We start from the raw sequence: 288,358 nt of genomic DNA on the forward strand, positions 1-288,358 counted from the left end.
GAAAGAACAGCTCAGGTTACAAATTACATTTTTCTTAAACGAAAAGAAAAATTACATTTTTATTTTTGTTTTTGTAAAACTAATTTTGATTTATTTAGTTTAACTAAGAACTAATAAATTTTTTTAAGCATCATAAAAAGTACTTATTTTATTTATTTTAGAGATCCAAAGTTAAATGGCATAAACCTAAAGTTTGTCATGGGATAAAAATCATAAACTTTAACATCTATCTTGTCCCCTTGTCATTGTTGAAAAGCCCTTGGTCAGTAAACAGCCACGATCCGAAATGTGAAATACGATTTATTGCGATTAACAAAATGTCTTAAATCAAATGAGAGGTCATTCTATGATGTAGATATAATGACCTCTGTGACCCTGTTTACAGAGGTTCCAAATCCAGCTAAGATCGTGGTACTATGATCGTAGTATCTATTTATATTAGGTTTTCACACATATCCAAAGGCAGAACGAAAAAAAATTGGCACAATCGCGAATTTCCCAAAGTGTGTTTCGAAAAAAAAAAACGTGTTACCTCATTACGCCTAAGCACGTGTAGAATCCTATGTTTACAATATTTGAATTATTGAATAACAACAAAAAATCCGACGACCAACAGACCTCTTACCAGTCGACCTTTAGAAACCGCGGTACCATACAATATTGTCATAGTTTTACCACGGAATTATAAATAGTCGGTTTTGCATAATTATATTACACTAATATTAGTGCCGTGTGGTCGCCGGCACCAATACAAAAAATAATAGGACCACTCCATCTCTTTTCCATGAATGTCGTAAAAGGCGACTAGGAATAGGCTCACAAACTTGGGATTCTTTTTTAGGCGTTGGGTTAGCAACCTGTCACTATTTGAATCTCAATTCTATCATTGAGCCAAATAGCTGAACGAGGCCATTGTCTATCCCGCAAGGGATATAGACGAGACCATAAATATGTATATATGTATGTATGTACACTAATATTATGCTGACGTAGCGTGACGACATGTTGAATTTGGTATTTTTGAAAATACATAATTATTAACACGTAGTCTGTAATTTAGGCCTTCTTTGTGCTTTTGTGGTAAAAAGGGGTTTTCCCACAAGAATTCCTAAAAGCAAAACTTAGTATTTATAAATAATACAGGTATTAAACGCGCACGTAACGTACTTTAATTTTATATCGGACGTTACATATATTGTTACATAATATATACTTCTTTCTTGAAATCGGTTTAGATTTCTAAAACCTCTTTATTGTAACCAACACAGTAATAAAAACTACATCAAAATCGGTCCAGTGAAACGCGAGGTACATACATACATACACATATATGCATACATATAGCATTTTTTTAAAGCGGTTAAAAATTCTTTCCATTAGACCAGCATACTCGTAGAAGCTTACACTATATGGATGTTCTGAGTCTTAGTCATATTTAACGGCATCCACGGGAAAAAGATGCTGTAGTCCTAGGCGTCTTAGTTATTGTTGACAGTTTGTCTCATACATACACACCTACTTACATATGTAAAAATATTTTCTACGAAATCATAAACAAGAAAACGGCTAAAAATATCTTTGTGAATCACAAGGCTTTAATTAACTAGGTATTTACCGGAGTGACTAAAAACCTAATGCTCAAAATGACCTCCGAACATTAGATTTGTTTGTAACCTAACAATATAAATAAAGTTGTACCGTTAGCTTTCATATTTATTATTAGTTGAAGGATAAAATCCTAACGTTTAAAACAACAAATAATCGTTTAATCTGCACCCTTTCACCTCGTGTGTTTTGTTGCATCACTCAAAAAATCTTATATATAAAATTCTCGTGTCACAATGTTCGTTCCCGTATTCCTCCGAAACGGCTTGACCGATTCTCATGAAATTTTGTGAGCATATTAAGTAGGTCTGAGAATCGGCCAACATCTAATTTTTCATACCTCTTAGTGATAAGCTTTGTCCCCCTTAACATTTTTTTTAACTAGAAATTACTTAAAAAATATTTATATGGCAAAACAACGTTTGCCGGGACAGCTAGTATGTATATTCGGTTCCTAAGTGGCGTTGAAATTTTTTTAAGAGACTACTTTTTATCGCGCGTCGACGTTTTTATCGCGCGATAAACTATCGCTGTCCCGTTTCACGTCATAACAAAAAGCGAAAAAGCGATAGTATATCGCTCGACAAAGAAGACCTCGCGCGTGCCATGCTAGCTCCGCTGAACTATTCAAATTACATACTTATATAATATTAGTATAATATTTAGATAATAAGTGACTAGCCTTCGTTTTATTTTTAGTATAAGTACCTACGTCTACTTTAGGCAGGGAGTAAATCCGTATAAGACTGTAAATTTAAATATATTTGAACTAGACATTTCCCTGGGGCTTTGCTTACTGTGACTTATAAACTAGGTAATTTAATCCAAATTAGTCCAAAAGTTAATTCGTTATTAAATCTTTTATTATATAAATACTAGCTGTGCCCGCGACTTCGTCCGCGTGGAATAGTTATTTTGTGCATCATTGAAGCCCTCAAGGAGGAATAATTTTCCCCGTTTTTTTCACATTTTTCATTATTTCTTCGCTCCTAATAGTTGCAGCGTGATAATAAATAGCCTAAAGCCTTCCTCGATAAATGGTCTATTAGACACAAAAATAATTTTTAAATTCGAACCAGTAATTCCTGAGATTAGCGCGTTCAAACAAACAAACAAATTCTTCAGCTTTATAATATTAGTATAGATTATGCAAAAAAATTTATGTACCTACGTGAGTGCGTGTTTGAGGATGCTATTCAATCACGAAAATTCTACTGGATGGATTTTGATGAAACTTACGTACACGGGAAGAATAATGCCTGGAATAGAACATAGTTTATTTTTCTTACAAAAGCAAAGTCCCGGGGGCGCAGCTGTTAAAAAACAAATAAATTCTAAAGACAAAAAAAGGAAATTATAATAATGGAAAGTTAAAGTATCTCTTTGTATACAACATTTGCTGTTTTGCCCATTGGAGACATCACAAATAAACTGTCACAGCTGGTGACCCGCGGAAAGCGACGTAGAGCTGTCCGTGTGAAAAGCAATTCGTCCTGAGGTCGACTCCGGCTGCTCCAAGCGTTTGACCTTGCAATTTGTTAATTGTCATCGCGAAACATATAGCCACTGGAAGCTGAACACGCTTAAATTGAAATGGAAAGTTGTTGGGAATGAGAGGAATGCGTGGTATAAAAACAATTTCACCAGCTGCACAACCAGTAAGAATTTTAGCTTCTATAATATTGTTATAAAGCGAAAATGTATTGTGAGGGCAAATATTAAAATATTAAGGGTTTTGAAAAAATCTCTAAGTGAATCTATTTGTTTTAAGCCGTAGATAGCTCGAATTGCCCTTTTTTTTGTAAACTATAATAATACTTTTAATTCTCATGTGGCGCCATCTCGTATCGGGTAGTCAAAAAATAAATATCTAAACCACGGGAACTAAATCAATGGTGAAACGGTAAGTACTGGCGTTACTACATTGTGTGTTATTCCTGCTAATCTTGAGCGATGCATTGTCGCCGATGCGGGGCGCGTCAAACTACCTACATAAAAAAAATCTTCTCAAAGATGTGGTGAAACGGTAAGTACTGGCAAACTAAATCAATGAAAAAAAGAATTTCTAATAAATTGAAAATTTTGCCAGCGGCTACAATCGTGTTATTTCTTAAATTCTCATGAGGCGCCATCTCTATCGGGTGGGAAAAAAAATAAATATCTAAACCACGGGAACTTAATCAAAAAACAAAGCATAATGAATTAAATCAATAAAATGCTATTTTTTTAATCATCATTATAAATATGATAATTAATTATTTATAGCTTTTTATATCGATTCAAAAATGACGAAGTTCCATACAAACTTGCACCCCCTATTTCATCCCCTTGAGATAGAATTTCAGGATAAAAAGTAGCCTATATTCTAATCCAGGTTAATAGCTATATCTGTGCCGAATTTCGTTCAAATCCGTTCGGTAGATTTTGCGTGATGCGCGTACAAACATACAGACAGACAGACGGACAGACAGACAGACAGACAGACAAAAATTAAAAAAAAATTGTTTTGGCTTCTATTGACCCTAAAAAGACCCCTTATAATTTTTTTTCTTAAATATCTTCAATGTACAGACAAAGTTCAGTTACAGTTTTATTATATGTATATGGATATGGATGTATGGATATCGGGTTGAAATGCAGGGTAAATGGGTGCGAGGCCCAGCTTGTTAATCAGGCGTGTTAATATTTAACCTCTAATTAAAGAGACTGTGAAAACACAGTTAGTTTTATTTTGTTAAGCTGAAGGTCGCTGCCTCTTCTGCACTAATTCCTTAAACGAAAGATACAAAAACTAATTCTTAGTAAAACTGTGATTGTTTAATTTTGTACTTAGGAAATGTGATCAAAAAATGCCCGAAATAGATAGTTTTGGGCATTTCTTTACTTTGATAAATTTTTTTTATTAAAAATTGTAAATGCACATATGCATGTACTAGACATGCAGGCAGGTGTAGGAAAGGCTACCGACACAACATCGTGTGTCGCGCGGTTCCCCAGGCATAACACCTAGCCTGGCGGAAGATCTTCCCTTTGGTGGCGGTCGAGCCGAATCATCGCTCCCGCTTCAAATACATTAGTTTGTGTGCTAACCGATGCTCCTACAGTAAGGGAAAACACCGTGAGATAACCTGCACATTCAGGCAGGAAATGACGGAATACGGGTAAGGTTTCCCTGCAAAGCGTCGCTTCATGTAAACACCTGACTCAAAATGCGTACCCCGGGCCCCTCTCTAGAGGTGAGGATGTAACCAGGACTAGAGTTAGAAGTGGACGGGCGCCAAGGTCTATTCCTACGTATGACGATGAATAGTTTTTCCTACTTCCTATAATGTTTACGTGCAACTTATGCAATCTCATTGTGCAGTTTACCTAATTAATTGCAGTTTAGTAATAATCTAGACCTAGACATTCCGATCGAGAGCCTTCGTGGGCGCTGGATTTCAGGAAATTTTGTTTTATTGCCATTTTAGTAGCTGAAATTACTTATTGACACGACACTGTTCAGGTTTGGACGACGTTTTTAAAATAATATTAAATAAAATGAAAAATTTGCTCAAGTAATAAATAAATAAATATTTTTTAAATACCTATTTCTTTCCAGTGCTGCGAACACAAATACCTACATCTTTCTACATTTCTCCACAAGTACGTCAAGTTTAAAGTAAAATTTTCCCAAGTTGTGTCCCATATAAGTACAGTCTCCCTTGATTGACTTTACGATCTGCGCGGGAAATGCAGTAACTAGTATGCACAATTTTTTTTCTTCACTATAAGACCAGCATAGAAGTTTGCACTAGTCTTAATTAATGTGCTAATGTATGTTTACACACCCATAGAGATATTATTCCCCAATCTTTACTCTTTTTGGCTTAGGTATCTGAACTGTAGCTTTTTTCCTTAACTTTTTGGTTACCTAAGTTAACAGGATAACGGCTTAAAAAACCCCGTCTTTATACATTACGCGTAACATTTCAAGTATTTTTGGATGTCTGTCACCAGGTTAAGAAATTAAAGGTTTAAAGAGGTACTAACCAACAAAAAATATATAATTTTAGATAAATTCCACCGAAGCCGAAAAGTCCGTATCCTAGAATAAGCTTCAGAATTTTCAATTTTAGTTATATTTTACATCCCAAATTAAGATTTACTTTAGGAGGTATATGAGGTCAACATAAAATACTGAATTAGTAATACTGATACTGAAATGTTTTTTTTATATTCATTTCGCTTGGAAGCAATAGCTCCGTTCTACAGAGCCCGTGACGCAGTAATAGAGAGTAAACCAAACAGTTGGTCAGGCAGGTAGAACAAAGGAACTTTGTTAGGGATATCAATTATTGCTTTGCATAATCCAACAAACACTTCTGACAAAATTAATGGAAAATGTAACTGACGACCTTAAAACCTAAAACTCCTCCGGGTACCATTCTGCTGGAAATTATGTATACAATTTTGTCTATGTCAAGACCATACCATGCGTAGTCACCATGAGGAAATATGATGAACTACCTAGATGTGATTCAATCTAAGTAGACAGATGGGGGTTTTTCCTAAAGTGACAAAGATAAATATTACAAACTTTATGAGGATAACAAAAATGGAGAAGGAAGCCGTGGAGTCTTTGATATCACTTTGCACATACTTCTTCTTCTATACCTTACATACCTCCTAAATTCAGCATCATAAAAATCTGGCGTTCTCCCTGAACCAAGGGTTCAATTTCGACTATGATGCAGCCATCTTTGATCAGTGTATACTTTAATGGGTACCTAAGTCAAGTTAGCACACAGCGTCCCTCACTTGCACAGGAAGTAATGCCACTCTATCCTTTAATCTACCGGAAACGACACGGATTAAAAATACAAACTCAATTATGGCAATTAATTAATGAAATCATTTTGGGTCAATTGACCTTCAATTATTTTGCCCAGTAATGGGACAGCATACGCTTAAAAAGGTCAATTAATCATTCAGTATCCCAACTAATAGTTTCAAGAAATTGAAAATGGTTGTTTTCCTTAAGTGGCGGGGAGTTCAATAAATTTCAATAGATATAATTGTTGCCAGTTATAATAAATTGGATAATGGGGCGAATCGGTAGCGGCGCCTCTTCCGGTTTGAAAATAGAACTAGGGTTTGAATCTCGGGCCCAACTGAACATGACCATTACATCACGTCGTTATCCTTTACGGGGTAGACAGAGCCGACAGTCTCAAAGAAATGGAAGGCCACGTTTAGCTGTATGATGGAATAAGGATTAAATTACTGGCAGGTTGATCAAGTTTATTAATCTTCCTCTTTATTGATTTTTACAATTCGCCCAGGAACAGAAACAGCTGGCACACAACACTATGTTATTTCATCGCTGCCTGATCATGGAAACTTGCATTTAATTAATGTAAGCTATTACTTTAGTCGTCTTTTACGACATCCAATAGACGGAGTGGTCCTGTTTTATAGTGCCGAAATTGAATACGTACTATGGTTTTTATACATTTGTTTTCTTGAATGCCAACCAAATATTTACAGTGAGTAATTTTTTAAAAAAAAACCTGCATATTTTAGCAACTGAATGACCATGATCCAGTCTGGTAACTGTTTAACAGGGGAACCTATAGACAGGACGAAATTCACCTCACAGAAGTCCTTACCACACGGCAAAGGCTCTGTGTTACCTCAAAAGCTGAAAATATACCTTCATCCTACTAATATTATAAATGCGAAAGTTTGTGAGTATGTCAGTATGGATGTTTGTTTTTCTTTCAAGCAAAAACTACTGAACCGATTACAATGAAGTTTGGTATGTAGGTAGCTGAAGACCCAGAATAACATATAGGCTCCTTTTTATCCCGGAGTTAAGAAGGAGTGGAGAAGTCGCGGGCGGCTTCTAGTCAGGTATATTTCTGTATGTACCTTTTAGAATCAAAATAATTGCCAAAAAGGCCTACTTATTGTATTACGTCCGTCACGTCCAAATCGGATTAGGGTTGCCATAATTCAGAGATTATCTTTTTACCCTCTTACGCGAAATCTGAGGATTTTATTACGCTTTTTCCAACGTTTTCAGCATTAAAATATATTTTCAGCAAAGGCAATATAATGTTTAATTTTTCGACACCTTTTTTACATAATGTATAAATAAATTAAACAAATGTATAAAGAAATTTTAACATTATATTTAACACCTGATTTGTGAGTTAACTATTTCCTGAAATGATAGTACACAGCTGTTTTGTATCCTTGGCGAATAAGCAATAAATATTTGTCGCTTAACCGCTCCTTATATTTAGCACATGACGAAACTAAATAATAGGTTTCATCATGAAGTCACTTGAATAACCAGTAACCATAAAAGGGACAATTCTTTTATTAATTACTAGCTGTTACTCCCGGGTCCACCTGCGTCGCGTAAACAGTGGGAACTACAATTATCTAAACCTATAACAGAAGGGACTTATAGTTCAAGAAAGAAACACATATTTTTTCTCCGTTTGAATTAGTTGTGAAGTTGACGTTGTTGAAAAAAATGCTGCAGTGCAGTTTGTTACCGCTTCTTCTGCACTGAAGCGGCAGTAAACTTGGTTTTAAGTAATTTCTTTGACGCCAACCAATGTTGTGAAACCAAATGATATGACAATTATTAAGTGACTAGCTGTGTCCGCGACTTCATCCACGTGGAATAGTTATTTTGGGTATCATTGAAGCCCTCAAGGATGAATAATTCTCCCCGTTTCACATTTTCAATTATTTCTTCGTTACTTATAGTTGCAGCGTGATGTTATATAGCCTAAAGCATTCCTCGATAAATGGTCTACCTATTCAACACAAAAATAATTTTTCAATTCGAACCAGTAGTTCGTCGTTCGTTCAAACAAACAACAAACAAAAAAACAAACTCTTCAGCTTTATAATATTAGTATAGACTAGCTTCCGCCCACGACTCCGTCCGCGCGGATGTCGGTCTTCGCGTGGAGGGTTTATTTCTCCATTTTGAGTAACTCTGACAATGACATTAAGAAGAGTACCATATAGAAAAAAAAATGTTGAATTTGAAAATATACAAATAAGTATTTACAAGAAAAAGTTTACATTGCAAATGCAACTGGTGCTAAAAACGTAAAACCTTATCATGACGCCTAGCAACTCAGTCGCGTAGCAACCAAACAGCCCGCGCACCGTGCGACAAAATTGCACGTTTTTTTTTTATTTTTCGCTTATTTTTCACTTGTTTTGTAGTCATATTGTTTACTCACCATGGATGATGAGGAAGAAACCTTCGGGGCGGCGATGAGGATCGCGTCAGAAACCACGGAAGCAGAGAAGGAGTATGAGAAAGTAAGTAGGTTAAGTCAAAGGTGCAACATCTGACTTAAAATTTTTGTGTACAGCCGCTTATAGAGAAACGATGTACAAACCAAAACTTTAGGGCATCAACTTTCTCCGCAGGTGACTGTACCTAATAATTACTACTCAAATTGATGTAACCTGTTAATTTTTATGATCTTTTCAGAGGACAATTAAAGAATAAGGCTTATTCATGTCACAATGCTTTCGACCGGGTTTAAGCTTTTGTGGAAATTTCTTACAGTAAAAAACTGAGTTGATTAACTTTAAGTTAGTACTGTAGACTGATACTGTTTGTTATTTCTTTTTTTATACATACGTACATAAAATCACGCCTCTTTCCCGTAGGGCTAGGCAGAGACTACCTCTTTCCACTTGCCACGATCTCTGCATACTTACTTCGCTTCATCCACATTCATAACTCACTTCATGCAAGCTAGGCGGTTTCGGGTACTCTCAGGCCCTTTACCAGGACGTCCTTAATTTGATCAAGATACGTTCGTCTAGGTCTTCCCACTCCGACCTTCACACTCTCCTTGTTCTTTTTTTATACATACATTCATACATATGGTCACGTCTATATCCCATGCGGGGTAGACAGAGCCAACAGTCTTGAAGACTTAATGGCCACGTTCAGCTATTTGGCTTAATGATTTCTTTTTGTCGTGTGGCTCCCGGCACCAATACAAAAAAGAATAGGACCACTCCATCTCTTTTCCATGGATGTCGTAAAAGGCGACTAAGGGATAGGCGTACAAACTTGGGATTCTTTTTTAGGCGATGCGCTAGCAACCTGCCACTAGTTGAATTTCAATTCTATCGTTAAGCCAAATAGCTGAATGTGGCCATTCAGTCTTTTCAAGACTGTTGGCTCTGTCTACCCCGCGAGGGATATAGACGTCACCATATGTATGTATGATTTATTTTTTTATATATAAATAAATGTACTTTCTCCAGGTCTTGGAGCAGCTGCGGGAGGCGGAAGGTCTGAAGCTGTATGCAGACGTGTACACCAAGCTTTACGACTCCTATTTGAAGATGAAGGAAGAGAATACACATCACATTGGCGAGATCACTTCCCTTAAAGTATATGATATTATTTGTTTTTTTTTTTTTGTTAAATGCATTGTTTTAAGTAGGTAGTTCATTTACACCAGTGTTTATTAGGAGAGCTAACCTCAAAGTTCGAGACTATTGCTTCTGACATTTCACAAAAATAGCATCCAGAGTTCCATCTTCTTATGCAAGCTCATCAGTTTAGTGTAACTCTTGACTTGACTATTACACTGCTTCTTCTTCCTCCTGGCGTTAGGTTAGATCCTTACGTGTCTAAAGACCATTATGACCTCCTCCTGTGACCTACTCCTTATGACCATTTCCCCCCCTTTTCAATCGCCTCTTTAATTGGCTAATTGATTTACAGAATAGGCTACATCGCTTTGACGACACTGTGTCAGACTACCTCGCGGAAATTGCTGAAGATCATAAAATTATAGATAAACAGCGAGCGGACATCAGTGAGTTTCTTATTTCACGTCATAAATATACACAGGACAAATTACACAGATTGAGTTTGCCTCGAAGTAAGTTCGAAACTTGTGTTACGAGATACTAACTCAACGGTACTGTATTTAGAATAAATACTTATATAGATAAACATCCAAGACCCAGGCTAATCAGAGAAAGTTCGTTTCTCATCATGCCCTGGCCGGGATTCGAACCCGGGACCTCCGGTGACACAGACAAGCACTAGACACTACAGCTGCGCCACTGAGGCCGTCGAAATCATCTTGCCTTGTGGTTTTAGGCGGTTTATAATAGGACAACTCTAACTGAATCGCTTGTATGTGGTAAAAGGCTACTAGAAGTAAGTGCTTTCACTTATTGAAACTGTTATGGTCAATGCCAGTTGGGTAACTGCTGTCCAGGGTCAAGAAAGTTCCTATTATTAACTTGCCTACCACCATTCAGGGGTGACCATAGACAAACCCTGGACAAGCGCCAGGAGGATGATGAAAATCAATGATTTTTGTCTAGTTCTTAAGTCCCATCTGTACGCCTTAATAAGTAGAACTTGGAATCAAAAATCTGTGGTGATTATTGTCATGATCAGAATATATCTGACATGCGTTCACACAATATCAAAATTGTTCTAAAATTAAAGAAATTTGTCAACGCCAAATTCATCATTCATTCATATAATCACATCTATATCCTTTGCGGGGTAGACAGAGCCAGCAGACTTGAAAGACTGACAGGCCACGTTCAGCAGTTAGGCTTAATGAGATTCAAATAGTGCAGGTTGATAGCCCATCGCCTAAAAGAAGAGTCCCAAGTTTATAAGCCTATCCCTTAATCGCGTTTTACAACATCCATTTTCCAACAGTCATGAGAAAGAGACGGAGTGGTCCTATTCTTTTTATATATAGGTGCCAGGAACCACACGACACAAACACGACACCAAGTTACATCTACATATAGATGGGAATTGACTTCGGTAGGTATTTTATAAAGACATTTTTTTTGACAGAGGAAGCCCGAGCCCTGGCAGATGCCATGCATGCAAGAGAACTCGCCAGCGTGGAGAGCCTGGAGACCATGAAGAAGACAGTGGCCAGGCTGGAGAAGGAACTGGACGCGAGAAAGAGAGCGGGGGACGATGACGCGTGAGCACTTTTCCATCGCATTTTCTATAGAAGTGAATCTCTGTACAAACTTCCATATTAATATCATTTAGGGCTTCCAATCTCGATATACCGAGATCTCGGTATTGCGGGATCCCGCGTCCTTTTCCACTCCTGCGTGATGCGGGATTACGGGTGCGGGATCCGCGAGATTTGCGGGACTGAAAAAAGCGTGCCTGCGACCTCTCGCGAGCGCGATCGCTCGGTGCGGTGACTGTCGGTCGGCGGGTAGGTAACGCACTGGCAAAGGAACTTGGAGTTAGAGTTAACTATATATCGTCGGCATGTCGTCACCATCACCGTCACCATCTCGAGCTAATACACTTGAGTCCATTATAAAAAAAGAAATGACTCTCTTTGAATCTGGGGGTCAATGGGAAAATATCTAACATACATACATACATATGGTCACGTCTATATCCCCTGCGGGGTAGACAGAGCCAACAGTCTTGAAAAGACTGAATGGCCACGTTCAGATATTTGGCTTAATGATAGAATTGAGATTCAAATAGTGACAGGTTGCTAGCCCATCGCCTGAAAAAGAATCCCAAGTTTGCAAGCCTATCCCTTAGTCGCCTTTTACGACATCCATGGGAAAGAGATGGAGTGGTCCTATTCTTTTTTGTATTGGTGCCGGCAACCACACTTCAAAATATCTAACATTTACATATAAAGCCCTAAAAGGAATACCGCCGACAAGTGTGGAAGCCGAAAGGGCATTTTCTGCTGCTGGCTATATTGCTTCTAAAATACGCAGCAGTTTGGCAGATGACAGTTTAGATATGTTGTGTTTCCTTCGCAAACATTTTCAATTAAAAGCTTTAGCTGACAAACTAAATAAATAAACCAATGAAGAATAAACGGTGTAATTTGATTGATCTCATACTTATAACCGATTTTTACCGAATTTTTCGTAAAAATGAGAGAGGACCTTGAAAAAGCTAAAACAGGGAATAGAATAGAATAGATTTATTTTCAAAATTGGATACAAGGTATCACTTATTGACGTCACATCACTTAAATCTAATTATAACTACTACCGCTTCCAAAGCGCATGTGTAGAAGAAGCGGCGGAACAAACTGAACTGCAGCCAAATATTAAAATACATATTTGTAGTGCACTTGCAAAGGATCTATAAAAAGATTGGCGAGAGAAATTTAGGAAACTGTAAAGTTGTAGCTCTTATAGTTTTTAATACATACATATAATCACGTCTCTATCTCTTGCGGGTTAGACAGAGCCAACAGTGTTGAAAAGACTGATAGGCCACGTTCAGCTGTTTGGCTTTTAGATAGATTGAGAGCCCATCGCCTAAAAGAAGAACCGCAAGTTTATAAGCCTATACCTTAATCGCCTTTTACGACATTTACGGTAACGAGATGGAGTGGTCCTATTCTTGTTTTTTTATTTGGTTCCGGGAACCACACGGCACTACACTACTACACGGTTTTATAATTTCTGCTTATTACCTCAAGCGGGGCGACATCTGCCGTGAAAGAAAAGGAAAAGTTCGAGAAAGAAAAGGCGCGTCTCCAGGGAGAGCTGGACGCCATCAAACTGAGGCTGACCAACTCTCTGGGCTACGTCGAGGAGTTGGAGCAAAAGATGAACACGGCTGAGGATAACATAGCCAAGTTGGAGGAGCAGCTGGAGGTATAAATATGTATTTAGTATTAGCTCGCTCTCCCGGAGATTCGCTCCCGTGGGAAATTCGGGAAAAAATACTTACATTTATGTTATTCCAGGTAATATTCCACCCGTGTAGAAAATTTCATCAAAATCCGTTCAGAAGTTTTGGCGTGAAGAGTTAACAAACACAAACGCACACATATTGCATACTTTCGCTTTGTTAATATAAGGAAGAAGGTAGTACTCTTAACTATTTCTTCTTATGCTGCCGTTTCTGGACGAAGATTGGCGGCCATCATGGTTACCTTTACTTTTGAAGCTACAGCACAAAACCAATTCATACTCATTTAAATTAAAAAACACTGATAGGCCACGCTCAGCTGTTTGTCTTGACGAAAGAATTGAGATTCAAATAGTGACAGGTTGCTAGCCCATCGCTTAAAAGAAAAATCCCAAGTTTATAACCCTATCCCTTAGCCGCCTTTTACGACATCCGTGGAAAAGAGATGGAGTGGCCCTATTCTTTTTAAAATGTAAACTAAATGCTGTTATATTGTAGGAAGCCGATAACAACGCGGTGCGTCAAAACCGCCTTGTGGATCACTTGAAAGGCGAGAGCGCAACTCTGAAGTCCGAAGTTGAAAGCAGAGGAACGACCATCAGCAACCTCACCGATAAGGTACTTTTGCTACTATTTTCAATTCATAAATAAATATATACGGGACAGACAACACAGATTGAGTCAGTCTCGAAGTAAGTTCGAGACTTGTGTCACGAGATACTAACTCAACGATACTATATTATAAATACTTATATAGATAAACGTCCAAGACCCAAGCCAATCATAGAAAGTTCGTTTCTCATCATGCCCTGGCCGGGATTCGAACCCGGGACCTCCGGTGTCACAAGCGTACTACCGCTGCGTCACAGACGCCGTCATATAATGAATATTTATAGAATGTTACAAAACAGTTCTAAATATAGGTATATATTTCTAACATATAGACTAACATGTAATATCAGGATCTACCAGTGTAGAATATTTCATCAAAATCCGTTCAGAAATTTTTAGGTTTTGAAAGATTCAGTAGTTTGCAATGTAACTTTTGCATTATTGATATAAGAAAGAAGGTTGTACTCTTAGCTATTCTTCTTGCCGTTTCTCGACGAAGATTGGCGATTTTATGTTAACCAAGATATTTTCTATAATAACTGAAAATAATGCTGATCTGTTAGTAACTGGAACAACTAGGAGACAAATCGGATCTTGTCTTCGTGATTCCTATAAAAATAGGAAGGTTCATTATATACGTAATTGTCTAAGGCTCCCTAATTACAGGATCCTCCTAGCCGTAATTACTAAAAGCGCGCAAGTATTTCTTAATCTAAATAAAATAGATCTCCATCCAGAAGATTAAAAGATCGCAGACGACGAAAACGTGACATGTTGAAATACTTTTTATGCTATAGTTGTCAAAAGCCGAGAAGACCCTGGAACGACGGGACCGCCAGCTCCGGGACATGGGGAACAAGCTGGAGACGGCCAGGGGGGAACAGGAAGCGGCCATGATCAAGGCTGCCAACCTGAGAGAACAGCTGGACAACACCAACGCACAGTTTGAGAAGAATAAGCAGGCGTTGCAGAATGCTAATAGGGAACTGAAGGTATGTGGAGTGAATTGGCATTACATATCATAGCGTAAAATTAAATTTAAATATGAAAAGATAGTACCTACCCACTACTTTTATTGAATTTGAATAGAACATGACTGACGAAGGAACGAGACTACGCAACGAAGTGTCCAAAATGAGGAAAGAGGCGGTGCAGCAGACCAAACGTTATCAGCTCTTGGAGAAAGCCAAAGCTTCTGTGGAGTCTGAGAGGTAAGCAAGACACAAGTCTCTTTTCATGATGAAGATATGAAGTCTCGGGTACTTCTCGGGTACATACGCTATGAAAAGATGTGGCTGTGACTTTGAAAAGACGCAAGTACTTGAAAAGGCTTCATAGCCACTCATGAACATATTTAGTGCCGTGTGGTTCCCGGCACTATTACAAAAAAAGAATAGGACCACTCCATCTCTTTCCCATGGATGTCGTAAAAGGCGACTAAGGGATAGGCTTATAAACTTAGGATTCCTCTTTTAGGCGATGGGCTAGCAACCTGTCACTATTTGAATCTCGGTTCTATCATTAAGCCAAATAGCTGAACGTGGCCATTCAGTCTTTTCAAGACTGTTGGCTCTGTCTACCCCGCAAGGGATATAGACGTGATCATATGTATGTATGTATGTATGTATGAACATATTTATATTTTGAGATTTGGGAAAGTTTTCACTGTTAACAAAATAACGTACCCATCGTAGGCAGCATGAACATTTGTGCTTTATTTGCAGGTTTTTACTATTTACATTAAATACAAAATTTCTAGTTTTTGATAAGCTTTATAATTATTCTTAACCCTAGTCCCGTAGAAACACCAGTAACAGTGACCAACAATGCATCTCAAACAACAGAGAAATCTTTCTAAATAAATTCTACCTCCCATCTAGAGATCGTCTCCGTCAACAAGTGAGCGTGATGGAGCGCGAGATAATGCTGAGCAAGAAGGCGGCGGAGGCCGACAGGAGGGACATCGAGAACCTCAACAGGGAGAAGGACATTCTTAACAAGAACATGCAGAAGATCCAGAGTAAGTACTTAGATTTAATCCAGTTGATATTATCTCCAGTTGATATAATATCCAGTTGATATGATATCCAGTTGACTTAGATTTGATCCAGCCTTAAGCTACTGCAGCAAGACCATAGATATTTTGCTAAGAATTTAATAAGGATGGAAAGACCAGATATTTTCTGTCCTCGTCATAAATGTTTGGCCTGCTTGTTTTGTACAGAGCAGCTATATTGAAATCCAGCTTCGCATTCAGCTGTCTTTTTATGATTTTTTACATTCAACCTAGCATCACGGTTTACACATATAACACTCTGAATTTACATTAACATCTCTGGAACAAAGTAAACAAGTCCATCCAGTTCTATAGTTAAATTTGCCATCAGTACGATGCTTTGCTAAACAAAATTCGCTATATCTTCTACATCTTTTGGATAAAAGACAATTACTTTACACGGAAAATTCTTTAATTCTCAGATGAAGCCCTGGAGAATCTGCAAATGCTGAATCTCCAGGAGCAGCGTCGCAAGCAGCTGGAACACGAGCTGGAGATGAACGCGGCGCAGATCACCAAGCAGAGGCTGCTCATACGACAGCTGGAGAAGGACAAGGACAGGTGATTGAAGACACGAAATCACATTGATAAATTTCATATTATGAGGAAGCCTTGGATTCAATGGGGAACAAATATTATGCGTTACTTTGACATAACTTCAACCACATAAATCAAGAAACCGAAGACTGAACAAAGTGGTAATAAAAATACTTAGGTATCGGAGAGTGGAATCCGACACAGAGCGAATGAAGATGCAACTAATGCCACAAAAAAATTGTTCATTTACTTACATAAAGTCAATCGATGTCTCAAAATACCTACTTAATTCAATTTCAACAGGATACTTTTTGAGTTAAATACTAATTAATTAGGTACAGACTGTGGCATGTATTAAATATTATTTTGTTAAAGACAAAAAGGTTTAAGAAACTCTATTTACATGAGTCCTTTTTTGCAGAATGCTGGAGGAGACTATTGCACTTAATGAAAAGATTGATGAAATATCAGGTAAATCATGATACCTTATCCTGTTTCGTTCCTCAAAATTTACTCTTCAAGGCAATCTATGTAATTGCGGAAAAAATTAAATTTTTCACATTGTGTATTGTTTTCTCCTTTCGTACTTTAATAGATATGTATTATTTTTAATATTTTATTTATTACAATCACTTCTAGATTCCTACACTGCAGCTACGTAATTTGCAACAATAAATTAACACACAGTAAATGCAAATATTCATAGATTTTAACATACCTCAAGATTATAATTGTAACTTAATAACATGTTTTATCAATTATGTATAATTTGCGAGTACACTACAAACAGACAGATAGACAGGCATAAAGAGCGTACAAAGGTTTAAAATGTCGGAAACATGTCAAATATACAATGTGTGTTTGATTTGCACAATGACCTATTTACATAATAGACACGTCAATTAGCATCTCAGAAAAATTATAAAATTCTTTACCCTATAAGGATGCCGTGGTACTAAGAATATTAAAAATTAATCCAAGAAAAAAAATATGTTAATAAATTGTGCGGCGACTACGGAAGCCTATTGTAAATACTTATTGATTCAACATGATTTTATTTCATGAAATGAATAAGTAATTAGTTACTTCTTATATTTTGTTTTTTCATTTGTATGAATTAGTTTTGACAAGCGGAATTATAGCATTTAGGAAGTTGCCAAAATGTTTTTCCACCTGTCTGAATTAATTACTTAATCAAAGGTATAGGATGTCTTAATTGAGTCAAGTAATTTTTTTATTTACGATGTTACAATTGTTTTCCTATTATACTCTTATCAATCCTGTCCCAATATTGGGTATCCAGTAGCTACTGATTTATTTGACTTTAACGAATAAATTACGTAAAAACCTAATTCAATAACTTAAAAAATTATAAAATACTTAATAATTAACGTAAGTAAATCAAATCGCTATATGATATCATCAACTTTCGACAAGTATGACTGACGATTTAACTAGAGTTTTTGTTTGAATCTCAATTCTATGATTAAGCAGAACAGCTGAAGTTGGCCTTTCAGTTTTTCAAGACTGCTGGCTCTGTCTACCTCGCAAGGGATATAGACGTGACTATATGTATGTATGTTTTGTTTGTAATTATGGTTAATAATGTATGGTTATATGAAAATATTGAAAGGCCACGTTTAGCTGGATGGGATAATGATTTAATAGCTCGTCATTTTACGTATTTCGGCATTATCTTAATACGTCGCATTATTATCACGTCTCTTGACGTAACTAGACAACATCTCCTACTTGTCTCATGCTGTATTTCGTCACTTTCGCAATTCGTCCGACATTGTACAAGAAGGCATAAAAGTAAAATCCAGATTATTCTAATATTTTATTATGAACAAAAATAGAAAATATCATTATAAATTAGTCCGAATTCGCAATTTACTTTCCTCTTCTTTGGTTGCGTTTATAATAATTGAAACAGCATAATCTTCTTCAGTCTTATGTAGGTACTCGTATAAATAAATAGATGATATGTTTGTTATTCATAAAATATTCTCCGAGAAGCATAAAATAGATTAATAGGAAAAAATGGTTAACAATTATAAACTTGATTGTACATGCTCGTCGGACGAATTGCGAAAGTGACGAAATACAGCATGAGACAAGTAGCAGATGTTGTCTAGTTAAGCCAAGAGACGTGATAATAATGCGACGTACCGAAATACGTAAAATGACGAGCTGTCAACTAAACCGATGAAATTAAGATTATGTGTATACTTAAAGATCAACTAACAATTTCACTTTCGCATTTATAACATGAGAAGTTAAACATTACTGTTAAAGTAACGACTACCTACTTTACATGCGAAAATGGCGATTTTACGCTCATGCCGTAAATCAAGTAATTAATTTACACATGTCATCTCCATTTATGGTAATAAGCGATTTTATTGATCATTCTTATCGCTATTTTCCTTATAGCTTATGGAATATGACTATAGTTTTAAGTAAAGGCGATATAATGTTTTTATCTTTTTTTAAACATACAGCTTCCTTCCGGCATTTGTCTCTTTCGCTCATCAGACGTTTTCTCTTGACTTGATCTGAACTGATTGATATACTAAGTTTAATTGATCGTCTTGTCGGCACGAAACCAACGAATATATAGATGAATGCGATCTTCATATCTATACTTTCAATACTATAGTATAAATGCGAAAGTCTATATATTAATCTGTTACGGTTTAAAATTGATGAAATTTTTTGTATAGGTAGATTTGGTTTCAAAATTCTCACAGGAACTCTACCCGGGCAAAAGCTTGTCTAAGTAGACCTTTATTTAAAAAATCATATTGTCAAAATGAGCTTCTGTCAACAGAGGAGGTGCGCCTGCGCACTGCTGACATCCTGGACCTGAACAAGGCGCTCCGGGAGGAGAGCATCAAGGTCCGTAAGCTGTCAGTGGCTCTGGACGCCACCAGAGCTGAGAGGAACATGCTGCACAAGAATTATACGGAGGCCTTGGATGAGATACAAGACCTGAAACAGAAACTAAAGGTCAGAAGCATAGTATCACACGAAATATAAATTTAACCAAAATGGCGACGGTCTAGATAGATTTTATTTTAGACAGCCATTACAACCTTCATGATGTGCAATACTTCCAGAAAGGTATTAACTTTTCTAATTAAATTATAGGAAACAAGAGCCTCAAAAACAGAAGCGTCGTACAATGCCCGGAATGTAATTTAAGCAAAAACGGTGGATCCTGACTCTGAAACGCGCTAGGCTAGGGTTCAACAGGAAACACAGGAAGATGAGAGAAATTGTTAGGTTTACCTGCAAAGGCTGCGGTGGTCAGATACGAGTAAGAGTCGCTTCGTGTAAAAACCTGACTCACACAAACGCACATAACTAATGCATTACTATATTTACAGATGCTAGCATACCAAATCGAGCAGCTCAAAGAGGACATCAGCGGAAAGGAGTCAGGGTTGAAGACCTGCGAAGGCGTCCTGGCCAAATGCAACAAGAAGGTGGAAATGCTGCGCAGTGAAGTGCAAGCTGGGCTCGTCAAACTATCAGACGCCAGGGCTGATATAGCAGCGTTGAGGCAAGAGGAAGCTAGGCTGAATAGGATTGTGCAGGTATATATGTAGTCTGTAGCGACATCTTTGCGCCACAAGTCATATTAGGCAATCATGCTACGCCATCAGCCAATAAGAGCGATAACGCTAAATCGCGATATCAAATTTTTCCCGAATCGGAATATGCTCTAATTCAATAGGTAGAACCGCCGACTCGGAGGCGGGGTTCCCCAGGCATAACACTTAGCTTAGACGTAGATCTCCCTTTGGTCGACCGCGATAAAACTTTACAGACAAATCAACATATTATGTATTAGATGATGCGCAAAAGGTTACCTTAATTGATAGACTAGACTGGAATTAAAAGGTCGTATCATTTATTTATTTGATTGATAGCTAGTTTTAGGCGAACTTAAAAGGCAGCGGAGGAGCCAATTACTACATAAAGGAGTCTTTATAAAATTTTGTCAAAGACGCGTTATATCTTTATCGCGTTTTTTTAGACATTTTATTATGTATTTATGATATTGCCAAGAAGTAAATAAATAAATTCTATCGTTAAGCCAAATAGCTGAACGTGGCCATTCAGTCTTTTCAAGACTTTGGCTCTGTCTACCCCGCAAGGGATATAGACGTGACCATATGTATGTATGTAAATAAATAAATACACCGCACTAACAAGTTATCAACAAAAGGAGGACACGGAGTACATAAACTTGGTTGTAATTTCGCAGGAAGGTGACACAGCTCGAGCGAAACTGATGAAAGAGTTGGAAGGTCTTATGAACGAGCGCGACGTGGTGGGCGCGCAGCTGGTGAGGAGGAACGATGAGATTTCACTGCTGTATGAGAAGATCAGGATCTTGGAGATCACACTGCATAGAGGTCAGTAGGAACAGATAATTTTCTTAAAGGTGACTTTAAAGAGTTTTGTACAGACATTTCAGTCTAAGACGTTTTCAACCATGCTAAATATTTCTTAATAAATTCTTTTTTAACAATACATACAAACTCTCCCAACAATTTCGATACAGATTTTGTTATTTTGGACGTGTTGTTATTGCTAGAATAAAAAGGACTAGAAGATTAAAATGAAACTTGTACATCCTCTGTTTACTCCGGCATCACATAACTCACGTACCTACTATAAAGTGCTGATAATAACCTGATTATGATGGGAATATATATGTTTCTCACAGGAGAACGTCAATACGAGCAGCGTGTTGAGGATATTCGTCTGTTGCGACTAGAGATCATCAGGTTGCGGAAAGAGAAGAATTTGCTCTCGAAAGGGATAGAGAACATGACGGATTTGAGGCTTGAGGTAAGTACGAGTAAAGAGTATCTTACTCTTCAAAGGGTATTATAGTACTCTTACTTTTTGCACTCGTTGCTTGCAAGCGACATCTTAAGCTCTGCTTTAGAGGCAAACATATTTCTTTTTAATTTAGATCTAAGGAATGCATACTTAAATATTGAGACATATCAATGCCGTTAGACAGCAGATTGAGACTGCTTTCGCTAGGGTTAGTACCGCAATGATCATCAAGCAAGTTTACTTTAAGACTTATTTGGATGGGTGAATCCACACCGTGCACCACAGTCATTCATCATCCACACCGTGCACTGCTCATTCCCCAGTGTGGATTCACAAAATTCAGTATTATAAGTCTTTTATACTGACTTGTGTCCATTAAACAATAAGCAACTTATCATCGACCAGTATCTTATTAGAATTTACAATTAAAGAAAGTTCTTTATCTTCAGGTATTCAACCTAGAACGCGAGTTGGGCCGTGAGAGACTTCGCGTGCGAGCACTAGAGGAATCTCTGGAGACTCCTCTCAACGTGCACCGCTGGCGGAAGCTGCAGGGCACCGACCCCGAGAGCGTACAGCTCACGCAGAAGCTGCGTGTCACGCAAAAGTGAGATCTATTGTTTATATTATATTACATTGGGTTTACATTATATTGTGTGCCATCAACGTTACAGTGGCCCCACGTTGGGCGCCACTATGTTTGGGAAAAACGTCGCAGGTAAGAGTGATGAAAGATAATTAAAACTCTATAGAATAAGTAAAACCTTTTGTGATTAGTTTTACAATTTTTAAGAGGGCGTGGGTTTAGCTATAGATATCCAGCAAGTAGCCGCCAGAGGATAACAAGCTCCTTAACTTGGTGAGCGCTGAAGTAGACCAAAGGCGAAGGTCCGGGGCTTATATAGGGCTCCCAGGCTGTAAAGACGACGTCACAAGAAGACACCAATGTCCAGCACACGCAGAAGCTCTAGCTCTATTTCATACATACATATTTTTACCACTAAGTCAAGTGGTTATGGTTAATAAAGGTACACATACCATAAAGTTACTAACTCATTGTTTAAAAATAAGAAATAGATAGATGATATTATTATGTGCTGCAGGTACCTACAGATAGATATTAATTTCTTTTCCGATAGGAAGTGATTTACCTGCTCAAGTTAATGTTTAATTAAGGATATTTTTTATTGTTTATAATCATCAGCAGTGAACAATAAAGATATTCCATAGCAATCATCTAATCTTCGCCTTTGTATAAACTATTTAATTTCGCTGCGATGGAAATTACCGTTAATATCATAGTTGGGTGTTTCCTGCGATTGAAATATTAACTCAAATCTACACTTTTGAAACAATTCAATGTTATTTCCTTAATCAATGAATATTAAGATCACTGAATAATTTATCCATTCGTTGCGTGACCGCTTTTAAATTAACTCGCAATTATTACAATGTTTGGATGTTGTTTTGAGATAAATAGGTTATTAAATATTAGATTATCTATATTATCTCGGGGAAAATACAAGTAAAAAGTGTCACAATCTCGGCTTCTGTAATTGCTTAAATGGAGCACTAAGTATTCTCATTCTGTAGTCGACACGGGATTAAGTCAAGGCAAGCCGAGGCAAGATCGCAAAAATTGTGTCTGAAGTGTGTAAAAAATATATTTCGTGCTTGATCTCGCACGCGAACTTATTTTGCTCTTGTGCTTCTTTGCAATAGCCAGTTAATATCTCAGATTCTTACAATGACGTAAAAATACAATTTCATGAGAAAATTTCCACATGCAAATCACTACAATTATGATAGTTATGGTCCAATCTGTGCAAGTTATTTCTTTTCAAGATGGTAATCTGAGAGTAGCTTGATTCTTCTTCCTGGATTGGGTAAGTCAGGTTTTACAGGAAGCGACTCCCATCTGACCTCCATAATGTTTGCAGGGGAATCTAACCCGTATTGGATCATATGGTCACACATCCAGTTGCCTGAATGTGCTGGTTTTCTCACGATGTTTTCCCTTACCGTAAGAGCATCGATTCATCAAAGTAATGTACATAACATAACTTCGAAAATAGTCATTGGTAACCACGTTTTGACCAAGCACCTTACCGATTCGACCACAGACTCTTTTGAGAATAGCTTGATTATACAGGCTTATAAGGGTCGTATGATGGGATGCATAAACGTATGCGCAGCGAACGCGATCTTGACTCTACTGGCGCGCGAGTCGCGGAGGAGGCGCTTAGTCGTCCGGAGAGATGCGCGGGATCCGAGGTACCGCTCACCGGGCTCGGTTGCCTGGCAACGCGGCCGCGTTTACTGCATACGAGTAACTACTTACGCGCTCGCTACAGGCTTTAAAGCCCTCGAGATTACCAAAACAGTGATTAACAACTCCATAAGACGTAGCTTCAACAACCTTATGGCTATACCAGGCGAATCATGGTATGGGTTTCGCTAGCAAAGGGATAAGAGAACTTATCGCTATGACAGCTACGGTCTAGTGAATTGTTTAACCTAACTTAACCTTCCTTCTTTGCAGGAAGGTGCTAGCTCAAAGCGAGATGCTGGTACTGAAAGATCGTGAGCTGAAGGAGACCAGGAACCTATACAGCGCTGTGAAAGACATGCTGGCCTTGCAGCCCAGTCCCGAGATACAAGTGAGTCATATTTTGAATTTTTGTTTATGAGGTAATGCCCCTGCTTTACAATTACCTTGGGCTATTTCTGCTACTACTGATTTAAAACTTTCGCAATGCATTATGTATACCTACTATTTATTCGACTCTTTGGCCGTTGAGATAAAGTAAATCTAGAAAACGTCAGAGATAAAATAAAGGTACGTTAAATGCGCGTTTAATACCTGTATTATTTATTGTATTCCTCCACTGACCCAAGGGTCTGCTAATCTTCTGGTTGTAAGAGCCGAATTACGGAAGAGGTGTAGCACTGCTCAAGTCAAAATGCAAGAGGACAAAGACATACCATTTTGTACTTAAGTATGGGAATAATATAATGTGTTGTCGCCTTGCAACGCACTTAGACTAACTTAACAGTTCCTGAATAATAGTCACATTTGGATCCTGATATCTCGGTCGGTCCCTTTCTTTCGTGTATGGCAGCCGTTGCCTTCATATTCTTATAAAAACTCTTCATTTCAGCAAACATTGACGAGAACGCAGCGGGCTTTGGCGCAGAGAACTGCAAAAATGAAGTGCCTTATTGCTGGTAAGAATCCTTTTTTTATACTCCCAACATGCAAACTTAAGAGATGGCCATGACTAGACTATCGCCTGTGCGCCCTCTTTTCCTTGTTTCAGAAGACTCCCAATTTAGTCTAATTCAAATTCCCTGCAATTATTAATCTCGCAGGGAATTTAAGTAGTAGTATCTCCTTTCTCTTTCTAATTTTTAACAAACATCTGCGTGGCTACGCACGTCGCAATAAAAAGCGAAACAGCGTTAGTAGGTATCTATATCGCGCGACAAAAACGTCGTCCCGCGTGCTTTGCTAGCCCCGCTGAGAAGATAAAAGATTAGCCTTATAATCGATCGCAAATAAATATCTTCTTAATGAATCAATCTCTTGAAACATCATATTTTCTTATTGTCCTATCTCAAAATTACAGAACTAAGCATGCGGGAGAAACAAGTGGCAGATCTCCGTCTAGAGCTGGACAGGGCAAACTCCGACCTTCATTCGTTCAAACAACGCTACTACGAGATGAAGCGGGCGCTTGATGCGGACGAAGCCAGAAGACTGCGGGTACCTTCACCGCAGTCGCAGACTGAAGCTATTTAAATGATGTGGATTATAATCTTTTTTGCACGGCAGTGGTGTATTTACCTTTGATGAAAAGGTTTGGTTTCAAATATAGTACCCACTGCTTTAAGTGTTGGACATTGCTGCAGGGCACGTAGAAGCTATATTCTCTCTAAAAATTAAATAACGATTCATACCTACTGCCTCAAACTTTAAGACTGACGGAGAAAAGAACGCGTATTTTTTATATTTGTAGTACAGTCAGCGGTAGATAAATCTGACCAAGAACCCTTTCAAATCTGCTGTATAAAAAAGTTCTCCTCGTGGTCCCATCAATGGGACAACCTTCTAGAACCAAGAGAAAACAGCAGCGCTCGAGACCAAATGAAAGTTTGTTCGCAAGGTCAACGAAAACTATGAAATTAAAAAGAAAATCACACGATTTTAGTTCTTCCATTTTCTAAGTTGATCATAATGTATTACCATTTTTGTTACTTATATTTAACATTTTATTATTATTATCAACTGTTACAAAATTATTACAAAATGCCCCATCCATTTTGTCAGTAGAATGGTGATCGTTTTACTGTTTACAAGCGAGTTATTTAGAATATAAAAACTATGTATTTTATAAATCTTTATAATAGTTTAAGTAGTATGTTACTGAGAACTGCCCCAAATGTTTTTTTTTTTTTTGATAAGTTGTTTTATAAGATTCCAATTTTTTGTAGTTTTAACGAGAATACTTGAAACATTGTCGATAGAAAACAACATTTTTCGACACAAAGTTATTCATGTGACGTTGTTATAGTAGTTTTTCTATGGATCGTTGTATTTTCAGAGCTAGGGATTGTAATAACAAATAAAACACCAGAGTATTTAATCCGAAAACAATAGTTTTATTTAAGAACTTTTTTCTCATAAAATATACACATTGTTTTTGTCATTAAACTAAACTGTAAGTAAATACTAATTTTAAATACCAATTCTCGCGATTTTAAAACAGGTGGTTATTGGGTAACGCATCCGTCTTGCTGTTCATGTACAAATTCGTCACTTAAACTCTATTTAGAAAAAAATAATCAAATGAAAGCATGATTTTGTACATTCAAATAATAAAAAAAAAACACTACCTCCAGTTTCCTCTTTAATTAAGTGTGATGATAGAATCTACAGTCCATTTGTTTGATGCTTAAAAATAAGTTCGTATGCATGCGTTTCGGAGTTCGGTCCGGGGATGACACAAATGCGAGCAAAATGCTAGTTTATATACTTCTGTGACCGCGCATACTCCACCGGCTGGCCGGGGTCGCTCGCTGTGGGCTGTGGCTATAATTATTTATCTAACGTTTTGTAAATGATAGAGATCAGGTCAAGACTACACTAAACCGACGAGCACGTACGAGAGGTAAATAGCAAGTGGAATGATATAGTCTCTGCCTAACCCTCCGGGAAACAGGTGAGGATTTTGTGTTTGATTTTGTTGAAATTATAGACACACTGACAGATCCTAGGGAATTTTCCAGAAAATTAAGGAAATGGCACCCGATTCACGCATAGATCTTTTAAAGCGATGTCAAAGCCTGTTAGAAACATAAACGCGAGAGAAAGAAGGAAGACTAAAAATCTATTTTGATCCCTCTTTACACTCATCGTAAGATTCACTGCTTAATCCGCGACGTTAATATATTATTTAGATCCAAATTTATTCCGTACATTAAGACCTCTTTTAGATTAATCTATGTGTACAGTCAGGTACCAAACATTTTCTAGAATCGAATCCCATCCCTTGCAACCCAACAGCTAGCCACCCGCGACTCGCCATCCTCTCCGCCACTCACACGCATCGGCCCGCGATAGCAACACGCATTTACACATAACAGTATTTATATATAGCTGTCCCAACTTACCAAATACAAACACAGAATCGACTATTCGCTCATATAGACGTTTGCATTGAGACGCCTTACAAATACATTAATCACACCACAGACGAACTATATACTAGACTACGCAGGTCGCGTCACTGATATAGATCAATATAATTTTTACATTGCCGGCTGTGTAAATTGTAGTCGTGCACGCGCTTTTGACAAATTCATTGTACGGCGAAATCTTCACGAAATGGAATTTAATTTTCGTGGCGTCATTAAATCTGTAGTTGTTTCAAAACCGTTTTGGTGGACAAAGAAATTTGTCTTCTTAAACCAAAACCTATAAAATATGATTATAGAAACGATTAGAATAGGATACATTTTTGCATCTACATATTTATTTTTTCAAAATCAAAAGTGCGGGCACGGCTGCAAGTTTATACAGAATACCACTAATTAGGTACTCTTACAGTTTGCGCCTCTCCGTCACTACGTATAATGTCTGTGAATCACACTGTATTTTGTAAACGTACTTCGTCGTACAATCAGTCACACGCTCAATTCGGCGGCACTGCTTCATCAGTCATTATTCTAACTCAATAATTCTATTCTTATTCCGTTCACCGCTCGAAAGTCCACTTTATCACTGTGACACTATGCTTTACGTTGCAAATGTTGAATTCGATGGATGATAAATTTATTTATGCCTATTTTATTTAAATATAAATACAAACATATAACTATTTCCACGGGCTTAAGTAAGGAACTTCTGCTTAATTGCGTTTAGTTGATAAATTTTTGACAAACGAATTTTTCTAATGTGCAAGAATCACAATAATTTTATGTTTAGTCCCAAAAATAAACATACATCTGGGAAATATTAAGTCCGAAGCGTTATGTGATAGTAACAGGTATGTACTCCATTTGCTGAATAATATATATCATTATAAGAATTATTCACATTACTTAAGATATATTATATATCACGAATTTACAATGGAAACTGTATAATATTATCATATGAATACATACCCACTGTTCTATCACTTGTGTGTAAATTATTTTAAACTAAACAAACATCTAATATTTGCCTATTAATTGCTAAACAGGGATGACGGGCTAACTAATATGTAAAATAACAATACCAACATCATACAACAGATATTCACACATATTCGTAAGTTAAAACATACCATTTTACAGTCTGAATGTCTTGCTTGGAGTTTTAGCAGGATAAGTAATACTGTTACGTATTTATCCTGATATAACAACCAGAATTGTCAAAGTTCTTGTTGAGATTAAGTATTATAAGAATTGTTTGTAACTGACTTAAATTATCCTGTTTATCACAAAAAAACATTCCTTCCCAAGATGGCTGCCAAACAAAAAATTTGTATAGCTCTCACAGCGCCCCTAGCATCTCAATGCAAACGGGTCATAACGTCCGCTTACTTAAGATAGTTTACGTCGGAATAAAACTATTGTTTGTATTGTATATTGGCGAATCTTACGTTACTGCAACGTAGCGTAGTAATGCCCGCCTAGTGGACGTCCGAGCTCTCTTTGTTGAGCTGGTGGTTGGCCGGGTCAGACGTGTTGATTGGCTGTAAACAAAATTATCATTGTAACTAGACAAACTTTAAAAATCTCCAACCATCAAAACTCACACGCATCAGCTTAATGAGCTGCTAGTGCGTATAAAGTTTATAATTATAATAAGTAAATGTTTTATTGTTCACTAAAGGAATTACATTACAAATATAAAACACTAGTACAGTACTAAGGCGGGATTGAATTAAACATCTAGTGATTGAATTTAGGGTATCTTACGGAGGAAGAAAAGAGGACATTTGGTGTTCAGGTGGGAGTTTTTACTTTACCATTCTAAATTGTGTTTATAGTAGATGTATACGGAAGCAATAACGTCAGGAGAATGTTGTTATCATGATTCAATATGGAACTTAATTCCAAAGGCTTTTTTAGAGGCCTGTATTTGTCGCTTGCGCGGACTTTTCAGATAAAATTAATCCTTGGTCTGATATAATAAAGCTAGTAAACACGGTGGAAGTCAATCTGATTGCTGTACATGCCACAAATCAATAGTCTTTTTCCCGCCAAACAGTAACTAAACATTTATCGTTATTACAAATATAACAAAATCAATTTGTCTAGCTGCGCTGTACTGATGTGTGTGGCGATAAAATTCGTCTTCTTAGCATGTGGACTCTAGTGGACCATGTTTGTCGGAAGAAGTAAATCGTAATATGGTACAGAAATCCTCCGGGATAGAGGCGTGATTTATGTATATATTTTTTTACTATTTAATTACGACAGTGTATGTAATATTTTATTATTTTTTGTGTAAAATGTTTAATTGATTATTATGATTTGTTATTGACTACATATAAAGTTTCGACAAAATGAATATAGTGTTTGAAACAATATTATTCAAGGGTCAACCCTTGAATAATATTGTTTCAAAGAAAGAGATTCCTAAGTGGGATAAGTTAGCTTTTGTATACAGGGTGACATTTAAAACAACTGCATCCTTTTAAACATAGACGTCAATATAGTGTTTGAAACAATATTATTCAAGGGTCAACCCTTGAATAATATTGTTTCAAAGAAAGAGATTCCTAAGTGGGATAAGTTAGCTTTTGTATACAGGGTGATATTTAAAACAACTGCATCCTTTTAAACATAGACTATACACATGCTTCTGAGCCGTTTGAGCCTATTTTTATTTAAATTAAACGTCATCATTTTCACTTTTGAAAACCCTCAAAAACTACGTCACACGCTTTATTAAAGACCAATACTACAAAAAGAAATTAAAACTAAACATGTAAATAAATGTCTGAAAAATAAATTATTTTTCTAGTATCAAGATCAAGTAAAGTACAGAGTTGTCGAGATCGCTCAGCTGAATGAATTGTGTCGTTGACCTCTGAATCTTACGCGTCGCTTTTCCACTGGCCGGGGTGATATGACGTATTTAGGATCGTGGATTTTGATACTTTAATTTTTTTTCGTACTTTCTGTAATATGAACCGATATTTTTCTTTTAACGTTTTTTACACACTTAACAGTTAAATTTATGCAGGTGAATTTAAAATCACCCTGTATTTTTTCTTACAAATTGACTGTATTTTGTGCCTTTTCATATGTGCAATAAAGATATTACAAACAAACAAACAAATGAATATGAATGTAGTAGGTAGGTAGTATGTGGTGATAATGTTTACCAGCGAGATGGGCGGCTGCTGCGGCGGCGGCTGCTGCAGCGGCACGGGCGGCGCGGGCGGCTCGTGCACGGCCGTGGTGGAGTGCGCGGCCTGCGCGCCGCCGCTGTAGTAGCCGCCGTTCATGCTCTCCGCGTAGCCCGGCGCCGGCAGCCCGCCCGCCGGCAGCGGCCCGCCCACCGCGCCCACGCCGCCCACCGCGCCCACGCCGCCCACTGCGCCCGCGCCCGGTAGGAAGTAGTCCTGCGGTCACAATGCTACACGTCAAACATCGTCTGTCTTACTATGAAACAACATTACCTACTTAGAACACAAAAATAGCGCGATTTAAATATAACATCGCCAAATATAAATACAAGCCCAAAGATAAAACCAATTTTCCCGTGGTGTTTTTTTAGAATTGACCTTAAAAAATGTGACACCAATAGGCTATTTGACTGTATTAAAAATATACATATCTTTTATGTCATCAGTCTTAATATTATTTTTTTTGAGCGATTTGTAATAACGCGAGATAAAAAAATTGCATTATTTTAACAAAATCCGTCTCAGAAAATTAGGTTTTTTTATGCAGCTGTCACGTGACTAAACGATTATCGACGTCAATTATCCATAAACACACTGTGGATCGTACCGTTCCTTAGTGTTCGCCAGTGGCGTAACTACAGGGTGGCAAGTCGGCAAAATGTCACGGGCCCCCAGCCGGAAGGGGCCCCCGGTCAGAGGAGAATCCCAACTCCCAACATTTCTTATTTATCATACATGTTTAGTAAAATAAGTTTTAGTCTTTGATTTATTTTTGTTACCTACTCAGTTTCCTACACAAGTAAAAAAAATATTAAAAATTCAAAGCTTTTGTAAAAAAAGGGTTGTAACCTATTTTTAGAACGTACCAATCCGATGAATTTGCCACGGGCCACGAATGGTATAGTTACGCCACAGGTGTTCGCTATTATTTTTCAAGATTTTATAAGTGTTTGTTCGCTCAGGATTACTCAGATAACATAGGTATTTAATAATGGAAACCAATTCCGCGAAAGCGGACAGTCGAAACCTACCAAAAGTGGACGCAATAATGGTTGGCGTCTTCTTCAAAGACAATCTAGATTTCTATGCTGCCGAACTGAGAAATGTGAAAACATCAATGTAAGTATATTTTGGTAATCTTAGATCATGATCTGAAACCACTTCTTGCGAATATTCAAATCCATCGGCATAGAAAAAAACAGTTTCGTAGGAGATTTTATTGTTGTATTAGTGCATTGAGGCACTGCACAACATTTATAGGAACTCATTTTAATAATTTTCACACATATGACGTGGCACAAGTTAAATAAAAAAAAACACCAACATGCTTTGTATGATATTTACACGAAATTTACGTCACTGCATGCCATGGCCGCCATATTGCTAAAAGTCGCGTTTTGGCGGCATATTTGAATATTTCATTTTCTTTTTCGATTTTTTAATAAAATAGCTGTAATAGAGGCGGAAAAGTATTTTTGTAGGGCTCCTTATAAACAAATAAATACCCTAAGATAGTTTTTAGAACTTTGTCAAATAGCCTATTACAGCACTACTTTCAGATGTTTCAAGTCCACGGAATCTGACCAATTTCGAGAAAATTTTGCGCCATTTATGGTCAATCAGCTAAAAATGGTGACTAAAACATTTCTTCACATGCGTAATTACAAATAATTGAATTGTTGAGCCCCTCTATAAGTAAGTGTACACGCACCTTGTTGACACAGTTCCGCAGGCAGTCGGGGATGCGGCCGACGATGGCGCGCCGGATCTCGGAGGCCGCCATCTCCCGCAGCTCCTGCGCGGACGCGTCGGAATAAAACGCCGCGTGAGGTGTGCATAGGAGGTTCGGGGCGTCCTTCAGAGGGCCCTGGAAACAGTGCGGATGACAACTTGTTAAAGAAGACTGCTGCTGGTAGAACAGTTAAGGTGTTAGAAGAAAAAACATGATGTATATGGAGGCCCTGTATACCTGACCTTTCACCTCTGTCACTAAGACTAACGGGCGGAGAAAGAAGAAAACAAATTTATCAGTTAAAACTAACAAGCGATCCTAAAAACACACACATTTAAGTCAAAGTTTCAATTAGCGAGCGAGATACTGCTCATTTCTCGTGTGATAAAGAAGCTAAGGGTACCTGAAAAACGTTGAAGGGCTCGTTCTCGTGCACATCGAGAGCGGCCGCCCGGATGCGGCCCTGCTTCAGCGCCGCCGCCAGCCCCTCGTCGTCCACCAGCCCGCCGCGAGCCGTGTTCACCAAGAACGCGCCTGTGGGGAGCAAGTATTAACCATTATCGATTCATCTCTAATACTAGAAATACTTATATAAGGTATGAGTAATTTGTTATAACACGAAGTAGGGACATTATAGCGATTTTTTTAGCGGGATTAAAGAAAAAGTGCTCTGTAAGGGAGCAGTCACGAAAGCAGCACACTCCTTTCCTAGATTCAAATAGTATTATTCGCAAAGGTATACCGAAAGGTTGGTAGAGCATTGGGTGGTGGTGGGATGAACTCTACTGAGTAAAGGTTAGGTTCCACCGAAAAGGTTGCAAGGGAAAAACAGGAATTACTTCATGTAAAAACCGCCTGATGATTTAAATATTTTTCTTATGTGTAATAAAGGAAATCTAATTAATTCAAACCTGAACTGTAATCATGATATGGTCCAGTATAACTACTCCGACTATGGGATCTCAGTGGAATTTGAAGGCGGCTCAAATATTCGCGCATTGTTTCCACAAGATTGGGAGAGGAGCGAGATGAGAAAATCCGAAATAAAGAACGCACAATAAATCCAATGAACCGAGAACATGTTAAGAATTTTAATTTATAAATATCTAGAGGTCAAGATTCGGATTATTCGACGATGGCATGGCTGCAGACAAAACTAGTATCGTCAGTCCCGTAGAATTAGTAATGTATATTACTCTCTTATAAAATTTAACCTACTTTAGGAAGTTTCAAATTATAATCTAAGAATGAATCTAGTATACAATTAATATATTTAGATAATTTAATATCTCACCTGGACGCATTTGTTTGATAGTGAACTCATTGATTAGGTGATGATTGTGTTCATTTAAGCTGCAGTGCAGTGATACACAATCACTCTGGAATAGGAGGTCCTGAAACAGACATAAAATAACATTTAAAAATCTCATTTAAAAAATCTCAAACAGTTAATATGTAAATATATCTGGGAAATACTTTTAAATTAAATTCGTATATTCCAGAGCCCCGAAATATTGCAGTGGATGGTTATTACATGGCAACCAGTCCCCGTAGCAAGGTACGCGCGATGCCGTTTTCATCGCGCTGAAAAACTATTGCCGTCCCGTTTCACGTCATAATAAAAAGCATAACAGCCATAGTTTCTCGCGCGATAAAAACTGTGTCGCGCGTGCCATGCTACTAGGGCAGTAACATGCAAATATGAGAGAGTAAAAAGTGACTTTCGACAAATGTAATAATGAGAAATTTGGCCATTTGAACCAAATTGGTAATGCAAGTAAATAAATAAAATAACTTTGACAAAAACATACATGTAAAGGTTGTCTCTACGTAAATAAAGAAAATACCTACAATTCATAATACGTCAATATTATCATTCCGATAAACAATAACCAATGTCCAGACGGAGCGGAACTGTTTATCTTTCATAATGTAGGTAGACGTGCGACCTGTACGACCCCTACGTACGAACAGTGCATTGTTGACAACAAACAAATGTATGACAACAGACATAATCTCTTGATACAACAGATGTGGAACCATCTTCAGTGTTCTGTCTACGCATACAGAATTTTTAAGTAAATATTATTATCGACGGTTGAAAGGCTAATTGTGGTAAGCGCCATTTTGTGAAAGCTGAGAAAAAGCGGTTTAAAGTTTTTATTTTTGGAAAAAAATTCGCTGTTAAAAAATGGCTTGACCGATTTTGATAAAATTAATACAGTATATTTATAAGGTTAAAAAGTACGTAAAACCATTATTTCTGTTACTATTTAGCAATATTTCAGTAATTTTGTGGCGCTTACATCAAAATGACACTTTTCCAGGGAAAGGCAAAATGAGTTAAATGCTTGAAATGAACAAATAACTTGACAGCAAAATGAGTCAAATGCTTGAAGTTAACAAATAACTGGACAGCAAAATGGTTCAAGCGCCCATCCCATGTAATACAAAATAATTGAAAATGATTTAAATGCCATGTAATTTTCAACACTAAATTGATATTTCAGTTTAAAAGACAAAATAATACAAAAAGAAAATTGAGCAATTGAAACAAAGGGCATGCCAATAGAAAGGTGATCATGACTTTAGGTTCTTGTCATCAATACAATAATTTTTTAGGAATTAAATAACGGTTATTTTTAAATAAAACAAAAAAGAAATCCTTATAATGAGGATTCGAGTGCTTGTGTCAGGATAAACGGAGCGCACACTGAGTGGTTTAAGATTGAGAAAGGCGTTACGCAAGGATGTGTTGCGTCACCGGAACTGTTCAACCAAAGAGTCTGAAAGTGGATTAAGGATGAATGAGTTACTCGTCAAATGTCTGCTCTATACCGACGATCAGGTTATACTGGCGTCATCAGCGGAGGAGTTACAGCAGATGGTAAACTGTATGCATGAAGCTTTAAAAGAGAACGGAATGAGAGGGAACGTAAGTAAAACTAAAACACTGGTTTTTGAAATGGAAAAAGAAATGACAGCATGTAATATTTTGATTGGAGGGGAAAAAGTTGAGCAAGTGAAAGAGTTTGTATATCTAGGATTAAAGTTTACATCAGATGGCAAGTGTAATAGTGATATTGAAAGGAGAGTGAACGCGGGGAACATGGTGAATGGAGCTTTGCATGCCTTTATGAGCAGTCAGAAACTATCCAAAAAGGCTCGGCTGGCTGTGCATAGGGGCGTGTTGGTCCCGACATTAATGTTTGGAAGTGAAAGTTGGGTATGGCAAAAGAAGCACGAAAGCAGAATAAATGCAGTGGAAATGAGAGCGTTAAGGAGTATGATGGGTGTGAAATTGAGTGACCGGATAAGGAACAGCGTGATAAGGGAATGTTGTGATGTGAAAGAAGAAGTATTGACAGGAATAGAAAAGGGTATGTTGAGATGGTTCGGTCATGTGGAGAGGATGAATGAAAACAGGTTGACTAAGCAGATATACAAGGAGAGTGTGGAGGGAAAGGTCGGAGGGGGAAGACCTAGACGAACGTATCTTGATCAAATTAAGGACGTCCTGGTAAAGGGTCAGGTCAAAAGTACCCGAAACCCCCGAGCATGCATGAAGAGAGTTATGAATGTGGATGAAGCGAAGGAAGTATGCAGAGATCGTGGCAAGTGGAAACAGGTAGTCTCTGCTTACCCCTCCGGGAAAGAGGCGTGATTTAATGTATGTATGTATGTAGAAAGAAATGACAGCATGTAATATTTTGATTGGAGGAGAAAAAGTTGAGCAAGTGAAAGAGTTTGTATATCTAGGATCAAAGTTTACATCAGATGGCAAGTGTGTTAGTGATATTGAAAGGAGAGTGAACGCAGGGAACATGGTGAATGGAGCTTTGCATGCCTTTATGAGCAGTCAGAAACTATCAAAAAAGGCTCGACTGGCTGTGCATAGGGGCGTGTTGGTTCCGACATTAATGTATGGGAGTGAAAGTTGGGTATGGCAAAAGAAGCACGAAAGCAGAATAAATGCCGTGGAAATGAGAGCGTTAAGGAGTATGATGGGTGTGAAATTGAGTGACCGGATAAGGAACAGCGTGGTAAAGAAATGTTGTGATTTGAAAGAAGATGTAGTTACAGAAATAGAAAATAAAGGAGCATGCATAAAGAGAGTTATGAATGTGGATAAAGCGAAGAAAGTATGCAGAGATCGTGACAAGTGGAAAGAGGTAGTCTCTGCCTACCCCTCCGGGAAAGAGGCGTGATTTTATGTATGTATGTATGTACAACTTCGTTAACCGCCGGCGTTTGACTGACGCCGAAGACGCGCGCGAGCGCGAGCGAAACATGCCTCGGTAGCGCACACAACACGATAACTACCTACATCGTGCAACAAAATGTGTCAAACGACATGCGTGTGTGGAGCGATAGAAAACAAAAACGGCTAAGCGACGTACTTCAATATTATCTTAGAAATCAAAATGGGTCAAGCGACCATATCCTATAAAAAGCGAAAAGGCAAATTGGCGCAATCGCCTCTGATTTTCAAAATAGTATGATGCAATGTAATCCATACGCCTTGACACAAAAATTATGATAAAAGTCAAAAAGGTTTAAGTGGCAGATCCACAAATTTACCCAAATCTTTGTCGTTTAGATCAATGACCGCCAAAATGAGACCCTTTTTTGCGGTTGTGTCAAGCGCCAAAAAAATGCTCAGAAAAATATGAGAGTGAGCCCAAACGATGGAGAAAAATTCGCTGATTCCAAATATGTATATAACTCAATATCTCAAAAAATGTCGCTTGACACAATTAGCCTTTCAACCGTCGTTATGATGGCATATTGTATCAATATAGAAAAGTGCCGTGTGGTTCCTGGCACCAAAACTAAAAAGAAAAGGACCACTCCATTTCTTTCCTATGGATACAAGAAAATTGGGAATTTTTTTAGGAGATGGGCTAACAACCTTTCACTATTTGAATCTCAATTCTATGATTAAGCTACAGCTGAACGTGGCCTATTAGTCTTTTAATGAATGTTGGCTCTGTCTATCCCGCAAGGGATAAAGACGGGACTATAAATATGTATGTATAGTTTTGATGAAATAAATAAATAAATAATAAATAAATGTATCATTATCAGCCTTCTGATTTGAACACAGTTCACCAATTCTGACGAGGAATCCAAGCTCCACCTACGACCACGATTCTGGAGTGAGGTATTACACGAAGCCGAACTCATGTTTTATACGTTTATGGCTTTTATTAAAAACGAATCCTATCTCAGCTTGCATCAAGGATTTTCAGTAAAATTCTTAAGCCTTTAATGGGCCTTTTCTGAACTGTTGGTTCGTTTGTTCTGTCTAGCCCGAAAGGGTTTAACAAGTGAGTATGTATCAAGAACATTACATGATAAGAAAGTGCACACAGTCAATTAGTAGCTGATACTATTTCCACGGGCTCTAGACTCAAGCAAAGCCACGATAACACGTACAGATCAAACAGCTATCTCTAACTAAACAGTATCAGAGCTATAGACTATCTGACAAACATACAGGCCCCGGTCAATATTAGTGTTCCATAGTCAATACAATCTATGGCGTGTTTATCAAGTACTAAGATAATCAATTCCGACAGACAATACAGTCGTAGATAGGGCACGGATGTGTCTGTGGTCAGTGCTTATGCAAAACATTATTCAAATTAATTATAATGGACGTCAGCTGTTAGTAATATTAATAGTTCTCGACTTTTGTTTTTGATGATATGTAGTTTCATTCGTTATGCTCTTTATGGTAAGAGAAAACGCGGAAGGAAACCTGCATATTCAGCATACATATGCTCACGTCTATCTCCCTTGCGGGGTAGACAGAGCCAACAGTCTTGAAAAGACTGAATGGCTACGTTCAGCTATTTGGCTTAACGATAGAATTGAGATTCAACTAGAGACAGGTCGCCAGCCCATCGCCTAAAAATTCAGCAAACTGGATTTATTCACGTGTATGTCCTTCCTATCCTGTCTCTGTCTGCCTATCCCTTTTCCAGAGTGATAGAGAGAGAAAATACGACATATGTTTGCCTGCCCCGTCAACATTGGTAAATAAGGGGGCTAGATCCAATATGGACGAGGACGAAGGTTGAGTACGTCAAACGAGCCCAAACGACTACTCCATGTCGTCAGGTAGGTAAGGGTCATTAAAGATGAAAGCCGAACGCTTAGCGCGGTGGTTATCAATATCAAAACAGTTACCTGTAGTGTGTAGACTCTAGTGAGCCCTAGCGACTTCTCAATGCCGTCAGGTAAGTAGGGGTCATAGAAGATGACGTTAAAGCCAAAAGCCTTGGCGCGGAGGGCGACGGCCGAGCCGATGCGGCCCAGCCCCACGATGCCCAGCGTGTCGCCGCGAATGCGCGCGCAGCCCGTCGCTGCTTCGCGCACCTGCTCTGGACCTGAATGTTCAAATTTAAAACGATGTAAGAAGACCATGGTGCATTAATATATTATATAGAATAAACATGTCAAAGAGCTCGATGAAATTCACAAACTGGCTCGAACCAATTTTAGGAATTTCATCAGCGTTTGTGACACCAGTCTGACAGGCGGATTGAAAAATTTAAAACATGCAAAGTCATTGCAAGGCAGAGCACTTTACAGTCACCTGGTGCTAATGTACCAGGATACATATGTATTATCAGGATATGGTAATGATGAAAAAGATTAATCATGCAAGTGTAGTTTAGCACCTTTTCCTCTTACTTTTGAAAACAACTGCAATTCTATTAATGCCAAGCTTTATCTTAAATCATATGCAATCTTTGTACTCCTGAAGATGCATGGATTATATATTGCGCGTATTTAACTACCTCATAACCTTCTGGCTTAGTTACTTAGCTTGACCTACTGTCCGACCGATAGTGTTTATTTTATCTAGACCAAATATTTCAATGATAAGTAATATTTACCTGTGAATTTTTTTCCTTCCCGCACCATATTGGCGAGCCAATACGTCCGCCGGTACAAATTCAATATGAGACACATTGTCGTGTCCGCTACTTCTTCTACGCCGTAACCTGGTACATTACATACTGCTATGCCTGAAAAACATATACAACAAACGGATTTAATAATTGCCTATTATAATACTACAAAAAAAATAATTTCTATCAACAAGCGAATTTTTTTTTTTCGAGTACATGTTTGTAACGCGACAACTTAATTCTTTGTTTATTTCATGACAAATTTAAGCAAGGGTATAATATCTGCCGTCTTTACGCTTAATATAGTACCGTCCATCAAATCATGCTACATAATTAAAAAATGGGGTCAGAGTTGGAAGTTGATACATACGTAAAATAATTGGATCCAGCATCCAACATTGAATTAATCACGTCTGTATCCCTTCCCAATCCATCCAAATATCACTTGCGGGGTTAACGAACAAGAAAGAGAAAAAGAAAACCAATGCTCACCTAATTCTCCCGCGGCTTTGACATCAATATTGTCGACCCCGGAACCTATGCGTACGATAATCCTCAACGTCTTGAACTTCTCCAAGTCCTCTTTTGTCAGTATAATAGTGTGCCACATGAGCGCGCCCACCGCCTCATTCAGAACCTTCTCGTGGATCTCTGACGTGGACTGGGCGTCGCAGAACGCCACCGTGGCGACGTCTTTGAGAATTGGCATCTCTACGGTGCAGTCGCGACCGTCTAATAACGCCACTAAGGGCCTGGAAAATAGAAATACGGTTGGAATTAGTAATTATTAGTTAATGAAGTTTATAAACAAGTCACACTAGCCATAAAGTCTATATGTTAATTGTGGTAATGGGATACGAAACTCGAAACGAAGACGATAATGTACAAATTTTGAATCTTATTATTAAAGCACAGGAGAGAACAATATTTAATACTTGTTGAGCATTATAATTTTCATAAATCACTTTATTAAAAGAGCCTCTTTAATCGTAGTCGTAGATTACGTTTCAAGCGGCGCTTCGTATCCACAAGAAATGTGTAAGTTATTTGAAATAAAAATAAAAGTAAAGAGATATTTATATTACTTGACAAAAACAACAATTAAAAATCGCATAAAGAAGTTAAGAACTATAGTTTTAGTATACATTAATCTCATAACAAAATATAAATATTTACAAATAAATAATCCCAGAGATTAAGCTAGCCGTAGAATTCGGTGATTGGTGATAAAGCAAACCCTATAATTTTGGAGAACGGTGTTTACAAAATCCTAAACGAGAAACAATCAGAATAAGACCATTTTCTATCATGACTCGAGTGAGGCCCGAATCTTAGTATAGCTTTCATGAAAGACCTTCAGAAGCTAAAACTTTGACGTTGCTAATCAATAACAAATCTAATCAATAAAACAATGAAATTGTGTGAACTCGTCACAAAATTGGGCTTGTGCGTCACAAGAACGTCTCTCGATTGACACTCATTAGCGACTCAGACCTCGCACCGGCCCCACATTGGACTTCAGTGCTCTGCTATTAATGCCATCATTGCAAATTGCAATACACGCGTAGGGGTCGTTAAATATCGTTCAACGTTGTAAGTAATAATATCCAAGCTGTTATTTATAATAACAGTACATAGAACGATTGGATATTTTTGCCAATTATTATTCTTTCACTCACGCTGTCACAAAATGTTAAGTTAAACCTATTTTCAACTGTGATTAATTACTTATTTCAAACAATTCTTGATGTTTGTTTGTTTGTAATGTCTTCATTGCACAGAAATGTACACAGTTACACGAAATAGTATATAGTTATAAAAGATTTTTTGGAAACTTTATGATAAATGTGCACAATATTTTTTTATTATTAGATATTATATCTTCTTCCACGCTCTCCACAATTGATCGGCATAGTATACCGATACTAGATAGAAGTTTCCCCGGCAACTTCTGCTCAATGCACGTTTAAATTAGCGAGAGTATGTCTGCTACGCAGACCACTGCCGTTTTAATTCACCTCATATACCTTAACATCATTTTTAAAATTTCTCGACATTACTCAAAGTTTATTTCAACAAACACACTCGTTCAGACTTCACTAGTTGGAAATCAGATCAGCGTCTACGTTTTCAGTGTCGGTGACCGGCGGCGTGCCAAGGCTGCGCATTGATAACCACTGCTGGTTGATTATGTAAATAAACATTATGTACGGACGCGTGTACACGTCAATGTTTTAATACATAGCGACAATGTTAATAAACACAGTCCTTAATCAACAAAAATTTGAAAGCGTTCAAGACGCAGACCTGGCAGTTTTTAAAAGTGCAGAAAATTACACTTAACGGGTTTTGAGGCAAATCGACAGCGCGTAATAATTACTTTGTATAGACGTTGTGTAGTGATTACTTTAATATGTGTGAAGTGAAGTATGATCGAATAAAAATAAGCATATCCTAATAGTTTTAAGCTGACGAATTCTATACAGACCAATGACTGTCAGCGCGCCACTCATAGAACGCGTCCAATTAACGCAGTCAGATGGTACAATCAAATCGATAGCAAGCCATTACGAACGGACAACACTCCCAAATTGACGAACAAATTAAGTTTCAAGTCAAATACTGGCCCCGCAACCGGCGGCGACTGAGTTAACTAATCACTAAGTGGGGGACAACAGTCCTCCACTCCCACCATTCGCATAATTAAAGCACGCCAGTACGATTAAACTAATAATTTAAACTTTCGTCATAGCCGAGCAGAATTATTATTATTGCGAGGGAAAGTTTCGGCAGCGAAACGAGAAAGTAATTCCGAACGGGGAAGGAGTTTTCAGAAATTCGCAAACTTTCCCGGGGCAGACGAAAACAGATTTGGCGGCAAACAAAGAGTGGTGTGAGGGGCGGCGAAGTCAGCCAGAGGGGACAACCCCTTTGGGGCAAGTTTTGATGGAAACCAAATAGGATTAGCGGGAAAGAATAAGTGGAGTGGGCCGAGTGGACACCGACGCTTTGTCGGCGCTGACTCGCCGCTTGCCCGCCGGGCGAATAAGAACGAGGAAGCTATTCAGGGTCGCACCCGTTTAGGATCGGCCGATCCACAAGTGATTGTGAATTGAATCGCAAATTGAATTTTTAACACAGGATGTCCTATGTGTTCACCTCTCTAAAACCTTTTACGTTTTGTGATCTTGCTTCACGCAGGAGAACTCAGCCGTCGACTGCTTTTTGAGCATTAATCATTAAAATCAGTTCATATCAGTCCTGTGGACAAGGGCAACATGCAGCTAGGAGAAAACATGCAGCGATTTTTCATTATCATCACTCTCCTTTATCGACATTAGGCCGATTTAAAATGTTTATGAATTAGCAGGTAAATACCATATATGTGTGACATTTGACGAAAAACAAAGAATCTCACCTTGATTGCAAGGGTCCATTTGCAATGGGACCCCGCATGCTATCCATACGCGCTCTCTTTGGCAGCATCTTGCGTTTATCCATTTAAAGCGGCAGAGCCGCTTTAGTCACCGCTCCGCAGCGCGTCACCTGTAACAATAGAGAAGGATATAAGCATAAAAAAGGCTTACATACATACAAACAATCACGTCTTTACCTATATGATTGGGTAGATATAGCTAACATTCTTGAAAATATTCAAAGACCACATGCAGTTGTATGGCTTATTGATGGAATTGAGATTCAAATAGAGACAGGTTGCTAGCGTTTAAAATAGAATAAAGCGTTTGATCGATTAACATTTATGTTATTTCTGTGACTACTAAAACGCTTAGCACCTGCACTTAACACTTATACTAGTTTAAGTTTCAGTTCAGATTTGGTTAGTTGAATTGGCCATACTCTGTTAATAACTTTATAGTACTTCCCATGTTTACGTAAACATTTAAATACTCGTACATTTAATCACACAACCTGATAGGCAAAGAAAGATCTATCTAATCCCACTTGCCCTAAGACCCCTGCGTACCTACTTATTTTCCTTGATTCACAAGTACTTTGAAATGAATGAAAGTACTACTTTCATTTTAATCAATAATAAACTAAATTCATTTACTTTTTAACTTTAAAAGGAAGTAGCTCATCACTTAACATAACAATAGGCAATGAAAATCGAAATTAAAAAAAAAAATTCACAAAGTAAATAATTTCGTTACAATCGCAATGAATGAGATAAAATTATTCGAGCAAAAATTTCATGAGGCACAATTCAGTGCTCATTACACACCGGCAAAAAGACGAAATATTTAATTAAATTGAAGGAGCTGGAGTGCGAATTATGTGCGTATCTAAGATAATTAACGAACAGATCCGCGGATAGAGGCCCGGAGGAATGTTCCTCATTTATATTCATGATAAGTCTCAAGGACGCTCGCACAAAAACTTATTACGATTTTTCGGACGAACGAAACAAAATTTGGATATATGCTCCTGTTTGGCAGTCATTAGTTACCAATGGCGTTTAAGTTTCAATAGAAAATGTTTTCTATAAGGCTTTTTACACTTATTTATTTTCACCTATGTTAAAACACGCCAAGATGAGAGAGCTAGATTCACCTGTGACGATATCTGTAATCACATCTTGCAAGTTAAACGTTTGATTAATCGTTTTTGTGTTCGGATGACAACGACAGACCTATTATGACATGAGTCGATCTTACAATTAAACCAAAGGTGGCAAAGGAATTTAGGAGTAAAATAACAAGTAACAATCTTGTTTACCTACTTTCACTTGCCGAGCTCCATATCGGAGGGTGCAACTAGTCTTTCTTCTTTTGCTAGAATATGCAATGAGACCAGCAGGTTATAAAAGATTAACAAACTAGTTATTAAAATGTAACAAAACTAACTAAATGCATAATAATGCCATAAAAACAAGGCTTACAAAGAATTAAAAATACAGTCATAATTAAAAATAGAAGTGGCAGTTCAATTGCAACAATAATTGATTATGGTTGTGCTATAAAGGTAACCAATTAACAATTTATTTACCCCCATTAGTTACAAGTGAGTGTCAAAACGAGTAGTTACGGCCACCTTTGTCATTGTAAAGTAATAAACCTCACATAGTTATAAAAACCGTGTACTAACATTACTATCCACTGCGAGTCTTAAATGGTACTCTTATCATGAATAGCGTAACGTATGACTCAGTATGCTATAAATGCATGAATGAAGCCGCCAGAGTTCAGGTTGCAAATGTTGCAATGTTGAGAAATAAAACCTAAGAATAAGCATAGATAGGCTAAGTAATTCATACCACGTAATAAGTTCACTAGTTTTAGTCTTAAAGCAATCTTTTATTAAAAGCTTTTATTTAGTTTATGTTATGTGCCCAAGAGGCCAGTAAAAAATCGACGATTAAGTATGTGGAATTGGACACTATCATATATATTTTTTCTAACATCGACTTACAGCACTTATTAACAGTCTTCAGCAGTGTTTTTAATAATTTCAAACAAGTTGATAGTGAGATCATGTTTTATTAGCCCGTGACGTAGACTGACAACTAATTATGGTAGGACGGTGTTTATCCGGCCAAATAAAATATCGGAACTTACATCATTATATCTAAGGATTAGACACTACTATGCCATAGATATTCAAACACCATAGACGAATCGAATGCATAGATAATATATGTACCGATATTTTGTTATTCCCAACGAAACACGTTCCTGGTTTGAGAAAGTACACCATTGCACTCGTTCTAAGAATTACAGAAATATGAATGGAGACTACTCACAATTGCAATGTCATTAGTGAGGTGGTCAGCACTCGGCCGGGGCGCCCGCGCATACTTTACCTGGGGCAGAAATATTAATTCTTTCATTTTGGATTATATTCTCTTTTGAATACCTAATATATTAGGATCGTTCTCATTACTATGTGAGGAGTAGTTATTAAAATACATATCGGATCAAACCCTAATATATTAACATTAATTAAAAATAACTACGGATGCTTTCATATAAGGTACAAATGATGTACATTGTATCCCCATATAAAAATATGTTATAATAGATTATATTACCTAAAGTAATAACTATAGATTCAGATCAAATCATGACTTTTAACACTAAGTAGCTTACATTTGTATAATTGATTAGGTAGTAATGGTAGAACCGTCGATGATTCATTATTTTGATTGCTTTGAATGAAGGGCTACCGTCCAAACAATGTGTCATCATTTGATACAATCTGAAACACCTTTTTATATTTTATCAAGCGATAATATTCGTAATGGTAAATTTACAAGGTCCTAAAGAATAGGAATATTTTAAGATATTTTTATATGATTTATTGTTTATTGTTTATATCACCGTGTGGTTCCCGACACTAAGGACCATTCCATCTCTCTTTATCGAGAATGTAGTAAAAGGCGACAAAGGGAAAGGCTAATAGCCAAAAAAGGGGAAAACTCATCGCCTAAACTTGGTATTCTACTTTGGACGATGGGCTAGCAACCTGTCGCTATTTGAATCTCAATACCATCAATAAGTTATTACGTAGCCTTTCAGTCTTTGTAAGAATATTATCTGTCTACCCGGTAAGGAATAAAGACGTGAATGCATGTAAGTTTGACTGTTTATACGAATTCATATTTAGAAGCACAAACCACACAGCACCGTTATACCTAGTGTATTAGGAATCACAAGTTATCTAAAAGCGCGAGACCTACATAAGAGTGAGCAAAAAATAAAAAAGCTACGAACGAAGCTTTGAACCTTTACTCTGTAGCTTGTAGGCTTGGCGTTACATACATACATACATAAAATCACGCCTCTTTCCCGGAGGGGTAGGCAGAGACTACCTCTTTCCACTTGCCACGATCTCTGCATACTTCTTTCGCTTCGTCCACATTCATAACTCTCTTCATACAAGCTCGGCGGTTTCGGGTACTTTTGACCTGACCCTTTACCAGGACGTCCTTAATTTGATCAAGATACGTTCGTCTAGGTCTTCCCACTCCGACCTTTCCCTCCACACTCTCCTTGTATATCTGCTTAGTCAACCTGCTTTCATTCATCCTCTCCACATGACCGAACCATCTTAACATACCCTTTTCTATTCCTGTAACTACATCTTCTTTCACATCACAACATTCCCTTATCACGCTGTTCCTTATCCTGTCACTCAATTTCACACCCATCATACTCCTTAACGCTCTCATTTCCACTGCATTTATTCTGCTTTCATGCTTCTTTTGCCATACCCAACTTTCACTCCCATACATTAATGTCGGGACCAACACGCCCCTGTGCACAGCCAGTCGAGCCTTTTTGGATAGTTTCTGACTGCTCATAAAGGCATGCAAAGCTCCATTCACCATGTTCCCCGCGTTCACTCTCCTTTCAATATCACTATCATACTTGCCATCTGATGTAAACTTTGATCCTAGATATACAAACTCTTTCACTTGCTCCACTTTTTCTCCTCCAATCAAAATATTACATGCTGTCATTTCTTTCTCCATTTCAAAAACCAGTGTTTTAGTTTTACTTACGTTCACTTTCATTCCTTTCTCTTTTAAAGCTTCATGCATACAGTTTACCATCTCCTGTAACTCCTCCGCTGATGACGCCAGTATAACCTGATCGTCGGCATAGAGCAGACATTTGACGAGTAACTCATTCATCCTTAATCCACTTTTAGACTCTTTCAAATCTGTCAAACAGCTATCCATAAATAGGTTGAACAGCCACGGTGACGCAACACATCCTTGCCTAACGCCTTTCTCAATCTTAAACCACTCAGTGTGCGCTCCGTTTATCCTGACACAAGCACTCGAATCCTCATATAAGGATTTCAGTGCTCGTATTAAGAGACTGCTCACCCCATGCATAGAAAGTGCTGACCACAATTCATTCCTCTCAACTCTGTCATAGGCCTTTTCCAGATCTACGAATGTGCAATAGACTTTTTGACTCTTGGCCAAAAACTTTTCGGCTATGCACCGCAAGGAAAAGACCTGATCAGTACATCCCATTCCCTTTCGAAATCCCGCTTGAGCATCCCATATTTTGTCATCAGTGAGAGTTCGCTTGGCGTTAAGTTATGTAAATATATGAATGCTGCAGTGTAGTTTATTTCGCCACTTCTCCTACACTTTGCGCTTTGGAAGCGGTAGTAGTTATAATAAGATTTAAGTGATGTGACGTCAATAACTGATACCTTGTATCCAATTTTGAAAATAAATCTATTCTATTCTATATAAAAGAGGACACTGAGAATTTATGTTTGTATGTACACGTACATATTTATTGAAGGAGAAGCGGTCATATTAATACACTGCACAAGTGAGGACAGTTGATAACTCTATTTATAAGACCGTCAAATTCTGACTGGCCATTATAGCATGAATCAACTTGAGACGAGGTATTAGCTGTGCCCGACCGTCACCTTGGACGGCATTCATGAATCATGACGTCAAATAAATCAGTGATTCTTTAATAAGAAAGTTTTATTTCAAGTCTTATAGTTATTTTCAGCTGAGGAATGTAATTTTATTATGAACACAGTTCCGAATCGGTATTTTTACTAAACGTATTTAAAACCTAAGATTGTTATTTTAGTCTATTGTTTTATATTGAAACGGTTTACTCACTAAAATAAAAATAGTTCTTCCACTCAATTAATAAATACTTTTTAACTTACAGTTATGAGCGTAGGTGACCGATCGGTTAAGGTCATCCTACTTCGAACATGTACCAATGACTCTTTACTGAGAGAGAGTTTATTATAGTTTGATCTCTAATAGATACTCCCATAGTAAGGTTGTGGGGGTTAGATGAGAGTGACCTGTAAAAATACATACATAAAATCACGCCTTTTTCCCTTTTTGCTGTAAAAAATCTGGGTATAGTAAAGTGCCACAGCCGTAACCCGGGCTCCACTACAGAACAATACTAGTAGCAAAAGGACACCAAATATCAAAATACATTTCCTTTTTGACGCTCAGGTATGATGAGACGATGAGGGGTGTCGTATAAATTATACTGCCTTACAGATTGATAACTCATTTAGGGTAAAATTTCACGATCATTTCTGATGCCAGCCCAGATAACGTTGAGAGGAAATCCTTGTTAAACTTCCGTTGGATCGGTATTTATGGCGAGTACTAATCGTTGCTCAAAATAGGGATGTCTTTCTGACCTAAAATAAAGTTTTGTTTTTATCGATTGATCGCATCAAGACGTGATTGTGACGTATGATTTTTTTGTATCTAGCAGTTGTAATTTACGTTTATATTAAAGTTTTAACATACCGTGCAACTGAACAATTTAGGATCTTGCATATTTCGAATATTTTAATAAGTATTTATTTCACATAATATCGTAATTTGGATGCGAGTGAAATATCAAAGTATTATAATTTCAGGTTTAATTCACAGTGAAAGACCGATGAATGATACATAATGCAAAAAATATGGAATATCGATAAAACCAAAAAATCGTTAACATATATCCCATTAGTTTGAACATTATTTATTAGTTTGTCTACCTTGCAACTTGAGATGAAACAGAAAGACATTTCTTAACGCCCTTGGCACAAAATTCATAGAACATCATATATATTACTTAATCCCTACTACAAAGTCCATGCATCAGACTAGGCATCCAAGTCCATTCTTAATGAGCGCCTAAACAAACAAGCTAAAATTTAAAAACTAAGAACAAGTATAAAATGGCCGCATATAAACAACAGTTCGATGTTTAAATTTTAAAAATAAAACGAAGGTCTAGGTCGGCGGGGCACTTACCAACGCTGCACTAGTGACGTAGTCAGGCCGCGATCACCGATCCATCGGCGCACCGGCATCGAGTTGACGGCCGCGTCGGCGCCACTTCGGACGCAACGCACACACAACACTAACACTGTCACTATTTTACGCACTAACCACTTGAGCGGCGATGCCGTCCGAATCACTAATTCACAAACTAGCACAACACTATTTTTCCGTCACCTGTAACAATAAAAATTTTACATTAGTAAAGAAAATATGAAATTAAGTACATATTGGAAAATTGTTTACTTAAGTTGTAAATATTTAAAATTGACTAGATAAAATTGGATCATTAATAATGTTAAAATTATATATACTTAATGTGCTAGATCCAGAAGCAAGATAACAACTAACAATGCTTGTCAACATTTATCTCGGATCTATAATTACAGCGATAAACCCAGAACATATCGATTTAGTTGTCAACCCTAAGTCATGATTCATTGGTTGCTTATAAGTTCATGATATTACACAAATCATAATGAAATTGCGATAATAACTATGTAACATTGTAGTTTACCGTATATAAAATTTCCATAATATCTCTGCGACGCTATCGCATTATATATCCGGAATCCGTTACTAGGTCATATATAAACGTATTTAGTTACGTATTGTAATAACAAATTGCTACTTAGAATATCATACCGTTTTCCTTCTATACGCGATCGTTGATAGCGAGAGCAACATGAAAAGACTTCCTAACACACACTTCAGTAAGTAAATATTGAACTTTAATAAAAACTTTGTTGTAGAAAGTAAGTAGTATGAGCTGTAAACTCTCAGCAAAGCTTCATTGCAACTTTTCACAACGACAGCATATTTTTACGAGGGCAAACATTGTGTCAATTTTGTGCTACTAAAATCGCAGTAATTTCTACAATATGTATTCCGAGGCATTATAAACAGTACATAAGAGGCGGCGCGTGGTATCGGCGTAATACTTTACGGCCCATAAAGTTGGGAGTGGCAACATTGTCGGTTTATGTTCGATGTTACCTGCATTGTTTCCTTAATACACAAACTTGTGCTTGACAAGTGCATGCATAAACGCGAAGGATTTGTTGAGGAATTACCCAACTTTTAGTTACGATTAGGAAACAGCTGTTTACAAAATAAACAAGTAAAGAACGTTTGCAAATTAAGTTGCATGCTTGTTTTGGCAGGACATATAGCTGTTGGTTCCGTTTGGCACTCCAAAAAAGGGGACTCCAGGCCCCGAAGCATAGTGGCGGAGGGTACAACTGAAAACTCGCAAATAAAGATGGAGAGGTTGTGACGTAAAACATCTCAAAGGTTCAGAATAAAAATTGCGACTCGATAAAGAGGATAAAGATATACGATCTAAGTAATGTTTAAACCTCAAACTGCTTCTCTCTTAACCTTACTAGCTGGATTGTATTCGTTAACACAATGGTTGGATATAATTTGCAATACAAACGTATTGGCAATAAACAAAACCGAGCTAGACGCAACCGCGTGGTGTATCTTCGCGAAACTGGTCGGAATAAAACATTCTATGCAAATGTTACTCGTTCTCGTACGAACGGAATGGATCTCTCGACGCATACGTAACAACTAAACAGAGATAGATATGCAGAAGAAAATAAAGCCTCGATCTAGACTTAACAAAGGTATTCTAAGCGGTGTTTCGGAAAGATGGAAAACATCCATCGTCAGAGCAACAACAAAATCCATGATTTCAGTTCTCAGATTTAACATTCAGTGTCCCTTCTGTCCTTCCACTTGAAAACTTCGAGTCTTCACCAGGGAGGAAATCCAGACTAAAATAAGAGTTAATGCAGCATACATTAATATTATTTTAAACACATATGTCAGCAACACTGATATTTATAATTTAACTGATTTAAAATAATTGTAATAAATAATCTTTACTGTTAATATTAATAATTAAATGTTATTGATTATATAATATTTAAACATAATTTAATTTAAAAAGTTGTAAGTATTTGTTTTGACTAAAAAAAGAGAGGGGCGCATCTAAAGATGGCGCCCTCTTAGTGATCTGAAAAACACAAAATGAGGCAGTCGTATGGAAAGTGACACAGTGGTTGGACGTGAATAAGTACTGTAAGAAGTCAAGTGCCTTTAGTATAAGTGCTATTTTGTGAACAAGATTAAAATATATGCTGTAAAAGTGAGTACCTACCTTGTTTCTTTTAAAAACTAATCTTGGTAGTACATCTGAAAACTATAGTAACGTAGGCCTGATGTTGACACATATTATATTCTTCTCACTTTACAAACTAAAAGATACAGCATGACTGGAGCAAAGATAAGTTTCGACATCATAAACGGTTTGAGGTAATTTCAATAAAAACACTGGCAACACTGTAACAATGCGGCGGCGGCCACAGCCTGCAACTCGGGAGAAACTTTTAATTGAAAGGGCCATTGATAGCATCCGTAGTGAGAATGCGAGGGTTGCCAGATGTTCTTATGATTTTTAATGTTTAATGTGTTTGGGGTAAAAATATATCGTTATGATTATTTGATTTTATAATTAACTTCACTTAAACTTATTTTTAATTACCGATTGCAAATTATTGGCACAGCTTAATAGTTGATACTCCTAATATTAACTGACAAAGAACTATATGTAACCCAATTGCCATCAACAACAAAATGATTATTATCATATGTCTTGGTAGCAGGTAACTCTTCAGATGATAGATATGGTGACGTCTATAAGTAATACCTTGTATCAAATTTTGAAAAATATATCTATTATATGATTATATATCGTGATCAGGTAGCTAGTAAATGATATGAGTCACAACCAACAATCTTACTACTAACAACAGGATGTATAAACTTAAATGTTTCTTTATTTGTTTCTCTTTATTGCACAAAAAATTTAAACCATACAGTTCTTGGATAAAAAAACATATGTACAATGGCGGACTCATCCCAATTGGGATTTCTTCCATTCAACCAAACTAAAATGTTGTACGCGAGTGCTCTCAAATCAAACTCTCTCTCATTAGACACATTAGGGTAAGACCGACAAAAAAAATTGCTTTAACAGTTTAAGAATATTGACAACCCTAATAGGAAACGTATTCGACACGCAATCATTGGACACGATGTAATGCGATTTAACGGATAGTCGTTAATGTAACTGTACATTCATTTGGTGCAATTAAAAAGGTAAGTGCCTCGCCTTCTTCGAAATATCACAAACAAAATGGAAAGAAAGAAATAGCTTTTTCTGATTCGACTGACTGACACCGATCAAATAGATGAATTATTATTGTTATACGCAAAAAGGGGGAGGTTTAACAAAGTGCGGAGAAAATTTGAATAGGCTCGTACTTCTTTCAACGATTTTTTGTTTTGTTTCTCAAGTTGTTTGTTGAGGCTTCACTCTAACCCAGTTTTGGAGAAGTCTTGTTCTTATTTTTAAAAAACCAAATACGCATTAATGCTGACAGCAAGGAAGGAGATGAAACTGTTAAACTGCGTGACACTATGCAGAAAGTGTACAAAATTCTATACATCGTTTAATATCGATTCGATTACAACCAAAAAGGAAGCAAAATTGCATCTTACATTCCCAGAAGTAATTAACGTTGCTAACCACTATTGTTTCAGTAATGGCTTGTCCGAAGCAATCTTACAGTTAAATAACACAGCATTCGCTGCAGCTAATCAGACGACTACTTCCAATCCGATCTGGGATCATCCCCAGAGCCCTTCGCTAGAGATACGTAGCTCTGGGTCAAATGGCATGCCGCAGAACTATTACTGTGATCGGAGTAAACGATAATATTGCTACTTTTGAAAGTTGTTGGGTAGGAAATACTTAGTTTAACAGAAAGAGCGATTCGATTAACGATTCTTATACAACACACACGCACAAACGCCATTAATAGTCATAAAAAATAAATTTAAGCGCTTAAATACTATGGAGATTTATAACAAAAAAAAATCTAAGAACGGATTTAAAACCCAAGTGTATTTATTACACAGCTTGTAAATATAAAAATACCTACATACTTTGAACGGCAATTTTTTCTTATGACCGATATTAAGAAGAAGAAACACTCGACGACATGCTATGTATGGTACAGTGGGCTTTAGTATACGCCAAGAAGAGACATTTTTATAACTACCCTCAAATATGTATTACGGTATAAACGTTATCACATAGACGTAGTTCCAAATTTAGCAAATTGCCACGAGTCGGCTCCGGCCCGGAGATTTTGCGGTCAAGTGGTTCGGCGAAAGGCAATCCAACAAGAGCGATTGTCTTCCACTGACAACCGATCCCTTGGAGAGTATTGATTGCTTTTGTAATCCCGGCCTCGAAAACAACTATCTCTACATTCACTAATTGCTGGATACCGATGTTATATTGGTCTTGTTTGTTATAATGCTCTTGGATTTCGAATCGCTAAATCAACTTCAATTTGTCTTGAGATAGGGACAGTGTGCGGCTAATGGTGGGTACAATGTTGGACTTACTATATAGTCAATGATAAATAAACTTAATTAAGCCAATTAGGAGTTTTATTAGATTTTTTCGCTGTATATTATGTAAATACTAGCTTAGCTGTTAAGCCTGCGACTTCCACCATCCTAAATCTCTGTAAATTTTAACTTTTTATATATTTAGGGTTCCGTACGTCTGAATACAAAAACGGAACCCTTATAGGATCACTCGTGTGTCTGTCCGTCCGCCGCTTACAGTCGAATTATCTCCGAATCTATTAGACCGATTAAGTTGAAATTTGGTACACATATCAATTCCTGTGACCCAAACACAGAGGTGTGACGTGAGCAGATGAGATCTGTATATGGGGGGTCATTTTTGGGGGGGGAAGGGGAAAATTAAAAAAAAAATTTTGAAAACTGCATCGTGTGGCATATCAAATGAAAGGTCTTGTTGAGAAGATCTTAAATGTATTTTATTGTAATTTTAAAATAAATAGTTTCCAAGTTATTCAAGAAAATAGACCATTCCCCCCCCCCCCTTTATCTCCGAAACTACTGAACCTAAAATTTTGAAAAAAATACAGAAATTAGTTTTCTCCTTATAGATTTTAGGAAAACCTATAAGAAGTCCATGATATTAAAATAACATGGTAAACTTACATTTTTTTTAGTTACCACAAACAAATTTGGGTCAGATTTAAAAAAACATGATAGGTAACATCGTACTGAACCCTCTTCACGCGTGTTCAACTCGCACTTGTCCCCTTTTTTTTGTATTTCAAATATATATTATAATTAAATTTTTATTAGATTTTTTGCGTGAAATAGTAACAAGCACACACATTCACTCATCTTTACAAACTTTAGCATTTAGTAGGATTCGCTATATTCCTGTGTTAGTTACTTAATTCAGTCATCACTTTTAAAATTAATCATAATAATTTATTCCTTGAATATGGTTACAATATAGGTAAAATCTTGTACGAAATATCTTTACGGATGGAAGTACATTATATTAAAGATGATAAGCGATTCCGTTTGTAATCCACCGAGCACATCGCAATCGCAACGGTAATGCATAATTCTCGTGTTCTGGGTAATTGTTGTTGCTTAGTTCCTGTGTCGTTGCATGAATATGCAACTGCATCAGTTAAATGCGTTTTGTTTTGTTCACTTGCATAAAGCATATGCAATGTTAAATAGTTTTCTTTGGGACCCTAAGTATACTTTCTAATGTAACATTTATATACGAAGACAACAGCTTGTGTACGATAGACACCACACCATAATACAAATGATAAAATCACAATCATACGCGTCAGTTGATTAATAAGCACATATTATTCTTTATAACGATGATATTAATTTTTCATTGAACTCATGAAGTCTCTCATCCAGTCAATATTACCATGGAACCACGTGTTTAGAAGGAAAAGCGTTATTTACTTGTTTACCGTCAAGGGCCGGGCAATTCGGAAAGTAGCTCGCAGCGATAACATCATTTCCCTTCGTTGAGTATCGACTTCACATAGATGTGTTAATTCACTGTTCTAGAACTGACAATTACGACTAAATAATAGACAAGCAAGTGAAACAGGATCAAATATTATAAGAAAAGTTAATAAAATCGGAGTTGCCTACAGATGGATTTGCACTAACCGGTGGTACTTAAACCGTTCAAACCACCAACACTCCTTTTAATGTCAACATTTGTTACCAATGAAACTTGAGGCCTTCATCCAATTTAAAATTGAACTGAACTAACATTTACAATGCATTCTACAAAAGACCAATACTTACGTACTGGACAACCCTCACATAATAACTTATCAAAAAGAACAGTCGATCTAAATGTAACATATCCCTTCAAAGAGTTCTTAGAATTACAATTCATATCCAGGAGAAAAACAAACTAACCCAACATCCGCAATATTTAGTTTCCGAACTGTGGTGCGGGGAACTTGCGAACTGCGCAGACTTGGCGAGCCCGGGGCGGGGGGCGGAGGGGGGAGAACAAACTCGCCCGAATAAACTTTCTCCTAGAGGCCAATGGAAACTTGTGACGTGTCATAATCTCGCCATACAATAGCTTCCTAAGCAATTATTTGGTCTCGAAGACTAACTTTGGGTAATCGATAGTGATGAAAGACAACTATGGCTTAAAATTCATTTCAGACTTAGTGACCTGCCGTCATTTTAGTAACTTGGAGGATTCTTTTGACTTGTTAAAGAAATTTTTTATGATAAATAAAATAGTAATTAAAAATTGAAATAAATTATTACTATTATTCATACGCATTCTTAAAAACGTCCACATAATAAATACTACATTTTTCGACAGTAGTGAGAAAATAACTTTGCTTTCGTCGAATTAATGGCATTTTTAAAAAGACAATTCCTACCCGTTTTTAGCTGCTGAGCTGATTAATATAATTCTTAAAAGACTCACTTTTTCTAAGGGCCAATTGTATTAAAGAGTAACAAAATAATGCCGTGATAGAAATAAACCTTCAAATTCCGCGGCACACATAGAATAAACGGTGGTTTTATAAAGAAAAACAAAAGTTTCACACCACATGAGTACCTCTTAGAGCATAATACCAAGGATTTTGAATACGTATAATGATATCTGCGTCCCGGGAGCAAACTTCAGCATAATTCGTACAAATTAGACAACAATCCTCGTTTAAAGACATTAAGAGTGGGGCCTCGCAAAGTTATAATGAAATTCACGAGCAATAAAACTTCCCTTTTGACTAACCCCCAGATATACATTTGAGCGTAGGGTTGCCAGGCGTGGAGCATTAATTTCTCCCACTTATAAACCGCTTTAAACTAATCGAGCGCAGGTAACGAAGTGGTCGTTTGCACGAAGGAATGAGATCATCAGAAAATTTACATTCATCTATTTTCATATTGCTACATCAACTCTTAAATTTAGATCTCATCAGGGTTTGTAAACTTTTACAGCAACACTAAAACCAGGTGATCTAAATGACAAACTCAGCAACGACACAATGGGAATATGAACAACATTGCACGATGTGTGATATGGTCTTAAATGGAGAATAATTGAGTAGTATTTTTAATAACAGTCGAAACCTCTATGAAACACAAAATTGGACTGCTACTTAAATTATATGTATATTAAAAAAAAACTGTTTTCCTATTGATTTTCGGATACAGCGCTAATGCAATTGAAGTCAGTTGCCAACACGCTGCAAAACTTAGCATTTCAATTACAAATTAGTATTTGGTCCGGTCACGAGTTAACACAATTTCTTGGCAGCCCTGCAGCGCGTCAAGTTATGAAACAGTAGCGAAGCGGCGGCCAGACCAGTGCCAAACTTAGACAAAGAGAGACTAACTTCCATTAAATCTTTTGCAACAAAGTTTCGCGTCCCCGCTGACTCTTGTCTATACTTTATCTATGTACAATACATACTATAAATTCAACAACTGTGAAGTTGTCTCGGTGGGAATGTGTTCTGTACAACATTACAGTACTATGTTTGTTTTATGGCTGCTATTAAGGCGGTAATGTTCTTAATGTGACTATTATTATTTCAGAACAATTACAGTTACGTTAAGAAAGAAAACAATATGTTGACCAAGCGACAACATCTTCACATTAAAACAATGTACAATGTGTTTATGAATAATTACTTGCTGATTTACGCAAAGATAGTAGACCTTGGACCCATTCATAAATGAGTTTTCCTTTAACAGGCCCAAATATTTTTTTATGAATGGTCGTTAAAAAAACTTGTTCGTCAAATGCCTCATCACATAACAAATTATACAAATTTGGGTTCGATGGAACAGGACAGTGTTAAATTTAATTAATATCTTCAAAGCAGATCGCATTACAAATAAGTAGTGAACGGAAATAGTTAATTGAAAATTCCAATAGCTAATGAGTAAATTTCCACCAATTCAGGTCAGAACTCAGAGATCCAGCCTTTATTATATTTGATCGCGTTAATTGGATTATGGATACGTTGTGTACGTGGTCGGATTGCGTTGTAAACGGGTTATCGCGCTGGTACGAAATCCAATAGCGGCAGTCGGCGTGACATGTAATACAATTAATTTTCACACAGTTCAAGCGAATATGCGATAATTTGCAGCTTTCACAACTAATATTACTCTAGCAACATTTCATTTCATTTTCAATGTTGATCCAGTAGATCGATAACAACAACTCTGATTGGTATGAATTTTTTTTTAATATAAAACGGTTATATTGTTTGCCATTAATTGATTTACACCTCATAAGAGGTTACTATTAAGGCTTCACCATTAACAACCTATAAAGACCAATTAACGCAATATTTGTGTCCACATTTCAAGAAATTAACCTCACACTTCTCGGTTTACCCATGCCCACAATTACTTCTATATAAAATGATAAGTTGGTTTAAACTCTAGGTGAAATTACATATGTAACATAAAAGTCACATCGCACACGTTACCAGCGTACCAAGTTGGGAACTGCTTCAAACTAGTTGGCAAGATGCACAAAGTTTTAAGATGAATTTATAATAAAGACTATATATTTATGTGGCTTAGATTAGATACCAGACTTTTATCAAGTACAGACTTATTGGTGTGTCAAGTTAGAGAAATTCTCAGTAAAAGGAGCTTGAGGCGCAGCGCTCTTTGAAAGTTGTGGCACGTGTCTAAATTTAAAATAACGCGAGTTACCAAATAAAGCACAAGATGGTTTTAACGAAAATAGACGAACTGATACAAAATTCTCAATCATTCTCAAAAAGGGTCAATTACTTTATATCCTCAAGTTATAGAGACAGGAACGACAAGAGACAAGAAAGTATGCAACGCAAACAAAAACGTCTGCGTAGAATTTCCGCCAACAAAGTTAACTAGGTACAATCAAACGACACACTTCGTGAATATATCATCACAGTTCAGTGTGCAAGATACATATAACTAGGTACAATCAAACGACACACTTCGTGAATATATCATCACAGTTCAGTGTGCAAGATACATATAGTTTATCCAGTCATTAGCTGCTTTAAAACTACTGCAGACCTGTCCGCTAAAGTAATCCCAAAACTTGATGCATCGCGTTCCAAGTTTGTGGAGACGCGAGAAGTTGCTCCACGACGAACTTCCGCCGACATCAGTTGTGCACTACACAGTACATAACGTCACAAACACGTACTTACAACTAACTAGTTTCGGGATTAAGTGAGGATTTTAAGGAAAAATATTTTGAAATAAAGTTCCTTGGTGCAGTTCATTGTATGACGACAGATACAGCATCTATGTTTGGCAACAATCTAACAGTTTTATGCCCTATAGTAGCATATTAAGTACCTATGCAAGTTTTTGAGGCATATCCATCCATTCATTGCAGCCTTTGTGTTATCCTTCTCAGGACGTAGGCCTCCTTTGTTTTCCAATTTTCTCTCCCTCGCCATTTGCTTCCTGTTTTTAAGACATGAGTGAAACTAAATTTTAGTATCAAAAAGAACAAATCGAAATCCGTGGAAACTCATCAGACATGCTACACCAAAAGAGAATTTAACTCAAATCAAATTAATAGACACGTCAAAGCGAGGTCTAAATTAGACATAAGAAGTCAGTCGCCATCACTCCTGGCGGAAGACGCGTGTTATTTGAGCAACAAACAAACCCACGTAACATGGCACGACGAGTAAACAACAGCTATAACGTATTTAGACAGATATTCTGCTGCGTTACGTGTTCACAACAACAGAAATTCCTTTATTTAATCCAATGTCGTATATTGTAATAGTAGCTAATTGTGTATAAGGTTTAGTGAAAAAAATGTGTTTTGTAAAAGGAAAGGAACCAGTGCATCATCCACCGTGATCTCCAGATCCATATTAGAGGCAATTCGTCAACTGCTTCTGTCATTGCGAACCATAATGGTGATAATTGCATTAGTGATATATTAAAAGTTAAATGTTTTTGCAAAACTTTTCAGTCTTCAAAGCAAGATTTATAATCATTTTTCCTTTTATATAGAACAGAAAGCTTCTAAATCAACTTGCTTTTTTTCTTTACCTATCCTGCTTGACTACACTCTAGTTTTATCTTGTTTGAATAATGTATGGTTATTATCTAGTCTCAGTTATCCCATTGATCCATTATCTAAAATTTATAGTGCATAAGCTCAATTTGCGCTTAATCTTATAGGTATATATTGTGAAGCACTGGATAATTTTTGCCGTGAGCAGTGCGTCTAAAAATTTGGTGGCAAATATAAAAGTTAAGAATTCAAAGCGTTCCAGCAAAACTGAAATAACTAAACTATGCAAACATTTAAGCTGTCTTCAAAACTCGAACAACTCTGTAGTGGGCAAAAAAAATCATAAACGATGATTGAAACCGTGACGGCGGGGAAAGTAGAAATGGTCAATGTTAAAACTGTTCAAGTTACCAAAAAGACAATGGCTATTGATAACATTGGCAATGGTGATGGTACTGGCAAAGCTGGCCATGCGGTAATTTGTCGTGCAAGTAAGTGGGACAGCGCGAGCGCGGCGAGCGTTCGATCGGCCGGCGCGGGGACGCGCACCGGTCGTTCACCCCGCGCCACCCGCTCGCCGGCCGACGACCACGTGACTGCGTTTTGAGCGCGGTTCATTTACTCCAAGCCGAGCTGAGAAATTGCACTTGGGTAGCTCGATATCACGTATCAAGTTTAAAGTCCGCACTACTGGAGATATCTTTGATGTAAGTTAAATTTACAGTGAATATTTCAGATTCAACTGTGAATTATTTCAAGTATCTTTGTGACAAGCTGTTATATTATTTTTTTGATGACAGATAAACTTAGTCAGGAATAAGGGATGAAATAAAAGTTGATGAGAGATAAAACGTATTCAATTCAATAATAGCAGATTTAGTTACCTAATTTCATATATAACTAAGTATGACATAATGTTCATTTCACCCATAACTAGTTTGATTATTATTTAGTTGTAATTACAATAAAGAAGAATGGGTTTGATGGGTTACCATCAAACGCACAAAATATTAAATGGGGCTCTAACATAATTTTACTTTAAACGTTTTGAAAATCTCGTTTCAGAATGCCATGTACGAACAAGCATTTCGGAACCGGCCGCAGTTATCGTGTCCACATGGATGGTTCCAAAAGTCGCTGGCATTGGATCGGAAAATATTCCGTACTTTTATCAGAGTATTCTCGGCGTGTTCTTACATGCTGTGTACTGCAAGAGATAACTGGTTTATGAAAGCGATGATTTATTTTCGATTACAATGAGTTTGATTATTGTGTAAGTTTTGAGAACTTAAAACCAAATCAGCATTTTTGTCATTGGCCCCAGTTATAACATGATCTTTATCGTTTTTAATCGCTTCTACCTGTGTCTCTTTATTCACTACTTGTTATTTTTAGAAACGCGACATAGCAAATAGTCATGGCATGACGACATATGGACGGACATATAGAATGTAGGTACATAGGTCGCAGTGTATTTATCAATGTTTGTGCTACACCGGTTTACACATATTTCTCGGAATCATACACGTACAAACAAACCATAGCACTGAATCGCTAAAAAGTAATTTTACGACTGATACGGAGTCCGATATCCTAAAAAACTGAATAAAATGCTAATCAGTAACTTTAAGATTTCCTTCTTAAAATTACAATCCTGGAAGACAAACAAAAATTTATATTTCTCGTATTAGACAGAGTGAGGAACAAAGGAACGAGCAAGGACAGGCTTGAGACAAAGACAGGAAATTTGATTTTGCAGAGCATGGTTTGGAGGGATCGGTAATGGGGAGGAATGATAGCTCCGCAAACCCAAGAGCATTTCCATTATTCACAGCGACTGTAGAATTTGCTCTTCTCTAGTTTGAAAGTTGTTCAACTTTTGTCCGAAAATTTTACAATAATTGAAAATAATGGAATGACAAATTAAAAAATACAAGCTAATGACTCACACATTAAACATATCAAAATCTAAACTACGTGCTAAAGATATTTTAATACAAGCAAACCAGCAAGTCTCAAAACACATATTCAAATGAATAAAGCATATATAATCGTCATGAGGAAAAGAGTTCCAATGCGACATCCCTAACAAGTTCACAATAACCCATATCAATTCAAATTCAAAGTTCATTAAATGTTCCGTATTCGTGGGTAGTAATGAAAAGCAGGTCAGCGTAAGGGCGACGACAGACAGGTGGGTGAGGGGAGAACACAACGTGGCCCAATTGGGAACTTTCTCGATCGATCCCATTCGCCGAAACGTGCGTGTGGACTACGCGTTATAATCCCATGCCTGAATGAAAGCGTTTTATTCAATTACTTTTGATGTCGCAAACTTTGTCATAACTTTGTAACTTTGTTCCCTTTCAAATTTTATATTCGCGGTGACAACTTATTATTTCATTCACAACTTACATAACATATTATTTTGTGTAGGAAATAAAAGTTTTTCTCTTTGAAAAATACTAACACCGTATCGTTTTAGTGAGATCCATACGAAATCAATAAAATTTATTTGCATCTTTGCCAGCATTTATGATAAGCACTGTACTACAATTCGAGTTTAGAAAGCATTGTGCCCAATCTGTCAAACACAAAAGCAACTTTTTACATAGACAACATAAACGTGAACAAAAATAAAAACATATGGGCCGTTATTCACAAAAACATAGTGACTGCTATTTGACAAATGCTAGCATAATAAAGTACACAAATACAATTTTTTTTAGGGTACAATTTAAGGGCTCACCAAAATAGCTTTTGTTTTCCAAATTTTAGTACCCAGTAAAATAAATTAACTCCATATAAATTAAAATCAATCTATACTTAGTTTCCCAAAGTAAAACGTATTAAGCTTCAAAATAAGTATACACACGTCAGAATAATCGTACGTTGTGTACAAATATTCTTTTTGATTGCCAAAATGGATAAATGCTCACCAAATATTGTTTCACTAAAACAGTAACATTGATACCAAAATGTACAGTTCAAATTTGCTTTATTGTAATCAAATTATATAACCTAAATCCAAAATATATTATGGTCAAGCTAAGATTACGTAATATATACGTAAAATACTTATAAAGTGCCATTGATTATTTTTAAGTACAAATTAATCTTATAAGATAAGATTGTATAAGACTGTTATTATTGTGTTCCTTTTGAAGTGCCATTGATTATTCTTAAATTAATCTTATGAACACTTTAATAAAATTTCTGTTTTAATTTAGATTTTTTATTTCCTCATCTACCAATGGTTTGTTTCATTGTATACCTTAGTCATTATGTGTTGCAATAATTGACAACAAAGTAATTATGTAACTGCATAAAAATATATAATTAAATGCATAATGCATTAATTATGTAACTTGTGTTTGGTGTAATCAATATTATATTTGGTATGAAAAAAATATTTGCGGTTGACTGTAATTTTTTCCCTCAGCATAGATAACTAAAATGAAAGTAATAAAATAAAATATTGGTAACATCTCCTTAGCGATAATTTACAAAATTTGGACTCAAATTGACTTTAAAGGTGTGTATTTATTTTTATAGAATGTAATAAAAAGCAAAATAGCTTTATTTCTAGAATATTTTGTGATACACAATTTGGTGAGCATTTATCCGTTATGGCAGGCACTTCGAATTTATTGGAAGTAATATAGGTGCATTTCTGGTAGGCGTTTAAACACAAGCCTTTTTTTTATTAATGTACCGATGGTTAATTCATGGATGCTATTAAAAAAAATATAATACTAACAATAACAAAACCGGAAACTAATGATGATTTTTCAAATTTAAAAGCTACGTTACCGACTGAATTATCATGCTATACAAGCATTATCGCACAAATTGATTTTTAAAATAGCGCACTTGTTTCTGGAATGGCGTCAGGCACTGTGAATGCTTGTTCAGCTTACGGCTGATATAAACAGTTATGGCCCCTTAGGTAGTGCGGGACCCGTTTTATGGGACTCTCTTATGTTATGGCCCCATTCTACGTCCGGGGTGTGATTAAACGTACAATTGTGTATCAGCATCTATTTACATTAAAATTGAATGAAGTTTAAAAGTTAAAACAGTTTCAACTCAATTTTTAACATAATTAGGTACTTTACAAAAGAGGGAATTAACTGTTTAATGCAATATTGGTAGATAAGTCTTTCTTATTATTAGCATTTTATGTTGTAAGTATATATAACTTAAAATTTTAATAAATACCTATATATAATTTAACATAACATACAATCACGTCTATATCCCTTACGGGGTACACAGAGCCAACAATCTTCAAAAGACTGAAAGGCCACGTTAAGCTGTTTGGCTTAATGATAGAATTGAGATTCAAATAGTGACAGATTAATAGCTTATCGCCTAAAAGTAGAATCCCAAGTATATAATGCTATTCCTTAGTCGCCTTTCATGATACCCATGGGAAACGTGGGAACATTAATATTGACTGATTAAATGAAACCTCTTTGTAAGCTCTGTAGGCTATTAATACCGATCAGGCGCAGAGAAATTGTTCAGTGCTTAAAATCTCGTCATATCCAGATATGTAATAAAAAAACGATTGCGTGTTCATACAACCATATCATCTAGATAAATATATAATAAATTCTTTAAATTTTAATTCAAATTGAAATCAAAGATGAAAAGCGAGAATCCCAAATCAGCGATTTATTTATAGTACGACGAAGCAAGGCGAGAAAAGTAGAAACTAAGGAACTGTCTTTAGTAATATTATTGGTTTGAAACAGTCTACGCTGCGGTTCCGCGTTCGCCATGAATAGCTGCCGCAAGCAAATAGTGTGCATTTACAAACGTGCAACTTCAGCAGTTTCGAATCCGTTTATTGCACATGTGACTTGCTTGTGGCGACAACTTATTTGTTATGTCTCATACATTCCGTGTCATTCATACTCGATGGCTTAAATTAAGCTTAATTGCATTTGATATTCTACGATTACATAAAATTTCATTACAGATTAATGATTTTTTAGTCGACAATACTTAAATCTACTGGCCATGATGAAACGATGAGAACGTAAGATAGAAATAATATTACACAAAATCAAATAGTAGGATCATTAAAAGTTACGATTGCAATAATGTAGTAAAGCGAGAGGAAACACTAATTGTTTCTAATATTAAAGCGTTACTTACTTTTTATTTATAAATTAATTTCAATTGCGAGATAAACAAAACAGATAATTAAGATGATAATATTATGCGTGATCCACCAAGTGATAAACGGAGGCATGTAATAGGGACACGCCAACGGCGCCTCCATAACGAGAAAGGTTCAAAGTCTGCGAGACGACCTACTTTTTCAAACCTCAATAACTATGTGTGACGACAAGACACATGAGATGAATGACATGATTTCATCTTTCACATATCCATAAACGGGTTCAATTTGCAGTTTTACATTTCATCTGATCTGATTGCAACTGAGTTTGCCATAATGTAATCTAGTTATTTTAAATTTTAGTCTACCTTTATAAAAAAATTGAATATAATATTGATTTAGTTAGAATAACCGTAGCTGGAAGTCAATAACTTCAATTTAAACCGATGGATATCCATTATGTAATAGAAAATATAATGAAGCATATTACATGATATTGGTGTTGATGCAAACAAAGAACAATATCAAGAAACTAGTATCCATGAGAAACTAGGATGATCGACGCTCGCCTGTACAAATTGAGTTATCGACCTTGGCTGATACATCCTGTTTCATGTAAATAACGAAATTTCCTCTATAAACAAACACTATATGTAATACCTACTTAACGATTACCGAAACCTTTTTTTGCAGATCGGTAAAAAATGTACAGAATACTTTATTGACAAGATTTATTTAATAATAAACCAAATTTGTTTTATTGCTCCATGGCTTTTGAGCCACTTTGAAGTAGTTTATAACATTAAAGATCATTATGTAAAAAATAAAAATTGTATTTATATGTCACAATGTTTGCACGAATGGTCAATAAAGGCGAGTGGAGCCGTGTCGCAATACAACGTCTACACTAGCGATCGCAATGCAACACAAACGGGAAAGCGAACCGCTTTCGTTCGCTTTCTCGTGGACGAGGCGCGCCTAGCAACAAGGCGGAGGTTTAGCTGACGTGGCGGAGCGAGAAATAGCAACTTTAGGAGGTTAAGGTAAAGATAACTTATTTGTAGATAGTTGCTTAAGTTAAGAATTAATTTAAATAAAACAGATTAAATTTTATTAGACACAAATACAGAACTAATTTTGCAGGTGTACAAGTTGAATCATGTGAAAGAAAATAGAAATTCATTTACTGTGTAAATACAGCATAGACAAAGCTATTATTGAAGTAGGTGTACAAACGAGAGCAGCTGAATGGATCAATAGACCAGTAAGCGACACTTCACCGCCCATCGTCTCGCTCGACGTCCAACAGCCTATCAAGCCTTTGGTGCCTTTGTTCGGCCTAACGGTCGATTGGAGATTGCACTGTCGCGGCATAGCACTGTTTCAACTTGTTGTTAATGGCTTTTTATTTATTTACCAATTCTCAAAAAAAATATAAGAATGATGATAATGAAACTCAAGAAACATGTTTATTTCTTAAGAAATCTTTGCAGCCGACCCTAGAAAGTACTGATTTTTTTGTATATCAATCATCCTATTGGCGTTTATCAAATGCGACCCATGAATTACTGAAAATATCATTCCGTTTTATCGAACAACGTTTATGTAAAACTCATAATTCAGTTCCGATCACACTATTTCAATAAAGATTGAATCGTTTTAATGGAATAGACATCACGAACCGTTCAATACGGCCATTTGGCTCGGTCAACCAACATGGCATGTTTATGAGTAAACGTGTATCCATTCGGAAGCGACCGCCATTTGCGAGATGGACTGACGCGATAGTGATATCGGGGCGATCACTGATCACGCCAACAAATGTTTTTGACTTATTCAAAGTACGGGCAAACGAATTCTTATAAAACCACCAGAATATCACGCGGTAGTCAATAATTTTAAGTAGTTACATAAACTTTGGACAGAGTAAGCTAGTCCAATAAACGTGATTTTCTTAATTTGTTTATGATCAACATATAGGAATGCTCTGCAAAAGTAACATAATCAAAACTGCACTACTCAAATTAAGAAGTCACGCATAAATATCTACAAATTTAACGAAGTTTGAAAGTAATGAAAAATGAATACATTCTTCACACACATAAACAGTAGTAATGGCCCGCATCGATCTCTGAAGATGTTTAACTGTCAAAACAAACTGATATAAATAAAATAAACGAGACATCCGACTGAGGAGAAGCGACTAAATCTAATGCATTTTTCAACTGTTCGCTCTGCGATTTACGACGGGGAGAGTTAACCTCTATAATCTATCCCCAGTGCGGGTCACTTTTAGCGTATATAAATTCACCGGGTAGACGACCTCGCATTCGCTGAAATGAAATTAGTTTTAGTGTGACATGCATGAAGTGCGTTGCGTACACGACTATTCTGACGCGTACACTCTCGACTGTACTGCGTGGAGAAAGTAGACACTTACATGTGCAATTTGTCACAACGATTACTGAGAATAATAAGAAATGTAATAAAGTACATTTCCATTTCTATAAAAGAATAGTCCATATAATGTAAGTAAATAAGTCCATCCTTAAGTCTGGAAAAGAATTATAAATAGTCCTATCGCTAATCATATTCCGCGCAATTCGAATCTGAAGCGGTTCATTCAACCGTATGACGTCATTGAAACTAATAATTCTACTAAGGTTGGCTGTGTTGGAGCGTGTGTCAACATCCTTAATATTTTGATATCTTATTTATGACTATTACTTATAATGATAAATCATTTCAAAAGATGAGTGTACAAAAAATGGCATTTGCTTTTCTAGCTTTATTTGTGTTCAAAATATTCGAATGAGGCTTATTCCACAAGATGTCGTATCGAAGCGTGCGCTAGCAAATTCTCAAATTTATGATACAACGCAACAACTACATCCTGAGAACTCCCCAGGAGACTTAGGGTAAGTTTACGTGCGGAATTTTGAGGACATGTATTTTCATTACAATGGAAATCTTACGATACGTGAGAAATTTATACGCATGAAAAATAACGTCTACAAATTTGTTTTCCTAACAGGAACTTACAACTCTGTTTTTTGTTTCATCATTATGCATCATATCCCTGGATACTGGACGTTTGAAGAGCGCACATAAATCAGTGAACCGGCAATATATTATAGATGATGCTATAAATATATTACCGCCGTAGGGAAAGGCTCGGCCAATAGTGAAAGATGATTTGCATGAGTCGACGAGACACGGTCATTCACACGGCGAATAGCCCACGGTGTAAAGTGTTAAGACTTCGTGTTAATTACAGCCATGTTATCACCGTCAGGGTTAGTGTTAGTTAATTAGAAACCGTCTAAAATGCTATTCATTTTAAAAGTTCAAGAAAAACAAATGTGTTTTCGAGTGAAAAGTTCCCTTACATATACATAAAACAGATAATAGAATATATGACAGGATAGTTTAAGCCGCACAGCTTTAAAAGAAGATGATATCGCAAGTCACACCTTTTCTAACATGTATGGGATTGAGTATAGACGCAAGCAAAAAAAATTGAGGGCGACCAAAGAAGAAATCAATGCCATGTTTGAAAGAAAGTGTATTCAAACCGAGAAATAGTTTTAACTGTCACGTCACTGATTAAATTTTTATGTCATTAGTTGGTTAACAAAAAATTAATGAACAAGCCTACTTCATCAGCTAATATCACGGTTGAATGAAAGATACAAGGAAAAAAAAATCAAAAATCGTCAATGCTGTTTTTATTTCATAAGAAAGTTTGCAGAGATCATACTTTGGAAAATTGATGATTATTTGTGTGTCTGTGTACGAAGAAGTGTTTTGTGTGTAGCAAGAAAATAAATGCTTTTTTAAATTAAGCACCATCATAATAATAGTCTTTCGACACATCAGTTTCGATAGTGCCGTGTGGTTCCCGGCACCAATACAAAAAAGAATAGGACCACTCCATCTCTTTCCCATGGATGTCGTAAAAGGCGACTAAGGGATAGGCTTACAAACTTGAGATTCTTTTTTTTTAGGCGATAGGCTAGCAACTTGTCACTATTCGAATCTCAATTCTATCTTAAAGCCAAATAGCTGAACGTGGCCTATCAGTCCGCTCAGGACTGTTGGCTCTGTCTACCCCACAAGGGATATAGACGTGATTATATGTATGTATGTAGTTTCGATAGTTTTGATTTTCTTGCACTGATGACAATATCGTAGGTACTCAATCGAGCAATAAAAATAACAGTTGATTGGTTATCTACTTAGCAACATGCACATACATTATACGAGTCATACTATCGTCACGTCGCATAACTAGATGAATCCAGTTATAATAATACATAAAACAATCACACCTGGGAGTAAAGTCTGTAAAAAAATCGTCTTAATGTAGTTAGATTTTGTCCTCCCGTAGTCTGTTCATAGCAAATCACGAAAAATACTCCATTGAAAATATCGTTTTCGACATACTATTGGTATATTTTTTATAAACTTGACCACCTGATTGGAAATCGGCTTGGTAACCGACACCTTTATAATCGAGTCAAGCGTCAAAGGCAACACGTGTTGCTATATGCAAATTATCACTCTGTAGACAATTGGAACATGTGACGGGGACGAGGCATTCGCGTGTGGTGTGAATGTGAAAAGAATCGCTTATCTTGTATGTACATTAACGTAAGTACAATTTGCTCGCGTATGTTTATCAGTGAAGAGCCTTATTTATATAAGGTGTGATATATCAGGTAGGTTATACAGCCAGACTGATTCTCGTTACTCAGTATCAAATAATGATTAAATATTATCATGAAACAAAATAAATTGTTGTTAAAAATGAATGTAAGCAGTAGATAACGAAAGTAATAACAACATGCCGTTGCCAAAAAAATAATATTACCTTTCGTCAGCAAAAAAAACCCATTATAATAGGTACATTTGCAAAAGTTAGTCAAAAAGGCACCAACTGCAGCCAGTTGTGCGAGTCGCGTAAATCACGCGGCATGGCGCGGAGAAACTTTCAGATAGTTTTTAATTGATTCTCTGGGTTATTAGATAGAGTTCCCCGGTTCACGCCAACTATCCACCATATTCTCGTACGTAACGGAAAATTTATTATTTCATATCAAAGTTGAATAGAACTTTGCTAATATTTGTTACGGAATTTTGTTCCGTTTGTCCTCCTACTGTTTACCAAATTTTGTTCGCTCAACTTCCAGTTATTATTTTTGTAGACTTGAAAGGACTAATTTATTCCAGTTCAATAAAAGTTCGTCAGAAGGAATATCGACGTTTATATAACTCGTAAAAGTAATAATAAAAAGAAAGATTAACTGAGTCGGCTCACGCTTCAATGATTCGAGAATTTCAGGTTTCCACCTCACAAATCAGTGATTTATGGAATGCCCACCGAAGGCGTAGCGCTAATAAAACGTCACATTGGATATTTTTGGACAGATCCATACGTTACACCGAAGGATACAAAACGAAATCGAAAATATCAGGTTCAAGAAAAGGTCATTAAACATTTATCTGAAAACTCAAACCTCATAAACTCATACGAACATATCTATCAAGCATTAAAATTTGAACCAAAACCACACATGGAAATATCATAACTTGATGGGGATAATATTTCATTTATATTACTTTATCGATATCAAAAATATCGGGCATGTCTTTTCAGTGTGCGAAGGACGATGGCCATGCTATATAGTCCCGGTTTCCTGTTTGTCCCATCTCCCCAAAGGGCGACGCGTAACACGACACTGTGTTTACCGAGGCATAGGGCGTGCCGACCCTCCCCTCGACACATATCTATAATACTAATATTATGTGAACATTACAACGTGGGATATTAATATGTGAAGGTCTTTTTCTATGTAATTTGCTTTTTGCGTTGAAGTCTAAAATAGAGATTGTGTTGTCACAGACGGAAGAAAAAACAAAGACAGCTTCGATGAATACAACAGTAATAGAACTTGCAATTTGGCAAAAGTGTTACTACCGTGCATAGTAATTACAAACAATCTAGATGTTAAAACACTATCACTCGTACAAAACAACTATCAATTGCAATATAACAACGCAGCAAATACAAACGTTACAAAAGCCCAGCACATACGAACAACACATCGATTTATATGTACAAAAACTCTGGCATTTGTGCGCATGCAGCAAAACTTGAAATTCTCTAGAACCATCCAATAACACGATCCGTCAGAGCAGACAACAGTCCCATTTCTCACGTAGCTCAGCGATAAATATACTATCACACGTATGTATATTGGATGTGTCATATCTCCCTATCGCCCACGAAATTCCCGTTTGATCAGCAGAATCGACCGGCGCATACCAATTACGCGGAGTCAAGATTTAGGGCCATGCTGTTATAATGATCTCGATAGGGAATATGAGGGAATATTTATGGTAACGGTATTAAAATATCTACAGACATTTTTTTTAATTTTAATTGAAAGCAATTATTATTATAAACAATTAATGATATATAGACATAGACACACAGATTGCGTGATAGATAATGTGGTGATTATACAACAATCACGATACATGACATGAAACAGATTGGTATAAATTGAGTAGTTCCGGGTAAAAATACACAACGTAAACAAAAACTTTGACAAATATTCCATTACGAGTTACGAGTGGAATTCCTCTCCAAGTTGATAAACATAATCGATCGCTTTGTTTTTAGATCGACATAACAAGTACAAATAATAGCGGAAAAATTATAAAAGGTGCTATTAGTACTAGAAAAAGTACTTTCCCAACGAGCAAATGCATTATCTTGTTTGCGTCACGCGGCGATTCAAAGTCACCGAGTAATTACAAAAACATTAACCGATTCATGTGCACGTAGCTGACAACATAACGGCAACTACAGTCGACACGATCGCAACAGTGGTAATGTTAACATGTGACATACATAGGTGAATCAGATAGAACGGAAAAGCGACAAGAGAATCAATATGATGACGAAAAGAAAGCGTCAGTACAAAAAATGTTACATGGTGAACTTTACATAAATATGTTGTTTCTAAAGATAAAGATAAATAATAAAGATGATAAAACCAAGCAGTAAACCATATATAGCGACATGTAGAAATAATAATTTTACAAAGTAGTACAGTAGTTCTTAGAAAAAGCGCATTCTTGCAACTCCTGAAAATGTAATTAAATAAGAGACTTCATGGCTTTACAAGAATGTAAGGCGAGTCACACACGGTAGGATTTGTGTTGGCTTGCACATTTTTACGAGTCAAAGAGCCAGGGGTCGGGAACGGTGGTAATTCAACACAGGCGGAGGCGCGCTCTCACGGAGACTCGGAGACCGGTACGTGATCTCCGGCGACGCACTCCGACTCGATAACTACCCAGTGTAGGGTTACTAAATGTAGACTTGAATTTACCGAGTCACAGACAGGTTTAAAAGCTGTTTAAAATACTATTAAATTGAGAGATTTTACACAATGTCTTAGTAACATTTAATGAAAATGAATTTGTGAAGAAAGCTCTTTTCCTCTTCTCAATAACACAAACCGGAAATAGTCTAAGTATCTTCTAATAATTTTTAATATTGGTCAGGCGAATTCAAATAGCCCAGTGGAAATCAAGTCTAATCACAATTACCAAACCAATATTATGAGTTTGCACTATAGGTCGTGACTTAACAGAAATTTGTGCAACACCATGCGCTTATCTTCTATGAATTTCAAATGCGAGGGGCTAGTCTCAATAATGACCATGAACACTATACAGAGTTGAGCATTTGGTTAAATAGAATCGCTATAATGAGCATCTTAAATGTACAAGATTTTTTGCGACAATCACGAATGTATGTATGAAGTGTGTTCTGATAATGATGAGTGTGTGACCATGTATGTAACGTGAGTCGATACATAACGCTATTCACACATACCCACGGCGTCGGGCGCCCATTCAACCGTCACAAAACGACGCGGAGTGCCATTTCATCTCAAGATGCGGCTCTCGCCACAGATCCGAGAGGTCACGAGTGGGCGGGAGGGGTACAAGCCGCCTGGCAACTGCGCCATAACTTGCCGCGCACGTACAACCAGACAATCGCAATTATTATTAACAGATATACGTTTAATGATCGTGTGTGCAGCGCTCAAACGGCCCGATGTAATTTTAACGTCGCAATGGCGAGCGATTGTAGTGTTTACTTCATTGGGTCGTTCGTGTGAAAATCGCCTAGTGTAGTGTTGAGGCGGTGAATGTGTCCTTTGGAGGGTGGGAATTATCGGGAAGACGGCGCCAGGCGGTGGAGGTGGTGAGGTGCGGCAGTGCAGGGGAGGGAGGTGGGGCGAGTTCTTGCGGAGTGAGTTAGCAGAGTCCATGATTTGTAGCGCGGTTAACGTTCATCTAGCGACTGTCGAGCCACCGGGTATAACTCATACGAACAAAGACGGATCGTTATGGCATGCGATGCGAGAGCTATGTGTCACGAAGCACAAAGAGCTGGCGTGCATTACGTGCTCGGCCAATGCCGCCTGCGCACAGGTTATGCGAATTTCGTAAATGCTTTCATTAAACTTGGCAATCCCAAGTGGATCGAAATTAGACATTGTTACTTTTTCCATAATATTGGATACTTTCTTTGATGACTTTATAACGCTGACGTATTTGGGTTAACATAAAATGAATAATTACGTTCGGGAATTGAATCGGAAACTGTAACGAGAGATCAAAGCGTGTATAACCATAATTACAGTTCTCTCGCGCATGGCGTGATGTGAATTTATAACATAATTCACGGCTTAGTTAGCACAACAAATTGAGAAGCGATTAAAAGTGATGTGACGGCATCAATTATTTTAAATATTCTTTTTAATAATTCAAATAATCACTGGGCTTTAATGAAAGCAGCCATCCGCTAAGCTATAGGATCATGTAGAGATGAGAGAGTATTTAAGTTGTTCCGAACACACACTTACGAATCAAGTAATTAGCAAATGAAAACTTACTGTGTAGTCCAAGTTTTTTATATCCTCAGTCCACAACCTAGAACAAAAAAAAATGTCATGAATATTTGAATCCAAAGAGTCAGATAATGCGTCAATTTATTTAAGCAAATACAGTTCTTTATTATACACTTTTCGTTAATTGAACTTGAACTAAATTACATGAACTCATTAAAATAATTATGTAGATATCTCTTTTGAATTTATCTTTACGTAATGATGAACTTTTAACCGAAAAAGTAATTAAAATAACGTTACTGCAACAAGTATAACATACATTTTTTTGATAATTGGAATGTTTCCTCGCTACAATCCGCTTCCTCGTCCAACAGCCAGTTTCTTAACAAGATTTTTAAGAACACGATTTAAATAATTCAGTTTTTACATAAAGGGTAAACATTCTGCTTAATGTCGAATAACAGATTCAACGTTATACACGACGGAAGTGCCAAATGGTGATTTTAATAGTAGCAATTAATTTTACTATGGATCAAATATTCTAATTAAGAACCAGTGTTGGCATCCGCTCCTTTCGGGTAATAATTACATTTTAATTCGGCAATGGAAATTATTTGTACTTAAGCTATAATAGAAGGTTTGATTTTGAGAATTAGTTTTAGAGTACACTGCTGTTTGCGAACGTTCCTACCAACCCGATCTTTAATTTTATAAAGTCTAGGTATTGCTTTTTATTAATTTGTGCATAAACCGGTAAACGAAATAGAACATAGATGTCGCATCAGATAACTAACCGTTAACTTGACCAGCAAACCATAACCAATTTCGTTTCTATTATTTAAGTACCCGCAATTATACTTTTAAAAGGAAAATACACTACACAATGCCACAAAGCCCAGAGTGACTTAAAAAACAATTTATACTAAAAACCTCATCTTGTTTACCACCAGGCAGATTGAAATTATTATAAAAAAACCCTAAAATAATGAAAAATTAAATGGTTATTTAATCTGAGCTAAGTTTGAGCGAAGTGCGCGTTTATCTAAGTTTTGTACCAAACTTGACCCAGTGTTTGGCAGTGAGACGAGCGGAGGGCGTCGTTAGGACAATCAACCGCATAACAAGTTGAACGAAACTCAACGACACGGTGATAGAGGCGAATTCGCAGTGAATTTCGGTGGGTAGATATATAGTGTTGACTGTACGAACGAAATGGACAATGCGCATAAAAAATCAATAAAGCCAGGTCGGCCTTCGCAGAGGTCGAGCGGGCGATCAGCGGCCTCTCGCCGGCTTGGAAAACACGAAGGGGACATTTCTAAGTGTCGAGGAGTATTGAGTCTGCATTGCCGGATCCGCATTGTATAAAATAGTTACACTATTAAACACCGTTGTCGTTACTTTTTTTTTGAAAAGCTTAGGAAACTTACCAATTTTATTAGCCATTAACTTTACACTGCCAAAATGTTGCCGGTTACGGTAATAATTTTTTTTGTTTCATTGTTTCTCAAGTTCAAGAGCACATATACCCAAACTAAAAACAATTGCAAATTATTTTTTATAAAAGATCCTGCTAAAAACGTTACAAAGACAGAGAACACAAAGGTTAGAAAGCGAGTGCGTGTCATTTTGAAACATTTTTCACTTTGATAACAAAGTTACAAACATCAACATTGGACTTGATGAAGGCGCATGTGATAAGGGTGGCGTGGCGTGCACGATTATAAAACATTTGGCTATGGTTCAAACGGTAAACGGCGTTTCATTCAGTGCCAAGCGCAATATTTTTAGATGGCAGTGACATGGCGAAATTTGGTGGCGCGCAATCGCTGAAAATGAAACGTGCAGGCATGCATACTTTGTATTAATTACCTATTATTAGAATAAAGTATACTTAATACTGTTGATTAAAACATCTCATTGAAAAACAGGAATATATGAAACTACAACTGAAACAAATGTCTATTTCCCAAATTGGTTTGTGATTATCATAGCTTGCAAGACCAGAAGAACATTAAGTATTTTCATTAATGATAGAAAATTACTTTATTCGTATCGTAGTCATTGATATCATAAATTTATTTCCCGATAATCGATCATTCGATCAACTACCAGCGCTGGATTAGATCAACCATTAATAATCGAACTGCGAACGATTTATGCCACACGACACGCCCAGCTCTATTTATGCACTTATTCGCAAAATTTTAGTACATAACTTTGAAATGGTGCAATTTAGGCGTTGTCCAAATTTGAATACACAATCAGGCTAAAATACCAGCACGAGTGCATGACAACATACCCCCTTCCCCCATTTATGGTACAATAATTGAGAGTGCATTATCTTTTAGTCGCCTCCCAATGTATGTAACATTACCATCACGGCTGTTGATGGTGTAAGAAGATACAACAGATTTACACGTGCTAAGATCTTTTCAGAATATTTAATTCGTCTAAAATCACATAGTCGTCCGTAATAGCACCCCTAAAAGTTCAACGGAAAAAGATGAAGAAGTTATTATTCTTTGTCGGAAACCGCTAAATAGGTTCATGGCATGGTATTACTCATCTAACTTCTTTAAGCCGCATTTCCGTTTATTGCGTTCAATATTTTGAAGAGAAGCAGCCGATATGATTGCGTAAAACGGATTTGGTTAGAGAGCACATTTAAACAAATCAATTTTTTTTAATAACAAAGAGTATAAAAGTGTATAACAAAACAAAAATTTTAGGTGCTAGATAAGTTATAAAAAAGGTAAACTTTTATTTAATTTTTAATCTGGTGGCAGATTTTAATCTTCACCACGTCACGATCTCTGACGTGGTTTTCATCACGACCACCAGGCCGCGGCAGAACCTATCAACTGAGGACTGATAAAAAATCTAAAACAACAATTTATCAATAATAATACATGACCTTGCCTTGACATTAACTGGTTTCGCCGTAATTAAGATCTACCAAAATTAATATATTATAAGTTATTAATTTTCCTTCGAAATAAAACAATGTATTGTGACATTTTTAAGTCTCATGTCAGCACTATCTAGATTCTTTCAATCGTTAAAAAATACATAATTTCTAAATTAAATTCAATGGAAACCAAGTGCCTACGTGGATAGCTTACAATTGATATATTTTGTTTAGTAGTAGTTAGGTTCTCACTCGCAAGAAGTTTACCATTAGGCATAGACCTCCCCAAAGACTGGTCGGTAAGATGCATAAATATAAGCTCTATTACTATAGTATCATAGGCCGCATGCTGAACATTAAATTAAACCATTAAACACGGAATAAACACAGATACTTTCCCATAGATCCAACATTTCCTAGAGCCCGCGAGACTAGATTCCCATCCGGCAAATGTCACGGGGCAGAGGTTAACTACGCGGGCCGAGAGAGAGCATCTGCACAAAGGCTTACTTTCTGCATACAAAGTCAAAGATTTATCTCAACTCTTACAGGCTGTCGAAAAGTTAAGGAGTAATGACGATCGTTCATTTTATTTAAACGAGTTACATTGTCGAAACGTGACAAACTATATTTAACGTAATAACTTATGTCGAGATAAACTAGCTCATCTAAATAAACATATGGCACAGATACATACAAAACGATTTGCAAAAATCACGTATTCTATCAGGCCATATCGGGATTCCAAGAATAACTCAATTTGGTCCAGTTATTATTTTCATCTATATTCGCCTTTTTTGTAACTTCTGGAAGTGGGTATGACAAATATATTCCGATCGATATGTCTAGATATATTTTAACCACAAAGATTAAAATTATATTATCGAATGATGTACCATTTTGTACCTATAGTAAAAAAATAAGTTACCGAGGTTTATCATAAATCATTAGATAAGTCATTTACGTAAATGTCAGATAAATGAAAGGCATTAACGTAGAGTCGCGAGTTGAACACATAAACAAAAAATACGTCATTGTCTGATTAGTTAAATACCTACTTACATAAGAAATATTAAAAAACGATATTAATCTAATTCTCTTTAATGTATTCAAATGTCGGAACTAGTTTTAAAATCGTACAAGTTTATATCATGACAACGGGTCGTGATCCAAATGAATAATCGCAACTTTCGCGCCACATATACGGCCAAATGACATCACTGTGTAAATATTCGCAATCTGCTGATTACAAAATTGATCAGGCACGTTTGAAGTACAATTAAATATAATCACGTTTCTTTATTTTTCATTTCTCACGAGGTAAGCTGTTATATTATTGTAGCATGTGCACTTTGTAAATTCCAGGAAACTAAACAATTGGACTGTAACTATTTTATTGTTGAGTCAGGTGATTATTTAATTGGAAACTTCGAACCGTGGGTTCAAAATAGAATTGTGGACTAGGTCATTACCTAATTAACGATCTGTTTAAGTAATATTCTGCCCGTGGTTTCGCTTATCATTACATACATACAGTCACGTCCATATCCCTTGCGGCGTAGACAGAGCCAATAGTTAAGTCGCTTTTCATTAACTAGCGTTATAAAATTATTTAGGTACTGAAGCTGTTACAAAAAAAAACTTGAATGATAAAGTTAATATAAACGGTAGCTGCCAAGGTTTAAATAATTTTATGTAGGTATGGATTTATAGTGATGATGAAATATAACCGCGAATTTCATAGTCACACGAATCAAATAATTTCTATTTGATTAAAGCCAACTGTTTGATAACCACCATAATCGCATTTGTATGATAATGCGATTACTACGTATTGGACCGAACGAGCCATGTGCGACCGCCAATATTAAATATGCTTTACTTTTAAATTCATCTATTTTTCGATGTATCATAAATTATGTTTGGCCGTTCCACCAATTTCTTTAGAAAAAACTAGCTGTGCCCGCGTCTTGGTCCGCGTGGAATACGTCGTCGTCACGCGTATTAGAAAGAACGCTGGTTCGCCGTATTAAATGTTTCGCTGCAAATTGCTTATAACGACTAGGTATATCTCAAAACCTATTCGTCTGATTTATATACTGTAAATGGCAATTTTAGTCTACATGAAAAGCCGAAAGTAATAAACATATTTATTTGGATAAGGATTAATACTGAATTAAAGAAAATTGGTTTCAAAATAACTTATGTTTATAATGAAAAAATAATCTTAAAAAATGAACAGAAAAGTGGTTATTGTAAGTAAACCTTAAGAGATAGATATATGCTCTCGCGGACTTTTTTGTGGCAAAAAATGAGTACTTCACATCTTTAGTACATTGTTTTACTATATCTTTGTTGGTTTGCGCAGCGTTCGCGTGGAAAGCTCGCAGATGGCCGACTCATTCAACTATCACCTGCATTGTTGACGTTTCCCGTAGGAAATCCGGGATAAAATGTAGCCTATAGCCTTCCTCGATAAATAGACTATCTTACAGTGAAAGAATTATTCAAATCGGTTCAGTAGTTTCTGAGATTAGCGCGTTTAAACAAACAAACAAAACAAACTCTTCAGCTTTATAATATTAGTATAGATTACTACATATTAACGTTTTGATATTGGAATTCTTCTATTGCACGGATATCATACACGTATACATAGCGCGCGAGCCAATAAAAAATATACGTTTTCGAAATAAACTGCTCAATATAAATAGAGTATTGCGTTTTATTCATAGAATTTACGTTTTAAAAATACCCCGATGTCGCGCGTTCCCGTTGTTCCGTTCCATCCATCACAGTGAAATGCAGTTTCTAAATCTTGATTGACGATCGGGCTGTATTGGAGGCCCGGGCAGGATTTGTTGGCTTTTCCAACTATTTGTTTAACCTCGTTTAATAAAATTTGGAAGTTTTTAAACGTCACCTAAAAAAATACTAAAAAAAAATATCAACACTGAAAACTAAAGCTTGCACTTTTTTAATGAGAATTAGATACTTGATTTTTGAAAGACGTTATAGCGTTTGAAGTTAAATAACATCCTAATCCCGAATCGACGAACCGAAGAAGCTCTCTCAATAAAGAGGGAACAGAGGGGATGTCGATTGGAACCTTGTTAACTTTCGCGCGACAGAATTCGCAGGGCCTAACAAATCGGGAGTCACTTCAAACGGCCCTGTTTCGGCAGAAAGTTAAATCAAAGGCAGGTGATTAACGCACGCCAATTTTACTGAGTACGGTTGACATGATGTTGATGTCTGTGTACTAAGTGTAATTTAGAAAAACAACTTATTACCACAACGGAAACACAAGTTTTTCCGTTCTATAAAAAAAAAATTGACAATTCTCAGACCTAAAAGCGTAACAAACTTCTGATACACACACACAACATTTTCCAAAATCTTCGAAAACTGTGAGCGGCAGTAGTGGTCGACCAATTTGAGGACACCCAGCCGTAATACTCCATTGTTTACGCTACAAGTAAAGATTGTACATACCAGATAGAGCGGCCGGCAAACAATCCACAGTGCGATCCGGTCGAGAAGTTCACGATTCACGACACGAACACTCACTCACCGTTGGGGAAAGTGTGACACCACATGCGGTTCGCAACCACAACAGCACTGGACTAACGTTCGCCCGTCGTTATCTGCCGGTGACAGCGTACGAATAATAATAATGCGACTGCTAATTATTATTATTACGCCGGCGAGCGAACGCATTCGCTGCGAGTACGTAGGTAGGTGGCGTAATCATTGAATTCCGTTCGTACATCGCACACTCGTACACGGCCGGCCGCGTTTGCCGGTCCCCGGCGCGCCACGTGTGGATGACGTTCAGGCGCGGTACAAAATAACGAAACGCTAGAGTAACTGCTTCAAAAACTTCGCCCTTTTTATAAATTATGTCCCATTTGAGATTTATTCTAAAATAGCAAAGACCGTTTCGTCGGTAATATCCATACTTGGCAATTAGAAGAATATTTTTATTTTATAATGTCGACGTAATATCACCTATAAAAAGTAACCTGCTGAGAATATGAAATTGTAAATAAATAAAAATAATTAACAGAATAGATAAAAAATTATTATTTGGTCGACAACGACTAGCTATTGACATAAATTGCTAATCTATACTTATAATAAATCTGTAGAGAGGTCAATTCTGTACATTGAATATATTTTCAAAATAACTATCAGGGGGTGATTAGTGATCGATACTGATGCCAAAAATGCAATCAGTAAAATTTTTGTCTGTCTGTCTGTCTGTCTGTCTGTATGTTCTTTATAGAAACAAAAACTACTTGACGGATTTTAACGAAACTTGGTACAGTTATTCTTTATACTCCTGAGCAGGTTATAGTATACTTTTCATTACGCTACAATCAGAAGGAGCAGAGTAGTGAAAGGAAATGTTGGGAAAACGGGAGAAGTTACTTGATTTTTTAAGCTTCCGTCGCGTTTGCAGCCTTAATGGTTAAAGCTACAGCGAAACTATGTATTACGGAAATATTCTAAATAAAATTATTAAAAAAATATCCCAAGACAGCATAAGTCTATCTGTTATGGTTGACTCACAATAACACGTGTAATGCCTAATAGCTTAGCAGTTCGGAGATTTCTGATTATATTTCTATACTCTGACGTTTATAATACCAATAACACTTACACTCATTCGTAATTCTTAAAAATTCATATAAATACCTATTCAATAAAAAAATAAACATCGAAATTGGTATAGAAACACCAAACTTATACATGAAATGAAATACGCTAACAAGCCATCGCGCGTAAATACTGAATTATTTTTGCGTAACGGTTGCCGCGCTCGACGCGTCTCGCGGCGGCAGGGTATAAAAGGGGCGAGAGGCGAGTGCAAGCTTCATGACCAAGGCAGCCAGGGGAAGACTTCACGCAGTTCTCTCCTTCAGCCTCCCCCTGAGGACGAAGCTCGGGATCTACCAAACGTACGTCAGATCCCGCCTCACGTACACGGCCCCGGCGTGGTACGCATACTGCTCTGAGACCAACAGGAGAAGACTCAGAAGCCCAAGAGAACCAAAGTCTCAGAGCAGTCGTCGGAGCCCCGCGCTACGTGAGGAACTCGACGATCCTCAGGGACCTGAAGTGGGAGAACCTAGATATTCGAGAGGGCAGACGCGTCATCACACAGACACCTGCGCGGCATCGCGCCGCTCCACGCCCGCCCTCCGGGCCGTCGTGTGAAACCGCCCTCGCTGCCTTGCGGCAGACGTCGTCGACCAGTGACGGCGCCGCCGCCGATGGGAACTCCCAGTGTATGAAGACGCGAAGACCCAGGCCGCCACGGCCGCCCCATCGACCTGCCTACAGTCGTAGGCAGCGATGATGCCATTGAAGAGGGCCAAAAGCCCTGACCAATCTACTCCGACTCCCCTAAGGGAGTATGGGAAGACCCGACGACGGCAAGACAGTATTGCACAGGCGTTTCAACTTTATTTTCATTTCTTTTTCTTTTGTAAGTTGTAGGTACATATTTCTGGTTATAATTCTATAAAAATATTTTTTTTTAGTTTAAATTGGCACTTAGATTAATCTATACTAATATTATAAAACTAAAGAGTTTGTTTGTTTGTTTGAACGCGCTAATCTCAAGAACAACTGGTTCGAATTGAAAAATTATTTTTGTGTTGAATAGACCATTTATCGAGGAAGGCTATATAACGTCTAGCTGTAACTATTAGGAGCGAAGAAGTAATAAAAAATGTGAAAAAAAATCAGGGAAGGAGCATCCTTGAGGGCTTCAATGATGCCCAAAATAGCTATTCCACGCGGACGAAGTCGCAGGCACAGCTAGTTCTATAATATCTTTATTCTGTGGAAACAGGTAAGCGATGCGTTGGCCGCACAGCGTATCGATCTCGCGATAAATTCAATATGGTGAGCGGTGAATGCAAGGCGGTTGCCTTTCACGACGGCGAAAACGCTTTTTACGACCGGTGGTGTGCCTGGAGTTCGGTACAGTAGCGTTTGCGTGATATTTACTAGCTTCTGAAGACGTTAGTTTAAGACGTGCAGGCTATAATAAACTACCGCAATATGACGCGCAGCATCTTGTCTGGTCAGTTTTGTCACATCGCGCCCATGTCAAATTGATGCCAGCAAAACGTCTGCTCTTTTCAGTCTGTGACCATTATGAAAGTAATAGTACTATGGCGACCAAAATGCTACGCAGATAAAACTTAGTTCTCGAACGTTTGTGATAACACGTGTACGAAAGGCAGGTATTACGCAACAATGCGATAACACTAGACCGCTCGTGTATAAAGCACCTTATCCAATTTGATACGAGGTCGCGTGTCATGAGACCGTAGCGTTTTCACGGGCACATAATCCACTTTGGCTCCCAACTGCGGAGCGCCATTCCTAATCGCACTAATTGGGGAACGCCCAGAGTCTAATTACAAACTATCGCTGCTTGTTTTCGGTCTGTCTAGCCACTTAATTAAATGTGCTCAATTAAAATTACAAGATAAGAATCCATGTAGAATACCGTTAGACAAGAGAAATTGACGCGAAGCCTATCAAAACAGAGAAGTTCGATTTGTGAAGTAACCGGAACGGAAAGATTTTATAGGGCGCATATTGCTCACTCCACTCGATGGAGCGAATTGTCTAAATTGCTCGTCGAAGACGACGAGCGACTGTCGTCATGCGGGGGACACGAGAAGCAAATCGTTAAAGTGTAACGTGAGGACGGAACGTGATTCGTTTTTATGCGAGCTATAATACATCCCTATAGACAAAGTAGAACGTAGCGTAGTGTGTCATTTTATATGAGGAAAATATTTCGAATCGGTTGCTGGACAATATAATTGAAGTTGCAACAAAGCATCTATTCGGAAACGTTCCAATCCAAACGCTCGCATTCAAAGGAGATTTGTTTTTGTTTTTTTTTTATTCGCAATTTGCGCGGCAGCCGTAACTAGCCCGGAAATCGGAGTGGTCGTCCAAAAATGACAAAGCGGCCGAATCAAACCGAACGCGGCACAAAAACGTCCACGTCGACAGAAAAGAGCCGCGTCTGTCGAACGCGAGCTGCGCTGCAAAAAGTGAATAATGGCGGACGGCAGCCGCACAGCGACGCGTCGCACAATCGTGCTATTTCAAGACACATTTTCCTCTTAGCAATAATACTGGCGGTTAATAATAATGGAGACTGCGTACAAACAGTACAGATAACGATTACCGTGCGAAACAAACACACCGACTCGCCTATGATGAATAATATTCGATGTATTGTGGCTTCTTGGACGAAAAGCACCGCACGTGTAGCCACCGGGCTCACAAGGTGAACGACTCGATGAAATATTAATGTCAGAGTCGAACGGAACCTTTGTTCGGCTGGAAACGTATTCAAGGGGTTAACGTTTGACATAAATCAGTTTGTATTATGTAAATTATTATTGAAGTGCCGTTCTCCTCATAATGTCTTCTACAAAATAGGAAGTCACCGATTATCATAAACATCCAATTATAGAAAGTTCACAATATTGCAGCATTGCAAATATTTGAGAACTCCAACTACAACTATACGGGTGCAAATGCTTTTTGGCCTAAAACTATACATGACGATATTTATTAAAACAAGAGCAATATATGTATCCAACGGCTTGTAGCTCATTAAAGATAGAAGCGTTTGCACAACTAGAAAGCTGAGAAATTGGCGCTTTTGTAACAAATACAGTGTACATATTACGTGTTCATTCATGTGCCGTGTTCAAGGCATTAAACTTGTGAAAACATTTGCGAGTCCCGGAAAGTTAAGACTCAGCCTTTGAATGGTGTACAGTGAGTACCTATATCAAATTACCCTGCATGGAACTATGTGACGCGGTAATAGAGGCGAAATTGTAGAGAATGTGATGAGTGCCGTGTGGTTCCCGGCACCAATACAAAAAGAATAGGACCACTCCATCTCTTTCCCATGGATGTCGTAAAAGGCGACTAAGGGATAGGCTTACAAACTTGAGATTCTTTTTTTTAGGCGATAGGCTAGCAACTTGTCACTATTCGAATCTCAATTCTATCTTAAAGCCAAATAGCTGAACGTGGCCTATCAGTCCGCTCAGGACTGTTGGCTCTGTCTACCCCACAAGGGATATAGACGTGATTATATGTATGTATGTATGTATGTTGTAGAGAATTTAGGTAGGTTTTTATGCAGACTGTATCAACTCTGAAATATAGTTCAAAGTAAGTTTGAGTTGGCGACGGCCAGCTGTCGATTGGCCGGGAGAGTCGCGACAAGAAACATTGATCTCGCTAAATGAGGTCGTAAATTTTTATACGACGTGGCCATTATTGGGAAGTCTATATGTAGATATAAAATTTTTGATATAACAAGATATCTTACTGTAGAGTAAATAAAAGATATTCAAAATAATCTAATTACCTATGTAGCCAACAGCACATTAAAGAGAAGTACTCACTTTCACCGCTTAAGTTTCAGGCTTATTGTATCTGGCTTACCTGGAAACAAAAAACATAATTATTACATCTCTGCCATATTTTAAGGCTACGGATATGATAATCAGTTATTTCCGTAACGTGCTTTTTTTGTTTATATGTTGTGGTTTCGTATTTTTATACTTTTATTTATTTATAATTAACTAACTAGTCAAACCGTAAAACATAAATTAATATATATATAATATATATCAGCCACATTATAAGATTGAGCTAGCCTTCGAAGTCCGAGACTTATTGTGGTAGAAACTTACTCAACATACAGCTTTATTTGCTTAACTACAAGACAATTCACATTTGTTTTTACATGCTTACAGTTCTAAAACGCTGAAAAACAATCTGAGTTTCATCGAGGTTTTCTAAAGTCAGCTCACATTTTGTACCGGGCGAGAGGGGGTCCCAATGGCAGTAGGGTGGGCGGGCGTAGTTTCCAAGGTCGGCGCCCTTGTCTACGTAACCTAACTACGACCTAGCTAAGTCGCCGGGTCTCAAGCTTCTTCTATTAATACTGAATAGGCAAAGTTTGGAGATCTCAAAGTTTAAACTTTTTAAATTTATAAGTTAAAGTAAATTGTAAATAAGGCGGTAGTGGCCACTGTAATTACCTTATTTCTTCTCATTCCAGGATCGTATTAATAGGGGAAACAGATCAGCTAGATGACTATGGTATAATAGAAGATAACTCTTACAAATAAACGTCAGAGCTTTTAAGAAAATGAAGAATGGCTTATGCTTAAACTTTGCACTAAACGACACAAACACAATATTAAAACGCAATATAAGCTGTCGAAGAGAGCATATAAAAATAAATATTATTGTACGTGTTCGCCCGCCCACGCACAAAATCTATCAATTTGTAATTTGCAAAGGAATCAGTCAATTATTCAGATAATACTAACGCTCTTAATGCCAAAATTTAATAGGTACCTAATAAAGCAAGGTATAGTATTCAAGGTCCTTTTTTTTAAAGAAAATTATTAGAAATTTAAATTGTTGGTTATCTCATTAATATAGCAAATGAGTCATTAAAAATGTGCATAAACATTGAGAATGAGAACAGCAAAGAAACTCACATGGACCTTATAAGGAAATTATGTTAAGTAGGCGTCATCGCGTCCGATCATTTTTATGTTAAGCGCGGCACATATTATAAGAATGAATGACGTAAATTTATTTGTGGTAGCAATAAATGGTTAAAAATAGACATGTCACCGGCATCTGGCCGTCTGAACGACAATCCACTGTGAGAGGGATCGAACATAGAACAGAATTTACTCTGACAGAATAAAAGGTAAGTTCTATCAAAAGCATAAAATACGGCTGCACTTTTTGTAACTATCACTTTCTTTTTCTTTAAAACAAAAACAAACACGCCACCAAAGTGCTCTTACGCAGTGAGTAAAACGTAGCTGTTGTAATATAACAAAATTTTTATTATAAAAACTGCTACTTACTTAAAAATCTTTGGAAATTCAAACGTGGAGCACTCGTCTAACCTTAATCGTTACAATCATGAAACTTCCAAAAGACCAAATTCTAACCACCAATACAAATTACATCCGTTAGTAAACCGTCTAGTGGTCAAACAAATAGACCGGTTTCATCGTAAACAATTACAACACGAACAATGCGAAATGAATTAGCCATTTCTCGTGGACATCGGCGCATACATACCACTTGAAAATTTTCAAGCCGATCGCAACCCGACAGACTGGTTTGGGAACGCCAGGTGGTCGGCTTGCCAACTTGCCAATTAAAATAAAAAAACCCTGGTGGCGCATTCATTAAAGACTCGCCAAGAAATAGTCGTATGCGCTTTGGCGTGTATATGTGCATGAAAATATGTGCTGATTTGTCACAGAGTACGTGATACTATACATAAGTGGATGCACGCACACGTCTATTATACCTGCCAGATTTAAGTATTAATTATCACATCACACCAGCTATTTGTGTTCACCTACGCTATTTGACTAAAGTTTACTGAACCGGATCGGCGAAGCAACTAGTGTTGTGGTGAATGGCATTAAATAATATAAATAATAAATAGATTATCAAGTCATAAAATTTGTAGAATAAGAAGATAGGTAAGTACTACTTATACTCAGAGAAGGGAACAAAAACAAGGATTTGTTACCAATTGGGTATTCACTTTTAATGGTAATAATAAAAAGAAAACTATACAATGTTAAAAATTTACCTGAAAATATAAGCAACTTCAAAGGAAAGCAAAAATACACTTAAAATCTTCTTTTAAAGATACCTTGTCCGAAAGGGCACTTACCAAATAATTGCTATTCCCATTCAATTTACAAGTATCCAAAATGGCGGATCACAATGGTGATCAAATAAACCCGGCGTTTGCGAGGGCAGACTGATGGAACCCGGAAATTAAAATTTACAAAGAATTTGAGCTTGACATTTCCATATTTTTCTATTGGAAAAGCTCCTATTTTTATAATGAATTTTACAGTCTTAAATTGTATTAAAACGTGAACAGTTTTTTTTTGTAACGTTCTTTCGGTTAAAAGTCAATTAGTAAAAATAGGCGGTGCATTTTATATTTCTTTATTGCTTATGGTTTCTACCGAATCTTACTATAAGTAGATTTCCTATCATGCTCTCGACCGCCTCAATTGTATTAGGCACTATTATGTAGCATTTGTACCGCTTTCATCTCAAATCAGTGAACCAGGCGATGACAAAGCTAATCCAGTGATATAGATAAAAATACATAAGAAATAAATAGCGTTAGAAGCTAGCTACATTGAAAAACCCGTAACGCTACCAATTATCCACTTTCATCTGCCAGACAAAGGACTAGACAGACTTTCTAAAAACCATTTAAGGCCGAACAAAGAACTAATGAAGATTTACGGTGAACGAAATCGTCGGAAAACAATTCCACGGAATGGATCGGAGATTCGGAAAGCTGAGTCGAGTCAGCCAGCGACATCGGAAAAATGTCTCCCTTAGATAACATAAAGCTGGCTAGGCACCCACGTAAGCAGAACCCGGGTAGCGTTTTATTACGATAGAAAACTACCTAATATTAGGTGCCAGTCAGCGTTGGCTGCAAACCGATGAGGTTTTCATTCTGGCGTTGTAAAATCTTGACTTTTGACTTGATGTGTTATTTTATTTCCATTCGCAAGTAAAAAATACGTAAGTAAAGATGTGAGAATGAAATTTCGCTTTGATATTGATACAAGTTTAAAAATTCGATAGGTATAATTGTAAAGAAAATTTAGCAATATAGAAATCAATAAAAAATACGTTATATTTAAATTAAAGGAGCGAACAAACTTTCTGCGTAGTAACCGGCTGCTCCATTTAGAAACAGACTAAGTTTGATGTCTAACCTCTCGTTGGTACGCTCTTCATAACATACATGTGATAAGGCATTGTTCCATAGTTCTCTCTCGTATGTTGTCTCTGCGATAACCCACTGACATTAATTACTGGAAATTTCTAGTTGCTGCGGGTGTCTAATGTAAACAGCGATTTATACAAGTCTATATCAGACGTAGTAAGCTGCAATTCACTAATTGTTCAGAGGAATATTTTCTTCCAAGTAATTTGAAGGTATTAGTTAATTATATTGTTGTAATAATCTACCATTAATTAATATTTTAAGAACAATCCATGAAATTAATTATTTTTTACCTTAAACAAACAAACGTAGAATTTGGTTACTAAATACATAAGCAACCGCCAGATAGTACTAGTGAAATGAACAATAGAAGAGTTGATTCTATTTTAAATCAGCTACAATGCCTTATACACCCGCTCATAGATGACTCATGTCCACGCAACTATCCTATTTTTTTTTTATTTGCTATTTTGGCGCCCACCGCACGGCAACGTGATCTTATCGTGTATTTATCGTTTACAACAAGGTCAATCGTTAACTATTGTGATAGATGTGCCACAAAAAAAGAGTTAAACTGAACGCAAAAATATAGCGCGCGTTTTATTTCAAACGGCCACTCCATGACCCGACAATACCGGTATTATGACGTCACGATTACGTAAAAAATAATAAACGCTCGGGGAAAGATAATGAAATACCAAACAAGATAACCGCCCACTTGACATAAAGCGTACATTTTTCCACAATCGACCCTAGTCAATTTCCAAACAAACCATTGGAAAATAACGAAGCAGAAGAGAGGGAGTAAGTAGCGTTCAACGGCGGCGTGGGCTAGGTTCGTCAACAAAAGCGGTCGCATAAATTGTCTGCGAGACCTTTTTAACGTGGCCCGGTACAGCTGCGTCGGCCGTTTCTGCCGCTGACACGCCACTCCGCAAAAACAACGTTACCTCTACAATACTACAATAGGTGGCATCACCCACCTCCCAGTTTCTATAAAATAATCGATGTACAGAGATGAAGTTACGTGGAAACTGCGCATTGCTATTTTGTTAACTTTTCTTCTCAAACTACAAAGTCAGCTAACTTTAGCTAATTTTAGCAGGACGGTTGTTAGCGCAATGCTAATTTTAATTTGTCTGCAGGGGATTTCTAATGGTTAGCTGTAACTATGATAAACTTAAAAGCTTTCGACTGAAAAAAATCACAAAATAAAACTACACAGCAATTGGTAGCAGAATTGTTACTTAGTATATTAAGTTGACTTACTATTTCCATACATCCCATTTTCTAGATCGCGACATATACCAACTTCGTGCATAGCTTTTCTTGCAATGTATTAGGTACTACATGTATTAAGTACTACATGTACTAAGCATGCAGATATTTTGTTTTTATAAATAAAAGAGCTACCTATTTGTAACTTTCCTTATTTTGATTGGCCCTCCCTCACTCGCTACTTGTATGACTCAGCATCGCGCTCTAGATCAAATTCGACGTTGCGAAACTATACTTCTCTTTAGTGGCTTGTTTTTCGATGTAATGTACGCTTTTTCCGATAATAAAACATTGTAATGACGATATAAGTCACGATAAAGGTGAGCCAGGAAATTATAGCGGTTCTTCAGCAGCCAAAAGTCTACATTTCTTTTTAATAAGACCTCTACGGAGAGGGAACACCGAAAATGGAGAATTTTGGGAGACATTGTTGAAATCCAATCGATAGAGGATTAACTGCTGATAAAAACACTAAGTTAAACGGATACAATGGGTTAAAAAAACATATATTTTTACAAACAGGCAGAATAGAAATCGTAGAATTAAAAAGAATAATTACCAAAAAAAAAAAAAAGGTTTAACTGCAACATCAGCAAAACCAGTCTGTTTCCGATACAAAACCGAATCCAATTAGCCATCCCATCTCACTGGCTTTCATTAACAGTCGAATAAGCAGAAACCGTAAAAAAAACTAGCCGGGGAAACGGGCTTCGCGAAAACAGCTTAGGGTGCTGTCACATTGGCGCTGTATAGAACATGGATATCGTTTGAAATTTCCACGTGCAGAAATTATTATCTAGTACTGGTACTGAATGTACTTACTCAAAAGAAACAGACAACTGGGCGATCAATGGTTCTTATAGCTAAAAACTATTTGGCATTTCGGTTACTCGAATACTAGGAGAACACTATGAGAAAATTTCAAGATAAAAGGTTGGCCAACTGTTTTTATTATGGTGCCCAATAAGATGACATTCTGACATTTAAAGAATATTACGTAAAATATATTCCGAAAACAGCTATTGTGAAAACGCCCTTAGCCGCCATTAATACATTTTAATGATCGCGCTGCGGTATAAAAGCTTTAATTACTTTTAGTGCACGATAAAACACCTTAAAGCGTAAAATGCTTGCCAAGGTATGTGGATGGCGATTTAGTCGCTTCCACGCTTACAACTTCCCGGGATCAGTGTTTTTGAGTATTTTAACTATCCTGGATAAATGTTAATGACACCGCTTTTAGCGATGTTTTTCAAATTACTAAAAAAGAATAATTAAAATTTTACACTTTGTCATACAACATAATGGTAATAAGTCATTTGTCAGTGAAATTATCCAATGGTTCCATCGCAAAACTTGCAACATGCAGTCCTTCAAATTTCTTGACGACGTATTATCACCGTGGGACGTTCGTTAAACAAAACGATAGGTAAATAGGTAAAGACTTCTATTGCAACGACGAAGGCAATCCCCAATAACAATGGCAAATCATAATTCGCATGCTTAAAATGCACTGGGAACATTGTCAATTTACCAACGCGCCGGTGGAGGCAACAGTATGCTCACACGAGATTTTATATTGCTTCATCCATTAACAATCATTGTTGCCAACCAGTAATAGATACTGATGTCAATAATTGATGAGACGATCGTATGTACAATGTTAAATAGACGGAAACGCGAATAATATAGTTTTCTTAAGGACTGAAACTGTTGAAAATTTAATAAGGTTTTATAATGCTACATAAAGTTTCATTCAAATAATTTTATTACATTTTGCTTGTAAGCAAAATTGCTATTAGTATATAAATTACCTATTAATACGAGTATGATGAGTAGGCAACATACTCAGTAGATACATTTGATATGTAACAATGTATTTTTAGATAACCTACAGATGCGCGGGCGGTACTTTTTCAAACGAATTAAAAATAACACCATCTCACTCACTTGACTGTTCCTGGTGTAGTAATATGACGAAAAAATGCAATATTAAAGAAATGACTAAAGGTAAACATGATTTCAATATGCAAGATGTGGGTTAGCCTGAAATTTCGTCACGCGAACTCGAATTTAATTTAGAGATACTGCTTCAAAGAGAGTAACATACAATGATATCAAATAACAAGGTCATATCAGGGATCCTGTCTGCAGGGCGACCCTCCAGGGGCGACTGTCTCAAACCACCCTCCTTTTGTGGCTAAATCACATTAGCCATTGTTCGAAGTGCTTTGTCGACACGAGCGTAACCTATGATTATGTTTCGCTATTGTACCTTATTCGGGCATAACTGATTTCATAGCTCCGAGAAACAATTTCAGTTATTGCGGACTACATTTTGATTTCTAAGACATACCGCGTCTATGCTTTTTTGAAGTCAAAATGTAGTGCGTGTGGAGTAGGTGAAGTGAAAGATAGTAAAGGATTATGCATCGTAATGATTATTATATAAAAATAAGATTACGTTATGTAAAATTACTTATAGTGACAAACCATATATACGAACGCTTTAAATACACCATTGGGTCCGATCCCTTATTTTTTTAAATTGAATTTATATTTGCGCAGCACAGAGTAAGCAATTATAACCGGCCACAATAAGAATCGAAATAAAATCAATATGACATCGGTTCGACAATAACACAAGAGCTGGCGGTAATTACAATTTTAATAGGTCGGTCAGCGTGGGTGGGACCCCCACTTTTAGGGTGGGGGCGAACTGCTAACTCGAATTATATAGCTTAGATAATGTTATTGAACGACTGTCGGGCGTGATTTTAGCGCCGTATTGAACGAAAACTTTCGTATTTTGTATCGCTTCATTTTTCTGGAGAAAATATGAAATACATTTTTTTAAATATCGAAAATATTATAAGTACAAAATTTCTACCATTGTTTTATGATTTTTAATAAACAAAAAAAAATGACCTATATTGCATGTTACACAACAATATTTGTATAGTTGTCAGATGTTGTTTAGAGTGCCTGTTCCGTGCCGAATGACAGCAGCCCATCGTTTATGCATAAAAAACACTTAAAAAATAAGAGTTGATCAAAAAGCTTCTCGATTCAACCAAAGTACCTAATCAAAAAAAGTTCGCAAATTCGCAGTTTCGCACTAATGATTTCCTTCAAAAAAGTCTACTTTCTAATACCTTCGAATAGAAAGTGTTCTTTTCCTGTTATACATATATTTATTATTCTTCGCCGAGAATAAATGGGCCCGTTGTTATTCACACGAGCCGCCGATACACATATCATTAAACTCTGAATCATGAATTATTCAAGTGTCTGCCGTTTCTAGTTCAAGGGATGTAAGGATATAAAAAGATCTTGAATTAATTATAATAAGTAAATTTACATTAAAAACTGGTCTAATGATAAACATTACTTTATGATCTCTTAGTGAATTGTGACATTTTTTTATATAATAGTGGTATTTACAGGCCATTTAGAACATGCGATTATATGATTTTGATACTTACTAATTTAGGACATAAGCGTCGCAAACCGGTTTTATGTAATTAGTAATGGGTAAAAGGTTAAGTAATTGCGGAACAAGAATGACATTTGTATGTTTACCAAGTCACTCCCTAAGGGCCCGTGCAGCGTGCCACCCTAACCCATGACTCTACCAAACCTTTTGGTTATACGAGCAGAATCACGTGAATGTTCTACTGTTGTCGGGTTTTCTTTCTCTGAAACTCTTGACTATCTATGATTTCTCATACATATACATATGGTCACGTCTATATCCCTTGCGGGGTAGACAGAGCCAATAGTCTTGAAAAGACTGAATGGCCACGTTCAGCTATTTGGCTTAATGATAGAATTGAGATTCAAATAGTGACAGGTTGCTAGCCCATTGCCTAAAAAAGAATCCCAAGTTTGTAAGCCTATCCATCCATGGGAAAGAGATGGAGTGGTCCTATTCTTTTTTTGTATTGGTGCCGTGTGGTTCTCGTTTTCTTTAATTCAATGTTATTCCACAATGTGTACAGCTTTGAAAAAGCCATTCTCATATCACTCTTCTTCTCACTCTATTTGAAGGAACTTAACTACCATACAACAGGAAAACGCAGCCCAGACACGTCTCTTTAGGGTAGGCAGAGACAACTTTTCACTTGCCCTGATTGCATACTTCTTTCTTATAAGAAAATTACAAATATTCTTTTGTTAAAACTGTAAGATCCACGCAAATATCCGGTGTAGAAGCAAAAGCCGACGCGACAAAATTTAACACGTCTATGACACGGCAGCTCTTAGATTATGTATGTACATAAATTATAGTCTTCGACTCTACGTGGAATTATGAAACACGTTTTAAGAATTTGTACAGCTTCGTTTGTTTAATCCGCAATCGTAATTTTATGAGTAATCGCAATAAAAATTTTCCTCATATTACATGATAACGTCTCGCTTCAGGATTCGCAAGAAAATTAAGAACGATGGGGAGTTAATGAACTATGAAAGTCACTCTGAAAAGGAGTCAATATAAACAAAAACCACTGGAATAAGGTAAGGAAATTGGGATCTGATCAAGGGACAACTTGGAACCATGGTCAAGGGCATACCTATAAATATAAATATAAATATATACGGGACAAATTACACAGATTGAGTTGGCCTCGAAGTAAGTTCGAGACTTGTGTTACGAGATACTTACTCAACGATACTATATTTTATAATAAATACTTATATAGATAAACATCCAAGACCCAGGCCAATCAGAAAAAGTTCTTTTCTCCTCATGTCCTGGCCGGGATTTGAACCCGGGACCTCCGGTGTCACAGACAGTGCGTACTACCGCTGCGCCACAGAGGCCGTCAAACCTCAAATACCTCTGGCACCTCTCCAGACCACATTGGAATTAAGAATGTAGATTTAATTATAAAAAAATATATGAAATCATCAACATCATTCTTCATCTCAACGATTCAAACAAGTATACATTCACACAGCCCGTTGCATCGACCAGCGACCGAGTGGAAAACGGCCAGCCAACCGAATGTATGTGCGTATTTAAAATCAATCGATACTTGATAGTAGACGAGCGAGTTGCTTTGTGCATATTATGCACAAAGCAACTCGCTCGTCTACTATCAAGTATCGATTGATTTTAAATACGCACATAGTGTGCATTGAATAAGAACGGATGTGGTCTGTGCACACACGCCTCTAGCTATTTACTGTACAGACTAGTGGGTGTCATTATAATGCCATTTGTACTATGGAAAATGTCTGGCAGAACTAGTGCGCCGGTTGGGTAAAAACGTGTGACGACTTTTGAAAAATTGTATCCAGTTCTTGGTTACACCGCAATTGTCGTGATTGTGTAAATGTAACGGAAGTTATGTTATCACGTTTCGACAGATGAATTTCTTCGTTTTCTTTTTTACCAGGGCCCTGTTTTAAATAAACGTTACAATCCTTAGCATTTGGTGTTTATCGCGTTAGTCAGAGGTCATGGAGCAGTTTAGATTAGAAACTAACACTAAGACGGGCAGAAGAGATTAGACATTAACTTTGAAAGCAAAAATTTAGTACTGTTCTGTTAATAAAATTTTAAAGACCATTTGGTATAGTATGATTAAAATCCATTCATAGAAATATGCCGAACAAACAATTTAACATCAAACAACTTGATAGAAAAACCTGTCCACGCATTAAATTTACAATCTACTAACAACAAATAAACATTTTCAACAACAATAAAAACAACACAACACAAAACATCGTTTAAGATTATTTATAGTCGTTCTAACAAATCGACAGCCCTAGGACGTAACCATACAACAACCACTTATAGCTGTACTTCAGAAAATATACGACGACCACATATACATAGAATAGTTCCGAAGGTAGGTCGAGGCGATCCGACTGGCTTTGTTTACAACTCGTGTCGTGTCACTGTGTGCACATACTTCGTCGGACAGTCAACAGCATAACTCTCTTTTACTATGTACAGTACAGTCCATCGCAGAGAAACTTGAAATGTTCGTTAAATTGAACAGGGGTATTTAATAAGCTGCTAGATGAACGAATTTGTTAAATTTTCGTACTACTGTCAAAAATTCTATATGCTTTATAAAGGTTTCTTAAGTTATTAGGTAGTGTGTCTCGTTAGAATTGACTTAAAAAATTAAATTTATCACATCGGACAAAGTAAAGGCAGTATTCTGAAAGAATTTTCTCTCATATTGTGGCTCGCAATAACAACATATTACTTGACGTTTGGGGTAGGAATTATAAAATTTATCCATTCATGCCATCAATATCTTAGTAAGTAAGCATTGAAACAGTTATAAAAGAACTTTTATATTATGTGTTAATACGCCCCTTTTAATGTAATTATCACTTAATATTGTGCAAGATTCACGAAAGGACAAACGTTACTAACGCATTCATTACGCAAAGCTGATTATTACCTGTTTAAATGGCGCAATGCATACGCCAATGCCATTTCTACATCTTTATTGGCAAGTTAAATGACCCAAACTTTTGTCTGATAACATATATCGCTCACTAAAAATCAGTTTTAAAACTGCTGAACTAAGATCTCCCATGAAACTACCTATCAATTACGACCTGACACATTATTATCACGGGTTAAACAGCGACTATGTATTTCCACGTGCTACCAAGCTTAAAGATATCGCATTATCTATAGACTAGTAAATCTCTCTTTACACTCTTGTCGATTTTGAGTGCTTCCCAGTTACCAGTTGCACACCACGACCGCCACTTTCTTTTGTTTTGAGGCGTTGGGGTCTGCTTTATGAAATTTCACTTTTCGCTTTGTCCAATATATAGCAACTTCTAAGACCATTGGCATTTGTCATCCATTGCGACGTCACGCTAGGGTTCCCTTGGTCTACCTGCACCTTCTACCTGGGCTAGGCAGGGGCTACTTTGTTTCAGAGATCAATGTTTACTCTTATAGAAGTTAAACAACATTTGTACCAACAAAGCAATGTATTCAGTCTCGAGGGACGGTGACACGTCACCCGCACATGCGCTAGCGCATGGCTTATTAGTTGCTATGTGCGATAACATACTTAATTACGTACGTAGGAAAGAAAATAACCTGTCGGCGAATTAAAAATCCTTAGAAATTATTACAATAAATACTAATGAAGAAATTTGTATGAATATACATAAATTCAACCCCAGTATCATCATAAAAAAACTGCAAGAGAAAACTACATGAGCCAAAGATGATCTTGTTCCATTAGCAACAATACTAATCTTTTGCAAAAAAATATCTTTTAACAGAAATAAAAAAGAAAGTTCCCAATACAAAGAATTTAACAAAAAGCGAATGAAATTACAAGCAGTGGATTTTTTTTTTAAATTAAATACCATCATAAAATATAAGAGATAAAACGCTGTTACCTTTTATTTAAATGAATCTTTGATAAACATTTTTTTGTAACTCTGAATGCTTTTGTAGGAATACATAATACATTCAAAACAATTCATCCTTATGCTAAACTTTGACAAAATATTCATTAAGAAAACAATGCAAAATTTTCTTTTGTTACAATAATCAACAAATTCATGGAAGTTTGGAAAGAAATCTCAACCGGGTGAAACAACTGAAAAACAAATACAAAAGATAAATAGGTTCATAATGAAAGGAGAAACTTGCAAATGAAATTCACTCAAAGTTTTTCAACAATTCAAACTAAGTTTGAGTGAAGTTAGTTGTAATTTAACTTCACTGCGAGTACCTTAATTAACAATGCCACATTGATGAGTAAGCAAGTAAAATAAATAAATACCTTAAACCACTCTTAGCAAACTGAGAGATAACATTAAAAAAACAATAACATAAGCAGTTTTTAATCCTTAAAATTTCAATGATTTCAGATTTTCTCTGGTAGAGTAAAAAAATTAGAAAGAAAATTATCATCACATACGGCGTAGACATTGTGCTTAACATTTGAACTTGATTTCAAATTAAGTTTAAAACCATAAAATAAAATTTAGACAATTGCCTAACAAGCAACTATTCAACTTATAGATTAAACAAATGAAAACCATGCTGAAATTTTTAAATTTGAATTACATTAAATATGAAGCTTTCAATTATATTTTTTTTTTTCGAAGGCAACATCTATCCATCCAAACTCTATCCATGGAGCTAATATGTTGATGATGATAAACTTTTCAAACTTAAATATGTTTTTATAATTGACATGATTAGGTTATATACCAGCATAGTCAACTTACATATGGGCTATGATATTCATTGGTGATTGTTTTTTCTTTTATTTTGTGGTACATAAAAGAAAACCAAATCACCATGTAGAATTATTTATGCTTTTAAAAATAAATACCATGTGGATCAATTAAAATTTATTTGTACCTACAAGTTCATAGGACTATTGTGTATAGGTATTATATATATACATATATATATATAAATATTAAGCAGCGAAATTGTCACGTAAACTAATATAACAGGTTATTTATCGACTAAATAACATAAATTTTGGTAAAAAAATTAAGGAGCTTACCATTTTTTGAGTCTTATACATGTGATACAGATTCACAGAACACACCACAAATAGATACCAAGAACAAGGAATGTGTTTAAGTTTTAATAATTATCCTAATTATTGGAAATAGGTCATCACCGGTTTCTTGACGCACCCGGGTACATAGATTATTCTAGAAAGTCAATTTACTAGTAACAAACGCGGTTCTTACGCGACCAAGCTGTGACGCGTCGGCGTCGCGCGGGCACTGTGTCGTCGGCCGCCAGCCATTACCACAACTCGCCGCACGGCTACCGCAATGGGGACGCTACCACATACACAAAATATACGCCTCCCCATTAAAGATTACAAACACTAAACAATTACTCCACGTTTACCCACCACTTACATGCAATTTACCTTCCCAAATATCATGAAACTCACCGTAAATATGATGAATCCAACAACAAAGAGTCACCAGCCACGCGCTCCAATTATAGGGCACTCACAATTCACGAAAACACAAGTTGTAGTAGCTAAAATACTTCACAATACAGTCAATTTAGTTCACAAGTAGTTTATAAAGTCTTATTTATCGAAGTTAACAGTTTTTAAGTCGAGAAAATCACTAATCCGTGATAGTAAACCCTGAAGCACCGCCAGCTACATACAAAATGGCGGATTTGCGACGAAACGAGCGAGCTCCTGGGAAACGAAAGTGACGCGCTGACGCGCCGAAAGAAAACGCATGGGCATTTTCTTGTCTATGGTACAGTTTCGTTCAGAAACCAGACATCGAAAGAATAGCTATGAAATATTTATTGATATATATGTATTGTATAATAAAATAATAAATAAGATACCTAAATTAATTACACTTATAGTTCATTAATCGGGCACCTCCCAAGAGTATCAACTCAATTATTATTTTAAAAAAGCCTCACTCCCTATAACGTGATCAAAACTCTTTGATACTTTGAACTTTAATTCATATTTGATCGATAAAATCCTCTATGCCCAAGTATATTGGGTACTGGATGCCTCAAACACTCACAGATTTAAAAATATTACTTTTTATTTATATATCTGTGCCTCAAGCAGAACTTTTTGTTATGGGAAAGAAAAAATATCTTGATATCACTCTTTGCCCCTCTATCTCTTTCTTAAAAGGGTGTCGACTGTCGACATCGTGATATGGATAGGATTTTCCCGTTCTCAAGATTTCGTATACTTTTGTTTTAAAATTTAGAAAAAGTAAGACATTTTTTCCTATAGATGCGGTAAAAGGCAACTAAGAGGATAATAAAAGAGACTAATAAAAGCTGCTTCTTCCCGAGTAGATTGCTCAAATAATTACTTCTATGCCGTGTGGTTCCAGCACTTTAAAAGACGACCACTTCATCTCTTTCCAAGGGTTTTCGTATAAGGCGGCTTAGGGATAAGCTAAAAACTTGGGGTTCTTCTTGTAAGCGCTGGGCTGGCAACTAAGCTTTTCAGTCATTTCTGACTGAAGACTGTTAGCTTTGTCAATCCCGCAAGGGATATAGACGTGACTATAAGTATGTCTAAGTCGTCGCTCAAGATCATTTCCTGAGTAAAATTTTAATGTGTATATAGGTATATTGATTTCGTTTTGCAATCCAGTCTTGTGTCCGTTTCCTTTTATTACGCCAGTGACGCCAATATTTTTTTTAAACACTTGCGATTATTATTGCAATAGTTTCCTTTTTAGTATTATCCGTACTAAATGTAATGTAAATCCTACTTCGCTATAGTAATTTCAATGGTGATGTTATTTACAGTATTTGCTTTAATAATTGCGATATCGCAATATCAGAATCGTGATATTATTGACAGTGTAATATGTGTAATATATGCCATTGCTTAATGAGTAATTGAGAAATAATTAAAAAGTATAAAATAAAAAAGATATTATAAAAACCATTCAATTTATACGATTGGTCTAAAAGGAATAGGTCCGACTGTTGATACTTCGGATTTATTTTATGTGTGTATATTAATACTATTTCAATAGTGCAATTATTCAGTAGTACGTAAAGCAAACTAGTTCCTGGGCTTGATTTTGTTTTCACACAATCACAAAGACAGGTTTTGTTTTTAACAACATTTTGTTTTATTAACGAATCACTCTTGAGTTATAACTCTTTTTCAAACCGTTGGTCTGATTTTGATGAAAATTAAAAATGTGTGTAGAAATCCTACAAACACTTTTAAATTTCATCAAAATAGAACCATCAACAGTCAATACAATTTTTTTATATATGGGGCATCTAAATCGGTATGTAGTTTTTGAAAAATTCATGTTTTTGTAATAATCTGAAGTGTTTGCGAGGTCTAAGGTCGCGGCAAACAACTAGTATAGATAGGTGTGTGAGGGTACTCTTTTTAAATCGCAAGATTGGCGACACTAACAAACTGTCGCTAGACACTTTTCGGCCGCATTCTCCACAGGTTTTGGTTGGAGCAATGCTGTAGAGCTAGCTGCATCAATCATTGATTGATCTTAATCGATCGTGAACACTCGATGACTCGATTAACCCATCCCTAAGCCCGAAAGTAAACTCACTTCTCTATTCTAGTCTAGCTAGTCTGTGGCATAGATTGTCTCTGGTTGTCTTGTCTGTCGTCTCATGGTCGTCACGTCAGTGTCGGTCGTCCATTGTTTGTTCTTTGATTTGCTTGCGCTGATTTTTGTGTTGTGAGTTTAGGTAGGGTTGTACGGGTAAAATTTTGGTTTATATGTATTTAGCATGGAATGATTTTAAAAAAACTTCAAGTTCTAATTGCTGAAATATTTAAAATGCTTTATTTTATTCAACACATTGGAATTACGTTTCAACTACATACATGCCTCAATCAATCAGCTGGGTTTTGTTTTCATTCGATCTTTTTGCTCAGGTAGACATTTTTGGAGGTCGTGTGGATATTTGAGCTACCATTTCGCGAAAACGATTACCGTTGGCATTATGAACGAGTTGAAGTCCCTGGAACACGCTACTTTGAAGGTGAGATAGATTCGCAACCCGAAATTATTTTCAAACTTTGAAACCTGACAATTGTTAGCCATTACTGAATTTCTTTTCATACGCAAAAATTACATTTTAAAATTCCTGGTGTAACATACCTATATCTGTTTCATTTGACACTCCGTAATATTATACTTAATCCACCACCACCATCGCGATCGTATGTTATCGAAAAACTATGCAACAGATTTTTAAATTTCAGCGAATTTACTGTGAAATTATACCATCGTAAATTATATGTATCTGTACGGGAAGAGAACCAGTACATACTATGTTTTTTCTTCACTGGTAGGGCCCAGAATAGAAGCTTGCACTAGATGATTGTGCACCTATTCCCTTAGTTGCCTTTTTTCAATTGCACCATATGACACAATATGTAGATATATATGTATTTACCATACCAATAAGAGGTCAAAAACGGGAAAGACTTTTGAAGAGTCTTCTAAGCAATAAATAACCTATCTGTCCTTATCTCTGATAACAAACCTTCATACATTCATATGATCACATCTTTATTCTTTATGGGATAGACAGACCCAGGAGTATTGAAAAGACTGATTAAAGATGTCGTTATATGTATGCACATACAGAGAATAGTTGACTAAGCAAATTTTTGCAGGTGCCGTATGAGGTATTCAACAAGCGTTACCGCAATGCTCAGAGGGTGTTGGACCTTGAAGCTCGGCAGGTAGCGAGTGCCGGGTGTGAATTAGACACAGCCAGTAGGAAGCAGCCGGTGACAACCGGAGAGATTGATACACTACTGGGTGGTATGGTAAGTAATTGTCATCATTATTATATTGCTTCCTAGACCCAGAGGTCTATTTCGTAGAAGGGTCAAGTCTAAAGTCCAGGGGTCTATTTTGTAGAAGGGTCGAGTCTAAAGTCCATTCCTTTAGGTAATAATGGTAAATAATTTTAATATGTGTTTTTGTTTAAAAATACATATGTACATACATATAATTACATATAAATCCCTTATGAGGTAGACAAAGCCACTAGCTCCAACTCTTGAAAAGACTGAAAGGTTGTGTTAGCTTTTTGGCACAAGATAGAATTGAAATTCAAGGAGTGGCAGGGTGCTAGTCCACTGCCTGAAAGTAGAATTCTACAAGATTAATCTCAAGTTTATTGCCTTCCCATTAGTAGTCTTCTATGACGTATGTAAGAAAAATATGTAGTGGTCTTTTTTCTAAAATGCCTGGATCCACACGGCACATACCTACAGCATGCAGTGAGGAATACATTCTTATAATAAAATATGGTTAATAGCAAAAGTGATTCATTATCATATCTGATATTTTAATTTTGCTTGAAATTGCTATAAATTATTAGTAATATATTCTTGTGGGATTTGTAAAAAAAAAACCTGTATTCTATTATAGGTGGCGTTATATTAGCGCGGGCAAAGCCGCGGGTAAAAGCTAGTATGCATATAAAGTAAACACCATAGCAACAGGCTTGGTTAATTGTTATTCTTTGTGTTCATTTCAACTCATTGTAAGTAGTATAAAAGGTATTTTGCAATAATATATGGATCTCTTTATGTAAATTAGTCAATCCATTCAACCATCTGACAACAATGTAGTTTTTGAAATGGAAAGTAAAAAAAACAGAATAATTATGTGTCTATACTAAATAGCCTGTAATTTTGCATAGTGCACATTTAGACTTCACAAAGAACCAACAAGCCAAATTTCATATCCATAGGCACAGGGGTTTGGATTGCGCTTTGTTATGTCTGTCAACCAGTTAGTTTGTCAATAAATTACTTTCTTTTATATATAGATATGTATGAGAAGATTATTATGTTAGGTGATTTTAATGGATGGGTGGGTGTAAAGCGTGATGGATATGAAAAGGTGCTTGGTGCGTTTGGTGACGAAAAGGTGAATGATAATGGAAGAAGTGTATTAGAAATTTGTCTAGAGTGGGATCTTTTTGTGTCGAACTCAATGTTTCAACATAAAGAGATCCACACCTACACAAGAGTGGAAGGTATTTTAAAAAGTATGATAGACTTTGTGATTGTAGATGAAAGATTGAAGAACAAAGTGCTGGATACCCGTGCATATCGCGGTGCTGGCATTGACTCGGACCATTTACTGGTGATATCCCGGATAAGGGGTATCTTCAATCGCTGGCGGCACAGGGTAAGGGAGCAAACCAGCGCTTTGGAAAGAGTAAAAGTAGAAAATTTGCAAGATATGGATGTAGGTAAGAAGTATATTAATAGACTGAAGGATGAATTTGAAGATTTAGAGGAAATGAGCGATATTGAAGATGGATGGAAGGAATTTAAAGAAAGAATTGTGAAAGTAGCTGTTGAAGTGTGTGGTGTAAGTAGAAGAAGGAAAGGAAAAAATCACAAAAATGCGTGGATGAGTAAAGATGTGCAAGAACTTGTGCGATTAAAGAAGAAAGCATGGCTGGATTTGTTAGCAGCAAAAGCTAACTTAAGAATGCAAGAGGTTATTGATGAAGATGTGAATGAAGCACGTAAGGAATATAAGAAAATGAAAGATTTGGTTAAGAAAGCTGTGATTAGAAAGAAAGAAGAGTATAAAGAGGATTTTGATAAAAGGCTATCAGAAGACTTTCAGTCAAATCTGAAAGTATTCTGGAAATCCGTAAGGTCAGCCCGAGGAAATACTATAACCAGAGAGCTGACTAGGATCAGATGCCAGGATGGTAGCGTTGTGAAAGGAGAAGAATGTGTACTAAAGATATGGAAGGACTATTTTGAAAGTTTATTTGAAAAAAAGGAAGGAAATAAGAAAGATTTCTGCTATAGCGAAGAAAAAGAGAATGAGATGGAAGGCGAAATTGAAATGTTCGAAATTGTGGAAGCACTTAAGAGTATGAAAGCGGGAAAGGCTGCTGGGTGTGATAGAGTGTCGGTCGAGATGCTTAAAGCAGGAAAAGGCGTAGTAGCTAGTCAGTTGTACTGCCTTTTCAATTTGTGTTGGAGAAGCGGCCGAGTACCAAAAGATTGGTGTAAGGCTGTTATCGTGCCACTTTACAAAGGAAAAGGGTCACAGCTGGACTGCAAAAATTATCGTGGTATAAGCCTGCTTAGCGTCGTCGGCAAATTGTATGCTAAGGTATTGATTAATAGAGTCAGGAATGAAACTGATGACAAAATATGGGATGCTCAAGCGGGATTTCGAAAGGGAATGGGATGTACTGATCAGGTCTTTTCCTTGCGGTGCATAGCCGAAAAGTTTTTGGCCAAGAGTCAAAAAGTCTATTGCACATTCGTAGATCTGGAAAAGGCCTATGACAGAGTTGAGAGGAATGAATTGTGGTCAGCACTTTCTATGCATGGGGTGAGCAGTCTCTTAATACGAGCACTGAAATCCTTATATGAGGATTCGAGTGCTTGTGTCAGGATAAACGGAGCGCACACTGAGTGGTTTAAGATTGAGAAAGGCGTTAGGCAAGGATGTGTTGCGTCACCGTGGCTGTTCAACCTATTTATGGATAGCTGTTTGACAGATTTGAAAGAGTCTAAAAGTGGATTAAGGATGAATGAGTTACTCGTCAAATGTCTGCTCTATGCCGACGATCAGGTTATACTGGCGTCATCAGAGGAGGAGTTACAGGAGATGGTAAACTGTATGCATGAAGCTTTAAAAGAGAAAGGAATGAAAGTGAACGTAAGTAAAACTAAAACACTGGTTTTTGAAATGGAGAAAGAAATGACAGCATGTAATATTTTGATTGGAGGAGAAAAAGTGGAGCAAGTGAAAGAGTTTGTATATCTAGGATCAAAGTTTACATCAGATGGCAAGTATGATAGTGATATTGAAAGGAGAGTGAACGCGGGGAACATGGTGAATGGAGCTTTGCATGCCTTTATGAGCAGTCAGAAACTATCTCAAAAAGGCTCGACTGGCTGTGCACAGGGGCGTGTTGGTCCCGACATTAATGTATGGGAGTGAAAGTTGGGTATGGCAAAAGAAGCATGAAAGCAGAATAAATGCAGTGGAAATGAGAGCGTTAAGGAGTATGATGGGTGTGAAATTGAGTGACAGGATAAGGAACAGCGTGATAAGGGAATGTTGTGATGTGAAAGAAGATGTAGTTACAGGAATAGAAAAGGGTATGTTAAGATGGTTCGGTCATGTGGAGAGGATGAATGAAAGCAGGTTGACTAAGCAGATATACAAGGAGAGTGTGGAGGGAAAGGTCGGAGTGGGAAGACCTAGACGAACGTATCTTGATCAAATTAAGGACGTCCTGGTAAAGGGTCAGGTCAAAAGTACCCGAAACCGCCGAGCTTGTATGAAGAGAGTTATGAATGTGGACGAAGCGCAAGAAGTATGCAGAGATCGTGGCAAGTGGAAAGAGGTAGTCTCTGCCTACCCCTCCGGGAAAGAGGCGTGATTTTATGTATGTATGTATGTATGTATAGATATGTATATTAATGTGTATAGATTAACAGTTAAATTTCTTTCAATGTACTCATCAGGTTTAGGTTATTTGATGACCTTTGATTGACGCAGGTGGAGCGGCTGACGACCATGAAACGCAAAGCCTCCGAAGCCATAAACGAGGAGTTGCAAGCGGCCATGGTGTGCAAGAAGCGGCTGGAGCACTTGAAGGAGCACGCTGGAGTTTTGACTGAATCATGCACGCCTCAGTCCAGGGTATGTGGATTTAATTTTTATGTTTCATTTCTCAGTGCCGTGTGGTTCCCGGCACCAATACAAAAAAGAATAGGACCACTCCATCTCTTTCCCATGGATGTCGTAAAGGCGACTAAGGGATAGGCTAACAAACTTGGGATTCTTTTTTAGGCGATGGGCTAGCAACCTGTCACTATTTGAATCTCAATTCTATCATAAAGCCAAATAGCTGAATGTGGCCATTCAGCCTTTTCAAGACTGTTGGCTCTGTCTACCCCGCAAGGGATATAGACGTGACCATATGTATGTATGTATGTTTCATTTCTTTTTACTACGCTTTTATTAGCTTGGGTTGTATGTATGTATGTATGTATGTATGTATGTATGTATGTATGTATGTATGTAACGGAATCTTTGAGCTTAATTTTCACTGATTTCTAAACGTCTGATCAACTTGGAACTTTGCACACGTATCAAGGACCGATGACAATGCAATATTTTGATAAGAGTTTCTCATTATCCTTATTAAAACTGCCAGGATTAATAAATTCATTTTTAGATCCTTCGTATGAGAGTAAGAGAGACAGAGATAGCACCAGTGCCAGTAATCTCCATACAAGAAACCAAGAAGTTCTGACGTATAATGAGTCAAAAAGAGATGTAATATATTTCCATATAATGTTACTATTAACCTGAGGCTTCTTTATTTCATAGCATTGCTCCATTTAGAATTACCATTAGAAACCATAGTAGAATTAGTAGAATATTTTAAAACGATAAAAAATATATAAGTAATAAAACAAAAGTAATAAATGAAAATTGAACAACTAAATTTACAAAAATACAAGAATAAAGTTACTACCTACAGAACTTTGCGATATTTAATACGTATTTAACATATTAATGCAATTCTTGAATTAACATTAGGTATCTTTTGCCTATTTATAGTAGCAACACTGTAATACTTGGAAAATGAGTGACAGTTTTTTATGTCAAATAAGTTTTGCAGTAAGTTTTGATTGAATTCGATTCGAACACCTCTAAACTTTCTTTCTGTTGTTTTTTACCGGTGCCTGTGTATTTACCTATTTGCACTTTGTTTTGTGCTGATAACTTGTCGTTATTTGGAGTTTGGAATCTTCCGTTGAGTCGAGCTTTGTTCTTCCGGATATTCGTGTGATTTTATCATCTGAGATTGGACTCTGACTGTGTTTACTGTGTTGTGCAGATATTTTGAGATAGGACTCCTGTAAAAAGTACCTTATTATTTGAGATAGGAGTCCCAAGTTTGTGTTTGTTTTTGTGAAAGACAGATTTTACAACAAAAGTGCCACGATGTCTTCAGATAAACTTTGTTGCGTTCCTGGTTGTAAAGGCAGTGGAGGTATGTTTGAAATATTTTTGTTCCTGTATCAATCTGCCTCTTAATCTTGTGGTTTGATTCCTGGCAAGGCCACAATCGAAAATTATTACGTTTGCTGGATAGTCAAAAATATTATTAACAGTGATTTATCACTATAAAATTCTTTTCAACTGGGTTTAACAATCATCATACATACATATAATCACGTCTATATCCCTTGCGGGGTAGACAGAGCCAACAGTCTTGTAAAGACTGATAGGCCACGTTCAGCTATTTGGCTTTAAGATAGAATTGAGATTCAAATAGTGACAGGTTGCAAGCCCATCGCCTTAAAAAGAATCATGATGATGAGAATATTATGAGATTTAATCCAATCAGGCCACATATAACTTTAAGAAAGTTAGTTGTGAAAACCTCCGGCGATGGGCGCATGGTTGCGAAAGTCTTTTCTAGTAAGATAGTTATACCAGAAGTGTTAACTTCCAAAAAATAATTGTATAAAAAAACTAAAAAACTACCCGTTTTATTGCAAATCGAACTAAAAAATAGAAAATAAATAATAGTTTAAAAAAACTAAAAAACTACGCTTTTATTGCTAATCAAACTAAAAAATAGAAAATAAAAATTAATGACAAAGGAATTCAGTAGTAGCAAGTCGAACAATCAGTTATAGTCAGTTGTAGTAGTAATTACCTCGGATTAAAATTATAACAAAATTAAATTTATAAACAAAACAATTTAAATCAGAGTAAAAAGCGTGGGGTGCATTTTACTTCATTTTCATAACTCTCTTGTCATAAATATATGCTAATAGAATGATTTTAATATTTACTACATCAGGCACCCCACGCTTTTTACTCTGATTTAAATTGTTTTGTTTATAAATTTAATTTTGTTATAATTTTAATCCGAGGTAATTACTACTACAACTGACTATAACTGATTGTTCGACTTGCTACTACTGAATTCCTTTGTCATTAATTTTTATTTTCTATTTTTTAGTTTGATTAGCAATAAAAGCGTAGTTTTTTAGTTTTTTTATTTTGTTTAATACTTTATTGTACATAACAAATTTACTGAAGTACATAGTATGACAAAAACAGTAAGCGCACGGCGGACTTATCCCTAGAAGGGATTTCTTCCAGTCAACCTATGTATCTGAAAGGAACGTGTCTATTTTTTTTATGACCTGTTGCCGTCTTATTGTAACTAGGGTTTCGCCCGCTTGTAACTAAAAGTCCAGTTAGTTAGTTTCCGACTAACGATAATTTCTTACTATTACGTTCTATAAATGCGAAATATTGTAAGTAGGTATCTCATGCAAAAGAATACTAAGTATACCGATTTGAATGAAATTTAATAATTGTACTAATGTGTAGTCTGAATGTAGTAAAATTCTATATGCATACGATGGATAGGGTGCACTAAGCTGAATATAAAAGGTAAAGTATGTTTCCCGAAAATATTAAAATAGAGAAGAAGCTTGCATGACGAGAGTTATGAATGTGGATGAAGCGAAGGAAGTATGCAGATCGTGGCAAGTGGAATGAGGTAGTCTCTGCCTACCCCTCCGGGAAAGAGGCGTGATTTTATGTATGCATGTATGTATTAAAATAGAGATGCATGTCATGGAAGCCAGTTAAAATAAAAAAGAAAAGAAAAATTGTTTATTTCGCACAAAATACAAAGAACACATTAATAATGAAAAAGATAATGCAAAATTAGAATAAATTTGGCTGTAGGCAATATCTTGGTCTCCGTCATCCATTTTTTGAGATCGAAATTGCAATTCATTAACAGTTTTAAAAAGAAACTTTGCAAACATTTTGAAACTAAAAATAACCTAAAACTATAGTTCCCATTACAAACTTATTTATTATTTTGTTTTTTTTTTATCTTCCGAAATCTCTTATTAGGTATGTCCCTTGTTTTGCATAACTTTTATACCTTACACACTCACTGCACATTATAATCATTAACTTGTCTTCTCTTTTACTAACAATACCTACTTGTTGTGTTTGCCTTTTTGTGTTTGTACATTTGTTAACCTTCTCCTTTCAGATTGTATACCGTCCAATTTTGTAACTTCGTGTCTCTTCAAACCATAACATTGGCAGAATCACCGAAAGTCCGGTGGAAGCCATAATATAGAAAACGTTTTGAAATTTAAAATTTTATTTTCAGACGGCTATCAACCAATGGCGTAGAACCCGTTTAGACCGCATGCTAGTGGACTATTTCCTGAGGAATGGGTATTACGAATCAGCCAATAAGTTGGCAGACGCCAGGGCGTTGAGGGATCTCACAAATGTTGGTGAGTTTTTTTTTGCTTTTTGTCTCTGTACTTTTGTACAGTCACACATCAATATACACAAATTCAGTGCAAATTCACCTGTATAACAACGTCACAGAGTTCTATCAACCACATATACTAGATGCATAGAGTGGACTGTACCTTGTGGTTCCCGGTACAACTTTCTTCTAGTACATCAACCATGATCCAAGTTGGACTAACAAATTCAAATTTCAAATTCAAAATTTTTATTCATTATTATAGGATACTTCATATCGCTTAATAATTGTCAAAACGGGGTCAAGGAGGTTACGAGTGACTCCACTTTGTGTAATTACCTTTCTTTTTGACTTGATGATATAATTGAGATTCAAATAATGACAGGTTGCTAACCTATCGCCTAAAAGAAGAATCCCAAATATATAAGCCTATCTTCTTCTTTTTTAAATTCGTTTCTGGAATCGCTATGCATATCCCTCAATTAACTTGATTATTCAATTTTTTTTTACAGACATATACTCCGCGGCGGCCGAGGTTGAAGCGGAATTGTTGCAGCAACGCACGGCTCGGTGTCTGCAATGGTGCGCTGATAACAAGTCCAAACTGCGCAAACTCAACTCCACCATGGAGTTCAAGTGTAGGATACAGGTAACATACGTACATATATAAAATCACGTCTCTTTCCCGGAGGGGTAGGCAGAGACTACCTCTTTCCACTTGCCACGATCTCTGCATACTTCTATCGCTTATTATTTTTTCTTTAACTATACTACACGTCTATATCCCTTGCGGGGTAGACAGAGCCAACAGTTATGAAAAAACTGATGGGCTGCCTGCAATGGTGTGCGGACAACAAGTCCAAACTGCGCAAACTCAACTGCACCATGGAGTTCAAGTGTACATACATACATACATATAATCACGTCTATATCCCTTGCGGGGTAGACAGAGCCAACAGTCTTGAAAAGACTGATAGGCCACGTTCAGCTGTTTGGCTTTATGATGGAATTGAGATTCAAATAGTGACAGGTTGCTAGCCCATCGCCTAAAAGAAGAATCCCAAGTTTATAAGCTTATCCCTTAGTCCACATTCAGCTGATTTAATATCACCTAACCGATTTAATATATTGTATGTACATATTTTTAATAATTCCCAGGAGTTTATAGAACTCGTCCGCGCCGACAAGCGGCTGGAGGCGGTCCGCTACGCAAAGAAACATTTCTCCACCTACGAAGAGGGACAATTACAGGACATTCAGCATTGTATGGGCATGCTCGCTTTCCCAAAGGATACCGGTGAGATATTCATCACTTGTCTCATGCCGTGTGGTTAACGGCACTTTTGGAATAGTGCCACACCATGTGGGGTGTCGTTAGAGGCGACTAAGGGTATAGGCGAACATGTTCGTTTAGTGCAAGCTTCCATGATGGTTGGGCAGTGAAGAAAAGACATTGAAGATTGTAAGAGTCAATCAAGGTTGGAACTGAGTTTCTCACAGTCAGGTTGCTAGTCCATCGCCTAAAAGAAAACTTTCAATTTTATAACTTTTATTGGTTGGATACATCTTTATATAAAATTCTCGTGTCACAATGTTCGTTCCCTTACTACCCGTACATATTGAGTAGGTCTGAGAATCGGCCAACATCTATTTTTTAACTAGAAATAACTTAAACATTATTTATATGGCAAAACTGTTTGCCGGGACAGCTAGTTTAAAATAAATCCATCACACCCGAAACCGCCGAGCTTTTATGAAGAGAGTTACGAATGTGGATGAAGCGAAGGAAATATGCAGAGATCGTGGCGAGTGGAAAGGTGTAGTCTCTGCCTACCCCTCCGGGAAAATGGCGTGGTTTTTTGTATGTATGTATGTACCTAAATCTATTTCTAAAAAGAAGAAAGATAAAAGATTTCCACCATGACTGGTTGGAATAGACACGATACGAGACAGCCCAATATGTGAGATTCAAAAAGTGACAGGTTGCTAGCCCACCGCCTAAAAAAGAATCTCAAGTTTGTAAGCCTATCCCTTAGTCGCCTTTTACGACATCCATGGGAAAGAGATGGAGTGGTCCTATTCTTTTTTTGTATTGGTACCGGGAACCACATGGCAATTTATAGATCTCTTAAATCTAAATCGTGGACGGAATGCGCATTGTCCACATTGAAAAACACGGAATGAATGTTTAACTAAGAAGTGAGAAGCAAGATTTTTTTATTTCGACGTCCGCTCTAAATCGTGGACGGAATGCACATTGTCCACATTGAAAAACACGAATGAATGTTTAACTAAGAAGTGAGAAGCAAGATTTTTTTATTTTGACGTCCGCTCTAAATCGTGAATGGAATGCACATTGTCCACATTGAAAAACACGAATGAATGTTTAACTAAGAAGTGAGAAGCAAGATTTTTTTATTTTGACGTCCGCTCTAAATCGTGAATGGAATGCACATTGTCTACATTGAAAAACACGAATGAATGTTTAACTAAGAAGTGAGAAGCAAGATTTTTTTATTTTGACGTCCGCTCTAAATCGTGAATGGAATGCACATTGTCTACATTGAAAAACACGAATGAATGTTTAACTAAGAAGTGAGAAGCAAGATTTTTTTATTTTGACGTCCGCTCTAAATCGTGAATGGAATGCACATTGTCCACATTGAAAAACACGAATGAATGTTTAACTAAGAAGTGAGAAGCAAGATTTTTTTATTTTGACGTCCGCTCTAAATCGTGAATGGAATGCACATTGTCTACATTGAAAAACACGAATGAATGTTTAACTAAGAAGTGAGAAGCAAGATTTTTTTATTTTGACGTCCGCTCTAAATCGTGGACGGAATGCGCATTGTCCACATTAAAAAACACGAATGAATGTTTAACTAAGAAGTGAGAAGCAAGATTTTTTTATTTTGACGTCCGCTCTAAATCGTTGACGGAATGCGCATTGTCCACATTGAAAAACACGAATGAATGTTTAACTAAGAAGTGAGAAGCGAGAAGAATTTATAAAAAATAAATTCCCCGCGCAGACGTGGAGCCGTACCGCTCGCTGCTGCGGCCTATGCGCTGGGCGGCGCTGACGCGGCAGTTCCGCGCCGAGCACGCGCGCCTGCTGCACCCGCAGCGGCTGCCCGCGCTGCCCGTGGCGCTGCAGCTGGGGCTGGCCGCGCTCAACACGCCATATCCTTTGTATAGCTGTCGCCCGCATCTGATACTGCGACTTGACGTCGCTCGTTTGAGGGACCAGCTCAGTTTTAACATGAATATTGCGGATGTGGTCGCGTGCGTCGAGGATGATGTCAGGCGTAGGAAGGAGAGGTTGGGGTTGAAGTATGTGGCCAAGTGTAAATTTAACATTGTTTTGTATTTTACTTAAATGGTGATTGGGTGGGATTTATAGTTGATTCTTAATGCGACGGTAGATCTCAAAAGACCAAAAGAAACATATTTCATATAAGTAATAACGCAAAATTCCTAAACGAAACTAATGAACAAATATTTTTTTTTAATCACATTTGATCGGTTTCTTCCCAGTAGCCACAAAGCTATTTTATATTTTATAAATTTCAATTTTCAAATTAGAATTTACATTTCTTAAATCTACTACTTACAATTTTAATGACATAAGTGGAAATGAAGCGGCGGAAAAACTTACATTGCGTTTTATTACACGAAGTCGACTTTAATGTGATAAAAATAAGGTGCATTTATAGTATTAAGTTTGTATGTGCATGTCTTCCAAATGGTACTTATACGTATTGCAACTAACATGGTGTGTTTGTTTGTTTTTTTATGGCCCACTAATCCGTGTCATGCTTTTTATATATATATATATACTTAAGCTTTATTTGGCAAAATTACAAGGTTTTGTAGAAAACGCATTTTTTTTGATGCATTGTCATTATGCACGTATATTTTTTACTATCTTCACGTCATTGCTTTTGTTCAATTCATTCATCGCTTTTCTGGTTTTCCTTCTAAAACCAATTTGCAACATTAACCTGGCAACATTTTCATCTGCTATTCAAAATAATATAAAGATATTCCTATCTTTATTTTTAAGAAGCGAAAAACTGACGCTGATTTACTAATATGCATGTTGCAGCAATTCCCATGACACCTAAAACTCATTAACTTTTCACAGCATCAGAATCCCTCCCTAAGGAAGGACCCAGGGTCTGCTTTGACCATAAACCTCGGAGACTCCTGTCAGATCTCCGTGACCCTGATAAACAGGGGAAACTAAATGATTTGCACATTCAGTTGTCTGAATGTTCAGGTCGGAGACTCCTGTCAGACCTCCGTGACCCTGATTAACAGGGGAAACTTAATGATTTGCACATTCAGTTCAGTTGTCTGAATGTGCAGGTTTTCTCGCGATGATATCGCGAGTATCTATTTTCACAGTACATGATGAATTTCTGTTCATGAAGTCAATTCCTCTTTGAGCAGATAAACGCCTCCTAAATAAGACAGAAATACACAAAGTCGAAGGTCGAATCTTGAGAGAATCGTGCCATTTTGTTTTTCAAATGATCAATATGATCACGATAACTTATTACATTACATACTTTCTCTGTCCTGAGTTTCCCTTTCAAACATGACTTATATGACTTCTTACACAGTACTTCTTAAGACATATGGAAAGTCTATTACAGATGGGGTATTTAAAAAAATTGGTAGATATAAAATCTTTTCGATGTGATGAATCTATGATGAACCTCTGCATCCACAATTGTTCCGTATGTGTTCTCTTATATTTCAATGACGAACCACAAAATTATTCCCATTTAAGCATCTTTTTTATAGCCATCCGAATCTTTTCAGTATTAATCATTATTCCTTTCTTCGTAGTATGATTTTCATAGTAGTCGTAGTCAGGCATGTTGTTTGAAGGTGCATCGTACTGTTTCTCTCAATATGTCTCTTTAATTTCTAGTATTTGTATTTATATGTCCCCTTATTCACGAACGTTGACAATGCATAAGGTTTATCTTCTCACTTTTTTATCATTTCAAGGTATCAAAGATATAGAAAAAGTTAAAGAGTTGATTCCTCTTCAAATGCCTTGTCAAGTTTCGTGAAAAGATCTCTTGGTCAGTCCAGCGCAGAGGGAACATTCTCTAGACCTATCTATCTTCTGTTTTAGATGTAGATCTATTCTTCTTTTATGCACGCTATCTCCACATTCTTCTATACTGTGCTTATCTTATTCTGTCATCAATCCATCTTTCTCATTCTCTTCAAATACACCACCTTCTATTACTTCTGTAATCCCATCACAAGCCATGACTTATCTCTCACTAATACCATCTTTGTCATTCTTTTACAAAGAAACTTTTTCTTCTCTTCCTTATTAATTCTTTGTTATCTAACGGATCTCTTATGTTGCTCGTTTTCATCCGGTTTTGATACCATATCACAAAAGTAAAAGGTGTAACTGAATAAAAAGGTAATATAACTTGAAAAATGTGTGTGTTTTACGTATCATATATATTTGTTTGTAATAACCACTGTCCATCTTATAGATATTCCTCATCACAATAGCGGCAAATCGCGATAACAGCCGTTAAAAGTCCATAAAGCATCTTCCAAAGATCTTTATATTAATTTTACTATACATGTAAAAGAAAAAGTCTTCAAATTTTAATATAAGTCAGTTGCGGATATCTATCCGTGCATCTTTCATCCAACAACATCCAACACCCATGTATCTTCTTGTACACAACAAATTACATGTATATTCTAACCTTCTTCTCTATTCTCTTAATTAACTTCCCACATACCTAATGTAAATTTTTGTCACTTCAAACTAACCCATCCCCGTAATGTAAATTATATTCACTTCTTATATCCTTAAAAGCCTTAAAATACATGTAATAATTCCAACCATTTCTGTTGCGGACACCATTAACCGCCATCTTTCTTCCAACGTCCTACGCATGTTTACTCACTTCAATCTAACCTTCACACATGATGTAAATTTTAGTCACATCTTCGTCTTTCATCCATCCGCTTCCCACGCACATAAATGATCATTTAAATCCTCACCGTATGTCCCAACTTCCTATATAATTAAAATACATACATACATAAAATCACGCCTCTTTCCTGGAGGGGTAGGCAGAGACTACCTCTTTCCACTTGCCACGATCCCTGCATACTTCCTTTGCTTCATCCACATTCATAACTCTCTTCATGCAAGCTCGGCGGTTTCGCGTACTTTTGACCTGACCCTTTACCAGGACGTCCTTAATTTGATCAAGATATGTTCGTCTAGGTCTTCCTTCTTAATAATTAAAATTTAACTGACATATCGAGCGGATGTCCTTAACCGGCTCGCAATCAGTGCTACTCGGAGAGCACCAAAGTGTCCGCGTGTCCCGCTTGCCAGCCGCCGCTCAACGCGCTCGCTCGCTCGCTGCCGCACGCTCACTGCAGCCACTCGCGGCTGGTGTGCCGCATCACGAACGAGCCGCTCAACGAGCACAATCAGCCGATGATGCTGCCTAATGGACAAGTGTACGGGGAAAAGGTGAATGTATTGTGAATTTATATGTCATTTTCAGAATAGTTAGGTTGATGAACGCGCTCGCTTGATTAAAATCAGGTCTACGGGGAAAAGGTGAATATATTGTGTATAAGCCACTTTGGGAACTATTATCTTAGACAATGCGCTCGCTCGCTCATAATTAAGCCTACGGTGAAAAGGTGAATATATTGTGAATTTATAAGTCATTTTGAGAATAGTTAGATGATTGAACGCGCTCGCTTGATTAAAATCAGGTCTACGGGGAAAAGATAGATAGATAGATAAAACTCTTTGCACCATAAGAGTAAAATATAAAAAACAACACAAAGCAGATATAGATGGTACAAACGCGGACTTATCGCTTAAGCAATCTCTTCCAGTCAACCTTTGGGTGGAAGGAAACCAAACAGGTGAATATATTGTCTATAAGTCACTTTGGGAGCTATTATCTTAATCAATGCGCTCGCTCGCTCATAATTAGGCCTACGGGGAAAAGGTGAATATATTGTCACTTTGTAAAACAATGGATTTCAGACGCGGTCGAGTCGAGGTTTTCTAGTACCAGTATAAGCAGTGAAGCTATCTATATAAATTATTATAAATATAAAAGTCTGTTTGTTTGTCTGTCGTTCACGTCAAACTACTGAACCGATCTCCATGAAATGTTACATTACATATAGTGTAGAATACGGAGAAGGTACATAGGGTTATTTTCACGCGATAAGATCCGCGAGCTAAAGCTAGTGATAATACTCTTTTATTCCCCGCAGGCAATCAAGGAAATGGTGAAACTTGGATCCATCGTGTGTCCGAAGACAAAGGAGGTGTTCTCTATGAAAAGCGTCGAGAAAGTCTACGTTATGTGAACTAAATATATTGTATACTTGTATATACTTGATGTTGACATAACTATGCTTTTTTAACCGTTAAGAACAATGTTCCTTTCATGGTATATTTTTGATAGTAAGATATTCAGTATATAAAATTAAGAACAAAAATATGGCGTGACTGGAGCATTTGTCATTTTAAATTTTTTTATAAGGCATTTTAAATTGCGCTGACTATTTGTAAGCCATCGACTAGTTTACGTTCATGCCAAATTGATTGTAAAGAGATCGTCAGAGAGAAGGTTTAAACAGTTTAAAAATTTCCATGAAATATAAGATGGGTTTTTGTCAGATGTAAATAATATTAAAAAAATAATAATTTGCACACAACAACAAGTAACTAATTATTCAAAAACAGACAAGAAGTCTTTGAGAACACCGCGAAGATTATAGAATTCTCCTTGGGACACAAGCCTTTGATTGGAACCCGCCAGGGTAAACATTGAAAGTACCCGCTATAAAGGCTCCTATACACCAGGGCAATATTGTGCGGAATTGCGGCAACACTGGTATATATACTGAATATTTGCGAATTGAAACAATATTTTATTTATTACGAACTATTTATATGGTATATAATATTCTTCTATTATCTGTTTAAATGCTTTTTTTTACCTTTCCTTATAAATGTTTCTGAATAGCCTCCGACAAATGGTCCATATTGGGCACCAAAAATATGAATGGCATAATATGAAGACTGCATAACGTGTTTTAGCATAATCATCATTTCGCATAAAGTTTTTTATATGATTGCGAAATTATGAGAAAAAATGTTATGCGAAGTTTTATAGTCAAGCCGTGTGGATTCTGATCCGTAATTGCCTTTTTGGTTGGTGACTTTGTGGACTCGGCTATTTTCTAGGAACAGTGTTGCCTTACATAAGCTAACGCATGCAAAAACTATTTTTCGCCACTACCGTACCTGGGATGCCGTAACGGAGCCTTTACAAAAAGGAGCGCCACATTTAGTGAATCAATCAAAGGTGATTTCACATGTTTACATCTGTGGCGACATCTCTACGCCACTCGTCACAACATCCAATCAAACAACTACTGTCAATCATCGCGAAGAACTTCCAACGTCAAACTAGAATGGTGGCAAAAGTGTTTATACTTGGAAGGAAAGAGGTATTGCAATATATTTGACCTGCTTTGGCTAATTAATATCACAGGAGCTTGTATATAATCTAAAATAAAAATTACTTTTCGAATGACATATCCTCTGGTAATTGGTGTAAAAGAGAATTAAAAAAAAAAACAATTTTGGATTTTGTGAATATGGCTTCAGTCAGTGAAGCATTGTGATTGATATACTATTTGCATTTACACGTGCAGTTGGTTTCTTATTATTGCAAAGTTAGTTTTATTGTAATAAAGTTTTAATTTCTCAAATTTTCTACAAAAAGAAATTATTGAAACGCAATGCTCATTTGAAAAGATTATTTTGAATATTTTTATAAAGTTATTACAAAAAATTGAGCCTGGGCATATAAATTTATCGTTGCTGTGGTGTTGCCATAAAAAAAGAATGTAAAATTTAAGGAATGTTGCATGTTTTGTGATTTAGGTAAGTGTTTGTACGACAATACCAGGATTGTCATCGAATCATGTTGAGTATCTTTCGTATGAAAATACTTACGTTTTTCGCACATAATATACTTTAAACGCTGCATGTTAGTTGGAATAAGTACTCTTTGTATCATAAAATAATAATGTTACTTTGGAGAATAAACGCAAGTTATAAAAATGTAATTTCATTGTTTTTATATCCTTGCAAATAAACTATATTTATATATGAAGACCATCAAGCCGGTTCTCATGTTGCCTGGTTCCCTGCACCCAAGACGATCCCAATAATGAAACCCTAAATTAACTAAAGCTATTATTACCATAAACTGCTAATGTGTTAGGATATCCCCACCTAGGGGTTTAAGTGGCCTAATTATTAAATTTTTAAAAAACGAACGGGAATAAAAATTATATATTTTATTTAATTCCCGTTCGTCCCTCTGGTGCGACAAAGCTTGGTGGGACGAACGGGATTAACCATAATTTTGGGATGGGTAGTAAGAAATTCTGTGCCATGTTCAATCAGATTATGTGGGTAGGTACCTAGTTAATCAAATATGTTTTTGATTGCCAACATAAAATCACAACACGAGTATTTATTACGTGACGTATACGCAGGGTATTTTGTTTATCTGTTCCTTTGTTCGAGCATCACGTAAAAATGAATTATGCTACTTAAATCACTTGAGATCACACCTGGGTGAATTAAGTCAACCAAACGGTGGACTTGTAAATAAGGGAATAGAGGCTTAAAAGCGCATATCAAGACTGAAGTACTAGGGTAGCAGAAATTGAAAGGAAGTATATGAGATGGTATGGCAAAGTTTTGAGGTGAGTATTCGAATATGCATGAGATGATTTTGGGAACCCAACTGATTACTTATTTGGGTTGGATTCTTCGTAGTCAAAAGTACCAGGCTAACATAAAGTGCTAGGTAAATTCTAAATTATTCCAAGATACCCTTTTTCCAAAATCTACCCTAAAACCATCTCATACACTACCTTTCAATTTGTGCTACCCTGGTACTTCAGTCATATACATTATATATAATAAAGCACCAAACATGCATTTTTAAATAAACAATCGTCTTTCAAATACGACCTAAATTTCCGTATTAGTGGGACGAACGGGAATAACCCCCCTTTTCCCAGGAGTAAGTAAAACAAATACTGTGATTTACAATCATTTATTAAACATTTTATTCTTATGTGTCGTTAACTAACAACGACATAAAATACTCAACGTTAATGGCATATTTATCACATAACAGGTTATTTTCTATGAGTAATTTCATAGATTCCACACTTAACAAAAAATTTTTACATAATTAGACCGGTCTGAAAAGACGAGGCGACATTTTTTTTTAAATCAAAGAGTATAAAGTTTGGAACAAAACTTTAATGCATATTATACTTGAAAATGTTTTGTTAAGCAACTTAATGAAATAACCGTCTTAAAACTATATGAAATGCAGCGATTATGTAACTATACAACAATGTGAAATGATAATGACTGGTTACATTATAAAAGAATTATTGTACAAAAACATATCTCAAAAATTTTGCTTTAAAATTTATAAATAATATGGTTTCCTACGATAATCTTTTTATATGTACGAGTATTTACAAGAAGACTTGTTGAAACTACCTATTCGCTATTCGTTAGATATTCTATCACAAAAAAGTGGAGTAATTTGTACTGTAAACTAATTTTGCACCTTGAATATTTTTTTATTACAGTTAGTAGACAAAGTTAAAAAAATTTATACACTGATATTTACTTTTTAATATTATCAAAATACTAAAACTATGTACATAAAAAGAAAATACTTAAGTAAACAATAATTAATTCCCGGGTTATGTGAGAGCTGTGAAATTGAGTGACAGGATAAGGAACAGCGTGATAAGGGAATGTTGTGATGTGAAAGAAGATGTAGTTACAGGAATAGAAAAGGGTATGTTAAGATGGTTCGGTCATGTGGAGAGGATGAATGAAAGCAGGTTGACTAAGCAGATATACAAGGAGAGTGTGGAGGGAAAGGTCGGAGTGGGAAGACCTAGACGAACGTATCTTGATCAAATTAAGGACGTCCTGGTAAAGGGTCAGGTCAAAAGTACCCGAAACCGCCGAGCTTGTATGAAGAGAGTTATGAATGTGGACGAAGCGAAAGAAGTATGCAGAGATCGTGGCAAGTGGAAAGAGGTAGTCTCTGCCTACCCCTCCGGGAAAGAGGCGTGATTTTATGTATGTATGTATGTATGTTATGTGAGAGCCTTTGTACATACACTTACCTCTTTCGCACACATTTCTATTATTCTGTAGGAGAGATAGATGATACATATAGGACAATGTATTTTTTTTTAAATCCACTGGTACTTCATATGATAAAATAATGTAGTTAAACATTTTCCTTTGCCGTTCTTTCAAACAGCAAGTGGCGAGTTTATAACGAGACTGCTTGTTACCGGTAAGGGAGAATTCCGATTTAAAAACGTTTTTTTTTTTAAATAAGTAATGTATTTTTCTAATCTCCATGCTTGCACGGAAGCCTGCGGTCCAAAGCAGTTTTATAACAATAATAAAAATGAAATAAAATCCTACATGACGTAAATAAAGGTATGCAATAATAACATTATCTGTTTCTGATATTAAATATCAGAATAGAATTTCAAATAATTTTGAAGCTGCAGTTTACAATTTACAATATTAATTAGACAATATTTTTTATAAATGCATGTAGTTTGGTATTTTTTTGTATTTTACTGATGCCATTTTGTAAATTAAAATAAATAATGAAGGAAGGTGAATTTAGAATGAAATTAATATTGTTGTTTTAAAAATTAATAACCAAAATATATTATTTATTTACAATGTGGACTTTTCTTTACATTTAACTAAATTAATGATATTTAGAAAAATATTGTTAATCTTACACAAGTACATCTAAACTTTTTGCAGTCTAATATTCGATTATATAATACTTTTTTTTTGTTATTTACATTTAGATTTTTGACTTTCACTCTATTTGTATAGGTCTTACTTACATGACTTCTACCCGGAGTAGTGGGATTACAAAATAAAGATATATGTATTTATTAATAATTCTGTTATTTTTTGTTCTCAAAAAAGCACTCAAATTTATATCGATATGTTATGGAGCATAAGGTGGCATATTAAATGGCTCTAAAAAAACCTAAAACATTTAAACTACCTGGGATGTTACCTATTTGTTTTTGTTAATGGGTGTAATCAGAAAAAAAGATTTAACAACTTTGAGAAAATATAAATGTAGGTAGGTACCTAATTTATACCCAAAAAAAAAATAATGTTCTCCAGTAAATTTTCACTATTTTGTAAAGAATTTTTCTAGAAACAGTGCATCATATTAGCGACGAGCGCTAGTAACGGATTGACTTCTAGCTACCATTTATTGCTCTCTAAAAGACAGTTGATACAAATTTGACGTAACAAACAATTTTTATCACTCTCATACAAATCTCATTAGAATTTTAATTATCCCCAACGATTTACGGTTCCACAATTTTTATCACTCTCTATTAAAATCTCATAAAAATTTTGCAGTACCGTATTTTTTTTTTTTGCCTTCACAAAGAGTAACTCTAGAAATAGTATGTCATTAATTCTGCCTTGACAAAGAGTAACTCTAGAAATAGTACGTCATTAATTCTGCCTTGACAAAGAGCAACTCTAGAAGTAGTGCGTCATAAAGGCCATGACAGCGATGCCCGCCACGAGCGCCAGCAGGTGCTTCAGCGACTCCCAGCGGTCGGGCTCGCGCAGCAGGTCGGGCAGCACCGTCACCAGCGCGATGTGCAGGAACCCGCCCGCCGTGAACGGCACTATCCACGAGGTTTTCGCTTCTGGATAATTACAAAATATTAGTTATTTATTTACATATATACATACATACATATGATCACGTCTTTATCCCTTACGGGATAGACAGAGCCAACAGTCCCGAAAAGACTGAATGGCCACGTTCAGCTTTTCGGCTTAATGATGGTATTGAGATCCAAATAGTGACAGGTTGCTAGCCCATCGCCTAAAAAAAGGATCGCAATTTTATAGGCCTATATCTTAGTCGCCTTTTACGACATCCATGGGAAAGAGATGGAGTGGTCCTATTCTTTTTAGTATTGGTGCCGGGAACCACACGGCACTTTATTTATTTATGTACCTACAATCCGTGAACGGAACTATCCACGAGGTTTTCGCTTCTGGAGAATTACAAAATAGGTATCAGTTATTTATTTATTTATGTACCTACAATCCGTGAACGGAACTATCCACGAGGTTTTCGCTTCTGGAGAATTACAAAATAGGTATTAGTTATTTATTTATTTATGTACCTACAATCCGTGAACGGAACTATCCACGAGGTTTTCGCTTCTGGAGAATTACAAAATAGGTATTAGTTATTTATTTATTTATGTACCTACAATCCGTGAACGGAACTATCCACGAGGTTTTCGCTTCTGGAGAATTACAAAATAGGTATTAGTTATTTATTTATTTATGTACCTACAATCCGTGAACGGAACTATCCACGAGGTTTTCGCTTCTGGAGAATTACAAAATAGGTATTAGTTATTTATTTATTTATGTACCTACAATCCGTGAACGGAACTATCCACGAGGTTTTCGCTTCTGGAGAATTACAAAATAGGTATTAGTTATTTATTTATTTATGTACCTACAATCCGTGAACGGAACTATCCACGAGGTTTTCGCTTCTGGAGAATTACAAAATAGGTATTAGTTATTTATTTATTTATGTACCTACAATCCGTGAACGGAACTATCCACGAGGTTTTCGCTTCTGGAGAATTACAAAATAGGTATTAGTTATTTATTTATTTATGTACCTACAATCCGTGAACGGAACTATCCACGAGGTTTTCGCTTCTGGAGAATTACAAAGTATTAGTTATTTATTTATTTATGTAGGTATAGTGTTGTGTGTAACGGACCATAGTGAACTTTGTGACTATCGGTTGTGTCTGCCCTGTATGGGATAAAAGACGTTATATGTTCATTGACCATATACTCACCAATAGCGTTACTAGCCCCACTGAACATCACAGCTGTCATGGCGCCCACCAGACCGGCCGATGCGGTCGCCTGAAAAAAATATATCATCAATCATTTTTCAACTTTTAAATTTGCCAGGACTAACGACGTACATTCTAAAATCATTGAAATTGGCTCAGCCATTTTTGAATTTTAACGAGACAAACAGCGGACAGCTACATTACTAGATTCGCAAATGAGAAAAAGTATGTACACATACATACATACATAAAATCACGCCTCTTTCCCGGAGGGGTAGGCAGAGACTACCTCTTTCCACTTGCCACGATCCCTAAAATAAATAATAATCCCTAAAGTATGTCCTCGCTTTTATTTTTTTTTACATACATACATACATATAATCACTTCTATATCCCTTTCGGGGTAGATAGAGCCAACAGTCTTGAAACTACTTGCCTACTACTACAGGTTGCTAGCCTGGCTCTATCAGAATCTCAATTCCTTCAGCGAACCATCAGAGTGATGATTGCCTTCAGAGTCTTTTCGAGACTTTGTCTTTACCGTAACAGATAAAGACGTGACATATAATATGAATGTTGTAAACTTACCAGTTGAGCTTTGGCCGCTTCCCACCTGGAGAAACCGCTCTTGAGCAAAATAGCGAAATCTCCCACCTCGTGAGGAATTTCATGGACTAAAAAAGGAAATAAATGTATGTTAATATAACCTGTAAAATAGTTCATATAAAATTTCTATACAACTGTCTAAATCTTTACCAATGAATTTAATAAACGTAGCATAAGGCTTTTATTAAATTCGTTTAGAACTAACCAATTCGGTTAGTTTTTAGGTGATGTTAACAATGTTTTATATAAATCTTCTTCTATTGAAATAAACCCTTTTTATCGTATAGGTGGCTAACATTGGTGTCAGATTTCTATCTTGTCTTAACGATATAATTTGAGAACGATATATCTGACAGGATGCTAGCCCATCGCCTAAAAATGATTTCAAAGTGTAGCAAATAAATAAACATTACCTAGTATAGCGAATGTGGTGAGCAGGCCGACTCTAAAGCCGACCAGGAAGGAGCCTCCTACGGCCAACCCGTGGGTGAAGTTGTCGATGGAATTCGCCATCAGATTCAAATAGCCTGCCACCTGCAAATAATTATTTATAAAAAAAATTAACACCTTACATTTTTCTAATGTTAATTAAAATTAAAATTGTTTTCAATATTGTGATAATCAGACTGTAAAAAGAGAGAAATGACTTTATTATGAATAATGAAAAATCAATGACTGTTTAAAATAAGAACGGAAAATAATAAATTGTGTTTTCCATGTGATAACCAAAGTATGTAACTTCGTAACTGATAACATTTAATTTTACCGTGATATTTGTAACGACATAATGAACTAAAGCAATAAGTACCTACGTATATGTAGCAAATTGACGATATTTTAATTTTAAAATTGGAACACTTAGATAGAACATTCTATGCTAAGTTTAATTGATATTGTGAAGTTGACGTTGTTGAAGAAAATGCTGCAGTGCAGTTTGTTACCGCTTCTTCTGCACTGACGCCTTGGCAGTAAATTTAGTTTTAAGTAATTTATTTGACGTCAATCAATGTTGTTAAACCATACGTTTTGACAATAATTAAGCGATATGAAGTATCCTATAATAATGAATAAAAACTTTGAATTTTGAATTTTTTTTTTTTGAGAAGAAAACTTTGTAAATCTTCACACTGGCCACAATTTCCTCCCTATAAAAAAAAAAAATATCTCTCCGAATTTAAAACTCACATCTTTCTTCTCTGTCTTCTCCTTGCTGTCGTGTAGCGCCTTCTCTTTCGCCTCCCGCAACAGACACCGTCCCATCCACCTATTGCTCTTGCACCGCGCCGAGCCAATCGTGCCTCCCATAGAGTTGCAACACATACCGTCTCCTATAATAATAAACAACGGAACAATTAAAAAAAAACAAAATTTTTAAATTATTTTACTAAGTTTCGCGCGAAAGTAGACGATCACTCTTTGTTTAAGAATGATAAATATGATGTAGGAATGACCTTAACCGACATCAATTTCTGGAGTAATTTGTATCGTCAATGTAAACAAAACTACTACATGAGCCAAAATGAATAAAATATATATGGTACTTTAAATGGCAAACATTCTGCGTCGAATAAAAAAAGAACCGTAAATGGTACCAGATGTACATACATAAAAAAAATTACATGCCGAATTGGGAACCTCCTCCTTTTTTGAAGTCGGTTTAAGTTTCAGGCCTATTATTAAATATTACTCACTCACACAGAGGTGTTCGTTATAATAGCAGAAAAAATATTACTACCTAATATATTAGTACAAACAATATTTTTATTATTTGACCTTCTTAGATTCAGACTAAGAACTCCGGCTCTGTCTACCCCGCAAGGGATATAGACGTGATAATATCAATAATCTTTTTTTTATAACACATGAGCTACCATAGCTTGCGTAAACTATTACGAATACCCTCACAAACTCACCAGCGGCATTATTATTAAACACACAAGTGTCGTACAGCTGCTTCGCCGTCACCTTCCCGTTGCCCCCGCAGACCCCCTCGCCCCTCCCCGCGCCCCTCAGCTTCCGCTGCACTTCCAGAAGCTTCTCGATCTCCTCTATTTCTATCTCTTTCGTGACGCCGTTCTGTTTGGGTTTGCTGTCATCATCTTCCTCGTCGCTCGTGGCGAACAGTTTCTCCACCACGATGAAGACTAGCATCCCGAATAGGCACCATAGGCCGCATTTAAGTGATACGTGCTCGCCATCTGTGTGAGACAAAATATAGTCAACATAAAATTCCATCAATTCTATCATTAAGCCAAATAGCTGAACGTTGTCGATCAGTCTTTTCAAGACTGTTGGCTCTGTCTACCCCACAAGGGATATAGACATGACCATATGTATGTAAGTATGTATGTAAAATTCCATACATAAAATGGTTCACTACCAGAACGCATAAAAATTTTAAGCATAAAATAAGTTAGCATAATGAAATTACAACTAATTACAAATTCCCATAATACTAATAAGCACAACACGTTTTAGCATACACTTTTTAGCATAAATACAATAAGCATAAACATGAATTCGCACAAACCAAATAACCATAACTGTAAAAAAGCATAATGGATATTTACCATAATGAAAATAGGCATAATAGAACCTAACCTAACCTAACCTAAACATTTAAAATAGAAATAATTATTTACCATACTATTATACATACTCATGTAAGTAGCAATATAAATTTTGCATGCAACTCATTAAACATACTAAAATACACAACATTTTCTTTTCTTTATGCCTATTACCTATTATGATAAAATACTATTATGCGACGTTCCATTATGCCTAAAAAAATTGTGCAAAAAAAAATTATGCATAAATGCATTATGCTAAATTATAATTATGCCAAAGCACATATTATGCTAAAACGAAATAAGGTCAATTTACTATTATGCTAAATAGATTATGCCACTTCGATTATGCCATTCCATTTTATGACAAAACTCATTATGCCAATTAAAGGGATCCCACATAAAATCACGCCTTTCTCCTGGAGGGGTAGGCAGATACTACATCTTTTCACTTGCCACGATCTCTGCATACTTCTATCGCTTCGTTCACATTCATAATTCACATTTCGGGTACTCTTGACTTGAAATCCCAATCCCAACTCATGCATATTATATATGCAAAAGTAAGTTTATTTCTTTGTCGTCTCTTCACGCGTTATCTACAGAACAAATCTTCTTGAAATTTTGCGTATACATATGCTAGTAAATAGACTGAGGTTAACAGGAAATTAAACATTGACTGATAACATATCAAACTAATTTTTCATAATTAATACCACAAACTCAAATACTACGAGTTGGGGCAAGTCTATAGTAATATTATAAAGAGAAAAATATTTATGCCGTGTGGTTCCCGGCAACAATAAAACAAAAGAACAGGACCAATCGATCTCGTTTCCATGGATATCGTAAGAGGCTTCTAAGGGATAGGCTTATAAACCTGGATTCTTATTTAAGGCGATGGGCTCGCAACCTGTCACTATATGAATCTCAATTCTATCATTGATCCAAACACCTGAACGTGGCCTATCAGTCTTTTCAAGACCGTTAGCTCTGTCTACCCCGCGAGGGATATAGACGTGATTATATATCTTGTTTGTAACGAATAAAATCAAAAACTATAGACTTTTATTTTTTAAATAGAGAAAAACAAAGCCTTTAGAATTACAGGTTTCTTTTTCCAGAAATTCCCACAAGAGCGAAGGCGCATGCAATGCTAGTTTTAAAAGAAAACAAACATTATATAGGTTGTAAACCACCACAAAGAGGTTACACCACTAACCGGCTTCCGTCCTACAATCTACATTGCAAACATAACATTGCAACTCCATTGTCAAGTACCGCATTATGTGTATAGTCACATTTTCCTGCACATTGATTAAATGCAGCGCTAGATTGGCATATAGACGTATGACGGAAAAATAAATAAACTATTTCTAAATTTTAGTGCCATGCGGTTCCCGGCACCAATACAAAAAAGAATAGGACCACTCCATCTCTTTCCCATGGATGTCGTAAAAGGCGACTAAGGGATAGGCTTAAAAACTTGGGTTTCTTCTTTTAGGCGATGGGCTAGCAACCTGTCACTATTTGAATCTCAATTCTATCGTTAAGCCAAATAGCTGAACGTGGCCATTCAGTCTTTTCAAGACTGTTGGCTCTGTCTACCCCGCAAGGGATATAGACGTGACCATATGTATGTATGGCTTTAAGATAGAATTGAGATTCAAGACAGGTTGCTAGCCCATCGCCTAAAAGAAGAATCCCAAGTTTATAAGCCTACCCTAAGTCGCCTTTACGAAATCCATGGGAGAGAGATGGAGTGGTCCAATTCTTTTTTCTATTGGTGCCGGGAACCACACGGCACATTTTACTCTATGAATTATGACAATTAATCACGTTGAGGTTTCGTGTGCCGAGTCGGGCGACTCTTGCATAAAGTTGACGCCGTCTATGAATCACTTGATTAGTTAGTTAAAATATAATGAATTTTACTGCGTCGCAATAAGAGCGTTCGCTTGAGGCTTACGTTTTGTGTTCCAAGCACGTGGATAAATTGTTAACGGCTATCAATGAGTAAACAAGAATTTACTTGCATGTTTTTATTTGTCATATAGTACCTATTTGATTATTTGTAAACATTTATCATTATTAATAGTTTCACTTACTTTATGGGTCTAAAGTTGAGTTATGTATATTTAGCCTTGATTTTTTGTGTCTGCCCGTTCATATGGTCAGCGATTGTAATCATGTCTGTCTGTCTGTACTGTATGTTCTGAATGTTTAGAAGGAAAATGTGACTGACATGTTTTTATTGAAGACTATACCAAAAATAATACAGGAGTATCGTTAAAACTATTTATTAAACTGAATCATATACAGTACAGTTACAGTACCCAAAACCAAAAGTAATCATGGCCGCGCTTTTTCCAAAACATCGTACTAAAGTCAATACAATTCTGTCTATGTATTATTTGCTGTAATGTTACATTATATACCAATTAAAAGTATTTATTTATTTATTCTAATGTAATTAACATATTCATTTTGTTATACAATTATATTTCTCAATAATTATTTTATTAAATCAACACATTACTGTTTCCTGTTTTCAACAATAAGTTGCCATATCAAAAAAAATATATATTGCGAATCAACTTTTGAAATATGGCAATTATTTTTATACCAATTTTATTATTTTTACACACATATTAAATACAGAAAAACCATTCAAGTCTATTTATTTGCTTTTGCTTTCATTCGGCCATTTCTGACCCTGCACGCGTCCCCGCGTGTTAAAATAATAATAGCAAAGATAATCACAATCAAAATTTAATTAAAATATTAATTATACAGGTTACAGATTGAAAACAATTGACTTTTAACAACTACAAAATGTTACTCTTAATGCTATTGAGGCCACATTTGGCTTTAACCATTCAAACAAAATTGTTTAATTATACCTATCAACATTTATATACATGTATATAAAACAACTAAAAACTTATGCTGCCTCTCGAGGCTACTAGCGTCGCATCGGGCTAATGACGCCCCGTAGGGCTATTCATGGCACACAGGGCTGTTGACACCACACATGGTTATTGACGTCACACGGGGTTATTGACGCCACACGGAGCTATTGACGCCACATGGAGCTGTTGACGCCACTAAGGGCTATTGACGCCACACAGGGCTATTGACGCCACACAGGGCTATTGACGCCACACAGGGCTATGGACGCCACACAGGGCTATGGACGCCACACAGGGCTATTGACGCCACACAGGGCTATTGACGCCACACAGGGCTATTGACGCCACACAGGGCTATTGACGCCACACAGGGCTATTGACGCCACACAGGGCTATTGACGCCACACAGGGCTATTGACGCCACACAGGGCTATTGACGCCACACAGGGCTATTGACGCCACACAGGGCTATTGACGCCACACAGGGCTAATGACGCCACACAGGTCTATTGACTCCACACAAAGCTATTAACGCCACACAGGGCTATTGACGCCACAAAAGGCTAAACAATTAACAAATAATTAGACACTCAAGTTATAAAACAATGGGATTAAAACTTCGATTAATCACTGTTAGGTACCTATTATTCGATTCGCGTACCTGTTGACGCCACACAGGGCTATTACCATCATAGAGTATTAGGTACACCACAATGATGGCTAACAACGTCACAAAGGGGTAAATATTTAACGAATAATTGCACACATAACAAGTTATAAAAAAATTAGATTGTAACTTCAATTAATCACTAAAACTATTATTCGAATCGCTACCTATGGGGTCATTAGAATAAACAAGCCACGGATAAATTTTATCTACCGAAAATACAGCCCTATACAATGGTTTTCCTGACTTCTTGGTAATAGGTGTATCCTCAATTTCGTATCTATCATTTTCAAGAACTCTAACTATTTTATATGGTCCACTACATTTAGGAATCAGTTTTTTTGATTGGCCAGGTGCCGCAGAACCCACTTCCCGTTCTACTCTAACTAAATCACCAACTTGGTAAATATGAGCTGGTTTCCGTCTCTTGTCAAAATACATTTTATGTTTAGCTTGCTCATTTTCAATACGCTTTGTAACCTTCTCTCTTATCTCATTGCGATCTTCGGAATGGTTACCTTCAGACACAACAGAATTCATTGCACCATCCGACGATCCAGTAGGAGCAAATCCAAATAATACTTCTGACGGACATTTACCTGTAGACTTATTAATAGTATTATTAAGGCCCCATTGAACTTGAGGTATCATGATATCCCATTCGTTATCTGGTCGCTCATGATTTATTGCAGTAAGAGCATCAACAATTGTTCTGTTGTAACGCTCAATTTGTCCATTTGCGCGCGGTGTAGCAACCGCATTTATTATATGATTTATACCTTTCTCTTTGACAAAAGTATTAAATTCTCGACTAGTAAAACTAGTACCTTTATCGGTCACTAGTTTACGTGGTACACCAAAAAGGGAAAAATATTCTGAGAAAACACCAATCGTAGTTTTGCTTTTACAATCTTTCACAGGTTTGATGAATATAAACTTTGTAAAAGAGTCTATAATTGCAAGTATATAGGAATTGCGTTTTTTACTTTGAGGAAAGGGACCGCAATGATCAGCATGTATCATTTCAAAGGGTTTATCAGGTTTGGGTATTGAGTGAAGCATGCCTTCTTTTGGTCCCCCTGGAAGCTTGTTGTGAGCACAATTTAAGCATGCTTTGCAATATTTCTTAATAAAATGACGCATTTTCTTAAACCAATAAACCTTTTTAACTCTTGCATACGTTTTATCATAACTAAAGTGTCCAACGTCATCGTGGTTGCTTTTAACTATTTGCCATCTCACTGACTTTGGAACCACCCACAACAATGTTACTGCATCGTCTATCTTCTCTACTCTATATAATCTATTATTTTTTAATGTGAAATTATTTTTAACTTCTAGTATTTTATTGGATTCGGGATCTTTTAGAATTTCAATCATTCGCTGTATTTCACTGTCAGATTGTTGCACAGTTTCAAGCCATCTTTCATCTACCACATCGATTACATTTACGTCAAGCCTTATATTAAAAATATGATCATCGTCATCACGAGATGGTGGATTTTCCGCATTGATCGGGTTTCTGCTTAAAGCGTCTACATGCGACATTTTTATCCCTGCTCTGTATTCTATCTTAAAATCGAATTCTTGCATTGCAATCCACCATCTCGCAACACGAGGAATTAAATCTCTCTTAGTCATAGTACTCTTAACAGCATTACAATCTGTCACTAACGTAAAATTTGTACCAAGCAAATACACCCTGAACCTATTTAAAGCAGTAACGACAGCTAGGGTCTCCAACTCATACGAGTGAAATTTTTGTTCTTCAGGTGACGTTTGTCGACTGTAATATGCGATAGGTTGAAGACCCTGAGCATTGTTTTGTAAAAGAATCGCTCCAATTCCTAACTTGCTAGCATCCGTATGTACTTCAAGTGTAGCAGTTGGGTCATATAAGGCAAGTATAGGACGACTAACTAATCTTTCCTTTAAAGTCTCAAATGCTTGCACTTGTTCAGAGCCAAATCGCCAGGGTTCATTTTTCTTAGTAAGAACCGTAAGTGGTCGAGCTATGGCTGAAAAATTCCGCACAAACCTCCGAAAATAGCTGGCTAATCCTACAAACTGACGAATTTCGTGAACATTCCTAGGTGTAGGAAATGATTTTACTGCCTCAATTTTAAGTTTACCCGGCCTTATGCCACTCTCAGAAATTTCATACCCAAGATATTCTATATTACGTTGAAAGAAAACACACTTTTTGTGATTTAAGGTCAGATTAGCTTTTCGTAATAATAAAAATACCTTCTCAAGTTTATCTAAACCATCTTGTATCGTTTTTGAGGGAATTAATAGGTCATCCATGTAGGCTAAAACTAGATTCTGTTCTACACCATTCAACATAGAATTTATTACCCTTTGAAAAACACTTGGTGCATTGGATAACCCAAAAGGCATACGATTGTATTCGTATAATCCATCGGGGGTTATGAATGCGGTGAGATATTTACTATCCTCTGATACAGGTACTTGATAGTAGCCGGAAGCTAGATCTAAACTTGTAAAGAATCTGTTACCGCCTAAACAATCTAATTTATCTTCGATTCGAGGCAACGGATACTTATCCTTCAAGGTCTTTCGATTCAATGCTCGATAATCAATACATAAACGTTTTTGTCCATTTTTCTTGTTAACAAGTAAGACTGGACTTGCATAAGAAGAAGAACTTTCGCGTATAATATTATTTTGTAGCAAGTCACCTAATATTTCGGATAATTGTTCTTTTTCTTTTATTGACATACGATAAGGGTTATAAACAACGGGTATATCATCTTTAAGTTTAATGGACATTTCAGCCAAATCAGTTTCGCCCAATTCCGATAAACTTAAAGCAAAACAATCCCTATACTTCTGCAACAGTTCGTAAAACCTACTCTTTTCCTTATCAGATAGATGGCTACCAATTTTTATTTCGTGCAACGGTAAATGATCCTTTGCTTTTATTTGTGAAGTATATTCTGTCATCCCAATATATGGTTCCACAATTTCTTTATATGTTACGCCTCTGGCCAATGTTTCACCAATAGAAAATGTCAATGATTTTTTGTTAAGATTAGATATCATAACATACCCTTTGTTATTTAAAAATGAATATAATCCAGATAAAACAATATACTTCCTCAATTCACTACAACAATAAGATGTTGGAACAAAAAGAGATCCTGAAAATTTTGCTGGTGTTTCTACTTCTACTGGTACAGTTGAACAAGGTTCAAGAGTAACTTCATGTAAAGATGTAAGTTTTAATTTCAAGCATATGTCCATACAATAAGGTTCGGGAGATTCATAGAATACAAGACTATTAGCCGTCTTTAAAGCTACAATGTTGGGCAATTCGGTAAAAGTTTGTCCAATAATTATATCATAAGGCATATAATGATCAGAAACAACAACTAAATTTATTTTTGCACTAACGTTATCAATAAGTATTGTACCTTCAACAGTTCCTAAAGGTTTGACACAGGTATTACCAAAACCTCTTAAATTTGGAAGTTCTTCGTTAAAACAATAATTTCCAAATATTTCTTTGGCCAAACTTTCTTTTACCAAAGTACAGTTACTGCCTAAATCAATAAATGCTTGTTTTTCCCAACTATTAATTTTTATGTCTTTAAAGTATTTGTTAGTGGTAATTAAGTCATTATCTATGCGTAAAACTGTCTTTTCATTGGGCACAATAGAACCTTGCACGGTAGTAATAGAATCATTACCATTATCAGACAGATTGACCTTATTAATATTCCGATTAAATCTACAATCTTTTGTAGTATGTCCTGCTCTTCTACAGTTACCGCATCTATTCATAGGCTTTGTACATTTAGTACGAATGTGACCAAATTCTCCACAGTTATAACAAGTAATTCCAGGTTTACTGGACTCAGCATTAATTATTGATGCAGTTGATTTAGTTTCTGAGTTAATCCATGGTATCTTACGTTTTACCAAAACTTGATGACCATAACTTTGAGTTAACGTTTTTAAGTACGAAAATAGCTGTTCGGGTTCCTCAAAACGGCAAGCGTTAGCACTCATTCTTACGAATTTATCGTCAATACCATGCACTAAACAACCAACCGCTTTTCTTCCAGCAATATCACACTTATTTATTAATGACATTTTTTCGTAATAATAAACATCTAAAGGCTGACCTAACTTACAGCGTATTTGCAACATTCGTTGCAGGAGGTCACCGTAATTCTCAGTAGAAGGAAAAGCAGACTTTAACTTTTCTACCCATTCATCCCAGCTATACAGAAGAGATGGCAGTCCCTGGTACCAACGTTTGGCAAGCCCAGTTAATTTAGCTAAAGCATAGTGACGGGTTTGCTTTTCGTTCCACGAGTAAATAGTAGCGCACTCGTTTACTTTGTGTATCCAGGATTCGATATTTTGAGAACCGTCACTAGGATCAAACTCGGGAATAACATTGATGTGCGTAAAAAATTGAGCGGGTATGGCGAAATTATTAATATTATTAACAGAAGTTCCAGTTCCAGTTCCATTTTCTAAAGTTATGGCGTTTGATTTCTCCGCTTCTGCTAACGGGGGGGTACATATCTCCGATCTACTACTATTGCGAATAGATGTGCTGGATTTTGACATCTTGTTTCTACTATAAATTTCATGCTTACGACTTTTTTTACAATGCTTAGACCGTTCTTTGGACCGTTTGCCTTGTTTGTAATGTCTGTTTCTGACTGGCGATGAAATAGAACGATCAGAGCTATCCGAATAATAACTGCGTCGACGCTTCGACGTATTTCGCTTATTAATTCGAGAACGCCTTTCAGACCCTAGACTACGATCAGAGCTAGTTGAATTACGGCGGTGCCGTCGATGTTTCGGTACATGACGCTTACGCGATCGTGAACGCCTTTCAGACCCCATAACTATAGATTCGAATCAACTTAAAATAGTTTTGTTTATCTTTTTATACGTCTTTTAAATATATTAATTTTATAACAAAATCAAATGCTAAAAAAAAAACTACAGCTGTAAAAATATCAAAATATTATTAGAAGTAGATACCTACGTACCTAATTCCTTTTATCTTATTAATTTGTCAGTACCTATTTCGCTATTTCGCAATATTAATTTGCCTGAATATAAAACTACAGTGTTATAAATACTAAAAATAAAATGTAAGTAACTAAGTAACAAAATAAAAAAAAGAAAACAAAATCACTGTGTACAGTTGAGAAAATCAGTCAATGTCTAAATCGGATAAGTCACAAATTCACACGACTTCATCACCAAATCATAGGTGTAAACCATTTAAGAAACCACATAAAGAAAATTTCACTGATAGGTATTATTTATCACACACGCACCAGCTAAACTATAGTTAGCTTTTGTAAGAATTAGCTTTGCCGACGACAATATTTACAGAACGCAGCAAGTAAGTTCTTATTCTCCTGCAGTTATGTTGTATTTAATTTTGTACACATTATAGTGATAACAAAAAAAAAATATCAAGCAGTTCAATCCATCAACCGCAATCCGCGGGAAAGAAAATGGCAAAATGACTCACACAAACGTCAGGAACGCCTGCCTTTGGCTCTATTTTGCATGCGTTGAGTTTCTTGTCACTTCTGATTGAAGACTATACCAAAAATAATACAGGAGTATCGTTAAAACTATTTATTAAACTGAATCATATACAGTACAGTTACAGTACCCAAAACCAAAAGTAATCATGGCCGCGCTTTTTCCAAAACATCGTACTAAAGTCAATACAATTCTGTCTATGTATTATTTGCTGTAATGTTACATTATATACCAATTAAAAGTATTTATTTATTTATTCTAATGTAATTAACATATTCATTTTGTTATACAATTATATTTCTCAATAATTATTTTATTAAATCAACACATTACTGTTTCCTGTTTTCAACAATAAGTTGCCATATCAAAAAAAATATATATTGCGAATCAACTTTTGAAATATGGCAATTATTTTTATACCAATTTTATTATTTTTACACACATATTAAATACAGAAAAACCATTCAAGTCTATTTATTTGCTTTTGCTTTCATTATCAATGCATAGCCGAAGTCATTGAACGACCTCATTTCTTTTATTATGTTGTGCGGAGCATCGCTTTATTGAGAATTGTTTAAAAAAAAAAACTTTCTTACTTTATCCTGAAGGTTCTGTCTCTAAATAAAATTCAAAAACTACTGGACCGATTTTGTTGATATTTTAGATACGAAACCTTTAGGAGCGAAGGCTGCCTGCCTTCTGTTCTGTGTACTGTTCCCGACTTGTATGTAAAAGTGCCGTATAATCTGTGAACGAACGAACGCCAACCGAACTTTACTAAGACATAGGTACCCAATGTCTTAAATTGCATGATGTGTAACATTCAAGCTACGTTAATCCCCTTGCAAGGTTTTGGAGGTCAGACGGATGTTACTTCGTTTAAAAACCAGACTTACCCGCTCCAGAATTGTGGTCACAGATGGATCCTGGGATCTCAACTAGAAAAGTGAGGACACAACCGGTACTGACGCCATGAAGATACATACATACATACATAAAAATCTTTTCCCGGAGGGGTAGGCAGAGATTACATGTTTGCCAAGATCTCTGCATACTTCCTTGCTTGATGATGTCAATATTCAAGCGAACAGTGAGGTTACAATAAATATGAATTGTCCAATTGAGGAGAATTTTTGTACGATTCTGCTTTCACATGTGAATCTAGTAATAACAATATAGTTGATAGCCTAGCCCCCTTATAAGTACCGTTGATCTTCTCTCTCTTTTTAGCTTTCGAGTTTAACTGGAGTAAGAGAAAGAAAAAGAAGTTAAAGTTAGCCGTGCAGCGTTCGTGTTTAAGTCCCCTTGGACTATTTTTCATACGACAAGAAATTTGATATTTTTTTACGGTTATCGATTAATCGGTTACCTATTGCTTATAACTGAAAACTTGAACTAAAAATACACGATTGATTAATTTTTGTAGGTATCCTTAAAGGCAACACAGCTAATGGACTTGATTAATGATTGTTCTGTCTTTAACAAGGTAGTAATAACTACATATGTACCTATAATAATTTGACCATTCACTACCGTAGTTTGTTTTCATGAAAAGAGTTATGAATGTGGATGAAGCGAAAGGATTATGCACGGATCGTTGAAAGATGTAGTCTCCGCCTACCCCTCTTGGAAAGAGGCGTCATACTTAACGTGACCATTTTTTTTGCGTCAGAGCGGGACGCTTACGGAATTTTGTATATAAGTAAATAAAACATATAAGTACTATATACTTACAATATAAGTTAATTAGGTATAAATAATTATCCATTCATATAATAAAACAGTAAAAATATTTTGTCTGTACGTTTAGTATTTTTGACTGACTGTTCTCGTCAGCGAGATTTGAGTGCAATGTTGATATAAAATAAGTATAAAAATTTGGTTTGTTTGCAAAAGCGGGACATTTTTGCTCTCGCTGTGGACAGCGGGACAGACAGCCTGAAAGCGGGACAATCCCGCCGAAAGCGGGACGTATGGTCACTTTAGTCATACTATTGTATGTATGTATGTTTAGACTTACCAGGCGTGTTGGCGAGGTCATACTGCCACGCCTCGGGTAGAAGGTGGAGGAACACGTCGCCCAACAGCCCGCCCACTGCGAAACTCAGCAGTATCCGAAGGGTAGCGGCGCCAGCTGTGAATCAAAATAAAATAAATTTAATAAAAGTTATTATTATCCTTGATAATTAATCATGTGGGAATCTTAATTTTATATACATGTGTACGTATAATAACGTCTATATCCCTTGCAGGGTGGACAGAGCCAACAGTCATCAAAAGACTGAAAGGCCAAGGCAAGGTTCAGCTGTTTGGCTTAATAATAGAATTGAGATTCAAATAGTGACAGGTTGCTAGCCCATCGAAAAGAGGAATCCCAAGTACCTATATAAGCCTATCCCTTAGTCGCCTTTTACGACATCCATGGGAAAGAGATGGATTGGTCCCATTCTTTTTTCTATTAGTGCCAGTAACCACACGGCACATTTATGTATAGTATATAGTGATTATCCGATAATGCGACATATCTTTTATTTATTCATGTCTTAAAACCTTTTTATTGGTTTCATAATAATGTTTTTAAATCTGTTAGTTTCCTTCTATTGTGAAAACGACATTGCAAAATCGAAATTATCACTCGACAATTCCATTCAGTTGTCTATCAAGAAGACAGATTGTTCTTAATCAAGCTCACACTTAGCAACAGACGTACATTTATCTAAATACTGAAGTGTTGATCTTATCTCATCCAGTAGCTATTGAGATATAAGGTCGTTGGGTAGGCGATGCGTCACCGAGTGAGATGAAGAAATAGGATGTAGGTACTATTGAGAAAACATTATACGTTTCACAAACAGGGTAATACGCTTGTCTGTGACACCGGAGGTCTCGGGTTCCGAATCCCGGCCAGGGCATGATGAGAAAAGAACTTTTTCTGATTGGCCTGGGTCTTGGATGTTTATCTATATAAGTATTTATTGAACATGAACATGAACATTGGTACCACACCCAGCCAAGCAAAGCCTGACCCAGTCTAGCTGGATACACCAGGGGGCACAGATTTTATAGGGAGTGACACGCTCAGGGACGGGAGAGGAAGGCCGACCAGCCGCGACCAGTCGACCGCAATCGACCGACTATACAGCCTATAGCCAATATAGGAATTGAGGAAGACGGGTATTGCGACGGAGGAGAGCGTTGATGTGTTGCGTCTTTCCTTCTTTCTTATTTTCTAATTCTTCTTTTAATGGTTCGTTGTCAGTTTCATTTATTTCGTAGGAATCTCATGCTGCTGTGATGAATTTTGTTATTTGTCGCGATGTCTGCCCATTCTGAAGAATATGTAGTGTAGGATTTCATGAGGCCTTCTTAATAAATTATGTAGGAATATTATCCCCGTTTTGATAGTTTTTGTGGTTCGGTTCGGTCGGCTGTTTCAGATCTGCACTCGCCAAGTCATTTCTTGCGCCATCTTCAAGCCTTTATTCTTGTCATCCAAATTTGCCTGTGGCTTTCTCTCATGTTGGCCGCGTTGTGTTCAATATGCGTTCTTCCAGTTTGAGGTATTTATTTAACTTGTAGTGTTGTTTCTAATGTGTCGTGTCTCTTGTATGTGCACTTCCAGTTGCAGCATTGGACCCTATGTCATACAATTAGTAGTATTGATTCCGATATTATTTCCTCTAGTTCACCGCCCTAGTTTCAATGCCGTCCGTATATTCTCTTACCGTATTTTTCCAGATCTCATTTTCGCCTCCAATGCCCGTGTTTCCTCAGGTTCCAATATGATATCTATTATTAGTAGTATTAACTCTAGTTCATCATGTTTTCTCGAATTCATGCTCTTGATTCCAATTTGTTGTGTGTCCTCAGGTTTGCAGCATTAATTACAAAATGACCTCTATTAGTTCGCAGCATTAATTCCAATACATAATGTTTCTCGAATTCGCAGTCTTGATTCCAATACGTCATGATTCCTCAGATTTGCAGCATTGCTTCCAATATAATTTCCATCAGTTCGCTGCATTGATTCCAATATATCGTGTTTCCTCGGATTCAATCTTTTGATTTCCATACCTACGTTGCGTTTTCTCAGGTTCGCAGCATTGATTCCAATATGACCTCTATCAGTTCGCAGCATTAATTCCAATAAGTCATGTGTCCTCAGGTTCGCAGCACTGATTCCAATATGACCTCCATCAGTTCGCAGCATTAATTCTAATACATCATGTTTCCTCACGTTCGCAGCATTGATTCCAATATGACTTCTATCAGTTTACAACATACGTTCCAGTACATCATTTTTCTCGAATTCGTAGTCTTGATACCAATACGTTGTATGTCCTCAGGTTCGCAGCATTGATTCCAATATGACCTCTATCAGTTTACAGCATTAGTTCCAATACATCATTTTTCTCGAATTCGTAGTCTTGATACGAATACGTTGTGTGTCTTCAGGTTCGTAGCATTGATTCCAATATGACCTCTATCAGTTTACAGCATTAGTTCCAATACATCATTTTTCTCGAATTCGTAGTCTTGATACGAATACGTTGTGTGTCTTCAGGTTCGCAGCATTGATTCCAATATGACCTCTATCAGTTTACAGCATTAGTTCCAATACATCATTTTTCTCGAATTCGTAGTCTTGATACGAATACGTTGTGTGTCTTCAGGTTCGCAGCATTGATTCCAATATGACTTCTATCAGTTTACAGCATTAGTTCCAATACATCATTTTTGTCGGATTCGTAGTCTTGATACCAATACGTTGTGTACCCTCAGGTTCGCAGCATTGAATCCAATATCTCTATCAGTTCGTAGCATTAATAACAATACATGATGATTTCTCGAATTCACAGCCTTGATTCCAATACGTCGTGTTTTCTTAAATTCGCGGCATTGATTTAATAAGTCTTGTTTTCTGAAGTTCGCAGCATTCGTTCAAATACATCGGTTTTCAGTATTTCCTCCAGATCATAGCGTTGATTCCAATCTGACTTCTCCGGTTCTTAGCACTGATTTCAATACTCCATTTTTCCTAAATTTTTTTCAGTACTCAATTTTGATTCATGTCGTATTTCCTCCAGATTCCAGCATTGATTTTGATGTGTTGATTTTCTTCAGCTCGCCCTACTTTTGCTTGCTGCGTGAGCTTGCGGCATGGCTTCCAATACTAATATACAATATTATGAGAGTTAGTTATGTCTTCTAGCTCCAGCTCGGCAACAGAGGCCGTATTTTTGTGACGTGGTTCTTTTCTATTGCATTGTGTTTGTATTATTATAATCTGAGGTTATCAGTGAGATTGACGCGATCTGCCTTTTTGTATTTTCTGTCGCGTTTTGCTAGGATTATACCTGACCATTTTGATACGCCTTTATCTTTTTTTGTTTTTCTTAATATTTGTTCTCTTTTTCATTTGTTTTATCATCATATTCAATATTATATTCTATGTATGGTAGGTATGTCATGTTTCCATCCGCTACGGGGCGAACGTTGGTTTTGAATTTATATAAAGGTTCCATGCAGCATATGGTCCAGATTAATTTTATTATTTTACTATCGATGATGATGTTGTGTGTGCGTTGTTGGTTTTATTTTATATAATGTGTTCTTTAAGGGTTGGTAAGATCTGTGGAAGGAAAGTTGTCTGGAAATATAAATGCATTAGTATAATTAATCTTGTGCAATCTGAAAAACAAAAAAAGCAATGTAGTGAACGGTCTAAGAGCCGATTTTTTGTAATGATCCCAGCTTCTATTGTTTTTGCCAGATGTGAATTTTTCGTCCCTTGGCATTGTGGAGCAGGTAGCTGGAATGGGATAGGAGAACTTTCTATTTGACCAACTGCCCAAGCGGCCTTGTATTTTAGTATTGTTTGGATTTAGTTATGATTTTTAATATGTAGATTTTAGGTTTATGAAGCCCACGTGGTAACGGTATCAGGGAATTGGACGTACAGAATTGTTTTTAAACAACCTAGTTAGTCTTAGTAATAAATATACCCGTTAAGTGTCTTCAAGATAGAAAATAGAAGCATATAGGTACTTACGTATAGAAAAAATATTTCTTATACGTCCTTGAATAGAATTACTTAAGCGATATCAAGTGGTGATATTATTTTTGGCTTTATGCAGTTATAGATGAATTTTAGATATTGTTAACATCTGACGCTTGTTTTTGGCTGCTTTGTACGACAAAAGCCAATGGAAAAAGGAAAGATCTCACCGGGTTTTCAGCCACACGAACGCACGTATAATCAGCTAATCTCACACATCACAACACAACACTTCACAATACAGTTTATGCAAACCTTTATATAATATTATAAGGTTTGTAATTTCCCGCCAAAGTAGCCTAATTGCAACCGGCACTGCAAGTGGCCAACAGATGTTGTAGTCTATTGTGCTGGACACGACCGTGTTCGTCCGATGTCCAAACAAGACTCATCGTTTATCTATATAAGTATTTATTATAAAAATATTTTAATAATATTTAATAATAAATATCTTTATTTCTTTCTCCACAAAAACAACTTAAATATAACTTAATATTATGGATAGCATGCACAATACAGCAAGAGATTGTGGAGAACGGGCGCGGGCACGGGCACCAGCCCGTGCTAGGTGTCCGAAGAACCTGTGTTACGGGTCACCAGGTCTCACCCATTAATTTATAACTATTGTGGAGTGGAGTGAGTGTAGACGTATACAAAAAAACATAATATACATAACTAGAGGCCGCCCGCGACTTCGTCCGCATGGAAACCCTATCAATCCCGCGGGAACTCTGGGATAAAAAGTAGCCAATGTGTTATTCTGGGTCTTCAGCTACCTACATACCAAATTTCATGGTAATCGGTTCAGTAGTTTTTGCGTGAAAGAGTAACAAACATCCATACAAACTTTCGCCTTTATAATAGTAGTAGGATTATTACATTAGGAAACCACTACAAATAAATCCTCGGTTTCATCATAGGAAAGTGCTTGCAACCACTGAAACAACACTTTTTTACAGTTGAACTTGTTTAGATTATAAATAGATATCTGAGCGTGAATTTTTTTATAAAGAAAAGGTCCAAGATAATATAAGAATCTTTTTATAAACTCTGTTTGAACTGTGGGAAGATCGATCCGAAGCCTATTATCTCTGAGCAAGGGTTGAGGAGTATAGGGAAGTCGGGTATGTTGCTGATATAGTATCGTTGAGTTAGTATCTCGTAACACAAGTCTCGAACTTACTTCGAGGCTAACTCAATCTGGGTAATTTGTCCCGTATATATTTATTTATTAAAGACTAATTAGCTTTGGACTCAGGTAACTCTCACTTCTATTTCTAAACTATGTTTGCCATTTTCTTTACTCTACTCCACATTACTGTTTGTAAAATTTTATGGATATGGTGCATCGTAAGACGAAACAAACCTACTTTCGTTATTAGATTACATTTATGTTATTAGTATGGATGAGAATTTGTATTGTGATGAGATTTCGCCTTTATGCAAAACTAGTTGTGCCTGCGACTTCGTGTGGAATAGTTATTTTGGGCATCATTGAAGCCCTCAAGGATAAATAATTTTCCCCGTTTTTTTCACATTTTCTATTATTTATAAAGTTTTTTTTCCTTATAGTTGCAGCGTGATGTTATATAGCCTAGCCTCCCTCGATAAATGGTCTATTCAACGCATAAATAATTTTTCAACTCGAACCAGTAGTTTCTGAGATAAGCACGTTTAAACAAACAAACTCGTCAGCTTTATAATATTAGTATAGATAGTGTTCGCAAAAGGTTTCTTGTTTCCATCGGACCCTCGACGCGTTTAGGAATGTCAATAGTCAATATTGACTTATTTATCAGAGATTACTGTGTGGTTTTCTGTAATAATAATGTGTAATCACAATATTCCTTATCGATTCGTTCAATTGCCAATCGAAATTATCAGCGTTAATCACATAGTTAAACACAATTATACACGCTGATTTACTGATATGATCGGTTTTAAATAACGCGATTCAAAATATTCTTAATATACTAGCGGGTCGCCACGATTCATTTTTTTTTATTTTGGAAAAAGGCTTATTAAATTGTTGCTTTAACTTCCTAAAATTATGTATTCAAAATAATGGTTATACTAGGTACAATGCGTATAAATGATTATGCTTTGAAAATCAATTTTTGAAGGAAACTTTTTTTCCAAATCTATGGCGGGACTTTTTGCACAAGAAACATTTAAAGACCAGGGGACATTTTACGAAAAAAAAATGACATATTGTGCACGAGCCCTTTCTTCAAAAAAATTACTGTATAACTAATGAACAAAAAATTCTCACCGGTAAATTACTTACGTACGGTTAAAATTATAACAAGACCTGACCTGCGCACGCGTTGCTGAAATTTAGGACACGTTGTAAAACTAGTTTATGAGACTATTCACCGCAATTCGATCTTTAGTTAACATCGGGATAACATATTATTATTTTTATTTCAGTACATTAAGTAAAAACAGAAAATTAGACTAAAGAAAAAAATTGTACAAGGGTTGTTCTTCTTTTTTAATTTTTCTTGGACAAACATGGCGTTAATATGCTTGTTAACGTTTCCACCACGACTTATCTGCAAGATTGTTAGCACCTCTCACAAAAAAATTTGGGGGGGTCAATCATTCACTTCTTGCAGATTATCCCGCCACCACCAGTGGCTTGAAGGTTGACAACCATCCGGTTATACGAGCTGAATCATGGGAGCGCTGCTCTCGCGCAACATCGCACCCAATATTGGCTCCCTACAAAATCTCTTACGTGTCCCTTTAGTTCTTATTACTTTAGGGTGGCTGACGGTACCTACGTGTGCTGAAACCAATGAAAGCGACACAGATATGGCTATGCCCAGGTTCATTTACCGTGTCAGACAGTCACAGTTCAAATTGTCTCATTATCTGTAGGTACGCCGCCTCACGTACGGTCGATAAAACGGGACAGCTCGATAAGAGATTTATCCTGCAAAATGTATATGCAGTTACACTTTGTTATTGATAACTTTGTTGTGCTAGTGAACCAAATTCAACATTGTACATACATACATATAGTCACGTCTATATCTCTTGCGGGGTAGACAGAGCCGACAGTCTTGAAAAGCCTGATATTTGGGCACATTCAGTTGTTTGGCTTAATGAGAGAATTGAGATTTAAATAGCGACAAGTTGCTTGCTTTTCGCCTAAAAAAAACCAAAATTTATATAATCCAAATTAACATCTATACTAATATTATACAGCTGAAGAGTTATTCCTGAAGGTTTGCAATTAATTGAAGTTTGTTTCGCAAAGAAGAACGGCAATACTTAAATGTTTAACGAAGCGTACTAAAAGAAAAAATCCAATTATCATTATTAAAACTCATAAATCACTACAGTTCCGTGAAATTGGTATGTCTCGTAGACGTTGGAAAAAAAGTCGTGCGGAAAACGTTTATTCAACAAAGACGAAACAAAACTGAATCTGAACTCAGAAACTGAAAATCATAACAAACTTTCCGAATTAAAACTATCTGATACGAAATATGATACTAAATACCTAACACCTTTTATTTTTTTTGTATCTTTGAGGTACTGTGACGAGTTTTACTCATGGAGCAATAGTTGTACTAGAGAATAAATAAATCTAATTTTATTTTCATACATCACGTCTATATCCCTTGCGGGGTAGACAGATCCAATAGTGTTTAAAAGACTGAAACGCCACGTTCAACTTTAATGGAATTGAGATTCAAATAATGACAGGTTGTTAGCCCATCGCCAACAAGAAGAATCCCAAGTTTAAATCTAAGTTTGTTTTCTTTTTCATTTAAATTTAAACTTTCTTAATATAAGTAACGCTGTTTATGCAAATTAAACAAAAAGAGGCATCTTCAGTGCCGGATCTGCCATTCTCTTTTGTTATCTATAGAGATTATGTTTGAAAGAAAATTTACTCAATGATAGATAACCTGTGAAAAAGAAGTAAAGAAACAGGTATGTACGATTTTGTCTGATAAAACTTTTCAAAATATCGTTGATATCTCGATATGGCCTTGCCCCGCAGTTTATCGGTTTAGGACTATAAATGTCCGATAAATAGCTGAGTATGAGAGTGAAGAGACTGATTGACTGATAGCTTGCACAATTCGATAAAATCCGTTTGAGTATTTTGTTATGCTAACGAAAAAAATAAAGGCGATATTGCATAAATCTATAAATATGAAACTCTTGTTACTACTGAGTCAGTCAGACTGACTGAAACCGCGGAGTCTAGGGACTTGTAAAATTTGGCATGAAGGTTACTTATATTTCCGGAAATTCCCACAGGAAAGGATACTTTTCACGCGGGTGGAGCCGTGAACGTATTCCAATGATCTTATACGTAGAGACTATTTTAACATCATTCTAAAAATATTAATAGTCTCGATTAATTGAAAAATAAAACTATTCCAGCACCGTAAAAGGGTATAGCCGGATAAGTATGACGATCTGGCCCCCAAATGAGAACCTTTATCGAAACTTATGTTCTAATATCGCCTTGATGTACAAACACAATTTATGTACTTTTCGCGGCCAGCTTTCGCTTTGACCTTGAGATATGGGAAAAAATAATCGCACGCATGACTTTTATTCAAAGTCATATATCTCAAAAATTAATTACGCTAGAGAGATGAGACCAACGCGAGTTTTTAGATTACATTGCAGAGTATATCATATATTATTTTCAAATTTTTAGAGTATATTTATATATAAAAAAAATTAAAAAATAATTAAATCATAATTTTTTTTTCATGTTCTCTGAGACTTACAATCACGAAAATAATATATGTTATGCTCCTTTACGTGCTCTATTACTCATAAAAATTTGGTAAAAAAAAAGTTGGTGCAACACTTTGAAAAAAAAAATAATGTGATTAGCGCCTTCTACTATACCCTTGTTCTATAAGGCCTACATTACATTTTATTCATTTTTTCGAAGTGTTGCACCAACTTGATAAGCGTTGGAATAATTGTTCAAAAAGAAAAGAAAAAATAACCAATGTCCAATATTTATCACAACTTTTATTACTTTTCGTGTTAATCAAAATAGCAAAAAGAGAAAAAAATTAATCATCGTCACTATTGTAATTAATTATTACTGGAACATTTTGAGTAGCAAATATTTTAGTGAGTACTTCAGAAGGACGCAAAATTTTGGACAAATATCGTCCATATGACAGATAATAAATAATAGCTGCTGTATGTGAACAGCACCCCACTGTACGGTTGCCATTGGGACAATCACACCAATAACGGAGAATACTATTGTAATCATTACCATCGGAAATATAGTGAATGTAAATACGATAGACTTTACTATTTATATGCCTTGATTTTACTTCTGCTTTAATGATATTAGATGCTGATTTCACATATTGTACTAAAAGATTATTTTGATCGTCCATTATTTCGGCCAAGTAAGATAAAGCCTGTGAAAATTGATACGAGCCTGTGAATAAAATCAAGTTGGTGCAACACTTCGAAAAAATGAATAAAATGTAATGTAGGCCTTATAGAACAAGGGTATAGTAGAAGGCGCTAATCACATTATTTTTTTTTTCAAAGTGTTGCACCAACTTTTTTTTTACCAAATTTTTATGAGTAATAGAGCACGTAAAGGAGCATAACATATATTATTTTCGTGATTGTAAGTCTCAGAGAACATGAAAAAAAAATTATGATTTACTTATTTTTTAATTTTTTTTATATATAAATATACTCTAAAAATTTGAAAATAATATATGATATACTCTGCAATGTAATCTAAAAACTCGCGTTGGTCTCATCTCTCTAGCGTAATTAATTTTTGAGATATATGACTTTGAATAAAAGTCATGCGTGCGATTATTTTTTCCCATATCTCAAGGTCAAAGCGAAAGCTGGCCGCGAAAAGTACATAAATTGTGTTTGTACATCAAGGCGATATTAGAACATAAGTTTCGATAAAGGTTCTCATTTGGGGGCCAGATCGTCATACTTATCCGGCTATACCCTTTCATCTGAAAATGCCCTATAGAGATAGTGAACTACATTTTTTCATTTGCCCTGCATACTTTGTAAAATCGTTTTATCTATCCATCAGTATCTTCATGCAAGCTATTTATTACTCAACTTCTTGCCAGCAACCTGTCACTTTTTGAACCTCAATGGCCATACAGCTGAGCGTGGCCTTTCAGTGTTTTCGAGACTGAAAGACGTGACTTATAAACATACATACGTATACACTCTTAACAACCAAAATCAAGGATCGTTATTGAGACCGTAAGGTACAGTGAACAGCAAGTATATAACACCAAATTCAATACAAATTCATCTCTATTACAACGCCGTGGAGTTCCATGCAAACTTGATATGCCGTTGAGTGTACTGTCAAAATGATAAAAAAATGATAGTACACCAAGATTAGATTCCGTCGAGATGAAGGTAATAACGAGACGTGATCCCGCAGAAATATATGACCGATATGTCAAATGGTTTTATCGATCATTGTTTCGTGTTTTGGCGATCACGTACAGATGGTTTTAGAGGACATTTCAGCGCATGTCAAACGTCTGATTGCTGTGATGATACATATGGAGATTTGTCTGAAAATAATATAAGGTTGATAATAAATCCGCTTTTCTTCCGCGCGGTCGAAGGAATGGGCGCTAAATAAGAAATCATCCCAATAGACGATGCGGCTTACAACACATCATTATTTTTATTATCATGTAAAAAGTTATGTTTAGTATATTGTTTTAAAGCTCTGTCTACACCGCAAGGTTATTTATGTAGACATATGTTTATACCTTTGCTGGGATACCTTACCCCTATTAAATGATAGTTCCCAAGTTTGTAAACCTATCCCTTAGTCGCGTTTTACGATATCCATGGGAAAGAGATGGAGTGGTCCTATTCTTTTTTGTATTGGTGCCGGGAACCACACGGCGCCAATTGGTTTAATTGAGTAAATGAAACGGCATACTTACAGCCAACAGCTATGGTAATCGTTACGCAAACCATCTCCAATTGATTCGGAACAAAGAAGCTTACTAGATGAACATTTAATTGATGGAAAGATAAAATAAATTACCCTCGTTGATTTATTATTGTATGAGAAATATTATGACAAAACTTCAGAATATTCATCTAATGTAAGCCTGGTACTACATTCTTCCCAGATTGTAAGTCATTCAACGACAACTTGACGGCCTCTGTGGCACAGCGGCAGTACGCTTGTCTGTGACACCAGAGGTCCTGGGTTCGAATCCCGGCCAGGGCATGATGAGAAAAGAACTTTTTCTGATTGGCCTGGGTCTTGGATGTTTATCCGTATAAGTATTTATTATAAAAATATAGTATCGTTGAGTTAGTATCTCGTAACACAAGTCTCGAACTTACTTCGAGGCTAACTCAATCTGTGTAATTTGTCCCGTATATATTTATTTATATTTATTTATTCAAGGGAATGGCTAATAAATTAGGGTTTATTTCAGGCGATGGGCTAGCTACCGGTCATTTTTTGAATCTGAGTTCCAACATTAAATCTATATAGATGAACGTGGCCTTACAGTCTTTTTAAGGTTGCAGGTTCAGTCTGCACCTGAGGTCTATCTAGAATTAAGATTTTAAATAAGTACTAGCGCCCGGGGCGTCGCTTCCGTGGAATTTACTAGATAAAAATTAGCCTATACGTTATTCCACGTTGTATTCTACTTGTGTACTAATTTAAACACTGGGTGTGGGTGTGCGTTAAAAAGGTTTTAAAGGAATCATAAGAGAGCCAACGAAGAGTGAAATTAGCAGCCCACAAATGTGTGCGGTTGAGGGGACACAAAATACTTGCTTCATTGGGTTACTACTCGAATCGCGTGGGCGTCTACTCGATATCAAACCTATAACACGCACTACAAGACTGGATTTAATGTTAAATTATACTGTCTGATCACTATCAGACAGGATAATTTAACATTAAATCCTTTTATAACACTTTATAAATCTTCTAACTAAATAATTTTCTCGACTACTGACAATTCTATATCTATGGGTTAGGTTCCTACTTGTATTTTGTTTTTCATTAAGCATTCATTTAATCTTCTCTTAATTCAAATAATACCCTATGTAATGCTAAATTTAAATAATTTAAAAAATTGAGTTAATTTGTGTAAATTTAAAAACCTTAACCTTCGTTATTCCAATACGAGTAAGATGAAAACGGAGTTTCGGGCAACAGTTAGTCTACGCTAGATATGGCAGACAAAAACAGTCAGAAAAACATGTCTTATTGTTGTTATCAGTGGGAAATTTTAAGAGAAATCAGTCAAGTGTCGAACTTGAGCAATAATTTACTTGGGCAATTCTAACGCAATCTTGCGATATTTCTACAATCTCTGTTCGTATGATAAGATTAGGTTTGAACGACGTTCTTCACTTGAGAAGAGATTGACAAAAAGAGAGAATTGAAAGATATGAGTAGCAAGATGTCAATGATTACACAACAAGTATAAGTTGCATTGAATAGTATTTACTTTTTTGTATTGTGCCGTGTGGTTCCATAGGACATCTCCATCTCTTTCCCATGGATGTCGTAAAAGGCGACTAAGGGATAGGCTTACAAACTTGGAATTCTTTTTTAAGTCGATGGGCTAGCAACCTGTCGCTATTTGAATCTCAATTCTATCATTAAGCCAAATAGCTGAACGTGGCCATTCAGTCTTTTCAAGACTGTTGGCTCTGTCTATATAAGTCCAAGATGTATGTAAGAAAGACGATGAAAGAAGACAACCCGAAAGAGATGGAAGACGCTTTTGGCCAAGAATGTAACACAATTTGTTCGGCGCGAACTTTAACCTCGCAATCACATTTATTTATTACAAAATTGAGATTAAGTATCTCAAAAATTACTATCTTAACCGATTTTGTTGCCTCTCGAATTTAAAAGTCAGACAGATCCTAAATACCTTTTTAATTACATCAATATTAGACCAGAGTGTTTTGAAAATAATTGCGTTACAAACACGCATAGAAAAAATGTGTACCAAGTTGATTGGCAGACTGTAGTAGATTTTATCCCGAAATTCCCACGGGAGTGAAGCCTCGGGGCGCAGCTAGTTTATATGAAATATCTCTACTTATTTTCTTCTAACTTGCAAGTCCCGTGTGGTTCCCGGCACCAATAAAAAAAAAGAATAGGACCACTTCATCTCGTTCCCATGGATGTCGTAAAAGGCGACTAAGGGATAGGCTTATAAACTTGGGATTCTTCTTTTAGGCGATGGGCTAGCAACCCGTCACTATTTGAATCTCAATTCTACCATTAAGCCGAACAGCTGAACATGGCCTATCAGTCTTTTCAAGACTGTTGGCTCTGTCTACCCCGTAAGGGATAAAGACGTGATCATATGTATGTATGTATGTATATGTATGCAACTCCCCTATTGTTTAAAGCATTATGATAACAAATGCAGGACCACCTCAGAATTGAGATGTCATCTCAATTGAAAGGCATGTAAACAAAGACTCGCGGTGAGAGACAATGACCCCTCGGATAGAGGGCGCTGTGTGTCTTCAATGATGCTGGTTATTTTTATCTTAGTCAATGATAAGAAATTCCTGTAGACATGATAGATTTTATTTGACCTTATTATAAAGTGGAATATTTTGTAGTAATGAAACAATGGCCATTTGGTTGCAAAGGAAAGTCAGAATGTACCAGCTTCTCTTCCCAGACATATTGTAAAATCAAATCAAGGGATAGGGCTAAAAATTTGGGTGTTGAATTGTTGAGAAACTTACTTGGTACTAGACTTAATTGGTTTTATATTATTTGACCATATTGTAGGAAGTGGATTAGTGTGGCTACATATGCACACCAAATAATGTCTAAATTTATATTGCCGATATTAAAATTTAAGTATGCTGATTTTTACAGTTTATGGAGCACAATCTTTACAACATTTGATTACATACAAACGTATGTAATCAAATGTTGTAAAGATTTCTTTTCTAAAACATTTATTAAAATGGATCTAAAATATTATGTAAAAACACAAAAATTTTATTTCAACCTGTATACATACATAAATAATGATTCATCATAATCATAATAGACTCTAATGAAAAGGCAATTTAACATTGACAAATATTTTGCACACACTGGAAGCCGAACCTTGAGCAAACACAATGGTTTGATTTTTCTTCCTTAGATACATATATACATACAATACAGTCACGTCTACATTACTCAAGGGGTAGACAGTGCCAAAAGTCTTGAAAAGATTAACACTCTGTGTTCAAGCGTATGGCTAAATGATGGAATTGAGATTTTAATAGTGACAGATTGCTAGCCCATCACCTACAAGAAGAATACCAACTTCATTAGCCTTTCTATTAGTCATCTTTTATGACCTCTTTGAGAAGATATGGAGTGGTCCTATTTATAAAGTGCTGGGAACCACACGTAGATAAATATTAGTATTGTAATGACCGCAACTAAATAGAGACAAAGAAAATAAAGGAAGATCAACATGAGAAAGATGGTTATAAAACCAACCAAAATAATGTCATATTATATTCTTATGTGATAGATTGTATTTTTTTTCACCAATGTAATTCAAACTATTGTAAAAATTCTGATCAACCCATTGACCCATACCAAGTAAGTACATAGTTTGGAATTAAAAAAAATATGACTTGGAATAATATATTTTCATAAACTTTTTCATGTGTTGATTCTATATCCTGTACCTGGTAAAAGTAGATATAACTGTCAAAAATAGTTTTTAATATAAATAGTACTAAAACGTAAACTTATAAAGAGATACATATGTACATTTCCTCATTCTTTGTAATAGGTACTTCCTTATTGAATTAAATTAAATGTTATTATATCTACTATGAATCTGAAAATAAATTTATTGCTGTCAGATGTTTGTACTTTTTATCATCATACCTAAAAGTTACTCATCTTTTTTAAGTAAATGTTCAAAGGATCATGATCACAATATGTGCAAGTAGGTATAAAGTTGGTCTTAAACAACAATATTTTTAGGCCATAGATTTTAATTTGGCAACTGGCAAACAACAATGACATGTGGAACCTAAAAATAGGACAAAAGCATGCAGTGAAAAAGTATTTATAACGAAAATGACTTACCACCGTCTTGAAAAGATGCGGTTTCATCTATCGGAATTATTAGTAGAGGCAGGATACCACTCAAACCAACAAGCATGGAAGCTAATGCAGAAAACAGCCACGGATGTTCATCAAGCTCTTCGATAATAGAGGAAAAATATTCCGGAACAAATCCCGATACAACTGAACTCATTTTGAATTCGGAACCAATATCAATTCTTAAAAAAATCACTGACTAGATTCCACAAAAAAAAGTTTGCTATTTACTTTATATCTGTTCACTACACCGGCACATTTCTGCTAAATTGACCGCTTTGTATCATCGCGCGCTCTAAACTAATTCAATTCAAACAGAATACTGTAGCTGTTCGCATATTTTCGAGATAAAGAAAGATGTTGTCCAGCCCAGACGAACTAATCTTCACTGAGATTGAGTACGTCCGTCCTCGTATATGTGTATCACTACGCCAGTATACCAACTAAATGAAAACAGCAATACTAATTAGTACATCTTTTCGTTGAATAAATTTTAATTAAGTTATTATAATCTGCGCATTAAATAAGTATTTTGAAATTCGTAATCGACACAACTCGTCTCACAACAACAAAGTGAGTGAATGAATGGATTGTGATGAATTTTATTTTATTTCGATGAACTGAGGTTTGCGTTCATGTGACTTTGACATTGACACAAGTAAGAATAAATGTTGCCTTATTAGTATTTACTCTACACGACTGCGCCAAAAATGTAGTATGATGTTTTATATTAACACTTTAAATTAAAACGCCGTACCTATCAATATATTAAGGCATTCAGGACTCTTCAAAAATTTGACAAGTAACATAAATAGTATATTATAATTAGCCATGTGATGTTATAAAAGACGACTAATGTGTGCCTGCTGCTTCTCTTCCTGTGTGGTTGTAATAGCCATCAAGGGCAGGCTTAAAAAAGTTAGGATTATTCTTTTAGGTAATTGGTTAGCACTAGGTATTTCAATCTCAATTCCATCGTTAAGCCATACAACTGAACGTAGATTCTCAGTCTTATCAAGACTTTTGACTTCGCCTACTCCGTGAGAGATAAAGACGTGATTACACAATGTACGTACCTATGCACATAATAATTTAGTAATGTTAGGTGTGCCGGTGCTTGAGCGGTTGATCCTCTTTAGTGAGAATTGAACACCATTGCTGTAGACTTTTGTGAAGAGCATCATACTCCGAAAAGAGTAGCAAAAACGGGATTCTGCTGCTTCTGAAAACATAACATCTTGGAGAACGATAACTGAATAAATTTAGAACCTAATTATGCTTACATTTTACCCTTTTTTCACAGTTTTGGGATAAGTATTCGGAAGCGAGAATGATATAACCATTAATTAAATTAATTTACTACATTTTCCCCAAACTTTTGCATTAATTATTAATACATATAATATGAAAGTAAATATCGTCTACATAAATATATTTTTTAACAAAAAAAAAACAATGATTAAATGTTTCTCTGTCTGCTACTTCTTTTCTTTGTTTGAAAACTTCAAAACTACTCATTTTGTTCCATCGAAATCGATCAAGGCAAAATAAGTTACAGTTAGGAAAAAATGAACTTCAAGCACTGCTTTAAATTTTTTTACACAGTTTACTTAAACTTATTTTAAATGTATAACGCTAGAATTTCTACGTCTTTTAAATCGTTTAATTGGCACGGGAATAGGACACTATGGAATTAACTATAAGTAACTTTGAAGATCTTTTAAAAAAAATCAACCGGAATTGCTCTTTCTGCAATATCACGTATGCACTGGAGGCCAGGAATGCCTGGTCTGTTTTACTTCCAAATTCGAAATTCCCTTTAAACCTATCTTCGCAAAGGCAATGGGATGAGCCGCTCTGTAGAATTGCACAAGATAATTTACTAGAAACGTCTAGCAATTCTGTTGCAGGCATTACCATCGGCCAACCTGGGCACGTTGCTTCATGGGGACTCTTTCCGTCTGGCAACAGCATTGCGTTTAGGTGCGTATTGCACGGTCCCGCATAGTTGTCCTTGCGGGGATACCGTTGACGGCTATGGACACCACGGCTCTCATGCCCTAGGAGTGCCGGCCGTTTAGGGCGCCATGCCGCCCTAAATAATATAATCCTCCGTGCTCTTGCCATCATCCATGTTCCAGCCATTCTAGAACCAAACGGTCTGGCTCGGGATGATGGCAAGAGACCGGATGGTATGACTTTGGTACCCTGGAGATTGGGGCGGCCTTTGGTGTGGGATGCTACTTGTGTCGACACACTTGCGCCGTCTCATCTTCAGGGTACTAAATCTAAGGCCGGTTCTGCTGCAAATGAGGCAGAAAACCTCAAAAGGCGCAAATATGTAGGTATCGGTAATACCTATACTATTGAACCTTTTGGGGTAGAAACTCTGGGACCGTGGGGCCCATCTGCCCATCAGCTTTTCCGACAATTGTCGAAAAAGCTGATTGAGGTATCTCGTGACCGGAGGGCTGGAAATTATCTGGCTCAGAGAATCAGCATTGCCATTCAAATTGGCAATGCCAGCCTTCTAGGCACACTCCCGCATGTTGATGCTATGCAGGGACTGTACAATTTATAAATTAAATTTTAGTTTGTAGTCGTCTTTTTTCTTTATTTTTATAAGTAGTTTTAGTTTTAAAATAATTAGTTTGTAAGTATCTTTTTTCTTTCTTTTTATAAGTAGTTTTAGCTTTAGTTTTAATTTGATTTTATAATAATATTTATTAAATATTTTAATTTTAAAAGGAAAATAAATAAAACTCAGCTGAATGAAAAAAAAAAAAACTATAAGTCTGTTATGTCTAGATATTGTATTGTATAGTTTCCACAGATAATGCAAAAAGGGACATACACGCGGGGGAGCCGCGGGAAGCAGCTAGATGATTAATATTTGATTTTTACATAAAACAAATCTAAAGGACAGTAGCTATATAATACAACTGTTGCCAGTGCGTTACATTACACTGACACAAATGCAATACGAATCTTCTTGGCAGCCGCACCACCTCAGTGCCCAGTTGAAGCAAAATGCCGTACTTATTTTGGCTTGCCAATTTAAATATCTGACGGCTTATAGCTACCGTAGTACTGTATGTACAATTTAGTTTTAGAAAACTCGAGTCACATTTGTAGTATACTCGTCCCGACAGGCGACATGGGCATGCCGGAATTAATTCAACAGTTTGTGTTTGTGTGAAAAGGCGCCAAATGTGATAAAAAGCTATTAATCATAAGGATAGTTGGAGTAAATTGTGTGATCTGCTAGTGTTAAAGTAATAATTAACGCAAAATGGATTCCTGGGGGATCCTCAACGTGGACACAGCCGCGGCTGCCATATCTAGAGATGATATGTCTAGTTTTAGGCGCAGGCAAGCTATGGTAAGAGATTTTACGGTAAAAAATAATAAAATTAATTAAACGATCTTTAGATTTGATCGATTCTTATACAGTTAATAATACATACTGGGTTCAATCACATTGACACCACACTCCAATGTAAAGAACAGCGCCAACGGATTCCCTACTTTATTTTTGGTGACTATCAAAATGCATTAACAATGCTTTTTATGCCAGAGGTTAAAAAATTCGCAAATTAAGCTAGCTAATAGGTTTATTCCCAGTAATTCAAAGCTATGTACAATGTATAATTATGTATAAAATTACCATCGACACAGCAGATTGAAAGGAAACAAGTGATAAAAATATTTATGGTATCTTTATGACCTAGATATCTCAAACATGTGTATGCGCCAATAAGGAAGGAACACATCTTCAGCGTATGCACTCTTTGTTAATTATTAATTCCATCCAATTATTAATTTTATGTTACCGAAATACACAACGAATGATGGTTTACAATGTTTATTTTGCACGCCTTAAAGCAGTTAAATCATTAAGGATTCAAAAAGTACCAAAGAGGAATACACAGTATTATGTGTGGCTCTAGATTAGCTGCGGCAAGATGCTTGAGAAGGTTGTAGGAGTTGGTAAAAATGAGATAAAATGCCCATGTGATTGAATAAACCATAAAGCAATGATGATGCAGATTACGAGCGACAGGTACTACTTATTAGAATGTAGAAAATGAATGCAAATATAAACTCAAATAGTCACGACAGAATTATAACAATTTACTAAACAAACAATGTGTGTTAAACACAAAAGAAAGAAATAATGTTTCGTCTGGCACAATGACTCATCGGCCCAGGAAATACCTTGACATTGCCAAGATATGTTAGTACAGATCAAGACAAAATCCAGACGGGCCAAATATACGCGTCTCCGCTGTAGAACTGAATGAAATCATAAATAATTATCTTCCGACATCTAATATTTTTTAGATTATAAGAATAAAACAGACCGACACAGATACAGTTTGTAGCATATTATAGTAGAATTGCATAATCTACTACATAAACTAAGTATAATATAACCAAGGATTTCTGTCAATAGATAGATAGATAAAACTTTTTATTGCACCATCAGAGTAAAACATACAAAACAGCACAAAATAGACAGAGATGGTGCAAAGGCCGATTTATCGCTAATGCAATCTCTTTCAGTCAACAATCCTGATATTTCGTTAATAAGACGCCCGACCGCTACTTCGGGGTTCTCAGTTCGATTTCAATAATTCTATAAATCGGCGGTTCTGAGTTCCATATCAAATTCTTATACAGCTTAATGTGGACCGTTGATTGGTGTCAATATTTAATCATTTCAATACTTCGCTTTCATACATTTTTCAAATCTCCCGCCTTTCTCAAATTCCATAGCGTCTGATGATGGTCCATGAAAATTACCTACTTGAAAATACAAAATTATTATAATTATTTATGACTCAAAGTTAAAAGTATGATTTAAATACAAACTCTCAAACATGTTTTAAGAATATGAAGTAAATTCGACAGAATCCCAAAATATTTCCTCCGCTTGCTCTTGCCTCATTCACTCCCAGATTATTCCAAAATTAACCACAGCGTACCATACTTGTGAGCGTTGAGGAGTTTCCGCGCGTTTTAGTGAATCTGTTATGAAAGTGATATTTTGTGAAAAAAAAGTAAAAAAATCATTGAAATAACTTGTGCTTTAATATGGATATTCCAACGGATGTGTGGGGGCAACTGGCTCTGGAAGCTAGTCAAGTTTATTTGACCGAAGGAGGTCAAATCAGGAGCCCTTTTGCTAACACGGTAATGTCTTGACAACACTTCTCATCATAGACGTACGCTATTAATAATGCTAACAAATGGTTTTATTGGATGTCCCGATTATATTATGTGCCAACTTCTACTCTCTGGGGAGAAATAAAAAGTATGTGATGATCTATATTAGGACGTTTCGTGCAACCATGCTATCACGTTCTGTTTTTCTTTCAGACTATTGAAAAATTACCGGATAAAGTATTATTAAACATATTTTCTTATCTGACTCACCGAGAAATATGTCGAATGGCCACAGTCTGCAAACGATGGCGAATGGTGGCCTATGATACACGGCTGTGGACCCATGTCAGTTTGCGACCTGAAATATCTGGACTGCATGTAGGTAGGTAACAAATAATATATAATAAAGATAATTTATTAATCTTTCCGCTACCTGGATGATATTTCTACTGAAATCAGCGAAATTAAAGTCTAAAATTTTTAAATTAAAAAAAAGTCTCATAAAAATCTATTTTTCTTTATTTTTCTCATAAGCGCTATCTATCTTTTCAAATTACAAAGTCACGATGAAAAGAAAAATAAATAAAAGTTCGAACGCCCGGAAACAGCAGGAAGGACCATGCATGGCAACATTATTAAAAATAGAGGTCTAAATCGCAAAATTGGCGACTTCTTCTCAAAACTTTTTCATTCATTCGTACATCCGACTTCCGGTTTCGTTAATTTTTAAATCTTTCACCCTTTTTACTTCTTTTGTTATTTTGGAATTTTTGTTAAATAATAAAGCGAGGTAGTAATAACCTTTTAAACTAATAAAAATAAGGCAATTTATTTGTTAAGTTAGTTTTTCGAGATTTTATGTCATGGGCATAGGAAAGATATGAAGTGCCCACCACAGAATTCCGACAAAGAGGTTACTTACGATATGACAATAAATAAATATGCCATATAAACGTTCCTAAAAAGTCTCGCAGTTAAACGCTTGTATAACTTTTTTAATATTGTATATAATTATGCGATCTGGATCATACATCACTCTTTTCTACCATGAAAGCAGTTTATGATGACATTTTCATTTACTTTCAGGATCACTGGAATCTCTCCTAGCCCTGATTTCCATAAGGTTCGGCCCCTCACTACGTTACATCGAATTGCCTATCGAACTGATTACCCACACGGTGTTGCACGAGTTGGCGGCAAAATGTCCCAATTTGACTCATATGCTGTTGGATTTCAGTACTGGTAAGATATTTGACTTAATAATTAGCACATAGAAAAAAAAATATTTGGCTTTTATTTAAGGTTCCATACATACATATAATCACGCCTATATCCCTTGCGGGGTAGACAGAGCCAACAGTCTTAAAAGACTGATAGGCCACGTTCAGCTGTTTGGCTTAATGATAGAATTGAGATTCAAATAGTGACAGGTTGCTAGTCCGTCGCCTAAAAGAAGAATCCCAAATTTATAAGCCTATCCCTTAGTCGCCTTTTACGACATCCATGAGGAAGAGATGGAGTGGCCCTATTCTTCTTTCTAATGGTGCCGGGAACCACACGGCACATTAAGGTTCCATTATAACCATTTTGAAAAATTCTTTGCACTAGTTCTGTTACTTTTGTTCTTTAATCGCCTATCACGTCCATGTGGTGAGAAGACGAACCAAGGTTTGTGTGGTTGACCGACTACGGACGCCGGTGTAAACGTATGTATGTTATGTATAATTCATACATACAAATAATCGTGATGAGGTCGTGGCAAGTGGAAAGTGGTAGTCTCTGCCTACCCCTCCGGGAAAGAGGCGTGATTTTATGTATGTATGTATACAAATAATTCACGTTTTTATCCCTTGCAGACAGAGCCAACAGTCTTGAAAAAACTGAATGGTCACGTTCAGCTGTTTAGCTTAATGGCGGAACTAAGATTTCAATTAATTGACAGGTTGCTAGCAAATTCTACAAAAACAATCCCAAGTTTATTATTAGCCCTTTTACGACATCCACGGGAAACGATATGGTCCTATTTAAAGTGCCCGGAATCACACGGCACACATATATTACCTTTCCCTTCTCTCTGTGCCGTGTGGTTCCCAGCACCAATACAAAAAAAGAATAGGACCACTCCATCTCTTTCCCATAAATGTCGCAAAAGGCGACTAAGGGATAGGCTTACAAACTTGGGATTCTTTTTTAGGCGATGGGCTAGCAACCTGTCACTATTTGAGTCTCAATTCTATCATTAAGCCAAATAGCTGAACGTGGCCATTCAGTCTTTTCAAGACTTTTGGCTCTGTCTGCCCCGCAAGGGATATAGACGTGACCATATGTATGTTCCCTTCTTACAGTATTAGCATCTTATATAAGCTTTTTGAAAAATCAGTAGAAAAAGAAGAAAAAAGCCTTTTTCCTTCTCTTTCTACTGCTACGATTACTACTGACAAGATTACACGCCAAATTTTTCATCGCAATGTTTCAGCCATGCAACTTCACGACTTCTCCGAGATGCAGGCTTTCCCGACCAAGCTGAAGTACCTGTGCATCTGCCTGTCCGAGGTCATCTTCATGGAAGGGTTCATGAGGAAGATATACAACTTTATCAACGGCTTGGAGATCTTGCATCTTATTGGTGAGTTCACACGGCATTAGGACGCGCGACGCCATTTTTATCGCGCGAAAAAATATCGCTGTTTCGAGTTCAAATTCAAATTGTTATTCATTATTATGTGAGATTTCAACATCACTAAATATTGTCATGTCTTTTGTTGACACAACATTGGTTGACGTCAAATAAATCACTTAAAACTAAGTTTACCAAAGCGTCGGTGCATAAGAAGCGATAACAAACTGCACTGCAGCATTTTCTTCAATAACGTCAACTTAAAAATTGTCGTCAACTTAAAAAAAATTATGGCTTCTGTTGGTCTTATATAGATCCCCCTCATCGATTTTTCGAAAACTCATTCAAGAACATCTGTCAGTTACTATTTTATTATATGTATACATAGATTAAATAAATTAAAACTTCAGGAACCTATGAAAAGGTGGAGGAGGAAGAGGAGGAGATCTACGAGGTGATAAACGTGCACAAGTTGAAGTCGGCCACGCCGAACCTGCGCGTGATCAACTTGTACGGAATCAACTTTGTCGACGACTCCCACATCGATGCTTTTAGCTCCAACTGTATTCAGGTAGGAATAATTTAAAATAGTATCTATAAAAAGTACATTCATACACACACATTCATGTCCCGTACGGATTAGATGAAGCCAATAGTCCTGAAGACTGAAAACCCTTCAGATGAATCGAGGTTTAGAAAGCAATAGATATTGCAAGCTCATCACCTAAGAGAGGAATCGCAGATGCAATTTGAACCTATGCCTTTCGAATTTTAACCGGGTACCTTACCGACTCGACTAGCGACGCTCGCATATACTGTACTAGTTGTGCCCGCGAATTCGTCCGCGTGGAATAGTTATTTTGGTCATCATTAAAGCCCTCAAGGATGTTTTTTTTTTCACATTCTCCATTATTTCTTCGCTCCTAATAGTTGCAGCGTGATGTTACATAGCCTTAAGCCTTCCTCGATAAATGGTCTATTCAACACAAAAAGAATTTTTCAATTCGAAATATAAGTTCTTGAGATTAGCACGTTCAGACAAACAAACTCTTCAGCTAATATTAGTATAGATAAAGGATTGATAGGACTTTAGGTATCTCCCACATGTTTCAGTTGGAATGCCTAGCAGTGAACTATTGCAACAAGGTCACTGGTTCCACCATGAAGACTCTGTTCCAGCGTTCAAGACGGCTTACCTGCCTGCTCATGAACGGGTGTAGTAAGTGTTAAACTTTTTGTATAATCAACAAACCCACATAACCCATCACGTAATTATTTTTATTATTAAGTTTTCATTACACTGGTAAAAGACATTCGATAGATAAATTTTTATTGTATTAGGATACAGCAGAAAACAAAAGTAGTGTCAATGGCGACTTATTCGCTAATACATATCAACTTTTATTCTTGGCTTATTGCGATTTATCTATGAGATATCTTTTATCCGTCTAGTGTAAATTTTCCTTTAGTTATATCAATTTAATTTTAAGGATTTTTTATTATTTAGGAGTAGATGGAGCGAACGCTTTCTCACCAGTACCCATGGTACCCTTTCTTGACTCCCTATAAAACTTCCTTCGTCCAACATTCTAAGCGCGGAAAGCCATAATTTGAGAATAAATGCTTGTCTTATGATCATAATATATCTCATGCACATATGTTATCCATTAAATTCCAGGCCTCCATTCAGAACACGTGATGCAAGTGGAATGGGAGAAGTCCTCAATCCAAGAGTTAGACGTGACGGCCACGGACCTGTCTACCGAATGCCTGATAGATATGTTGACTAGAATTCCCAACTTGAGATTTCTGAGCGCTGGGCAAATCAACGGATTCAATGACTCTGTGTTAAAAGCCTGGTCTGAATCTGGGACCGCCAGGTGAGTAGTTCACTGTACATACTCTTTCTCGATGGGTAAGGCAGAGAATACACCTTTCCACATGCCACGATGGCTGCAAACTTCATTTGCTCCACCCATATTCACAATTCTCTTACTGCAAGTTCGGCCGTTTCGGGTACTCTTGATACGTTTCGCCAGGACGTTCCAGTTAAATATAATCTTTAAAAAAAACCTTTATGTAGACTATGTACAGCCGAAACTGCTTGCAGTCAGAAACACTAGTGCTAGCTGGGTGATATTTAGTTCATGAAACCACTATGTTTTAAAAATGAAGTCACCCCTATTGTAAATCTGTGTAAATGTGTATAATACAAACTTGTCATATTTGTTATTATTATAGTTACTATACCGTGTGGTTCCCGGCACCAATACAAAAAATAACAGGACCACTCCATCGCTTTCCCATGGATAGAGATGATGGATGATAGGCTCACAAACTTGAGATTCTTTTTTTAGGGGATGGGCTAGCAATCTGTCACTATTCGAATATCAATTCTATCTTAAAGCCAAATAGCTAGCTGTACGTGGTCTCTCAGTCCGCTCAGGACTGTTGGCTCTGTCTACCCCGCAAGGGACATAGACGTGATTATATGTATGTATGTATGTATCAGGAACCTAGTGGCCCTGGACGTGGACTCGTCGGACAACCTGAGCGACGAAGCGCTGCACCGCTTCCTGTCGCGCCACGGCAGCCAGCTGTGGGGGCTGGTGCTCAGCGGCATGCCGCACATCACCGATCAGCTGTGGCAGAGTGTTCTACAGCTACTGACGAACGCCAAGTAAGTAAAAACTTGGTTTGCTTCGGAGGTTACAATAACTTAAATTAATTATGTTTGTTGCACTATCGAAATGGGTTCCAGTAGACTTCCCTGTGGTAGCCCGTCTGACATGACACCATTATGGCACTGTTTTACAGTTACTCATGAAAGACAAGTCAGTTAGAACTAAGTTACAATTTCCTCGGAGGTAAGAATATTGAACCAACATTTAATTTCAATATCGGCTCCAGTAGACTTTATAGTGATAGCCCCTACTGACATAACACTATTATGACGAAAGCCAAGTAAGGCAAGTAGTAACTTAAGATTTCTTTGGCTATGACAGTAAGTTTCGATTTTCACAAACAATATTGGCTCGAGTAGACTACCTTGTGGTAGCCCTACTAGTAGCTAAAAATTTGTTAAGTTTGGACATGATAGCATTATAATTGATGTGTGTATATAGATGTGTGTTTCGTTTACAGAATCTTGATCATGGGAACACAAGAGCGACTTGGAGTTAATATCCACGTTGACCAGGTGAGCAGTTAAGAACATATTTTTATTTTTAGTTAATGTATATGATATGCTATATCGTGTCTCTTGTTTTTATGCAATTTGTGGGGTACATCGTTAAAAATGAGAGAAATGTTGTACAAAGAGATGCGTTCTTGGTAGTTCATATTATTTAAGATGTTAGAGACATGATGGTTACCAGGCGCTTTTTGTTTCGTTCTAAAGCTTTTCACAATCGATATGTAACACAGTTTTGGCTGTGCGTTTCATGGGGAATTAGTCTACCTTCAGAAATTCGGATATTATCGCTTGTTCTAGTTGATGGACGGAATCGCCAACAACTGTCCCATCTTGGAGCGACTGGAACTTCGCTGGGACCCGGAGAATCTTCGTTTTAGCGACAAAAGCCAGAAAGCCATAGATATCCTTAGAGTCAAGTGTTTGAAGCTCAAGTGCCTCGTGCTGAGGTGGGTTTACTTCAAAATTATTTGTACTCCATTTTATTTGATTTTATATTAAGTGCGAGTGTGTGTTGTCTTTAGAAGATGCTTTAAAAAAACTTTAGATTTTACTTTTTTAGCCTATTTTACAATTTGGAATTCTACTCTTTAAAGTAAATTTTTTGAACGTTATTGAAAGTTATTGTTATCTTTTATTTTTAAATTTACACACATAATGTCTTGTGATATTTTGACCTATATGTTAGTAGGGTTTGTTTGTTTGTAAACTCTTTATTGCACATAAAAATTTATATATTAAGGGTTTATTATTTCATTCACATTTTTATTTCTTTTTCAGTGACGGCCGTTACTACGAGATCGTGAAAGCGAATTTCGAGCGCGCAGACCGCACGACAGTCGTCCGCACTTCCACCAATTGCAGAGTTTCCAACTATTACCTCCTCTCCAATTACAAGGACCTTATATTTAATTAGGCTAAATAAATTTACACAATGGTACCCCTAATTGAGTATTTTCATGTGTACTGAAATTGTCAAATCCTGCAAGTTTAAACTATTGAGGTCAAAATTACTTTTTATCTTTTACTACTGTTACAAATAAGATTGTTTTGTATCACAATAAACTTTTAATAAAAATAAACTTTTAGAACAAGGTTGAACTTTATTTCTTGTTCAAATCAAAAGAGCCTTTACTGCTAAAATAATAGTTTATTTACAATTTATTATGAGAAAAAATTACTATTTTTATATATTTTTTTCTTTCTGTTCCATTCAAATATTAAAAGCTATTTCTAAACATCTTTACTATTTACAAATAGCTTTAAAATTTCTATAATCATATAACAATCAATACGCCCCGATTCTTTTAGCTTTATAGATGCACTTGTGAATTTTAAATTCAAAATTTGTAATGTCATAAGACAACGTCGAAGCGTCACTTAGCTTAAACTAAACACACAGCAGACGCGAACCATTCTCACGAGACAAAATTTAAACCATCACTTGAATCACAGTCAAACCTGATTTATAAAAAAACAATAACTTACTATACAAAAGGAAATACCACTCGAATAATTTTGCAAACTATGTTTCAATCTAAGTGGTACGCGTCTTCATCAAGCAGTCATCTCACGCCTTCTCCTAATAAAAGATCTGGCTCTTCCTCCAATATAAGATTTTGGTTGTTGCTGTTTTCTTCGTTACCAGCATCCGAATTATCTTTATTGATGTCACTGTCTATCTTGTAGAGTATGTCATGACACAATGGACATCTATCTTGGACGTAAAGCCACTTCCTAAGACATACGCCGTGGAAGTAGTGATTACATCTAGTGATTTTTGCCGAGTGCATTTCTTGGTAACAAATAGCACACACGTCGTCCAATCGGCTGAGTTGATCAGGCGAAGCTTCTCTTAGAGAATTGATCTTATTAACAGCAGTCCGTCGTTTCATGAACACTGACCAACCAGCCCTCGCTTCACACCAAATGTTGAAGTACGCGTGAATGCACATCATGACTGCTCTGATAGCGCCACCAGACTCGAATAACAGAATCCAAGCTCCGTTGAAGAATAAGAATATTCCGAAACAGAATTCTATCGTGTTGCCAAAGGCTCGTATGTAGTACACATAGTCGTCGAGTTGTTCCCAGAAGGTACTTCTGTATGCGTCAACGAGGAATAGAGAGTAAATCATGAGGCTAACAATAACTTTGACAATCACTTCTATGCTGAAGGCGCTAACAGCTAGCAGCCATGTCGATATTGTGTGTTGAGACCAAAGATAGACTAGCAAAGATATTGGGAATATTATAAGGAAAGCGCAGACTCCTAGCGCACGTACGTGTCTGTGAGTGCTTGGGTTATGTGATGCACTGAGTGACATTAACATAGGGTTAACTATATTGTGGAGGAAATGCAGTAAAGCAGTGAATAACAAACAGAAGTTTCTGCAGAGTCGTACGAATCTCTTCTCTGGGTTTAGCGAAGTCAATCCAGTCTGCAACGCCAATATGTAGAAGAGAATAGCAGACACGGTCCCGATACTTTTGTCTTCCTCCTCGTCTGTCAGTAGGATCCATTGGAAGAAGTTGCCTATGTAATGACAGAAGAATGAGATCACGGAGGTCATCCCAAGTACGGCTGTGATCGTTTCGCACCCGGTAACGAGTAAGGATTTTGCCATTGAAGCGAGTGACTGAACAGCTAATAGTGTGGAAACTCTTATTCCTTCTTCATTTTCGTCTTCGTAATTATCCATAAGTAGCAGTATAGCGTGTTCAGCCACGCGCATCACCCAAAAAACTCTAAGAACGCACGGCACGTTCAGTCTCATCCATTCCATTTCGACTAGCGCTGATAATCCGTAGTTGCTAACGAAAAGTCTTCCTTGCTGGTAGCCAGCGTAAATAACCTGTATGACATTGTACGATGATGACCAAAGAACATACTTGACGAGGAATAATGGCAGCAAAGCTGAGAATACTGGCGAATGGTGCAGTAAATTTGGTGGTACTGGCAACATAGCTAAAAATGAGGGTGCCATGAAGCTGATCGGTAATAACTTTTGTATTGTCGGCAGTCTTGGTCCTAGATGAATATTTCTGAATAAGAGAGCTAATATGAATTGAATGGCGAAGTTTTGTATGACTAAGATGCCTGGGCCATCGAGATCAAGTAGGTTTTTCAGGTTGAGGTTGAGCATGTCTTCTAATATGCTCGGTGAAGGGTGTGTGGTCGCTGTAAGGGTTAAGGCTTGAATCTGCTTGATGGCGGAGACGTTGGTCCAGTAGGAGACGAAGACGATGCCGACGGACATCAGGTAGAGATACACGATGATCAGGTGCTTCGTGTAGAGCACGAATATGCAGAGCGCTGACAGGCATCCTGGAATAGAAAAAGAAAAATGATTAAGAATTAAAGAATCATACAAGTAAGGATAACCGCCGAGAGAAATATTTTCATAAATACTTAAATAATATTGATAATGATAGATTTGATTTTAACTTTAGTCGTTATGGTAAACCGTAAAGGACCAATTCTGTCTATTGTTTAAAAAACCCGATGACTATAAATAGACTGACGTCAGTAAAACTTTATAAAATTGTTTTACTTGTTTTATGGATAATTAGATAGTAAGAATCTAGCATTTAATTTCTAAATGTTACAATTAAAACCGTTTGATCGAATAGTTTGTTAACATTCATATCATGCAAATGAGACAACACACGAAAGTTCAAATTCCATTCTATAATTTTTTTGTTTGACAATTATTTTTTTGAAGTCAACACGAACGTTGACAGGGTTATAGAACGGAGAATATGATGTACTATCATGAATCATAATATACAATCTTCATACTCCAGGTCCTGTTTGCATCCTCTCTTGAGATAAGCCCAGATTCCGCCATTGACCAAGCCTTGGGATAAGAAGTTTTTACGCGTAGCGACTCATGTCTGACCTCGCAAATCTTCATAGGGAAACCTAACCCTTATTTAATCATGGTAAAAGCAGAATATGTCTTTTCCTTTTTAAAACATCTATGGAAAGAGTTGGAGTCATCCTATTCTACAGCGCCGAGAACCACACGGCAATTATCTACTGCAACATGGATAAATAAAACATCTGTAATTAGCAAAAACATGTGATTATCCAGTTTTTGTAGGTCAGATGAAACGTTAATAATACCTACGTCACCGATCATGACATGTACCGTAACGATCGACAGAGCATCATTTTTTTCTCAGCGAATTCGAACCCGTGACCTCTATTCGGATACAACCGGTATTGGCTGTTTCGTCTATGGAGCATTGTCCTTTTGTATTTGTTGTAGTAGCTACCTTATAATTGGTGTTATTTTTGCAATTCTTTCTCTCAGTATTTTGACCTATACTATACTAGTAATTGCGTCTTTTCCTCTGGGCAGACGAGTATTATCAGTTATGGTAAACGTCTTAACTAATCCAACGTTGTGGTTGTAGCCACAGCCTGGAAGAACATCCTCATTTCTCTGGAGAAATGAGGATGTACAGCAAGACATCCGACAAGAGTTCTAGTTACATCCTCATGTCTATGAAGACATGAGGATGTAACTAGAACTAATATCGGGAGGACGATGAATTCAAAAATTCAAATTCAATTCAAAATTCAAAATTTTTATTCATTATTATAGGATACTTCATATCGAGGATCTTCATGCCGTGTGGTTCCCGGCACTATTACAAAAAAGAATAGGACCACTCCATCTCTTTCCCATGGATGTCGTAAAAGGCGACTAAGGGATAGGCTTATAAACTTAGGATTCCTCTTTTAGGCGATGGGCTAGCAACCTGTCACTATTTGAATCTCGGTTCTATCATTAAGCCAAATAGCTGAACGTGGCCATTCAGTCTTTTCAAGACTGTTGGCTCTGTCTACCCCGCAAGGGATATAGACGTGATCATATGTATGTATGTATGTACTTCATATCGATTAATAATTGTAAAAACGTATGGTTTAACAACATTGGTTGACGTCAAATAAATTACTTAAAACTATGTTTACTGCCGCTTCCAAGGCGTCAGTGCAGAAGACTGCAGCATTTTCTTCAACAACGTCAACTTCACAATATCAATTAAACTTAGTATAGAATGTGGACGAGAGAATACATTGTTATCTATATATATAAAACTCTTCCGTTACTGAGTGACTGACTGACAGACAACGCACAGTCGAAACTACTGGTCGTAGACAGCTGAAATTTGGAATGTAGGTTCCTTGGGATATGTAGGGGAGCACTTAGAAAGGATTTTTGGAAATTCAACCCCCAAGGGGGGGAAAAGGGGTAAAAACGTTTCTATGAAAAATCTTATTCCTTGGGTTTATAAACTTGAAACTTGGCATGAACACGTACATAGGCAAGTAAATATGTTTGACATTATAAGTTTTTTCAAACTACCCTCCAATCGTGATTTAGGGGGTGCGATTGGGTGACTGATTTATTAACGCACAGCCGAAACCGCTCGGTATAGGAGTCTGAGATTTTGAACAGAGGTTCCTTTAGTAACATAAGTGAGCACTAAGAAGGGATTTTTGAAATGTCAACCCCCAAGGGGGGGAAACGGGATAAACTGAGCCGGGGCTGCGGGAAAGTTCTAACGAGATACCGTGGCCCCGGAACGCAAAGGGCAACTGAAGGAACGAGGTGGGTTTTAGTCAGTAAAAGTCTGACACTCCCTTCCGTTCCACCCAGAGCGGGAGAGGTAATTTGATGATTTCCCATCCTTAAAAAAAAAGACTTTGTATGACAACTTTCAGTCGTCTCTTTAACATACATAATAACATACATAATTATGTACATACATGCATAACATTAATAACATCACGCCTTTAAATCCCTATTTTGTGTTAACACTACCCATACAAACAGCTAAAAGGAAACAAGTGAAGAGACGAAATTTGTCCGCATCCATTTTCACCTAAATTCTTAACGTTAATGAGATTTACTTTTTATTATCAGGTCAACCTAATAGCCTCACATGTACGTATAACTTCGTAAGAATTTTCTTTCAACTCCTAACCGTTGAGGAGTTGTACCTTCCATCATCAGCTCATTCACATGGGATGATGACTATCAGACGCAAATACTTAAACAGATCTATGAAATTGTCAAAAACGTAATTGCCTGTAAATTTGAGGTTTGCCCTTGAGTTCCCTGGAATACCATCATCAGATCCTGACTAGGTAACAACGGGACCAACTTGAAAGTATACTCTACCGAACAAAAAAAGAATCACGTAAATACTACATATAATAAAACGGTAAAAATATTTTGTCTGTACATTTAATATTTTGACTGAAACGGATAGAGATTTTTTTTTTGCTATTTTTGTCTGTCTGTCTGTATCTGACTGTATGATTAAGATTCAACTCGAACTTTACGCGGACGAAGTCGCGGGCAACAGCTAGTATGTAATAATATAGTCAGGATTCCACTCGCTCGCATTGAAAACAAACAATTTTCTCTTTATAAAATGATATTAGTTTATACTATACATACATACATATATAATCTCATCTTAATTGGGTAGACAGAGTCAACAGCCTCAAAAAGACTGCAAGGACACGTTCGGCTAAATGGCTTAATGATGGTATTGAGATTCAAATAGTATCAGGTCGCTAGCCCAAAGCCTTAAAGAAGAATCACAAGTTTATTTCGTGTGTTATTGACGCTTCTGTACACTTTTTATTGTATAACGGGGATTTCCGAATAAATGTCTGCATACGATTTAATGATAAGCAAATTCGTATGAGATTGACTTTGTATAACATTAATAGATTAGAATAGATTTATTTTCAAAATTGGATACAACGTATCACTTATTGACGTCACATCACTTTAATCAAATTATATATACTATCGCCTTCAAAGCTGTTGGCGCATGGGTCTTGAAATGAATGATTCCTTTGGTTCAAATGCCTGTGTAATTCCGTTTATTTCTTTTGATGACAATATTTTTGCGAAATGAGGTTATGGCGAGCACAAGATCTAGCGTGATTTTTTGTGAATTAAGGAAACGGATATAAATGCAATAGACAACCGCCGCCGCGTTGTCGTTCAGAAACTAATTTTACAAAGTTAAACATTGTCTATGAAATGGTGTAAAAATATTAAATTAATATTCTTTATTTATGTATATATGCTCCAACATGCCCCCGGCCTTGGAAGCTCGTGCTTTCAATGTGTTCTCTGCTACTCGAGCAAAGGACATATCTTGCTGTACGATCGTTTGACAATGCCCGTCGAAGTCCGTATGTCTGCCACTCTTGCAACGCCATCCTTTCCTGGGAAGATGTCGATGATTCGTCCAAGATGCCACTTCAAAGGCGGCAAATTATCATCCTTGATAACGACGAGCATTCCGGGCTTCAACGGAGTATCATCCTTTGTTCTCTTGGTCCTTGCTTGTAGTTCAGAAACATATTCTTTAGCCCATCTGGACCAGAAATGCTGGCGAATCTGTTCCACACGTTGATAGCGAGTAAGACGATTCGTCGAAATTTCAGTCACGTCTTCACAAGCAGGCGCAGTAAGTGGACGGCCAAGCAAAAAGTGAGCTGGGCTCAAAGGAGTGAAGTCTTGCGGATCTGTGGACATAGGACTAAGGGGACGGGAATTCAAAACGGCTTCAATCTGAACCAAAACCGTGCTAAACTCCTCAAAGGTTAAGTGTGCATTTCCTACGACACGTCGTAAATGATACTTACAGGATTTCACTCCAGCCTCCCACAAACCACCAAAATTAGGAGAATATGGAGGAAGAAAAGTAAACTTGATATTTTGACTTATTGCGTAATCTATTATCTCCGATGAGCAATTATTTATAAACTTTTTAAATTCATTCATAAGCCCAACAAAATTTCTACCGTTGTCGGAGAATATTTCTAAAGGTTTGCCACGTCTGGATATAAATCTTTTTAATGCAAGTAAATACCCTTCAGTGGACAAGTCACTGACTAGCTCCAAGTGAATGGCACGAGTCACGAAACAAATAAAAATACAAATATAACATTTTGTAGTCCTCGAACCTTTACCCCTACGATTTAGCATGAGCATTGGCCCGGCGTAATCGACACCACAACGCATAAAAGGAAAAGTAGCGTCCAAACGTTCCATTGGTAAATTCCCCATTAAAGGAGTTGGAGTTTTTCCCCTTAACCGCTTGCAAACAATACAATTATGTACCACTTTCCTAGCAAGATTCCTACCACTAATAGGCCACCAGGTCTCTCGCAAATTGTATAAAAGCGCTTGTGGAGCTGCATGTAACAAACGGGTGTGCTCATACCGAAATAGCAAAGTAGCAAAAGGATGGCTACCAGATATGAGTATTGGATGTTTTTTATCCAACGAGAAAATTTGTGAATTGGAAATACGACCACCTACACGTATTAATTTATTGTGATCAATAAATAAACTTAGCTTTGCTAAATTGTGTTTATGTCCTAAACAATTATTTTTAGTAAGCGACATGTATTCAACTGGAAAAGATTCCAATTGAGACAGCCTAGCTAAAGTTATATCAGACTCTCTCAATTCATCGACACATAGGACGCCTGATCGCGGGTTATTAGTATTGCGTGAATTATAAATAAACCGATTTACGTATGCGACAGCGCGTCTCATGCGATTAAATTGAGAAAATCTATAGAAGGGAAACAAGGAAGACTCGGAAACTTTATCAGGCACAGCAGAAAGCGTCACGCCCGATTTTAACTCTGGTAACTCATCAGGCAAACCATTTATAAATGAAGGCACCAGATCGCATCTAAAATCGGGCTGGCGAAGATAGGCCGGGCCTTCCCACCATAACGTAGAAGTTGAGAGATCTTCTAGCGACATACCGCGGGACACTAAATCAGCTGGATTATTTTTTCCACTTACATGACGCCAAGGAAGTTCCCTCGTCAACTCATGTATTTCTGATGTCCTATTTTGTACAAAAGTTTTTTGTAAGTTAGGTGGCATGTGTAACCAGCCTAGTACAATTGTTGAGTCAGTCCAAAACATAATATTTTTAAATTGTAAATGAAGTGCCTTATTCACTTTGTCGTATAGCCTTGCACCTAATAAAGCTCCGCATAATTCTAGCCGCGGAATACTAACGGGCTTCAAAGGAGCAACCTTGCTTTTTGAGCACAACAGTCTCACCAATGAATTATTGTCACTGCTGACTGAGCGTACGTAAATACAAGCGCCGTACGCTACTTGCGATGCATCGGTAAAAATGTGTAACTCCGAATGTGTAGCAGTAGTGTTAATAACATGACGAGGCACACGAATGGTGTTAAGTTCCGATAGGGCGTTCGCAAACTTAGTCCATGTAAGTAGAACATCGCTTGGCACCACATCGTCCCAACCTAATTGCAATAACCAAAGTCGCTGTAATAATATTTTCACTATTATTATAATTGGACTAACTAAACCAAGGGGGTCAAAAATTTGAGATATGTGTGATAAAATACTACGTTTTGTTATCTTGTTAGTGTCACTCTTAAATTGCGTATTAAAATAAAATTCATCACTAGTGTTGTACCATCCTAAACCCAAAGTCTTGCACTGAACAGTATCACCTAATGTTAACTCCTTACCTGCGCTGAACGGACCTGATGACTGATCACATTGAAAGTTAAATGTCCATTTTCTCAATGGAAAACAACCGGATTGTAAACACTTTGAAGTCTTGTTACAAAATGATAATAATTCATGTTTATCATCCCAACCTGTGATCATATCATCAACGTAAAAGTCCTCAGAGATGATTCTCTTTACATCAGGGTCAGTACACTCAAGTGCCAGCTGTTTGAGGCATCTAACAGCAAGATAGGGTGACGCTGCCATGCCGTAGGTCACGGTGTTGAGCTGGTACATACTTAAAGGCTCAGAAGGATTATCCCGCCAGACAATCAGTTGCATGTCGCGTTGTGACTCATGTAATAGGCACTGCCTGTACATTTTTTGTATGTCTGCACACGCAGTAAACCTATATCGTCTAAACCGCAATAAAATATCAAATAGTTCACTTTGTAGTGGCGGCCCGACAAGCTGAATGTCATTTAAGGATACTCCATTACTAGTAGCAGCACTTCCGTCAAAGACTACTCTCAATCGGGTTGAAGAGCTATGCTCCCGATATACACCATGGTGTGGTAAAAAATAATGTGGTGTTCCATATGAACTTACCTTTTTCATATGACCCAAATCAAGGTATTCATGTATGAAATCAGTGTATAATTTTTTATAAGTAATATTACGTTCGAGGCGTCTTTCTAAAACTAAAAAACGAATTTTAGCCTGAGTGTACGACTCGCCAAGGCTAGCTGGTGACTTCTGAAGCGGCAGATGTACGCAGAACCTTCCATCACTTGTGCGCGTTGTAGTGTTAATAAAATGTTCTTCGCAAGCACGCTCGTCGTCCGTGTGTGTGAGACTAGCCTTAGGCAGTTCCTCTAGTTCCCAAAACTGCCGTAATTGTGTTTCAATAGCGTGCGAAAAATTACATTGGAAAGACCTATCAATATTGTGCGTATTACTGTGTATAGGCCCTGAAATTATCCAACCTAATTTTGTGTTTTGTAAAACTGGGCCATTTGGTAACCTTATTTTACCTTCGCATAATAAATCCCAAAATATTTCTGCGCCAATCAAAATGTCAATATTGTGGGACTCGTAAAATAATGGATCGGCTAGCTGTATATGTTCAGGGATGAATAGTTCGTTTTGATCATATGCAACCGCCGGCAATGTACATGAAATGTAAGGCAACACAAAACATTTTAAACTCGTAGAATAGGCACCGGTGCGCGATCTTATTTTAACATCACAGATCTGTGTTGAGTTTGTAACCGAGTTACCTATTCCTCGTATTTCACAAGTGGACTGTATTAAAGTAACATTAAGTTTTGTACATAAATCCTTAGACAAAAAACAAAGTTGACTTCCTGAATCGAGAAGACAGCGTGCAATATGATAATTATTGTGATTATCCGCTATTTCAATCATAGCAGTCGATAATAAAACAGAATTTATACTTTTAACTGATTGATTATTGAACGTATAGCGAGTGTTATCTATGTGCGGCTTGTTTACCTGTGCCGTGCTAGACCGATGCATGGGGACGTCGACCGCGGGGACCGCGGGGGTCGCGGGCGCGGTCGGTACATCTCTCGGCTCACGATTATTGCAATTTGAATGAAGCGTCATTACTTGAGCGTCATTAGACGTGTCACTATGAATTAGCGTATTATGTTTTCTATTACATTTTCGACACGGACCAAACTTACATGTTTCTAACGTATGTCCAGAGCGTAAACAGTTCTCACACAACTTGTTGGTAGCTATAAAGTGTAGTTTAGTGTCTATATTAGCATCCAAAAACTTTGGACAGGAATACAGTGCATGATCATTGTAACACATTAAACATGGCTTCTTATAGGTAGTGCGACTTTGTTGTGACTTGGTGGAGACATTGCATTGAGCCTTATGTGTAGTTTGTTTTTTGGAATCAAGATTAATCTTACTATGAGAGGCTTGCAATGTTTCCAACATCTCAGCACGGTCCCTGAGAAAGGTGAGTAGATCATCCACCTTTAGTGATGATTTAGTTTCATTGTGTTTACGAATAGTACACTTATATTGCTCCCACTCGCGTTCAGTAGTTTCATCTAATTTAGAAGTGACTATGAATATGACCAGTGTATCCCAGTGCTCAGTGGGTTCACCAAGCATTTTTAAAGCTCTTAAATTCTTAAGTATTGTATCAATTAGGCGCCTGAGCATGTGGTACGACTCCTTAGTTAATTTCTGAATGGTAAATAAGGCCTTAACATGGTTGTGTATTAACATACTGCTATTATTGTATCTATTGAGAAGTAATTCCCATGCTATAGTATAATTGCTGGCTGAGAACTCCACAGAATCTATAACCAACTCCGCACTGCCCTTTAATGAGGATTTTAGGTAATGAAATTTTTGAATATCGCTAATTTCATTAGAATTATGAACTAAAGACATAAATGTATCTCGAAACTCGAGCCAATGCTCATATGAACCATCGAATGTAGGCATAGATATGACAGGTAATTTAATTGATTTTATTTTACTATGACACACACTGGAGCCATCAGAGACTTCGGCTCGGTTAAGTAAGTATTCAGCTCGTGACAAGGCACTATAATAGCTATCCTCAAATAAATCTCGTTGATTTAATTGGCAATCTAAATCAGAGTCTATCACTATCTTCTCAATCATTGTTTGAATATTATTAAATTCAGTAAGTAAGCTGGCTGCGCCTTGCATACGCAGTTTTAAATCAATGCATTTTTGACTATTTAATTGATCTCGAGTTATGCTATTAATAAAGGTTGTTAGTCTTGTGAGGCGACCTTTGATTATGCCTCTGCCTTTTACTAAATCAGTCAACTTCTCACTATCTTTGTCACAGAAGGCGGTAGGGGGCCTACTGTACGGAGACCTATCGCGAGATTTAGGCTTAGCTTCATCATTAACTAGGCTCATTTTGGTTGTTTGTGAAAGGACTTACGGTTTGTGAATATTCCTGTTCGTACTGTGGCGTCAGCCGATGCTAGCAACGGCACAAAGCTGACTATAGCGATGCACAAGAACGAATGTATGCAGCAGTTCCTCCGACGTCTTAACCTCGCTGGTTCTATGTCTTCATGCGGCGACGAAGGTCCACAACGTATGTTGGCGCATGGGTCTTGAAATGAATGATTCCTTTGGTTCAAATGCCTGTGTAATTCCGTTTATTTCTTTTGATGACAATATTTTTGCGAAATGAGGTTATGGCGAGCACAAGATCTAGCGTGATTTTTTGTGAATTAAGGAAACGGATATAAATGCAATAGACAACCGCCGCCGCGTTGTCGTTCAGAAACTAATTTTACAAAGTTAAACATTGTCTATGAAATGGTGTAAAAATATTAAATTAATATTCTTTATTTATGTATATATGCTCCAACAAAGCGAATGTGTAGAAGAAGCAGCGGAACAGACTAAACTGCAGCATTTATCACATTTGCATAAAATTAATATTTTCAATACTGTTATGTGTCCTATTGCTTTAAGCCTTATAACTGCTTATTTACATTATTTTTGAGACTGGGTCTATGTCTTATCTCTCTTTGATTGTATGTATGTATGTTCTTTTGTAAACTGACTACAAGCTTTTGTCAGCAGCTTCGTCCTGTATTTTTGTATTGCGTTACAATAACAAAATAGTATACTTTTTCGAAATTAGTTCACGTTACGTAAGATTAGTTTGAAGAATGTAAATTATATTTGGCCTTCAAACTGAAATCTTAAAAAGTCATGAAAGGGGAAAGTTACTTCATTTTAAATTAAACCAAATTTTGTGGGATGTGTGACGTTTCGTCACACATCCCACAAAATTTGGTTTAATGGTTTGAAGAAAATAAAAATTACATACATACATATAGTCATGTCTAAATCCCTTGCGGGCTAGACAGAACAAACAAAAGGCCACTGAAAAAAATCATATTTTTTATTATTGCATAATAAATTGTGACTGTGATTTAAATCATACAGACATGACATCAAGATAAACATAAGGCTGATTTTTTCATGATTGTATCTTATATTTTGGCATCCTTTTAACAAGGCTAATAAACTTGGGATTATCATTTTAAGCGATGGTTTAGTAACCTGTCAATATTTGAATATCAATTCCATCATCAAGCTTTACAGTTAAAAGTTAACGTAGAAAAAATCATTTGCAGACGTTTTAGTCTTTGCGAGGCTGTTCTGTCTACCCCGTGATTATGTGTATGAACCATTTATGAACTAAATAAAAAATGTAAGCAAAAAAATAAATAATCAAAATCGGTTCATAAAAGACGAAGTTATCCGCGGACATACATTAAAAAAAATATACGGTCGAATTGAGAAACCTCCTTTTATATTGAAGTCGGTTAACAAAATAAAATTGTCATTTAGGAGCATTTTCCCGTGTTATTTCCATTCGCGATTCTTTTTCTTTATCGAAATAATGAATCACTTGATAATCCTCGATATGATAGTGACAAGTGTACAGTCAACCGCATATAAAGTTACTCAGCATGGAACTCTATGATGCGGTAATAATATAGGCGACTACGCAGTAATTTTGGGTAGGTTAATATGCTGCTGTCTGTACACGTTGTTTATTAAATAAAATTGAGAAATTAGTTTTAATTCAGTAGATATAGAAAATCTATTTTTAAAATAATATCTTTGCAGTTAACTTAATTAAAAGTTACAATTTGTAAATTTAATTTTAGTTTGAAACAATTTTCATTTATCTTGTTTAGTTTTCAATCATTAGGTTTATTTATTTGGTCTACCATTGTATGCTACATTGATATATGATATACAACTTAATACAAAAACATAATGTTAATTTAATTGCTAAATGTGCAAACCATTGAAGTTCTTTATTTTTATGGTTATTATTATTTTAACGTTAATAAATAATATACATTCATAAAAAAAATTTTTAATCCCTTACTTACTCCTCACATTTTAACCGACTTTAAAAGAAAAGTTTGTCCTGCTAAATTTGGCCGTATATGGTAGATATACGCTTTTTGTTATTATAAAAAAGATAATTAGAAATATAACCCTGTGTACATATGTAAATCACCATAGACAGACAGATGTGATTATCAAACCTAACGCGCAAGAAGTAGCGATAGCTATGATGAAAACAAAGATAGTTAAGAAATTATAAATAGCAAAAATATAAAGAAAACAAAAGGGTAAGTGCATAAAAAGGAAGAAAGGTTCAACGTTCCTTGCAACATTTCATTCAAGGCGATTAATTTAACTCCACAAAAAGTTAGAACACCTCTAATTATTAATACATCATACATATAATCACGTCAATATCCCTTGCGGGGTAGACAGAGCCAGAAGTCTTGACAGAAATTATTCCAAAAATAAAAACCCTATTTCTTCTTAAACTACCAACTAATGTCTTAAAAATTTACGAGACGTCTAGTTTTGTGGCTCGGCCAATCGAAACTTTCCCAAAAATAGCCTAAGTGAAGAAATTTCTTAATTGTTTCTTTAATAGAGAGTGCAACAATATCAATTTTTTTTTCAAATCAAAACGAACCGTAGCCAATAATGTGATTTTTGGAATTGTGTCTGTCTGTATGTTTGTACTCGCATCATGCGAAAACTATTGCTCTGATTTGAATAAGGTTTTCTCAGATGTGTTAGGCTTGGTTCGACTTAAAAACAGGTTTACAAATAGTTCAGCTAGTAGGTATGTATTGAAATTGTAAGTGAACTTTAACAACGAACGTCGGGGGACAACAGCTACTATTTTTTATTAATATTACAAATTAATATTATCTAATTCTACGTTTTTAATGGATCTTGGGAAATAGTCGCCTTGATATTAATGCAAGCGTGAATATTTAGTACAAACATTTTACGTTTTCAATGTCAAGCTACATAAGTACGACGGTGCCTAAACTGGAGGTCACAGCTCTCTGTGACCTCCACAATCCAGATCTAACCAAACAGAAGACGACTGAACTATGTAACTTGAGGCTGAGCCACATTGGTATATGCACTGGCCACATTGGAATGAGAATCTTTTAAATGAATCGGATGTTTCTGATTATAGAAAACAACAGTTTCGTGGCATACCGTGTGACGACTATAAATCATTACATACATACATACATAAAATCACGCCTCTTTCCCGGAGGGGTAGGCAGAGACTACCTCTTTCCACTTGTCACGATCTCTGCATACTTCCTTCGTTTCATCCACATGAATAAAAAAAAAATTCATTTTAACATAAATCATTATTTAGGTAAAAACTACTTAATGAACAAATAAATAGGTATTTAAAAAAATAACATTTACTAACAATTACTTTTGTGCTGTTTTGTATGTTGTACACTTGTGGTGCAATAAAGAGTTTATCTATCTGCCTAGTGGGACCATTAGACCATTGAAACATTATTGGTTAGTCTATGCGTCAATAATCACACATTATCTGTTGCCAGAATGATCTTTGGGAAAATAACGTCTAGAATCAAATGTAACAACTGAAAATATGAGCTTATTAGTCTGGTAAGTAAACCATAAATTTACAGACGCTTAAAAAATTTACTTTTAAGCAGATATGTGGATGACATAAGCCGGTGATTGAAGTTACAAGCGTAACGATGATTACCCTTTTCCGTTGCGGTGCAACAAGGTTACCTCCAGTCAGATGTAAGAAACATTCACGCGAACAATACATTTTACATACATATGATCACGTCTTTATCCCTTACGGGGTAGACAATGCCAACAGTCTTGAAAAGACTGATCCGGCCACGATCAGCTTTTTGGCTTAATGATAGAATTGAGATTCAAATAGTGACGGGTTGCTAGCCCATCGCCTAAAAGAAGAATCCCAAGTTTATAAGCCTATCCCTTAGTCACCTTTTACGACATCCATGGGAAAGAGATGGAGTGGTCCTATTCTTTTTTGTATTGTCATTTTAAGAGGAAGGGAACTGGATTTAAGAAGACTGATTCTGTTATCAGGGGTAACTTTAAAAACTTGGGAAAATAGGAAACATCTGAGCTTTCGTGCTCCATCTAAGATTTTGATGGTGATCAAGATTACCATCAGGCAGTTGAGGTCAAATGCTTTCAAATTCCCATTAAAAATCCTGCTTACTACATACTTATGCGGTCTCTAAACCTTAACCCTTTTCCCTAGCGATAGTCACTTAAAAGGCAACTAGTTATTACAATTTGGTGCACTAAATCCATTATTCAGTAAGTCATTCGGTGCGACAGCGTCAGTGAACTGGTGGTTAAGATGTACAATGCTTAAGCGAGAGGTAATAAGGTTCGTAGTCATCCCTAACGAGGGTACGGTCGGGAGGACACTATCCCACCACATTATGGCTCTACCTATCGTCGCCGAATCATGGGAAGAGTGCGCTGTTCTCGCGTTTATACTCTTAACAGCACACCCTTTCTTGACGCCCTTCAAAATCACTTATAGCATCCTTTTCGCTGTGTCAGGAGGATGCCGATGAAGGGTGATGCTGTCAGTGTAAGATATTTAAACCTTTAAAGCATTGGCAAAGTTTCACAAACATTCTGAGCGTGACCATGACATGCTGACCTATCGCATACCTTACAATAAGCTGACCATTCAAATTGTGACAAGTTATACTAACAACAGTCAATAGGTACGATGCGTTTGGCACTATCAACATACCTAATACTTAATCTAATATTTGTCTGTATGATTCCGATAAAAAATTTGCTCGCTTTAAAGTCATATTGGTCATGAATCATTTTGTTATTTTCATCAATTTAACGACAATAGTTGTTCAGTCCACTTTCTGTGGAGGAGCTCAGAGTGCGCATATGACCACGATCTTTAAATAGGCAAGTTAGATTTTCACACGAAGGAACTCCAGTCTGACCTCTGAAGCCTAGCAAACAACCCCAAAAACTTGAAATACATAATTAGTTGCGGGAAACGTTTATAAACTTGGCTTTTTGACACTATTTGAATTCCAATTCCATCATTGAGCCAAACAGCTGATCGTGGTCTTTCAGTCTTTTCGAAACTGCGTGTTGTCTCTGTAAGGGATATATACGTGATTGTAGGTACCTATATGTATTATTGCAACTGTCACATGTCCAGCTGGTCAGGTTCTCATGGCTTGACCTTTGACAACAAAGTGGACTGATTATCATATCAAGGTTACAATGTTATCGATACGGGAGGCGATTAATTGTAGAAAAACGTAATAATGTGTGACGTGGTGTTTTATACACGCGCCTATGGAAAGTTATGTTTTTTTAATAAATAAATTTGATTATCTGCAGCGCTGCACCGCGTGATACAAAAACCATTTATTTCCCGTTCTCGTGGGAATTTCAACATTTTAAGAGAGGTCTTCTCACACAAAGACCTTAACAGTATTTACTTGTTCTTTGAGTATTTAATTTTATTATGTAATTTTTATGAAAGGAAGATACACATTTTCGTTGCGCCCGCCTTCGGGGTCCAATCTAAACGACATTTTTCAACGGAAATACCTGTCAAATTAAATTAAACAGAAGAAGTCAATTTACAAAAGAAAAAAACTGTAGCGGTCATCATAGTTGGAGGGCTTTAGCTATATTTCAGTTTCAGAACTGAGGTTCACTGACCAAAGACCTTTAGTTTTGCACAGACTATAAATCCTATAAACATAACTCTTTGGTTGACTAAGTTGGGTAAATAATCAAGGCCTTAATCAACAAAACAGTCACCAACATTTTGATGACCCATGCTTAAGTGTGTATTCAAACAAATCTATTGACCTAGATGTTACTAGGACATTATTTTGCACTGCAGCATATTATTCAATAACATGACTAGAAGAAATTAATGCAGATCTTTTTATTTTCTATTCTAATTATAAGTTTGGATTATTCTGAAGTTGCCATTATTGAAAACAAATCTCAAGTGCAGTTTGTTACCACTTTTTTGCACTGACGTTTTGGAAGCCGCACCATACTTTGTCAAAAGTAATTTATTTTATTAAAAAGGCAACACAACAGATGCTTAGTAATTATATTACATGGTTTCAACATCAACCAATGTTGTGTAAATAAAATAAAATAAAAATCAAAACTTTAAAATTTTGGAGAATACTAAGGTGTGAATTCCACTTGACAAATATCAGATATCTTAAATGTACCACTAACAACAAGTATTTAACTCAAGTGAAAAAAAAATTAAGTAATTTAAAGCAGTCATTAAAAGCTATTTCACTTATTGGATTTAGTTATTCAATCACCTGGAAATTGGTCAAGTGAAACATGCGCCTACAATATTAAACATTTTTTTTTAATTGCGAATATACATAAAGAAGTTTTTATTTTATCACATCAGAAAAAAAATACATTCATTAGACAAATAAAAGTCCATAATATGTATAATTCTTATGACACAAAATTATTTATTGATTGTTTATGTTAGATTTACACAAGTCTTGAACACATTGTAGTGTTGCAATTAAATAAGAAATGATGTGTTACGATGACATGCTGTAAGAGTATTATCTATATAGATAAAGTCAACATTATTTAATTTAGATAAGGCAAAAGTAAAAAAAATCTATTTCAAATTATTTTAGGTAATACAAAAATGACCTTAAAAGATGACTTGTAATATGTGTAATATTCTTATCCCAAAAAATGCAAGTCACAGTTTTGTTTCATTAATAATTAAGTACATGACTGTAAAAATTGGTGTTTACGTTATTACTCATTAGTAGGTACTTTCAATATGATTCAAACCATTTTGAAAAATGGGTTTGTATGTGATCAACTATTCTAATTCTGATGTTGAGAGTTATGCTGAGAAGTGACTTTAATAATCTAAATTCCAAAACGCCTTGGAAGCGGCAGTAAACTTAGTTTTTAAGTTATTTATTTGACGTCAACCAATGTTGTTAAACCATACGTTTTGACGCGCAATATATAGTATCCTATAGTAATGAATAAAAATTTTGAACTTTGAAATTTGTATTTTTGAAATATCTCCCAATTGACAACATTCTTGTCAAACAACACAGATAGCTCCGGAATAGGTTGGTGACTTCTGTATTGTGATTCTAACTCAATTCCTATATTTATAGATAGATTAACTTTAATCATCATATGTATATGAATGAAGCAAAGGAAGTATGCAGAGATCGTGGCAAGTAAAAAGAGGTAGTCTCTGCCTACCCCTCCGGGAAAGAGGCGTGATTTTATGTATGTATCATATGTACTTAGCAAGATGTAACTTAATGAGAATGACAATTTCCCATCTTTACTTGACTTGAGATGGAATGAAGGACCTCAGGCTGGAAGGTAAGAAAGTTGCTGTAACACCACAAGAGATGGTACAAAAACAAAGTACCTATTGGTAGATTTATTTCTGTTCAAATGCTGTTACAATAACTAAACGATTGGTGTTATCGATCACAAATGGATTTCACACGAGATATTAACTACAGAGGGTACATCTTAATTTTTTTATCTGACATGAAGAAATAAAAATAATACTGGCTACAAGGTGTTGCATTAAATAAGTGTCCCACTCACCCAAACAGCAGACGAGGAACTTCAGCAATGTGAAGACGAAGGCATTGTAAAAATTGGCGTCATAGTAGCTGCCATCCGCGTCCAAAATATCGACGTGGTCGATAGTGACATTGCTCAGAACAGACACCTCCTCCCCGCTGGTCACTGGCAGGCCCAGGCTGATCTTCAAGAACTCATCCACCACAAATAACGGCGGCACCCGTAACAACACCTCGACCAGCGCCAGGGCTCTGGACCTTAACGACATAATTCATTTAGGCAGACCTTCTTTCAACACGGATAATTTCGATACATCAACCGAACTGGTGGACGGAAGCCGCGCACGTCGAGGCCCTTTTTCGATCAGTTTTGTATTTTTTTTAACAATTTGATATCACGTAATATTAAAACGAAAATAATGACTGAAATTTTTGCGACAATAAAAAGTGTTGACATTACAGTTTCGATGTTGCCAGATTGGAATTCCTTTTTTATTAATTGATCGATGTTGCCATTGGCATAAAAGAATTAACTTTTTTCTAAGCGCAAATGCAAAATTTATTGACAGCCAAGTTTAATTTAAAATGGCGACATCTGTTGGCAATGTTATTACATATTAAAATACATAGGTACACATAAATGTTGATGAATGTTCAATGAAAATGAGCCGAGCTGAGATCCAGCTGTACATATATTGTAATTTAAGTACTCTGTTTCTTAAGTTTGTGAACATCACGACACTAACACACTGTTTAAATATACATACATGTATATTATGTATATTTAAACTGTGTGTCACAATCACTTTTTTATCCATTAGACAGAGCCAGATGACTTGAAAAGGTTGCGTTTAGCTCTATGATTTATGTAATGATGGAATTGAGATTCAAATAATAAAAGATGGAATCTCAAGGGTCTTTTCCACTTTTCCTCGATTGAGTTTTTCAATCTGTTCATATAATCTGTGCAGGAAGAAAAGTATCAACCTATTATAATTTTGGATATTTATTCGTTACCAAACGAGCATGGAAGCTAATTGCATAAAGCTTTGGACTAAATGAATACATAACAACATATAAGCACGTCTATATAACCCTTGCGGGGTAAACAGAGTCAATAACTTTGAAAAGACTGATAAACCCCGTTCAGCTGTTTGGCTTAACGATAGAATTGAGAATCAAATAGTGCCAGGTTAATAGCCCATGGCCTGAAAGAGTAATCCCAAGTAGGTATATAAGCCTAAACCTTAGTCGCTTTAACGACATCCATGGGAAAGAGATGGAGTGGCCCTTTCCATTTTTCTATTGGTGCCGGGAACCACACGACAAATGAATGTAGGTAAGTAGGTATCGTAAGGTAAATTTTTCATTTGAAAGTACCTTTTCATACAAAAACTCAACAAACACAAGAGGAAAGTTTCAGTCGAGGACAACCCCCAAAAAGCTCACGAGGTCGGTTTGAATCGATTTGAGTTTGTATGGCTTCCAATATGGCTTCCTAGAGACAAATTAAAAACCGCCCTTGCTTCATTGTTCGCAGCTTTTGGGAAAGCTTTTCATTCCAATTGGTTCTTTTACGAGTACCTATACTTACATACTTATATCACGTCACGTTTTTATCCCTTACGGGGTGGACAGAGCCAACTCGAAAAGATTCAAATATCGCTTTCAGCTAGGTGGTTTTGATGGTTTTAAAATGGATTTGAGCTTCAGATAGTGATAGAATCGCTTGTAGGAAAATCTCTATCTTTGTGTGTTCTCAGTTGGAACTCCGACATAACCATAATGCTTTGGGGCCTGAGGCCCGCAGATACTTATAAAAAACGTAAATCAAATAATACACATCTATTGTCCTAGCCCGCCTGACTTTCTATTCTAACAGGGTACAACTCAGTAACTTCTCCACAGAATTAGATGGAATTTAGGTACCACAGACTAAAACCGACCTTGGAGTAACATAGGCCGGATTATTCTTGGAATTTCTTACGGGAAAAAATACCTCGGCAACAGTCTATGATAATGTAATCAAACCCACAAAAAATTACAGGCAAGTATGAGTAAGTATATGTTTTAAAAGAGCGATTATTATAGTGCGCGCACTTTACGCACAAGTAATAGGCTAGATGTAGTCCGTTTAAGACCATAACCACAGGATATTAACTGCTCATCCCAAAGTTACACAGATTATACCAAGATAACACTAGCTGGCGAGCTAACCACAGCGCAATGAAAAATAAAAAGTAATAATTATGGCGCCAATCTGTAATGGCACGCGCATGCCACGCGCCATCGCCATTCCCCCTTTTTAAACGATTAAATGTAAATCTATCGTAAGAATCTGCAAGATACGTTGTGAATCCGAATAAAGTATTGAATTACAAACATTATCTTTTATTTACATTTCCGATTGAGTATCGTTTTACGGCCATTTTGCCGGTTAGAGGATTGTTTTGTTTTCCATGTGAACCCGAATTTGGATTGTTGCTTTTGCAAATGGTTTCGGTCGCTGTGCGTAGGGTCCTCAGATAATTAATTAGTTTCTGTTTTTGTACGCACTAAAATAAGTAGTTTTATTATTAAGTTCATTATTTAGTTAGCCTCGATCCATTTGCCATATGACTAGCATTCAGTAAGTGTCTAAGCCTTAGATACTAATCAAAAGAAGGTTAATATTTTACGTAGTCAACTAGGAATCGGTCTAAAAAAAATTTGAAATTGATTTAGTTACGTGTAACTTTTATATAGCATCAGTAAGTTTGAAGTATTGCTATTAGTATATGATTTATAAGTTTGCCCATTTTTGCTTTTGACGTAACATGATCCGAAAATACACTATTAAGTACCGACAAACCGTAAATTTTATTTTATTTTTATTTTATTTATTATACACATAACAGAATACAACTAAGTACATATAATAAGATAAAAAAGAAATAATAGAAACAGATCTGGGTCGTATTCCACAGGATGTGCTTATGCAAAAAACAAACGGGGAAAGAGTTCCATGCGTTAAAATACATTATATTACATTTCAATTAAATCAAATCTTACAAGCCTTGCCACAATTAGCACAGCAAAAAAAGAAAAAGAAACAAAAACAAACAAAACAAACAGACACATTTGGAAAAATTTCAATTAGAAGGAATTTGAGGATTTAACTTAAGGTGGCAGTTTGTGATAAAGTATATTCCTAAGTATTCTGGAATATGCAGCTAAATTTGAGTTAAAAATGTCAAACTCTTCGAATTTTTTTGTTATCTCATTACACTGACGAGCCATCCTAACAATAGGGTTAAAAAAGGATGTGTTATTTCTGTAAACCTGTAAAGCAAAAACTCCTATCTGTGCTGACCTGCGCGCACTATACCTAATATTAAAAAAATAAGTAAAGCCTAGAATTTGCCATTTCCGGGATGCGCGGTAGCAGATTTCCATTTATATCTAAACATATTCTGCGCAACGCTCATAGACTAGAATTTTGTTCAACTTTCGTGCCGGGCACTGTACCTACTTCGGTAATCGTTACAATTTTCTATGAAAGTATATTCAACAGAGGAACGTTTGAGCTCAAGAGGTTTTGAAACATGTTATTATTTTTTACACTATCTGTTTGCATAAAAACCCCTATGTTAATTGTATAATTGACCCTTGAGCCCGCAACTTCCCCTCAATTTAAACATTACCTGCACTTCAAACATCAGTAGTCTAACAATACCCGACACTTGCTAGTAAAGGCCAGTGTTTTGCAACATTTTTATTAAGTGATGAAATCATGAATTGTACAATGCCTCCTGTGCATTGTTAATAAAAATCATTATTGAAAGGATTTTCTGGAGTTAAGAATTAATCGTAAAAATTTAAAATACATCACTTCATAGTATAAAGCAAAGTTGCTTTCCTTGTTTGTCCCTATGTATATACATATCTATATATGTTTATAATAGAAAGAGTGATTCAAGAAATGTGTAAATGCTACCCGTGCAAAGCCGGGGCGGGTTGCTAGTTGTAAATAAAATAGGATCAATGCACCTGATATAACAGAATAAAAAAATAGCCATTCGCCCTGGCATATTTATGAAAATCATTGAATTCAAAAAGTTCTTGTACTTACTTAAAATTACATAGCCTCTAAATAAAAAAAGTATGTTACGTAAGAACGGAGAGTATATCACAACAAAACTATAAAGGCGCCCCGTATTTGCATGCATCCGACAGTTTGAGGACCACAGGACGCGTGCGGATAGAAATGAGCCGCAGGACAAATACAGGTGTAGATAGTATTCAGTGTAATACAATGAGATGTTTGTGTAAGTGATCATGTTGATTGATGTTTTATATTAGCGGGTCGTGATTGGTCAATGTTATCTTGAGATAGACATGATAAATCGCAAGTATTAAATATTTTTTGCAGTTTTTTCATTTCGATTTTCCCACAATGTAATGACTCGTAGGTATTGGTCAACCATATAACTATCTGAAGCTTGGGATTCTTTTTGTAGGCGAAAGGCTACTCTGTCACTATTTGGATCAATTCAATCGTTAAGCTGTACAGCTGATCGTGGTCTTTTTTCAAGGTTTGACGGCCTCTGTGGCGCAGCGGTAGTGCGCTTGTCTGTGACATTGGGGGTCCCGGGTTCGAATCCCGGCCAGGGCATGATGAGAAACGAACTTTCTCCGATTGGTCTGGGTCTTGGATGTTTATCTATATAAGTATTTATTATAAAATATAGTATCGTTGAGTTAGTATCTCGTAACACAAGTCTCGAACTTACTTCGAGGCTAACTCAATCAGTGTAATTTGTCCCGGTATATATTTATTTATATTTATTTATTTATTTATTTTTTCAAGACTCTGTCTCTGCCTCGCCTTTACCTTAGTTGCCTTTTACGACATCTTTCTCTGACATTATTTATATTCATTTACACTAAGTACTTAGATAAGTCATAGGAATTGCAGTGTCTGAATAGATTTATATGACCTAGATAAAGGACACTAGTTGTGCCCGCGACTTCGACCGCGTGGAATAGTTATTTTGGGCATCGTTGAAGCCGTCAAGGATGAATAATTTTCCACGTTTTTTTATCCATATAGTTGCAGCGTGATGTTATATAGCCTGAAGCCTTCCTCGATAAATGGTCTATTCAACGCAAAAATAATTTTTCAACTCGAACCAGTAGTAGCGAGTTCAAACAAACAAACTTTTCAGCTTTATAATATTAGTATAGGTCTCTTATAAATTTATCTAGGGGTGTATTACAACTTTATAATTTTTTTAAACTCTTCGGACAATCTGTGACCCGTAAACATTGAGTGAACTCTGAAACTACTGAATAATTATTAAAATTTCAATAATTAAATTATTTAAAACTAATTAAAACTTCTTATGTTGGCCGACTGCAAAAAAGCGAAGGGAGTTTCCTTTAAAAAGAGGAATTTATTTTGGTGGAAAATATACAATTCTAATTTAATGAAATCCACGTGGATGAATTAGCAGGAATCAACTAGTTTTTAATATAAATTGAATTCTAAGTTTTTAACCAGCCGGTGAGATCCCACCTGACAGAAAGTCGATCGTTCGGAAACGGAAGTGTCGGGTGTCGTGTCCTGTAACCGGACGCCGCCGGATCGGGGATGTGACGTCACTATAGGTCGTTATTCAATTTAAATTATTAACACATAGTTCGTTGCCGAAATAAATAAGTAAGTATACATATTTGTTTAAACTTTATTGTACAAATACTGCAAACCACATATGTAATTGAAAACTCAATCAATATGGTTTAAAGATAAATACATTTAGGCTGTGGCGACATCACTTACGTCACTCACCATCTGCCAATAGCAGCGAAGAATCTAATTCGCGATTTCAAAGTTTTACGCTCAACATCATCTGTCGCGCAGTTCCCCACACATAACACCTAGCCTAGCGGAAGATCTTCCCTTTGGTGGCGGTCGAGCCGAAACATCGTTCCCGCAACAAAGCACAAAGCAATTCTTAAGCAACAACGTCAGATGAATGTATTTAGCATTAATTCCGCCCGTAGTATCACACAAACAAACTTCTATATCCTTTCCGATGTAGACAGAGCCAACAGTCTTGAAAAGACTGAAGGAAGGGCCACGTTCAGCTTAAATGGTTAATAATTTGACATTTGATGAAATTTTCTTATTATATTTTTTTTTCCTTTTTTCCAATTTAATTAATTTTAAATTTTCTTATTGATATTATAATTTGACAAATTTATTTTTATTATTATTTGACATTGAAATATAGACAAACTGATCATAATTAGACATAGCCTTATATGCTGCTAATTTAAAATATATGTATATAATTCCGATGCCTTAAGAGGTAGAATGTAGAATATGTATTCACAGAAACTGTACCTAAATACTATGACCAACAATGTAACCATATTCGAGGAATAAATGATTATGATTATTAATGGAATTAAGTTCCAAACGGTGTCAGGTTGATAGACAAAGTTTAAAAATCCTAAATTTTTTTACGGGAAATATATGGAGTAATACTATTCTCAAATGCCGTGTACCACACGACACTTCATAGGTACTAAGCATTTATTTAGTGATCTTCGTGTGAGGTGGACCACCAACGCGCAGGCAGCACTGCCCAGTGAACCGAGCGCTCATCAGCTATGTAGCTCAAAAAATATTCGCACGTCTTTTTTATTGACAGCGGTCAGGCTTCGCGCGGTAACGGGTTCTGTGTGAACTTTTCATTTATACGTACGTAGGTATGTATTTATTTATGCTTGTTGCATAGTCTTAATTGACACAAAGATATACTTAATTTTTACTTATAAGTAAAATTGTACCAGTTCTATGATCAGTTAAAATAGGAGGTGTATAAAATTATCTACTATTAGTAACACAACACACACTTTTTTATTGCAGTGTGATCCCGGCACCAATAAAAAAAAGGACCACTCCATCTCGTTCACATGGATGTCGTATAAGACGACTAAAGGATAAGCTTATAAACTTGGTATTCTTCTTTTAGGCGATGGGCTAACAACCAAACACCATTTGAATCTTAATTATATCATTAAGCCAAACAGCTGAACGTGGCCTTGCAGTCTCTTCAAGACTGTTGTTTCTGTCTGCCTCACGAGGGATATAGACGTGATTATATGTTTAACACATTATAAGTTCCTTGTTGCCCGGAGTTGGTCTGTTTAATAAAGTTACTTTGGGACTTGAAAATTTTTTTTTTCATGACCGGTACATACCCTGATAAAATCAGATGCACGGAAAAACTTGTCATGTTTTGATGAATAAGCAATATAATAAGAGTAAAAATCGTGTGCCTGTAGATTCATATTTTTCAATTAAATTAATAGGGGGAATTTTTCTCTGTCTGTCTGGTACATTATAACTTCGAAACTACACAACAGGCTTGAGCGCAAATTTCACAGGTGGGCTACATATAATTAGGAGCGTTTTCAAACGTTGGCTCGTCTGAATCGGTAAAGGAAAAAAGGAGTTATGTTCACTTTTATTTAATTTATGTACATCAAGGGAAAATTTAAAATACAACTAATATTATTTAATTAATAATAAAAAAAACTATTCTAAATTACAGACCAAGAATATTATTATTTAATAATATTATTTATTATGGTCAATTGAAAATTTAAACAGTGTTGAATGCGGTTTACATAAGCGTTAATTAGAATTAAAGTATTAATTTAGATAAAGCTAGAATTTCTTCTTTTAGCACTTTTGGCACGGGAATAGGGTACTATAGAATTAACTAGAAGTTTATTACAGGTCTGGATAATTATAGTTTTCACAGGTTACACGAAAAGTGAGCAGAACGCTGTCGGAGCGGAGGAAACAGTTAGTTAAGTAATATAAAAATATCATATTATTATACTTACTTATATAATTTTGGCTTATAACACGCAAATAAAAGAATATGTAAGGCGAAAAATTAGTAGAGGTACCTAAAAGTTTTACTTTATAATTAGCTGATGATATATTACTTTCTAAGTATTTTTTGAAAAAAATTGGAATATTTTGCCATACATAACTTTAGGTGAACTCTTTAATTACATCGGTACACTCCACGGTTACTTTATACACGTTACTGGAAATAAAATATTCTATAGATGTGTAAAAAAATAAAATAAAAAAAGCATTATATATGTTTTAAGATTGACCAAGAAAATTAACGTCACAAACAAACAAATACAAACCAACTTTTTCTTCCATAAATTAGTTGCATTTTTCACTGTAACTTTATATTTTAACAACACCTGTGTAGCGGAGTTGTGAATGAACAGAGAAAGGATGCGAGGTTCCCAAGACTCAACATATCGATGCTGACGGCCCATCGAAACATATCGATATCGATCAACAATCGGGACGCATCCCTCGCCCACCCAGGTAGATGGGAGCGGAGTGTCAGGTGTGACTTCGCGAAAATGAGGGATGTTATAAGTTAGACTGTGTTCTTTAGATCGTTTAGAATAGGATAAACTTTTAAAATGAACATGCCCGCTATTCCATTTTTTTTAAATTGCGATGCCCATCAATGTTCATATTGTACCTACCTATTTATAAGCAGTACTTATAATTCAACTGATGTAATTTATGATATGCAATTAAGATTTTGAATTGAAACTCCTAAGTAGTCTCGTAGACGCCGCGTAGAACGATCGTAGCCCTCGTAAATGAAAAAACAATACATTTCTTTCTCAATACAGCATTTATTTTCGATTGTAGTTTCAATTGTTAACACTTACTTACTAGGTTTATTTTCTTTCAAAGCAAGTGATTCTTTTCATGCTGAGCAAAAAAAAAGTTGTTTTAAAAGACATATTTTAGGATCGGCTGCCGACTTGTCTGTTAAATCATATGTTGCAAATTTGACTCACTAACTACTTATTGTTATACTTTGTCTTTTGGTCGCTTTTTAAGGCAAGAGATTAAGAGATTTTAAATATAAATTTTTTTAAGTTATTTGGCTAATTTAGGAATTTTAGAAAAAAATCCCTATCTCGCTCTGATCTTGTATATTTTATCATTATTATTTATTTACAGGTTAACACTTTCAATTTCTTTGAACGACTTCTACTCTTAGAATATGACGACCTTCTTTGTAGGGTAAGTGATATTTCTTTTTATAAATACTTACTAACCTAATTTTTTATCTTTGTGGCTCTAGCTTTCAAATCCATTTCATCGTTAGTTTTTTAAGAACACTTACCACTTATTTTAAACTTTTGCCGAACAATTTAATACGTCCGTAAATTAGGGATATCAATAAAATACGACGAATAGTATTAAATATCTCTATTAATTACAAAAAAATAGTATCAGATGATCACTAAACGATTGACCACAAAAACGCAAGCTCCCGCGTTAACCCGATACGGGTTGACAGCTACTTTCCCGCGCAATATGTTATTTTTTTTTCGATCGAGGGGTTCGATACAAACAGCCAATTACGAGGGCGGGAGTGCACTTAGTACTTGAATGATAGTTTAGTGGCCAGCACGGTCCTGAAGACTCGTCTTCTGTTTTTAATTTTTTTTTAAATATTACAATGTTCAGGGCGCATGCTCGGACCGTTAATTTAATTAGTGAACGTTTAGAACAGTGATTATAGTGATGTGTTTTTTTAAATAATTATTGTGATTTGTGAATACAGATGTTGGTAATTTTGGATTTGCTTGTATTTAAGGTCAGTTGAAATTTTGAGATGTTCAGTTTAAATTATAAAGAATGAGAGATATTGAAATTGTGATAGAGGATGAAAACTGTAGTGTAACTAGATGTCGAGTAGGTATGTGTATATCTCTAGTGTATAAAAAAATATGGTTAGGTTCTTATCTTGATTATATTATCGTAAAGTTTATGCATATTTATCCTCCTACGTTATACGTAATATGCATAATTTATTAAATACCTAGTAATAATGTACCTTAACAAATGTACCTACCTACCTATTCAGTTAAAATTTCCAAGATATAGGTGGATGAATAATTCATACATACATACATACATACATAAAATCACGCCTTTCCCGGAGGGGTAGGCAGAGACTACATCTAATTAATACCTCTCACCTATGTCTAATTAATTAGTAGTTCATACCTTCCTTATTTTTTTAATGTACCTATATTTGAATAGATGGAATAGGTTGAATCCTATTTCATGACGGATGTATGTGTAAGTATTAAATTTATAGTTGCGTTTTCGCCTGCGCAAAACGTTGTTCCGTTTCATTATGTGCCTTAAAAATCAGGTGATCCATTTACCCCATCCCAAATAACCATATTTGTTTCATAATAAAAAAAATTGGATTTGCATTATTTATCAGTTACGTTATTATCAAGTATCGTAAGTGTCATAATTATAATATGAACTGGCAGCTTATTATGATGAATGTCTAAAAAGAGTGTTTGCCTCTGCAGAGACCATGGTCATACGACACCCAAAAGAGATAGTACCTATTTACAATTCTACAGTACTGAAAACCAAAGGGCTAAAATACTTGCTGGTCAAATATCATCTTCTTTTATTATATTATGTTTAAGATATATAGAGCTCTTGTCAATGGAGTTCATCCATTAATTACCTTTTTCTGTGAGTTTTTAATTGGTGGTTTATTTGTACTTTTTACTTTGTAGGTACTTACTTTGTATTTTCTTTGATCAAAATATATTTCCTCTTTCCATTAATCTTTCCTTAACCTTAAGTTGAAAAATCATCATATCAGATTAAAACAATGGCTATCATTTTTCCTCTCCTATTTAAAATCATGGAACTTATAAAGTTAGAATTTTTTAATATTTTTGGAATAAGTGAATAAATAGAAAGTAATAATAATCATGTGCGTGTGTTCCCGGCACCAATATATAAAAGAATAGGACCATTCTATCACTGTCCCATGGATGTCGTAAAAGACGTGTAAGTTTAAAAAATTTGGGATTCTACTTTTAGGCGATGGGCTAGCAACCTGTCACTATTTGAATCTCAATTCTATCATTAAGCCTATAAGCTGAAAAGTCTATCGGTCTTTCAAGACAGGGGCTCTGTCTACCCCGCAGGGGATGTAGACGAGATCATATGAATCAATGAATAAAATAATAATATGGTCCCTGAACAATGAGCACGTCTTTTGGTCCGTATTGTAAAACCATAAAATCGGAATGTTATTAAGATCTATGTTCACAGCTCACATAATGAATCATTTCAGTATAAGCGTAGGTATACATCTGCCAAAGCTACTGAAATTTGTCAAGTATATTAGTATTTCGTAGGACTTAAGAACCGAAAGGGGAACTTAAAAACGATAACCTGTAATCTCAAATTTTTAGTTTAGACTACAAACCTACTATAAAGTCGCTTCCCAAGGCTGTCTTTATGTCAGTATGTATGTTTTGATCTTTCAAAGTTCACAACGGATTTTGTAGCAGTTTCTTTTAATAGATAAAATTAATCAAGAGAAAGGTTCATATGTATGAATATTACCCGTGCGAAGCCGGGGTCGCTAGAACAATATACAACTGTGTATTTATGTTTCATATTGTACACATACCAAAGCATGTTAGTAAATAAGACATAGCTATTAGTTCCTCTTAAGAAAAATATACTAAACAATTCAAACACTTAACTCGCCGACTGTACCAAATCTGTTGCCCATAGAGATGGCATCTCTGAATCGCGCCGCCCCTGCGCTGTAGAGATGCGCACCGGGAGGCGGGGCTATGGAGTGCTACGTGCCCAACAACCCGCAGTACGGGTTGGAGGACTGCTGCCAGGGCTGCCCCGGGCTCTGCTGCGACTCCTTGCAACCCTGCATACAGCAGCTCGACGAATTCCGAGAGGACTGTTGCCAGGTAAAGAGAAAAACTATCATCATTGAAACATAACATCAAAGGAAAATGTCAGTGCCGTCCTAGTGTGTTTTGTGACCAACAACCCGCAGTACGAGTTGGAGGACTGCTGCCAGGGCTGCCCCGGGCTCTGCTGCGACTCCTTGCAACCCTGCATACAGCAACTCGACGAATTCCGAGAGGACTGTTACCAGGTAAAAATAATAGACTATAATTCTATCATCAAGAAAGTGTTAGAGCTGACAGAGTGAGTTTTGTGTTCAACGATTACACGTTGTAGTCCCGAAGTAGCATTAAGAAAGGGTAAGTGCCATTAGAGTGAGTTTTTTGAGGAAAAAACCCGCAGTACATGTTGATAGATGGCCGTCAGTGCTGCTCAGGCTTTACTGCGACCCGTTGGAACTCTGCATTCAGAAGCCTCGGCGAATTCCAAGAGGGCTGTTTCCAGGTAAAAAGATCGTTGAGCGAAGTGAGGAAGAACGTACTACGTTAACGTTTTTCTGCCGTCGGTAAGTGTTGTGCTAAGTGAACGTACCTACTCGTACGATGATCAGGGTTATTCCAGCTTGGTTGCGACTCCTTGTAGCCCCGGAGGAATTCTTCTATCTTAAAATTGAAAAATTCATGATGTCGGATTAAAATAATGGCTATCTTTTTTCCTCTCCTATTTAAAATCATGGAATTTGCTGGAGGAATTCTTCTACACTAAGATTATTTCTGCTAGGTCAAAAGAAAAATTAATCTCATCTCATATATCGCATCACACCATAAATCATTAGTATCTATGGATTGGAGGACTCGTTAAAACATGTTGATGTTGAAAATGGTGATAATAATTTTTACTAAACATAGTGAATTAATGCAATTGATTTGATTCATCTGAACTGATTAAGAAGGTATTTTTGAACAAAAATAATGATGCCGTTGGATTCCGATTCGATGATGGATGATTCGCAATATAGTTTATAAATAAAGCGTCATACCGAACTAAAAATCAAAAAGTCTGCTAAAAACATACCTTAAAGAAATTTTTCGATATTCTTAAGGATGTTTCGGTCTTCGCTGTTGTATTAATGCCAATTAAGTAAGTACTTCCTTAACGCAAACCACGGCTTCGTAATAATCTGTACGCAAAATTTTGACAACTTGTAAGATTACTATCTATTAACACGGTCCGAAATATCAGTGATAGAACGTGGCTAAAGGCGGATCTCTTGCGTCTATGGAAAGCGCAACGACGTCAAAAAAAGGTCAAGAGAACAATAACGATGAGACATTCGAAATATTACTTTCTATATACATTCAGTCAGAAAAGTATCGGGAATGGATTATTTATATATGGTTCCAAATTCAAATTTTTGTTTTTTTTGTTGTTGTTAGATTGGCACAACTGTTTTCCATTTTGGCGCGGAGTTTGAGTTGCATCTGTTGTTTACATTAAATACAGTGCTATTTTTAGTTATATCATATCTAGTGTGTATTGCTAATTTCATAATGGATAAAATCATCGAACAAAGAGTTTGTCTTAAATTTTGCATTGCCAATGGAATATCGTGTTCGGAGTCACTGAAAATGTTACAGAAGGCTTACGGTGAATCGACTTTATCAAAAACTCGTACTTATGAGTGGTACAAAGCGTTCAAAAGCGGTCGAGATGTGATGGAAGATTTGCCTCGCTCTGGTAGGCCATCAACGTCTGCAACTGAAGTTAACATCGCAAAAGTGAAGGAAATAGTGACTGAAAATCCTCATTCAACTTTGAGAGAGATAGCCACCGAACTTTCTGTATCTCACGAGTCGATCCGTACCATTTTAACTAATAATTTGGGTATGAAACATGTTGCCGCTCGGCTAGTCCCAAAAGACCTGAATTTTTTTCAAAAACTCAATCGCATGAGAGTCGCTGAGGACATGCTAGAACGAGTCAATTCCGACCCAACATTCATGAAACGCATTGTTACTGGTGACGAGACGTGGGTTTACGAGTTTGACATGCAAACTAGTCAACAAGCTTCGGAGTGGCGCCTTCCAACTGAACCGAAACCGAAAAAACCACGTTGTGCACTCGGAATTCTTGCCGGAAGGTCAAACGGTAAATAAGGAATATTATTTGAGTGTTATGCGGCGTTTAAGAGAGCAAATCCGACGAAAAAGGCCAGATTTGTGGAAAGAAAATTCTTGGATTTTGCACCATGATAATGCACCTTCGCACAAGGCCATCATTGTGAACGAATTTTTAACCAAACACTCAACAAATACCATCGAGCAACCACCATATTCACCAGATATGGCTCCAGCCGACTTTTTTCTTTTTCCTAAACTCAAATTACCACTTCGTGGCACCCGTTTTCAATCGGTAGAAGACATAAAAGAGAATTCGCGGCGAGAACTGACCTCAATTCCGGAAACAGCGTTTAAAAAATGTTTTGATGATTGGATTATTCGTTGGCGTAAGTGTATCGTTTCTAAAGGAGCATATTTTGAAGGTGATAAAATAAATTTGGATGAATAACAAACAGTTTGTGTATTATTGATCTTTTCCTGCTACTTTCTTGACAGAGTAGTATTACCTGCCTGTTTGACGCAGTGGTAGTTCCTAGGTCCTGGGTTCGATCCCCGGTCAGGTCATTCAAGAACCTTTTATTATTAGCCGGAGTCTTAACAAGTATCGTAAAGTCAGTATAAAAATTACCTACTTCGGATCTAGCTCAATCTGTATGATTTGGCCTATTGGTTAATTGGCAATAAGTAATGTATTTTGTTAAATAACTATTAACTATTACTAACTAATATTATCTGGCGGCCTCTGTGGCGCATCGGTAGTGCGCTTGTCTGTGACACCAGAGGTCTCGGGTTCGAATCCCGGCCAGGGCATGATGAGAAACGAACTTTCTCTGATTGGCCTGCGTCTTGTTTATCTTTATAATTATTAATTATAAAATATAGTATCGTTGAGTTAGTATATCGTAACACAAGTCTCGGACTAACTTCGAGGCTAACTCAAACAGTGTAATTTGTCCCGTATATATTTATTTATAAGTATATTTGCCGTGTAGTTCCCGGCACCAATACAAAAAAAAAATAGGACCACTCCATGTCTTGCCCATGGATATCGTAAAAGGCGACTAAGGGATAGCCTTACAAACTTGGGATTTTTTAGGCGATGGGCTAGCAACCTGTCACTATTTGAATCTCAATTCTACCCCGCAAGGGATATAGACGTAACCATATTATTATCCAACAGCAGGAAAACGAAAATTGCTGTCCAGAAAATGGCGTCGAGCTAAACAACATCGACTCGATCGCGCCCTGCGACGTGACCCTCGGCGATGGGGAAGTGACGGACCCGGCGTGGTCGGAGGACATGGGCTCCTTCTCGCTGCCGCCCCTGGAGCTGGACCCGCTGCCTTCACTGTTCCCGTTCTCACCTTGTCCTGGATACAAGTGAGTATTGAGATATTCTGTTAAAATTTGTTTTTTGGATAACTGTCCGAACGTCACAAGATTTTTTGAAAGTTACTAATGAATTGAAATCCTCCCCCTCCTTCTTGATGCGACAACGTCTTATAATTCGATTGAGCCGGCTGCACGCATGAAAAAACATTGCTCATGCGGCGTTACCTCGCTCTGAGGCGTTCCATGTGCAAGCGAGAGCGCGGAACGAGCGACAAAGAGGCACAATCGGCCTTCGCGTTCGGCAGCGTCTACGAGTACCTCCTTCTCTATATAAATACAAATCTATTAAACAAATGAAATTAAAATTTTCCTTTTGAAAAATGTAACCATTCCATCAGTATTTTCTTAAGACGTTGACGAGTTTAACTATCGTCAGTAAACAGACTTTACAGACAACCGATTTTTTAGAAGTCATGATATTTTACGCGAATCGTCAAGTTGTAATATAAGTGTGTAACATAATTATAAGTGTATATGAAGTAAGAGAAAGCCTACCCACCCATGTGGGGAACATGTAAAATGGTTGTCGGAGGACATGGGCGCCTAGTTGCTACTGTCCCTGGAGCTGGACTTTTTGTCTTCGCTGTGCCCGTTCTCACCTTGTCCGGGGCACAAGTCAGTAGCGGGATATTTTTATTGAGTTTTGGTTTCCTGTAGGTCTTTAAATATTTAGACTTGTATTTGAATATGTAATGTAAGTACCTACAGAATATGTCGCCTATTCTCTGAATAAACCGAACATACCTAACCTAACAACAAGCAATACATTATTTAACTGAAATAAAAAAGTCACAAAAATATAGTGTAAAAGATATCAACGAGCTTTTTTTTATATACATATTTGTTGTCAAATTTTATAGTTTGCCCGTAAAACTCGACTCTTTAAAAAATATGCTTTATATGCTAAGAACATGACCTATATGCTTACAATGCTGCAATTCCGATATTTATAAGTTCTTATCCATAAAGTATAATTTTTTTTTGTACTGATACAAAAATTGTTATATACTCTGTCACTGAAAATTGTACCACTGAACTTCTATAAGTGAAATGGCATGTACCCTGAACATGAGAGAAAAGTAGAACAAACATACATATATAATCATTATTATGGGGTAGACAGAGTCCACAATCTCGAAATGCCTGGAAGGCCATGTATGTGAACGCGGACGTCTTTTAGAGTCTTTTGTTTAGTTCTTATCATAAGTATAGTTCAATTTATTTCTGTTTCCGTGGGAATTTTGGAAAATCACCTCTTAATGCACCCAGTTGAAATAGGTGTTAGTTCAAATACGTACGAAGTCAATCAGTCTGCTTCTTCTTTTATTTATATAGATAGGTCTTATTCCTTCTGTCTTAAGTCCCGGTTGCATCCTCACCACTCCGGAGAGGAGCCCGCAGAGGAACCTTTGACCATGGATCCTGGATTGGTCTTTACACGTCTTACCTTCGCAACCTTTTCAGGGGAATTAAACCCGTATTGGATTTTATTTAAATAGATATGATTTATCTTAATTCCATATGCAGTTCTTCAACTTTGTACGGTCTGCTAGCTATGTCTTTAGTTATAAGCCCAGTGGCTCTCATTAGAAAGTTTGTGACGTCATGTCGCTGCGGTCGGCCTACGCCACGGGAGCCCTATGTATGATTCGGGTCTTCGTCTTTGGACTACTTCAGCTCTCACCATGTTAATTAGCTCGCTATACTCTGGCGGCTACTTGGTGGATCTTGTGTGTACCTATAGCTAAGCCCACGCACTCTTGTACATTGTAATACTAGTTCTTATAAAGGTTGTAGTTGTTTTATGGATTTTTTAATTATCCCTCATATCTCTTCCCTGCGACGTTTTACCTAAAGCCGGATTTGCATTACGAAATTAGTGGCTTGAAATTAGTTTGATAAAACTAATTTGAACAGTAATTTCACGTGTAGACGTTCAGTTTTACAATGCATGCATTAGTTTTATGAAATTGGAGTAGTTTCGTGCTATGCGTAGGTATATCTTTTGTAAAACAAATGTCATACAACTAATTTCGTAATGTTAATTCGGCTTTAACGTCACCAGGTGCCATGTGGCTTTTTCAGTATTTCTAATCCTAACAGCTAAATCATAATACCTATAGTCTATTCGAGACTGTTTATTCTATGCCTGTAAGGGAGATAGATAGATCGCCCGCGACTTCGTCCGCATGGAAACCCTATCAATTCCGCGGGAACTTCGAGATAAAAAGTAGCCTATATGTTATTATGGGTCTTCAGCTACCCTACCTACCTACATACCAAATTTCATCGTAATCGGTTCAGTTGTTTTTGCGTGAAAGAGTAACTAACATCCATACTGACATACTCACAAACTTTCCCATTTATAATATTAGTAGGATGTACCTAATTGCGTAATAGATAAGCCTTGTTGACATTCGTAAATACACAAATATGCCTATAACACTTTTGCCGATGACTTCCTAATTTAGACTAATATCACTTTTGCCGTCGACTGTACCTAATTTCTTTCAGCAGGAACAATACATCCGACTGCCGAGAAAGAGGCGGGGGCGAGGCAGCGGACGTCCTTCTCTCGCTGAAGCATGCCGTCGTTCACGGGGACTGCGCTGGCGAGACCGTACACCCACAGGTATAGTCGTCTCTTTCACTTGTATTAGAATATTGCGCGCTAAAACGAGAGAGTAGCTGTCGAAATTCGAACGTCTATAAATTTGTTGCACTTATTGCAGACGTGTTAAGGTTTAAAATGTTGTAACATGATGTGTTACGTCTAAAATGTGAGCTTTAATTCATATGTGTTAGAGGTTTGAATGTTAGGGCGCTTTCACCCTTATTAAGGTAGGAAATTTTAATGGAAAAGCGAAGGGCGTAGTTGGAAATTATTGTAATTAATATAAGGGGCTGGTATGGCTTCATTTTGACTGGATTTGAGTGTAATTGCTTTCGGGTTGTGATATTATACTTAGGTGATATTATATTACGATTTGTCAACGTTCCTATTCGGGATGGGTATTTCTATGTTTATTATGTTCAGGAAGTTTCTAGGCACATTTGGAAAAGTCTAATATGTATGTTTTCACTAACATTAAATCTCATAGTACCTATTGATTAGTTTAAGTTTAGTACTAGCTGTGCCCGTAACTTGGTTTGTGTGCGGTTTGAAATAAGATTTTCTTTTACATAAAAGAATTTTGGATCTAAAAAAATATTTGCTACATTAGTTTAATAAAGTAATAGTTTAAGAAATATTAATTAGATTTATTCCGGTATCTTTCCATTTTTCATATCAATACTAATATTTTTTATGCCAAAGTCTGTCTGTTACGCATTCACGGCTAAAGGTAGAACGCTAAAAATGTAGAATAACAAAATATTGTGGGCTTGTGCGTACAAAATGTAGTGTTTACATTTCATTGGCCAAGGTTATACATGAAAAAAAAATATTGTCACTGAAATTCAATGGATATAAGCATGTAGGATAGGAGTTAGTTCTCTCCAAATATTAACAGCACACTTTATTTGAGTAAGTACTGGAGACTTCCACTATCTTTTGTGAGATTTATATCTGTTTTCACCAACAATTCTTATATTTTAAGTGACAATTGAAACATATTTTGTGTAATTTTGAATATCGATAAAACATTGATAGTGCGAGCTCTTTACAAAACGTCACTTAACTAGGGGGTTACTTAACAGGAATGAAAATGAAGTTAGACCCTAACTGATTTTAGGAGGCCCCTAGCTAAGGTGATACTTAATGAGGGGTATGTTAGTCATCGTTGGTGAAAACGGGCATTTAAAAACCGTAAATTTAATGGACGTTCAATAAAGAAATTCTGGGTATGTATATACCTAAGGCAAGGCAAGATATAAGGTGTATGAGCACACTGACGTTTCCACTCACGTAAATATTTATATATCTAATAATCTAGTTAACTGTAGTTCCTGTGGGTATTTCGGGAAGTCTTCTCTTAGGTCAGTCCTGGACCATATAAGGGCCAAATTTCAAATCTGAATACCCAGTGGTTCTGGCTGCACGTTGATATGTTTTTCGTACATACATATAGTCACGTCTACATACCTTGAGGGGTAGACAGAGCCAACAATCCTGAAAATACTGACAGGCCTGGCTCAGCCATTTGGCCTAATGATAGAATTGACATTCAAATAGCGACAGGTTGCCAGCCTATCGCCTAATAGAAGAATTCCAAGTTTAAATGCTTACGAGAGATGAGATAGAGATGGAGTGGTCCTGTTCTTTTATTTATTAGTGCCGGGAACCACACGGCGCTGTGTTTTTTCATACCTAAAGTTGTCTTTTTCATCACAGATGATGGCTCACGGTGGCGGCGCGTACCCGTACTACGAGCACTATGGCGGGGCTCCGCTGTTCCCGACCATGAGTGTCAATGTCTCTATGAACATGACCATGCATGGCTGTCCACCCGATCAGCTGTGTTCACAGGTAGGTCTCGTTCATCAACAGTGATCATCATAACTAACTTGTCGTTTAATATAATCAAATTGCATACATACATACATAAATATGGTCACGTCTATATCCCTTGTGGGGTAGACAGAGCCAACAGTCTTATAAAGACTGATAAGCCACGCTCAGCTATTTGGCTTAATGATAGAATTGAGATTCAAATAGTGACAGGTTGCTAGCCTATCGCCTTAAAAAAAGAATCCCAAGTTTGTAAGCCTATCCCTTAGTCGCCTTTTACGATATCCATAGGAAAGGGATGGAGTGGTCCTATTCTTTTTTGTACTGGTGCCGGGAACCACACGGCACCAAATTGCATCCCCCCTTAGCGATCATGTTTTGCTACCATATTTTATCTTACGTACATATGTACATACAAATAGTCACCTCTGTATCTCATGCGGGCCAGACAGTGTCAGTCTTAAAAATACTGTTAGGCCACATTTGGCTGTTTGGCACGTATCATACGTTATGCCACTTATAATGCCAAGTCCGCTTTGGTGGTCACCGTTACCGATTTCCGATTACCCAATAATAGAATAGGATCTTTATTTGCTTTCTTTATTTGCAAGATCTTAGGGAAGAACGCTATGATTTGTCTATGATCACGATATTAAATCTGCCCAGATTATAATTACTTAAATAAATATGTATGTAGGTACGGGACGGAATTACATAGCCTGAATTAGCCTTAGAATTAATATTCGTGACTTGTGTTACGAGATACCTACTATAACTCAACAATACTCTCTTCTATAATAAATACATCCAAGACCCAGGTTAATCAGAGAAAGTTCATTTCTCATTAGGCCCTGGCTGGGATTCGAACCCGGTTCGGTGTCAGAAACAAGCGGTAGTGACCGCTGTCTAAAATATAATAAACGCAGATGCTTACTTTTCTTTTTTTTTACAATTTTGCAGGTTACTTAAGTTTTTAATTAAAATTTCAAAATCATTTCAAAATCATTTCGTGTGCCGTGTGGTTCCAGGCATCAAATAGAAAAAAGAATATGACCACTCTATCACTCTCCCATGGATGTCATAAAAGGCGACTAAGGGGTAGGCTTATAAACTTGGGATTCTTCTTTTAGGCGATGGGCTAGCAACCCGTCATTATTAGAATCTCAATTCTATCTTAAAGCCAAATAGCTGAACGTGGCCTATCAGTCTTTACAAGACTGTTAGCTCTGTCTACCCCGCAAGGGATATAGACGTGATTATATGTATGTATGTATGTACATTTTTCTCTCCCAGGTACAATGGAACCAAAACGCAGCCGCACCGTCTGTCAACGTTGTGTACCCTCAAACGCAAAACGTCATAAGCCCCACTACCTACCCCTCGGCTACCTACTCCTTCACCGCGGACTTCCGAGCTCCCAACCAATCGGATCCCTTAATTACAGCCACTTCCACATTCAAACCTATCATACAGAACGCCCAAAAGCCGAACAACTATGGAATATTCCAGCAAAAAGGAAACTACCCTCAGAAAAATCCACAATTGAAGAGATCGCCTTCGAAATTGTACATGCAGGAGAGTCCAAAAGATCAGAATATGGGGGGTTACACGATATTGAATCACCAGGGGCAGGTGCATCAGGATTACGGTTACACGACGTGTGTTAATGCTTCAGGGAAAGTGCAGGTTAGCTCCGACTAATAGATTTGTTTTTCCAGAATTTAGTAAATATATTTAGACATGGGTATAAATATGCTGGTGTATAAGCTGGAGTTACTTGATTCAAGTCTTAAAAAATTGATTGATGAGTTAAAGTTATTCAATAAGTGAATTAGTTAATGTGAGATCAAAATTGGGATAATCTGTATATTTTTATATGTTTCTTTAAATTGTGAATTTTAAGGGAGATGTTCAGCTGTGGCTTCTTGCAAACAAGAAGATGAAATAATATCTAACTTATATATATAACACACAGGTAGGAGCTTTGTGGTTCCCGGCACATGTGTGTGCCGCGTGGTTCTCGGCACCAATAGTAAAAATAAGAGGACTACTTCATCTCTTTCCCATGGATGTCGTAAAAAGCGACTTAGGGATTGACTTACAAGCTTGGGATTCTTCTCTTAGGCGATGGGCTAGCAACCTGTCACTATTTGAATCTCAATTCTATCATTAAGCCAAACAGCTGAACGTGGCCTTTCAGTCTTTTCAATTCCGTTGGCTCTGTCTTCCCTGCAAGGGATATAGTGTAATATGTACGTATGTATACAGGTGGGAGCTTTAAGCGGTTGTTCCGAAGACGACGAACAAAAGCCGAACCTATGCCGCATTTGCGGTAAAACCTACGCGAGACCAAGCACCTTGAAGACCCATCTCAGAACGCATTCTGGTGAACGGCCTTACCGGTGTGGCGATTGTAACAAGAGTTTCTCACAGGCTGCCAACCTGACTGCGCATGTAAGGACGCACACGGGACAGAAACCTTTTAGGTAAGATTGATCATCGTGCTTAGGTATTTCATCATCATTACATCGGTGATCAAGCCCACACTGGACCGATAGAGGCAAATATCATTAATTTACTTTTTACTCAAAAAAAAGTTAGAAAGAGAAATTGTTAATATCGTTACTGAAGATAGATTAGTGAATATTGTAAGTGGGTACTTAAAAGCTGTTCAGCCAAGGTAAAGTAATAAATTGGCATAAAACAGTCTAATGAAAAGAGTACTAGGCTGCTACGAAAAGTGTTTCGTAGCAGCCTAGTACTCTTTTCATTTCACTATCCGCTACAAAATTAGTCGTAGCGACTACGAGCTACGGCCGTATGCTACGAACTTTCATCAGTGTTGTAGCTTGTCGTAGTAAATTCATAGATTTCCGTAGCACTTTTATACATAATATACGCAAATACATAAATTACGTTTCTATTCCTGACAGGAACGCTAAGGCCGTTCATAGCATTTGGCTTAGTTTCCGGATTGAATTCAGTAATAATGACAGATTGCTAGCCCATCTAGTCTAAGAATCCAAGGTTTAAGCATTGCTTTAGGTGCCTTTTAGTCTGTTTATACAAAGTCACGCGGTTCGATCAGCGCTGGTCACACGCTCGTGTTTATAAGAGCATAATAACACTAGATAAATAACCTCGTTTCATAGAAACGCCGTTCAAACGTGTCGGTTGCGTGACTCGCGCCGTCGGCAAATTTAAATTTGCAACAAAACGCGACTATTCGTTTCACAGCGCTGCGCCGGTCAAGCGTCACTGTGAAACCAGCCTTATAATCTATGCAGAACACAGAAAAATCCCAACGTTCACCGGCAAAGGAAAAGTAATATTTTTGTGACAGGATATTTCATTTCCGTGCCGTGTGGTTCCCGGCACCAGTACAAAAAAAAATAAGACCACTCCATTTCTTTCCCATGGATATCGTAAAAGGTGACTAAGGGATAGGTTTACAAACTTGGGGTTATTTTTTTTTTAGGCGATGGGCTAGCAACAAAAAAAAAATTCAAAATTCAAAATTTTTATTCATTATTATAGGATATTATTATATCGCTTAATAATTGTCGTATGGTTTAACAACTTAGTTGACGTCAAATATATTACTTAAAAACTAAGTTTACTGCCGCTTCCAAGGCGTCAGTGCAGAAGAAGCGGTAACAAACTGCACTGCAGCATTTTCTTTAACAACGTCAACTTCACAATATTAAATTATACTTAGAATATAATGTGGACGGGAGAATACATTGTTCACGGGAGATTTATATATTTATGAGATTTAATATTGAAAAAAGAAATATATATATATATATATATATTTTATGGATTGCCAATTTTAAAAAGATTTATGTACAGAGTGTACTGAAATTTTGATTTAAGTTCAAATTAAACTACAATTAATTACGAGGTTCCTGTGCCATTCACTACAACAACCTATCACTATTTGAATCTCAATTCTATCATTAACCTAAATAGCTGAACGTGGCCTATCAGTCTTTTCAAGACTGTTGGCTCTGTCTACCCCGCAAGGGATATAGAGGTGACCGTATGTATGTATATTTCATTTTTTGTCCAGGTGTCCGATTTGCGACCGCCGGTTCAGCCAAAGCTCCAGTGTGACGACGCACATGAGGACACATTCAGGAGAGAGGCCGTATCAGTGAGTGTCTTTAACATAACAATTCATAACACTTCAAATAACGATTAGTTCTACATTCATTCATGTTTTTTAATGTAGACAATGTGCATTCGTCCACGATTTAGATATAAGAGAAAAGAGAAAACAGATCTATATTTGTAAATTGACGTCCGATGAAAATGCTGCAGTGTAGTTTGTTCCGCCGCTTCATCTACACATGCGCTTTGGAAGCGGTAGTAGTTATAATTAGATTTAAGTGATGTGACGTCAATAAGTGATACTTTGTATCCAATTTTGAAAATAAATCTATTCTATTATCTATAAATAATTAAATTAATAAACGAATATATTGATGGAAGGATGGAACCAGCAATGAAATGTTTTGATCAAAAATAAATATTCTTTCTTCTTTTTGGATGAAGTTTTATTCACAATTCAAAGGTTGCCCGGAGAGATAGCTTTTAGTGACTAGGTCGCCTTTTGCGGCAATGTTTTTAAATACATGTGAATTTGATGTAATTTGGAGGTTGGTTTTGTAAAGCGATAACATTATAATTTTCTGGTCTGATTTGGATGAAATTAAAATGTGTATAAGATTTGTTAATAGATTTTTTTAAAGTGCCCGCGAGTTCTAAGTTCGCGGCCAGCGACATATTTTATAGGTTATTTTAGTTTTCTTCATTCACTGTCACTCACCACCTTACCCTGAAAACATGATGACTGACTGTCCAAGTCCTTTTTTAAAACGTTTTTTAAGTTTTTTAATGGACTTTTTTTATTTTTCTCAACAGATGTAGATCGTGTAAGAAAGCGTTCTCAGACAGTTCGACGCTGACCAAACATCTCCGAATACACTCCGGGGAGAAGCCTTACCAGTGCAAACTTTGTTTGTTGAGGTAACTCCTTAATAATTAACTGTTAATGCAACTTGTAAAGGGTCAAGGTCCTGGTAAAGGGTCAGGTCAAGAGTACCCGAAACCGGCAAATGTTTTAATCCGCCACTGAAGTACAGTCCGTGCTTACCTCTCCGGGAAAGAGGCGTGATTTTATGTCTTATATATCTAATGTAACTTTTCCTCTTTGTGTTAGTCCCAATAAGTTAGGTTACAATCGAAAATCGAGAGGAGCCCGGATGCGGATTCGCCGTTCGACCATGATCTCGGATATATCAAGTTTTTTTCACGAAACAACTCCCATCTGATATCAGCAACCTTTGCAGAGAAACCTAACCCATATTGGATCATACGTCTCACTATTCTGATCTTCTTATTTCAAAGTTTAAGAGAGGCAATGTAAAATAGATTTTATGGTCTAAGGTCGTATTCCGACAACAAAGAAGGAGTTATTCGATAGTTATTAGTCTTTTTTCTTTTTCAGATTCTCTCAATCAGGCAATCTGAATCGTCACATGCGCGTGCACGGCAACATATCAGGAGGCATGCTCGGCTGACATTTGCAACGATGCGGCCTTTCCGCCGTATACATGTGAACGCAGTCTAACTTTGTGACGACATCTTGAAAATATTCGGAAGCACAGATCAGTCAAGGCCGTCTTGTTATATGGACAGAGTAGACTCAGGCATACAAAGTGCCGATTCTTAGCCTCAGACTATGGCTGGAATGTGAACGCAGCCTAAAAATGAAAGTAATGGAACGCAGCCTGTGTGACGTCATGGACTTTTTTGCGATAGTGATGTAAATTGCTAATGATTTAATGTCGATAGTCGTAATAATGAAGTTGATCATGTGATCTCGATTTACGATTGGCAATTGAAAATATAGTTATAAGAAAGTAATAACGCATTAGATAAATGACAGATCAAAGTTACTAAATCCAAATATTCATTTAAAACGTTGTCATTGTTTTTAACATAATAAAAAATACTTCTGAGACGTCCTAACTAACAGAATGAATATTATTAAGAAGCTAAAAGCACGACTTGTGCATGTAATATTCTTTAAAAAGACTCATTGGTGAGTAGACAGGCATAAAAAATTTAATATTTTTAGCGGAGCTTTGTAGTTATATAACGAGAACATAAATATATAAGAGACAAATTACACTGATTGAGTTAGCCTCGAAGTTCGAAACTTGTGTTACGAGATACAAACTCAACGATACTATATTATATTACAGAAAAAGTTTTTTTTTCTCAACATGGCCCTGGCCGGGATTCGAACCCGGGACCTCCGGTATCACAGACAAGCGTACTTCTGCTGAGCCACAGAGGCCGTCAACATATTTCAACATCTACAAAAAAAGAGCCATAAATTAGACTTAAAATGTTAGAAAAACTTTCATAGAAAAAGAAATTATAAATATTTATATGAATATTTGCTAACATAGATGAAGGATAAAGAAAAAACACCTAACCTACTTTCTACATATTTCATATTATTACAATAAAATAATTTGTAAACTTGGCCAATCAGTTTGCCTTGTATATAAAGTGTTTATATTTAGTGTATGACCTAATCTAGTCATTATTAAATTAAATTCAATTTTGTATGTTTTATAAACCTAAGTATTAATCGAAACAAACCAATCAGTATTATATAAGCTTTAAAATTTTGTAAACTTAAGGTTTTCAAATAAAAATTGAGTTAACTGTTGAAAACAGTTTTTTTTCTTTTTAACCTTTTGTAAGCTAACCTTATGCGTGCTTTTTCATACGCCAGATTGGCTTTTGTCCAGTTTTTTGTTTAATGCTGGTTTCAGGGTGACTCTGGCGAGATGCGCTGTTGACTAGCGCGTGGACTTTTAAACCTCGTGGTTGGCCGGTGGAGTTCTAAGTATAAAATGAGTAGCGATGTACAGGCGCTTCAGTACCATTGGCCAACGGCGCGCGTTGTATAAACAGCGCTCGTAACTAGAAATGGGGCTACTCGTTACTATGGAATCTAGTGTTATTGTAAGAGCACGCAAGTTGTCGGCGCTGATAAAACGCATGACTGAAACCAGCCTCACAGTTCCGTCAATCAAATCTTTTATGCACAAAATTCTCTACCAGTCTTCCAGTTGACCAAACAAATAAATAGTGTAGATAACTGTAACTAAAAGAAAGTTACAATAAAATCAATATACATATGTAATTGGGTCTGTGAATAAACCTTTTGATGTATCGATTATAATGTTTATAATAGAATCTGTTACATTACTATTTTTAAATAATAGAATCGATTTTACATATACTGGACGTATCGATATTTATTTTTTGAGTGGCAACATTATTTCTGTTTGACACATCATAATTTCTCCGATAATTCATGGTAAACGAGAATTATTTTAGCGTTTTTTTGTTCTATAAAGGGATTACCAGTGCTTCATAATAATTGAATTGGTATTATAGATAAATATATTTCATCTCACGTCGTCCGAACCGTCGTGGGACACGTAAATCAACAGATATACGTTTTGAAAGTTTAACATCGCGTACATATTATTTCAAGTCGAACTTATTATCGAATTCTTGGCGAAAATGACTGAAAGTTCACCTGACGAACCTAGTTCCAAACGAAATGATTTTATTTGCGGTGTTGTTGAAGGTAATCATTGCGGTAGAAGTTGGATTTTGTAGGTTTTTTCGTGCTTAGAGTATATATATGAGTATGCTGCAAATAAGTTGATCTGGAGTGAATGACCCTTCCTTCTATTGCAGGCTTTTACGGTCGACCGTGGACAACTGAACAGCGAAAGGATTTATTCCAAAAGTAAGTCGCAAATGTAGCATATTATCATCTAAATACTTGGGAGTGTTATCTCATTATGAAAAAACTACTGTATTAATCTTATTTGGAATAGTTACCAAAATATAAATATGTTTGTTGGTATATTTATTTAAAATAATGTAGTATTTATATTTTTCTGTTTGTATTTATTTGGTACCTTTGTATCTGGTGTATGTAACCCTTCTTATCAAGTTTCCATTATGTAGAATCTCTGTTGGGTAGACTACATACATAGAAAATTTTAGGATGGGTTTGGTGACAGACAGATGTCTATCTGTCAATACCCACAATGTACTGCACAAAAGCAAGACATAACTACAAGTGAAATAAATCTTAAAAGGTTAAGTGGTTTGATTTGTTGATTTATTATTAACATCAACAGTCATTCTTACATCTCACACTACAGTTGTATAATGTTATAATACATCTCTGACCGAAAAAGTTGCAAACTTTTATACTATATTACATCTTCATATGAATGAAGAATAAAACATGTTCTACATATAATTATGTTTTACACTTTTCTCATAAAATATATTTACACTTACACAAGATATTTATTGCAAATGAATATCCGAGATATGTCTAACAGAATAAATGACTGTTTTCTTTAGATTGAAAAAATGGGGCATGGATATGTATGTGTATGCTCCGAAGGACGATTACAAGCATCGGGCATACTGGCGAGAGTTGTATACGGTGGAGGAGGCGGAGCATCTCACGTCTCTTATTTCGGCCGCAAAGGATCAGGGAATCATCTTCTGTTATGCATTGTCTCCGGGACTTGATATCACATACAGCAGTCAGAAGGAGATAACGACCCTGAAACGGAAGTTGGAACAGGTTTGTATTTTTATTTAAGACTAAGGAATGAAGATTAACCACAGAATAAAAAAAGCATCTGGCTTAGTCTCTGCTACATACCTCTTTTGAGAGGAGCCCAGTCCTGTTTAGTATTATAGTAAGTCTTCAATTAAAATGTAATCTACTTTAAAATAAAAAATATTCATTCTATTTCACTATGGTTTATTTTTTCATGTTGCCTATTGCATCTTCAGCTTAGAATGTGTTGCTTATGTTGTAATATGGGGTCCTACATACTTGAGCTTATTTGAGATAATAAAATTTGTAGTCTACTATAGATCTCTTTCTTTGATTAGTTGTCAAGCCACAATTCAGTGAATAGAATAGAATATATATGATTTATTTCCAAAATTGGATACAAGGTATCACTTTTTGACGTCATGTGATTGTTGTGCTGGCAAAATATCCTTATATTATAAATGCAAAAGTTTGTGTGTGTGTTTGTTACGCAAAATCTACTGGACAGATTTTCATGAAATTTGGTACAATAGGTAAAATATAGGGTACTTCTTATCCCTGAATTCCCACAATGTACTGCACAAAAGCAAGACACAAAATCGAATCCCCCGGGGTGCAGCTAGTTTACATTGAGATCAGTATATATTCCCCTGTTCCAGGTGTCTCAATTTGGCTGCACATGTTTCGCCCTACTGTTTGATGACATCGAGCCCGAGATGAGTGAAGCGGACAAACAGATATTCCAGAGTTTTGCTCATGCACAAGTAAGGGAATTACTTTACACACATTACCACTGATATTCATATTGATTGAACAGAATTATGTTTATAAACTAAACCTTACAAAATGTAACAGTGGGACAAAACCACAAGAATAAAACTGAATAGAATAAAATAGAATAGATTTATTTTCAAAATTGGATACAAGGTATCACTTATTGACGTCACATCACTTAAATCTAATTATAACTACTACCGCTTCCAAAGCGCATGTGTAGAAGAAGCGGCGGAACAAACTACACTGCAGCATTTTCATCAAACGTCTATATACAAATATAGATCTCTTAAATCTAAATCATGGACGAATGCACATTGTCTACATTAAAAAACATGAATGAATGTAGATTTATTATTATAGATTCATCATCGGTCATCCAGCTAAGCTTTTTCAAAGTATAAAAGATAAAATGATAATATATTTTTATGGCATAAAGATTACTAGCTATTGCGCGCGATTTGATCGCCTTAAAAGTTCTCTGAAAAGGTTGATAAATATGAAAAAAACCGCATTCAAATCGGAGCAATAGTTTTCGCGTTTTGTGAGTACAAACATAGAATAGAATAGATTTATTTTCAAAATTGGATACAAGGTATCACCTATTGACGACACATCACTTAAATCTAATTATAACTACTATATCTATATATATAATCTATATATATAATCATACTGATAGGTAGACACAAAAATTCTAAATATCATATTATTGGCTTCCGTTATTCTTATAGGCACATCACCCGTATCAATATTTTGGTAACATCACACAAATGCAGTCTTTAAATTGTTCTTCCTTCGTAAATATACCTATATATCTATCAAAACTGTTCATCATCCAGGTGTCTGTGACCAACGAGATCCACCAGCACCTCGGCTGCCCCCGGTTCCTGATCTGCCCGACGCAGTACTGCTCCACCCGGGCGGTGCCAACCGTCACCAGCTCCGAGTACCTCAACACGCTGGGCACCAAGCTGTCGCAGCAGATCGACATCATGTGGACAGGTATGGGACTTTCAATCGCGCCTCTCCGTTGTGCCGTGTGGTTCCAGGAACTTTGAAATAGGATCACTCTATTTCCCATAGATGTGGATCTATATCATATGGACCCGTGTGTACTTTTCTTCATCTCTTCGTTGTACCGTGTGGTTCCCAACACTTAAGAAGTGGGAAGTTAAGAAGGACCAGTGCGTGTCTTTCCCATGGATGTCGTTAAAGGCGACTAAGGGCTCAGTACAATCCAAAGGTTCGATCGAAGCCCGTACGCTCGTAAGATAAGAAGTGATAGGCTAATAAACATGGAACACAACACCACACAACTTGTCTCTATTTTAATTTATATGTATGTATGTATTTTAAAGTTAAATATGATCCAATCCAAATTAAAAAAAGTTTATAATTATTTCCGTGTGGTTTATAGCAGAGAGCAGAAAGCAAAGGAAACATTCAGGAGTTTTATATAGTGACAGGTCGCAAGGGCATCGGCTAAAAATCCCAAGTTTATTGGTCTATCCTTCAGTCGCCTTTAACGACATCCATTAGAAAGAGATGGAGCGGTCCTATTCTTAGGTTCTGGGAACCACACGCAATTTTTCAAGAAAAACATACTAATAAAACAAAATCTCAACTTGTACCGCTAACTGTAGTATAAACAAACATATGACATACAAATATATGTATTTCGATCTTATGGCGCGCGAAGTTTTCCATTATTTAGTCATCGACTTGTCATTTGTAGTACTATGACGTCATCGGAGGTCATTGTAACTTGTATAAGGAATGTTTGTTACGTAATGTTAAGTCTACCTCAGTATTATGTACAAGCTGTCGCACGCGACTAGGTTCGCTTTAAATCTTTTATACATACATACATACATATGGTCACGTCCATATCCCTTGCGGGGTAGACAGAGCCAACAGTCTTGAAAAAACTGAATGGCCTCATTCAGCTATTTGGCTTAACGATAGAATTGAGATTCAACTAGTAACAGGTTGCTAGCCCATCGCCTAAAAAAGAATCCCAAGCTCGCAAGCCTATCCCTTCAATCTATAATAATTTAAAATTATTATCATATTCCAATATCAAAGCTATGTTACAGCAAATTTTCGTTGAGAATCCGTTTTGTAGTTTTTGCTTAAAAGAGTAACAAACATATACATACATCTACATAGCCTCACAAACTTTTGCAAATATAATGCGAAAGTTTGTAAGTTTGTTGTTTTAGTACAATTGGTAGGATTAATATATCCATAATGTAGTATCGTATTAGAAATAGAGAACAATTGTATGTGTGTGTTTGTGAAGTTTTCACACAAAAACTAATGGGCTGAACTATGTTTTTGATTATAATCGCCATAGAAACAGACAAAACGTTCAGGAATAAAATTGGACTACTTTTTTCTCTTGATCTTTGCCAGTTTTCAGGGCTCTGTCTACCCCGCAAAGGATATAGACGTGATTATATGTATGTTTGTTACTAAGCCTGTGCTGTCTATCCGTTTGTCTTGTAAACTTGTTGTGTTTCTTATAAACCGTGATAGCTAGAAAGCTGAAATCCGCTCGAGTCCGACTCGCTAATTGACTGGTTATTTTTTGTATAAATTAAAACCAATGCAAAGCCGTTTTGAAGTTTATACATACATACATAAAATCACGCCTCTTTCCCGGAGGGGTAGGCAGAGACTACCTCTCTCCACTTGCCACGATCTCTGCATACTTCCTTCGCTTCATCCACATTCATAATTCTCTTCATACAAGCTCGGCGGTTTCGGGATAAGTTTATATAAAACAAAAAAAATAAATTGTTACAGGTCCCAAGGTAATATCGAAGACACTGACATCGGAATGCATAGAGGAGATAACACAAGTATTGCGCAGGCCTCCGGTCATCTGGGACAACCTTCACGCCAACGATTACGACCAGAAGAGGATATTCCTAGGTGAGTCGCTATGATGACCAGACATCGGAATAGGTAGATTGATTTTAAGTACTTGCATCATGAATTACCAAAGAAAGCATAGAATAGAATAGAATAGATTAATTTTCAAAATTGGATACAAGGTATCACTTATTGACGTCACATCACTTAAATCTAATTATACTACTACTACCGCTTCCAAAGCGCATGTGTATAAGAAGCGGCGGAACAAACTACACTGCAGCATTTTCACCGGACGTCAATGTACAAATATAGATCTCTTAAATCTAAATCATTGACGAATACACATTGTCTACATTAAAAAACATGAATATATCATATCCATAACATGGATAAGCCTCTTTTCCGGGATTCCATTTCAGTAGTTGTCCGCGGGTAATATAGGACTACAATTAACGTGAACGAAGTCGGGGGAAAACAGCTACCACTAATATGTTCTTCATCCATCACTTGTAAAAATTCCGGAAAAATCTTAATAATTTACAAATCCCGCAATCCCGGAGGCATGTCCATATTAATATATACGTTTCAGTTCAATGACCCCAATTCAATCTACCTATTCCGATCTCTGATGATGACACAGTGTCGGTAGTTAAACCTATATACATACAAACATAACATACATACAGAGCGTCGGTAGTCGAACCGGCCACGTGCTTGGTTAAAATGCGTGATATGCATAAAGGCACAGGTTCGAATCCCACGTGGTCGGCCTTTTACCAATGATTATTTTCAAAGTTACGTACATTTATCTGAATACTAACCTATGCTCTTACGGTGAGGGAAAACATCGTGAGGAAACCTGCACATTCAGGATACTGAATGTGTAACCGTGGATCCAATACGGGTTAGGTTTACCTGCAAATGTTGCGGAGGTCAGATTATAGTCGTTTCGTGTAAAAACCTGACTGACTGAGTCAGGGTCATGGTCAAGGGCTTACCCCGGGCTCCTCTCCAGAGAGGTGAGGATGCAACCGGCAGTAAAGCCAGGTGGAAGAAGAAGACATACGTACGATTTATTTCTTTTATTACTATGTAATATTACTTGCATGTGCAATATAATAAAGATATTACAAACCGCCGAGCTTGCATGAAAAGAGTTATGAATGTGGATGAAGCAAAGGAAGTATGCAGGGATCGTGGCAAGTGGAAAGAGGTAGTCTCTGCCTACCCCTCCGGGAAAGAGGCGTGATTTTATGTATGTATCTCTACTAATATTATAAAGCTGAAGAGTTTGTTTGTTTGTTTGTTTGAACGCGCTAATCTGAGGAACTACTGGTTCGAATTGAAAAATTCTTTTTGCGTTGAATAGAGCATTTATCGGGGAAGGCTTTAGGCTATATTACATCATGCTGCTCAACTTTAGGGAGCAAATAAGTAATGGAAAATGTGAAAAAAAAAACGGGGACAATTATTCATCCTTGAGGGCTTTAATGATGCCCAAAATAACTATTCCACGCGGACAAAGTCGCGGGCACAGCTAGTGTATGTATATTACAAACAAACAGATTTTTATTAACGACGATTTATTTTTTAACAGGTCCATACTGCGGCCGTTCCCCGGAACTGATCCCGCTACTCCGCGGCGTCCTGACCAATCCTAACTGCGAGTACAATGCGAACATGATCCCGATATGGACACTAGCCCATTGGGCCAGCTGTAGTCTTGACGCGCCTACTCATAGTGAGTAGTCTTTTATAGTTAATAATATATATATATATATATGGGACAATTTACACTGATTAAGTCTGAAATAATTGCACCTTGGTGATTAAAAATAAAATAACAAAGCTTCAAATCGAACTCAATCAAGAAACTTGAAGGAGGAAAGAAAACTCATACATACAAACATACATAATCACGTCTATATCCCTTGTGTAGTTAGAGCCAACAGTCTTGAAAATACAGATAGGCCACGTTCAGCTGTTTGACTTAATAATAGAATTGATATTCAAATAGTGATTGACTAGTCCATCGTCTTATGAGCCTCGCTCTTAGTCGCCTTTTACGACATCACACATACGATAAGAGATGGGTGCTCATAATAGTCTGAAATATTAAGTTCAATCTCTATGGCCTCTACTCCAGGAACTTTTTTGTTGCTTTTCAAATAAGATGCAAAAATGCTTTTTGCTTTGACAATTAATTTTTCCAGTCATAGTCGTTAAAAAGATTCAGCGCAGGTTGATAAAATAGTGTTTGCTCTTTATTATAAATATGTATTGATTATACTTGCACTAGTGCTAAAAGATGGCGCTTAACGTTACAGACTGTAGTCGGTAAAACAGAACCTATATCTATTTCAGTTGAAGCTGTATCGTGGGATATCAAGCTGGAACGAGAGAGCGAACAAGGAGTGGTGGACGATGAAGCACCGGTCCCGCTCGGAAAACATGTCTATCATCATAGACAAGCACTCAGGTAAACATTTTTTTTTATTTCAGTCTGCGATTAACAATTGTATTATTAAGCCTAACAGTTGAACGCGGCCTGTCAGTCTTTTAAGTCTGTGCAGGATGTAGACGTGATTATATGAATGATGAATTAACAGATGAGAGAAAACTAAAAATAGTCCTCTATTATGATGCAAATTATATTCCGGATTTTGTAAGATAGATTATGGTAATCCCTGTCTTATTTTTTATCATAATAAAATTCCGCATCGCAGTAGTTGACATTGTTGACACAATATTTTTTCACTCTGTATCTCTATGCTTTAAATTCAGATGTAAAGGATAAAATTACACACACAAATATCACGTCTTTTTCTATGATTCAGTATTAGTGAGGTTCCCCTAAAAAGGTTGCGCAGGTCAGGTTGGAGTTGCTTCATGTTGAAACCTGACTTACCCAATCCACGGTCATGGTCACAAATGGGCCCAGTAGTCTCTTCAGATCCGGAAATATCACTAGGAGGAGGACGTTATCACGTCTTTTTCCTTTTCAGGGTAGACAGGGCTTAAGGTCGCGTTTAGCTAGAAGAGGTAAAATAAGTCAGTTAACCGATTGACTGCTCATTTTTTGTTTACGATTTTACAGACAAGCAATCATCGAATGGCTTCCAGAATTTTCGATACCGAAAGCAGCTCAAGGACCTGTTACTAAACCACAGACTACCATTACAGGTAACATACATTTTATCAAAAAATATAAATTATAAACTTTGATGATTTACTATTTTACTACATAGATCGATACACGCATTAGCCTGAAATGCAACTAAATGACAAAACTTGTCGTTGTACAAATTCTTCTTGATATTTAAAATTTAATTGATCATGCGTTAAATTCAAATTTCAAAATGAATATTTCTTTAGGTTTCACAACATTGGTTGACGTCAAAAAAATTACTTAAAACTAATTTTACTGCATTTCCAAAGCCTCAGTGCAGAAGAAGGGGCAACAAACTGCACTGCAGCATTCTTCAATAACGTCAACTTCACAATTATCTAAACTTTGTGTAGGGATAGAAATGTGAACGAAAGAATAAATTGTTATGATTAATCTTTACATGCTTCGTTTCAATCAATTATGTAAATCAACGTGTTTCATAGTTTTTTTTATTCTTTTTTTCCCCCAGTACCACCCGTGCCGATAATACCGATCATGCCGTCGGTCAATACTTGCATGTCTCTCATGACTGCGACCAGCAACACTTCCACAACGAGCACCGCCGAGCCCCGCGCCATATCGGCCATACCTTGTGTGAATACCTCACAGTTACAAGCTTTTGCCGATGTCTGCTCGTGTTCCGCCACTCCCGATAGACCTATATTGTCTACAACTGTTACTGTAAGTTAAACATAGACGCCATATTTGGAGATTTCAGTGAGACATAGTTACTGGAGGACCAAATATGCTACCTTGTGGGACACCATTTCTCTAAATGCGTGAATATTTGAATATCGTACAGTTACAAGCTTTTGCCGATGTCTGCTCATGTTCCGCCACTCCCGATAGACCTATATTGTCTACAACTGTTACTGTAAGTTAAACATAGACGCCGTATTTGGAGATTTCAGTGAGATATAGTTACTGGAGGACCAAATATGCTACCTTGTGGGACAACATTCTCTAAATGCGTGTATATTTGAATATCGTACAGTTACAAGCTTTTGCCGATGTCTGCTCGTGTTCCGCCACTCCCGATAGGCCTATATTGTCTACAACTGTTACTGTAAGTTAAACATAGACGCCATATTTGGAGATTTCAGTGAGATATAGTTACTGATGGACCCAATATGCTACCTTGTGGGACAACATTCTCTAAATGCGTGTATATTTGAATATCGTACAGTTACATGCTTTTGCCGATGTCTGCTCATGTTCCGCCACCCCCGATAGGCCTATATTGTCTACAACTGTTACTGTAAGTTAAACATAGACGCCATATTTGGAGATTTCAGTGAGACTTAGTTACTGGAGGACCAAATATGCTACCTTGTGGGACAACATTCTCTAAATGCGTGAATATTTGAATATCTCACAGTAAGCTTTTGCCGATGTCTGCTCATGTTCCGCCACTCCCGATAGACCTATATTGTCTACAACTGTTACTGTAAGTTAAACAAAGACGCCGTATTTGGAGATTTTAGAGACACATAGTTACTGGAGGACCAAATATGCTACCTTGTGGGACAACATTCTCTAAATGCGTGAATATTTGAATACCTCACAGTTACAATCTTTTGCCGATGTCTGCTCGTGTTCCGCCACCCCCGATAGGCCTATATTGTCTACAACTGTTACTGTAAGTTAAACATAGACGCCGTATTTGGAGATTTCAGTGAGACATTGTTACTGGAGGACCAAATATGCTACCTTGTGGGACACCATTTCTCTAAATGCGTGAATATTTGAATATCGTACAGTTACAAGCTTTTGCCGATGTCTGCTCATGTTCCGCCACTCCCGATAGGCCTATATTGTCTACAACTGTTACTGTAAGTTAAACATAGACGCCATATTTGGAGATTTTAGTGACACATAGTTACTGGAGGACCAAAAATGCTACCTTGTGAGACAACATTTCTCTAAATGCGTGAATGTTTGAATATTGTACAGTTACAAGCTTTTACCGATGTCTGCGTGTGTTGCGTCGAAAACTCTTACTGTAAGTATTAAAGGGCCAAACATACTACATATATTAAGTAATGGTGGACCAAATATGCTACCTTGCGGGACATCAGTAAGTATTAGAGGGCCAAATAGCTTGCGGCATACAATAAAGAGAGCGGCGAATCAACACAATTGTTGGCAATGAATTGTTGAATAAATTCTCACGGCTAGAGGAACAAGTATGAAACCCTGTGTGACGCCATTTTTTACTAACGACAATCAACAGAAATAACAGTTTTTAGTTAAATCCTTTCTAATAACTACATGATCAAGTATACCTCCTTGCCTAACACCATTCATTTTCTTGCGTGAATATCTTAATTCTAATATTTTTTATTTTTTAATAAAGGGCCGAATATGCTACCTTTTGGAAAACTCAACTTCTAAATAACTGATAAGTAATTGAGTACCAAATTACGATTCTGGTCGACTTGTGTTATAAGTAATATTTGCTCTATTTATCTGGAGAGTGCCCGGGGTGCGACTTTTTCCATGATTCTAGAGTGGTTGAGTCAGGTTTTTACATAAAGCGACTCCTACCTCACCATCCTTTGCAAGGGAACTACAATCTGTCTTTCATTAGGATGTTATAATAATTCAAATAAAATTGTATCCATTCTAAACTGAAATTCCTTTCACAGGTATCACCAATAGAAAACTTCAACCCAGTTCCGAATCCAGTGATGAATTCACTAGTTTCACCGACTAAAGTCATTCTCAACGAATCCATTCCCAACCCCATCATACCAATGGCCAGCTCCAACATTTCCTTACCATCAGAGATACCAGTATCAACATTACCCGTTCCAATACTCGGTATAAAGGCTTTGGAGGACAACGGAGATAAGGCTGACCAAAACATGGTGGAGAAGATTGATGAAACTCTATCTAATGATTCGGTTCTAGAAAGCACGTCTTTTATTGAAGAACTGAAGAAGGATAAGGAGGAATCGGATAATATTATAGTTGATGAGGAAACTGTTGATCAGCCGAGGAATGGGGATATGAGTATTGGTGGTGAGTAATTCTTTCATATACATACTAATATAAGGAATAGGCTTATGGGCTATGGATTAGGCAATCTGTCACTATTTGAATCTCAATTCTATCATTAAGCCAAACAGCTGAACGTGGCCTTTCAGTCTTTTCAAGACTGTTGGCTCTGTTTACCCCGCAAAGTATATAGACGTTATTATATTTATGTATATTGCAATCTGCTTTGAAAAGCAGTAACCTGTACTGCTTTTTCCCTCGCATAATGTATTATGATTTTTCCGTACTCCATACTATATGTATACAAAATTTCATGAAGACTGGTCTCCTGAAGAGATAACAAACAAATATATAAACAGATCTCTTGAAAAAGAATGCATTTGTTACATCTACATATCACATGTGCCTTATGATTAAAAAAAAATGCAAAAAGAACCTGGTCTAGTGGAATAGAATAGATATATCTACAAAATGAATACACTTTGTATCTTCAAAATGAATATCACTTATAATTATTGAAGTTAGCATTCCTTTAGTCTTACGACATAGTAAGACTATTGTTTACAAACTACAGAAATTTCTCTAGAAATAAGTAGTGCCCTTGTTCTAATTTTCTCTTTAGTTTAAGTTCTGTTCTTTTTTTTTTCTTTTGATGCACATAAATTAATAAGTAGTGTGTCTATCGCTCATTCTTCCAGTCAACAAAAAGGTCAATTTTCAGGGCTTTGAATAAGTAAATATATTCTTCCACAGACACGCCATTAACGTTAAGCCCGAGCCGTGCGGCGGAGACAGAGCCTCTTGACGTAGACCCCGTCTCAGCGACAGAGGACGCCACTGACGATGTCGTTATGAACGACGGCATGAGCGAGGTAACTGTAACTAAGGCAAGGAAGCATGATCAAAGAAAGCTGGGATGGTATCAAAAAAAAAATTAGAATGTAATAAAAAAAAATAATTTAGTTAGTAGTTCCATTCATAGTGAGCAAAGCGATGATAAATTAAACCTCAAAGACAGGTAATCAATATGGGAATGAATTAATGATTTATTAAGATTAATCAACAGCGTACGTACTATGGTAAATTGTAAGAAGTGGGGAAACCTCGCCGAGTATGTAGTATGTGTTCTACATGTAATAGCATTTGAAAGAGATATTTACCTGGGGTAGCAGCCTGTACAAACTTACATACAGCAATATGTTATTAAAAAAAAATACTGGCAAAAAAAAACAAATTATGTGTTTAATTAGAAGGAATTAACAACATGTAAATTATTAATAAGGCGTGTAAAGTAGTTAACGCAATGACCATCATTTTCAGTGTAGTGTAGCGGTGAAAAGGTTCAAGATTTTTCACATAAGTTTATTATAACAAAATTTAATTATTGTCATGTTCTTTCAGAACGGTTCTATGCAAGTTGAGCCGAGTAATAGTCCGCTCAGCACGGACATGATGGTGGAACCGGTTGAAACCACGGAAGCAACCGACGAGTGAGTATACCATTTATTAGCTTTTTGTCCAGGTTTCGTGTACTCTTTTTCTGTGATGTTTAAATGTTTAACGTGTATATGACAAAAATTAAGATTTTAGTTTCAGTAATATTTTTTCCCTATATATTATAAATTAATAATGAGCAGTTTGTACTTACACCCAGCAGACGAGATGACAAATACAGATAAAAAATGAAATGATTCTTATTTAATAAATTAAATTAATTATTGAAAGTCGGGGCCATGTAGTTTCCATAATAAAAAAGAATAGGACCACTCCATCTCTTTTCCATGGATGTCGTAAAAGGCGACTAAGGGATAGGCTTATAAACTTAAGATTCTCCTTTAACGCGATGGGCTAGCAACCTGTCACTTTTTGAATCTCAATTCTATCATTTAGCCTAACAGATGAACGTGGCCTATCAGTCTTCCAAGACTGCTGGCTCTCCACTAGGAATATAGATGTCAATATATTTATGAATTAAAAGTCACCTTACAAACTTTTTCCACAGTACCTTTTCCTACACTTTTCCTATAAATATTTGTCGCTTTACAAACATAAATGTTTTATCCCGCAGGCCAGTGGAGATCGAACCAGTCCTAGAACCAGAATCGGCGGACCCGAACGCGTTAACCGCCGAGGACCTAGTGTTGCTGTGCGACGCGTTCTACCTGCCCTTCGAGCACGGCTCGCGTGGGCTCCGGCTGCTCACCGACTTCCACTGGCTGGTCACCAGGGCCGCCAACCTGCTGCCCAGGCCACACAAACCTCAGGAGGTGAGGAAAGAAATAGACCTAGAATCGACTACACCCAGTAACGCGTAAGATGCGAAACAAACAGATGAATGAATTCGTCGGTGTAATTGGCGACATGAATAGCTCAGTTTGTAACGCTGTTGACCTGGCAAGACAAAATGCGTTGGTTCGAGTCTTAGTCCAGGCGGAATTTTTTCATTCGATCATTAAGTTTGTTAGTTGAAATAGACCCAGAATTAGGGATAAAATAAAACCCCCCCACACCCAACAATGGAGTAACCGGCCAACCTGTTGGTTTAGACCTCGCAAACCTCAAGAGGAATAAATTGTAAAACCTTTACGTATCGTATTGTATTTATAGTATCTACGACGAGGAGAAGAAAAAAAAAGGAGAATTATTGACATGGCAAAATGTAGGTTTTGGTAAGTGGGGTATATATCCAAACTTCAACATATAAATAAGGTTCAATTTTCATAATTTCATCTTTATTCAATTGTTTCCCCGGTTGATTACCCAGTGAGAAGATTTATCCATATCTTTATTTATTCGTAGTTCGTTGTATCAAAAAATATACTCGTAATTTGTAAATCTCTTTAACCTTTATCGTTAAGCTCTTATAAGGCCTTGCCAACTTTCTAACTAATAAAAAAATATGTATTCCAGAAGATGTAATTACAGGAATAGAAAAGGGTATGTTAAGATGGTTTGGTCATGTGGAGAGGATGAATGAAAGCAGGTTGACTAAGCAGATATACAAGGAGAGTGTGGAAGGAAAGGTCGGGGTGGGAAGACCTAGACGAACGTATCTTGATCAAATTAAGGACGTCCTGGCAAAGGGTCAGGTCAAGAGTACATCCGAAACCGCCAAGCTTTCATGAAGAGAGTTATGAATGTGGATGAAGCGAAGGAAATATGCGGAGATCGTGGCAAGTGGAAAGATGTAGTCTCTGTCCACGCCTCCGGGAAAGAGGCGTGATTTTATGTATTATGTATGTATGTATTCCAGACTAGCGAATGGCGCCGTCGTCGCAGCCGCTTCGCGTGGTGGACGTGTCGCGCGCGGCGTTTGACGCGCCGGATTATAAACGCTCCCAACAAGGAGCTGACCGCCGAGCTGCTGCCCTACGTGTGGGAGCTGTGCGCGGTCCTAGCTCTGCTGGACGCCGTGCTGAGGTGGCTGGGTCAGTCTTCTTTATATTACTGGTCTAGAGACTTGGTTATATTTAGCTGTACATGTCATAAAAAGCGTTTGACGCGCCGGATTATAAACGCCCCCAACAAGGAGCTGACCGCCGAGCTGCTGCCCTACGTGTGGGAGCTGTGCGCGGTTCTAGCTCTGCTGGACGCCGTGCTGAGGTGGCTGGGTCAGTCTTCTTTATATTACTGGTCTAAAGATTTGGTTATATTTAGCTGTACATGTCATAAAAAGCGTTTGACGCGCCGGATTATAAACGCTCCCAACAAGGAGCTGACCGCCGAGTTGCTGCCCTACGTGTGGGAGCTGTGCGCGGTTCTAGCTCTGCTGGACGCCGTGCTGAGGTGGCTGGGTCAGTCTTCTTTATATTACTGGTCTAGAGACTTGGTTATATTTAGCTATAATTGTCATGAAAAGCGTTTGACGCGCCGGATTATAAACGCTCCCAACAAGGATAGCTCCTTGTTGGCTAAGTAAGTCTTCTTTATATTACTTGTCTAAAGACTTCGTTATATATAAAGATATAGATATAGTGGAATATAAGTCGTTTTATGGGCGGTTTATAAGACGGATAATAAACGTTCCTGAAAAAGGAAATATGTATGGGAGATACGTGTGGGAGCTGGGTAAATCTGTATTAGGATTTTGGAAGCCAAATGACATAAACGGAACCTTTACAGATTCATCATGTCGCCCATATGTTTTAGCCATTTATTCCAAGTAAATACGTATTATAAAAGTTGAAATTTGGAAGTAGTATTTAAAAAAAAAAAAACGCTACTAAATTAAATAAGATTTTGAAATATGTTTACTAATAAAAATGCTTTGTTTCAGAATTGGGCAAGTTTCCATCTAACGTAGCGTCGAATCTGCAAGGCACTTATACGTGTAAGTTTTCTAAAAAATCTATATAAATTCTTACTCTATTCGTTGGTATCAAAAATTTACAAATTGTGTTTATGAGGTCTACATTACATGTGAAAAAATCAAGTTTGTAAGTCAACACGATTTCAAGATATAATAGTTGACAAAGCATATTTTGTAATAGCAATATAATAATATATAATAATTCTGAAGATATGTATTGCAGCAAGTTTAAGGCCGAAGTTTCAAGTTTCGTCATATCTTTATATATAAGTTGTCTTTAACCTTAGCATGCTAAGTTGAAACAATGTATAGTAAGCTATCCTTTTTATGTTCATGCACTGTACAGTATATCCCTTGTTATTGAATAAACTATAATGAATGCACTCATTAATGAAGAGAACTGTACACTATGTCCCCGGTTATTGAATAAACTTTAATTGATTCAGTAATTAATGAAGTCGTAGAAGGCGACTAATGGATATGTTTACAAACTTGGCATTCTTTTTTAAGACGATGGGCTAGCAAACTATCACTTACTTACGTTTTATTTTAAATAGCTGAACGTGGCCTTTCTCCTTTTCAAGACTGTTGTCTCTGTCTACCACACAAGGGATATAGACGTGACCATATGTACGTATGTATGTATTAATGAAGACAATTTGCGCGCCCCTCGGGCAGGGTTCTCCAAGGGCTGGCGGGAGGCGTTCGAGAGCGGCGCGCAGGAGCCGTGGGTGTTCCGCGGCGGGCTGGCGGCCGACCTGCGGCGGCTGGTGCCCGTGGACGGCGCGGCCGAGGCGCTCCGCCCCCTCGGCGCGTGCGCGCTGCCGCTCACGCCGCGCCCGTACGCGCCGCCCGACGAGGCCGCGGTCAGTGACTCTGTCATTATTTAGGGGTTTCCTAAGGACTAGAATTGAAATTCAATTCAAATTCATAATATTTATCGTTTCCCAAGGACTAGAATTCAAATTCAAAATATTTATTAGGATAGGATATATAGGATACTTCATGTCGCTTAATAATTGTCAAAACGTATGGTTTAACAACATTGGTTGACGTCAAATAAATTACTTAAAACTAAGTTTGCTGCCGCTTCCAAGGCGTCAGTGCAGAAGAAACGGTAACAAACTGCACTACAGCATTTTCTTAATTCATACATACATACATACATATGGTCGCGTCTATATCCCTTGCGGGGTAGACGGAGACAACAGTCTTGAAAAGACTGAATGGCCACGTTCAGTTCAGTTCAGACTTAATGATAGAATTGAGATACAAATAGTGACAGGTTGCTAGTCCATCGCCTAAAAAAGAATCCCAAGTTTGTAAGGTTCAGCTACAGTTATATTTGTTTCAGTGCCGTGTGGTTCCCGGCACCAATACAAAAAAGAATAGGACCACTCCATCTCTTTCCCATGGATGTCGTAAAAGGCGACTAAGGGGTAGGCCTATAAACTTGGGATTCTGCTTTTAGGCGATGGGCTAGCAACCTGTCACTATTTGAATCCTATCTTAAAGCCAAATAGCTGAACGTGGCCTATCAGTCTTTAAAAGACTGTAGGCTCTGTCTACCCCGCAAGGGATATAGACGTGATTATATGTATGTATGTATGTATAATATTTGTTTCAGGTTTGCGAAGTGTGCCACAAAACGTGTCGCGACGGCTCAGACTGTAGCGATTTGTTCCCTAGCGATTTGCAGTCGTTGCCGGCTGATAGGTATGTAATAAAACGTACATACAAACACATTTAGACAAACATTTAGATATTTTAATATGGCGCGATACGTGAATGTAGGAGTAGGATAGCAAGATATTATTATGAAAAAAAAAATGAAAAAGAATTTATTCAGTAATTACGGAATCTTTAGGGTGTAGGTTTGTTGTTGGAGCCTACTTTTAAGCATATAAATGTCTGTGTCAGCAGACTCCGCTCTTTTATATCGCTAGGTCATGAATGTACTGAAAATTTGTGTGATTAGTATGTTAAATTTCTAAACTTTTGTGTGTACTTTTATAGCGTGACGATTAAAGTCGGAAGTACACACACAAGGACACGACTCTATTGATTCTTAAAGAATAGCATTTGAGACTTTCTTAATTTTTTTTATTTTTTATTTTACTTTAATGCCTACCCTTCTACCATACCAGTATAAAAAGTGTAAAGAGAAAACAAACAAATTGGTATGTGAACGATTGTTAGTAGAGAAAACAGATGATTGATTAAAATTAAAAAGAAGAGATTTGATGGGAATTTTCTCTAATGCAAAATACAAAAACTTTCACAGATTTGGAGAATGAAACATATTCGTTCATTCACAAGAGATCACTCAATATTGCAAATGATCTAAAAAATTTTACCCAAAATATGACTTTTCAAATTAGTGGTTCCACACCTACATATTGCAATTGATCTAAAAATCGTTGCCTAAAATATGACTTTTGAAATAAGTACCCAAAATATAACTTTCCAGACTAGTAGTCCCGTTCCTGACTCTAACGCCAGAACTATGTATGGTGATAGAAGAAGATGATGACTGTGTGCATCGGGACGGCGAAGATGACGGCGAGTCGCCCCACGAGAGCGAACCCAGAGTTAATGGTACGTTTTAGTATTATTATATTGATAGATAGATGGAAAACCCTTACAAATATAAACACATATTGTCACGACTGATAGACCACGTTCAGCTCTTTGGCCTTAATGATAGAATTGAGATTCAAATAGTGACAGGTTGCTAGCCTACCACCTAAACGATGATTACCTATTTTAGAGTGATCGCATATGTAATATTTCTATTTCACATCAAATTGTCATAATTGACGTACTTATAACTGTAAGTTTTGACTATACGCGATGATTTACGGTTCCATTTTTTTTTCAGGTATAAAACCTCAAATAGTGGGATACGCGTGTGCGGCTTTGAACAGCAAAGAGTTTTACAAGAAACAGGAGCTAGCCTGGATTCCAGAGATGTGTAGGAAGTACCCGGAGGAGCTCATCGAGAGGGAAGACCTTAGTCCTGCAGCAAAGGTGAGTGTGGACTTTTAGCGGAAGCGAAGATTTGGGCTCGACCGCCACTTAAGGAAAGATCTTCCGCCAGGCTGGTGTGACGCTTGGGGTACCGCGCGACAGACGATGTTGGATCGGAGGTTGTATTTATGCTTTTGCTTGCGCGATTTAGGATACGCACTGTTATTGGCTGATGTCGTCAAGTGATGGCCTGTGGTGTAGAGATGTCCCCACAGACTAACATGAAATGACTGTTTCGACTCGATTTGAGTACAGAGTAAATAAAGATAACACTTTTTGAGTCGATAACGACTCTGCTACATATATTTATTACGCATTTAAAGCAACCCCGATCGTAGTCTCCATCGATGTAGACACAGACTTGAATGGGAGACCGCAAGTAGCATAAAAAACATCTCAATCTCCTCCATGATTTGGATCCCATGTTAAACTGTTGATATCGACTGTCACCACATGATAGTAGTAACGCCACGTCAGATGTCTTTAGGTCTGTCTTTGGGTCGCAATCTCGTAAGACGGTATTTCCAATAAATACGAACAGCGGTATCAGAGTTATACCAAATCTGGACTGTGATAGATCAAATACGGTTTCAATCCTGCAAAAGTTGTGGAGAAATAAGTCTCAGGAGTCGTTTTGTATAAAAACCTGACTCACCCAACACAGGATTCATGGTCAAAGGTTCCGGACCCCTCCAGAGTGATGAACATGCAATCGGGACAAAATACAGAAGGAAGAAGAAGACCACATCTGGACTGAGTCCTAGTCTGAAGCCCAAATCATATTGTTCCAGGACTGCATCCGCCACTTCCACCAGTTCAGCTCGCTAGAGCGCGCCCCAGACAGCGTGACCCGCAGCCACCCGGCGCTGCTGACGTGCTGCGTGCTCAGCGCCGCGCTGCGCGACCACACGGCCAGCGCCCGGCTGCTGCAGAGCGTGCTGGCCGCGCTCAAGGCCCACGGTCAGTGTGTCAGTGTGTCTCTAGCGGCCCCGCAGTCACCGGCGCTGCTGACGTGCTGCGTGCTCAGCGCCGCGCTGCGCGACCACACGGCCAGCGCCCGGCTGCTGCAGAGCGTGCTGGCCGCGCTCAAGGCCCACGGTCAGTGTGTCAGTGTGTCTCTAGCGGCCCCGCAGTCACCGGCGCTGCTGACGTGCTGCGTGCTCAGCGCCGCGCTGCGCGACCACACGGCCAGCGCCCGGCTGCTGCAGAGCGTGCTGGCCGCGCTCAAGGCCCACGGTCAGTGTGTCAGTGTGTCTCTAGCGGCCCCGCAGTCACCGGCGCTGCTGACGTGCTGCGTGCTCAGCGCCGCGCTGCGCGACCACACGGCCAGCGCCCGGCTGCTGCAGAGCGTGCTGGCCGCGCTCAAGGCCCACGGTCAGTGTGTCAGTGTGTCTCTAGCGGCCCCGCAGTCACCGGCGCTGCTGACGTGCTGCGTGCTCAGCGCCGCGCTGCGCGACCACACGGCCAGCGCCCGGCTGCTGCAGAGCGTGCTGGCCGCGCTCAAGGCCCACGGTCAGTGTGTCAGTGTGTCTCTAGCGGCCCCGCAGTCACCGGCGCTGCTGACGTGCTGCGTGCTCAGCGCCGCGCTGCGCGACCACACGGCCAGCGCCCGGCTGCTGCAGAGCGTGCTGGCCGCGCTCAAGGCCCACGGTCAGTGTGTCAGTGTGTCTCTAGCGGCCCCGCAGTCACCGGCGCTGCTGACGTGCTGCGTGCTCAGCGCCGCGCTGCGCGACCACACGGCCAGCGCCCGGCTGCTGCAGAGCGTGCTGGCCGCGCTCAAGGCCCACGGTCAGTGTGTCAGTGTGTCTCTAGCGGCCCCGCAGTCACCGGCGCTGCTGACGTGCTGCGTGCTCAGCGCCGCGCTGCGCGACCACACGGCCAGCGCCCGGCTGCTGCAGAGCGTGCTGGCCGCGCTCAAGGCCCACGGTCAGTGTGTCAGTGTGTCTCTAGCGGCCCCGCAGTCACCGGCGCTGCTGACGTGCTGCGTGCTCAGCACATGAATACATACATATATATAGCTGAAGGTCGTACCCGTAAAGCCGACCAGCTAACCTGTCTTAAGATTTTCAGAGGGCAACCGCGATCAGGCATACAGGCATCCGAATAAAAGACTTTAATGAGCAGCTTCATATCCATTATTCTGACTGATGTATTAGTTTGATTGTTTACAGTGATTTGACCAGTATATAATATAGTTACACGACAGCTTTCGTAGTTAACGTAAATTCTCTTTTTTCTCGCAACGATGATAATTTCCATAAAAAGTAGTAATTCTAAAAGTCTTTTCTATCTCTGTGTCAAATTTCATATATTTTTTTTGTGTTTATTCTATACAATATATTATAAACATTTCGTTTAAGTATATTTATAAATTAAAACCTTCATTTACAGGTGCAAGCGGCGTTCACGCGTGTATAAACGAAACCGACATGTACCTACACCAGTTCTATAGCAAACTGGGTTTCGTTGAACTTCACCGCGACTCGGGAAAGGTTTACCTGGCCAGAGCCTTCTAGCCCAGAAGGGTAAGAAGGGCCTACACTAGAAGGGCTAGGTAGTTAGGCCACTGTTTTAAAAGCCCTTAATCGGCTGATTAAAAAGTTAACATAAAATATCTAGGAAAGGTTTTCATAGAGTTCGGAATAATATAAGATTAAAGAAGTGGTAGGTATATAGTTTTGTCAGTCAGTTTGAAAAAATTAAAGACCTACCTAAGTAAGATAAAATCCCTTTAGCAACTGCTTACATATAACACCATATAATTTTAAATAAGTGATATTGCCGCGTGGATTCCAGCATTTTAGAATAAAATCACCATGTTTTTCCCATGGATGTAATAAAAGGCAACTAAGGGATAGGCTCATAAACTTGGAATTCTTTATCAGTTGCGACACCATTTTCAGGCATCTTAATTCAGAGATTAATTTTTTACGGCTTTACAATTGGTAAAACAATGTGCGCAAAACGACGACATATCATTCTTTTAGTTTAACATGAAATTTGTCATTTCTATTGTTTTATATTATTCCGATTTCTATGGGCTTATACTTAGAAAAAGACCAGAAACATTTGAGTACTTGCAATCGTAAGACATCACTTTTCACAATCTTAAGAAAGAGAAAGTTTTTTATTTGTTGTGATCATTTAATCAGTAGAATTTTGCACATTAATATAAATAAAATAGTTACAACATGTTTACCACCAACATATATACATATAACACGTCTTTATCGCTCACGGGGTAGGCGGTGTTTTCAACTTACATATAAAAACGTTCTGGCAAAAAGTCAGGTCAAGATTAACCGAAGATTTTGCATGAAAATTATTATGAATGTGGATGAAGCGAAAGAAGTGTGCAGGGATAGTGGAAAGATAGATCGTAGTTTATCCTTCGGGAAAGAGATGTGATTTTATGTATCTAAAAAAATCGTTATTTTAATGACGATTACGTTTTTGTGATGAACTCATCACAAAAACAAAATTGAATCAGCAAATAGGACTTTTGATGTAACTTTTTGTGTAACAAGAAAAAATATATTCCGTAGATTTCTACGCATTTAGACTAAAATTTGATATAACTTAGGTATCTAATTGTATAAGATAGGCATATTTTCTATGCTTGTACAGTTTGTGAATGAATTTTTTGTAAAATCTGTCATATTGTTTTTATGTACAACCATTTTATTGTTTATTACGCTTATTAGTTCTGTAAAAATGTAATTCTAATCACAAAATCATAGACAACACAGACAATCCCTCCAAAAGTTGAAAATATTGAGAGAGAAATGAATTAGGACGCTTAAATTCCGTTTCAAACAGGGAGTCGTGTGTGTAAAACATATATGGCACCAACACTCTCTTCCATCTTTACGTGATCCCAGTTGCACCCTCAGCCATTGTGCTTCGGGGCCTGATGTCTGCAATGGCATCCATACTATTAGCGAATATTATAAACTACTAAGAATGAGGAAAACTGTAGTATAATCCGTTTCAAAAAAGATTAACGAATCTAAAATGGCGTCATGTTTTTTTTTCCAAAACTGTCATTTCTACAAAACTTGCAGTGACAGATCGTAACGTAAAAAAGTGTAAATTTAAAATATTTCTTTAATATAATATTTAAAAAAATTATTTCTGTACATTAAATATATTTACATAAAAACAATATTAAGTCAATGAAGAAACAAAATAATTTGAAAAAATAACTATAATCACCACGCGAAACAAACATTTTACGAAACAAACAAATAGCTGTTTTTCATGCAGTACCACCGTATGTGTAAGTAAAGGCGGCAATACTGTGCAAGTGAGAGGGCATGATTTTTGCAGCTATTTTAGATTCGTTTATTTATTGAAATTGAAACGGGCCATTATTCGTTCGGTACTCAATACAAACTGTCAAAAGATATTTCATTGAGACATTTGTTTGTTGCAGAGTTGACCATCTAGTAAACTATAACACAAACAGTGTGTTTTTGTAAACTGTATTGTTTATTCAAGGAATTGTGTGAAAATGTTGTGTATGCAAAAATAAAATTTAATTGTTGTTCGTGTTGTAATTGAACTAGTGAAAATAAGAATGTGACTAGGATTAGACGTTTTTTCATGTATTTTCTTTAAAAAAAAGTGATATTGATTTTCAAATGGCGTTTTTGCCTTGACACTTTTTGATCTTAACATAGTACAGTATTAACTCCTTTTTCTATTTTAATGATATATGAAGCTATTTACTGTCAAAAATTTTAAAAAATTTCTACAAAATTTGGCAAAGAATATTTTTTTTATAAACGTGTGAGATAATGAATTAGTATAAGCAAGCGTGTCAACTGTTGGCTTATCCTATGTATCGCACAGTATAAAGTGTTATTTTTTTTTTACAGTAGTCAATTTTTCTGAGCATGTTTAGTTCATAATACTGATAAAATTTTATGATATCTCTAAAGATCTCTTAATTTTTTGTCATTCAATAAAAGTTAAGAGAAATTCGGAATTTTTTAGTTTCTATACTATTAAAAATATCTGAAGTACTCTTATTTGCACATCATGTTACAAACTTGTTTTGAAAATTTGTGCTCACTAAACCACTCTGTATATTTCAAAGGTTTCGTTAAAAATCTTATAAACATAATAGTGAATGTATATAATATTTAAGAAAAAAAAGCCACTAAATAGTGTTTGAAAAAAAAATGTAAGTAAAAGTAAGTATAATATTTATATCAAAACACAATTACTGATTTGCGGGGCGAATATCGTGGGTTGGAAGACGCCTAGTCAAACATTTGTTTAGAGGAGGCAAGACTGAAGAACGTGAATGACGGTATCTTGTGATAACTAATATAATATAACAAGAGATAGCGGTACTTTTGGCTAGTACATTAGTTTGATTACCAACCAATGTTATTACGGCAAGGGGAAAATATCGTGAGGAAACCAGCACATTCATACAACTGTATGTGTAACCAAGATTCAATATGGGTTAGTTTTCCCTGTAAAGGTTGCGGAGGTCAGACGGGAGTCATCCATTTTATTTTGATTACGGATTCGGTTTCCTCCTCCGCTATTACCGAAAGTACGTTAATCTCTTAGTCTATAAAAGGTGAAGGGACCGCTTATTGAAATTTGAAAATAATCTTAACTGAAGTGTAGTTAAGGATTTTTTTTTTGTTTAAAATGTATACTACGCTATAATTTTTTTAATATTTAATAGGTTTACACGTGATGGTGGCAAATATCTTTATACACATTGGAATATTGCACTGTGAAAAACTAACTTTTAAAAGAAATTTTGTCGGAAAGGTAACTTAACGTTTTTTCATTTTTTTTTCATATGAAAATTTTATATTAAAAGCAGCGTAGTTTAGCATAATTTAAGTCATGAAGATTTGCATTAATTATGAAGGTTCACATGCATTTTGATGGGACCCCTTATAAGCAAGCTTCTAAAAAAAACTGATTTATCAACTTGCAGACATTTTGTCACGTCTGCATTTCTGACTGGGTAGACAGTGCCTCGAGTTAAATACTGAGATCACGTTTAGTTATTACCATACTAGTTTTTATGCATACTTATACTTACAAACTCCAATTTAGTATGAACTTTATTGTAACGGTGTATCATTTATAGAAATAATATAATGATAAGACTACCATAAATGTATATCAAGCGAATCAAATTAAATTCGTTGGTGATTGAATAAAAACCATTAATTTACGTTTACTTCCCTTTTTTTTAAAGTCATATCTGGTTCCTTTAGTAATTATAAGATTTTGTATTTTTTATTAAAAAATACTCGTAATACCGTTAAGGGAATTATTATTTTGCACAATTATTGCATTTCATAATTAATGCTTTGTTTATGTTTAAGATAGCGTCGTGCTATGTTTTAATAAAATTATTGTATTTACAGTATTTATTATGTTGCTAAGAAGTTATGTTATAATTTCATTTTTAATATCAGCTTGTCAACTTTGGACCTCTTTTATTAGAAACCTTATTAAAAATAATGGCGTTTTAATAACATTGATTCCCCCGCGTAAAAGAGAAGTATGAAAAATGGAAGCATATGACTTGAGAGATAAATTTTATCAAAGTATAAATGAAGGGGTGCTATAATATTTGGCGTCGGATTTACACTTAGTAAATTTCACTTTGAACCTAAATGGAGCATTTTTGCCTGTTTAAAAGAAAGCAGTCTGGTTTTTGTCCGCAATATTAATAATATCTGTTTTAAATCAATGTTCTGTTTTAAATCAATGTCTGAACTTAATTACTGATCGATATCATTCCTAATTAAATACTTATCTATGCTATTTTTGCTATCGTAAACCAACAAACATACATTTGAAATGTAAAAAAATAGGGCTTTCATTTTTACGAGAGATTTTTCATTATAAATTATGCCACTTAAAAATATGACTATGTAATAATCATTATCGATAAATGATATATTCTGTAATCGTTGTAAATTTATTTTTGTCTGTATTTGTAATTTTAACATGGCGCCGATCATCCAGGAATCAATAAAACTAATAAACTACAAAAGAATGCATTTTATTTCTTTTTTCTATGTTATTAGAGTTCACGAACAGTATATCGCCTCTCTCTCTATCTATATCAATAAAGCAAAAAGTAAACGTTACAACGTTGCTGGTAAGCAAGCAACAATAAAATAACAGAGAAAAGAGATGAATGGAGGACGCTCCACATAAAACAAATTGTTCTCAATCTTGCACCACCGACCTCGCATTAGACGTGGATAACTCCATTAGCTTCTGTTTTATTTCAGATATCTGTAATTGAATTCCATAAATGACGTCCACAATTCAAAAGCAGAAATAAAAAAATATAATTTCGCCTGAAAAATTTGCACGACAAACTATACTTAACTTATAATGATACGTATACATTCATACATATAGTCACGTCTATATCCCTTTTGGGGTAGACAGAGCCAGCAGTCTTGAAAAGGCTGAAAGGCAACGTTCAACTATAGGTATGGCTAATTGAGATTCAAATAAAGTTAATTAGCCTTTCCCCTAGTTCCCTTCTATGACATCCATGAGACATGTGAAATATATGGAGTAGTCCTATTCTAAAATGCCAGGAACCACACGGCACATAAGTACAACAATGATACTCACTTTCTGTATTTCATTCAACAGCACCTTCTGTTCAGTTCTCGGCGTCATGTCCTTCCGATTCAGGTCGATAGCTTCTAAATTCTCAAACAACTGCTTTATCTTCAACGCTAAATGTACATCATTAGCACTCTTCCTTGGCACAGTGGGTTTAGACCTTCGTATCAACCTTTTCCTATATTTATCTGGGAGGTCTTTTTCTATATCTTCTCTGGTCAAAAGAGTCATGTATTCTGGGTTGATGCCGTATGGGAAGGATTTTGGCTCCAATTTGTAAGTGCCATCGGCTGTGTGTTGTTTAATTCTGTAGTCTCGGCGCCAGTTTTGTAATAACTGGATGTTTCTAGAACGTTAATTCAGTTGATTTGAATTATTATTTTTTAAGTTATATTTGCTGTTTAACCGCTTTCAAAAGAAAAGGTTTGCCGTTCGAACTCTATGAAGCCTGTATTTATGTATGTTTGTCCGCTGATCCGATTTTGATGCGGTTCTCAGGAAAGTGTTTGTAACACTTAGGAGGATTTGAAAATTTAGCCGACTTCAAAAAAGGAGGATGACGATTGGAGGTTATTCTGTCTCGCTGTGTGGCAGTCACGGTTACATCCTCATGTCTCCGGAGAGGAGCCTGGGATGCGGTTTTTGATCATGATCCTGGGTTGGGTGATTAGGGTTTTTACATGAAGCCATTCCCACATGTCCTATGCAACATAGCCCATATTGATTTATACCATAAAGTGCACTAGATGTTTTTGTTCCTTAGTCGCCTTTTACGACATCTTATATGGGAAAGATATTTGAGTGGTCCTATTCAAGTGCTGGGAAGCACACTACATTTTTATTTTGGTAATGTATAAACGCTTGAAATAGAATTTCATATGCATTGGCAAATATAGGTATCGTATTAATCTAAATACGAATCCAATTTTAAATAAAGCTCTGAAACAAATTAATGGTCACTGCAGGTTTGTAATCACCTTAAGCAACAATAAACTAAAATCTGGTCTACAATAAGTTTACTGATGTGTTATTCCTTGGATTGAGATGTAAATACGTAAACTTACTTCCTATCTTGCAGAATCTTCTCCCTCTTAGCCAACAAATCTTTGTGCTTTTTAATAGCCAGATCTTTCAGATAACTTTGCTTGATCTTCAGATTCGCCATTTCCTTACAGTCCGCTTGGCTGGGCACAACATACTTTGAACTCTGACTGTATGGCGTTAAAGTCTTGTATCGACTTTTAGCCAATTTAGGATATTTCCCTTTATTTTTCTCATAATATTCTTCGTCGGTTTCCACTTCCTTTTCGTTCAGTTTTATTGATAGTGGTTCTTCTTTCATTTTGCTTCTATCAAGCACCGAATTATAACTGAGACCTTGACTAAGAGTGTCGAATGTAATAGTACTCTGAGTTTCAGACAAATCTGTTTTCGACTGTTCAAAAATGTCGTCCACATATTTATTGTTCAAAAATGTTAATATTTTCAATAGACCTGCATTGAGAATATCCTTTGGTGGATATGTCAAAGGGTTTCCGCTAAATTGCAATACTTTTAGATTGAGAGTGCCTAATTCATGGGGGAGGGAAGTAAGTTTATTGTTTTGTAGCAATAAGTGTGTAAGACTAGGATGATTCTGAATGGATTTCGGAATTTCAGTCAGATAGTTGTCTCTCAAGTCTAACCACATCAAGCTTGGGAGCGATGGGAAGAAATCGTCGGGAAGAGTTTTAATTTTATTACTTTTTAGGTATAACACCTGCAATAGAAAGAACATGTTATTGCCTTTAATTTACACTTTCTCCGTACCAAATTTCATCAAAATTGGTTCAGTGGTTTAGGCGTGAAAGCGTAACAGACAGAGAAGAAGCGGACCCCCAGGCCCCGGAACGGTAGTGATGGAGGGTGCAACTGAGAACACGCCAAGTGAGAGATAAGGTAAAAAATTATGCCTAGGAACTTACGGTTAGCAATTTATTGTCAAATTTTGGAACTATCTCCAATCCGGTAGCAGATAAATCACAGGTGGTATCTTTGGATAAGACCTCGTCATATAAATTAGTAGAAATAGATACTTCCGACATTGGCAGCTAGACTTATAAAGAATAAGGTACTATAATATAAGTTGCCCTATTTGTTTCGTTTTGTTTATTTTAATCTCAGCGTTTCGTTTGATAGATCGATAAAATTGCTTAGCAAACTATTTATTTCGGAATTCTGTCTGACGCAAATATTTTAAAAATGGCGCGCGCGTGCTCTTTTTTTTTGTCAGTAGTGTTAATTTTCGATACAGCCAATTCAGATGTATCAAAATTCATGTTAATGTTACAATAACCTAAGTCTAAGGTAGTAATAGAACCAAGAAAACTCAAATATAGATTTTTCAGCTAAGATTTTCAAAATTGTTTCATTTTTATAAAACTGACTAGTGGGAAAGAGAGATAGGCAGCATAGTTTTTTATCATTGTTTCTGGGATTGAAAAAATAAACACAAATGAAAAAAGTAGTGTTGTGTAAAATTTTAACATATAAATTGTTATAATCGATAAAATATAAATGCAATTCTATAATAGTAAAGATATTACAAACAAATAAAATGTATCATTGGAGTTTGAATGACAAAATTAGACAAAATGACTGTAACAATTTAAGATTGAAGATTTTGAGTTTATTCGTTGCAAACGTACAAAAATACAACATTTTTCTTTTTATTATCAGTGTGGATGTGGATAAATATCTGAATCATTAGTTAATCGACATAATAAATTAATCGATTAAAGAATGATTATTCGATTCCATTGACACATACCTGCTTAAGCATAATTAACACGTCACTAGCTCAGTTACAAGATGGCGAACGTGCGAGATAGTGATACATCTTTGTGGCTCCACAATAAACTTGGAACATCGAATGATTCGTGGACAAGTGGTTCAATTTGTACACAATTAAATGCGGAAGTTCTGAAAAATATCAAAGATTGTTTTCCAGATTTGCAAACTCAAGTGAAACTAAAATTACTGCTAAGTTTCTTTCATATCCCGCGCAGAAATGTTGAAGAGGTAACTTTTCTCTTTGGTTGTTCTATGATTTGCGTAACTGTTGTGCTTTATGTCTCTTTCCTTTACACGTAAAATAGGTTGATTGAAAAGAGATATAAAATGATGATAAATGCAATAGTTTTATTTGTTGTCATAAAACGCTTTAAAATAATGTTTAGAAAGATATTGTTTTTGTTTAAAAAAAAATCAAAATTTCTATGTAGCAATTTGAATACGTATTTCATACCAAAATTACATTTATGGGTATTATTAGGAATGCTAGTACCAAACATTTTCCCTCCTGTATGTTATGTTTCATGGCCTAGTCTAGACATTAATAATTCTGTTGTGTGTAATTGAGCGATAACAAAAGCATTTTACCGCAGCATGTTTGTTATAATCGACATTATGGCTTGCAACATGCATTTAATGTATTTATAACCTATAATTTAGTTATCAAGACAGTAGGTTTTCAAGGTCTATTGATACAATTCAGGTGTTTTAAGAATTTGGACATAACTGCACTGTGGAATTATCAAAAATGTAATTACTAACTATTACCACAGATTTTTAAGTTCAAAGTTTAAGCCCTGATTACTTTAAACTCGCTGAAGATATTATTGTCTTTAGTGAGTTTATAGCACTATACTTGTGAGCAATAGCCTACATAATTTAGTTCATTTTAAACTTTTAATATTTATGAGCATCAAATTGTCTTATAAACATTCTATGTTTTCTTCTCTTAAACCAAACAACAGATATTGAGGCAGTGTTTCCTGCTGTTACATTTAGACATATTGTTATGTCTACATATCTTGCAGGGTAGGCGGAGCCAACAGTCATGAAAAGATTAAAATAGTGACAGGTTGCTATCCCATCGCCTAAAAAAAGAATCCCAAGTTTTTAAGCCCTCACTCGCCTTTCACAACATCTATGGGAAAGAGATGGAGTAGTCCTATTCTTTTTTTAATTGGTGCGGGGAACCACATGGCACAATTTGCCTGCTATTTTAACAGATTATTCCTAAAGACATACAAACATACACCACATTCATTTAAGTTTAACCTTGCCGGGTCACTACTGTAAGTTATACAAATACTTAAAAATCCATACATACATACATATGGTCATGTCTATATCCCTTGCGGGGTAGACAGAGCCAACAGCCTTGAAAAGACTGAATGGTCTCATTCAGCTATTTAAAAATGTATTCACTTATTAATTTTAATCATTCTTTCCAGTGGAGAAATGAATTGGAAGAGATCATTGAAGTGGCCGCCGTGGACTCAGATTTATGGGTGGCGATGTTGGCCGAGGTCCTCAAGACGTTCCCCTCGGCCGGTACACTTAATACTGAAATAGCGGAGTTTGATGAAACCCGTCCAATATTCAGTGACATGATTGGAGAGCTGAGGAGGGCTTTAGCTAAACATTCAGACCTTGGACTGCTACCTCTTGAGTGCCTATATTTGAATAAGAATGCTTTAGTTTCTGTGGTGAGTTGGTTTTTGTAGTTAAAGTGATGTTAGTAATGATGACAAAAATATGTAGACTCGCCCTGTTTAAAGGTGTAAGATAGATAGATACTTAGATAAAACTCTTCATTTCACTATAAGAGTAAAATACAAAACAGACAAAGATGGTTCAAAAGCAGACTTATCACTAATGCAATAAATAAAATTAAGTACTTAACCTATCTTTGAAAAACAAATAAGTAAGAATCAGTATTCATATTTAAAATATGTAATCTAAAATAGTCTTCTCCTTTTTTGCTGTCTTTGTCGCCAGACTAGCATTATTATGGAGTATTGGAATGTTTATATAATTATTAAACTGAAGACAACCAATAGTAGCAAAATTAAGGCTATCTTTGGCTAAATAAATTAATCTCTGAATCATTAAGTCAGAAATAGCGAGAGGTTGCTAGCCAATTGCCTAAAAGAATCTCAACTTATAACTTTTTTTTCATTGACTTACCTTTACAATCTGTGCAGAAATTGCATTTTCATACTAATCTTATTACCAAAATCATCATCATACCTTTTAGACAGGTTTTAGAATGTAGGTCTACCCCGTAAGGGATAAAGACGTGATTATGTTTGTATTTTCTTTAGCTCAATCCCCACATTTAGCATTACCGCTGAACATAGTCTTTTTAGAGAGTCTGTCAAAGAGTCCTGTCTGCCCCGTAAGTGATAAAGATGTAATCGTGACATTAATGAAATTTTCAACACAATTTTATGAACAACATTTTTAGGTAGGACAACAACCGAACCCAGTAAAACACTTCACGTTGAAGCGCAAACCGAAGTCGGTGGCGCTGAGGAGTGAGCTCTTAGCCAAGGCGACGGAGGTGCAAGCCAACCAGAAGAAGGCGCAGGCGCCGACCGTGCCCGTCAGGAGCAGGGGCATGCCGCGCAAGATGACGGATACTAGTATGTGTCATGCTTAATTAATATTTGTTCATTTTAATATTAAAAAAAAATTTAATGGTAACCTTATTTCGTCAATGTTCCTTAATATTAGCTGCTTCTAACTAATGTTAAACAGCAAATTATGTTTGATCATAGATGTAGTATTTTTTCAGATACTATATAAATTAAAATTAATTTTCCGAGTTCTAGTGCCTTAAATAGCTCAAGTTTATTTATTTTAAATCTTTATTGGGCCACATAAAAGCATTATTTATGAGTTATTTTTCAGAAAAGGCAAAATAATACCATAATCAAGTTCGAATCACGGCCAGGGCATGATGAGTTTATCTATATATAGTATTTATTATAAAATATAGTATCGTTGAGTTGGTATCTTGTAACGCAACTTGTCAATCCGTGTAATTTGTCCCCTGTATATATATTTATTTAAAACATGTATTGTAATGATGTTTGTAATGTACTGCAGCGCCCCTAAAGGGCCTGCCGTCCCGCTGGGCGGCGCGCGGCGGGCGGCCCGCGCCCGCGCCGCGCCCGCCGCCGCGCGCCGGCATCAAGCTGCTGGACATCGCCGAGCAGCCCGCCACGCACGCGCAGATCAAGAAGCGCAGGAAGCTGGGTGAGTGCTACTACACACATCTAGAATCTTCCACTGATACAAACATAAGTATTTCAAAAAACACGTTCTACCAAAAACAAAAAACTGAGCAAAGCTCGGTCAACCAGGTACTAAATATTAAGCGGCCCGCTCAGGGATCGTTCTGTTTGACATTTCTGAGTTGCCCGGCACTCAGGCGCAGATCAAGAAGCGCAGGAAGCTGGGCGAGTGCTGCCCTCTACACTATTTGCTGAACTGTTCTTTCCACATGATCTTTAATCTGCTAGTGATGCAAACATAAGTAAATACTAAATAATAAGCAGCTCGCGCAGGGATCGTTCTGTTTGACATTACTTAGCAGCCCGGCAGTCATGCGCAGATCAAGAAGATGAGAAACCCGGGTGAGGGATTTAAATATATAAACCTTGCAAAAGAATTATCCGTACCGCAAGAATTTTTATTTCTTCCTTCTTGAGTTTTTCATCTAGATCGGAGCCCTTGGTGCGCCTTTATGACCATGATCATGGTTTGGGTGAGTCAGATTTTTACACGAAGTAAAACACCCACCTGGCCTCTCCCAATTCGTATTGGATCATGGCTACCCAGTTGCCTGAATGTGCATGGTTCCTAACGATGTTTTTCCTTACCATAAGACCTTCGGTTATTACATACATATTATAATCACGTCTGTATCCTTTGCGGGGTAGTAGTAGAAGATATCAGTCTTGAAAAGACTGATAGGCCACGATCAGATGTTTGGCTTTATGAATGAATTGAGTTAAACCGTCGGTTAGTATTCAAACGAATGTACAATTATTACCGATTCGATTACCGACGACGCTTTTTAGGCACCTTTAACATAAACTTTTGTTTTACTTTCAGAAATGGAGGAAGGCCTGGCCAACAAAAAGGCGCCTCCAGCCGCCCCCGCGTCTCCACCACCGGATTACGCGAAGGGACTCAACTACACTCTGCCCAAACCGGAAGATACACCCAACAGTATGTGTTATTTGTTTACATACATACATATAATCACGTCTATGTTCCTTGCGGGGTAGACAGAGCCAACAGTCCTGAGCGGACTGATAGGCCACGTTCAGCTATTTGGCTTTAAGATAGAATTGAGATTCGAATAGTGACAGGTTGCTAGCCCATCGCCTAAAAAAAGAATCTCAAGTTTGTAAGCCTATCCCTTAGTCGCCTTTTACGACATCCACGGGAAAGAGATGGAGTGGTCCTATTCTTTTTTGTATTGGTGTCGGGAACCACACGGAACTTTTTGTTTCTATATCCAGTGAAGAAACCCCGGACCCCGAAACACTTTTGTATAGGGTGCAACCAGGAACACGCAGAGATGAGAGAGATATGTACGTCAAGTTTATATCCAATGCAGAGTAGACAGAGCCAACCGTCTTCAGAAGACTGAAAGTCCACGTTTCAGCTGTTTGGCTAAGTGAAAGAATTGTGATTCAAATAGTGATATGTTGCTAGAACATCACCTACAAGACTTCTAAGACTGAAGTTTATTAGCCGTTCCTTTAGTCGCTTTTATGACATCTATGAAAAAGAAGCGGAGTGGTCCAATTCTAAAATTACAAACATAAAAATACAAAATAATTCAGGTTTTTCGCAAATCCCACGGGAACTATAGTGTGATATGTACGTTAATATTTCAAGAAAAAATCAGTAGAGTTATCTACTGAATTTATTTATTTATTTTATTTATTTTTTTTATTTATATATTTATGTACAACAAGAAAAATTAGCAAAAAAAAAAAAAACTTAAAATAAAGAAAAATTCAGTACAAGGGCACTACTTATTTCTAGAGAAATTTCTTCCAGCAGGCCCACGACAGGAAAGTGTAAAGAAAGGCATTGGCTTGTGTACATACCTAATATTTAATATATAAACTTACATAAACTTACTGATATTTATAGACCTAAAACATATTATCATAAAGTTATAAATATCAAATAAATATATTAAATAAATAAACATACATGAATACAATATAATATAATATAAATACAATATAAATGAATAGTGGATGCATCACGACGACAACGACAGGTAGTGTTCTCTCACTCCCCTCTTAAAACCTGATAAGCATTTACTATCACGTACGTCTGGCGGCAAACAATTCCACAATTTGACAGCCTGGACGGAAAACGAGTGGCTGTATGAAGCAGTACTATGCTGTGGCAATTCCAGTAGGAGTTTATCTTCTTGAAATATTCACGTGAGGAAACCTCCTCACGCCTCCTCCCTCTCATTTGTAACCACAAAAAAAACCTACTTTCGCATTTATTACTTGAGATTTAATGCCAATAATACTGAAGCAAATGTACGTTTGTTAATGAATTGGAATGACATGGTATAATATTGTCCGCAGCGAGCGCGGCGGGCGCCCCCTCGTCTCCCCCGCCCCCCGCCGAGCGCGCCGCGTCCCCCGCGCCGGGCGCCGCCCCCGCCGCTGCGCCTGCGCCGCTGCTGCTGCAGCAGGTACGGCACGCTCGCCCCCACCGCCTCCTGGCTGCTCCCTACGAGGGGAGGAGCCCGAGGAGTGCCCTGCAACCATGGCTCAAGGATCAGTTCTTTACACGAAACGACTCCTGTCTGACCTTGTGGCAACCTTTGCAGGGAAACCTAACATGTAGTGAATCGATCATGGTCGGAATGGAAAGACCTAGACGAACGTATCTTGATCAAATTAGGACGTCCTGGTAAAGGGTCAGGTCAAAAGTACCCGAAACCGCCGAGCTTGCATGAGGAGAGTTATGAATGTGGATTAAGCGAAGGAAGTATGCAGAGATGTGGCAAGTGGAAAGAGGTAGTCTCTGCCTACCCTCTAGGAAAGAGGTGTGATTTTATGTATGTATTGAGTTGTTCTGAGAATCGGCCAACATCTATTTTTCATACCCACAAAATGCAAAACAATGTTTGCCACTACAGCAGCTAGTATAATAATATAATCCACTTAAACTTAGCCAACTAGTAGACTGGTAGAGAATGCCGTGCCGTGTGGTTCCCGGCACCAATACAAAAAAGAATAGGACCACCCCATCTCTTTCCCATGGATGTCGTAAAAGGCGACTAAGGGATAGGCTAACAAACTTGGGATTCTTTTCTAGGCGATTGGCTAGCTACCTGTCACCATTTGAATCTCAATTCCATCATTAAGCCAAATAGCTGAACGTGGCCTTTCAGTCTTTTCAAGACTGTTGGCTCTGTCTAGCCTGCAAGGGATATAGACGTGACCATATGTATGTATGTAGAAAATGCCAAACGGCATTAAGTCCTTTCTACACTTTTTTTTTGTACAATAAAGTTATAAATAAATCCACAGGGTACCGCAGCAAAACCTATAGTTATTGGCCAGCAACCGAAACTCCTTATAGCGGGGCAGGCGGGAGGCAAGCCAGTGCTGCTCTCCGCTCAGAACCTGCTCAACACCTCCGCTGTCATCCTGCAGCCCGGCGGGAAGGCTGTCTTGTTGCAGAACATCAAGTCGGTAAGTGAACCCGGGCCTCCATGTAGTTTGGACATCAGTAACACTCGACCATATCATCAGGCAGAAACGTTTTGTGGGAAATATGTTTAATATTACATATAAAAACATCATGTGCTATGTGGTTCCCGGTACTTAAGGATAGGACCACTCCTATGTCTTTCCCATGCATATCGTTTACGATATACATAGGCGACTAAGGGAAAGGCTTATAAACTTGGGATTCTACATTCAATGCTTGCTTGTTCAAAACAATTTATATGCTCTATAATTTGTGTTATTGTTGTTAAGATTACTGTTGAACCCAGTTAGCGAATAAAATAATAAGAAACTTATTATTTATATATAATACATACATACGGTCACGTGAGGTAGACAGATCCAACAGTCTTGAAAAGACTGATAGGTCACGTTCAGCTGTTTGGCTTAATGATAGAATTGAGATTCAAATAGTGACAGGTTGCTAGCCCATCGCCCAAAAAAAGAATCCCAAGTTTGTAAGCCCATCCCATAGTCGCCTTTTACGACATCCATAGGAAAGGTCCTATTCTTTTTTGCACTGGTGCCGGGAACCACACGGCACTGTTTATATTTAATGTTGCAGGTGAACCAGCCCGTGGTAGGCCAGCCCCGCGGCGTGCCGATGCCCGCCTTGCACACGGCGCAGGCGCAGCCGCAACAACACAACTTGCAACAAATCGCTCAGACGGTAACATATACCTAACTTCACTACATAGTATAAAACAAAGTCGCTATTTTAGTCTTTTACGCAACGGATTTTGATGCGGTTTTTTGTAACAGGTAGAGTGATTCAAGAGGAAGGTTTTTATGTATAATAACATTTATAATTTTGCACCCGTGCGAAGCCAGGGCGGGTCGCTAGTGTATTATAAATGTGAATGTCTGTATGTGGGTTCCGCTTTAACAGCTAAACCGCTGGTCAGATTCGAATGAAATTTGGTTTGCATATAGTTGAAAAGCCTATACATACACACATATGGTCACGCCTATATCCCTTGCGGGGTAGACAGTCACCACCAGTCTTGAAAAGACTGAATGGCCACATTCACCTTTTTGGCTTAATGATAGAATTGAAAAGCCTATAGTTGAATAAAGTATAGCTGAAACATTTTTTTCAATAATTATATTATTAACAAAAAAAAAAAAATTGAATATACAGAATATTTCTCATTATAATCATAAAATAAAATAGCATTATATAGAAATTGCTGCAATATTACAATAATTGTGACTTAATAAAAAATTCTTTAGATTAGCCTTAAATGTAGTAACAGCACTTGACTTTTTGATGGGGGGTGGAACATTTTGGTGGAACACTTAATGTACTTTACTCAAACCGTATATTATATATTATATGTCGGTTCAATATTTTATGTTTATATTTATTTATAGGTGCAACTCTCTCAGCCGGTGCAGCAGGCCCCGGCGCCGATCCCCGCGCCCCAACAACAACAACAACAACAACAACAGCAGCAGCAACAACAGCAACAACAACAGCCCTTGTTGCCAAGGAGGGGACTCTCGCTAACGGTCAGTTGTTTTTTTAATACACTTGCAAAATGAAGGTCCTCTATTCGTTCATATGTATTTTATGTATTTTGCAATTAGTTACATTAAAACTGTTAAATGATGCGATATCTCTGATATATGTCAAAGTCATACTTTTTATGGTCTATCTTTTTTGCACTACGTCATAGTTATCATACCATCCTGCTCACAGAGATATCGAGTTATAATACGTGGTATGAGGATTATACGGTTTAATGGCTATTTTACGATTTATTTTGCTGCATTGTAACGGAAATATTCACCGTAATTGAATTATATAAATTTTAATTATATTTGTTTGTTTCAGCGCGATCAAATGCTTGAAGCCCAGGACATGTTTAGGAACGCGAACCGCGTCACGAGGCCGGAGAAAGCCCTCATACTTGGCTTCATGGCTGGGTCTAGAGGTAAACTATTGTTTATTATGTATTTATATCTTTTTAACAATCTATATATAAGACAAATTTATTTATTTATTTATTAAATAAAATTATAATATTATACTTTCAAAATACAACAGGTGATCTTACCATTCAAGGTATCACCAGTTCTGAATATTTTACATGACTTATTGTTAAATCTCAAGTCTAAAGATTGCTGAATGCACCCCTTTAATCCAAGAAGTCCAATGAGACTGATCATGTGTAGAAATTTGATTCTACATTCTTCTTTTTTTTTTGTGTATGTTTAATTCATCTTTGTGTTTACTTAGATTGAAAGTGCAACAGAGTAGTTCGCATTTTAACTATATTTTTTAAATAAATAATACTATCTGTATTATTTATTTAAAAAAATAGTAACACACATGTAACTTACCTTTATCTCTGACATTTTGAATCATGTTACAATGATCCGTGGTTGTAATGTTAATTGCTCCCTTAATTCCTGTATTATTTATAAATAAAATAATGCAAAGCGAAAGTTAAAAATGCTTTTATCTCTTTCAGACAACCCCTGTCCGAACCTAGGCAACATAGTGACAATAAAACTATCAGAAAACATAGAGAATGTACTGCAATCCGACGACACATACCTTACTATGCTGTCAGAGATGCACTTTCAAATGAACTACAACAACGGACAATGGACGAGACTGAAGAAATACCGACACATAGACGGCATGGTGCCTCAGAAGATACCCCCGGGCTCCACTGTCATACCGGCAAACAGCCAGCAGCCGGTCGTCTCTATAGCCAATCAGAGTGTTAGTTAAGTGATAAGTGCGAGTGTTAAGTGCTAATTGTTTAAAACCTTCAATGCCTGAAGAGTAGTGGAGAAAAGTGTGAAAACTCATCGCTGAAGAGTGATGGCAACGATTTTTTTACATTTCTGGGATGTAACATTGAGTTTTACATCTTATTGTTGAAGAATAAGGTTTGATTTGCCTTGAAACGTGATTTTCTTTTTATTCTGAGACATTGAATGCAATCAAGAAGTCTTATTTATCGCTGCATTAGGCATATAGTGTTCTAAGATTTAGATCTTTTTGCTGCATCCTTAGATCCAATATATTATGCAGCGACAGCCTTTTTAAAATGGAATGGACATGACATAACTTGAATGCAAAACCAGATAGTGTTTAAAACTTACCACTGAAGAATAAACATATTAAACCATTATCAAAGATATTATAACAAGAGGCAATGGATGAGACTGAAAAAATACCAGCATGGTGCCTCAGAAGACCCGGGTACTACTGTTATTCCGGTCAACAGCCAGTCTACTCCACAACCAATCAGAGAGTTAGTTAAGTGATAATTGCAAGTGTTAAGTGGAGTAATTTAGTGTGAAACGTCATCGTTAAAGAGTGATGGTTTGCAACGATGTTTTTATTCTGGGATGTAACATCAAAATTTTTTGGACCTTTTTGTTTTAGAATAAGGTTTGATCTGCCTTGAAACATAAAGATGTTTTTATTCCGAGGCATATATATTGAATGGGAATAAATGCACACCCATTAGTATTGCTAATTACGAGCATTTGATATATTTTGTTACAAATAGAAGTTTGTACCTTATTGCTGATCCATTTTGCATTGCAATGAAATTTTACGTCATATTTGCGATAAACCAATTTACCCATTTTCAAATATGTATAGATGAAATGTGTTTTATTTCATAAATTAACCAAAACATATGGTTAAATGTATGCCTTCATAAATATTGAAACAACAAAATCTGCTTAAATTTTGCAGGGGGCATATTTAAGTAGTATCTTATATATAGAGTTGAGAATAATATAAGATCATAAAAGTGGCAAGAACTGGTAATTGAAAGCTCACGGCTAATAGTTGTGACATCATAACGTTTTCATCTTGCTTCCCAAATCTGACAATTATTTGACAATGCAAGACATGACACATCATTCCTATAGTTTCGAGTACAATTTGGCATTTCAATTGTCTTATATTATTCAAATGACGTTAAAATTATGATCTCAAACTATATGGACTTATTCTCAGTATCATTTTATAGTGCCAAAATTATCGTAAAACATTAGAATTTGTTATATATAAAGTGTGATTCGGCTTGGGACGTTTATATTTGTAATTGATTTTGTTTTAAAATATATGTGATAAGCGTTTATTGTAAATAATGAGATGTTATTCTTATACTACACATTATTGCTAATGAGTGATTCGGCGTAAATTCAATGAAATTCCGAGACGATATTCTGCAAATTTAACTACCTAAAAGTATGTAGGGAGTATGTATTTGTAATAAAACAACGCGCGTCGCGTATAAATTATGTACGTACCCCGTTATCTCTTATGTATTGGATTAGACAGAGAAGGAGGGTAACGAAAAAGTTTCTAATTGGTCAAATTTAAAATATATGGAAAGATAAAGGTCATTCAAGTTAAGCAAAAATGTGTATTTTCATGTTTTCAAGTGTTCTATATGAAGAGATAGCTTGCACTTTTAATAACTATGGAGTTTGATTTTGTGACACCAGAATCAAATTCGTGACTATAATTACTAAACGTGGCTAACTCTTATTCTTTTATGTAACGCTTTAAATGTTTGGGAGATAGATTTTATACTTCGACGGTAAAATGTATACTTAGAAAAAAACATCTATTAATCTTGCACTTTAGTAAAGTTTTAAAGTAATAATAAAGCGCCCATATACATATGATGCTAAAGTAACATTATACTTCATCCTAATGAAACCTACACATTGAGGCAACTGAATGTGTAAGATCCAAACTGATCGGGGCCCATTTGCCCCATCGATGGTGAAGATGATGAGACCAATTAGTATCGTATATCGTGGTGCAAAACCACAAATATGATCACGAACGTTGATATGCCTTATCTTCTGTCTTTTTCTATCTGCCCTCGTCATGGCATACTTCTCTCTTTCTGCCCCCATACACGGTAAATAAGACATCTCTTACATTTTCTCCCAGATGAGATATATACAAGATTTACTTATGAGAGATTTAAGTTTTCAAAAATCGATTTTAGAAGCACAAAATCTTTAATGAGCAGGGATTTATATTCGACGATTGTGTGTTTTATTGTAATACTTTAAGACCCATTTTCGTACGGACGGACGTATTTGTTTGGTTCGGATAATTTTTGGCGGGATTGTAGGCTGGTTGGTGGGTTCATCAAATATAAAGTATATGTCTTCTCTCTCTCTTTTTTATTACAACAGTTGACCTCAAAGATCAAATATAAGGTATATGTCTTCTCTCTCTTTTTTACTACAACAGTTGACCTCAAAGATAGACAAAGAGGGTAGACAATACATTAATGCCTCGAGAGAGGTCATAAGACTTGTCAACGTTCGTGAGTGGCCCCACTGGTATTCCGGTAAAAAGGTCACGGGGCAGTCGCTTCCTGTGACCGTCTTTGGAGCATAATAATTTGAAACGCGAAAGATTTAAAGTTGACTGTGAAATGACCAATTGTTTGAATGTTTGTATGAGAATAAAATGTTATTTTGTGTCTAGGATTACTTCTTAGAATTAATAAGTACTATGAATATCAATATAATGATAAAAATATCTTCTAAAGCTTTCAATTATATTTTGAGAATTAGCGGCATGCTACATGCTTTTTGAGTAATATTAGATTGTTTGAGTAATATTATGTAGCCAATTTGATGGAATTCTTATGTATAACCGATTCATATGAAACTATTAACATTATGATTTTCTGTTATAAACGATTAGCTTTTTTAAAATAAAAATGTTTCATACTCTAATTCGATTTCTGTTAAGAAATTTATACAATTTTAAAACTTATCAACTACTATAAAATAAGGGGTTTCGTTTATGATAGGAATTTGTAAGCTGCGTATAAACTGGGCCAACAGATTTGGTTTTGCTAGCCTTCGTTGGTCCCATAGAATTCGAAATAATAGTACTGGTTAGTTTGTCATCGCAAATACCAAATCTGTCTTTCAACTTATTTGTTAGGTATCCAACAGCGCAGAAAACTGCGTGCGTTGCAATACGATGACATAATTCCTATAGTTTCATGGCAGTTCTATTGCCTTATATTATTCCGATATCTATGAGTGTCACTATTTCACCGAACACTGCCTTATTATTCGCCGATGAGGTGTGGAGAGCTGCTTCTACGACCAATAGTATTAGAGCGTTAATATAAACATTTTTATTGGATGTTGATACAATAGTTTATTATTTAAAAAAATCGCAATTTTTAACATATTCCGTTTAAATACAATCGTCGCGATTGGATAAATAATTATATGAATTTTATAATCGCCAATTCATACATCCAGGTTGACATGACAATTGTATTTGATAATAATTTTTAAATTAAAAAATACCGGCTTTGTAGTTGGTGCGACCTTACATGGCGGCGATCTACGCAAGTGTTGAAATTAGTGTTGCCGAATTATCGATATTTGTTTTGATAACCTTGCAAATTATCTTTAATTTCGATGGTATTAACAGCTCAGTTTGATACGACGGTATCAATAACAACAATACTATCGACAGTATAGACTCGAGCGGCAACACTAGCTTAAGTAACAAAGTTTGTACAAATTAATTCCTAAAGTCCCTAAAGTCTTAATAAATAATATCCCATTAACAAACCAAAAGATAGTGGTCTCAAATATTTAAACCATTGCAACTGGAAAGAAGGGAAAAACGTACGTGAATTATTGAAATGTCAGATTTTTTAATAGTCTCACAAGGTTTAATTTCGAAAATTTGATTTATGAACTGTAAGATTCTTGTAAACTATGATAGATAGATGTTTTCAAATTTTAGAAAATTTTATAATTTTGTACACTTCAGAAAGCTTAATTTTTTATGTTCTCGGAGAAATGTCAGTAGTTTGTGTTTTAGTTACATAAATACTGTTTATTGGTAAGTTTAATAGGCCCAAACAATTGTTGTTAAAATGATAAAAAGAAACTGAGAAATCATTCGATGCGACCCTCGTGCCTTTGTAAAATAAGCCTTATTACGCGTGAAATAGTTTCTTTTAGGCGCCATCACAATTAAAAAATTTAATGTGTATACGGGATGTGACATAAGACGAAATATATAAAAAAAACCGCTCGCTTTATACATTGTAAATTTTTGTCTTTTTTATATATTTCGACAATTTATTTGTGGATAATTTTATTCATACTGATGTGAAACACTAATTACGTTGGTGTAGATGTTACATCCGGTTTACACGTACTTACATAAGACGCTTCGCTGTCTTTACTTTTTAATTGATATTCTATAATTTGTGTGAATATAAAAATTTTAAAACCTTACCTAATGTGTTCTTAAGTAATTAAGATATAAACGTTATTAATATACTTACATCAATAGAAACTATGTAAATCGCATCGAAAGATATTCTTGTTAGTTTTTCTTTTTTGATATAAATATACGCTGGGAAGTCATAGAATTATGTATTGAAACATATAACTAGTATAATTTAGTAATTTTTGTTTGTTTTTAGCATTAAAAATATGCAAATTATGTATAGAAAAGACGAGATGTCTTTTTAAAAGGGTTATTTCCTGTAAGTCAATTGATTTAAACTTTTTTTTAGTGTGTGTATATAGTGTGCGAACATAATGACTTCCAGTATATATATTTATATGTGAAGATTTGTAATAATGATTTGCTGATGGCACTCAGATGTGTTTTAGTATTCGCTGTAAGTTTTAAGTTTAAACTATAGTTTTTCAAAAGATATTTAATATTCACCATGTATATAGTAGATAGTACAAAAATATTAAAAGAAAACTATTTGAAATGATGACTTGTTTTATTGGTATCAAGAGAAACTTAATAATCCATTTTATACAGCATGATATGTAAGTGTTAAGGAAATTTTCACAGAATGTTTTGACGATGAAACTGGTAACAAATAGCAAAAAGTGGAAAAAAAATATTACGTTGTTTTTATATGCTAATTTTTTTAAAATTAATGATAATAAAGGATGGTATGATTAGTGAAAATTTAAACAAACTGGAAAAGCAACTTAAACAATATCAGAATAACACATATAATCATTTAGAAGTCATAAATTAATTCCATATTGTTTTTATTCTGTTTTAAACCAATAGCAACACCCGTAGCATCGACGCAGGACGCCATTTTTTATCGCGCGAAAAACTATCGCTATCCTCTTTTACGTCATAATAAAAAAAGAAATAGCGATAGATTTTGGGCTCGCGCGCGCCATTCTAATGGGGCAGGTAATACAGTACAGTACAATACAGTACTTAAAAAGCAGATAAACAGATTTCGAGAAAATCTATATTAGCAAGTATTTCCTTTGGCGATAATCATAACGTTTCCTTTTCTACATATGGGAAGAACCAAGGTTAATCTTTATCATATTTTGGTTTCCGTCAGTAATCACTGCTAAAGCATAGAAAGTTTGATAAAGAGCAGGTACTTACTCCCGCTCAAGCAATTGTTATCGCCCATGTTTCTCTTTGGGGAGACTAAATAGGTATACATTATAAGCACGTCTATATCCCATGCAGGGCGGATGGAGCCAACAGTCTTGAAGAGACTGAAAAGACACGTTTGAGCTGATGGAATTGAGCTTTGAATAGTGACAGGTTGCCTGCCCGATCGTATACAAGAAGAATTTCAAGTTTATTAGCCATTCCCTTATTCGCCTTTTACAACATCCATGACAAAGATATGTAGTGGTCAAAAGTCTATTCTAAAGTGCGGAAAAGTTAGTACCTAAAAGCGGAGACTATACCTAAATAAATAAATTTTCACTATTTCTTTATAATTTGACGCCGGCGTATTCGCCAGTAATCGCCTGTCGATACTGGGACGCTTTCAGCTCAGCAGAGACCATGTGCATATTCAGTTGCCCTCGATATCTGTCCACTAGTGGAATGCACCGGAATATCACTGGAAGCATAGGAATATAATAGACGACAAATGATAACTAATTTTTGTTTTAGTGATGAGTTTCACAAAAAAAAAAACTAAAACATTGAAATAAATGCATCAATCTACAAAAAACTGACTGAAATATAACGAAGAACACTAAATGTAACAATCCTTTTTCTGAATACAGCATCAAAATCGGTTAAACGAAATGCGAGATATCGCGTACAAACAAACGTATACATATACAGGTCAAACTGAGAACCATTTTTTTATTAAAGCGGTTAAAAAACATTACTTACTGAAGAGGAACAATACTTCAGGGACGAACAAGACCAGACTTTTTAAAGGTCCTTCCTCCTTGGACTTGACCAGGAACTCCATGAGGGCCACGATCAGACCCAAACCCACGAACCCTAGTGTCACCGCCACGTAGATGTTCACTAAACACGCGCTTTCCTGAAAATAATAATTGATACGGCCAATATTAATAAAGACAAGCTCACTATAACGTATATAAATTCTTTCTCGAGTCTTGAATTGGTTTTGACGTTAATTTAGAATATATACATGTTTATATATTGACTTTATTTATTTATTTGTATTGTACGTATATAATTGTTGTGTCTGAAGGATAATACTAGTAAAAGAACTGTTGTTCACCCTTGCCTCAATTTTGTTTATGATTCTCTTATTGTCAGGTTGGCTGGAAGAGATCCCACTTAGGGATAAGTCCGCCTTTGTACTGTACTGTTTTTATTTGTAATGTACTCCTTTAGTGAACAATAAAGCATTTACTTACTTACTTATAACGTTTAAAAAGTGTAATGAAGGTAGGCAGTAGGCTTACTACAATACAAGCCAGTAGCAGCAACAAGTTGGCTATCTGGAACAGCGTGACGATCACGTGCCGGGCTGACTGTACCCGCTCCCCCGCTGGGGTGCAGTGGGGGCTCGGGGCGCGGCTCGAGATCATGTCATCTGCTATGCATCCCACCTGAAAAGTCATCCATACTGATATACCTAAACATACATACATATGGCCACGTCTATATCCCTTGCGGGGTAGACAGAGCCACCAGTCTTGACTGAATGGCCACGTTCAGCTATTTGGCTTAATGATAGAATTGAGATTCAAATAGTGACAGGTTGCTTGCCCATCGCCTAAAAAAGAATCCCAAGTTTGTAAGCCTATCCCTTAGTCGCCTTTTACGACATCCACGGGAAAGAAATGGAGTGGTCATATACTTTTTGTATTGGTGCCGAACCACACGGCATTGTATACATCTAAATAAGTAAATATCTATATACGTGACAGTTTACACTAATTAGCCTCGAAGTAAGTTCGAGACTTGTGTTACGAGATACTAACTCAACGATACTATATTTTATAATAAAAATTTATATATATAAACATCCAAGTCCCAGAACAATCAGAGAAAGTTCGTTTCTCATCATGCCCTGGCCGGGATTCGAACCCGGGACCTCTGGTGTCACAGACAAGCGCACTACCGCTGCGCCACAGAGACCGTCATGATGATGACGAGAGATACTGACCAAACTTATAACAGAGATCAGCAACGCAGTCATCCTGGGGGGTAAACATCCGATGAAGTCCTCGCATTTCGGTAAAATCATTCACAATGATACGCTTTAAACCGTCTTTAAATGGGAGGTTCTCAATTAGTCGCGTACGTTTTATGTGTTCCACGATTATGTGTGTGTCCCCTCAGAATAATATTTTCCAGTTTACTTCTATCTACAAGTTATTATTTTGAGCTATTTATGTAGTTGTCAAAATAATCATAGGTATGTATCAGACTTTGAAGTTCGTTTGAGCTGTCTGTAGCTTAGAATATCGACTTAATTAGACAATATGTTTATGAATATGTCAAACGATCTTTATTATTGATTTAATAAAAAGAAAATAATAAAATATATTTATATTCATTTATATATTATTTAGTTGAAAATTAAAAAATATATACATAAATTACTTACTAAATTGGAGTTTACTGTAATAATATGATTACGTAAGTAAAAAAAAGAAAAAAATAATTACTTAATTTAAAAAATCATTATGTTAGGTAAGTATCATGGTATTGATGCTTGATGATGAGTATGTTGGTAGCTACGTAATAAAACCTACCATAGGCATCTACCAAAAAGTATCACTATAAAATAGGAAGTAAGTCATCAAATACTTCTTATTTGATATTTTTTACTGGCTGGTCATTTTCTAATTCTTTTCTGCATTTTCTTCTTTTTAATGTCAAAAAGAAAAATCCAATAAGCATTTTGTTTGCTGAACAAGTCCGTGGAAAATTATTTCTTCTAATTATATATTTTAACTTTAAAATGATGCGATTAAGTATAATTCTTTGGTTCTTTGTCGGTTTCTGGGTTTCTACTGAAGGGTATACAGGAGAAAATGTTGGTTAGTTATCATCAAATGCTTACTCTTTATTTTGTTTATTATGTCAACGACCACCGTCTTAGCTCAGTGACCAAAAGTTTGACTATGGGCTTCATTCCAACTCATTCAGTCCAAGTATCTTCACGGCTCTTCGGTCGCTGTTAAAGCATATGTTAGCTATATAAGGTACTTACTTAAAATTTTAACGATTTAATAAAGGACATTCACTTCATAACGGAAGTATAAGTTTCAGGTAAAGGCAGTTGCTTAATATGTTATTTATTTTATTGTCCTAATAAAAATGTTTTAGAGATCAGCACCCCGGCATTCGAAGTTGCCTCCCAAGAAGAACATGAACATGACTCCATAACAGAACTCTTGGCCATAGACAAGATCGATAAAGCAATTGAGGACATTGAACAAATATCATCTTTAGCAGACAAATCATACCGTGAAGGTATACTTCCGATTGAGGAAATAGAAAAAATGTATAACGACATCAATGTAAAATTTGACGACATTATAGAAATGATGACTAACCCTAATAATGTTTACGAATTTCTGAATGCTAAAGGTTTAGACAGAGTTGTTATAACCAATCTAGAAACTCCGTATACAGCGTTGCGAACGAATATTTTAATTTTGCTAAAAACCCTATTCGATATGGCGCCTATAACTATCAATGCAGTGATGCCTGCTAGGATGATAGATAAAGTGCTTGACATCTTTGAAAACGATGATGATATAGGTATAAAAGCGCATGCCATTGATGTCTTGCATGCTTGGCTACCAGGAAATCCAAGAGTGCAAGCGAGAGTAATGAAAGTCAAAGGCCTAGTACCGTTTTACGAACAGATGACGAAACTAGATTTGAAGAGCCTCCATACATTGCTTGATTTATTCAATAAGGTTTTAGAAGAACATATCTTAGTCCGGCAAAAGAAGACACAGATGACCAAACGAGATTCCGATGAACTGAAAATGTATCAGAGGATTGGACTAATAGAACATATGTCTAGGAAAGACGTTTGCAATGGACTTCTGGATATTTTTAGAAATACTTGGGCGTCGACTTCAGCTGAAAACGATATCGTTGTACCGATTCTAGATTTGTCCGCGAAGATAGGTCCGTTTTGTCTGAAGAGCTTCAAAGGCAAACCTAAGGCTCTGGATTTGTTTGATGCCTTTTTGAAATATCTTAAGGAAGACAATAGAGGTGAATATTTTGAGAAATACGACATGAACGCGTCTAATGTAGAAACTGCCATAGCAGATTATGTAAACAGTCTTAAACAGGGGAACGAAAAGGATGAGTTTTAGTTTTCACGTATTAATACTTATACTGTAGGTGTAGATGTTCAATATAATGCTTTATTAAATTACTGTCTATTTTTAAGTAATTAAATCCAACATACCTCTATAATTTGTTAAATCTCTTTTCCACATAGTTGTTTAGTTGTACTTTACTTAGAGTTTGTTTGTTTGAACGCGTTAATCTCAGGAACTACTGGTTCGAATTGAAAAAATATTTTTGTGTTGAATAGACCATTTATCGAGGAAGGTTTTAGGCTATATAACATCACGCTGCAACTATAAGGAGCGAAGAAATAATGGAATACGTGAAAAAAACGGGAAAAGTTATTCATCCTTGGGCTTCAATGGTGCCCAAAATAACTATTCCACGCGGACGAAGTCGCGGACGAAGTCGCGGGCACAGCTAGTAATTAATAAAAGTTTAAATTTAAGTAACAAACATTCATACACAGACTTGCCTAAGTAAATAAGCATTTGTATTTCGCACATATGTAAGTAGCTATCAGTTACATAAAATAAAAGCGTAGTAAAAAAAAACGCCCCTCTGTGTGGTCTGACCCCGACCACAAAGTGTTTCGATATGCCATTGTGACTTCCATGAGGGTGCGGATTGATACAATGCTGTATTGTACGATTTATTTTATTGTATCTGTTGATTTATTATGAAATCAAATTTCCTCGATGAAGTGCTTTTTCTAATTTGTATGTTTTACTAATGCTGCTCGCGACTTCGTCCGCGTTATTCCAATGTCTAAGCCAATTGGTGCGAATCAGGAAAATCCGTGCAGTTGTTTTTGCGTGATAGAGAACAAACATACCCACATGGTTCAAATTCAAAATTTTTATTCATTACTATAGGATACTATAAATCGCTTAATAATTCTCAAAACGTATGGTTTAACAACATTGGTTGACGTCAAATAAATTACTTAAAAACTAAGTTTACTGCCTCTTCCAAGGCGTCAGTGCAGAAGAAGCGGTAACAAACTGCACTGCAGCATTTTCTTCAACAACGTCAACTTCACAATATTAATTAAACTTAGAATAGAATAGAATATAGGTTATAAACGTCCGCATGCCTTTTTGGCCCACATGCATTTTAACCGGCACCTTACCGATTCGACCACCGACGCTAATAAAGTTGTCATTATATCAATCAATAAGTCAGTCAGTGTCCTATATATATATAGATGATGTTCAAGACACTGACTGACTTAACCGTTAAACCGATAACCCTTAAACTCTGAAAACGTTTGCGTTTCATGATTTGGTTTAGTCGAACTTTAGGTTTAGTTACAGTAGGAACATACATGCTTAAAATCACGCCTTTTTCCCGGAGGGGCAGGCAGAGACTAATCTTGCCACGATCTCTGCATACTTCTTTCGCTTCATCCACATTCATAAATCTCTTCATCGGCAGTTTCGAATATTCATGCCCTGACCTGTTGTCAGAACGTCCTTAATTTGTCCTAGACGAACGTAATACGTTCGTCTAGGCCTTACCTAGTAGTACCTACTCATATATACCTAATGTGATTTTGACTCCAACCTTTGTCCTTTTATATTGTTATAAGCAAATCTTTAGAAAAATAAATAAACTATAAGAATAAAAAAAAATAATGATTTAAATATTATTTCCGTTGCCACATGAGTTGAGAGAAGTCTCTTCAACAAATCATTGGATCAATAATTCAAATCGCTTACCGCACCGTGATTTCAATACGTAGTATTTATAAGTTTCTATCATTACCCGATCTATACGAACACGATGACAAATCAGGCGCGGCGGGTGGCCCTTTTTCATGCGGTTGGTACCTACTTCCGCAGATATTCGAGGGAAGTTCCATCATTAGTTTTATTATTATTTAGTTAAATTGATTTACGATATGCTTTGGGATATAGTGCCTTGAATTCGGCTAGCGAAAACAATTTATAAAGCTCGACGAGTACTGCAGTGTGTTATTTCGAAACTTCTTAAATCTTAAATACATAAAACTATTCCATTTAAAACTTTTAAATGTGTGTTTCAAAATGCTTTCTATTAATAATTATACTCGTGTTTCGTCTTCAAGATTAGTAACGTTGTATTGTTGTTATATATGTACTATGTAGTAACGCCTAGTAACAACGTTACTAATCTCTTCGGATGAAACACCTCGTATAATTATGATTGAACTTCACGTACAGGTAAGTTCGTTTAATCATTAATTATAAAAATAAAAGTAAATTGACTATAATGGTTTTAGCAACAATGTTGGCTATGTTTGTCGCGATGACAGCCTTGGACCCGGGTGACAGATGATATTTTCTCGCTTCTTGATACAAGAGCTAAATGAGAGCTCTAAAACTCACTTGATTTCCTTACTTATCTTGTTAGAAGCGACTGGTATAAAACTGGTAACCGTATTGTGTAACCAATACTTAATACTTTATTCTTTTGATTGTTCTATATGTGTTATCATCAAGAAACGTAAAACAATTGTGAGGTTCCTGTCTATTGTGTTGAGATTCCCCAAACTCTTAAAGAGTAAAACGGACATTGTGCCAACCCCTAAAAAATACCATTCATGAAAACAAGGGTACCTGCCATTGGACCACATCATAAATGTAAAGTTGGTACTCGTGGGAGTTACGCCAAGGTGCAAAGTAGAAGTTAGGTCGATCAAACAAACACAAAAAACGTATCAAATCGATCATTTTTTACGCGCTACTAAAATGCATTGATATGGCGTCAAACGTCAAAAAGCGCGCGAAACGTGCAAGTGTGACAACCTGCTAGAAAGAATTTGCGCAAAGAATGCGTGAGAATAAAATTGTAACCTGTTTTTTTTCTTAAATTTTGAACTTTTGAAGTCATGAACGTGAATGAGCATTGTGGTGTAATGATCGCGGTAAATAATCCTATTTGTATTGTTAATGCAATCTTTACCGATAGATTTGTAAAAGGTGACGTTGTATTGGGTGAGCACACTGGCTTTTCAATCCAGGACTTTTATTTCACTCTCCGCCAAAATTCTTCGGGGCCTGGGGTAGTTTTTCGAAATTTTTATAGCGAGAGCGATAATTAGGGCCGCCATCAAAGGGAAAATCTTCCACCAGACTAGGTGCTTTACCTGATAAACCACGGCGCCGACGATTTGAAGTCATTAAATCGGAGGTTGTATTTACGTTCCAATCCAAGAAATCTTTGCTTCTGTGAATTCGCATACGTGCTATGATTGGCTGATGACGTGAATAATGTTCTGACTGCGTTGTTTATCACTAGTATGCTTAACCTCATTCACGACTTCAAGCTATGATTCAATACCTTTCAATAGTTATAGTTTACCGAATGGATATCAACCTCAATTCTTCGGTGCACACTTCACACTAAATTTTTAGTTTTTAAAAAAATGTATTACTAACCTATTCGATTCGAATGATTCTTAGAGAGAATAGACTCTCTAGTTTTTGCAAAAAAATAAGCATTCTAATCTGGTCACCCTTGCTCACTTCAGGTAGTTAATCGTAGGCGTGACCACCTGACCGGCGTTCCCAGAGTACTGTTTGTTGGGACTTAGTAATTTATGGCTCAATGCTCGTACACGAGTATTGTCCTGGTTACAACTGTCCACGATTCACACGATATCCTTAACATTTATAACTTACTTTAAGACTTTATACAATGTAAGTTTAAATTAAATAGAGCTCATCTTTCTCTCACTCTCTTACGAGTATCTTTTTCGTGCTCTTAGCTGTAGCCTCAACGGCTAAGTGTCTTTTAACAATTAATTTAATTTTCGCCAAGTTATTGACCTAATTCGCAGTACGAAGTGACTTTGAATCTTCATATCTTCATATCAGATTTTCATATCTGACTGTTTTAACTGATTAATCAAGTTTATTTCCATCAAAATGAAAACAAACGAACATCTATTATACAACCACACCTTTTTTGTTATTTTTCAATTCTTCATAATTAAATTATTACTTCTCTATTTCTTAAATTAAATAAATCGTCTTCATATCCTTATTATTGCGGATTTACCCTTTTTAGAGAGGTCTTAGATTAAGTATTATTTAGATATTACAGATCTAACTTAATAAAACCTACTAGAATGAAATATAAATACAACAAAGCCTAACGTTAAATCCATTCAGAAATATATTTCAAAGAAGACTTTTTTCCGTCAGTAGCACAAACAATCAATGTTTACATTCTCAGTCATTAATTTTCGGCCTCGATTCATTCAGTGTTGCCACCTGCGATCACTTTTTTACGTCTTTGATAAACGCAATAAATTTTCTATTCACCAAATTTGTTAGAATCGTAGGCGGGTTATCGTTAAAATAAATAATCTGCGTCTGTTATGAGGATTTGTCTGGATTCATAAAAAGTTCAGTCACACCTAGTGTTGACCATTTTTTTCTTTGGTAACCCCTTTTGTGAATACGTGGGAAAAATTCGCGAAGTATAAAAAAGTCTGAAGGAGATTTTATGTTGTTTTTTTATGTGACATGTCAAAAGTATTGAAATTACCTATGAATTTTCTTACATGAAATAATACCTATTCTTAGAGTATTCACATAATTATTTCAATTTTAAAAATATTCGGATATAATACAGTTACATTATAAAGGGTTTTTATACATTTGAAACTTGGCCTAGATTAAAATAAGCATATCATATCCTGGACTTAAAAAAAAGGTCATGAAGCTTTATGAAAATAAAAAATCTTATTGCATCTTATGCCTTGCCGGATTATACATTCATGTAAAAACGGGGCAAGTCACTAGCATTGTCATAGAAGTGTCTGATTTGAAAACCATTAAGACTTATTATGCAACGGAAGTCCTCGCCTCACGCTGTGCGCAATGACACACTATTCATCCAATTATATTATCACTAAAAAAAAAATAAAGCAAGTACTGCGAATGTATAGGAGCCAAGCTGTGAGCGCTAAACGGACATCCGAAATGTTTATATTTGTTATTAAATTATTGTTGAAGAGGGAATTCGACGTGGGAAAGTGTCCAATTTGTTTGATATTACTTATTAAGGTACGACTTTATGTCGCAAATAGATTTATTGCGCAACTTTGTGTGCAAGTGGTTATAGATAATTTAAGATTTTTGCTTTTGAATTAAGTTGGATTTATAAGACGTCTACGCGGTCCCCGACAAATGAGTATTTAAAATAAAGCGAGCCTTTGATCATTTTTATATATCTGTGACTACTGCCGTGTCGTTCGCGGTATTTTATAATAGAATTGTTTAACGTAGAAGTCATCAAGGATGTCAACCAAATGCAACAAAGAACGATTGGCAGTCGAATCTCTTCATGTGATCATCAGATCTAACTCCTGTCCTTGTAATGTGGCACACACGACGTCGTTTTTATAGCGCATAATCCTATCGCTGTCCCGTTCACGTCAAAATAAAAAGCGAAACGGCGATAGCTTTAAGCGCGATAAAAACGGCATCGCGCGTGACGTGCTACAGAAGCTGGATCTTTGTTGATCACTAATCACTTCGGATTATTCTTTTACGCGACAGCTTAACAACCTGACACTATTTTCAATTATATCTTTAAGCTATAGAGCTCGACGTGGCTTTTCAGTCTTTTCGGGATTGCTGGCTCTGTCTGGCCCGTAAGGGATACAAATGTGAAGATATCTAAACGCTATTAGCTAGCAAAGAGGATATAATAACTATGTTTCTATTGGCGATTTTTTCTAACATCCCTTTGCCGGGACAGTCAAATAAATAGTCAATATTAAGAAGTCGTAAGTTTTTATTGGACAAACGGTTCTCAAAATTCTTTTATGTCTGCAAGTGTGCTTCGTATCAATAAGTCACAATATTTTGTGCTAACTAATTGATGCTATACAACACCGGAAGTATGCACTTAATGCGATTGCATTTCTTTTGGGTTCTGTTCCTCAAAAAAGGTGTAGCGACATGCAAACTTGCTGAATTGCATTTTTATGTAGAGCGACTGGCGATCGAATCCCCTCCGTCCCCAGTCGTCTCGTGAACTTTATCGGTTACGCACATATATGTATTATAAATTATTCCATTGGCAATAAATCTATCAGGAAGTTATTCGTTTCACTCCCTAAGCCCCACCAGCACACGCGACACTTCCCCGATCAATTTCTGTATTTTCCTGTTTTCTGACTCCTCGTAAATTTGTAGTAATCTGGCCTTCAGACTTTCGAATTTGTTAGTTTTTGGTGGATCGATAAGTAAATCGGATACTTGTTGAATGGCATCCTTAGTCAATTTTGATACGACGATATTAAATTTAGAATCATCTCCCATTTTCTGTGGTGCTAATATCGCCTCTGTTCGAATAAACCAAACCCTCGGTTGATCTGTCCAAAAATCCGGAATTTTATTGGTTAGGCTAATTGCAGACAACCCATATCCTAATTTCTCTTCCGTGTCCGCCATGGTCGAAGTACCGGCGACGGCGGGCGGTGGTACCGGAATTTTAACAGGCTGGTCAATTTGAGGTGGCACTTGTGGGTTCATTTTTCACAATAAATTTTGAGTCTGAAATTACTACTACACTTTTGTTCACTTTTTCGCGGGTCACCAGTGTCGGGTGTGCTGGTGGGGCTTAGGGAGTGAAACGAATAACTTCCTGATAGATTTATTGCCAATGGAATAATTTATAATACATATATGTGCGTAACCGATAAAGTTCACGAGACGACTGGGGACGGAGGGGATTCGATCGCCAGTCGCTCTACATAAAAATGCAATTCAGCAAGTTTGCATGTCGCTACAAAGGGAACCATTTCAGGTTGTCCATCTGGTCAAAATGAAAACCTATAACTTGGTATTAGGTAGTTAAACACCCTTTGTGGTCTGGATTTAAACAAATTATTTTTGTGTTGAATAGACCATTTATCGAGGAAGGCTTTAGGCTATATAAAATTATCTCAAGTCTAATTTTAACCTTTTAAGTTCCACTCATGAAAGAATCCTGCGTTCTTCTAGTAAGTTGTCTCTTGCAACACCTTCTCACCGTACTAGTTTTCTCTCCAATTCTTTTGCCGTCACTGCGGTCAGACTTTGGAATGCGCTGCCTGAAAACATCAGAAGAGCCCCAAGCCGCGCTAGCTTTAAGTCTCTTGTGTACAAGTTCTACTTGAGTCTTAAGTAAATAATAGTTATATTTGAGTCTCGCTGCTTATATTCCTATATATATATATGTACATGTATATATATATATATATATATTTATATATCTATTAGTACATTGCATTATATTTGTGTATTTATTATTGTATTCATATATATTTATTTATTTTTCGTTTCATGTAACATATATAATAATATGTATTATTATAAGTACCAATAGTAAATAATTTATGTTCTGCTTCCCTTTATTTTGCACCCACCTAAAATTCTCTGTTTGACCCAAAGGTTGACTGTTAGATAATGCACTTAGCATTAAGTCCACCCATTGTGCTTTTACAATTGTATTTTGTACAATAAAGGTTAAATAAATAAATAAATAAAAATTACGCTGCAAATATAAAGAGCAAAGAAATAATGGAAAATGTAAAAAAATACGGAGAAAATTATTCACCCTTGAGTAATGATGCCCTAATAACTATGTCAGGCGTACGGAGTTGCGGGCACAGCTAGTATAGAATATTTTAAGTCTAGTTAAGTCTATTGTTTAATTTAGTTCGGAACCCTGGGTGAGCGAGTTTACCTCGCACTTGACAGTTTTTTCAATAAATAGAATGATAAATCGACCAACATAGGGCTTTGAAGGCATATTTGATCAATGCATGCGTATTTTATTACGGCTATCTTTTATAAAAATAAATCGTAGATTGACAAATTTATATGTAAGTTTGGGGCTTGTGTCATGGCATACCTACTAACTCAACTGTTGGCAACGCGTAAATTGAAATTTTTTATTAATATTTTGAATGTTGGTATACGCGTCAATGATGGTTGTCACTGTGACGTTTATTGTTTTTTCTTGAGTTAGTTCTCTGGCATACGTGGGCCCGTCCGCATATCCGCTATTGTTCTTCGAGTCCATCAAGCAACATCAACGGTAGGATATCTACCTATTATTAATCTAAAAATATGTAATGTGCTGTTTGGTTCTTGGCACCAATATAAAAAAAATAAGACTACTCCATCTCATTCCTATGGATGTCGTAAAAGGCGACTAAGGGATAGGCTTATAAAATTGCGATCCTTTTTTTAGGCGATGGGCTAGCAAACTGTCACTATTTGGATCTCAATTCCATCATTAAGTCGAGCAGCTGAACGTGGCCATTCAGCCTTTTCGGGAATATTGGTTCTGTCTAACCCGTAAAGGATATAGACGTGACTATATGTAGGGGGAAGTCCCGTAACGCCGGACGGCAGCTAGCGCCGGACACTCGTACTATTCAAGCGAGTACAAATCAGTTCGATTCAAAATACAAGTGAAAGGGGTGCTGGGGCACACAGGTACAAGATCACGCGCCGTGCCTCGCCAGCGACGCACACGGCCGCGGCAGGAGTAACCATTTGCTGTTTTAGGCTCGAAATCACGGCGTCACCTAAATATCAATGTAAGTAATTCTAGTATATTTATGCATTAACATTTGAGTGTTATTCAAAGATAAAATCAGTACTCGACTATTATCCGTAAAATGGTAGAATATTATTACATCTTTTAAACAATTTTAGTAGGTACCATCTAATAAACGAAAATGTGTGTCCCTTAGTACCGGACACTAAGTCGTCCCTTAGTGCCGGACAGTAAACATGTTGATATTTCTTGTAAGAAATTACGTATTTTATTCTAATTATTTAATTTTGTTTTAGCGTATAAAAGAAAGAAGATAGTTAAAATGGAAGAGAAGAAAAAGAAAGGATCCTGGGATCCACAGAGCTTACAAACTGCTATTGATAAAGTTATGTCAAAAGAACTGAGTGTAAGACAAGCTGCAATGCGATACAATATTCCTAAAAGCACTATACATTAAATAAAGGCCCTAAATCGAGAAGAAGTAACAATGAAACAAAAACAAAAAAAAAAAAACAAAAAATTAGGTAGATTCACTAACACCTTCTCAGCAAAGTATGAAGTCTTGGTGGACCACATTAAATATTTATCAAATAGATGCATGCCGCTCATGAAAAAGAAGTTTCTAAAATTAGCATACGACTTAGCTGAAGTCATGAAGATTCCTCATCGATTTAATAAAGAAAAAGGCAGTGCCGATAAATAAAAAATAAAAGTCGCAATAAAAAATTACGACTTCATGAAAAGGCATTCTGACATTTCGTTGAGAACACCGGAATCGACAAGCATGATGCGCCCCGTAGGATTTAACAAACCATAAGTGGATCTCTTCTACGACAACCTTGAAAAGCTGATGAAACAGTACAACATTCACACCCTCAAGAATTTATAACTGTGATGAAACTGGTGTCAGTTGCGTGCACAAATATTCGTCCGGTACTAGGTGCCACTTTTTAAAATTATGTTTTTTGTTACCAAAGTTTGTTTGATAGTATTCATTATTTTTTAGCAGAGGTTGCATTTTTGTTAAATTAATTTGATTGCTAACTTTGTTATCTAATATAAGTCATAATTTTATAAACATTCCTTAAATATTTTATGTTTTATTTTGAAATAACCTTAGGTGTCCGCCACTGGGGGACTTCCCCCTATGTATGTATGTAAAAATATATAATGCGCTGTTTGGTTCTTGGTACCAATATAAAAAAGAATAAGACCACTCCATCTAATTCCTATGGATGTCGTAAAAGGCGACAAGGCAAAAGAGATATAAAAGTAAAAGGCTTATAAACTCGGGTCTTCTTTTGGGCAATTGGCAAGCAACCTGTCACTATTTGAATTTGAATCTATCATTAAGCCTAACAGCTGAACGTGGCCTATCAGGCAAGACTGCTGGCTCTGTCTACCCCGCAAAGGATATGGAGGTGATTATACGAATGAATGAATATTATAAAAGAGGACTCTAACTGACTGATATATTCTATATAAAAAATATCTAGATTTGAAAGCATTTATATTACCTAGGTGTCGTATGTTGTGTAGGGGCGTTGTAATTTCGGGAAATTCTCACTTAGCCCTCTAAAGAACTAGAATAGAATAGATTTATTTTCAAAATTGGATACAAGGTATCACTTACTGACGTCACATAACTTAAATCTAATTATAACTACTACCGCTCCCAAAGCATGTGTAGACGAAGCGGCGGAACAAACTACACTGCAGCATTTTCATCGGACGTCAATATACAAATATAAATCTCTTAAACTTCCATCTTAAACCAGACATATGAATAATTGTAAAATAACCTGAAGAAATGAAACGGAATTATAAAGCCAAACAGCTGAACGTGGCCTATCAGTCTTTTCAAGATTGTTGGCTCTGTCTACCCCGCAAGGGATATAGACGTGATTATATGTATGTATGTATGTTGTGTTACCGTTCGCATGATGTCATTTATCTAGCGGTTTTTCTTAACTGTGTAGGTATATTCTACAACAGCTTCTCTGACATTCTGTCTTCCCCGCAAGGGATATAGACGTGATTATATGAATGTATATATTCTTACGAAAATAAGTAATGAATTCAAGAAATAAAAAAGGATCTTGAATATAAACAAATTTCTTAATAGTTTGTAAATAGAAGATGAGTCGACAATGAATTATAAAAAATTCAAAATGCAATGGCCTGCTACTTAAGTATATTTTTTTAAAATGAAACCCTTTTTATATCGTTGAAAAAGAAAAAAAGATCGTGTTTAAATATAGTTTTTCTTTTAAAAAAATCTGTCTTTAGTCAAAATTGTCAGCGGGTTGCTGAGGGGAGACTTAAAATATTTTTTTAAACATATAATTAAATTTTAAAAAAACAACATACTTCAAATATAAATCTTTATTGTCATATAATTTTTTTATACCTATAAAATATTTATTTTTGCACACCGGTTCTTAATCATCTATTTATTTACATATAAATAGTATTTCTTATTTTTCTTTACATTCAGTCCATTTAAAATTACTGTTATTTCATGTATCTATAATACCTACATACAGTCTTCTTCATATAACGTCTTATTCAAAATGGCTGCTAATGTTTTAATATGCGAAACCATGCCAACCTATCAAAAATAAGGCGGTCCAACATATATATTTTAATTGCACTCTCCCTGTGAAATATCAGGGATAACTACTAACCTAAGAGAGAAACGATACAATTAAAGGCACTGTTCAGTAAATTTTTAATAGCCGTACAAATATGGAAATCCGGCAACGTGTGGCACGGCGGAGAGTGGCACAAATACCGGCATCATCCTCTCTGCTTGCATATAATGCGTTCTTGTATGCTTTTTCAAATGATCTCGCCTCCCAAACTTTTTTCCACACGTCGGGCAAGGAAACGGTCGCACGCCGGAGTGAATCCGCTTATGTCTAGTCAACTCCTCATTCCTAGTAAACGTCTTACCACAATTCTTCTCGTCACATTTGTAAGGCCTTTCTCCAGTATGTATTCGAATATGGCCTTTTAGTTGCCCGTTGTTGGAGAACCCCACTTGGCAATGAGGGCATTTGTATTTCTTAGGTCGCTGTTTTCTAGCGTTCAATAGCTTAGCTTCATTTTCTTGCTGAATAATTCTCGCGTACTCCAGCTCCATGGCGTATCCTTGAGCTAGAGATTCGAGCAACAGTGGATCTGAAGGTGGAACTCCTAATGCGTGTGCAATGTCTGCTGTAGGTAGATATTCAGGAACAAACGATGAACCATACATGTTTGGTGGAGGAAATGCGTTAGGCGGCGGCATGCAATTGTCTGATGGTAATGGCTTCGTTACTGTTTTGTTTTCCTGTTTAATTTCATGTTTTGTATTTTTCTTTTCCTCTTCAGGTTCTTGGAGTAGTCTGTCGCAGCATAGACTAAGACTTGTCACCGGATCAGCTTTTTTGTCGTCATCAGCATCAACGGTAGTTGTGGACACAGTTGCGTCTTGATGTAAATTTGATTCTGCTGTCTTGAACGTTTCCCTAATTTTCCTGACACGACTTTCTCTCTTCTCTTCAAAATTCCTTTTCTTGTCTTCAGCTGCGTCAGTTTGATCACAGACGTCACCTGTTTTACTATAACTCATGATCCATGGCCTGAAGAGTCTCGAATAGTTTTTCTGTACGGAAAACATTTTGCAAAATTATCACAATAGATATCGACCCTCGCAATGGAGGTGTAAGACTAGACCCGTTTCCATTTCGACAACTTTTATATACACTCGTTTGACAATAAATTTAATAAAGGCACCCAAAAGTAGAGGGATTGTCCCATTCAATGGCTGAAAGAGACGAAATATTTTTCAATTGTTGCACACTTGACGGTAGCCGGAATTTAAGACTCAACTAAAATATTTTATCATTCAACTTTAGCGTTTCATGTTTTGCGTTTAAGGTCGGCATTTCTGTAAAGATAGTTGGTTGTTTATGGTTTTTTTGTTTGAACAAAGTGTCATAGTGTTTGAGATAGGGGTGTGTATTGTTATTTATGTTGATTTTTGTGCGTGCCCGGAGAGGCGGGCCCGGGGGCCGGCGGCACGGTCGAGTGGTTGTTTGCAGCTGCTGCCGAAGTTGTTTGTCTTAATAGCTTCTACAATGGGTCCCGGCCATATAGTGGTGGCATATAGGGCTTTGTCACCGTTTATGGGAAACAGTTGCGGCCCCTGTGGTGAAAAATGTTTAATTTTATGAGTGTGAACATTGAAAAGTTTTAATTAAAATATTTGCGGCCGTGTCGTTTTATTTATTGAATGCGACTGCTATTTAATATGAAGGGGAGCTGTAATATTGTTTTATTCTTTTCATAACAGTTTCCTTTTTCATAACTGGCTGTGAACCGACTGTTTTTATAACGGCCTAAGAGTTTGTTACATTACTAGTTAAATGTTTTCAAAAAGTGACGAATGAATATTTGAGCGGTCGCTTGGTTGACTGGTAGAAAATGCCTTTCGTTCTATTTTTGTGCAACATAGTTACATACATACGGTCACGTATATATCCCTTGTGGGGTAGACAGAGGCAATAGTCTTGAAAAGACTGATAGGCCACGTTCAGCTGTTTGGCTTTATGATAGAATTGAGATTCAAATAGTGACAGGCTGCTAGCCCATCGCCTAAAAAGAAAAGAATCCCATGTTTGTAAGCCTATCCTTTAGTCGCCTTATACGACATCCATGGGAAAGAGATGGAGTGGTCCTATTCTTTTTTGTATTGGTGCCGGGAACCAACCGGCACATTTTTTGTGCAATTATGTCTAATATGTAAAGGGCCTTCATTGCCAAGAAGCTAATGGCGTACTTACTATACTTTTTTGGAATAAAACTTTCCTTCCAGACCAGTCCAGTCTTTATGTCAACATATGAGAAGAAAAGATATAGTGTGAGACTCGCCGCTTTTTACTGAACTATCTAGTTCCTTTATTGTTTGCTGGTTGACTGGAAGAGATCCCTTCATGGGATAAGTGCGCCATTGCAAGTGATTTGTTTCTTTTATAACTATGTACTATTATATATATATTGTAACTATGTACTATTTTCTTGTTACTGTGTAAGTTTCTATGCAATAAAGATATTACAAACAAACAAACAAGTGGTTTTCTTACCGCATAGGTAAGTAGGTACTCCTAACAGTACTAAACTAGTACGTAAAAGTCAAAGGAAAGGCTTTAGAATTCTACGAGTACCTATTCATAAGCAATGGGTTAGCAAGCTTTCACTACCTGTATCTGAATATGAATTCCATCACATAGCCATCTTGTTAAACGTGGCTTTTTTAAGTTTTGTGATAAATCTCCACCCGTAAGAAATAAAGGCGAGATATGTGTAGAATAGAATAATAAAGGTTTACTAGCAGAGAATGCAGTTGTAACATAAGGTTCAATAAAGTATTAGATAAGCAATACTCTAGCATTCCGTAACACGTGTTTTCCAGTTATTGAGAATATTTGCACTCTTATCTAATTTTCTAGAATTTCGTAAGAGGCAACTAAAGAAATTTTCATTTTTCGCCTAGAGTAATAATCATAAATAACAATAAAATTACGGTACAAATTACACAGATTGAGTTAGTGCGAGACTTGTGTTACGAGATACTAACTCAACGATACTATATTTTTATAATAAATACTTATATAGATTACTTATATAGAGTACACATTTATATAGAGTACACGTCATCACAGAGGAGACATCCAAGACCCAGGCCAATCAGAAAAAGTTCTTTCCTCATCATGCCCTGGTCGGGATTCGAACCCGGGACCACTGGTGTCACAGACAAACATACTACCTCTGCACCACAGAGGCGGTCAATCATAAGTAATATAATTAATTATAAGTCACGGAGTACAAATAGTAGTTCTGTTATTAATTTCGACCATATGAATCCTACTACTTCCTACTACTATTATAAAGGCGAAAGTTTGTATGGATGTTTGTTACTCTTTCACGCAAAAACTACTGAACCGATTACCATGAAATTTGGTATGTAGGTAGCTGAAGACACAGAATAACACATAGGCTACTTTTTATCCCAGAGTTCCCGCGGGATTGATAGGGTTTCCATGCGGACGAAGTCGCGGGCGGCCTCTAGTAACCTATATATTCGTGCAGTTGTGCTTATAGACTGACCTCGGGCTTATCTCCTGACAAACAAATTCTACGTTGCTAGTTTGTAAAAAATTAAGTTAACTGTGCCTTCGAAAACGCCAAATCAATCATTTTCAAAGGCGCGAGTTAAAAACCTCAAAATATATTGTAAAATCACATTCATTGAGAGTAGGACATCTCAAGTCGTGTCAGATCTTGACGAATCGTTGTGTTATTCTTTGAAGAAATCTTACAATAAAATTGATATTTGGATGTAGGTAAGTATTATGCACTGGAGTGATCGGTCAAAGTAATTTGTTGATTTTGGATTTTGTAACGGAAGGCCTAACAGTTGTATTGTGAAGTTCACGAAATAATGGGGTTCGATTTTTTTTTTGGGTGTGATGCAAGAACTTGGTCGTTTCATTTTATTTATTTTCCTCAATTTTTTTAATCTTTTAAGTACATAATTTATATATATTTTTTAAACATAGTTAATTAAAGTACTTATCTGATTTAAAACTTTCACGTTGCATTATGCTATTTAGGTATATGTAATAGAAGTACGCGCACGTATGTGCGCACAATCGGTAACCGAGATAAAATAAAGGTATACATACACATACATATATATGGTCACGTCTATATCCCTTGCGGGGTAGACAGAGCCAACAGTCTTGAAAAGACTGAATGGCCACGTTCAGCTATTTGGCTTAATGATAGAATTGAGATTAAAATAGTGACAGGTTGCTAGCCCATCGCCTAAAGAAGAATCCCAAGTTGGTAAGCCTATCCCTTAGTCGCCTTTTACGACATCCATGGGAAAGAGATGGAGTGGCCCTATTATTTTTTGTATTAGTGCCGGGAACCACACGGCACATAAACTTAATAAACTTAAAATTCTTATTCTAAATTTGTATATGCTCCCAAAAAGGGTCTAACCTAACCTAACCTTAAACTTTAGACCGAGTTAAAACATTACTTAAGTATGATTATATCTAATATTACCTATTTAATAACACTGGTCAACATGACTTTTTGCCGTTAATTAATTTATCTATTTTCGGTATCTCTCATATATTAGTTTGCTGGTATTTAAAAAATAACAGTAAAAACAATCTATTACATCGAATTTTCTAAATAAACGATTTAGTTTGAATTTGAAAAAATTTTTGACACACTAATCGAAAATAAGTATTGTGGTTGGCCATTCTAACAAAAACAAAACTGATATTTGTGACAACACGATATACCCTCACATTTGTGTATGTTATTCTTAGTTTGTTATCGCGTTATATCGTTATTCAAAACTAGACGACATTCGATTTCCAGTGTTTTTTCAACTGTTTATTCAAATTGTTACTAGTTCTTTTCTGTATTTTTTTTTTACAAATTTAAGTTTAAAATAAAAAGTAGAAGTATACAATATTAATCGAAAGTGCTTAAATTCACCTCTTTTGTTTTATATTTGTGGAGAAATTACTTCAAGTTCTAATCGAGAACGACCTAAACCGTTACTTAATAACACTTACAATTTGTATATTGCGTTTCAACATTCCTGAAACTATTAAAAAAGTTGGGCTCCGAGTTATTTTTGTTTAAGTTTTGTTCGTTATTTAAGAGGATGGTATAAAGTCTTCACATTAAATTGGGCCTGATGAAAACTTTTTTAAAAACATGGATCGAAACGGAGAAGGTTTTTTTGTATTTAAAAACATTGTTCCCTAGACTAAGTGAAGCTAAATTGAAAGAAGGAATTTTTGTAGGGCCAGATATAAGGAAGGTCATGAAAGATACTAATTTTATTTCAAAATTAAACAAATAGGAAAAAATGCATGGTTTTCTTTTGTTGAAGTTATAAAGAATTTTTTGGGAAACAGTATAAGGAGAGTGTTTCTAAGCTTCTACAAGACTATAAAGATTTAGAATGTAATATGTCTTTGAAGATACATTTCCTTTATTCCCATCTAGATTTTTTCCCCGAAAACTTGAGTGCAGTAAGCGATGAGCACGGGGAAAGATTCCATCAAGACATCATGGCGATGGAAAGAAGATACCAAGGAAAGTGGTCGCCGAGAATGCTTGCAGATTTTTGTTGGACATTAAAACGAAATCATCCGTCTTATAGTTACAAGAGGCAAGCAAAAAGAACAAAAACATCCTCAAAATAAATTCTTTTAAAAAATATTTATGAACGTCAGTTATTTCGGGTAACTTTTTAATGCAGTTGCATGCCAAGGTATGAAAAAATACCACTTCTGAGCAGCGGCAAAAAAAAACATTTGTTGACCAGTGTAATTAAACAACCCTTCTAAATTATAGACTTAAAAAAAACAATTGTATCTTTTTCCTGTATAACTCACAACTAACATTACAGAAACCTAATGCGATAGTGACTAATATCTTTTTTTAACTATACATATATTTTTATATTTTTTACTTCATGTATTGATTACCGTGCGTTCCCGGCACCAATACAAAAAAAAAATAGGACCACTCCATCTCTTTCCCATGGGTGTCGTAAAAGGCGACTAAGGGATAGGCTTACAAACTTGGGATTCTTTTTTAGGCGATGGGCTAGCAACCTATCACTATTTGAATCTCAATTCTATCATTAAGCCAAATAGCTGAACGTGGCCATTCAGTCTTTTCGGGACTGTTGGCTCTGTCTAGCCCACAAGGGATATAGACGTGACCATATGTATGTATGTATGATTTTTAATGGTATGAAAAGTTCTAATTTCCAAAAGCTTACAATGCCCATCTAAAAAATAATAATATTATGAACTCCCACGTTACGAATCCACTTAAAAAATTACGCAATTCATGTTGTGGTAAAAATAAGCGTAGCAATCCATCAAATCGCGTTTTTGTGACAGTTCCCGCCAATTTCGAAATAAAACGTAATCAATGTTGTATTGTAAGGATAATCCGATTGTGCAGCCATATTGATACGGAATATATTTGTTTAGATTGATAGCGTCCATCCATTTTGCTCGCGACAGTTTTTGAAAATCCAGGAAGCGATTTTGGAGAATTTTAATTTAAATCACGAATAAAATACAATACCTCATATAATTTTTTGCATTAAAATAATAAAGAAACGTTGCAAGTTGGTTATTATGGGCTATTTATAACTTATTGAGAATTGGTACTTTTTATTACTAGTACTGATTTTTACCGGGCCACCTTCCCCGTTCGACCACCTACGCTCTATTGTTTGAGTTTTGGAGTTAATTTTTTGTATGCTTTCCTTTTTTAACTGCTTTATAATATTATGAATACTTACGAATATAATTTAAAAAAAAAACGATATATCCTTTCAAGAAAAGGTAAGTACTGCCTCCATTATGTATTCGGCCATATAATGTCATATTGCACAAAATACTGATTGTATTGTAGCAATTCTTTTACTTATTATATCTACCATTCAACTATTGGGGAAAACGCAACACTCTAATGAGGAAACATTAGTCTGTCTATCATACAAAGAAAAAATTCATAACGTGAACTAAATCTTAAAGGTAATAAAATTATCAACGGTACCTCACAAGTCGATTCATTGACCTAAAATCGAATATCGTTCGCCACAATCGTTCATTCATATTTGCTTCATAAATCTTTTAATATACACTCGATTACAAAGCCCTAATTTCTTTATAAAATTCGTATAAATCAACGATATAAAGATCCTCGGATGGTCTAAGTGGCTTTTAGTGGAAATTTTTGAGAAGCGTGACAACTTTATACAATTTTTTCGAGTTATCCTGCCTTTTTGTGGAGCATTATAGTGGTCAATTACTATGGTTGTCGTAAATGGTGCAACTTTTTTGTATAAGATGAGATGTACAGGATGTTTTATTGATTCAACGGCCTCTGTGGCTCAGCGGTAGTACGCTTGTCTGTGACACCGGAGGTCCCGGGTTCGAATCCCGGCCAGGGCATGATGAGAAAAGAACTTTTTCTGATTGTCCTGGGTCTTGGATGTTTATCTATATAAGTATTTATTATAAAATATAGTATCGTTGAGTTAGTATCTCGTAACACAAGTTTCAAACTTACTGCGAGGCTAACTCAATCAGTGTAACTTGTCCCGTATATATTTATTTATATTTATTTAATCCATTTGACACTGATAATTTAGTCCGTTCTCATGATTCGAAGAATAATTCAGACTGTTATTACAAATATATAATAATAATATAAGTCGATGTTATCATATGTCCAAAAAATTCCAACTTAAAATTCGATTTCTCTGGCGCTATAAATAGAAACCCAGCCTTATCAACTTTTGATGTAGTTTTAAAAAGTATTTTATATTTTAGAGGATCTATTATGATTATGATTCGTAAGTACTAACTGGAAGTTGTTTGAATGATATTTGCATTAGGATAATGCCATTTAATTCTTCAACAATAAGAAAACAAATTAAAAATAAGACAAGTATTTAATTAACTTTCATTTATTCATTCACATCTATACCACTTGCGGGATAGATAGAGCCAACTGTCTTGAAGAGACAGAAAGGCCACGTTCAGCTGTTTGGCTTTATGATAGCATTGTGATTCAAATAGGGCCAGGTTGCTAGCCCGTCGCCTAAAATAAGAATCCCAAGTTTATATACCTATCGCTTATATTTAATTATCTTACATTTAAAAAATTAAAACATTTATTTTGTAACAACCTGTATCAAAAATCGCGAACTATCTCAACGAAATAGTTACCGTGTGTGGTCTGTCAAGAACTCCGAACCTCATAATTCGAGGCAAGAACAAAAACGGCCGTAAATCCAAAATGGCTGACAGATCATTGCCCCGCGCTTTTACGTTCATTCATAGAGAAGGTAGACTGGAAGACGCCGGCCATTGAGAGGAATTTATTGCAATTACACTACGTTATTTCGTTACACAGAGTAAAGCAGCGCCGTGGGCGGTCGATGAATGCTCTGTGTATGTCTCCTGTTGACTTGTCAAAACATTATCTGTAACGCGGTAGGTAGCTATAGCTAATAAAATAAAGTTGAACAATGGATTGCGTTAGAAATTTCACTCTTTTCAGAGTGCCTTGTAGTGTCTTTTCCTAACTAAAGACATTAAAGCAAATAATTCCGCCTTTTACAATATAAGCAAGAAGTATTGCGTTAGTAGTAATTTTTTTTAAATAAAAGTTTTGGACCGCTTTAAAGAGATTAATTCTTTTTACCATTAGATTAAAAAAAAATACAAGTAAAGCCACCGTAATCGTCACCGCAACATGCCCGGGAACCGAACCCCAGACCGTGGTTACTGGGGTCAAATGGGAGGGGCCTATTGGGAAGGGGACGAACGAATTTAGGGTTACATTACAAAGTACGATTATTATTACAACTTTTTTTAATTCAATCAGTAAGTTAGCTTGGAACGAACAGGGAACGAAGGAATATTAATGTTTTATCCCATAATTTGACGGCCTCTTTAACACCGGAGGTCCCGGGTTCTAATCCCGGCCAGGGAATGATGAGAAATTGTACTAATTGGCCTGGGTTATGGATCTTAATCTATATAAGTATTCATTATAAATAGTATCCTTGAGTTAGTATCTCGTGACACAAGTTTCGAACTTACTTCGAGGCTAACTCAATGTGTGTAATTTGTCCTGCAGATATATAGGTACCTACTTATTATTATTCTTTTATACTTCATGGAAATAATTCTTCTTGTTGGCAAAAACACATATACAAATATAATCACCGACTTAAGTACTTATACTAATTTGTACTCAAAGCATTATATTTAACTCCTAAAAACTTATCAGCTTTCGTAGTCTATATTGGTATCAACAGATTTGGTAACATGAAGAGATACATACAGACATACAGATTCTATAAACAATGTGCTTTATGTTTAATACATTTAATTTCAGTATTGCTAACCGATTCATATTAAGTGATAGGTGAAAGTGCTTATTCCTTTAGTGGTCCTACGACATCCGAAGAGATAAAAGATAAATAATTACGTCTACATCCCTTGCGGGGTAGACCCAACCATCTTGAAATGACTGATAGGACACGTTTTAACTGTTTTGCACAATGATAGAATCGACATTGATAAACATGATTTTCTACAGGTTGATAGCCCATCGCCTAAAAGAAGAATTTCAAGTTTATAAGCCTACCCCTTAGTCGCCTTTAACGACATCCATAAGAAACAGATGGACTGGTCTTATTCTTTTTTAATATTGGTGCCAAGAACCACACGACATACGTAGTTAGTACATATTATAAAGTCACCTTATTTTCTCTGTCAGTATGAATGGGTTAATCTCTAATCTCGGTTAGTTGTGGGCGGATTTTGTTCCTGTTTGTAATGTTTAAGGATTTTCTGAGAAAGGTTTACATCTTATAAATACAAATGTTACACGCGGGAAGCCGCGAAATTATTTCACAAATTGTAAAACTTATTTTACAGGAGATTTCCAAGATTTCTAAGGAAATCAATAATTATTCATTTAGATTTTTAATTGCAACAAATGCATGAGAATGTGTTCGGTAGATATTATGCGATGACTGCGAAGACGCAGAAAAGTTATAATTGATATTTTTAATTTGAATAAACTTTTATTAGGACGCGACCGGAAAAAAAACGAAGATGGCGGCCTATCCATCATAATTAGTTCTCAGCCATTATTAAAAAAGGGTATGTTTGAAGGTTTGTTTACATTGTTATGATTGATATATGGGGCCATGCTTCTTTTAATTTATTTTGCCAACACCAATCATAGACTGATTGAAAGGATTGAGTAAATAAAAAAAAACATAGTGACAGATTGCCTTGAAAATGAGCCAGCAGTCTTGAAAGACTGATAGGCCCCGTTCAGCTGTTCGGCTTAGTGATAGAATTGAGATTCTAATAGTGATAGGTTGCTAGCCCATCGCCTAAAAGAAGAATCCCAAGGGAAACCCACTCCTTTTTAAAAGGAAATAAAGTTCCATTTGTAATATTTAAAATGTCAAAAATGGAGATCATCTTTTTTTTCAACATTAATATTTTAATTATTTAAGCATATCTCAATAACATTTCATGACAATATTTCAATTCACTTTCTTTCTCTTCCTTGCTTATTTTTCCCTTACTTACTTTACGACATACCTATCTCTCCTCTCCACATATTAAATATATTTCTGTCGACATTCCTTTAACAGATTTACATATTTTTTATACAATTAACACCACAAATTGCCCGATCTTTTGTCTCTTCCGTTTTATGAAACTACAAGCTTTTACCCGCAACCTCGTTCGCGTGAATATAGCGCCATCTACAAAAAGCGACGAATTTAACACCAACTATAAAAATCCAAATTTTTAGCACCACCAAGCGTCACCAACAAAAAATACAAGTTTTTCGCAAATCCCACGAGGACTATAGTACCGGGATGAAAGATACCCTGTATCCTTCCCCGGACTCTTAATCTATACTAATATTATAAAGCTGAAGAGTTAGTTTGTTTGTTTATTTGAACGCGCTAATCTCAGGAACTACTGGTTTATATAAATTATTTTGTGTTGAAAAGATCATTTATCGAGGAAGGTTTAGGCTATATAATATCACGCTACAACTATTAGAAGCGAAGAAATAATGGCAAATGTGAATAAAACAGGGTAAATTATTCATCCTTGAGGGCTTTAATGATGCCCAAAACAACTATTCTCCGCGGACGAAGTCGCGGGCACAGCTAGTTATATATACTTACGTGATATCTCAAGTTGATGAGCCGTGAGGAGGTAACAAACATATAGACTCACTTTCTCATTTATAATATTAAGTAGTTGGTATTGGCTAGCTAAACTAGGGTAGTTTTGGAAGAAGAAACAGGACTTTCTTCTTCCAAAACTACCCTAGTATTCTTCAGTCAACCCTTCTACCTGGACTCGGCAGACATTTATTCGCCATATTGAATTCAACAACAACTATTTATCTGTGCAATCTCACGCAATGACATCTGTCGACAAGCAGACTATAATCGGAGCCGACAAGGTGCTGACTCTCAAACAAACAAACACGTGAAAGAAGCCGCGGACGGGTGCTCCGCCCCTGCGGCCAGTTGAAAGTGACACGTAAGGTGTCGATGGAATAACGTATTTTGATACTTGAAATGAATATGTTTATAATTTTCAATTTTTCTTCACATTTGTATTGTTAGTCTTTGGTTTTATTGTATACTAGAGGCCGCCCGCGACTTCGACCGCGTGCTATCAGTCCCGCGGGAACTCCGGGATAAAAGTATTATTCTGGGTCTTCAGCTTCCTACATACCAAATTTTATCGTAATCGGTTCAGTAGTATTGCGTGAAAGGGAAGAGTAACAAACATCCATATGTATGTAACATACAGACAAACTTTCGCATTTATAATATTCGTCGTAGTTAGATTTACCTAAAAATAAATAAAAAAGTGATTTTGACACCAGCTGTTTGTCTGTTACATAGCTATACCGTCTGACCAATTAATGTTATTTTACATGGATATATTAATGTAATTCCCAAGAGAACGAAACCCCTGTCGAAAGCTAGTTATCTGTAAATGGACAACCGAAACTGTTGCAAAGAATTTCATTAAATTTTTCATATAAATTGGGCATCAAAATTAGTTTAACCTGTGCTTTAATGAAATAGATAAGTTAGTCATAAGCAGTCTTTTTATTTTAACACTACCTGTGCCCGCGACTTTGTTCGAGTGGATTAGTTATTTTGGGCATCATTTAAGCCTTCAAGGATGAATAATTTTCCCGCGTTCAAACAAACAAACAAACTCTTCAGCTTTATTTTATTAGTATAGATGAGAATAAATGACATAAACATATGACATCATGTTTATAATTAATAAACTAGTTATAATTAATAATTATATATAATATATAAATAATTATAAGTATGTAAGTTATATTCTATGAATTACGGTATTTGAGAGTAGGATATTTATAGAATTTCTATGTTAAACTTTCATACAATACTTCCATTAGATACCAAAATTACGTCGTCACGCTACAATATACGCTACCTTTGATTGATTCAGCAATACAGTAAATAGCAAATAATGCGACAAAGCGGCTAAGGCACCGCCGCGATGGCTCTTTGCTTTGTCGGCGAAAAAGAAAAAAAAAATTGAAAAAAAAAAACATGTCACTTACAAAAATGAGGTTGCACTGTATGGTTGTAGGATTGTTTGTTCGCTACAAATATGCATTGCAAATAGATTTCAACTTCGTTGATTGACATGTACCTATTTATATAAAAAAAAAAGCATGCAAGTAGCCGGTAACTAAAAGTAGGTTCTTATATCTGTCTGGTTCATAAAAGTGACAATTACATCATAAACTCTTTAGAGAGGAGGCAGTCTGGTGGTGCACCCTCCCGTCTTTCGTCAGTTTTCCAACCATTGCAGACCTAACTCATATTGAAAGATGGTAAAAACTGTGCCTTTTTCATGGAAAGAAATGCTATTTTACCAATTAAGATCATTAAGGACGTCTGAATTTAGTCCAGTTCAATACTCGCTACTTCGTTAATAATATACTTAACTAGTTACTTCGTTTTTGTATTAGTACCGGTTACTCTTCTGCTCTCTGGAGAAGAGCCCGGGGTGCGCCTTTGGGCCATGACCCAGGATTGGATAAGTCAGGTTTTACTTGAAGCGACTCCCGTCTGACCTCCGCAACTTTTACAACATACAAAGTAAAAGCTGCACTATTAAAACCTGCTAAAATGAGTACCTATTCCCTAAGTCACCTTTTACGAAATCATCATGCCAGTACGTAAATTAAACGATACATTGTTAAACAATACCAAAGTAAAAAATCATACATACATATAATCGCGTCTATATCCCTTGCAGGGTAGACAGAGCCAACAGTCTTATAAAGACTGATAGGCCACGTTCAGCGGTTTGGATAATAGAATTGAAATTCAAATAGTGACAGGTTAGTAGCTCATCGCCTAAAAGAAGAATCCCAAGTTCATAAGTATATCCCTTAGTCGCCTTCTACGACATCCATTAACCAAGAATACCAGACATCTTATTACCATCAAGAATAGACATTTATTTTCGTCTGCGCATACATACATATAATCACGTCTCTATCCCTTGCGAGGTAGACAGAACCAACAGTCTTTTAAAGACAGATAGGCCAAGTTCATAAGCCTATCCCTTAGTCGCCTTTTACGACATCCATGGGAAAGAGATGGAGTGGTCCTATTCTTTTTTCTATTGGTGCCGGGAACCACACGGCAAATCTGCGTCTGCGCACATCATTATAAACCTTTAACATTACAAAGCAAACAAAAATTCGCCACATCAAACAAACCCGCCGGTTTCGACCTAATTTATGTAAGTACCTACAAACGTACAAACGGACAATAGTATTTTATGAGTATGTCGTTAATATTTTTGTAGTTGGCATAGGCGTGGCGATTCTGTCGGCAACTTAGATCTTTATGGTCGGCGCGATTGCCATTTTTTTTTGTGCGATGGGATTCGGCTATTCGGTAAAGTTAGCCGTTTTTTATTCGGATCATTGAGCTGACTAAAGTTTCCTTTAATACAATTTTATATACCTATCTACGTAGGCCGAACTAAAAATAAATTCTCAATTTTAACTTGGACCTAACCTACAGATTCAGCTTTATGTATGAAATTATATAGAAAATGTTTTGGAGTTTTGCAGATTATGTGCTCAAATTAAGCGGGGAATACATTAACATATCTAGATATATGTAATCTAATTAATTTATGGTTATTTAATAACGAAAAGGCGATTAAGGTTAAGACCTCTTGGGATTCTTCTATTAGGCGATGGGCTATCAACCTGTCACTATTAGAATCTCAATTCTATCATCAAGCCAAACTTACTGAATGTGGCCTATCAGTCTTTCAAGACTGTTGGCTCTGTCTAACCCGTAAGGGATATAGACGTGATTATATGTATGTATGATGTATGCAATTACGCAAAAAAATTTACTTGTTAGAAGATTGGATGAAGCAAAAGGAAGGATTTAAAAAAGAATTTAAAAGTTATTACATTTAAGAATTTTATTATGAGATATTTTTTTCTTTATACTTCGCGAAAGAATTGTGATTTTTTATAGGTATAGGTATATAAGAATCATCTTCAAACTAAGTACGAGACATACTTATATAGCCAGTCAAATCCAAATTTAAAACTGCTCTTTTAAATCGGGGGGTTAATACATAACAACAAAGTATATAATGTCGATAACAAATGATTTCTAACCGCCATAGAGCGAATGAAGTGATGCGGAAATTTACCATGGGTGTGTGGAAGATAGGGGCTCGGGAGCTGACCATAGGGTGCAGGGTGAGGGCTCACACCGTGGAGGAAAGGGTGCTTGATGCTTATTGTTAGTGTGAAGTTGTACGATTCGATTGAATTAAATTAGTATGAGGTAGAAGACAGGCGGCATCATATAGCGTAGGCTCAAAGTGAAGATCTTCCGCCAAGTTCAAATTTCTTTATTTTTCTAAACAATCTAAACATGACACAGACTTATAGTTAAAGTTGTTTAACTTGTTTAAGATTGTGAGAGACTGGTGTTTGAACTAAGCAGAGCTTGTATCTTAGTGCACCAGCCTCTCCCCACTAGGTGTATACCTATACAGCATAAAAGTAGCTACTATGGTTTGCCAATAAAAATGGAGATTGGTTTCCCTTTACAAAAACAAATACATGGATAAATCAGACAGTAAATTGTCAAATAAAACAAAGTATTCACTTATTTAGATATAAGGAAATTTTAACTCTTCATAGGGAGAATTTTATGAGTAAAGTCTACCTAATTACATGGGTTTATTCCGCCAGGTTAAAGATAATGCCCAGGAATGTTGGCTCTGTCTACCCCACAAGGGATAAAGATGTGACCATATGTATGTATGCATTATAGATTTAATTTCCGGAATCAACGTTATGTTAAACTTACACATAGAATAAGTAAGTAAAAAGGATTCAAATCAAGTTATGTGTGTGACGACTAAATTTGACGTTTAAAAGGAAAACCCTTGCCTAAAAATAAATGCATCTATCATAGCGTTAGTTTCAATTAATATATGTAGGAATATTAGAAAATTAAATCTTTCCTTAATTTAACTGACTAATTGATATGGCTGCTTATTATTTTATACACATTTCAACAATTACAACAATATTATAACACAAAAAAATCACATTATACACACCACACAACAACACACTTCTAAATCGGTTGGTATAAAGGGAACCCAGATCCAAGACTGCTTTGCTTCTTTAATTCACTTACACTGTTGTCACAAGAGTGTCGTGACAACTTTAATCAAATATTATAACTGTTACAATAATGGAAAATATTGAATCACTTGGCTTGGATCTGGACTCCTTACAAATAGCAAAAGTGGTCGAGTGCAACTTTGACGACATCAAAAACAATATTACATACAACAATAAAACATTGAATATTATTTCCCAAAATATTCGCAGTAGTAGCTGCAATATGGACGGCTTCACAGCTCTCTTGCAAGCCTCTCAAATCCCGTGGGATGTAATAGTCCTATCAGAATGTTGGCTACCATCTAACAAATATATACATGAACTTGACAATTATGCATATGCCTTCACTTCCCAAAACAGTACACAAAATGAAGGTGTGATTATCTACTACAAAAAATCCCTCAACGTAAAAATAGAAGAACCCCAGATTGTAGACGCAAACTGTCTCATACTCAAAATAAATCGTTCAACTTGCATTCTAGGCATATATAGACCGCCGGCCCAAAAGGATATCACGAACTTTTTAAACACACTGGACCAAACTCTCTCTAAACTAAAAAGTTTTCAAAATATTATCCTTTGTGGAGATATTAACATAGATCTAGTCCCAAACAGTTCTAACAAGAACCAAAATGATTATCTTAATATGCTAGCCGGTCACGGAATGCTTTCTTGCCATTCTATCCCTACTCATGGGCGTACATGCTACGACCACATGATCATTAAAACTAAACTGGAAGCGACGTGTCTCGTAGTGGAGTCGACATTGACCGACCATTATACAGTCTCCTTTAGCTTAAACCTAAAACAAAACCTGCCTATTAAAAATGAAACCGTATATCACACAGACTATTATGTTTTAGACACAGATATGCAAGAATTGGATTTAAGTCCCGTACTAAACAGCTCTGACCCGAATACTGCTACTAACTTATTTATAAAGACCATCACGTCCGTCATCGATAAATGCTCAAAGCCTAGAAAAACGTCCAAAAGGACCACTATCTACAAACCTTGGATAACCAAAGGACTACTACGCTGCATCAAAAATAGGGACTTCTTACATAAAAAGTCAAAGAAAAATCCAGGCAATAACATTACTGCCTTAACATACCAACGCTATAGAAACTTCTGTACTCGTATATTGAAAAGCGTTAAAAGAAACTACGAAAAGTCACAAATTAGTACTGCTAAAAATAATTCAAAACAGCTTTGGAAAGTCATTAAAGAAATAAATGGCATAAAAGGCACTCAGGATCACTCGCAAAACCTTATTGATGACAACTGCCCAAATAATAGTGTCAATAACATAAATACTACACTTGCAAGCGTGGGTAAGAACCTTGCCGACCAGATACCTAATCGCGAGTCAGAACCACTCCAATCTTCCACCTGTATACTCCCCACGCCTACCCCTTCCCACAGTTTAATGATGGCCCCTGTTTTGGAAGAAGACGTCCTCCAGATCATCACAGGTTTAAAAACTAGATGTGCGGTTGGCTTAGACCAAATATCAAGTCAGTTTATAAAGAGATATGCCCTTATATTGATCAAACCTATAACCCACATTTGTAACATAGCAATCGAACAGGGAATCTTTCCAGCGGCTTTTAAAAAAGCACTCATTAAACCTATCCATAAGAATGGTAAGAAGGACAACATTGGTAATTATAGACCCATCTCTATTCTACCAACTTTGTCTAAGATCTTAGAACGTATCATGAACCAACGTCTAGTTAAATTCCTAGAACAGAATGAGCTCTTATCCTCACGGCAATACGGTTTTCGAGCAGGTAGATCCACCAGCGATGCAGTACAAGAGTTAACTCATTCGATTATCTCCTCACTAGACAAAAGGAAGAAGTGTATAGTAATATTCCTCGACCTAAAAAAGGCGTTTGACACAGTCTCCATTCCTAAATTGCTAATTAAATTGGAAAATATAGGAGTCAGAGGAGTAGCCCTTGCACTTTTTAAAGATTTCCTGACCAACAGGACCCAACGCACCAGGATAGGAGATTGGACGAGCGAGGAAGTAGAAACCACATATGGTGTGCCCCAGGGCAGCTGCGTCTCTCCTACCCTCTTCTTAGTTTATATAGATAGCTTGT

The 288,358-nt window shown here is 36.5% G+C and overlaps 14 protein-coding genes across 24 annotated transcripts; 7 read left to right on the top strand and 7 right to left on the bottom strand.

Annotated features, from left to right (window-relative positions):
* The first annotated feature begins 8,794 nt into the window (after positions 1–8,794).
* Positions 8,795–25,945, top strand: LOC106130672 (cilia- and flagella-associated protein 58). The gene is made up of 19 exons (XM_013329570.2): positions 8,795–8,940; positions 9,907–10,035; positions 10,373–10,466; positions 11,480–11,615; positions 13,110–13,287; positions 13,823–13,942; positions 14,734–14,928; positions 15,026–15,147; positions 15,817–15,956; positions 16,415–16,553; positions 16,951–17,000; positions 19,363–19,541; positions 19,922–20,131; positions 20,806–20,956; positions 21,271–21,395; positions 21,839–21,996; positions 23,932–24,049; positions 24,551–24,617; positions 25,019–25,945. The coding sequence occupies exons 1-19, from the start codon at positions 8,860–8,862 to the stop codon at positions 25,189–25,191; spliced, it is 2,565 nt and encodes an 854-aa protein (XP_013185024.1). The 5' UTR covers positions 8,795–8,859; the 3' UTR covers positions 25,192–25,945.
* An 83-nt stretch (positions 25,946–26,028) lies between these two features.
* On the bottom strand, positions 26,029–98,587 carry LOC106130744 (C-terminal-binding protein). Of its 5 annotated transcripts, none has more exons than XM_060951096.1 (13): positions 98,297–98,587; positions 73,348–73,384; positions 48,729–48,932; positions 44,712–44,771; positions 42,369–42,496; positions 39,443–39,702; positions 38,936–39,067; positions 38,223–38,422; positions 33,322–33,421; positions 32,431–32,561; positions 32,007–32,162; positions 30,272–30,511; positions 26,029–28,630 (listed from the first exon to the last, which is right to left on the bottom strand). In XM_060951096.1, exons 5-13 carry the CDS (start codon positions 42,449–42,451, stop codon positions 28,568–28,570), a joined length of 1,365 nt encoding a protein of 454 aa, XP_060807079.1. In that variant the 5' UTR covers positions 42,452–42,496; positions 44,712–44,771; positions 48,729–48,932; positions 73,348–73,384; positions 98,297–98,587; the 3' UTR covers positions 26,029–28,567. The 5 variants fall into 5 exon arrangements, with proteins under 5 accessions (XP_060807079.1, XP_060807082.1, XP_060807081.1 ...); XM_060951099.1 differs by lacking the exon at positions 98,297–98,587 and adding an exon at positions 97,892–98,095; XM_060951098.1 differs by lacking the exon at positions 98,297–98,587 and adding an exon at positions 79,709–79,852.
* A 1,869-nt stretch (positions 98,588–100,456) lies between these two features.
* On the top strand, positions 100,457–118,362 carry LOC106130750 (E3 ubiquitin-protein transferase MAEA). Of its 4 annotated transcripts, none has more exons than XM_013329672.2 (10): positions 100,457–100,581; positions 100,772–100,878; positions 101,519–101,674; positions 105,408–105,551; positions 109,078–109,207; positions 109,698–109,834; positions 110,344–110,482; positions 112,221–112,371; positions 115,537–115,726; positions 116,494–118,362. In XM_013329672.2, exons 2-10 carry the CDS (start codon positions 100,840–100,842, stop codon positions 116,587–116,589), a joined length of 1,182 nt encoding a protein of 393 aa, XP_013185126.1. In that variant the 5' UTR covers positions 100,457–100,581; positions 100,772–100,839; the 3' UTR covers positions 116,590–118,362. The 4 variants fall into 4 exon arrangements, with proteins under 4 accessions (XP_013185126.1, XP_013185125.1, XP_060806914.1 ...); XM_013329671.2 differs by having other exon boundaries at positions 100,469–100,595; XM_060950931.1 differs by having other exon boundaries at positions 100,469–100,595; positions 100,776–100,878.
* Positions 118,363–120,619: 2,257 nt separating this feature from the next.
* Positions 120,620–153,332, bottom strand: LOC106130738 (zinc transporter ZIP13 homolog). Of its 2 annotated transcripts, none has more exons than XM_060951106.1 (8): positions 152,744–153,332; positions 137,578–137,691; positions 125,772–126,056; positions 125,044–125,186; positions 124,272–124,392; positions 123,841–123,926; positions 123,253–123,322; positions 120,620–122,061 (listed from the first exon to the last, which is right to left on the bottom strand). In XM_060951106.1, the coding sequence occupies exons 1-8, from the start codon at positions 152,913–152,915 to the stop codon at positions 121,889–121,891; spliced, it is 1,164 nt and encodes a 387-aa protein (XP_060807089.1). In that variant the 5' UTR covers positions 152,916–153,332; the 3' UTR covers positions 120,620–121,888. The 2 variants fall into 2 exon arrangements, with proteins under 2 accessions (XP_060807089.1, XP_060807090.1); XM_060951107.1 differs by lacking the exon at positions 120,620–122,061 and adding an exon at positions 123,036–123,106.
* A 2,415-nt stretch (positions 153,333–155,747) lies between these two features.
* On the top strand, positions 155,748–164,799 carry LOC106130766 (F-box/LRR-repeat protein 2). 2 transcript variants are annotated; one of them, XM_013329689.2, is made up of 11 exons: positions 155,748–156,140; positions 158,141–158,309; positions 159,014–159,169; positions 160,404–160,553; positions 160,955–161,115; positions 161,658–161,763; positions 162,223–162,424; positions 163,057–163,224; positions 163,689–163,743; positions 164,038–164,186; positions 164,518–164,799. In XM_013329689.2, the coding sequence occupies exons 1-11, from the start codon at positions 156,051–156,053 to the stop codon at positions 164,651–164,653; spliced, it is 1,542 nt and encodes a 513-aa protein (XP_013185143.1). In that variant the 5' UTR covers positions 155,748–156,050; the 3' UTR covers positions 164,654–164,799. The 2 variants fall into 2 exon arrangements, with proteins under 2 accessions (XP_013185143.1, XP_013185142.1); XM_013329688.2 differs by lacking the exon at positions 155,748–156,140 and adding an exon at positions 157,443–157,954.
* Positions 164,800–164,867: 68 nt separating this feature from the next.
* Positions 164,868–184,313, bottom strand: LOC106130765 (protein TRC8 homolog). The gene is made up of 2 exons (XM_013329687.2): positions 183,849–184,313; positions 164,868–167,065 (listed from the first exon to the last, which is right to left on the bottom strand). Exons 1-2 carry the CDS (start codon positions 184,093–184,095, stop codon positions 165,303–165,305), a joined length of 2,010 nt encoding a protein of 669 aa, XP_013185141.1. The 5' UTR covers positions 184,096–184,313; the 3' UTR covers positions 164,868–165,302.
* Positions 170,808–176,350, bottom strand: LOC132903270 (uncharacterized). The gene has a single exon (XM_060951092.1). It carries the CDS (start codon positions 176,232–176,234, stop codon positions 170,910–170,912), a length of 5,325 nt encoding a protein of 1,774 aa, XP_060807075.1. The 5' UTR covers positions 176,235–176,350; the 3' UTR covers positions 170,808–170,909.
* Positions 184,314–195,565: 11,252 nt separating the features above from the next.
* LOC106130724 (protein glass) lies at positions 195,566–209,185 on the top strand. The gene is made up of 9 exons (XM_013329627.1): positions 195,566–195,697; positions 198,939–199,138; positions 201,665–201,782; positions 203,484–203,618; positions 204,894–205,286; positions 205,869–206,086; positions 207,673–207,756; positions 208,527–208,631; positions 209,113–209,185. Exons 1-9 carry the CDS (start codon positions 195,566–195,568, stop codon positions 209,183–209,185), a joined length of 1,458 nt encoding a protein of 485 aa, XP_013185081.1.
* A 1,776-nt stretch (positions 209,186–210,961) lies between these two features.
* On the top strand, positions 210,962–236,481 carry LOC106130756 (protein O-GlcNAcase). Of its 2 annotated transcripts, none has more exons than XM_060950981.1 (22): positions 210,962–211,005; positions 211,395–211,446; positions 212,079–212,307; positions 212,946–213,050; positions 213,903–214,065; positions 215,872–216,000; positions 217,541–217,684; positions 218,308–218,422; positions 219,041–219,126; positions 219,582–219,793; positions 221,761–222,136; positions 222,866–222,984; positions 223,514–223,602; positions 224,181–224,379; positions 225,366–225,540; positions 226,389–226,442; positions 227,100–227,287; positions 228,049–228,137; positions 228,892–229,019; positions 229,303–229,451; positions 230,243–231,377; positions 231,843–236,481. In XM_060950981.1, exons 3-22 carry the CDS (start codon positions 212,095–212,097, stop codon positions 231,965–231,967), a joined length of 3,993 nt encoding a protein of 1,330 aa, XP_060806964.1. In that variant the 5' UTR covers positions 210,962–211,005; positions 211,395–211,446; positions 212,079–212,094; the 3' UTR covers positions 231,968–236,481. The 2 variants fall into 2 exon arrangements, with proteins under 2 accessions (XP_060806964.1, XP_060806963.1); XM_060950980.1 differs by having other exon boundaries at positions 210,984–211,281.
* Positions 236,482–236,650: 169 nt separating this feature from the next.
* Positions 236,651–239,170, bottom strand: LOC106130717 (uncharacterized). Its single transcript, XM_013329620.1, has 4 exons — positions 239,051–239,170; positions 238,151–238,845; positions 237,093–237,432; positions 236,651–236,741 (listed from the first exon to the last, which is right to left on the bottom strand). The coding sequence occupies exons 1-4, from the start codon at positions 239,168–239,170 to the stop codon at positions 236,673–236,675; spliced, it is 1,224 nt and encodes a 407-aa protein (XP_013185074.1). The 3' UTR covers positions 236,651–236,672.
* Positions 239,171–239,936: 766 nt separating this feature from the next.
* On the top strand, positions 239,937–254,481 carry LOC106130762 (negative elongation factor A). Its single transcript, XM_060950989.1, has 11 exons — positions 239,937–240,146; positions 241,367–241,621; positions 242,383–242,560; positions 243,027–243,176; positions 244,038–244,154; positions 245,549–245,658; positions 246,503–246,667; positions 247,269–247,373; positions 248,078–248,215; positions 248,541–248,640; positions 249,181–254,481. Exons 1-11 carry the CDS (start codon positions 239,937–239,939, stop codon positions 249,444–249,446), a joined length of 1,794 nt encoding a protein of 597 aa, XP_060806972.1. The 3' UTR covers positions 249,447–254,481.
* A 991-nt stretch (positions 254,482–255,472) lies between these two features.
* LOC132903239 (uncharacterized) lies at positions 255,473–257,220 on the bottom strand. Its single transcript, XM_060950910.1, has 4 exons — positions 257,140–257,220; positions 256,433–256,579; positions 255,885–256,041; positions 255,473–255,603 (listed from the first exon to the last, which is right to left on the bottom strand). Exons 1-4 carry the CDS (start codon positions 257,218–257,220, stop codon positions 255,473–255,475), a joined length of 516 nt encoding a protein of 171 aa, XP_060806893.1.
* A 442-nt stretch (positions 257,221–257,662) lies between these two features.
* LOC106130673 (nucleotide exchange factor SIL1-like) lies at positions 257,663–259,318 on the top strand. Its single transcript, XM_013329571.1, has 2 exons — positions 257,663–257,669; positions 258,309–259,318. Exons 1-2 carry the CDS (start codon positions 257,663–257,665, stop codon positions 259,316–259,318), a joined length of 1,017 nt encoding a protein of 338 aa, XP_013185025.1.
* An 11,258-nt stretch (positions 259,319–270,576) lies between these two features.
* LOC106130719 (Krueppel-like factor 16) lies at positions 270,577–271,509 on the bottom strand. Its single transcript, XM_013329622.1, has one exon. The coding sequence runs from the start codon at positions 271,507–271,509 to the stop codon at positions 270,577–270,579; it is 933 nt and encodes a 310-aa protein (XP_013185076.1).
* Between the last annotated feature and the right edge of the window lie 16,849 nt (positions 271,510–288,358).

This window comes from Amyelois transitella, chromosome 23, assembly GCF_032362555.1.
Source record: "Amyelois transitella isolate CPQ chromosome 23, ilAmyTran1.1, whole genome shotgun sequence".
Taxonomy (NCBI): domain Eukaryota; kingdom Metazoa; phylum Arthropoda; class Insecta; order Lepidoptera; family Pyralidae; genus Amyelois; species Amyelois transitella.

What these genes read in the sequence shown, in the direction of transcription:
- LOC106130750 (XM_013329672.2), top strand. Translation starts at nt 100,840, where the DNA reads ATGAACGAGTTGAAGTCCCTGGAACACGCTACTTTGAAG. An exon ending in CGCTTTCCCAAAGGATACCG is followed by an intron (nt 110,483 to 112,220) that starts GTGAGATATTCA and finishes TTCCCCGCGCAG; the next exon opens with ACGTGGAGCCGTACCGCTCG. An exon ending in CTGGCCGCGCTCAACACGCC is followed by an intron (nt 112,372 to 115,536) that starts ATATCCTTTGTA and finishes ACCGGCTCGCAA; the next exon opens with TCAGTGCTACTCGGAGAGCA.
- LOC132903270 (XM_060951092.1), bottom strand. Translation starts at nt 176,234, where the DNA reads ATGAGCCTAGTTAATGATGAAGCTAAGCCTAAATCTCGCGATAGGTCT.
- LOC106130744 (XM_060951100.1), bottom strand. Translation starts at nt 42,451, where the DNA reads ATGGATAAACGCAAGATGCTGCCAAAGAGAGCGCGTATGGATAGCATG. An exon ending in TATCAAACAAATGCGTCCAG is followed by an intron (nt 32,562 to 33,321) that starts GTGAGATATTAA and finishes TGCTCCCCACAG; the next exon opens with GCGCGTTCTTGGTGAACACG. An exon ending in AGCAGCCGCCCATCTCGCTG is followed by an intron (nt 28,631 to 30,271) that starts GTAAACATTATC and finishes TTTTGTTTACAG; the next exon opens with CCAATCAACACGTCTGACCC.
- LOC106130717 (XM_013329620.1), bottom strand. Translation starts at nt 239,170, where the DNA reads ATGTCGGAAGTATCTATTTCTACTAATTTATATGACGAGGTCTTATCC. An exon ending in TTGACAATAAATTGCTAACC is followed by an intron (nt 238,846 to 239,050) that starts GTAAGTTCCTAG and finishes TTTCTATTGCAG; the next exon opens with GTGTTATACCTAAAAAGTAA. An exon ending in TGTTGAATGAAATACAGAAA is followed by an intron (nt 236,742 to 237,092) that starts GTGAGTATCATT and finishes ATTCAATTACAG; the next exon opens with ATATCTGAAATAAAACAGAA.
- LOC106130756 (XM_060950980.1), top strand. Translation starts at nt 211,215, where the DNA reads ATGACTGAAAGTTCACCTGACGAACCTAGTTCCAAACGAAATGATTTT. An exon ending in TATTTGCGGTGTTGTTGAAG is followed by an intron (nt 211,282 to 211,394) that starts GTAATCATTGCG and finishes CTTCTATTGCAG; the next exon opens with GCTTTTACGGTCGACCGTGG. An exon ending in CCAGAAGAGGATATTCCTAG is followed by an intron (nt 216,001 to 217,540) that starts GTGAGTCGCTAT and finishes ATTTTTTAACAG; the next exon opens with GTCCATACTGCGGCCGTTCC.
- LOC106130765 (XM_013329687.2), bottom strand. Translation starts at nt 184,095, where the DNA reads ATGTCGTTAAGGTCCAGAGCCCTGGCGCTGGTCGAGGTGTTGTTACGG. An exon ending in GTTCCTCGTCTGCTGTTTGG is followed by an intron (nt 167,066 to 183,848) that starts GTGAGTGGGACA and finishes TTTCTATTCCAG; the next exon opens with GATGCCTGTCAGCGCTCTGC.
- LOC106130724 (XM_013329627.1), top strand. Translation starts at nt 195,566, where the DNA reads ATGGAGTGCTACGTGCCCAACAACCCGCAGTACGGGTTGGAGGACTGC. An exon ending in TCCGAGAGGACTGTTGCCAG is followed by an intron (nt 195,698 to 198,938) that starts GTAAAGAGAAAA and finishes ATTATCCAACAG; the next exon opens with CAGGAAAACGAAAATTGCTG. An exon ending in ATGCTTCAGGGAAAGTGCAG is followed by an intron (nt 205,287 to 205,868) that starts GTTAGCTCCGAC and finishes GTATGTATACAG; the next exon opens with GTGGGAGCTTTAAGCGGTTG.
- LOC106130672 (XM_013329570.2), top strand. Translation starts at nt 8,860, where the DNA reads ATGGATGATGAGGAAGAAACCTTCGGGGCGGCGATGAGGATCGCGTCA. An exon ending in TAAACAGCGAGCGGACATCA is followed by an intron (nt 10,467 to 11,479) that starts GTGAGTTTCTTA and finishes TTTTTTTGACAG; the next exon opens with AGGAAGCCCGAGCCCTGGCA. An exon ending in GAACATGCAGAAGATCCAGA is followed by an intron (nt 15,957 to 16,414) that starts GTAAGTACTTAG and finishes TTTAATTCTCAG; the next exon opens with ATGAAGCCCTGGAGAATCTG.
- LOC106130719 (XM_013329622.1), bottom strand. Translation starts at nt 271,509, where the DNA reads ATGTTTTCCGTACAGAAAAACTATTCGAGACTCTTCAGGCCATGGATC.
- LOC106130766 (XM_013329688.2), top strand. Translation starts at nt 157,856, where the DNA reads ATGGATATTCCAACGGATGTGTGGGGGCAACTGGCTCTGGAAGCTAGT. An exon ending in GGAGCCCTTTTGCTAACACG is followed by an intron (nt 157,955 to 158,140) that starts GTAATGTCTTGA and finishes TTTTTCTTTCAG; the next exon opens with ACTATTGAAAAATTACCGGA. An exon ending in TCTGAATCTGGGACCGCCAG is followed by an intron (nt 162,425 to 163,056) that starts GTGAGTAGTTCA and finishes TGTATGTATCAG; the next exon opens with GAACCTAGTGGCCCTGGACG.
- LOC106130762 (XM_060950989.1), top strand. Translation starts at nt 239,937, where the DNA reads ATGGCGAACGTGCGAGATAGTGATACATCTTTGTGGCTCCACAATAAA. An exon ending in TGTTGCAGAACATCAAGTCG is followed by an intron (nt 246,668 to 247,268) that starts GTAAGTGAACCC and finishes TTAATGTTGCAG; the next exon opens with GTGAACCAGCCCGTGGTAGG. An exon ending in CTTCATGGCTGGGTCTAGAG is followed by an intron (nt 248,641 to 249,180) that starts GTAAACTATTGT and finishes TATCTCTTTCAG; the next exon opens with ACAACCCCTGTCCGAACCTA.
- LOC106130738 (XM_060951106.1), bottom strand. Translation starts at nt 152,915, where the DNA reads ATGAGTTCAGTTGTATCGGGATTTGTTCCGGAATATTTTTCCTCTATT. An exon ending in AAGCGGCCAAAGCTCAACTG is followed by an intron (nt 123,323 to 123,840) that starts GTAAGTTTACAA and finishes TATTTTTTTCAG; the next exon opens with GCGACCGCATCGGCCGGTCT. An exon ending in TGGGGCTAGTAACGCTATTG is followed by an intron (nt 122,062 to 123,252) that starts GTGAGTATATGG and finishes GTAATTATCCAG; the next exon opens with AAGCGAAAACCTCGTGGATA.
- LOC132903239 (XM_060950910.1), bottom strand. Translation starts at nt 257,220, where the DNA reads ATGATTTTACCGAAATGCGAGGACTTCATCGGATGTTTACCCCCCAGG. An exon ending in TGATCTCTGTTATAAGTTTG is followed by an intron (nt 256,580 to 257,139) that starts GTCAGTATCTCT and finishes ATGACTTTTCAG; the next exon opens with GTGGGATGCATAGCAGATGA. An exon ending in TGAAGTATTGTTCCTCTTCA is followed by an intron (nt 255,604 to 255,884) that starts GTAAGTAATGTT and finishes CTATGCTTCCAG; the next exon opens with TGATATTCCGGTGCATTCCA.